This window comes from Phoenix dactylifera, chromosome 7 (assembly GCF_051530095.1).
Source record: "Phoenix dactylifera cultivar Ajwa chromosome 7, Ajwa_hap1_PhDact_Kaust_v1.1, whole genome shotgun sequence".
NCBI lineage: Eukaryota > Viridiplantae > Streptophyta > Magnoliopsida > Arecales > Arecaceae > Phoenix > Phoenix dactylifera.
Window position 1 is genome coordinate 30,679,517 of NC_143196.1, and position 249,381 is coordinate 30,928,897.

General features: G+C 39.0%; 19 protein-coding genes and 2 pseudogenes across 59 annotated transcripts; 11 read left to right on the forward strand and 10 right to left on the reverse strand.

Annotated features, from left to right (window-relative positions):
- The first annotated feature begins 8,816 nt into the window (after window positions 1-8,816).
- On the forward strand, window positions 8,817-11,805 carry LOC103702783 (transcription factor MYB106-like). The gene is made up of 3 exons (XM_008785347.6): window positions 8,817-9,178; window positions 9,295-9,424; window positions 10,291-11,805. The coding sequence occupies exons 1-3, from the start codon at window positions 9,046-9,048 to the stop codon at window positions 11,228-11,230; spliced, it is 1,203 nt and encodes a 400-aa protein (XP_008783569.3). The 5' UTR covers window positions 8,817-9,045; the 3' UTR covers window positions 11,231-11,805.
- A 5,306-nt stretch (window positions 11,806-17,111) lies between these two features.
- On the forward strand, window positions 17,112-23,489 carry LOC103702774 (FKBP-like peptidyl-prolyl cis-trans isomerase family protein). The gene is made up of 5 exons (XM_008785336.5): window positions 17,112-17,246; window positions 17,748-17,905; window positions 21,370-21,479; window positions 22,767-22,909; window positions 23,142-23,489. The coding sequence occupies exons 1-5, from the start codon at window positions 17,116-17,118 to the stop codon at window positions 23,182-23,184; spliced, it is 585 nt and encodes a 194-aa protein (XP_008783558.2). The 5' UTR covers window positions 17,112-17,115; the 3' UTR covers window positions 23,185-23,489.
- An 847-nt stretch (window positions 23,490-24,336) lies between these two features.
- On the reverse strand, window positions 24,337-25,868 carry LOC103705221 (Arabinanase/levansucrase/invertase). Its single transcript, XM_008788859.5, has one exon. It carries the CDS (start codon window positions 25,770-25,772, stop codon window positions 24,525-24,527), a length of 1,248 nt encoding a protein of 415 aa, XP_008787081.4. The 5' UTR covers window positions 25,773-25,868; the 3' UTR covers window positions 24,337-24,524.
- Window positions 25,869-27,941: 2,073 nt separating this feature from the next.
- LOC103705210 (dehydration-responsive element-binding protein 3-like) lies at window positions 27,942-28,403 on the reverse strand. The gene has a single exon (XM_008788848.5). The coding sequence runs from the start codon at window positions 28,401-28,403 to the stop codon at window positions 27,942-27,944; it is 462 nt and encodes a 153-aa protein (XP_008787070.4).
- Window positions 28,404-38,172: 9,769 nt separating this feature from the next.
- Window positions 38,173-46,307, forward strand: LOC103702763 (cystathionine gamma-synthase 1, chloroplastic-like). The gene is made up of 11 exons (XM_039127212.3): window positions 38,173-38,792; window positions 39,086-39,189; window positions 39,283-39,356; window positions 39,449-39,617; window positions 42,008-42,067; window positions 42,166-42,369; window positions 42,459-42,545; window positions 43,172-43,279; window positions 45,402-45,497; window positions 45,583-45,701; window positions 45,975-46,307. The coding sequence occupies exons 1-11, from the start codon at window positions 38,309-38,311 to the stop codon at window positions 46,096-46,098; spliced, it is 1,629 nt and encodes a 542-aa protein (XP_038983140.3). The 5' UTR covers window positions 38,173-38,308; the 3' UTR covers window positions 46,099-46,307.
- Window positions 46,308-46,981: 674 nt separating this feature from the next.
- LOC103702756 (rhamnogalacturonan I rhamnosyltransferase 1-like) lies at window positions 46,982-55,792 on the reverse strand. The gene is made up of 8 exons (XM_008785314.6): window positions 55,050-55,792; window positions 52,516-52,583; window positions 52,325-52,413; window positions 52,033-52,195; window positions 51,472-51,761; window positions 48,414-48,618; window positions 47,916-48,073; window positions 46,982-47,802 (listed from the first exon to the last, which is right to left on the reverse strand). The coding sequence occupies exons 1-8, from the start codon at window positions 55,372-55,374 to the stop codon at window positions 47,538-47,540; spliced, it is 1,563 nt and encodes a 520-aa protein (XP_008783536.3). The 5' UTR covers window positions 55,375-55,792; the 3' UTR covers window positions 46,982-47,537.
- Window positions 55,793-57,978: 2,186 nt separating this feature from the next.
- LOC103702740 (NEP1-interacting protein-like 2) lies at window positions 57,979-70,229 on the reverse strand. 3 transcript variants are annotated; one of them, XM_039127211.3, is made up of 6 exons: window positions 69,400-70,042; window positions 66,125-66,303; window positions 60,441-60,524; window positions 59,457-59,621; window positions 58,643-58,689; window positions 58,371-58,524 (listed from the first exon to the last, which is right to left on the reverse strand). In XM_039127211.3, the coding sequence occupies exons 1-6, from the start codon at window positions 69,629-69,631 to the stop codon at window positions 58,506-58,508; spliced, it is 726 nt and encodes a 241-aa protein (XP_038983139.3). In that variant the 5' UTR covers window positions 69,632-70,042; the 3' UTR covers window positions 58,371-58,505. The 3 variants fall into 3 exon arrangements, with proteins under 3 accessions (XP_008783520.4, XP_038983139.3, XP_038983138.3); XM_008785298.6 differs by lacking the exons at window positions 58,371-58,524; window positions 58,643-58,689 and adding an exon at window positions 57,979-58,336 and having other exon boundaries at window positions 69,400-70,229; XM_039127210.3 differs by having other exon boundaries at window positions 58,464-58,689; window positions 69,400-69,983.
- A 456-nt stretch (window positions 70,230-70,685) lies between these two features.
- LOC103705200 (pentatricopeptide repeat-containing protein At5g66520 pseudogene) lies at window positions 70,686-73,515 on the forward strand (annotated as a pseudogene). Its single transcript, XR_015967499.2, has one exon. The product of XR_015967499.2 is annotated as a pentatricopeptide repeat-containing protein At5g66520 pseudogene (transcript).
- Window positions 73,516-76,388: 2,873 nt separating this feature from the next.
- LOC103702730 (Calcineurin-like metallo-phosphoesterase superfamily protein) lies at window positions 76,389-85,723 on the forward strand. Of its 2 annotated transcripts, none has more exons than XM_008785285.6 (13): window positions 76,389-76,642; window positions 77,895-77,939; window positions 78,293-78,471; window positions 79,875-80,010; window positions 81,912-82,008; window positions 82,977-83,036; window positions 83,123-83,223; window positions 83,501-83,535; window positions 84,372-84,429; window positions 84,504-84,578; window positions 84,641-84,798; window positions 84,920-85,180; window positions 85,403-85,723. In XM_008785285.6, the coding sequence occupies exons 1-13, from the start codon at window positions 76,505-76,507 to the stop codon at window positions 85,644-85,646; spliced, it is 1,587 nt and encodes a 528-aa protein (XP_008783507.5). In that variant the 5' UTR covers window positions 76,389-76,504; the 3' UTR covers window positions 85,647-85,723. The 2 variants fall into 2 exon arrangements, with proteins under 2 accessions (XP_008783507.5, XP_089780563.1); XM_089924437.1 differs by lacking the exon at window positions 76,389-76,642 and adding an exon at window positions 77,167-77,421 and having other exon boundaries at window positions 77,578-77,939.
- Window positions 85,724-87,240: 1,517 nt separating this feature from the next.
- Window positions 87,241-93,126, reverse strand: LOC103702719 (Ankyrin repeat family protein). Of its 5 annotated transcripts, none has more exons than XR_003384827.4 (11): window positions 92,827-93,126; window positions 91,737-91,793; window positions 91,578-91,645; window positions 90,451-90,652; window positions 90,255-90,376; window positions 89,747-89,822; window positions 89,577-89,631; window positions 89,452-89,502; window positions 88,741-88,855; window positions 88,399-88,477; window positions 87,459-87,519 (listed from the first exon to the last, which is right to left on the reverse strand). XR_003384827.4 is itself a non-coding variant. In XM_008785272.6 (10 exons), the coding sequence occupies exons 1-10, from the start codon at window positions 92,905-92,907 to the stop codon at window positions 87,413-87,415; spliced, it is 903 nt and encodes a 300-aa protein (XP_008783494.5). In that variant the 5' UTR covers window positions 92,908-93,118; the 3' UTR covers window positions 87,241-87,412. The 5 variants fall into 5 exon arrangements, 2 of the variants coding, with proteins under 2 accessions (XP_008783494.5, XP_088557751.2); XR_015967500.2 differs by having other exon boundaries at window positions 89,572-89,631; window positions 92,827-93,118; XR_603353.6 differs by lacking the exon at window positions 88,741-88,855 and having other exon boundaries at window positions 87,241-87,519; window positions 92,827-93,122.
- A 2,328-nt stretch (window positions 93,127-95,454) lies between these two features.
- On the forward strand, window positions 95,455-107,845 carry LOC103702701 (vacuolar cation/proton exchanger 2-like). 3 transcript variants are annotated; one of them, XM_008785241.4, is made up of 12 exons: window positions 95,455-95,965; window positions 96,761-97,012; window positions 97,687-97,754; window positions 97,855-97,883; window positions 98,036-98,232; window positions 98,330-98,542; window positions 100,592-100,726; window positions 102,588-102,704; window positions 102,777-102,830; window positions 103,667-103,783; window positions 106,799-106,892; window positions 107,458-107,845. In XM_008785241.4, the coding sequence occupies exons 2-12, from the start codon at window positions 96,761-96,763 to the stop codon at window positions 107,466-107,468; spliced, it is 1,287 nt and encodes a 428-aa protein (XP_008783463.1). In that variant the 5' UTR covers window positions 95,455-95,965; the 3' UTR covers window positions 107,469-107,845. The 3 variants fall into 3 exon arrangements, with proteins under 3 accessions (XP_008783463.1, XP_088557766.1, XP_038983137.1); XM_088701640.2 differs by having other exon boundaries at window positions 95,479-96,513; XM_039127209.3 differs by having other exon boundaries at window positions 95,642-95,894.
- Window positions 107,846-108,609: 764 nt separating this feature from the next.
- Window positions 108,610-124,043, reverse strand: PDS3 (phytoene desaturase 3). 18 transcript variants are annotated; one of them, XM_039127206.3, is made up of 17 exons: window positions 123,785-124,006; window positions 123,572-123,678; window positions 123,436-123,477; window positions 123,060-123,341; window positions 122,842-122,974; window positions 122,558-122,646; window positions 120,592-120,649; window positions 119,599-119,754; window positions 117,175-117,323; window positions 113,324-113,443; window positions 112,823-113,036; window positions 112,635-112,737; window positions 112,410-112,457; window positions 111,511-111,556; window positions 110,381-110,568; window positions 109,714-109,876; window positions 108,610-108,984 (listed from the first exon to the last, which is right to left on the reverse strand). In XM_039127206.3, exons 4-17 carry the CDS (start codon window positions 123,276-123,278, stop codon window positions 108,922-108,924), a joined length of 1,749 nt encoding a protein of 582 aa, XP_038983134.3. In that variant the 5' UTR covers window positions 123,279-123,341; window positions 123,436-123,477; window positions 123,572-123,678; window positions 123,785-124,006; the 3' UTR covers window positions 108,610-108,921. The 18 variants fall into 18 exon arrangements, with proteins under 18 accessions (XP_038983134.3, XP_088557765.2, XP_038983132.3 ...); XM_088701639.2 differs by having other exon boundaries at window positions 123,572-123,643; window positions 123,785-123,982; XM_088701633.2 differs by lacking the exon at window positions 108,610-108,984 and adding an exon at window positions 109,562-109,650.
- A 4,067-nt stretch (window positions 124,044-128,110) lies between these two features.
- On the forward strand, window positions 128,111-142,414 carry LOC103702690 (ATPase 10, plasma membrane-type-like). 2 transcript variants are annotated; one of them, XM_008785230.6, is made up of 22 exons: window positions 128,111-128,405; window positions 131,376-131,460; window positions 131,549-131,668; window positions 131,858-131,956; window positions 132,145-132,282; window positions 132,912-133,046; window positions 133,357-133,536; window positions 134,179-134,385; window positions 134,448-134,567; window positions 134,848-134,967; window positions 135,063-135,185; window positions 135,384-135,488; window positions 135,713-135,857; window positions 136,327-136,488; window positions 136,682-136,920; window positions 136,996-137,028; window positions 137,119-137,200; window positions 139,006-139,166; window positions 139,296-139,469; window positions 140,087-140,269; window positions 140,599-140,762; window positions 141,935-142,414. In XM_008785230.6, exons 2-22 carry the CDS (start codon window positions 131,398-131,400, stop codon window positions 142,029-142,031), a joined length of 2,850 nt encoding a protein of 949 aa, XP_008783452.1. In that variant the 5' UTR covers window positions 128,111-128,405; window positions 131,376-131,397; the 3' UTR covers window positions 142,032-142,414. The 2 variants fall into 2 exon arrangements, with proteins under 2 accessions (XP_008783452.1, XP_088557752.1); XM_088701626.2 differs by having other exon boundaries at window positions 128,217-128,405; window positions 131,337-131,460.
- A 7,392-nt stretch (window positions 142,415-149,806) lies between these two features.
- LOC103702683 (DNA binding / DNA-directed RNA polymerase) lies at window positions 149,807-157,095 on the forward strand. Its single transcript, XM_008785220.5, has 5 exons — window positions 149,807-150,251; window positions 150,977-151,129; window positions 151,211-151,543; window positions 156,231-156,689; window positions 156,775-157,095. The coding sequence occupies exons 1-4, from the start codon at window positions 149,880-149,882 to the stop codon at window positions 156,663-156,665; spliced, it is 1,293 nt and encodes a 430-aa protein (XP_008783442.1). The 5' UTR covers window positions 149,807-149,879; the 3' UTR covers window positions 156,666-156,689; window positions 156,775-157,095.
- A 1,566-nt stretch (window positions 157,096-158,661) lies between these two features.
- On the reverse strand, window positions 158,662-171,096 carry LOC103702672 (protein STRUBBELIG-RECEPTOR FAMILY 6). Of its 2 annotated transcripts, XM_008785200.5 has the most exons (16): window positions 170,671-171,096; window positions 169,754-169,886; window positions 169,586-169,657; window positions 169,425-169,496; window positions 169,274-169,345; window positions 169,116-169,187; window positions 168,624-168,695; window positions 168,464-168,529; window positions 168,317-168,382; window positions 167,923-168,224; window positions 163,739-164,019; window positions 162,595-162,866; window positions 161,110-161,245; window positions 159,551-159,687; window positions 159,300-159,456; window positions 158,662-159,060 (listed from the first exon to the last, which is right to left on the reverse strand). In XM_008785200.5, exons 1-16 carry the CDS (start codon window positions 170,780-170,782, stop codon window positions 158,908-158,910), a joined length of 2,175 nt encoding a protein of 724 aa, XP_008783422.3. In that variant the 5' UTR covers window positions 170,783-171,096; the 3' UTR covers window positions 158,662-158,907. The 2 variants fall into 2 exon arrangements, with proteins under 2 accessions (XP_008783422.3, XP_008783430.3); XM_008785208.5 differs by lacking the exon at window positions 169,116-169,187 and having other exon boundaries at window positions 170,671-171,007.
- Window positions 171,097-176,985: 5,889 nt separating this feature from the next.
- On the reverse strand, window positions 176,986-189,373 carry LOC103702665 (GRF1-interacting factor 2-like; annotated as a pseudogene). The gene is made up of 4 exons (XR_015967505.2): window positions 189,059-189,373; window positions 182,633-182,709; window positions 177,758-177,842; window positions 176,986-177,679 (listed from the first exon to the last, which is right to left on the reverse strand). The product of XR_015967505.2 is annotated as a GRF1-interacting factor 2-like (transcript).
- Window positions 189,374-190,883: 1,510 nt separating this feature from the next.
- On the forward strand, window positions 190,884-192,907 carry LOC103702656 (RING-H2 finger protein ATL3). The gene has a single exon (XM_008785175.6). It carries the CDS (start codon window positions 191,680-191,682, stop codon window positions 192,589-192,591), a length of 912 nt encoding a protein of 303 aa, XP_008783397.4. The 5' UTR covers window positions 190,884-191,679; the 3' UTR covers window positions 192,592-192,907.
- Window positions 192,908-199,227: 6,320 nt separating this feature from the next.
- LOC103702647 (uncharacterized) lies at window positions 199,228-203,433 on the reverse strand. Of its 10 annotated transcripts, none has more exons than XM_039127200.3 (4): window positions 201,101-201,528; window positions 200,698-200,779; window positions 200,259-200,348; window positions 199,228-199,739 (listed from the first exon to the last, which is right to left on the reverse strand). In XM_039127200.3, the coding sequence occupies exons 3-4, from the start codon at window positions 200,340-200,342 to the stop codon at window positions 199,317-199,319; spliced, it is 507 nt and encodes a 168-aa protein (XP_038983128.3). In that variant the 5' UTR covers window positions 200,343-200,348; window positions 200,698-200,779; window positions 201,101-201,528; the 3' UTR covers window positions 199,228-199,316. The 10 variants fall into 10 exon arrangements, 8 of the variants coding, with proteins under 8 accessions (XP_038983128.3, XP_088557769.2, XP_008783385.4 ...); XM_088701643.2 differs by having other exon boundaries at window positions 200,259-200,571; XM_008785163.6 differs by adding an exon at window positions 200,455-200,571 and having other exon boundaries at window positions 200,698-201,528.
- Window positions 203,434-206,512: 3,079 nt separating this feature from the next.
- PUM23 (pumilio 23) lies at window positions 206,513-222,320 on the reverse strand. 2 transcript variants are annotated; one of them, XM_008785134.6, is made up of 11 exons: window positions 222,040-222,320; window positions 220,956-221,316; window positions 220,395-220,758; window positions 220,016-220,321; window positions 219,755-219,922; window positions 216,287-216,430; window positions 215,142-215,261; window positions 214,846-215,025; window positions 213,769-213,917; window positions 208,458-208,640; window positions 206,513-207,259 (listed from the first exon to the last, which is right to left on the reverse strand). In XM_008785134.6, the coding sequence occupies exons 2-11, from the start codon at window positions 221,288-221,290 to the stop codon at window positions 206,716-206,718; spliced, it is 2,493 nt and encodes an 830-aa protein (XP_008783356.4). In that variant the 5' UTR covers window positions 221,291-221,316; window positions 222,040-222,320; the 3' UTR covers window positions 206,513-206,715. The 2 variants fall into 2 exon arrangements, with proteins under 2 accessions (XP_008783356.4, XP_017697773.4); XM_017842284.5 differs by having other exon boundaries at window positions 220,395-220,769; window positions 222,040-222,199.
- Window positions 222,321-234,585: 12,265 nt separating this feature from the next.
- On the forward strand, window positions 234,586-237,210 carry LOC103702618 (putative pectinesterase/pectinesterase inhibitor 13). Its single transcript, XM_008785122.4, has 3 exons — window positions 234,586-235,547; window positions 235,638-235,798; window positions 236,473-237,210. Exons 1-3 carry the CDS (start codon window positions 234,697-234,699, stop codon window positions 237,171-237,173), a joined length of 1,713 nt encoding a protein of 570 aa, XP_008783344.3. The 5' UTR covers window positions 234,586-234,696; the 3' UTR covers window positions 237,174-237,210.
- A 3,271-nt stretch (window positions 237,211-240,481) lies between these two features.
- On the forward strand, window positions 240,482-248,179 carry LOC103702613 (alanine aminotransferase 2). The gene is made up of 15 exons (XM_008785110.6): window positions 240,482-241,046; window positions 242,271-242,321; window positions 243,544-243,594; window positions 243,760-243,825; window positions 243,900-243,961; window positions 245,230-245,308; window positions 245,392-245,496; window positions 245,589-245,699; window positions 245,861-245,998; window positions 246,443-246,517; window positions 246,660-246,780; window positions 246,879-247,033; window positions 247,204-247,278; window positions 247,536-247,739; window positions 247,857-248,179. The coding sequence occupies exons 1-15, from the start codon at window positions 240,876-240,878 to the stop codon at window positions 247,971-247,973; spliced, it is 1,581 nt and encodes a 526-aa protein (XP_008783332.4). The 5' UTR covers window positions 240,482-240,875; the 3' UTR covers window positions 247,974-248,179.
- The last annotated feature ends 1,202 nt before the right edge of the window (window positions 248,180-249,381 follow it).

Genomic DNA, 249,381 nt, shown 5'->3' on the forward strand with positions numbered 1-249,381 from the left:
GCTGTCGGATTTGGGTGCTTTAATTATATTTGTAGGGTGCTCTATTTTTTCCCCAACAGTTAGAGTTTGAAATGTTTCTTTCTTCTTCTTCTTTTTTTTAATTTGCTTAGATGAATGTTAGGATTGGTATGATTATAGGAAAAGGTGGAGAGCTAATTGAAGGAATGCTTGGACAATGACAGAGAAAAACTTGACGAGTTTAGGAAGTTATTTGTTAGGATTGAAGGCCTGATCGGAGTATTATGCCAATGATGCAGGAATGTTTGCAGATGAATGAGTCTTGAGATGAACGTGAACTCAAGGCTACCAAACAAACATTGTGAGCGTGTTCATGGTTCAGAGAACAAGAGAAGAAATCTAATGAACATTTCGGCACGTTAGAGTCCCTATAAAGATGACCGAAAGAAACGTAGTAAAATTCCTTGTTTAAAGTAAAATAACACAGATTTGCCACTCTCTGGAATCATAAAAATTATCTTCTCCAATATAGATCTAGAGCTCATTTCTATCTTCTGACACGAAGCGGCAATTACGATTGCAACCATCACAGCATGGCTTCAAGCTAATGAATTGCCGTGAGAGGACATTATTACAAAGATGGCCTAGCATTGCAGAGCTCCTCATTAATTGATTCTCAAGATATGTGAGCCTGAGCTTCTCTGATGAACAAGGCATTGATTGTCGCTCTTGGGTACCTATAAATGCACCTTCCTATTGAATCTTACCTTTATTCAGATCAAACTGAAGAAACATTTTATGATATTAACCTGACTATTTTTATCAAATGATTACAGGGGATCCATTGGTGGGAAAAAGACCAGCGAGCAGGGGGGCCCCAAGCTTTCACTCATGGGCCATCTCTGGACCACTCGAAGGTGCAAGGGAGGTGCGTTAAAGGATTCTCGGTGGGGCGTGGTGGAAGCTCGGAGTACCACACGCGGCTTCTAAAGGAATTTGTGAGGACCACATCCAGAGTAATAAAGAAGACGTACATGCCATTGAAAATTTCGTGGATTTCTGTCCTTCAGACTCTATATGGCATATGACCCAAGTATGACCAAAGTTTTCTGTTTTTACACTTTTTAACTTGTAGTTTGTACTGCCACCAGTCTCTCTTCTCGGATGAGCAGGTCCACGTGTATAATTTCCTGTAAAAGAGGAACACTCGGTACCTCAAGAAAGCTGAATTTATTGCAGGACATTTTATAATCTCCATGGAAACTGGCTATTTAGTTGTCATCCATCTATTGGATTTTCAAGCACAATAAAATACCAGTCTCATCAGCTTTCCATCTCATGTTATTCTAGCATGCATTATTATGTCTTTCCCAGGACTTTATATTCAACTTCTGCAATGTGCTAACTATGCATCTTCATGTCCTAAATTTGCTTTTGATACTAAGATGATTTTCTTAGATGCAATTTGGTAGAGTGTCTGGGAGATGAAGGGTAGAAACTCTCAATAATGTCTGATCATGTTTCTCAACATCTAGTTTCCGTTCACCATCATGATTGTATAAAGTTTAGACATATTATATGTCTATTGTACAACTGATCACCTAGATTTCCCCTTTTTTTTCAGAAAACATCCAACATACATAAAAATTCATTATGGATTCACAAGTCATCAGTTTCTTAGTAGTCAGGAAGTTGGCTAGTTATGCAGGTCAACATAGTCTCCAAAGACTCCAAACTATATAATCATCTAGATTTACTTGCAGTAATCCCATATAATAGATCATGTTTTTCAGTTCAAAGTTCCATATAGAGACTAGCGTGCAAAATTGCAAATAAGGCTGTGGCCTCCAGTTGCACCCTTTCTACTGAAAGGTGGCTCTATGTTCAGACCTTGTTTCCTTAGCTATTTGATAAAGGTAACTTTCCATCACTACTATGAAGTGTTCTGTGAATTGCATCACTCCTATTCCTACAGAGAATAAGGGACTGGTGTGGAGAGAGAGTTATCTTTGTTTTGACTGCACTCTCTTTAACTTACACATGTTCTATCCACATGGACAAAAAATAACTCGAAGTTGAAAAATAAAAGCCTACTGAATTCTTACAAGGAAGACAAAGTCTTCTTTCTACTGGTGACACTAATTAAAAGAAGTAAAAGAAAAGGGTGCAATCTTCTTTCCAGTTTATGACTTTGTCACAGAATCAAGGATGCCATTGTAGGAGACTAGAAGCTTCAGGTATGTTTTTCTCAAATTAAGGAACAAAGTTTTTTTTATGTATCCGACCACTCGCTGCCCAGTATGATCCGGATCGCGAAGAGATGCGGATGATGGGTTCCAAGATTTTTTGGAGAGTCCGCTATCTTTCTCTGCATTAAATTTAGATCTGCATCAAATCTTTCATCTCTTGTAGAGATCAGGATTTAGATTGGACTCACGTGGGAGTATTGTTATAGCACCGTAAGGACAAGGCAAACCCAGTACTGCTGCAGGCCTGAGGGGACCTCGGAACTCTGAAAGCTCCCCCACAGACACACACAGCTGGCTCGGCGAACTGCATGGGCTGGTCTTCTGTAAATGTTTCCTTCAACTGCTCGATCGCGATCATAACTTGGAATGCCAATGCCAAGGCATAGTTATTCCCACACCCCACCTCCATGGATATGTTTCATTGGAGGGGCCATGAGCTACTCCATTCCTCCACTCATAGATCGCTTGTCATGATGCGTGATAAAGAGTTCTTGCTGTTGCACTGCCCACAGTGCTCTTCTGTTTCAATAATCCTACGTGCTCGCATGAGAATCATATACTTTTGTTTTTTTGGTTTTTGTTTTTTTCGCAAGAATATATTACTTGTAGGAAAGGAAAATGCTGAAGTGGAAAACCATAACCTAAACTGCACTACCCAGAAATTCACCATTGAAATTTATCCGGTGCTCGAAATATTCGATCGAGGACACCCTGACGAGAATTGTATGGCTACAAGATCCACTCCGGAATAAGCAAGCATGCTGACATTATAATGGAGGTAAGCCTCTTCAACTTTTATTTCTTGAAAAGAGCCATGCATTGCAATTAGTGATGAAAGCTCAAACACACATGACACATGCAACAACAGTGCATGCTTCACTGACTTGTCTAAAGTCAGGCAACCTCTCATTGAATCTTATTTCCAGTAATAAATGCGAAGTTGTGCCCAAGTAAACCTTGCGACCAAGGATTTTTTTTTTTTTTTTTTTGATGTAGGTAGGCATCAATACTGTGTACTAGCATGATCTTCTGCTGTGCCACCTCTTCCTTTTTCTTCTTTATTTCAAAGAAAAAATAGACCACGGCCTCATTGGAATTTCCATCGCTCTTCCAAATTGAGGAGGGAAGTGCATCAGGGCTATAGCTAGATTTGCTAACCCTCGACCTTTTCGACCACCACATTTAGTTATTTATTACCTGATCCAGACAGACGGTTATAGTAGAAAAGAAGTCTCATGCAGACCAGTTACAGGGATGCTATATTAATTAATTATATGCAACTCTCTCATTGTACCTTTCCCTCAAGCCGTGCCATTGTAGTACAGAAGTCTCATTATAAATTAAAATTAGATAGGGACTATCTGTACTACAGTAGGTAAGGGTGCCGGTCTATGGAGCAGTGACTAATAAATAGATCTTAGATACTTATACAAGACTAAAGAATCTAAATAACATGGTGCCTCTTCCTCTACTAAATTTCAGTCTGCCCCCAAAAAGATCTCCCACAAGTTCACCTTGATATTGCTAAAAGAAAATATAAGTTATATCTTTTGAAAAAAGCTGGCCATAAGGTGTACGTTATTATGGAATTCTTAACCTTATATAAGTATCCAAGATATATTCGATATATTTTCTATATAGGACTATATACACGTCCATATGGAGCCTTGCAAGTTAGCTATAAAGGACCTTTAGTTAGCCCTTTTGTTAGATGGCAGGGTTAATGGAGTCTCTTCCCCTACTTAATTTTAGTTCCAAGCCATGCTGCCCCAAGAAGATCTCCTACAGGTTCATCATGATATTGCTCAAAGAAAATATAAGTCATGTAACAAAAAGCTAGCTATAATGTATTATTTTAAAATTTTTGACTCTATATAAGTACTCAAGATTTATCCAATATATTTTACATGTAGGACTAGATACACATCCCTATGGATCCTCACGAGTTAGTAGATGGTTGAAACTTCAAATATTTTGTACTTGTGAAACTTTTTTATTTATTTTTAAATTGGCAGTCAGAGCAATAGTCATTATACCACTACAACAAATTTGGATTTTGCCGACTGTCTTTTTTCGATGCTAGGAGAAAGCGTCGGTAAATTTTGGCTTAGCGCCAACCTTTGCCGACGCTTTCTTCTGGCGTTGGTAAATCTCCAGAAACAACGACGCTCTAAAGCGTCGTTAAAACTTTTAGAAATGCCGGGATAGGTCCTCTAGTGTATCCAAATGAAGAGGATTGGCAGTAGATGGTTGACGAAGCTTAAAACTGGAAGCGTGTCAGCATTCATAAAGAGTACCATCCCATGCCTCCAGTTCCGACTGAAAAAAAAGTCTATCCATGCTGTGGCAGCATGTTGACGAGTTACCGAGGACATGACTGACCGAGAATTCGAGCCATTTGAAGGATTCCCCACACTGTTTGTGTTTTCTCCTCCTCATTTCAATCATGTCAACTCATGCATGAGGTTTTGATTATCTCGAAGAATAATAGATGGCAAATTACCCTACCTTCACGTACAACCATCGATCTCAAATACGGCAAGCTTCATCAAGTTTACAACCATCTCCAACACAACAAGCTTCCTGTAATTTGCTGACAAGTTGTCAAGTTTTACTAAAATGAATTCATTCAAAAATAAAAAGAAATGAATTTAATGAAAATGTTTGTTTGATTGGTATTAAAACATGCTTTGCTATATAAAAAAAGGACAGGTTATTACTACAGACAAGTTGTTCTATTCGCTCCGGGGAGGGAGGCTAATTTCAAGACCCTTGTCTATAGCTAACAGCTATATAAATTTTCTTGGGATGAATAGCTAGAGTTTGGGCTCCTTTACGTAGTAGGTTTACCCACTCATGAATTAGTTGTTTGAATTTGACTGGAAGAAAATAGGGGACCGCCACGTATCAATTTTGAGCGTCCTTTTAGGACAAGGCCACCGTCATTCTTAACTACTACGTAAAACTTGGAGCAAGGTGGTCCTTCTAAAACCCGTCCAAATTTTTAAGGATGGTCCTTCACAATGCCATTTAATACCAAATTTAAGGACGGGTTGCCCTACCAAGCTTCGAGCCCTGGAATGCCATATTGCCATGTTAAAACCGTGCAAAAAGCCTACAAATTTTTCTATCCGTTTCGTATCCGGATCCGTGCCTTAACCACAATAATAAACGTGGGATGACCATGTCTCATTTTGGTCTTCCATCACCCAAAGTAAATGGGGGTCTTGATCTGGAGGTCTCATGCATGTATATATCCAAGCACCAAGAAAAGTGGGAAATCCTATAAATATAATCAACTTTCATCAACTCTATGATCAACATGAGCTAGTGTTTTAGTCCGTTTCAAAATAATCTTATCTTACAGTCAGGAAAAAAAAATCTTATCCATTGCACATTATGATGCAAATCCACTAGTGTGACTCCCCACCCTCCAATGTCCGATCGATTGCTATTTTCTTTAAAATAGCTTTGTTGTTGTAGGGCACTTAGTGCCCTACCTCTTGACATAGTTTTGCTGTCATTCTTTTCGTTACCTTAATGAACTGAGTTAGACTTTGGTCCAATATCTTTCTCCCGGGAAACACTTAAGTAGCACGTATGTGTCATTTTAGGGCACCTTTATGAGGAGGGCATGCCAATGGTCAGTACTTGTTGGTAGGTTTGTTTCGTTTGAATGTTAAGTTCTACCTAAGATTTTTAATTCGTGTTGGTGCTTGATGGCCATGATTAAGCGTCAAAAGAGGAGGATGGTAGCTTGGTCCTTGGATCAAAGTTGCATTGTGAAAGGGATAGCCTATAAACATAATTAAGGAAACCTGATTACTTGCTTGGAGATAATAGTTCTATTCTGCTCTTGAGAAGTTAAAAGCTCATTCTTTGGAGGCTTAAAAACTTATCAAAAAATGTGTATTTTCTTGAAGTAAGTATTTCCCATAGAACATTTACACAAACAAATAATTTACCGATGTTCTTTTATATATTGAGAAATTACTTCTGAATCTATTACCCTGATCTTTTGCATTACTACTTTCTTGGATAAATTACTAATATGAAATATATATAGATAATATATTATATTATATTATGGTGATTATATTATTATATTCTTATTATAAGGGTTAGGCGTATTTTTGGAACAAAATAAAATAATTATTTTTTGGTTGATGAAAAAATGACTTATCCATCTTTTAGATGAGTAAAATTTTTCTTCCATTTTATAGGTAAATGCTATCCAAGGAAAAATAACTTATCCATCTAAAGCATAATAATATGGGTAAGTGGGTCAAAGAAAAAGTTGACCAACTTCCCTATGATATTCACCCACTAAAGAACGGGTCCTAAAGAATTTCAAACTAAGTAATCAAGCTCACACAATTCTCTAACTTTTGTATGGCTAGTTAAAGTGTGCTTTAGCTTGGCCCAGTGAATTTGCGCAAAGGCTAACGTTGACTCTTTCCAAGTGATAATGATCCAAAAATCGTCAGCTTGTTTATAGTATTTTATGTATAAGAAAGCCCTCCTAATCTAAGGTCCCTTTAAGGAGGACCAAGGAATTACAGAAAGATACATAGGTTTTCCCCTCTCCTCCTTTTACAAATTTTGCTTGGTTTGTTCAAAGTTCTTTGGTGTTAGCACCCTTAACCGGTGTAAAGGAAGAATATAATGGCTCTAGCATTAAATGGCTCATGGTGCAGTTAGCCATCACTCTCATCATGTGTCATCGGTGGTCTTCATTTTCCTTAGGGGTCCAAATCATCTTTCTTTGTCCAGTAAAAGAGATCTTACTTGGTCTTTTACTTAGCAGATAAGATTTCCAATGTTCACAAAGAGAGTTATATATCCTAGTAGTCGCACCTTTCTTCCCTTAGAGGTTCTGCACTCATGGAGGTATTTTTTTTGATGCTTGACATGGACAATTCACTTACTTTTTTCTACAAAATGATTGTCTGATTCCTCATTTTTATTGCTTAAATTAAAAGAATCAGTTTGTTAATATATTCTTAGTAACTAAAGGAAAGGAATCCGCACATACTAAAGGAACACAATCTATAACCAAATTGTTCCCAGTGATAAAACTAATCAAATCATCTCACCAAATTCTTGAGACGGCATTAGACTTTAAATTATGACAGATGAGCAAAATCCTACGAACATCATACCTTCTTTCTTTGCCTCCATGCATCTTTATTTCTCAGCAAATAAATTAGCGACAGTATTTAGAGTAATTGTGTCTTAAAAGGGCAACTAATTAACAACACAATAACACAGCAAATCATCTTTGAGACTTCTTCCATTTTGGTAATGGAACCGCATAGCACCAATAGTTCATAGCTTTAGAGAGAAAGAGAGAGAGGGTGCAGAAGAGGGAGCTGGCCAAACGGATGATGGGCAGTTAAGGAAGGCGCCCCCAGTGTCGCCCTCTTGAAGAAATATGGATGATCTTGGGCCCGGCTTGCATTCCTACATCAAAAATAAAGAAAAAACATCAGAAAAAGGACTGCATAGAGTATTCGCATTTGTCCTATTTCATGCCTTCCTCTATCTTATGATAAATGCTAGCAACCATATGCTTGCCCTTAGAATTTTTTATATTGCCATTACATCCTCGCTGTATGATCAAGTTAGAAGTTATTCATTTATTTATATTATTGATTGAGATATATGATGTGGATGCCGCTATAAGGACTCGTATTGACTATTCTCTAGTGAAGATACATGCCAACCAGCTAAGTTACAAATAGTTGGCTCATTCTATTATAGAATCATGGATGACTGCATAAGAAGAATTAATGGATGTCACCCATGAGAGAGAATATTTTCTTTATGGAAACAACATTTGAAAAAAGGTACACCGTGTATAATTGATGAATAAAAACAGGACTTTGCTAATTCGTATTGCAGCATAGGCAAATTAGTCTATGTCAAGTTGCCTGTGCAGATGTTAGTTATTCGAATAAGAAGAATTAATGGATATCACCCTAGTAACAATTCAGCCAAATTCAACGCCTCTAACCCCACCATGCCTTCCATCTTAGGAAGGATGACCAATTCTGCCAATCTCCAAAAACAGCCCGATACATTAGTTCAATTCGATCATCTTCACATACCGATCAGATCCTCCATTCAGTTGTATGTCAACTTCCATCATGCAATAAAACAAAATCAAAGCACACCGTCGTCATCTGAATCACTGGGACTTATTGGAATACTTCACTAGTGCACCATCAAACATGTCGTCGCGATCATCGATTTGCGAAACACCATCGGAGTTGAATATCTCTTCAGTTGATCCTCTGGTCTGAAGCTGTCTTAATCTAAGAAACCCTAGAGATCATTGGGTCCGTGGTCCGTGACACAATTCGAACGGACGGATTAGAAGAATCTGGATGGTTAAGTTAGGGTAGGGCCCAATCATGGCCCTCACCGAGTGATTAGAGTTGATGGGCTTGGCCCACCTGATGAACTTTTATTGCCGATGCTGCCCCTGGAACTGTAGCGGGCGGCAGCCCTGGGCCCCTGGCTGGTGGTACTTGGCCCGCTAACAACCGGTGGGGCAGCTTGGTCTCGGCACCTCCACAAAATTTATATCTATGCCATTTATGCTGTTGACCTTTCTTTCTTCTTGCCCCTCTCTCTCTCTCTCTTTCTCTCTCTCTCTATTTATCCTTCACTCCGAGGTCACTCTCTCTGCCATTGTACATCTCACACACAAGCTCAAAAAAGGCTCACTGGAATCTCTTCTTCTCCTTGCGTGCCGCTGCTGTGGAGTTAGAAGGTCTCTAAAGACCTCGAGAGCATCTCCTTCTTAATTCCTTGTAGGTGAGGAGGATCTGCGATGGGGCGATCGCCATGCTGCGAAAAGGTGGGCCTGAAGAAAGGGCCATGGACGCCGGAGGAGGACCAGAAGCTCCTGGCCTACATCGAGGAGCACGGCCACGGGAGCTGGCGAGCATTGCCTGCGAAAGCTGGTTGGCACCCTCTCTGGAGGCGTTTCTTGTGGATGTGATATCCATATATACAAAGCTACCGGTTGATGAGTGCAATCGATTTGAGTTGATTTACTTCTCTTTTTTCTACATGGCAGGACTGCAGAGGTGTGGGAAGAGTTGTAGGTTGAGGTGGACAAACTATCTGAGGCCTGATATCAAGAGGGGGAAGTTCAGTTTGCAGGAAGAGCAGACCATCATTCAACTTCATGCTCTACTTGGAAACAGGTGATTTATGGCTGCTAGTATCTTGCCTGCGACACCAGCATGTTTAGTTTGCTCGCATCCCTTCTAACAAATCTTTATGTAGTAGCACACATTCTGTATCAGTTTAAGCTGCAAACAAACATGTAAAGATCAAGATGATTGTTACTTTCTTTGAGGTAAGATCAAGATGATTTGTTACTAAAATAGCACCAATTGCATCTTCTTTTCTTTCTTTCTTTTCTTTTTCTAAACAGCAGTTGTCTCTTTTAAAAGTTCATTCGTAGGAGTTTGAATGCATTTTTATTTTTATTTTTATTTTTTTTACTGAAGTGCACATTGAATTGTGTCTTTCTTTAAGAGAACAAAGAGACATATATGGCACCCAATTGTGTTATTTCGGCTTTAGAAAGAAACATTTTACTATTTTGGCAAATATGTTGCTGTATGTTTTGATGTCTGTTTTCATCGGTAAAAAACTGTCTTGATGTCTCTGTGTCGAAGTTTCAAGAATCAAAAGCTCAATTACCCCTGCTGCTTGCCTCAAATCTTTTGATCTCTTTCATCTCTATGACTCAGATCTCTGTAAGGCTAATAGTTGCTCTTGGTCAAAAGCTAGCACAATGTCTTATCCGTGATATTTGAAGGACAGGCAAGAGATCCCCTTTTTTCATCCATTAGTAAATATACTTTCTCTGATCCCATGTTCTTTAATTAAGCTCATTTTCCTGAAAAGATCTTTGGCTTCTTTTGGGGCTTCCACACTGCAATAATCTTTTGTGCATCGCATGCAAGACTTGTGGTTAATTTATTTGGTAAGAAAACATATAGAATTTATGCGAAGGGGTTCGAATTATGGCTTATCTCAGGACTTCCCTTCTCTGTTTCAGGTGGTCTGCAATAGCCACCCATCTACCCAAGCGAACCGACAACGAGATCAAGAACTACTGGAACACACACCTCAAGAAGCGGCTGGCCAAGATGGGCATCGATCCGGTGACCCACAAGCCCAAGAGCGACGCCCTGAGCTCCGGCGATGGCCAGGCCAAGAGCTCCGCCAACCTCAGCCACATGGCCCAGTGGGAGAGCGCCCGCCTCGAAGCAGAGGCCCGCCTCGTCCGGGAGTCCAAACTCCGCGCCGCGGCACAGTTCCAACCGCAGTCACCCTCCTCCTCTGCCCCTCCACTGCCCCCTGCGCCACCAGGCAACACGTCGGTGGTCTCCCCGGCGCCTCCCCCTCCCGGTAGTCTCGATGTCCTCCGAGCATGGCAAGGGGTCTGGTCCGCCAAACCAACCACTGTAAACCCAGGTGGAAGGATCGATCTCGAGTCGCCAACATCGACCTCGAGCTTCTCGGAGAACGTCCTGCCGATCACGAGCGGCGGCGGGCTGCTGGATGGCAGTTCCACAGTGTGTCGTCAAGGAGCAGCTCGGGAGCTGGAAGAAGAGCAAGACTTGGAGTGGAAGTGCTTTGAGAAGCAGCCACTTCGAATGTTGGAGATCAAAGATCACAGGATTGATAGCTTTGCTAGCTTTTCGATGGAGACGACGTCGGTCTTTGGTGGGGAGTCCTCGTCGTGGCTTCCGGAGTCATCGAGCATCGGGACCGGGTCCTCCGGTGGGGAATTCGGAGCAGGGTTCACCGGGATGCTGCTGGATAGCTCCGATGACCGGAATTCTTCGGATGGGCGTGGAGATTCTGACAACTTGGAGGGTGGAAGCTGTGTGGAAGAGGAGGGGAAGGAGGGGGAGGAGAACAAGAACTATTGGAACAGCATTCTCAAGTTGGTGAACTCGACATCCCCCTCGAGTTCGCCGCCCGTTTTCTAGAAATGGTGCTATCGACTAGAATTGGACTGGGAAGCAAGACTTTCTTCCAGTCCTCTCTCTCTCTCTCCCTCCATTTCTACTACCATCGTTCAAAGCGAGTTTTTCTCTTCTCTACAAACTAGCCGTTTGGCTCTGAACCACTCCGTCAACTCGGTTTGGTTCGTGTGCTTCTGGTCCGAGTCAACTCAGAACGGTAGAAATTTCTCTCTCGATCCAAAGCTAATGCATGGGCAGAGTAAGAAGAAAGAATAATGAGCCCAATTGGTTGTGCTGGTTGTTGTGATGTTGGCTTTTGCTCCAGGGGAACTGAATGTTTATGAGTAATAAGACTGAGAATTGTGACAGTATTAGTATTTGCCATGGTCATTAGTAGTTTGTTTTGGTGTGTCATTTTGTGTAAGAAACTTGTTGGGAATGGTGCATTCAATGACTGTACTGTATTATTGTGGATTGGTTCCGTAAGTCCACGGAAATCTTCAGTTTGCATCTTAAAACAAGCAAGGAATGTAAGGTTTTCATGATTTTTTTTCGTGCCACTCTATTGTGAATATAATCAAGAAGGTCAGAAAACAAAATATTCCTAAATGTTCTAGGCACCTAGGCCTCAGAAGTCCATCTTACTCCATCAGACTGATCAGCCACTAATAATTTTGTTTTATCTATTTATTGTACGTTTGTTTTTCTCTAGAACTTTTTCTATGCGCTTGATGAATCTCGATCTTGTGTTGATAGAATGGTAAAACTAGCTTGCTGAAGTGGAAGAGAGCTATCCTCATTGTCTAAGCACAATGATAAACGACAAAACTCAATATCTGTACAGAGCTTTTATGGCGTCAATTCCAGTATTGAACCTTTAGGCATGGCTTTGATAAGGCACATGCAGTCAAAATAGGTTGCAATTAATAACTTAATATTTTTGCTTAGAACCAACTTTCTGACTTTTACATAAGGTAATCCAAGGAGGTCAATTTTTCTGAAACCATAAATGTGATTGAATTTAGATTCATTTCATATCAATTATGTTAATTATGGCATTGCTTAGAGTTAGGAATTGGAAGAAGTGGACGTAAGGGATGATATGGCTAAAGGACTTGCAGTGCTAGTGGCTTTACACTTAATATCGAGTATTGTTGTCGCTAACATCATAATTATGAGGAGCAAAGTATCCTTGTAGAGTCAAGTCGAATGGGAATCTTACAAGGATATCATATTAAAATATTAGTTTTCAAACATCATGTGTAATCGAATTTAATAGATTCAACCGAATTACAAGATTATATCAAGTTGGTTAGGCGAGTTTTGAAAATATGGCATATATTAAAAATGACAAGATAGGGTTTTTCTACATGAATATTTCTTTAAAACAAAAAGATTTTCTTTACATCAATATAGTAATTGCATGTAGCAAATATATGCTTATCGTGATCTATACCTTTTCTCTTGATAATGCAAGCACATTTTGTCACGCTAAGCTTTGTTTAATCTTACACATAATATAACACCTGTGGTCATGATTATTGCATCAATTGAATTGCTCTCTCTCTCTTATCCTTCCTTTTGTCATAAAATAATTTTTAAAACTTTTAAGTATTATCGATGATTAAAAAGCATTATAGAGTCTTACCATCTAAAAATAGAAGTTCTTCTAATTATCAAGTAGTGTTCACCATAACTTACTTCCCTTCTACCCTATTATAGGGCAAATATTTATCCTAGGAGAAAGAAGCCTTAAAATTCGCAATATTCTATTCATGTGCAAAGATTATCCAATAACAAAGTCCACCTCAATAGTATGGCGACATTTCACCTTAATAAATCTCTAAATGTGATTTGGTCAATGATGTTAACACTGATATATTGATTAACATCAAATATTGCTATCTATTAGAAAGAATAAAGGATTCAACGAATACAGTCAATTGCATTGAGATTAATTGTCCTTATCATAGCCTCTATTAAATAATTTGAAAAAAAAACAAAGAAAACAATACAAAACCTCATCCATGAGCAAACCACTCATTTAAAGGAAAAAAGTCAGGCCATCGGTAGGCACATGAGCACATTATGTGCATATGTGGAGGCACTATCAACATACCTACAGTCATTTATGTCGCTATATATTCTTTATAATTAATATAAATCTCATATAAAATATAAAAAAATTATATGGGTACAGCGAATGACTTTTCAAGGATGTTCAAACATTATGATGTGACGACGAAGAAAAAAGAATAGCCCGGAAGAGGACTCCAATTCTATGCGACTGCTTATGGAAACCATAAACTAGTTTTTTTGATCATGTAGTGCTTTCAAACTCCACAAGAATAGTCTATAGGAAAGTTTAATTTGGATGAGTTTCTTTTTTAATTCTATTTTGGCTTTGATAGTTAAAGGCCTTACGGAACTTGCCGTGCTGCCAATTTTTACCAAGCATGGGAATGTTCTCATTTACATGCAAACTTGGCTGTTTGACTGATTTCCCCCTTACGAACAACCCATATGACGGTCATTAATATCCGGTCTTGAGGGCTACCCCACATTGGCCCGGGCCGCCTTCTTTAAGGTGCAAAAACTTTTTCTTTTTCCGCTTTTCTGCGTACGAACGGACGGGGCAATTGACCCCCGCGGAATCGTTATGAGTCGCCATCGCATTATTTATGGCTCAGCCCCCTCCATCCTTGGGTTCTCTTAAATGATCCAATCCCGGTAAGCAAGTCAGTGAATTGGTGGAATCTTACACCCACGTAAAAAGCTGCTTGCACGCATCTGGGAACCATTTAAGTGCTTGCGCCAGAGTTGGCACTGTGGCCAACTTTGTGCATCTAAAAGCTAGAGTTATGTGGGTTCCTCAGAGAGTAAATGTTGTCTTGATTTTGGAGGAAAGGACGGACGTAAGGGATTTTAACCTGTACATCTGCATGTTGGACAGAAAAATCATATTCTTGCATTCAACTCTTGCTTTGGCATAATTGATCCTACTTATCTAGAGGTTACTAGTCGGGTACAAAAGTTTTGATGGTTATGTTCCTTTTTATTGTCTTATTTTGTAATGGATACCAAGTTGTTGCCTATGAGGACCATATGTTGTTCTACATGTTCAATCAATAATACCGAAATTTATACAGCTAGTGTATTTGTCTGTACACCGGGATCTCGTTGTACTAGAATAATTGTACTGGAATATTAGGATAAATGCCTTGACATGCAGTGAATCTGTAAAACTTCTACTTTATGGAAGCCATTCGTTAATTCCAATATTATGACAAAGCTGAGCTCTCCTCTTTTTCCTTTGCACAAATGACCCAACCCCGAGCAATTTATGAAGAGATTCCGGTTATGGATGTTGTGGTCCGAGAAGGAAAGGGCGCAAGCGCAGCAATGATTGGAACAAATAGCTATCCTGGACAAAAGATCAAATAGGAAGACTTCCTCTCCTGGTAAGATTTGCTACAGTGTCTTATGGCTAAAAGATCTAGTTCAAGCAATCATACCAAGATGTGGAAATTAATCTAAACAAAAGTATGGTACTTGTATCCTCCTCATTCGATTTAGAAGGCCAGTTACTCTCGACCTCGTTGTGCTGATTTAAGTTAGAGGAGAAGGATCTTAAGTATGTTGAACTGTGCTTCTTCGCATGTAGTCATATAGGCGAAGCTCGTCTGTAGAAGATGATGGCAATAACATTGAGGCTCCATATAAGATCACATTCATAGTATAACCATTATAACCAAAATATTCAGAACATGTATTGTTGATCGTTCAAGTTATGAATGCAAACAACCCCTTTTATGTGGAAATTAAGGGGGTATCCTTTTTCAATTTGAAAATTATAAAATAGTACCAATGATAATCCAACATGTAATCATTCAAGCTTTTAATGTACTAGATCATAGAACTGTCATCCATCTTTCAAAAACCTAGTGTAGGTGAATCAATTAAAGCAAACCATTGCTTAGTCTGTCAATGCCAAAGTCCATTTGAATGCAACACACTGACGTGAAAGTTTGATGTCAAAATGCCAAAAATTCATCTCAGTTTATATATGAAATCCCATCCATTTCTTGAAACTAGCAAGTCCAGCGCCTTGAGAAACAACCCCTCCCATTCCTGCCCTCCCATTTGAGCCAGGCATGGATCGCCCACCCATCTGCCATCCGACCGCAGCACCGCCCTATCTCCACACCATCTCCATTCCCTCAAACCATCCGTCGGCACTGCCAGTCGAATTCTCGTCCTACCATCTTTACGTTATGAGCACAATAGGCTTGTGGTCAGCTTCTATAAATCTATGTTGCAGTATTTCTTAGTCCACATAGGCTATGTGCCGAGTTCGGTCTGATACCATTCACAACAATCTAGAATTTCACCTAAAAAAACTATCCGGAAGATATTTTTTAGGTTTTTTTTTTCTATATAAATATTCAAGATCTCCTTAGCGAATAACTTAGGTGCGACTAAACATATGCCCGCACGGATACTCACAAAATCTCCATCAGCTTTGTTGCCGAGCATCTTTCCGAGTTTCGACCACCCGATTCCATCCCTCGGCCTCGCAATTCTAATTGCGAATTGCCCACAATCAGGATCAAATGAATGATAATGCATCCAGAGATCGTTGCGCCATGGAAGACTACTTTGGGTGCAGCTACAAACAGAGCATCCCACTCTTCCGGCCACCCCGATGTCGAAGAGTGCGCCACTGTGGTTCGCGGCTTCGATCCCCCTCGCTCAACGGCGTCCACCTTAAGTTGGCTCTCGGTGTCGAAGGCCCACCAGTCCGCGCTGCGGCACATGACCTGGCCCACGTCGTCGCCGGCGTCGGCGCGGCCGAGGCCTCTCTCCCAGTGGATCCCATTGTTGGAGACTGCCAAACCAATGGAGTTGCCGTAGGGGCGTGGGGGTGGGATGGTCGAGGTCGAGCTTGGGCCCATTTGAAAGCATGGGATGGGCTTGCCATGACCACTTTTCCAATGAGGCTTTGGTTGTGGCGGGGCGGGCCATATTTGGGTAATTGTGTTTTTAGAACCTTGTCTTGCCTGTGAAGCAAAGAATATGGGTGACCCACACATACAAAGGATATGGGTGCAGGCCATAAAATCAGAAAGAAGAAGAGAATACATAGAAGACGGAACTAAGACGTGATTGTCCCGAACAAAATCTCCAGTGATGAGCCGCAAAGGATGCCAACCAGACCGTCACGCTATTTGCTTCTCGACAGACGTAGGCAACTAGATAGGTGGTGCACTCCCTCAAAAGACTACGGATGTCGTGTATCGGTTGCGCAACCTGCAAGCCGCACGATCCGAATCCTAGATCCGCTTGACCACTATGACTGAGTTCCCCTCCAGAACAATATGGTCAGCGCCCAGCACTCGTATCGCATAAGAGACGCCCTCCCATGTGGCTCTAAGTTTGTGCTTTCTTTTATCTATTTATCAAAGTTCAAAGATACAGATTCCAAACCTACTGCACAAACAAAGAACCATGACAACCTTAGCAAGATCTAAATCTTGACAGCCTAATATGCAAGAAAATCCGCAACAAAAATTTTCTTCGTCTAAAGCCACATAAGAAATTCCATAGCAAAAGTCTCATCCATTCCTGAACAATTTCGGGCATATATGGTGAAGTGGTTGGTTGATATGATATCAAGACTCACGTTTCCATCGGTCCTCAAAGCCTCGTATGCAACGCCAACATGATCAATACCGCTCGGCTCTAATTTCGTAACTAATCACTTCGCAGCGCAACAGGGTCCATGACAGGCTCTCTCGAAGGCCTCAAGTTGGACTCATTTCGGTTTGGTGGGCACCCAACCACATGTGGGCCAGAAGCCCAATCGCCAACAATAACGTAGCCAGAGGGCATGATTTGTAATTTTTCTCATGGTTAGTGGCTTTTCGTTTCAAAACCGACGACCAGGCCGAAAGCAATTCACCCAGCGCTCCCCTTCTACTTCTCCCCTCCGAAGTCCTCCATCGCCGGCGGCTGGGAGCTCTTTTGATCGCTTCCAGGGGTATGGCTTCTTTTTATCTCTCCTTCTTCTTTCTTTTATTTTCTTTTAAGAAAGAATAGTAGCCAGATTGTGGCTTTCTCTTTACTCCTGGGTTTGGTTGGATTTTTGCATCCGACGGTGTCTTCGGGAGATATAATTTTTCTTTTCCCTTTAATTTCTCATAATATTGGTATTATTATTGTTATATTTAGTCATTTCTGTTGATACCTGCTGGTTTTTTTGCTCTGGATTGGAAGTATAATTTCTTTATCCTTGCAAGAATAAAAGAGAATTTATAATTAAGAAAAAAGGGAAAAAGAGGAAGAAGAAACTATCCACATACCCCTGTCCACTCCCAAGTACAAATTGTATCGGTTTATTAATTTCTTATGCTTTGTCTGAACTCTGATTTTTAATTAATGAATCATATTAGATCCCTTGGATTCATGCTTTCTAAGCTCCGGTGGTGTATGCTGAAGCCAGGCTGCTGACTGTGTTCCCTCTGGTTCTATGTATTTCTAGAAATTTAATAGGTTGGTTGGTGATGGGGAAGGACTCGAAGCCGTCGAGCAAAGGAAAGGGAAAGCAGGCTGCTGCTGGGGGAGAGGATAGTGCTTCCAAGGGTAAAGGGAAGGGTGGCAAGTCAGGAGATGGACTTGGTACCTGCACTTATGTCAAAGGTTGTTTCCTCCCCTTCTGTTCATCAAATCTCTGGTTAACTATGTGTTTTATTCATGCTCTCTTGAGATTTTGGTTTGCTTGTCTTGTTCATGAGAAATCAAGATTCTAGTAATCTCATGAATACACATGATAGAGGTATGGTTGTTCAGGGTGAGAATATTGAGGATTGTCCCAAGTCAATGCATTTGCGAGTATTTTTGCATGTAATTTGCAATTACCTGTATAGTATAACCTGGTGCTTGTGCCATTCTTCTGTTGGATAGAAGTTTTATATTTGTACCTTGGGGTGTTCCTGGTGCTCCCACCAAAATTTCCGAAGGAAAAAAAAATGATACATGTAGTAGGCAGTTATTTTCTAGTTTTTGTTTAAGCTCTTTACTAGCTTGTTCCTGGAGATTTTGTTTGTCAAGAATGATGTAATTTTATAAGCTTTCACTCTTATAAGCATCAGCTTCTTTCCTTGCTAGGCAGAAGCATAATGAGATTTCTCACAATGCCTCAGGTTTTAGTAGATATGTTTATTATTGTACAGTAGCCTCGGTGGCAAACTGGATGCTAACTTGTTTCCTTCTTCTTGATTATTTTCTAAAAAATGCTGACTTCTGCAATATTTTTCTCTCCTTTTCTCGACGGTTTAGGTTAAAAATGTAATCAATATAAAAGAGTAAGGTTTGGAATATTTGGTCTTCCAGTATTATTTGATGATCTCTTTTCCTTCTGTCTAACGTTTAACATCAGAGGAAACTGATTCGAATATGCAAATCAAATAAAATACTCATGGCAACATTCAAGATTCTTGTTTTTGCTTCTGCTATATCTATATTTGGGTGCAATTATAAATTATTCAAACTTTGTTATGAAATGCTTATGATTTTGTGTATCTCTAATTTGCTCATAATGCTTCCATCAAAAGTATTCCTTATTGTAGGTATTAAGGACTATAAGTTTAAGGTTTCCTATAACTCTTACAGAAGAATAATCAGAAAAAGGAGCACCATTTGATATTCAGTTGATTAATTTTTGTGGTTTAGGTGCTTGAACGGAAATCGAAATTCTGTATGCTCACCCCATTGGAATGAAATCTCAATATCTCAACCACTGGGTTAGGAAGCTTTGACTTAGTTCGAACAACCAAACTTGTGTTTCTTAAGCAAAACCCTCTAGGGGGCATATTTCCCGTAAGAGGGTAACACAAAATATATTATCAATTGTACATTCATAACCAATGTCTGCTGTGATGGTATCGGAACTGGTTGCTTGGCGGCACGGGTCCATGCCATGCCGTGTCGTGCCTGTACCGACACCGTAGAAGAGGCGAGGGAGAGGAAGAATGGAAGAGTAGAAAAGAAAGAGAGAAGGGGAGGCTGGCAAAGGGCCAGCAGAGGGCTGGGGAGCCACCGCGCGGAAGAGGCAGAGGATCTCTGCCTTCGATCCTCTGTTTTGTTTGAAACAGGTGCCCGGAGCAGGGCCCTTTTATTTTTGTGATTTTTAATTGAAAGTTGGCAAATCCATTGCCGACTTCACTTTTTTTTTTTTTTAATTTAGAAAAAAAGGGCCTCCTCTAGGCCCCTGTTTCGAACAAAATTAGGAACTGTAGGCGGAGCCCCTCTTCCGGGGCTCTTCGGCCTCCGCCTCCTCCACATGGCGGCTCTCCAGCCTCTGCCGGCCGGTCTCTACCTTTCTCTCTCTTCCTTCCTCCCCCACTCTCTCCCTCCTCCGCTCTCTCTCTTCCTCTTTTTTCTTCTTCTTATCCCTCTCCATCGCCGATCTCGTTTTCGTTGCCAGAATCGTCCCAATCCGCCGCCAGTACGCTTGGGAAGTTTCGAACCGGGCGGTTTAGGATGGTTCTGCCGACCATGTTCATAACTCTCAACATGAATTCATATATCTACCATTTTTGTAGCAAGTAGCACATGCATGTTTGCCATGAGAATGCTTTGCATATAATAAGATAATAACTTCTTGTGCCACTGATGCCTTGTTACCTTGATAACTTTGCTATTTAATCATAACTTTGAACTTAATCTTGCACTCAATAATATAGTAATTTGTTATAGCAATCATTTTGTATTTAAAAAAGGATCTAATTAATATAAAGATCCTTCTTTCCTTCTTCGCATCATGTTCCCTCATCGCTGTAGATATTCTGGCTCTAGTTTCTGACTCTGCTTCATGCAGCTAGGAGCTTAAAACTGTGATAACAGTTCCAAAACATATATTTTGCTTCTTATATATTTTTTAAATAAGTTATAAAACAAAATCCATTTCATTTGCAATCAAAATCTTTAGATTTAGAATACTAATACTTATATATAACATTTGTCAGAAGGGTTGAGTAAGTAAAAGGACCATATGTTTACACAGCTTAGCTTTTGTTGCCGAATGTATGCCTTTTTTCTTGCAATTAAAATTTTATGTCCATAAGCACGCTGGGCAGCTTATAGAGTTGGGAGAAAGGTTGATGTTTATGGTTTTGGTTATCCATAAGCACATTGGTCTGCTCTGATGATTGAATCTGTTATCTGAGGCCCATAAATATCATAAAAGGAGGTTAACATTTGCCAGTTGGTTATATAGTTGTGAATGCTTTCTCATCATTCAGCTTTTAGCTTTTACATGGAAGATTTTGCTGGCTAATGAGAAAGCTCATTTCCCATTAAAATGACATTAAAATAAGTTTCAGTTAGCTGGAATAGCGTTATTGATTATGTTTATATGCACCTGCTGAAATAGAAAAGATTAACAGTTTGGGACAAATTCATGTCTGCCTATCGTGGAGTTGAATTAAAATGGAAAACATACAAAGTATGGCACAATGCTTAAGATAACACTGGAAGATGGGAATTTAATGAAGCCTATACATGGAAGAACCATGGATTTACTGGTATGATAGAGCATATAATAGTATGACTTTCCAGTTCTTTATGCAATGCATCAGATATTATACAAAATAATGTCTACTGCCATATGAAGTTGATGCTATGCTTGTTTTGTCTATCATTGGACTTCGAGATGGTCTAGGATGGCAATGTTAGTTTTGCAGCTTGACCATATGCTGAATTGTATCAATTTATAAGACATGTATGGCTATCATTGGTGGCAAATTAGTATGACAATGCACTGCAGGGCAATAAATAGATGCCAATGGTACTAAATGAGTCAGTTTTGATGCATACTTGTTATATCATTCTCAGTAGTTTCTTGATACAGTACACTATGAACCATCACCTAATACCTGTTTATGGTAATGATTATGCTTTGGACCACTCAAATTCAAGAAATAGGTCAATTTCTACCTTAATTGTGCCTTCGGCCATCTTTGCTCCATTTGAAAATTAAGCTTATAGGCTTATAGCTCAGAATAAATCTCTCTTGTGATCTGATTAGTTAGCAATGAACAAATTTTGTACTATTGCTCATTGGAAGTTTGCTGCCAATATTTAAACAATTTCTTTCCCTCCAGCAAGGCATGTCTTATGTGAAAAGCAAGGCAAGATCAATGAAGCATACAAGAAGCTGCAGGATGGTTGGCTGAACAATGGAGACAAGGTCCCCCCTGCTGAATTTGCAAAAGTAAACTTTTGCCATCCATTGAACTTGTTTTAAATTTCTCATGAATGTGTACTAATCAAGATGATTGGTGGTGTGAATCTGCCTTTTTCTCACTCTTTGTCTTCTTCTTCTTTTTCCCTACAGCATGCCCTTTTTCTTTTCTCGACTGGGTATTCTATTATCACTTCTCAGAGACTCTGGTGCACTTAGTTTCTTCCTTTATTCAATATCCATTAGTATCAGATGCTCTAATTATTTGTAAAATTAGATGCTTGGAATGAATTAGAGAAGTTTTTAATTATTGATATTGCAGTTACTTACATATTCCTGGAGATGAACCCTGAAGTTTTCTAAATGGCTTTACTTGATCTCATTTGTTTTAGTCTTGAAAGTCTGCATCTAGTGAATGGGTAGGAGGAATTAGTTTAAATCATGGTTGAATGATTCATCAATTCGTACTATCTCCGAAAAGCTTGATAAACTTGGCAGGTTTTGAAAGTTTCGATCATGTTGACTGGGCTTTGCTATCTGTATTACTCTCTTGAAATGAATCTTGTGTTAAGTCATACAATGTGACTAGTTCTGAGTGCACTGAAGTCTTTGATCTATATCGACTATCAGTATTAAATTTCAAAAATGACCCAAATTGACCTCAGTTTTCATTGAGCTTAGTTAAATTACAAGCACAATAAGTCAGGAAATTGGTATTTTTTGTGGCTGGGAGAGTTCTTTTGTGGCTCTCAATCTAACACCGGCTCTTCAAAGCTATGGTGCATATCCTTGTTGGAGGATTTTCATGGATAGGTCTAAAAGTTTATTGGTGTTCCTCAAGTAATTCATCAAAGGTTTAAACTTTGGTGTAAACTGAAACTATGCTTAGAACGATACTTATCAAGGCATCTCTTGGAGGAATCCTGTTCTCTATCCATGGCAAAACAAAACTAAAATAATTTCTTTTTTAATAGAAATTTTCTTAGAGTAGAATTATTAGTTATTGTAATTTTTGGTGGGAGAAAATTCCCTACATAAAGCAGATTACTCTTATTTTAGTGGTGAAAGAAGTATCTAAGACCCTACATAGACTTAGATATTATCCAAGTAAATGTGTAGTATGTGTGTCTGTACTCTGTTATGCATTTGTGCCTATATATTAAAGCACAATAAGATAAATTCTTTGTGTTTCCATTTGTGTCTGTTCTGCATGATACCCTGGCAAATGGCAGCTATTCATAGCACGATATTTTTGTGAAAAACCACCATCTCTTGCTTTATGCATTACTAAGGTTTCAGTGGCTATGTCTATTTTAGATAGCGGCTGAGTACTCCGAATGCCCATCAGGAAAGAAAGGTGGAGATCTCGGGTGGTTTCCTAGGGGGAAAATGGCTGGTCCTTTTCAAGAAGTCGCATTTAATACACCTGTTGGAGCTACCAGTGCACCATTCAAATCAACGTATGTTTGCATACTTCTTTTTATGATATTTCATGTTCAACCTTCGATATGTATTGCTTTCAGCAGTCTATCAAAGACGCTGATTGGAACTGGATTTTCAATCAAAGTCCAATATATCAGAAATCCTATGATCAAGATTTTGTGCCATGTCATTAGTTATTAATTATTATGCTGATGTTTAAATTCTTACTTTGCTTGGACTGACGCTTGTTGTATGGAAAAAACACTGCAGGCATGGATATCATATCATCCTGTGCGAGGGTAGGAAAAATTAATCGCATCTTCAGTCATGATCCTCCAGAGTTATGTTCAGATATCACAATAGCATTTGTGAATGGAAAGCTTGTGTTATTCTCGAAGACTTGGCGGAAAGATAAGACGAGGCCTAAATATGAATGCTGTGTGCGTTTTTGGAGAGATTTTCTTGTTAAATTATAAGAAATATGCTTTGCGATTAACTCCATGTTTGGTTGGTAGCTGAGTAAAACTTGAAATGTAGGTAATGAAGAGACATCATAACGAATATTGTGATGTTTAGTCAGAGACTTATATTTGAATAAATGCAGAATGATTCTGGTCATGTTCAAATCATTTTAGCAGATCTTAAGATTATCATACCGCATCTCTATGGAAAGAATATAAAGTTGATGGTAATACTAGCACAGAGATAAGTTGATGGTAATAAAATATGATTGAAGCTATTTTGGCATGTTTGGTTGAAGAAATAGCCCAGAATAAGGGTTGGAATAGAGAATAGATCTGCAGGGATTTCAAATAAACAGGTACACAAGCGCGACCACCAAAAGAGAATTTGGGGTGTAAGCATTATTGCAAACAATCTGCAGCCCTATTTCTTCCTCTCTGGATACTGCAGGCTCTTGTATTATCAAATATTACAAGTATGTCGAATTCAACTGAGCATTAACTTTTGCATGGAAGAACTGTCATCCGTCTTTCAAAAACTTCTGTAGGTGAATCCATTAAAGCAAACCATTGCTTGTCAATGCCAAATCCATTTGAATGCAACATACGGATGAGAAAGTTGATATCAAAATGCCAAAAATTCATCTCATTCTATATGTGAAATCCCATCCATTTCTTGAAACTAAGTTCAGGCCCTTCAGAAACAGCCACTCCAATTCCTGTCCTCCCATTCCTGCCAATGCCTCTATGGGCTCGTTTGGTTCGCGGGAAAAGAAGGGGGGAAAGTGTGGTCAACGGGAAAGTAATGAGATGCCTCTTGTTTGGTTGGAGTTTTCAAAGGAGAGAGAAGGGAAAGTTATATTCCCATGGGAATGTGATTCCCACATTTCATGGGAAAGTCTTTCCCATGAGAAACATGGGAAAGTTACTTTCCCATGAGGCGGGAATCACTCCATTTTTATTTTTTCCCAAAAAGTCCTTTCAGCATTAAAGAAGCATTAAAGAGACATTAAAAACCTAATTTTTATTAAGGGCATAATAGGAATTATATATAACTTTCCTAGGAAAGTGGATGGCCAACCAAACATAAGCACCTTGGAAATTTGTCACTTTCCCATGGTCAACCAAACATGCCAAAAGTACTTTCCTAGGCATCCTCTTCCTAGGAATTTGTTTTCCAGGAATCATATTCCTATGAAGAAAAATGCTTCCCGCGAACCAAACGAGCCCTATAATACAGTCTCCATTCGCCCTCTCTATCCATTTGAACCAGGCATGGATCGCCCACCCCTCTGCTATCCCACCCATCCTCCTCCATGGATGGTTCCAACACCGCCCGGTCTCCGCACCGCCTCCATTCCTTCAGCCCATCCCCCGACGCAGCCAACCCAATGCTCGTTCTGCCATTTTTGCAAACACCTTCATACGCCATGAGGTACCTTCCGTGTCTCTCATCCCTCACGACGTGCCCGTACCTCGTGCCGGCCTCATCGAAATCTCCATCAGCTCCGCCGCCGAGCACCTTTCCGAGCTTCACCCACCTGATTCCATCCCTTGACCTCGCAATGCCGATTGCGAATTGCCCACATTCAGGATCAAATGAATGATAATACATCCTAAGATCGCTGGGACCATGGAAGACTACTTTGGGTGCAGCTACAAACAGAGCATCCCACTCTCCGGCCACCCCGGCGTCGAAGAGTGCGCCGCTGTGGTGCTCGCCTTCGATCCTCGCCCAATGCCGGCCGTCTTGGCTGATGGCCAGACCCGGCAATGACTTGAAAACTTCGCCACATGCCATGCTCGAATTCTCCACCTTCTCCTGGCTGAACCCCGTGTAGTAGAGCCAGTAGACGGCGCCCGGACCTTGGAGCTTGGCGCTGGACATGATGAGGACGTCGTAGGGCCGGACGCTCTCGGTGTCGAAGGCCCACCAGTCGACGCTCCGGCGCATGACCTGGCCCACGTCGTCGCCGGCGTCGGCGCGGCCGGGCCCTCTCTCCCAGTGGATCCCATTGTTGGAGACTGCCAAACCAATGGAGTTGCCGTCGGCGCCGCCGTGGTACCACATGAGCCACCGCTCCTCGTCGTCACCGACGAACCGCTTGACGACCGGGGAGCCGACATCGTTGCCGTCCCAGGAGTTGGCGGGGCCAACGTCGAACACCTGGCCGCGGGAGGATGGGGGAGGGGTGGAGGAGAAGGGTGGGCTTTGGAAAGCTGGGCTGGGGGGCTGGGGGGTGGGGTTGATGGATGGATGGTCGAGATCGAGCTTGGGCGGGTTGTGGGCCTTGTGGCTGCCGAGATTTCTTTCTGGGGAGCAGCAGCGAATGGAGAACGTTTTTCTTGGGAAATTTGTCGGGTGATGGAAAAGAGTTGAGGAATTAGTTTTGATGAGGGGAGATGGACGGTATGCTGCTGCGGCCCCTGCGGCAGCCATTGCTTCCAAGCGGGGCGGGGGAGAAGGAAATGATCCAGATTCTTTCTGGTGTTCTCTTCGGGTGGATATTGTATGATGGGCAAAATAGTGGCCCAAATGGGCCCATTTGAAAAGGATGGAATGAGCTGGCTATGACCCCTACCACTTCTCTGAGGACGCTTTAAACAATGCAAAGCATATTTGGGATAAACATAACAAAAAAAAAAACTTAAATAATACCTTCCGGTTATTTTTTTTTAAGATAAAATTGTGAATTATAAGAAAAGTTATCAGAGCGATCTAGTTTATAACTTTTGTGGACGGAGTATGTTTGAGCTGACCACGAGCTGATGGTAGTGTTTGTAATAGAATTTGAATGAATTTAGATTCTTAGCTTAACAAGGATGTCAAGGCTTAAATGATAGAAGTGTGGGGATAAAGTTAAAGAAATAATTAATGGATGATCATATTCATCCATACATTCAAGCACATATATACTATTTACCCAACACTAGCTAAAATAAGATTATGTGACCTTCTGGTTGAATGTATTTCTTGCAACTCTCCACCATGAAAGTCGGGAAATTTTTCAAGCTACGAAACAAGAAATACACCTCTGCCGTGACCGTGGTTTTACCATTCTTGCTCGCAAAATTTGAACAACTTTATACTTTTCACAAATGTTGCATATTGAACCATCTCAAAGTTGTGCTTGTGCATTGCATCCTTTGAGCTCCCAATCTCATCCAAAAAAAAGTGACCATATTAATTTTTCTACTTGCAATTGAAATGCTTGGAGGTCTACCTTTCAAGCGAATATGTTTCTTTTTTTTTTTCTTCTCTACATACTAGTATGAGACACATACTGTGCACGTAGTTGAATAATTATGAATCCTCTGGAGTTCCTTCTTGGACGGTGCTATCGAGATGTGAGAGGCACAGAGGTATGCAGTCGTTCAAGACATGGAAGGTCTCAGCACCAGAATCTCATGCAAAGGCTCGGCAGCGATTTTTTTTTTTTGAAAAAAAAAATAGAAGCGCATAAACTCGATAGTGCTCCAAAGTTTTAATTTAATGATGGAATGGATTACGGTATTGCTCGAAGGTGGACTCCACATTTTGAGCCACTCCACCCCCTGCTTCTGAGCAAGCCCAATCCTCCAGAGTCAAAAAAGGTCTCTCCACTTGAGCATGTTCATGTGCATCCGATGTTCAAGATATCGTAGCAGTTGGATAAAGGGAATAAGCAATGCAAGTGAAGTCGGCTGTGGATGGTGGGAGATGGGGATAGGCGCAGCTCGATTTTATTTTTTTTTTCTGACGCCAACTGTGACTATTAATACACTTTCGTAGTAGAGAAACATAAAAGATATTGTATGTATATGTTTGCAATAGCACGGCCGTATTGACAATCAGTATAGTATCAATCACAAAAAAAAAGCATACATAATTATATTTCTATTGTTCTATTTTTTTTAATATTCGTGCATGTCGTTTTGTAGCTGGACTGATCCGAAGCTGAACTGATGGATCAATTATTTCTCCCATTCAAGATCTAAATGGGTCCCCAAGTTTGTCCATTTGGCCCGGCATTCCTCCAGCTTGGCAAGTTGGCTGAGAGATTCCTTCCATTCGGCGTTCTCTAATCAAAGCCGGAAACTTATGGGGCCTCGGCGGCTGGCTCGTGTTTCATTTGTCAATAATTCGGCTTTTGGGCTCTGAAAGAGACGCCCTCTATTTTTTTCTCCTCGGATATTCCCTTGGGTTCTTCAATCGGCTGGCGAGCACCAAGTCATACATTGAATGGTATGAAAAGAACCTGCATTCTGTCTTATTTAAGTTTTTTTGCATGGATACCCTTCTAAATATCAAATTTTGCATGGATATTTTTCCAAAATTGATATTTGCATTTATCTTCGTAAAACAATGTTATTGTACAAATACCCATAATATAACAATTGTTCTATGTTAAAAAAAATTATATTTATATTAATTAAAAATAAAATTTAAATTTACAATGATATTATTATCCTTACTCGTTGTTTTTCTTCTCTCCTCACCTCTCTTGCCCTTTAAAAAAGAGCACCGTGCAATTAATTCAGTTACAATGGCTAATGGTCTCCTAAGCAAACCCACTAAGCGAATGGGAAACAAAGAAGAAGAAGAGAATGGCTCATTCAGTTACAATGGCTAATGGTCGTCGGAGGACTCGTCGGGACGGGTGGGGTGGGTGGCGGAGGGAAGGTCCATGGCGGCAGCACGGGCAGCGGCGGCGGCGGCCTGTACGTCACGAGGGGAGAGGGTGGCGGGGCGGGGGAGGGAGGCGGCGAGTTCGGAGAAGTTGAGGACGGCGGCGGTGCCCTTCACGCTAAGCGCCGCCACGTCGTGGGCCCGCGCAGCCATCTCCGGCGTCGGGAAGGTTCCGAGCCAGATGCACGACTTCTTACGGGGCTCCCGGATCTCCGACCCCCACTTTCCCCATGCCCGCTTCCGCACGCCGCGGTACATCGGGTGCTTGCTCCCGTCCCGCGCCTGCTTCCCCCCACCTCCCATCAAACCTCTCTTCTTCGGAGACGGCGATGGCGAGGAATTGGACGACCAAGAGCATGGCATTGAGTTCCTGCAGCTGGTTTCAGTTTCGGAGGAGGCCATTCGATGTGTTCGATTCCGAAACGGCTGAAACAGTTATCTCCTGGGAATCATGTTCAAAGGGCGGCCGAGGAAACGTATGGGGTTGAATGAGGAACAACCATTTGGATTAGAAGCAGGCAGAGGGTACGCAGCAGATGGGATTCTCTAGGTGCTAAAAAGGTTTGGATAGGTTGTTATGTGGATCACGCGGTTGGAAGAACAAGATAGCTTTCTTATCTTTTCTGTCGTGTGCTGTGTGCGAAGAGAGAAGAAAAGAGCGACTTGATGTGGAGGGGGGGAGAGGCCAGAGGAAGTGAGGGAGAAGGGTGGGGGCGTGGGAGGGTTTTAGTAGGGAGCGGGAGGGCTGCTAGGTGCGCAGGGAATCGATAACCAAGTGCGACACAAAGCCTTTCTTTTTTTTTGTGAGAGATAAAAAGCGGAGAAAAAAAAATAATAATGTCATTTCAAACTTTAATTTTAATTTTAATTAATATAAATATGATTTTTTTAATACCGTTAAAACAACCGTTATATTAGGATATTTATACAATAATAGAGTTTTACGAGGGTATACATGCAAATATCAATTTTAGAAGGGTATTCACGCAAAATCTAATATTTAGAAGAACATCCATGCAAAAAAAAAAAAATTTTATTTAATTCATTTCCTTTCATCTTTGGTGTTCGTGGAGGTCAGTACTCATGGGTCTATTTTCATGGATCAAAGTTGACTAAATAGGTTAGCTTTGGTTAGATCCGATGGCGGCACCTTCCTGCCATCACTTTTGTCTGTTGCAAGATCTTACCAGTATGACCCAGGCTTCTCTGCAATTCATTATTTGAACCGTAAAATCTAGTGCAACATTTGATGACCATTGTAAAAAAAAATAATAAACAACCATCGAACAAAATATTCATCATCAAAAGATGGCCAATCATCAAATGTGATACATTGATACGTAAGATTACTTTATTTGATGGCCGTCCAACTTTTAATAATAATTATCGAGCGCTGCATCAAATCCGTGTTGCGCGATGAAAGGACTCACCCTCGATCGTACTGTTCCCTTTCCTGCGTCCAAACTGCGGAAAGACGAATCGAGAAGAAGAAGTAGTAGAGAATAAAATCAAATCTTTTGCAAAGACAATAATTTTACGTGGTTCACCCAATACGGGTTACGTCCACGGAGGCCACACACACAGATTTCAATATATTCAGCAAGGGTTACAATGATCTCTCTTTCTGTTGGAGATTGCACACCTAGGGCTTACAAGAGAGATAGAACTCCAAAAGAAAACTCACTACAGCCGCTCTCATCCCATCTCACCTAGGGTTCACCAAAAAACCCTATTTATAGGTTTTCAACACATAAGGAAACTTCCCTACGAAAAACCCTAAGTCAAAAAACCCATCTTGCCATCGTTTCAATCAATCCCGTGATCAGGAGTCGACTCTTCACTTTCAGGGGTCGACTCCTGATAAGTTCGAGTCGACTCGGACATCCTCGGGTCGACTCCAAGTATCAGCACCGAAACTGGCACGTTCTGTCTTTCTGAGAGAGTCGACTCCTGCAGAGCTGGAGTCGACTCCTGCAGGACTGGAGTCGACTCCTGCAAGCAACCCAGAAAACTGCTCTCTGTTTCTTCACTGTGGCAGATGCGAGTCGACCCTCTCATCCCTGGGGTCGACTCAAGCTTCATAGGAGTCGACTCCAGCTCTGCAGGAGTCGACTCCATTCAGTTGGCACAGACTTTTTCAAGCAAACTTGAGCCGAATTCAATTTGCAGTCGTTTCGAGTTTCGAGGCACATTTTTCTCAACAATCTCCCACTTGCCGAGAAACAAGCCTGAAGCAACCGTAACCCCATCAGCAACATGATCTCCAATCATCCTCCATGTGTGTGAACCTCTGTCTTCACTTCTAGCTGTGAAGACCAACAGAAGATGCACATATGTGCAACTTCTCAAGAGTAACTACCTTTGTCAACATATCTGCTGGGTTGTCCATTGTATGTATCTTCTCTAGCCGGAAAAAATCTTCTTCGAGGAGTGACCGAATAAAGTGATATCTGATATCAATGTGTTTGGTCCTTGAGTGAAAAGCAGCATTCTTTGCCAAATGTATAGCACTCTGGCTGTCGCTATACAACTTCGCATCACCTTGCTCCATGCCAAGCTCTTTCATCAAACCTTGTAACCAAACCATCTCCTTGCTCGCTTCAGTAAGAGCAACGTATTCGGCCTCGGTCGTAGACAATGCTACAATCTTCTGTAGTTTCGAAACCCATGAAACTGCAGCACTTCCCAGCGTGAACACATACCCGGTAGTACTCTTTCTGCCATCAATGTCTCCAGCCATGTCAGAATCCACGAAACCAAATAGGCAAACATCAGGACCACCATAGCATAGTCCTAAGTCTCTGGTTTCTTTCAGATACCGCAATATCCACTTCACAGCTCTCCAATGCTCCTGGCCTGGATCGCTCATGTATCTGCTCACCACTCCCACTGCATGGGCAATATTCGGTCTCGTGCAAACCATGGCATACATAAGGCTTCCGACCGCTGATGAGTAGGATACATACTTCATCTCATCTCGATCATTCTGCGTAGTCGGACACTCCTGCTTTGATAACTTGAAGTGTGCGCCCAGCGGAGTACTCACAGCTTTAGCCCCGTCCATATTGAACCGCTTCAGCACCTTATCAATGTACTCTGCTTGAGACAACTTCAACGTTTTAAGCTTCCTGTCCCTGCTGATACGCATCCCAAGGACTTTCTTGGCTTCACCCAAGTCCTTCATTGAAAACTCCTGGGATAATTGTTTCTTCAGTTTCACAATCTCTCCCATGTTGGCACTTGCCACCAACATATCATCTACATACAGAAGTAGAATGATATATGAGCTTTTCAATCCCTTAAAGTAGCAGCAATGATCACCATTACACCTCTGAAACTCATTCTTCAGCATAAACTGATCAAACTTTAAGTACCATTGACGAGGCGCTTGTTTCAACCCGTACAAACTTTTCTGAAGTCGGCACACCCAATCTTTCTTCCCCTTCACTACATATCCTTCTGGCTGCTTCATGTAGATTTCCTCTTCAAGGTCGCCATGTAAAAATGCAGTCTTGATGTCAAGCTGCTCAAGATGTAAGTCTTTGGCTGCCACTATGCTCAACACCATCCGGATAGTAGACATCTTCACAACTGGAGAAAAGATCTCGTCAAAATCAATGCCCTCCTTCTGCTGAAAACCCTTGACAACAAGTCTCGCTTTGAACCTCTCAGAACCATCTGGTTCAAGCTTTAGTCTGTATACCCACTTGTTGTGCAAAGCTCTCTTCCCCTTCGGAAGTGGAACCAAGTCCCACGTCCTGTTGGATGATAGAGAATCCATTTCATCATCCATGGCAAGCTTCCACTTGTCACTGGCTTCGACCTGTAAAGCCTCCTTATAGCTTTCTGGCTCACCACCATCCGTAAGCAACAAGTATTGTAGGGAGTCAGCATACCTAGACGGAGTTTTTCTGTTTCTTTTATCCTTGCGCAAAGCAATCGGGATATCAGCTGGCAGTTCTTCTTCTTGCTGTGCTTCTCCCACTGGCTCAGCAACTTCTTCATCGTCTCGAGACATTGTTTCATCATCCAGCTCTGCATATTCCGATTTTACAGCTTTGTCGCCTTGGCCCGTCTGTTGCTGCAGGTCCTTGTACAGAACCTCTTCATTGAATACAACATTTCTGCTCCTGATGACTTTCCGATCTGTCGCATCCCAGAGTCGGTATCCAAAATCATCACCACCGTACCCAATGAATGTGCACTTCTTTGACTTTGCATCCAGCTTGGTTCGATTGTCTGCAGTATCGAGCACGTAAGAGATGCAACCAAAGGTACGCAAGTGAGATAGTTTCACCTCTTTCCCAGTCCATGCTTCCTCCGGCAGTCCAAGCTCCAATGCAACTGAAGGCCCTCTGTTGATCAGATACACTGCTGTACTGACCGCTTCCGCCCAAAAAATCTTCGGCAACCCCGCATGAAGCCTCATGCATCGTGCCCGCTCGTTGATGGTGCGGTTCATGCGTTCTGCAACGCCATTTTGCTGTGGCGTTCCTGGAACCGTCTTCAGTCTTCGAATTCCAGCTGAGGCACAAAAAACCTCAAACTCATCACTGCAGTATTCGCCCCCATTGTCAGACTTGAGACACTTCAATCTCTGACCTGTCTCATTCTCCACTAGAGCCTTCCACCTCTTGAACTTCTCAAATACATCGGATTTGTGCTTCAAGAAGTAGACCCATAGCTTTCGGATAGCGTCGTCGATGAACGTGACATAGTACCTTGCTCCTCCATGAGAAGCCACTTGAGTTGGTCCCCATACGTCAGTATGTACGAGTTCCAACTTAGAATTTTTCTTGGTACTACCTCCTTTTGAAAAACTGACCTTCTTCTGTTTTGACAGTACACAATCTTCACAGAATTCCAAATCCACAGATTTCAGGTCTCCCAATTTTCTTTTGGACATCATCACCTTCATCCCTTTCTGACTCATGTGGCCGAGTCTCATGTGCCATGTCCTTGCATCAACAGTCGGATTTGCAGCACTGACGGTGGAATCAGTATCAGCTGTCATGTATAGTGTTCCTGACCTTACACCTCGAGCAATCACCAAGGCTCCCTTAGTGATCTTCCAAGCATCATCATTGAAGGTGGTCACAAACCCCAAATCCGACAACTGACTTACCGAAATCAGATTTCGAGCCAGTTTGGGTACATGTCGCACATCTTTCAGAGTTAAAGTCATCCCACTTGATGTCTTTATCTGAGCATCTCCCTTTCCTACGATGTTGCAACTATTTCCATCACCAAGATACACCTTGCCATGATCACCTGCAACATAGTTTGAGATGATTGCCTTGTTCCCAGTAGCATGGAACGAGGCACCTGAGTCGACTATCCACGACTCCGGATGAATATCACAGGAAAGTATCAGGGCATCATCTTCACTTGCAGTTTCGGCTAAATTAGCACTTGCTTTAGTGTCAGAACCACCATTGTTCTTCGACACTTTGCAGTCTTTTCTCAAGTGACCCTTCTGCCCACAATTCCAGCACTTTCCAAGAGGTCTAGACTTGTTTCTAGACTTGGATCGTCCACCCCTATTTCTGTCTCCCTTCTTTGAAGTCCTTCCACGTTCTTCAAAAGCCAGCGCGTTCCCAGATGAACTTGCTGATGGATCCAGGGTTTTCCTTCGAGCCTCTTCACTCAGAATAAGAGCTACCACTTCATCAAACCTCGCTGTAGTCTTTCCCGAAGAATTACTAACAGCCGTGATAAAGCCTTCCCAACTTTCAGGCATCTGACCTAGAAGAGCCCACGCCTTCACCTCATCAGTGAACGTGATCTTCACAGATTCCAATTGGGCACATAGGGTATTGAATTCACTCAGATGTGAATGAACACTCCCACTGTCTCTCATCTTCAAAGTGAATAATCGTCGAATCAGGAATACCTTGTTCGCTCCTGTTGGCTCATCATACATGGAAGCCAGTGTGTCCATCAAATCTTTTGCAGTCTTTACTTTGGATATATTGCCGAGGATCTCCGATGCCAAGGACAAACGGATAGCGGCGAGCGCCTTCTTATCAAGACGCTCCCACTTCTCCGACGGCATGTCTGTCGGCTTCGCTTCTTCTCCGCCCAGTGGTAGATCCAGATCCTTTGAGAGCAAGTAATCTTCCATCTGCATCTTCCACACACCAAAGTTCTGTCCGTTGAATTTCTCTATCCTCAATCTTCCTTCGTCAGCCATTGGGACACAGGGAACGTAGCTCTGATACCAGTTGTTGCGCGATGAAAGGACTCATCCTCGATCGTACTGTTCCCTTTCCTGCGTCCAAACTGCGGAAAGACGAATCGAGAAGAAGAAGTAGTAGAGAATAAAATCAAATCTTTTGCAAAGACAATAATTTTACGTGGTTCACCCAATACGGGTTACGTCCACGGAGGCCACACACACAGATTTCAATATATTCAGCAAGGGTTACAATGATCTCTCTTCCTGTTGGAGATTGCACACCTAGGGCTTACAAGAGAGATAGAACTCCAAAAAAAAACTCACTACAGCCGCTCTCATCCCATCTCACCTAGGGTTCACCAAAAAACCCTATTTATAGGTTTTCAACACATAAGGAAACTTCCCTACGAAAAACCCTAAGTCAAAAAACCCATCTTGCCATCGTTTCAATCAATCCCGTGATCAGGAGTCGACTCTTCACTTTCCGGGGTCGACTCCTGATAAGTTCGAGTCGACTCGGACATCCTCGGGTCGACTCCAAGTATCAGCACCGAAACTGGCACGTTCTGTCTTTCTGAGAGAGTCGACTCCTGCAGAGCTGGAGTCGACTCCTGCAGGACTGGAGTCGACTCCTGCAGGACTGGAGTCGACTCCTGCAAGCAACCCAGAAAACTGCTCTCTGTTTCTTCACTGTGGCAGATGCGAGTCGACCCTCTCATCCCTGGGGTCGACTCAAGCTTCATAGGAGTCGACTCCAGCTCTGCAGGAGTCGACTCCATTTAGTTGGCACAGATTTTTTCAAGCAAACTTGAGCCGAATTCAATTTGCAGTCGTTTCGAGTTTCGAGGCACATTTTTCTCAACAATCCGTAGTATAAATTGTACATTGTAAAGAATTCATGCTCTACTGATATTAAGAAGCCTTCGTAGAGTTTCAATCACTCTATCTCTCTGGCTCATCTTGCATCCCATAAATCATAGAACCATGTGGAAGGAAAGGGCAACAAAGATGCATGGTTGATGGTCGAATGAGATGTTTCATAACACCGATGGAGGAGGAGGAGGAAAATAATTTTGAAGCAAAGTGGCGGAAGAAGCCTCCCGTGAAATAGCATTTTACAAACATAATTCTCCAATGATTAGATTTCCCTGAAAGCATATGATTTTCTTGTGATACCATGGAATCTATGTATGTCCAAAAAAAAGCTCAAAGTGCCCGAGGGAGTTATTTGCGAGAAGCTAGGATACACTACCAGCAATACATGCATGAAAAGTTAAAATTTTTATAAATACTTTTCCTAAAAATATATTTAAAGTTTATAAGTTCTCTCTCTCTTTTTATATGCGCAATGAATTTGCAAAGAACGACTAATAAAAAATACATATCGGATTGTTTGGACCCGAAATAAATGAACTTTTTGGATTTTGAGGCTGTTATATGTAGATCAGATTTCAAAACAATTTTTTTTCTGAAATTTCGTAACCAATAAAATTTAATCCCCTATCCCTCCTTGAGTACATGACCATGCAGTGTATCGATGACAAAGGAGATTGTTTTACTAAAAAGAGACTTTACAGCTTCAAATTTTATTGAGAATAATCTTTCTAGTTATACATAATATTGATGTAGATAAGCCAACCATCAAGCTTTAAGCGGACGCATGCATACACGTGAAACAACGAAAAAAAACTTTTTCTTTAATTTATTACTTGCTCTTCCGACGCTTGCAATGGCTGAAGTAGAGTCTCGAAAGTAACGTTATAAAATTTGATAAAGGCCAAAAAAAAAAAAAAATTCTCCCCACAAAAAAGATGAGGAATTGCCTTTAAAATAAATACATTAATAATCATGCACATCACATGTGGTAACATGGTATGATTACGATAGGAGTTTGGGTCTTTGGTTTTTTTTAGTCAAAATAAGGAGTTTATTGGCACATAGTGATACATTCATACTGTGAGAATCGTGCGGGCATGTGTTTAGTTCCATATCAGTTATTTGCTGAATCGATCTTGAGCACTTATACAGGATCAAAAAGCCAAATAATACCATCCGACTAGGCATTTTGGGTGAGCTCCTAGATTGTTACAAATGGTATCAGAGCGGACCCACCTTATAACCTATGGACTAGAAAACATTGCAGTACAGATCCATTACGGCTGACCACCGATTGATCATGGTGTTTGTGATTAGATTTTAATGAATTTGAACTTTTATCCCGACGATAACGTTAGGGCGGGCGTGTGTTTAGTCCTACATCGGTTATTTGACAGGTAGATCTTGAGTACTTATACAGGATCAAGAAATTCAAATAATACCTTTCGGCTAGTCATTTTGGATGAGGTTCTGAATTCTTATACATGCACCATCTATTTTTATGTGATTTGACCACTATGTCATAAATATCTTTATGTGAACTGATGACTCATCATAGGTGCTTTCATGTCACAATGATATAGAGCAAGAACATGGGATGAAGCAACATACTGCCCCATTAGTCTTACATCAAATTTCATTTCCACATAATTTAAGATTGATGCACCATAAAAGTGCTGCTGAATGCCATATTTGATGAACGGATAAGTGATGTTGAATGCTATATTTGGTGAATTGTGTGAGTGGTTTCCAAGTTACAATAGCAAAAAATGCACTTCAATCCTTGTAAGAATTTGGGTGTAGGCTTACAAAAATTGTGGATTGTTCCTTAAGATTTTTTATGTTTACATATTAATTTCTACCATTTTACTTCTTTCACTAGCTTTTATATCCTAATGAAGGTAAACTAGGGTTGCATAAGGACAAAAATGCCTCTAGGTTAATAGTGGACAAGGCTTCACACCAGGTCTCTTCTTGGTTTCTTTTATATAATTTGCCCTCTTCTTGCCTGGCTTGGCTGCCAAGAGACACAACGGCATTGGGATATTGGTTGCATACGAGAGCAACAAGCAAAAAAAATATTTAGAAGATATGAAATTAAAATCATTAGGAAAATATAGGCAGAATATTCCAATACCATCTACTTGACCTAAGGGATGTATAAGCAATACTTGCAAGATTTAAAGATTAAGATATAAATATAAAAGAGACAAGGATTAGTATGTAAATATAAAATACATTAGGGATAAATCAATAAAAAAATCTAATGTATATACTAAAATGGAGACTTTGCTCATACAGAGCTCTCCATTCACCATATAGATGCCCATATTAATAACATTATTCATAGAGTTTTTATTTTGGATAATGGTTGCTCTCTATCAAATATAATACTATAATATGTTAATGATATTATTAATAACCATATTTGCTTAATATATCCTTATATATGCTTAATATTTGTTTATAAGGTAAAAAATATTAATACTACTAAATTAATATAGAAATTAATGGTATTATTAACAATTATACTTGTTAAATATATGTTAATATTAATAAAATATTTTTGATTAGCATGTTACTAAAAAAATATTTTTTATTAGAGTAAATTATGAATATCCTTACGCATGAGTTTTTTAAACTATCATATGTAAGTGTAATTCATCCAATAATTTCATATTTTTTTTAATTTATCTTTTTTATTATATAAAAAATTGGATCATAATTTTACTATTTTACTATATCGATATATCTATATATTGTTAAAATTTTATGCAGTGATAATATATTATAATATTTATATTAAAAATTTATTTTAAGAAATAATTAAACTTTTACATCTATTTTATTCTATTTTATTTATGTTACATATTCTATCACACGAGAAAAAAACAACCTCCTACGTGGGTTACATGCTAGTTATACTAATAAGAAAAGCAATATCCTAAGAAAAAAAATAAGAAAAGCAATATCCTAAGAAAAAAAAAAGAAGAAAAGCAATATTTACTGCTTACTAATAATAGCGAGAGAGCCATCCAATGCGGAATGAGAAGATGGATGGGGCCCGCCCGCCACCGTCGTCTCGTCCTTATAAGCCGAGGGTTTTTGCTCCCCACCGTGTTTCCCTCACCAACCCTTTTTCTTTTCTTCTTGTTTCATTTGTTTTTCTTTTCTTTAAAGTTTTTGAGAGAGGGGAAGAAGGAAGGCTTTTCATTTCCACCTCCGCCGCCGCCTCCTCCTCCTCTCCCAGACGATGGCGGTCTCCTCCGGCTGCTGCCCCACGAAGTTCTTCTTCGTCACCGCTGCCGCCTCCGACTGCCGCGGCGACTCTGGCGCCATCCCCCGTCCGGATTTCCCTTCCGGCACCGCCTCCTCCCGCCTTCTATCCCCCCGCCGCTGCACCTCCGGTCTGTCGTCCGCCCTCATCCTCCGCTTCCCCCCCAACTTCGTCCGGCAGCTCAGCACCAAGGCCCGCCGCAACTGCAGCAACATCGGCGTCGCCCAGATCGTCGCCGCTTCGTGGTCCAACAACCCCGGCCTCCCCGAAACCCCCCTCTCCGCCGTAGCGGCCGCCGCCGATGCCGCGGCGACGGTTGCGATCCCCGTTGAGGCGGACGTCGCCACCCTCGCCGGTGGCAACGGTACCAGTGCACAGTCGCAGATCCCGGCGGCCGATTCCAAGGCCGCCACTGCTGCAGCGTCGCTGAGCTCGGACGGGAGCCTAGCGGTTCATGCCGGTAGCCCGTCCGCTCCTCTTCTCTTTTTAACGATTAAAAAGTTCTTTTGATGTTTTCCTTGGCCCTTTTCTGTTTTTCTTTAAATCAAGAAGATCTTGGTGGTTTCTTTCTTTTAAATTCTGCCGCTACTAAAAAATTGTCTCCTTATGCTTCCTCTTCGCCCTTCTTCTTTTCTTCTTCTATTTGATGTCAAGAAAGTGAACTTTGCCAGGAAAAATTTTGTTTTTTTTGTTTTTTTATCTTAAGATGGATTCGGTAATTTACATTTCATCCCACGATCTTGATCTGCGCAGGCGAGAGAGTAGGACGCGGTATAACCACGGATGCAATCACCACCCCGGTTGTCAACACCTCTGCTTACTGGTTTAAGAATTCCAACGAGCTGGTTGATTTCAAGGTACATGGTTGATTTCTTGGAGATAGCTATGAAAATTATTCTTGATCTTTTGGATTTCTTGAAAATTACACATTCTTGATGAATCTCTTGCAGGAGGGAAGGCATGCAAGTTTCGAGTATGGGCGATATGGAAACCCAACCACGAAGGCTCTGGAGGAGAAGATGAGGTATTTGATTTGTGATACCTTTTTTGTTGCATGATCTTTTTTGGCTGCACCTTTTACTGCTGTAGTTTAACATGATTTCTTTGTTGGAGCAGTGCATTGGAGAAAGCTGAATCTACCTTATTTGTGTCATCGGGCATGTATGCAAGTGTTGCTATGCTTACTGCACTGGTTCCTGCTGGTGGGCATATCGTTACAACCACTGATTGTTACAGGAAGACTAGGATATTCATCCAGAATGAGCTTCCTAAGATGGGAATTTTGGTAATTCTATATCTTTTATAATTACTGTTGTTTTATCTATAGTACTAGATGAATTGTTGGATGTAGAACTGGTCCTCTTTAATGTCTCAGGAGTCAGGACAGTGTAATGATGTTGTGGTCCTGCAGTTTTGTTATTGCTAGAATGCCCATGGGGCGTAGACTTGCAGAATTAATTAAGCTCTGGGATCATGTTCTTTGGATGATCATGCATAAGTATATTGGTAAGAATGGAAGATGATCTGTGTTGACATGATCGCCAGGGTTTAGCAACCTCAGGCTAAACAGATTCCCTAATTGGCAAGCTGTAATAGCAAGAGTGTACTGTAGTCGAGACTGCATGACAATGCTGACCAGTAAATAGGATCTGAAGCAATAACTAAGAAAACTTCTGGATATGGATTTCATTTGACTGCTGATGCATTGGTAGACACACATATTAAAATATGTATCCATTGTTCCATGGAAACAAACATGAGAGTAGGATTTCAACATGTAAACAACTAATATCCAGCTTGACAAGAGCAAAAATACATGACCCATGGGGACATAGGAGAAAAATATTTTAAATTGAATTAAATTAAAATTAAAATAAATTATATAATTAGTTGTTCTATGTGGAATAGAAAAATGTGAAGAGGTAATACTTATTAAGTTGTTTCATGTTATATATAATTGACAAGTGCTTCTTTACAGTTATTATTATCTTATAAGAAATTGATTAATTCCTGCAACTATGATAATGTCACTATTGTTCCCCTGTATGGGAAAGTGGTCAGTGCTAAAGAAGGTGGATATTAGTAAAAAAACAAAAATGATGATTCATTGGGTTTAGCAAGTGATCACTAGTATAAATCATGAGTTTTAAATTGACCATGTGCTGTTTTTATTTACTATGAGTTGTAGAAATACATGTGCCTAGCACAAAAGTTACATGATAGTTCACAAAGTTTTTAACATCATGATCCTTAAATAAACGCCATAAATCAACAGAGCCTACTTTCAATTATTATGAGACTTGTATGATAACTACATCAGGATCAGCAATGGAAGAAGCTGACTTTTCACCAGTCTGAAGTATCCAAATCCAAGATTTGAAAGCTATCTAATAAGTTTGATGCATTTATGATTTGAGGATATGTGTGGACATGGATTTTTCAAGATGGACATAGGTGTCCAACTAACACTAACTATATATCGTATCTTATGGAGTACATATGTTCCATCAGTATATTGATATTAAACATTGATTTAATAGCCTTAGGCATAATGGTGTGTTTTCTACCTGAATTGACTCTAATAAACATTGATATGTGCATTTATACTCAAATATGGACAGTAACTTTCAACCTGCCTTTGCATGTAGGCTATGTTTTGAACTCATTATATATTTGGCTCTTGCTCACTCTGCTGTACTTGCGTTTTGTCATTTCTGATGGTTGGTTTCTATTGTTGGTAATTCAAGGAGTGGAAAGGTGCTATCATTGTTCAGATGATTGCTGTGTTTCTAATGATCAATTTTTGCATTTTGCACTTTTGCTTTTGGCTAATGTTACCTGATGGCTGGCTTATATACCTCTCTCTTCCTTATCATCTGCTCGTGATATTTGTCCTCTGTATTTATTTAGTTTTATATGTTGATGTAATTGCTTCTTTTACCCATTATCAGTATCTGACAAGATATCTCTTGTGGCATTTGTGGATCCCAAAACCAAAGCTGGTAATCTAATTAGTCAGGTTTGGATATGGTAATGTATGATTTGGTAAATTAGTAGCTAATTTAGTTAAAAATTTCTGACATCCATATATGAGTATGCATCCCCTAGTTTAAAAGCAAATTAAGTGTTGATGCACTTTAAATAGTCAATACCAATGCTACCCTTTGATCAAATGCAATGTTCAGGTTAGTTTGTGAATCTTATGTGCTCTAAGATAAATAAACAAAATGCATCCATAACAAAGAGAAGCATGTTTGGGCATTCGATTTTGGATTGACCAAATGGAAATTTAAGACAGTTCTTCGTGGTCAAAATTTTAAACCATGCTTATTGTTCCTTTTCACTTTCAGGTAATGAACTTAAATGGTTAACCTGACTTTTATCTTTGGATATCAGCAGCAGTAAGAAAATTGCCTTATGCTACCTTGCATGGAATTTTTATTTAAAATATGGTTTGCATAGTCAAAATCTTTATGTTAGGTATGAATATGAAATAATGTTCTTTCTTCATTTAAATTCAATACATTTATTTTTCCTTAAATCACTTCGACAAAAAAGAAGTTAGAAAAATTCAACAGCTTCTATGTATAATTTCGTTTATATACTGTTCAAGGATAACTTTTCCCTCCCTTTTTTTGTGCATGTTTCTAATTCTTCATTATCTTCAAAATACAGGCTACTGTAATTGATCCTGCTGATATGGACTCCCTGAAAAGTGCTCTGGATCAGAATAATGTTAGTGAATAATGTCGCTTGTTGGTTTCTAATCTCTCTTTTATATGTTCCTGTTGATTTCTGCAGTTGCACTGAGCTGATACATCATTTTTACTCAGGTATCTCTTTTCTTCACGGAATCACCAACTAACCCTTTCCTTCGATGTGTTGATATCGAGTTCGTTTCAAAACTTTGCCACAGCAAAGGAACACTAGTTTGCATAGATGGTACCTTTGCCTCACCAGTCAATCAGAAGGCCTTAACTTTAGGGGCTGATATGGTTTTGCATTCTGCTACTAAATTCATTGCTGGCCATAATGATGTAAGTTAATGAAGTATTTCTTTTTTGTATGTCTCTGTTGAATTTATTTCACTTTTGCACTTTCTAATATTATGGAATTACTTATTCAGGTTCTTGGAGGTTGCCTTAGTGGTTCAGAGGAATTGATTTCTAAGATTCGTCAGTATCATAATGTTATTGGTGGTGTTCTAAATCCTGTAAGTAAACATGATAGGTGGCGGGCTTATAAAATAACTTAAATAAATATTTTTGCTTCATGTATTCTGCCATCTTGTATGTGGAAAGTAGAGGCAGGTGGGAAAAAAATTGTCAGTCTAGGGGTCAGGTTTCTATTTATAGTTGAAAGCTTCAGCAAATCCAAGCTTCTCTTTAGTAGATCCATTACAAACTCCCAACTATTTGTCACAGGTGGATAACATGAAAATCAATGAATGTGGGGCTTGGTAGTGATTTGGATTTTTTTTTAAATGAAAATAACTTTTACCACAAATTATTCACAATACAATATTGCCTTCCACAGGATTCTCTCCTTAAGCTTCTTGAATTAGTTGTCAATGACACATATTTTATGTGGACAGCTCACTGAAGATCTTACTCAGCATATAGCCTGAATCAGATGATTTCTCTGTTGGGGGATATTCCAAATTGGGTTAATGCTACATGTGTCACCAATTTGATAGGCATCAAACTCTTGACTTTTGACATTAAAGCATGATTGGAACCAGACATGACTTTATGGTCTAAGAATTGCATTACTTTTTATCGCTGGAACGTTGATCCTGTTTGCTAATTAACTTCTATTTTCTTGACTTTACCCTTCCAGAATGCTGCATATATGATCGTCCGAGGTATGAAGACGCTGCATCTTCGTGTACAGCAACAGAATCATACGGCATTAAGGATGGCCCAGTTTTTAGAGGAACATCCTAAGGTAATTGGGGCTTTTCCTTTTTTATTAGTCTATCATTTTAGAAGTCTTGTAAATCTTGTTAGCTGGAGCTGATTCAAATGTTGATTAATTCATGAGAGAAACTTCGACCCTCATGAAATATGATTACTATGAAAGAAAAAATAAAAAGCAATACACAGAACAAACACATTCCATCCCCTGCCTGCACTCCTATTTTATTTTGAGGAAATCTGGATGTTTTCTCAATTTTCATTTCAAAAAGTTTTTCCTGTGATTATGTTTCAACAAAAGGATACTTGTGCATCTGTTCTACAGATTTTCTTTAATTATTCATTAGATTTTCTTCCTAATGTCTTTCATTATGTCTTTGAGATATTTCTGATATTTTATAATTTTTATCCCTTTCTCCCCTAATTTTAAGGCTTGCTAGTTTGCAAGACGCCTGTATTTGCATTGAGTTGTGAATTTATGCTCTTTCCAAAACGTATCCTGAAACCTTACTTTGCAACTGATTTCCTTAGCTACACATGTTGAAGATAGCCATGGGTTTAGAGGAACAACCTTAATCACTTATTGAATCAATGTTACTGTTAGGAATTTTGACCTTCATCTTCTTGTGCAGTGCCTAGAGGCTGTTGTTACTCTTAGTTTTTTCTATAATTTTTCCTTCTCAGGAGCTTATATTTATAAACGTTTGATCATTTCTGTGCTCCAAGGATAACTGATTTCAAATGAGTGTCTTTGTTTCCACTCATTTAAACAGTGCATGCAATGTGAACTGATAATCTGCCTGGGAATAAAATAGGAGACACCGAATGAATTCGATGTCAAGTGGAAGTGCAATGTTGTATGCAGCTGAGATATTTTAACAGACCGAGAGATTTGAACCTTGTTTCTACACGACATGAGATCAGGCACTCGCCATCTATTTTTATTGTTCAACTATTTAACAACATGAAAAAACCAAAAGCTCTGCCCTTCCCCTCTATCCTATCCAAGGGATAGAAGGGCAGAGGCCCTGGTGTCCCTTCCAGTCAAGAATTGGGGGCTCAAAATCACTAGCCCATACGCTTTTATTTCATGCTTTTCTTCATTCGTGGTTCGATATTCTGGGGTTCTAGGTGTAGAGGAACCACACCAATCCACCTTAAACTTGGTGCTTAAACTCTACCGTGGGTGACGATACTGTAGGGGAGGTCCAGCTGAAAAATAGCTCTAGAAAAGTGACCTGGATTCTTATTGCTGTGTCAAATGCATAAATTTTAAGCCCTACTTCGTGACCATTGTCCTTAGCCATTAATTATTCAAGTGTCGGTGAAATAATGTGTCTTACCTCCCCCAACCACCCATCACTTTCACATTCCTTGTTTCAGTGTTAGAAATTTTGGCTTCCCCTTCTTCATGCAATGCCCAGAGAATTGTATTTACTCTCTATCATTTGATAATTTTCTCGTGCTTGTTGCTTTTATCTCATGATTCTTTTTTTTTTTTTTTTTTTTGAAATATCTCCTCCAAGACTACTCATTTCATGGTCAAAACCTGAACTTCCATTCAGTCTAAGCAGGCTTGGTATACCAACTGAAGATCTATCTAGGAATCGGAACACCAGATGAAAGCCTGTAAAGTGACTTTCTTATCGTTGTGCTGTAAAGTGTAGTTATACAGTTTGTTGGTAGTTACTTCTGTCCTTTGCACATGAGAGAGAACTTCTGCTAGAGCAATGAACTTGAAGAAAAAATTCTGATTGGATTAAGATTAATTCTGAAAAACTTCTGATTGGATTAAGATTAATTCTTATCGTGCACATGATCTAATAAAAGATACTTCTAGTTTCTCCGTCAAGAATCTTCTTATAACTCATAACTTCTAGCGAATGAATTCCAAATTAGACCACTATTATTGTATTCGGAATCTTCCTATAACTTCTTGTAACTTAATTGTATTGCTGTCCTATGCATGCTTTCAAATGCAAAGTTTCTCAAGGTCAAATTGGTCTATTGTTGTATTGTTCTTCTGTCAGTATTTTGTGTTTTATTAATTATGTGGAAGACCTGAAATGATATATGTTTATTTGCTAGTTTAGCTTTGCTACTGCACTTACATCACCTGTGGCATTTTTGTATCTGACTTGGCACTTTGCCAGATTACACGTGTCTACTATCCTGGTCTGCCCAGTCATCCGGAGCATCACATCGCCAAACAACAAATGACTGGATTTGGTGGTGTGGTCAGTTTTGAGGTGCGTCTCTCACCCGTGCTTCCATTTTTTTAACATCACAGCCTCATTGTTAACGTGAACTTAATTATTGGTATTTGGGGTGCAGGTAGCCGGAGACTTGCAGACTACAATGAAGTTCGTCGATTCTTTGAAGATACCATACATTGCACCTTCTTTTGGGGGCTGTGAGAGTATCATAGACCAGCCAGCCATCATGTCTTACTGGTACTCTTGCCCCTTTTCAATTTACCCGATTGATAGTAAGAACCCACTTTACCATGCATGCAACGGTGCAACCTGATAGAATCCTAGAAGGAATAGCTGTTTCATGAGTCTCACGACATCTAGGCTTTTCCCCATTTGGGAACATCTCAGTAGTTCAACAGGGTCTAGAATTTTGATAAGAAAATAACTGAATATTTGGATGATGAGGGAAGAAGCTATGAACTTCACATTCCTAATTTAAGAAGGGCATTCTGATCGGTCTTTGTGGTGCAGGGATCTAAGTTCATCCGAGAGAGCCACGTACGGTATCAAGGACAACCTGATCAGGTTCAGTTTTGGAGTGGAGGACTTCGAGGACTTGAAGGCTGATATCGTTCAGGCCCTGGAAAGTATCTAGTTCCGCAACAATTAATACTATCCGCCTTTTCTGTTCTAATGTGGTTGCTGCCACTTATTAGTTTGACAGGGTTGTGCTGATAATTTAATTTGGGACTTCTGTTTTCTCTCCTTTTTTTTTTCTCTCTCTCTCTCACTTAAGCCCGTATTAATGCATCCAGTCTTTGACATTTTAGTATACCTCTTTATGAAACCGATAAACTTCTTTAATTCTCTATGTTTCACCCGAAGCGCCAGGGTTACTTGATTCATGCCATGCATATTCTGAACAAGTGAGCATCAACCTACTGAATGGACATTTTCTTCCCGACTAAAATACGTATCAGCAACTCACCATGTGAGATAACCACAAATTGGCATTTGAAGCGTGAAAAATTTACATGTCCATGAAGAATTTTGTAAAAGAATGTAAACAATAGTAAACGTAAACCTTTTCCCAAGAAAAGGCCAAAAATCAACATAACTAGGAGAATGCAATGAGACGGAAGTGCACACCGTGCGAGTACTTCCATGACGCACAAAAACGTCAGTTCGGTTCGCAGGTTGACATTGGTGAGGTTCACTCTGTATTGGATGCTCTCTCGGTATTTTATCAGTTCAATATCATTTGATATGGTACATATTTTATACTGAAAAAGTTTTTTAATTATTATTTGGATATGTCTTGATATTGGTTGGTATATTTTGATACGGATTAGTGAACACCTCGAAATGTTTTGGTACAGAATTTATATCGATTCGAAGTTGAATTTGAATTTTGTATCGATTTTTTTTCAGTACGGGATGATACGTACGAGAGGCATACAGACAAGAAGGTGTGGTCTTCCGAGATCATTCAGCTATATCATCAACCTTAGCCAATTAAACAAGAAAAGTTACATATCTTTTTTTTTGAAGCTGACTGAGAGGTAGCATTTATTAAAAAGATCCAATAAACAGAGATATGGATGGTACATATTCTCTTTCTTTTTGAGAATACTGAAGAACATCAAAACAATGAGAAAGGTGGTATCTTCGTTCCAACCTTCAAACATTCCCCCACTTAGTACCAGCTGCCAAGCAGCTAAGACGCTACCATCCCTTCAACAGGACTTCAACTCAAATATCAAACACCTAAGAATATTTAAAAAGTTGCACCATGGGACCAGGGCAAGGTCCTCGCATCCGTGGATTCTAAATGCCCACCATCGGCAAAATTACTTTTACACCAAATACATCAGCCATGTTGCATTGGCATGACAAACAAATAACGTAGGGGAGCACCAGCAGCAACTGCAGAGCACCGAAAAATTGCATTTGCTTTTATTGGTGCTGGTATTCTTCAACGAATATTCCTCAGAATGCCTGATTTGCTGGCATCGAGAGACCATACGGCCAAGGAACTTGGCAGGCTGTATGGCCTTGATCTCACAAATTTCTTGAGTTGATTGCTCAGAGACCTCATCCAACAGCACTTGAATTTCCAGGCCCGTTACAATCTGTTACATTAACGAAGCACTCATGAGGGTTTGCATAGAAGTAATCTTCCTCCTTTGGCTTGTCTATTACCACTTTCCGGCAGGCTGGCTGCCCAGATCTTCCCTCATGATCCTGTCTAACAGCAGATACAAACGCATCCCAGGAAAGAGTCTTATTTTCGTGCAAATCAACTAGTTTGACTAATTTTCTGCGATCCAGCAAAATACTCTTCTTGAACCCAAGGTACCTGCCAAAACATCAAAAGCATTAGCCTGGGTGACCAGTCGCATTCTCCTAAAGAAGAAGATGGACATTGCAGGACACTTTGGAAAGTGGCATGACCAATATAGGTAATCAGACCTGCGGTGGCCTTCAACAACCTTCCCCATGTTCCCATCGTATGTGGGAATGAAAACATCACTAGCTATCGAAACCATGTAATCCAAAGCAGCCATCTGGGAAGAGTGATTCTGAAATTGATGCAGATCCTCTGGGTCAAGTAGCATCTCCTTTCTCACCTGAAAATGAAAAATGTTACCATCATCAATTGAACACAGTGCCGAATGCCTATGAATGGAGTAGGGGCATGGAAGAAGGGGAAGCTGCAGAGAACTGAATATTAATACAAAGTCTTGATGCATTCCTAAAATGGAACAACAATTCAAAGCTTGGTCCCAACAAATGAGGAAAATTTTCATGGACATATTAGATATAATCTGGATTTCTGAAAAGCAACAATGATACTCAGAATCCAAAAGGAAACTTATTAGTGTTTCTTCAAAACCAAAGAACATAAAATACACAGCCATAGAAGCTTGCATTAATAGAAGCTCGCATTATGTGGTAAAAAGATCTTACGAGTTTCGGAAATGCAGCTCGTAATGCTGTGAGCCGCCGATCACCGCCATATATCTCACCCGAAGCTATGTAGATCTGAGTGTTGTTCTTGAAGCCTAAAGCCTTCAAAACCAGTGCAGTCTCCTCTGGTGTAAGAGGACACAAACCTTGCAGTCTCTTACCCTCGGAGTCAATCTCTTTCTCTCGCCACCATGGATATGCATACCTGAACAAGCACAGCATGTTAATCAATGGCAGAATATTGGCAAGACCTTTAAAAAGCAATTTTAGTACAAGTTCTTTTCCAGCACAATATGTGAGCTCAAGGGCCGTTTTAGATGCTCCATGACCGATACCTGCAATACATGCCCACAAGAACAGTTGTCAAAGGAAGATGCCATATAAAAGATAAGTTCCAAGGGATCACGAGGGGCTGTTGATGCCCCCAAATGAACCAATTCCTGGAGTTCGGATAATTTTTCATTTTCCCCAAAAAATTAGGAATATGGGATCCACAACTCCCCCAATCCTTCAAAATTTCCTATCATCGTGCTTTCTTATTTTAAAATCTTCCCACAAAAGGAGATATGTGCATTGATTGGATATAATCCATTGTTTAAACGGTCACCTAATGTCATTGTACAGGTTTTGAGTAACGACCTATACAAGCCAATACGAAGTGAACCATGCTGAACTATGGTACTAGTACACTATGGCGATGCATCAACGTACCCATACATGATACAGGTGCCGTGCCAACTTCAACATTTTATAATCTTTTAGTACAAGCAGATATTGTACCATACCATAATATGCCAATAAGGTACCAATGCAAACCATGGACAGAATTACCGCCACCACAATGTGGCAACTCTAAAAGATGCATTGCTTCCTCTTAGATCTTTAAAGTCATACCAAACAACAAATGGAACAACTATGCAAAAAAAAAAAAAAGGCTACCTTAGGGTATAATCTCTCTCAGCACTACCTCATGTCCCCCACCAGAAACCAGGGTAAGTCTTCTTTGCCTTCTATTACCACTCACTCAGTGAAGGCCATAGACCTACTAAAGGTGTTTGCAAGGTTAAATATAGGACCATTTTCTAGATACAGAGATCTTAGAGAAAAGAAGCCTGCTGCCCTTTACCTACCTTTCTGTTGCTGCTCACTTGCTTTGGTGGTTTTAGATATGAAAGCTGTTGTTGTTGCTTCCTGAGACATGAAAGACTATACAAGCACCCTTCCAAGGAGCCCTTTTAATACAGGAAATGACCTTCCTTTTTCCCTCTGTTTTATTTCCTTCATTTTTCATTTTTCGCCTTTTATTACACTTTACTCTCTTCGTATTCCTTTAGTTTTCTTATTTCCATCTCATCTTCGAAGCCTATCAGTTTCTTGCTTGCTGTTTATGCTTGCCACAGAACATGACTATTACCCTGTGTAGCCTAGATCCTTCCTCTTGATACTGGTGCTTCTTTGCTTTTATTTTAATAAATTATTTTGTGCAGGTGGCAGAACTCGAGATATTATACAATATACCTGGTATATATTATTTGTTAAAAATTTCACATGCAAGTAATCAACTAATCAGCCTAGGTTGTGGTTTGCTATATATCTTACTTCAAAACTTGAGAGGTTGTTTGCTAAATGAATCCCAAAGCTGATTAAAATAACCAAATGAACCTATAAAGCCTAGGATGAATCAATAATTTGGGAGTGTGGTACATCAAATAGGACCCAAAAGAAAAATGGATCAGGTTGTATTAAAAGAAAGAACAATTGAAGAATTAAACTAAAGACCATAGCTTTAGCCTCCAGTAAGTTGGACAAGGGAAAAAGATCAACAATTTCTACTGGTTTCACTAATTTTATTTCCAGGTTCAGTATACATTTTAAAAATTATAACACATTTGACAGAAATTTTAATTGTCAATGGATGCAAACTCACACAATATATCCACCGCACATGCATTGAGGCCAAAGGGAGGGTTTGCAATAGAGGGAGCCTAGTCAAAGGTCAAAAGTCAACAACAAATGCAGTGGAACAACAAAAAGATAATGAAGGAAACCAAATCTGAAGCAATGAAGAAAAAAAGGTCAAGAATGCAATGAAGATACAGTTAAAATAATGTGTATCGGCATGAAAGAAGACGCTTAAAGCTTATCGAAATCCAAAAGGTAGTGGTTAAACTCAGATACAGGACCAATGAAGTGCATGCAGACATTGACTAAATAACAAGACAATAGAGAACATGCACAAGAATGCTTGGAGATGAATAAAACCAGAACAAAGCCCAAAGAGCCTTAGAACCTACAAGGCAGGGTTCCATGACTGGCAATTTGGTGCCACAAGCAATGGAATGAGTATTGTTTATGGTTATATGTCATTGTGTTGTAGACTCAATATGAGGACACTTAGAATTGAAATAGGCATGAAACCATATATTTACTTGATAAAGATACAGAAATTCATTTTCCAGGGTTATCATCAATTATGATAAGCAGCAGATGTAAGGAACGTAGTATCCGTTCCAACATCGAATATTCAGAATGATGCAAAAAAAGATTACTATAGGACCTTTCAGCAAGTCTTCTACTTACCATTGTTTTCCTTCATCATAAGATTTAATACTGCTACGCCACTACAAAGCATTCAACTCAGTCTTAGTACATCACAAACCCTCAAATACTTGAGATGTGATCTGCTACAAGGGTGGCCTGGTGCATAAGCCCCCCACCATTGTGGAATATGTAGAGGGTCAGATGTACGCAGCCTTGTCCCCACGTGCACGGAGACTATTTCCATGTTTTGAACCCGTGACCTCCATATCCCAATAGAGCAACCTTACAATTAAACCAAGAATCACCTTCAGATGTGATCTGCTACTTGCATTAAAATTGTCTAGTTTTTTCTTTCCTCTTTTATGAGACACCGTTGGTCTATCCAGGCTCATCATCAGCTTACATCTAAAAGTAGACAGGCAATAAAATTGTCTATATAATTTAATAGACAAAATATAAACTTATTCTACATTTATCAAATAGAGGAACCAATAAGAACATGAGTTCAGCTGCAAACCTCATCCTCTTGAGTTCTTCTGCTTCTTCCACAGAGCAACCATGAGTGCAGCCAGAGAAAGCCAGCATGTCCATCTCATATCTCAAGTGTAAAGCCACAAAAGCTCCTCTTCCTTGAAGAATTTTAACCAATTTGTTACCCAATGCCTCAATTTGAGGAGTGAATCTTAGTGCATGATAATTCACACGACATCTGAGCTTCTGAAGCTCAACTGGGAGACCATTGTTTGCCAAACGGGCATCAGTCCGATTAAAATGTATCAACTTGAATTTGTTGAAAAGTGGCAAGATCTGCAACACAAAATGGAACTCAGAGACAAGACAACATACATTTTATTTGCTTCAGCATCAAAATTAGTTCAAAAACTGAATTTTGTTTGCATGCAAGAAGACAAAGTTCTCTAGTTCTTACTTCCCTTGTTATAGTCAAAAAGTACGGACCAAATCTGAATGTACTTACTGATGCCAATCATCAATCAGTTACTACTTCAGCCAGGCTATAGAAAATAATATAGATTCGCTAGTCTATTAAGTATATTAAATGTGAAAACTAAGATCAAACCTGTTGCAAGTAATATTTCTCATTTGACCAGCTCACAGGAGGCATCACAAGTGAATTATTTGAAGCATTTGGACCAAACTTCTTTGGGATCCTTTTAACAATATGCACTTGGTCTCTTAATGAGTCGATGAAATGCCTCACATCAAATATGTCTTCAAAATTGCTGGGAAAAGAAAAGCCTCATAAAATACAGTTTAACTTCAAATTTTGAGATAATAATCTTCTCAGGAAAGAAAAAAAAAAAAGATAATGAAACGACAAAGTGATGGTCCTTTTGAACAATGGTAATTACCTAGGATCAGCCCAGAATGATTTCTTGTCAAGCTCTGGAATGGCCAATGTTAGATTCAAAAAGCGAGCAACAGTCACCATGTCACAGATCTGAAATGACCCATTCATTAGTATATATATGTACATGAGAGGTGTGATAAACATGTCAGAAAGAAAGTAACTCAAAAACAGTCATAGGTAAAATTTACCCACCGCTGCACGCATTTGATTCAGACCGCCATTACAAGATACTTTAAGAACACCATTACTCTTATAAATTCCTGCAACATTGTTTGGTCATGAAGGCATCAAAACATTGCAGAAGAATCTGATAAGCTAACAACTTTTGTCACGAAAATATTATTAATTTACATTAAATAAAAAATAGATCTGTTGTTGCTTAAACCCTAACCCTGAATAAATGCAACCAGAAAACATTTTTCAGAAAATATCAGATTGGCATGGCACATCATTTACGTTGCTCCATATCGTCCGTGATTTCTTTTCGTTTGGTAGTGCATGATTTTAATTCTTTGAAGCTATCCAAGACCCTGGAATCCAACTAAATCAAGTACACATATAAAAGGCCTAAATTTGAAGGACAAGCATATGACTTGCAATTATGGTAAATGATTGTAAGGTGCAAGGTATGCCAAACCGGGCCAAACTGCCCAGTTCAACCCATACCAAGCCAAATCAGTGGGGAACCAGGCATGTTCAGCTCTAAATTCTAAAATCCACCTCGAACTGCCCCGAACCGCTCCAACTGCTCGGTTCGAACCGGTGTGAACCAATTCAAGCCTCCCTACCTCTTTAAAAGGTTTGAATCATGATCTATTGAATTAGGGTGAACCATCCGATTCACCCCATACCGCCAACCGGCACGGGTTCCAGTACCAATTCGACGAACCTTGGCAAGGTGCCTCATGAAATGCATAGGTTGAAAGTATCATGGCTTGAAAGTATTTTGGTGAAATGGAGATGGAAAGATCTCTTCTTCTTTTTCCTTGAGTTAAAAGTTTGGTTTAAATAGTTAATATCACTATGACTCAATGAATATGCCAATGGGTTTCAGTTGCCATATCTTTATGATGAAACAGAAGATCATAGAAAGTGGGAGACTAAAAATAACTATGAATTAACTATGGCTTCATTGAATATGGTCAAGATTATTTGATTTATTTCTTCTTTTAGAATATGCAGCTGACAACATATATCTCTTATCCTCCTGAAGATTATATCTAACCTCAAAAGACTATCAGCATAGTTCCAATAGCGATAAGAGAATGTATAGATTTTTGGGAGCATGACGATTATTAGAAGTCCAAGATTTTTGCTCACCTACTATGATGTTATCTAAAAAGCTAAGGCAAGAATGTTGTATGGATGATCTTGTGATAACTTTTGATTGAATGAAAACAAGACCCGATGAGAATGGGGTGCTGGGTAAAGCTTAATAAAATGCATGTCAACATTAGCAAGATGTTCGGGTTGACAAATAGAATATAGCAACGCATTCCTCCAGTAGCTAATTGCCTTCTAATACCAAGAAATTCTTTTTCTTTTTTTTAAAAAAAATGCAAACAATTACATTATATTATTGTATCACCTTCTTACGAATCTACTTCCTAGATCTATGAAGGAGGCCAAAAATATGAAAAGTTTCAAGATAACCCCATTTGAAGATGCCAATCTATTTTTCAAGATTGTTGTGATCCCATGGAGTGTCATGGTTAACATTTGGAATATTGTGGTAATTATTGACCATTGTAGGTGGGATATAATTCAATAAAAAGTTGAATGAAAGCATCATGGCATCAATTCTCCCACATATATAGAGATGTCTATCAATTTCATTTTTAACTTAAGGCGAACATCCTTGAGGGAGTATATGCACCAATATGCCAAATCGTCCAGATGATTTCTGAAGCATTTAAGCATAATAGTTCAACAGACATGATCATGGGACCATGGGAACTTTTCCTTGAATTGTATGTAGTATGGAAGCAAGTTATGGCAAATACCTCATCACTAGCCATGATTGTACAATTGAATTTTCAAACTACATACTGATTAAGATTTTAATCTGTTTCCTATAATTCTCTGTTCCATTTATTATTGATTTGAAGTCAGTAAGACTTTTGGATCCAAATCAGGGGCAAGTATTGTTCAACAAAGCAAGCTGAGATAAAAGAGAAGGAAGAGAACTTGATACTCTCTCAAATCTCAATTATGATAGAAGCAGTATCTAGTGCTCATTATGAAAGGAACTTTATTTATGCATGGCCCTCATCTTTAGAGTGGCGGCCCGGTGGATGAGACTCCTCCGGGGAGGATCAAATATATGCAGCCTTACCATCATGCACGAAGAGGTTGTTTTCATGTTTTGAACCCATAAAGTCATAGTGGAGCAACCTCACGATTGCACAAAGGCTCGCGATACTACCATCAATGATCTCATAAACAAGCTACATTACAAAATAGATTTTATTTCTTTTCTTTATCTCCAATTGAGCAAGGATAGTCTTGTTCCTCGCATGAATTCCAAAAGAGTAACAAAATAAAATCGAAATACAACACAAGCAACGCGTGATTTTCATCGTCTTACAAAAGTGAAAAGAATACAAGATCCACTAAATCATCGATTAGCTTCTATATTCAAATAGAATTGGAATAGAAGAAAAGAGATTTTTTTTTGAAGGGGAGAGCAAGAAATGTGATGCGTGACGGCAATGGGCGCAACTTACTGGAGGGCAGCTGGGGCGGGGGAGCATGCGGCGGTTCCTGCGTCCGGATAGACAGGTTGGGCAACGCGGCATCGCCGCCAACGCGGCCGACGAAGACTCGGGTGGGATTCCAGGCCCCCGGTGGGGAGGAGGAGCCGGCGCCGCCTCCGGCGTGGGCGGAGGGGAGGCGAGGGCGGCGCCAGAGGTGGCCGACGGCGAATAGCTGGACAAGGCATGTCCAGACCACGATGCCAGCGCACGCCCTCATGAACCACACGTGCATCCTCGTCCTGGGGCCCGGCAGAGGCATCCCCCCGGCCGCCTGCGACGGCCCCGTCGCCACCATGGATCGGTCGCCTGAGTGGCGAGGGCCTCAGATCTGGCGCCGTCGCCGTCCGTGCCACCGCCTTCCCATCGTCCGGCAGTAGCGCAGGGCCCGAGGGAGCGGAGGAGATCGCCCGCGGGAGCTAAGCGGCGTCGGAGGCGACGATGACGACGACTCTCCCTTAAAGAGCGCAGAGGGGGGGGGGGGGGGGGGGGAGAGAAAGAGAGAGAGAGAGAGAGCGAGAGAGGTGTTCTGGTTTCCGAAGGTACGATCGGCGAGGAGAAGACCGTCGTCGGTGAGGGCGAAGAGGAAGAGGTATCTCAAATCGGGAGCTGGCTCGCTCGCTTTCTCTCTCTTTTTCCGTTAAGGAGAGGGGGAATGCCGTTACTTCCGTTGTTGGAGTTCGGGCTGGGTCACGGGCTACGACATCAGCTAGAGTGACGGCTCCTTGAAGCTGGCTCGACTTTTATTAATATTTTTTTTATTTTTTTAACTAAAAAAAATTAACGTGTCATTTACTTCGGTAAATAAAATATAATTTTTTTCATGGCCATTCTTCTAAATATCAAATTTTGCATTATTATACTTCTAAATTAATATTTATATATATACCCTCGTAAAATACTTCTAATATATATATATATATATATATATATATATATATATATATATATATATTCATGCCATTTAATGCCGTTAAAAAATTAACGGTTTCAACTTAAAATAACTAAAATACTTTTAATGGATAGACGTGAAAAAAATATTTAAAATGCAATGACAATGGAGGACAAAAAAATAATTTTTAAAATTTTATTTTATTTTTAATTAAAATAAATATAGTTTTTATTAATGGTGTTAGAAGAATCATTATATTATGAGCATTTATAAAAAACAGTATTCTATAGGAATACAAAAATAAATATAAATTTTAAGAGATAATCCATGCAAATTTAAATTTTTAGAAAAATATTTATGCAAAAAAACTCAATAGAATCCTAGTTCTGTTATTCTTCGTATATAAAGCAAAACAACAACGTATGTGTCTAGAAACCTTCGTATAGAACTGCATATAGGTTACCATCTGGCCGAGTTATCCAGAAATAAGGAAATCAGAAATAAGAAAAGTAAAACCTGAGAGTAAGTATGCCGTAAATGACTATAATATTTGAATAAACTATCTTTTTATCAATTGAAAAACTATAAAAAGATATAAATAATACTTTAGTGCCAAAAAATATAACATGGAAGCTGTTCGAATTTAACAAAATAATATTATAACATATTATTATTATATAAAATTCTAATATGTACATATATTTATTGATATAGTAAAATAATATAAAAATATAAAATAAGAAGATCATGATCCTTCTTGTATATAATACGAAATAGAAAATATTGAATCTAGAAATATTTTAAATACAATATAGCAAGATCATAATCATAAAAATATATTAAAAATTAATAAAATATTAATGTAATATAATGTCCTGCACAAGATATTGGTCGGATATAATACTCATAAAAAATATTTTTATTAATATCAATATATATTAAGTAAATATATGTATTAGTAATATCATCAATTTACACATTAGTTTGACCATACTAATGAATTATTTATTTAATAAATTATACTAAACATATATCAGCATATATTTAAACAAATATGGTTATCAATGGCATCATTAATTTCCATATTAATTTAGCAAATAAATATTATTTAATACAAATTAAATAAACTAATAATCATCATATTAATGATATTATATTATTATATTTTGATGAAGAATTATATTTAAAAAGAGCAATACCTATCATCCAAAATAAAAAATTCTATTAATAACATCATTTATATAGACACGAACAAAACCTCTATTTAATTTAGTGCATGTGTGCGCGCGCATATATATATATATATATATATATATATATATATATATATATATATATATATATATATATATATATATATATATATATAAGTGGTAATTATTACCGATGTGCTCGATTTTTATCAGATTCTGGGAGTGAAGTAGGGATTATACGTAGAGAGAGAAAAAGGGAGGAGAAATCTAGAACTCATGCAGATGTAACCAAGACTAGCAGTTGGACATCATCAATGCTCTGCAGCAGCCACATGCCAGCAGGATCATGGACATGAATGACAAAGCTGATACCGAGTCAATTGAGAGGGAATCAGTGTTTTCTGAGTCGCCTTCCGTTTAAGGTAATGCATCACTTTGGTTATTTCTTTTAGCTTACAATGAATAAAGCAAGGTGATAGCGAGATGACTTGCAGGGATGAATGAGATCATGAAGATGCGATAGGTCTCATACATAACTGATGCAACCTGGTGGCCGTTTGCTTATTAATCATACATAAGCTAATATCGTTTAAGAAGAAGAAGGAGATAACACAAACAGTTAGCATGATGACAATACCTGGATCCGCTTAAAATGTAGCACTTTGTAGTACCTATGAACAAGACGACAACGAGTTTTGGGCAGCAACACATCCATCTACTGTTAGTAACCACATTCCTGCAAGTTTCTGTACTGGCGAAACCAAACACCAGTAGCTGCACCCTCTTGTAGACAAGAAGACAGTATAGTTCAAGTCCGTGACAAATAACACCAACGACTCTTATCACAAGATTCAAGAGAAAGAAGTGTCCCATGGTATAATAGTAACATTCGGATCTACAACTGCATGACTGCAGGTTAACTTCCTCAGATGAAAGATAGGTATTTTACATGTATCTTTACAGGACAGGATTGGACAGTGCCGGATGGATGATCTTGGATGTAAAAGAGCAGATGGCGTATACATCATCTTTGGTATATAAATAGATGAGGACTACACATCCTGCCTGCATACGGGGCATGAGCCATGCCTGATGAGCCATTTGTCCATACATGACAAGTGGAATGTATGCGAACATAGCGGCAACCTCCTCACGGTATCCCCAGTCACCATGTCCTAGCAGACAAACAAGTTATTAGCCCCCTTATACAATGAGATTTAACCAAAAAATGGCAAACAGATTATGAACTCTCAGGGGATAATAAAATCTTAGATGTAAAATTAGTAGGGTATCTATCTTACACTTTGGTGCAAAATTAGCAGGTTTTCAAGATTTGGATGCCAGTCAAACCAATAATAAAATTCTGGAGATGGGAGAGAATGCGCAATAGTTAATTATAAAGTCTTGCAGTGCAATTGATCACTTGAAACTACCTACAGTTTTCCATTTTTTTATGTTTTTGTGCGACAATGATATCTAACCTAAGAATTGTAGCCACCAGTCTGCTCTGGTTGATAATCCAATTTCTCTGTTAAAAAAAAGAGAGAGAGACTTGTGAGATAATATTCGTTTACTAAATACTTCTTAGTGAATATGGATGTTGTCATGGGGCCATACAAACTGCTTCTTCATATCAAGTTTTAATGTGATATCTAACACAAGCTCATGTGATAATGTTGAGTGCACCTAAGTCCCTGTATATTGCACATGGATGAAGAAGTGAAATAAATGAATTCATTTATTATGTCCAATTATTTGGCTTGACTATTTCTCTTGAGTGCTCATACCAGATAGAAGGCTGGCTAACTCATTGACTTCTTATTTGACCTGAAACATGGCCCTCTGGAGTTTATCATGTGATGGTCTTGAATGAAAAATAATGTAGACCTATTCAGTAAATTTTTGGAACAATATGGACACGAGAGGTGGAGAAATGGAGGCAGAAAAGCAAGGAGGTGGGGGGTGAGAAAACATGCCTAACTTATATTTTCACCATTAGAATGGTACAGTTAAATTGCATCGACTTCGATACAAGTTACAGAACACAAATTAAGCTCATAAAACTCTGTTAATGATAAAAGTGGCCAACCAACAAACCGTTCCTGATCAAGCGGGGGGAAAATGAGCTAACATAATAATAATAAAAAAAGTTCAGTCATATATGAAAGCAATTCCAACTTGGATGAACCAAATAAGACCATAAATATAAAAACTGCAGAAAAGGAACACAAAATAAAAAAGCAAAAGGATAAACTATATAGAAAATGGTTTTGAATCTGAGAAACTGGAAATTACCTGCAGACAAATTGCACAACATATGCTTTCTCTGCAGCCATCTTTTTTCTCATCAGTTATTACATGACATGGTAACTTCTTTAGTGATTCACCTGATAGACCATTTGACGCAACCTCTCCAAAGATATCATACATCTCATCCTGGCCTAGGTCTGAGATGCTAACCTGTATGTTTAACATAAATAGATGATCATAAATATAAATCATTTTTTCTGAGAAAAAAATATATATCAATTTTTTTCAGCAAAAGCAGCATTTGCCCAATGCTGACTCTTAACCAACCCTGAATAAAGCACACCAAAAAGTGTATGTGAAAACAAAGAGTTATTTCAGGAACCATTATCATATCAACAGTTTATATTAACAAGACCAGTAAACTTAGAAGTTAGAAGCAAATTAAAAATGACAAATGCATGATGAATATAGGTTGTCAAGAAGTTTATACCTTTCATGGAATGGGAAAAGAAAGAAGTTAATTATCTGTTTGTTATACAAACCAGATACTGTGCAAAAAGCACAACCCTTAAGCAATATTCACATCATTACACAACAAAGCACAGATAAGCACTAAAAGCTACCTGCCTTGACAAGCTTAATCCAATTTTCTATCTTTTATGATAAACACTACGAGTACTTATCTCATTGAATGGTTTCATAAAGTTAGCATATATTAAAAATTAATTAAAATTAAAAAAATCAGCAAGAAAACTTCACATTGGAAATAAATACAAGCAAAGGTACAATACTTGCTATGACAAGTTACAAAGTCAAGCATGAAATATTTCCACCACCTATTCTATTTGAGCACCCAGAGTCGATTGATAAATTCCAGGTTCCATGAGTTTGCATATTTTTCAAAGGCTCACAGCACAGAGATAGAAGCCAGAAGCCTAGATTAATTTCTCTAGTTCAAAATTTCAAGTTGACTACTGCATGATGATCAAGGATACACACGAAGACTGTACTGAAACATCACAAACTAACCTGCCAGCGGTATGCCGTAAACATTGCAGGTGCGAATTGTTCATGTACCAACCGACCATGAAGGAGCTCCTCTATAAAGTCTGCCTGAGAAAAGAAAAAGGATGAAATGTTAAGTGACTTTGAATAGTGGCAAATCTATTTATCTGAGAATTTATAAATTATAACAAAGCAAATTTTTCTATCATAGGCATGAGAAGTACAGTGTATTACAAAAAGGATGAAAACAATAAATTTGAGCCTCCTCCACATTAGTTTCAGGAGACCCGAGCCAACTTCAGATCTAATAGTATATTTATGCATGGATCGTAGCATGTCTGTCGTACACAATGGTATGGCTACTACATACTGATATGGGCTGGTGATGGTAAGTACTAAATATATTATTTGGCAACTACATTATGGTATATATGATAACACAAGAGTACTATTCAGATAGATGCTTATTAACTTAGATCTTGAGATATAAAATCCAACTGCCAAAGAGAAGACATAGAAAGACTATTTGACTTATTCAGTCTTTTATGTCAAGTAGATTACTGTACAACTTAGAAGGAATACTCTTGTAAATTGATTATCAGAAGTTCAAGATTGCAAATTGGAACAGGCAATTCCTTTCTTGATTTAGTAGAAAGAAAACAAAAGAATCACTTGAGTGAATATTGAGGTAAACATTAATGTAAATGAATGGTGTGAAGTGCAAAATATAATTAAACACCAAATTATATTGCAGTTATATAGTAAAAAAACCAATTGAAAACGGAAACAAGGGTGAATGAATAAGCATTTGGTACTTGTCCATGATTTTAAAAGCATTTATTGTTCAAATGCAAAGGGGATAAAGTTTCATCCCTGTATTTCTCAGCAAAAGAAAAGACACACCTTCAATCTTGAAATGGTTCCATCATTCTCTTGTGTAGCTACAATCTGCAAATTAGTTATCTATAGTCTATCTCAAATTCTATATCCCCACATGGCTTTAGAAATTGCAGGGCAGACGGACTGAGAAACACTTCAAATAGTAGCACACCAGGCATGATTATGATTTTTTTTTTTTAATTAGCATCTAGATGCCAAACTGGTATATCACCGATGCCAAAGGAAAGTTATGCTGAATGGACCTATACAATGGAGCTGACCTCAATCAGAACCAGCTAAATAACTTATTTCTGTTTATTTTAACAGTTAATCAAACATGAGAAAAATTCTTATTTGATCTTTTCATTACAAACATCCTGCAATTTCTCTCCCTTCATTTAAATCACCAAGCAGCAAAAGCTAAAGGCTTCATGATTTTGGAAAAGAAAGACATGTTTTTGCATGATCCATGGCTCCTAGAGTTACAGCAAACTTGCAGCCACATCAAACTGAACTAATAGTTTTACCAACCTTCCACACGCAAAAAGTGATCCTACTCAGAATGGGCAGGAGGCAAACATAAGTGATCCTAATAAGAAATAACACCAAAACAAAATGTGAAAAGAGTATTTGTTGCTGGTTGCAGTTAGTTCGGTATGAAACTGACCAAAACCATGAGGCGGATAAAAACCAGTGTGGAACCTTGGATTTCTGGCGTAACAGCGGTGGAACGTAACAAAATATTACAGCCGCGTAACATAGGGGCCTACGCTACGGGGAACTCGGCCAAAATATCGACACCCGAAGGGCCCGGCACACACAATCCTATCCTATCCGAGCCCGTCATTGCACTTCGGACAGCCGTCCGTAGCATCATAAGGAGCACCTCCCTTTCGAGGTACCAAAATGGTACGGTCTTTATTTGTGTTGTTGGTTGGTCTTTCTCAACGTGGTGTATAAGCACGAAAAACCATTCTTTACAAGATAGGGCCGTTCACATGAAAGAAAAGAAGAAAGGATTTCTTCTTTTCTTTCGGTCGGGCGCATTTCTCAAAATCCTCCAGGATCACAAGTGGAACGCTAAGCAAGGGTGGGGAGGCTGCGAGCGGAGCGTCGAACAGAAAGAAGCAAGCAGGGGAGAGTCGACGTGTTGCCGTAGCGCGCCGGAGAGCAAGCGTAGGCAACCCTAGTTTAAATAAGGCTACTATAGTAAGTAGCTAGCTAGCGTTTTTAAGCTGGCTGCGTTTTGTAGCGCGCGTACTCTTCTGTGGAGTCGCACGGAACGAGCCTTGTCTTCCCTCCAACGACTAGCTCCCGTTTCTTGTTCCGGTCTGACAACGACCCTTCTCTTGTCGTGGAAGGACTTCCGCCTGTGGTGTGGTCCAACCCATGGGCGGAGTCGCCCTCATCCCCCCATTGCTCAGTGCTCCCTGCAGCTTCGCTGGGCTTTACCCGCGTGGACGCGGGCTTCTATAAGAGAATGAGAAGCTCTCTCTTAACAATAAAACGCGAACCGCGCGGAGCCCACCCGAGTTCGTTTTCTGCCGCCACTGGGTGGCCGCTGGGGAAACACAGCCCGGCCCCCTCTCGGAAAACGGGGGTGGGGGTCCAACAAGCACTTGCAGCAGAGGGGGGCCCACAAGCACCCGGCCCGCCCCTTCTTATTCTGTAAAGCCGACCTCTTTTTCGCCAGTGCTAACGCAGTGCGCGCGTAGATAAGGAAAGCAAAATCCCAGTGGGGGCCGGTGCCTTTTTACGGCCTAAACTCCTCTATTTGTCAGCCATGGGGAACTACTTCCTTTATGTCTAAGGCGGGGGAGGGGGATGGGCCTACCTATCCCGATAGGACCCCATAAAGGGAGCAGTTGAGAGGTTCCATATTGCCGAGCCGAAGGGCAGAACTTCTGTACGTGATCATAGTATGTCACGTCGTCTCGTCCTCGCAGCATCGAAGAGTACCTATGCACTATGTTCCGGTTCACTGATAAGGAAGATAGAGTTGGGGTGGGGGTCTACGATGTGATACTATAGTATGCCCCGGGGAGAAAGATGCGCAACTCAAAACGGAAGCAGGAACCGTGTTGTCAAAAATGTCGGGGGTTACAAATCTCTGATACTACCATCGATCCGACAGAGCGGAACGACCAGAAAAAGAAGTGGAGTTAGAAAGCTGTATGATAGGTGGTAACTATCTTGTATGGTTCGGGGGGTAATCGGCGTACTCCGGGGGAATATTTGGCTCTATCGAACATACAGGGAATTGGAGGTAGCATTCCACCGATGTCAAGTCATGGACTGGTTCCTCCAGCCCTTTTTCTATGTGTTGGTGTTCTATATGACCGACATAAGACTCGACTTGCTAGATATTATGGAGGTTCAGTGAGCACCATGCCGAATCTCCCTACCATTTCCTTCTCTTCCACTTTGGCCAATATGAGTTCACCTGGCACTAGCAGCTTTATAGGGGAATTTCCAATCTCAGTAGGAGCTTTCCAAAGAAATAGCTTAGTAGCCACATTAGCAGCGCTTGGGATGATTTTAGGCGCGGCGTATTCCCTTTGGCTATATAATCGTGTGGTTTCTGGAAATTTCAAACCCGATTCCTCCATAAATTCTCCGATCCAAATGGCAGAGAAGTTTCCATATTTCTACCTTTTCTTGTTGGAGGGGCGACCGTCCGTTGAACTATCAAAAAAAGGTCAAAACCAATGTGATCATGACATTGTAGGTGCTTGCGATGGGACGGATGCGACTTCCCTCATAAGTAATGGGTGGCATAGCCCGTAGCAGAAGTCCCCTTTTTTGATCCATTTCTTAGCAGTTTTGGCAAAAAATAACCGAAACCCAAAACTAGGGTTCATATTCAGTTCGGTCTTGGACGAAACAGATTTGTGTCAGCCGAAACTCTTATTCTGAAACTTTTCATATTTGCACTAAAATCACAGAACTTAGCCCTCCAAACTTACTGCAGCCTTGGTTCAACTTTTTAATCAATAGCAAACAAGTAACTCCATATGCTATAGTAACTGCTCCTTCACCTCAACATGATTCTTCTCCAACAGAAACATGGAAAGATAAACAATAGACCCAAAAATTTTGTCAAAGCCTCCTCCAAGAAAACATCCACACATGTCATCTCCTTCCAACCCCAATTTTATCCTCATCAGGACTTTAATACCATTTACAACCTCGAGATATCAAGCTACCACTTCCAGTACACATATTTAATGAGGTAGCGGACCTGTTTCTGCTCAAATGTATAGGATACTCAAATATTTGTATGTATGACAATTTCTATATTTAGGATGGTGATTTCCCATGCTGGCTCCAAAGAGAACTCACCACAATGAATATGACAAAAGCTAACCTACATATCATAGAACTCACAATTCCACGAGAGAAGTTTCCAGAAGAAGGAAGTGCGTTAGGAGATGGACTAGCCCTTGCCAAAAGAAGTCCAACTGTTTTGCTCTAGCCAAACAAAGAGCAAAATCCTTACGTGGCTAGAAGTTTAAACTAAAGAAATCCTCCCAATCAGACATTTAATTCACCAAACTTAAATAACCGATGAGGTTTTCAACAGCATTCATAGCAAAAGCAATGGAATGTTATTATATTGGATTTTTTGTTATAAGTTTAATTTTTTTTAATTAGATAACCAATAGATATTCCCTCTTTTAGGCATCATCTATCCCTAGGAGATCCCCTCACCAAGCACACTAGCTCATACACCAAAATTCCCCCTGTTCAAACACTATGTTGCCTGAGTTTGACCTTGATCCTTTAATTCAGCAAAAGTGCTCTAGCCAAACAAAGAGCAAAATCCTCAGCAAAACTAAACAAATCCTCCCAATCAGACATTTAATTCACCAAACTTAAATAACCAATGAGGTTTTCAACAACATTCATAGCAAAAACAATAGAATGTTATTATATTGAATTTTTTGTTATAAGTTTAATTTTTTTTTATTAGACAACCAATAGATGTTCCCTCTTTTAGGCATCATCCATTCCTAGGAGATCCTCTCACCAAGCACACTAGCTCATACACCAAAATCCCCCCTGTTCAAACACTATGTTTCCTGAGTTTGACCTTGATCCTTTAATTCATCCTGGAAGCAATCACTCTGATGGTCCATTCTCTTGAACAAGCGACAAATCATTAGATTGAAAATTCAATGCCTAGTGTTATTGAGTGGAATCCAGAGCATCTGGGTACCTTCACCCTCCATTCTCTCATATTTCGCTTCCTTACCAAAGCTCCAAGTCCTTCCAAATAAGATCATTTATCCTTATGGCAGTTGCATTATGTCTTGGCATGTTTCAACACATAAACTGTGAAATCAAGCAAAATATATTTCAATTTTTGCAGCTATTCCATTGGTTTACGTCAATATTCATGTCTAGGATGCAAGGCCCTATGTAACACTGGCATTTAGAAAATACTCAAAGATAAAAAATCAAAAGAAAAAAAAAAAGAATTGTATTGTAACATTCGGATAGATGAAAAAATTCAAACTTGCTCGAGCAGAAATTTCTCAGAGGTAACACAACAATAGACTTGTTTGTGGGCATGCAATTTACATATATGAGACTTGTTTGCTGGATGTGCCACTTTCAGTTTAATAAAATGGAAAGGTAAAACAATGTGTCATCAAGAGCAATTTCCTTGGTAAAACATGGTAAAACAAAGCCCAAGAAGCTCTAAATGTAACAATTTATAAGTAAGATATGCAATGATAGGCAACATTTTACACCAGATAACAGCACAAACAGCTTATCCCGCCTAAGTCTGGCAAATGAAAAGAGTAGCAATGTTTTGTACAAACCATGGATGATGTATTTCGAGAACCAGATCGCTCAGAGCACCAATAGGCACGAGAAGCCTCTAAAACTTCAACAGAAAGAATAGCTCCAGCAACAGCTCCTAATCCTGCTCCACGAAGGACACCACTATCAGAAGCCCGGCCTGCCAATGCACCAGTAACTGCTCCAGTGAAAGCTCCAGCTGCATGTTTGACCAATCAAAAATGCTGTAAGATTAGGAGTACCAATGCATAAAGAAAATGCAGATCCTCAATAATATAATGACATCATTTATATAATACCACTTTATTAAAAAAAAAGGCATTTAAAATTTTCTTTAGCTATGAAGAATTATGTACTTTCAAAGAGGCCCATATGGCCATATTCACCAATTTAAGAATAGTGGACTTACTACTTCCAACAATAATCAAGAGTGTGAGGAATCATCGTATCCATTATGAAGGATAAGTCTTCATCAATTCATAAGCCCCTTGCCTATTCTACTATTGACTTTGTAAGTTGGTTTAAAGTCACATATCTTCTGCTAATTTTTTCACTGAATCCACCATCAATATGATACCTAAGCATAAGTAATTTCAAATTATAGGTTGGACAAGCTGGAATCACATCTAATACAGAATAAGTTACACCTCTAGCAGCAACTATAGTAGACTGAGATACTTCAGGACCTCACTTTTTATCAAGTACAAGCATTTATTATTGGATTGTGAAAACTATTTTCTTCTGAATTAACTTGTATTTTGTACATCTACTTTGATTTCTACACAGTTATGAATGTGCATGTGCATGCATGTGTACATGTGTTGCAGATCCAATTCGAAGTCAAATCCACATTTTGTGATTCTGGATATTTCTACTAACATTTTGTGAATCTGGAATTTCAACTATCATGATCGATGAAATTTGTACTTTTAGTTCAGATTTTTGCACACTTTGTTCAGCGTTGATGTCTCATAATCTAGGGCCAACCATACATACAATCTGGAGACAACACTCATGTCTGAAGCAGAAATCATAACAAGAAGATGGGTAAAGATAATAGAAGATCTAATTTTTTTCATTCATCAATTAAACTGATTATGGCCTCTTGTTTTATCCTTATAAGGCTTGCTAGATATAGTGAATATTCACATCTCTAAAGGATCCAACATAGAAAGCCATCGAGATCTTTTCTACCACAATCCCGATGAATTAAAAACTTTGTAACTCAACATAAACCTAAAGCAGAATTATGAGAAAAAACATCTTACCTAGACTAAGGCTCAAAAAATTCCTAAAAGAATAGCCCTAAATTTAAGTACAAAAATTAACAGAACTTATCTGACCTACTTCTCCAGAGACTAGAGAGAATAGCAAAACAATTGAAATAGAATAAATTAACTCAATACAAATTAAAAAAACCCTAAACTATATCAACCTATGTGCATGAATATATGCAGACTTTTATGTTGTATGTGGACATAGCCATATTGAGAGAATCAGACTGTGCAGTTCTCATTATGCCTTTGATCATGAAGTTATGGATTATCTTTCCATAGACATGCATTATGATTGGTGTATGCAATAACCTGTAATCTGGTGCCAACAATTTAAGACATTTACCTCATTATCTAAAAGGATATCACCCTGAAGACTCATAATGCACATCCCTAACCACATTATTGTCAATTCCACCATCAAACACGTAACAAAAAGTAATCCAATATTAGCATGTATTTTGATGGTAACAATTTAGGGCTTGTTTGGAAAATCCAGCAGGTTTGGGCTGGATTTGACAGTCTATTTAGATATATCAACACAATCCCCCCCCCCCCCCCCCCCCTCCCCCTTGGCCCCAAAAAAAAATCCTATGGGAGGAGAAAAAGAACTCCATGGGTCTTTTTTCTTCCTGCAACCAACAGGCCCATTGATGGGATTTCGACTAAGGTTAGGACAAGTCTTTAGAAGCATATGGGCTGGGCAAGCTAGTAGGCCAGTTCCTGTAGGAAATCAAGCACAATCTTGCTGTATTTCCCTAACAGGCCCTTAAGAAGATGCATCTCACTGCTTGATTACAATACCATGTTTTAAGCTCTTGATGCACATCCACTGAAAAAGAAGACTTAACAAGAAATGTGATTTCCACCTCATATTAATCATGGGACCCATTTCTGGAAAAGGAGGGAGGAAAAAGCAGGAACCTATCATCACCTTTCAAAATGCCCAAGGATTTTCAGGCAGCAACCAAAAGAAAAAAAAAATGCACCCAAGCATTGTGTTTCATCTCACTCCATATGAACAAGTATTACTCTAACTTTCTCTTTACCGCTTTCCCTTTCAAGAACCCACAACTGCAGTGTACTCAAAGCTTTAATGTTCAGCTGTTTCCAACTACGTCCTGAATTTTTGTTCCTAAAATTGAGAGTAACAAAATCAAATTTCCCATAGATATCATCCTTGATGCTCAAATCTCCTAGAAGTAATACTTTTATTTCTGAATTAGCATCAAATAAAATCAACACTCCCTATAGATTCATATTCAGCTTCCCAATTTTCCCTTCTTTAGCTTGTAAGCATCATCACTTCTCTGAGTCCATGTCCCGAAACTCTTAGATAAGTTTCAGGTTGAGTTATGCACAACACAGCAAGAGAACGTGGCAGCTGAATTTCTCATCAAAGTGCCTAGTTGTCACGTGCACTTGCCTAAGAACTTAGCAACTAAAGGAACTTCAGATGATATCTAACGTTCATTAACATCCCTAGTTGTCACATGCACTTGCCTAGGAACTTAGCAGCTAAAGGAACTTAAGATGAGATCCAAGTTCGTTACAATAACATCCCTGTAGTTCTACTCCATTTTTATCCCCGTCCCACTGAATTTTCATGCCCTTTATGAAACATGTGGTTAAATCCACCTTCTATCAACACCGAACAGTTTCTGCTTCCAATCAGTTTTTTCGAATGACTGAAAGAATGTCACCATGATCATCATGTGTATGCGCGTGTTTTAACCAAACTCACCATCGAGATTATTCCCCTGATCATTCTGGCATCATGAAATCGCTATTCAGGCTTGGACTTTTAGCCTCGTTGGAGTTCAGAATATGATATTTGGTATAACAGAACCGAAATTAATCCTTTTTCGCAAAGGAATTGAGTCTAAAAGAATAAAAATCGAAAATTTCAAGAACCGCAGTACAATCAAGATCCACAAACATGATTAAGAAGCTCTCCGAATCCCAGGAAAGCAGAATTGATGGAAATCAATAAAAGGGAGAACGATAGAAGGTGAGATTACCGAGTGCGAAAAGCCCAGTGAGCGCCCCGACGAGCAACCGGGAGATGTAAAGAGACGCGCCCCTGTCGGCGATGCCATTACCTCCATCGCCTCGACCAGCGACCGAAGTCGCCGTGGAGAAGGATGTGCTCGTGCTCATATTCTGCCGCGACCGGCCGCAAGCAACACAGACGTCCTGTCCATTCTCGAAGAAGCTACTACAGCTGCAGCGGCCTCCCGCCACCGCCTCCATCCAGAGGGAGACGAGGAGGAGGAAAGAGCAGATGCCCTATTCCAGATAATTCGAACCCCTTTCTGCTCTAAATTTCAAATCAAAAAGACCCCATAGCATGATCCCTCCCTCCCTCCTGAGGCCGTGTTTTCGAAGGAGAGGAGGTGGGGGGGGAGAGATTGCTATGACTATTGTGCGTTAAAATTAGGGGAGGGGGAGAGGGATAGTTTGAGGAGGGCGTTGGGAGACAAGAGGGAAGAAGGGTCGACGGGGAGGGGTCGTCCGGAAAGAGAGGAAGATAGCCGCTTGTCCAATGCGCGTGCGTGTCTTTGTGTCGACAGCGGATAGAGCTACTCGTGCGGCCGGGTCACGCGAGGTTCCAAGAGTTCATCCTGGGTACTTTTCATTTTCTTTGTTTCTCCTCTAATATGTTTCTCTTTCTTGGCCCTCGCATCTTATGTGCGAAAGATTTTTGCTAGATTGTGTAGTATCTTGCACCAGATTGAAATTTTATATTTTATAAAAAAATATTTTTCTTTGCAAAATAATCTGCTTTGAACTTTCTTTCAACCATTTTATTTTTATCATTTTTATTACTTACGAAAATATTTTTTCCCATGCGCATTCATCATCACTATGTGTATATATTGACTGGAAGGTGGAATGCAAATTTCTAGCAAAAAATATATTAATGTTGTCTGAATTTGTAAATATAGAAGTAAGGTGGATTTTATGCAAGGATTTTTACCAAAAGAAAAAACCCTAAGACTCAATGGTGGGAGATAATCTGCACCCGCATGCTTCATCGTGGAAGTGCAAGAAAGAGATGACAACATTCCACCTTCATCCAGGAGAGAACCACTACGTAGAGTCCTCTTACTTTTTTTATTGGTACATATTCTTCGAGTATATGAACATTTTAAAGTCTAAGATGGTGTTAAATTGCACTCGAACAGCATCAAATTGCAAGCAACCACTTCCAAATTGCATCCAAAGTTGTGTGGAATTGCCATCACGCGCTATGAACTTGTGCACTTTAAAGTGAATCAAACTACGATACAAAGCGTTCGCCCTGCTACCAAGAGGGCAAATCATTCAACTACTGTAGTTGCCCGCCCATGTGCCTGCAATTCGAAAACGGAGTCTAATTTCTCACAAGGTGGAAATATATGTGGCCGAATTGTTAACATCTAGTGAGTCGAACCTCATGAAAACAGTAGGGGAAGTGGCGCAGCTCCCTCAGTATCATCCAAAGAGACTCTGCGAGTGCAGTTCATAATTCGAATGCCAACCGAATGGCCAGAGGGGAAGCAGTTTTCTCCGAATTTGTTCGTGGGTTTGAAACGAAGGAGAATGGTTTCCTGCTGCAGCCGTCAAACTCGAGAGATCTGCAGCAGCGTTTGTTCTCGATGCTGCAGGGCTGCAAGAGCATGAGAGAGCTCGCCCGACTACACGCCCAACTGCTTGTGAATGGCTTCTCCCAAAAGAACTTCCTCATCACCAAATTGCTATCCTTCTGTGTCTCATCCAATAATCTTTATCATGCCACCCAAGCGTTCGACATGGTCAAGGAGCCCAGCACCACCCTCTGTAACCAAATGATCGGGGCCTTCTCTCGCAGCGCCACGCCGGAGACCGCCCTTAGATTTTACAACCGGATGCGAGCTTCGGCAATGGCGCAGCCCAACAGCTTCACCTTCGCCTTCCTCCTCGGCGCCTGCGCGGCGGCGGGGACGTCCCTCTTAAAGCAAGGGGAGCAGCTGCATGCCAGAATTCTGTCTGCCGGCTTCGGCGTCGATGTCTACGTCCAGACTAATCTGGTCAATATGTATGCCGCTGCCGCCGATTCTGCCACCATAGAAAAGGCTCGGAAGGTCTTTGATGACATGCCCCACCGGAATGTCGTCTCGTGGAACGCCATGCTTGCCGGGTACCTGCGATCAGGCGACGCTCCCTCGGCGTTCCGGCTCTTCGATCAAATGCCTGAAAGGAATGCTGTCTCGTGGACCACCATGATCGCCGGCTGCGCGCAGAGCGGCAGGTCCAGGCAGGCGCTGACGCTGTTCCGCGAGATGAGAAGGGCCCGCATCGGCGCCGACCAGGTCACCTTTGTCGCCGCCCTGTCGGCGTGCGCGGAGCTGGGAGACCTGGAAATGGGGCGTTGGATCCACTCCCGCATCGACCGTGGCGCGTCCGTGGGGGAACGACGTCTCGTGTCGCTGAACAATGCGCTCATCCACATGTATGCGAAATGCGGAGCGGTGCAGGACGCATACAGGGTCTTTCAGGAGATGCCGAGGAGAAGCACCGTGTCGTGGACAACCATGATCGCGGGACTCACGATTCATGGCCATGGCGACGATGCGCTCCATCTCTTCCGGACGATGCAATGCATGAAGGAAGCAAAAGGCGAGAAGCCAGATGCGGTGACCTTCATCGCAGTGCTTAATGCATGCTGCCGCACAGGGAGGATCGACGAAGGCTATCGATTCTTCGAGCAGATAAGCCAAGTCTACGGGATTCGCCCAAGCATAGAGCACTACGGCTGCATGGTGGACATGCTCAGCCGAGCAGGCCGCTTGTCCGAAGCGTGGCAGCTGGCCAAGACGATGCCCATGCAGCCCAACGAAGCTGTATGGGGGGCTCTGCTGAACGGCTGCCGTGCGCGCCGCGATGTGAACCTTGCGAGCCAAGTGGTCGACAGGCTGATGGAGCTGGAGTTGGAGCCTGCGCATGCGGCGGGCTACCTGGTGATCTTGTCGAATGCGTATGCCGCAGCTGGGAAGTGGGACGAGGTTCGCCGGGTGAGGGAGAGAATGGTGAAGATGGGTCTGAGCAAGCCTCCCGGGCGCAGCTGGGTCCATGTAAATGGCGTCCTCCATAGCTTTGTAGCGGGCGACCGGAGCCACCGTCGTGCTTCAGACATATACAGGATGGTCGGAGAGATTGCGGCCCGAGCTAAACTGGAAGGCATTGCACCGGATACATCTCAGGTGCTGCTCGACGTGGAGGAGGAGGAGGAGAGGGAGGCCTTCCTCCAACATCACAGCGAGAAGCTGGCAATTGCTTTTGGACTGATCAGCATTCCAGATGTGGGGGAACCAATCCGGGTCACGAGTAATCTTTGCATCTGCTCCGACTGTCACTCCACTGCAAAATTTATTTCCAAAGCTTTTGGAAGGGAAATCGTTGTCAGGGATCAGAATCTTTTCCACCATTTTGTAGATGGATGTTGCTCGTGCAAGGATTACTGGTAAGTCGCATTGCCTCAGGCTACCTCCGACGCTAATCTAACTGCCCATCAGCATGGGCATGCAACGGGATCGATGAGGCATTTGATGTTTTAAGGAATCTGGGCACAAATATATGGCCGTCTTCATGTTGGGGCAGAGATCCGCGACTCAAATCTTATGGAAGTAAAGTGGAGAACCATAAAACCGATCATGGGTAGTAGAGCTTGCTTCCAAGTAATGCTCGAAGGCACCTTGTTTTAAATGGACTCCGGCAAAGACTTGAGCACAATGAGGTACGAAGAGCGCGTCCCGTGCTCGGTGCTTAAAAAACAAAACTTCTGGGAAAACATGTTTGGATTCAATACGAGTTGAAGCCCTTAGAAAACCTATAAATAATGCATCAGACAAGGAATTTCATCTGCAACACATCAAGGATATTATAAATTATTGACGTCTGAAGAAATAGCACTACTGTTGGGGATTGCATCAGTCATGACCCATCACTGGAAGAAACTTGCTTCTCTCACACAATTTTGAGTAGCATCCTTCCACTATCTGCTCAAAAGCTTGTTTTTTTCTTTTTTTTTGATACTTTGAGCAATTAGACTAGTTTAGATTACTTTCAGATGATTTTTTTAATAACATGTATTGATGTCAGGAGAGTTGTGACTATATTTTAATTTCTGATTACTGGATTGTCTGGTATGCATCATGTAGTGTACCAACACTTCTCAGTCATAATCTGTAAGCAAGGTTGGGACTCGATATATCATAACCGAATGACGCTCTTTAACCTGGAATTGATGAACGATTATTTCCAAAAGTGAAGTTCTTAACGATAACCTCATGACATTGTAGCCACCAGAGGATATCTAAAGGCAGGTCAATAGCAAACCCTCCATATCACATCCAAAACAATGCATGATTGACCAATCTTTCATTCATCTGGGAAAAAAGAGCACAACCAAAATGAGCAATCAGATGCCTTTACTGAAATAAATTCTTAGTAGCTGTTGGAAAGTGCCATACACCTTTGTCCGTCGGTGATGAAGTTCCACAGTGAATGCCTGTTTGAACCAAAAAGTACTATCCAAATTCCGAAGCATGTATCTTCTGCTCGCAGTGGATACTGAAAACAGACAGCTCCTGTCTTCTCATGAATCTATTTAGTTCATAATGGAGGTGGAAGAACTGCTAGTAAGCAATAAGAAAAGGACAGCAGTATTGACCAACCAGGCAACCAGAAGAAAAGTTTGGGTTAATAAACGCAAGGGCATAGGTTCGAGTCCTAGGTTAGCCACTTTGTGCACAAAAAAAAGGGGTTAGATATGTCACTGATTTGCCCCTCCAAGGACCCTGTATGGTCAGGAGACTCAGGACAATATTCGGTAATAGCCCTTCCTTGTCTAAGCAAAATTTCTCAAGATCTCTTTCTTCATCCTTGTACACCTATAAATTAAATTATATACTTAACATAAGACCATAAAGATTGCCAATATGGACTGAATTCAGAGGACGATAAAGATCTCCTTCATCCTTATTTCTCATTTACTCTACTAATTCACAAATGGTTCGGGAAATTCTTTCAACCTTATCCCCACTTGGATAGATATGATAAATATACAGATAAATATATATTAGCAAGGAATTTATATTTTTAAATTTTGTTATTTTTTATTTAAATTTGGTCCCTATAATTGACATGGATATTGGTAATGCGTAAGAAATGGTCAAAATAGCTCGGTTGGTAGGTTAGAAAACTGTTCACCTGCTGGATGCTCCGTGGTATCTTTTCTACTGAAAGCATATTAGATTTTGTACTCGATTTAGGGGTGCAAATGGGTCACATTGGACTGGGTCACAAGTGACACCGACCCAACCTAATTTTTTGTTTGGGTTTTAATATTGGATTCAGACCCAACCCAATAGAAAATTGAGTTGGATTGGATTGGGTCTATGGCTAAAATTTTTGATCCAACTGGCCATTCGGGTCGGGTCGAGTCCATATATAACTCAACCCCAACCCAAAAAATTTGAGTCCAAATCTGGTTTGGGTTGGATCTCTATACTCGTTATTCTCTATACTTGGTTTCTTTTGTAATGAATAGAAACTACAAAAAGCAGGTTATGCATGACCATACAAATAAAAGTATTTAGGCATCAAAAATTCATGCTATTACAAACTAGCCTAATAATGATAGACTCAACCTTGTTAGCTACAAAAAAAATTTCTATTCATATATGCAAAATTTTTGTATAAGTAGAAAAAAAATTACATCTAGGCTAATTCTATTTAATATCCTTTTAAATATTAAAATTTACATGAATACCCTCCTAAAATTGATATTTGGATATATACCCTTATAAAATACTTATTTTACATGTATACCCTTCATTTTTTCTTTTTTCTTGTATTTGTGCCCCCACCTTCTAACGCTACCAAAGTAACCGAAATATCCTTATGTGTAGATATGCAAAAAGAAACATTTATAAAGGCATATATGCAAATAATACTTTGCGAGGGTATTCATGCAATTTCACATATTTAGGAGGATTTACATGCAAAAGATTTTAATTTTTTTTAATATTAACCTGTTTTAATACTCAGATTTGTCTAATGCCTGCTTTCAATATTTTCTATAAAAATATTGCTTAAGAAAAATATTGATTTGACAATTAGATAACAAAAAGAGTCATGAAAATTCATTCACTAATTATAGGATTATTCTATTTTATTTTTCTTAATTTCTAACCAACCACTATATCTTATCCAGCAGTGATATCTTCTAAATTTGTTAGAATGCATCTACTACTATTTTTTCTAAACATACTACTAGAAAAGTACATATGAGCCAAGATAAGGAATATAGTTTGATAATGACATAAGGCAAAGTTCAATAACTGTAAAGGACTCATTATTAATCTATATTCTTCCACGTGGCAAAATTATACTTTATGTTGCCTTCATTAGTATGAATTTCTTTCTTAAGGAAACAATATTCCCATTTAGTGCAACCAACTATATCCTAAATGTAGAATTTATGCCATATGATAGTACATAAAAGACAGTCTCTTTTATTCCTCTCATTCTCAAACATGAGAAGAGGTTGGATGAATAAAGAGATAGAGACCCTTAAACATCCCTGCATGCTCTAACGGTGTATCAAGTTTAGACTAGGTCGTAGGGTAGGAAATCCAAATTGCCCCAAAAATCAAACATGTTGGGTCAGAATTTGGTAAACCTAAATTCGGTCCGAAAATTAAAACAATCTAATTTTAAAACCCAACCCCTCATGCCATTTAAATCAGATCGAATCATATCACAGGCCAACCCGATTCACTTGTAGCTTGAGCTCCATGCCTCCAATCCTTTTTCCCATCTTCTCCTGCCTCGAGACACTGCCCATCTTCAACTTTTTCATATATGAATAATATTAATATTTTTTTAAAAAATATCAATTTTATATTTTTTGCTATTTTTGTTTTTGTTTTTGTTTTTTTTCCTCTTATGCTCGTTTATTGGCAGGTTAGAAATTATTTTTACTCGCTGTTTTCCTGGAAGCCCGTCTTAGAAAGGAATGCCCGTTTCTGTTCGACTCCGCAGGGGCTTCAGACGGAAGGGCAGGGGGAAATCCCGTCTATCTCGCTCGTGAAAGCAACGATGCAGAGCCTCTTGCGGCTGACTCTTTTTCTCTGCTGCTTATGGGCACTCACCCTCCTCTACGGCGAGATGTTCGCCTACTGGATCCCACTCTGGTCCTGCTCTTGGCCCCAACTCCACCCCTCCTCCTCCTCCTCGGTAAAACTCCTCTAAATCCCACGCTCTTCTTGCTTTAATTGCTTTGTATAACTGCACAGCCCTCCGAATGCAATAATCCGCCAGTCCCCATCTTCACTGATTTCATCTTTTTGGTCAAATAAATGGGATCTTTGGTAGATCGTTGCAGCCATCGTTGATCTGTTTCATAGTTCAGATCATCTTCATATTCTCGCAGTAGAATGGGACATTTTTTTTGTGTTTTTTAATGACTTCATGATTTACCTGTTACTTTTTTTGGTTTCCACGATTTATGCCAGCTGATCTTGCGTTTGATTTGCACCTTTTAATTAATCGGGGTTCACTTCAATATTTGTTTAATTCTCTTATGTGAAAAAAGCTTTTGCGGCTCTAAAATTAAGTAACTCCTCTTACTAGAATTATAAACATGAGAGCGATCCAAGAGATCTGCAGATCAAAAAGTGAGAAACAGGATATGATGAACCTTCATAAAATTTTGCGTCTGCTGAGATAGCTTTTGCTTAACCGGTAGGCTCTTATTGAAGGCATGCAGCTGCTGGTGCCATTGTATGTGAATGGAGCTTAAAGTCATCTCACTGACGCAGCACTTCTCTGAAATCAGAACCTTCCAGTTGTAAAGTCTTCTCAGTATTGGTACTGTTTAAGCTGCAATTTGATTGTAGATGATCTAGAGGATGGCATGATCTAGGCCTGATCATACCAGAAGTATGGTTCCTCGAGTAGTCCAAATGAAAACAAGCTATTTTTCCACAAGGTTATGTCATGCATTTATCAATCAGGTAAAGTTAGTTTGTCTCCAATTTATATCATCAAGCTCTGACCAAGCTTGTTCCTAGTTTGGGTCTGGTTTTTGTCAAAATTCTAATTATGACCAATCAAACCAATTTCATACTGCCTAATTCTGTCAATATTTGTTATGTGTGAGTCGAAGATAGGGATGCGCAATTTGTTTTTCTTGGTCACACAGCTGATGGTGGATGGTTGAATGACAAACCCAAGCAAGTTGAAGCAGTGCAACCGAAAGGGATTCCCCCGCCCCCACCCACCCCCCAACCCCCGCTCCCACCCCCTTTTTTGTTGTCATAATGTCCCTTCATATATGCTAGTATGCTATATGCACGTAGCATTTTATGTTTTATTCCTTGATTTGCTGTTTAAGAGGATTTTTTTTCCTAATGGATTCTTGGCTATTTATGGATTTGCTTAGTGACACTACATGCATAATTGACCTGTATATCACTTGCTTGTGCAGAGTGTTGATAATCAAGTAAAGGTTGCTGTCCTGGCTGATCCACAGGTCATTGACTCTTTCCTTGTGCCAACTCTTACAGTTACATGCCGTCATATGTTTAGACCTCCATTGGTTTTGTTATGATACTGCCGTGAAAGTATGAATGTCCACATAAGATCAACCTTTCCTGTAGATTTTTAGTTGCAATGGTTGAGCTGTATCTTTCTTTCTCTCCCATTTTCTACCAAAAATGCAAATCATACCTTGTTTATATCTGAGGTTTTGTTCACCTGGATATTGCATTCCATTGAGAGTGCATTTATTCATTGTACATGTTCTTCATTCTAAAACCATATTTCATTGAGAGAGCATTTATTTATCGTACATGTTCTTCATTCTAAAACCATTTTTCATAACAGCTTATGGACAGGACCTCCTTCAGACTTCCTTCAAAATCATTTGCTCTAGAGATTGCCCAGTTCTATACAGATATATACATGAAAAGATCTTTCCATGCGTCTATAACGCCATTCAAACCTGATTTGGTTGTATTTCTGGGTGATCAGTTTGACGGGGGGCCTTTCTTGTCAGATCAAGAGTAAGGCATGAATACTTAAATTTTTCATTTCTCCTTTTAATTTAATAGAATGATGTAGATGTTTCTTCTTAGTATATTTGTTATGCCAGTTTTTCGAAAATCTTTACATCTTTATTTCATATCTCAAGCTGCAAAACATTAGCTTTCTCTATACACTGTACACAATATAATGTTAAACCGATCAAATGAGAATTGCCTTTTCGGTCTTTTAATTTCATATTTTCATAACATTTCTTTAATGATAGAAGTCAAATAATGATTTCAGTTGATTCAGTATGTTGTTCACTCATGCCAGCAGATTTAAAAATCCTAAACATGATAAACCTACAAGATCAGTAAGCTTCATTAAATAAGGTAATGCTCAAGGCATAATTTTCAGTAATTTTACTATAAAATGCATGTGGCAATCACATTTCGGTATATTCTGTGACAAGATGTGTTTGAAAGGAGAAACTTTATATATCTTTATTCTCAGTGGAAAAGAATTATCTATAATAATGAATCAGACTGCATGATATTTTTATCATGAAAACTGATATTGCTTCTACAGTTGCTGTAATTTTCAGATGGTTATACAGTAACCATTAAAACGCCAATTTACTGAAAGTTGGGTGAAGGCCTAAAAACAACAGGGGGGCATGAGAACTTATCCCTCTTTGCTTTCAGTTAGAAGAAAGTTTGTGATTTTTTCTATCACAGGAATGTGCAAACCTTGGAAAATCATGAGCTCTCAAGGCATTCTATATTTATTCTAGATTTTTTTGAACACTATGTGAGCTCCTTGGTCTCATTAGCTTAAATTGCATTGTCAATAAGGATGATTTGTATTCACCAACCCTTCTAACTTCCGTGGTAGGCTCCCCTCCCACCCCCTGCTGCCTTTCTATTAGATAAATTGTCACATATATCATTGATTTAAGTGAAACCAATATATGTTAAATAAGCTTTTGTTGTTCAGGTACTATTTTCATGTAATATTGTATGCAAATTATGATTAAAGTTTAAAATATTCTGTTTACATAAATTTTCATGAGTATGTACAAAAATTTGCATCACAAGGCATCAAATGAGCACCAACAGTCACATGATGCATTACAAACTCAACTTGTTGATGTTTTAGATGTGTTCATGTTAATCCTGTTGTTTATTCCTTTTCTTTAATATATAATGGTTTGTGTCCTAAGAACTTTAAGGGCTTTTACATAACAAATGACTAGAGTATGAGAGTCCGATGCATTTCACCATGTCTTGTTTTGACTAGTTCTGCATTCTACATATTGTGGTAACACTAAAGTGTGGGTTTATAATTGATTTGGCAAGAGTCATGCATAGTAACTTTCTGCAGTTTTTAACTTATTTTAATATCTTTAACTTCTATATTCTTGATTTCTTGATTTTGACAGGTGGCAGGAATCATTGAGTCGTTTTAGGCACATCTATGGTTTGAATGAAAAAGGAATATATTCAGATATTCCATTCTACTACCTTTCTGGGAATCACGATATCGGTTATACAGCTTTACATTCACGACATCCAGAGGTAACTAAATTAAACTTTTCAAAATATTTGCCCTATATATGTTTTGTTATTGGTTTGGAACTAATTTTGTAAGCTTTAAAGAAAGGTTAAAAAATTGAAATTAAAGCACTCCATGGTCAGCACATGAAAAAAAAAAGGAACTCCATTGCCAGAACAAATGGCCAGGTTGAATTGGAATGAGAAAAACAGTCAAATCCAGCTGAAAAAGAGCACCAAAATGTGGTTACCAACAACAGAAGAAAAACCAGAAAGGACAATCAGCTTGAAGAGGGGAAAAGAAGAATGAAGAAACAGTAATATGAGACTAGAGAATTCATCATCTCCCTGTTCCTTTTATGATATAGTTTATAAATTTTACTCTTTTGTGTCTGAATGATTGGGATAGGTAGCAGGTCTTGTGAAGCAAGTGAATCACATCCAAAGATTCTGCTTTCCTTCTCTGCTTCGAATTGACGTATGCCTCTTTATCAATTTAAGTAGTGATGAGATGAGTATAGGGTTGGTTGTGGCTTTTCTCTAAGTAGCTGCTCCATGATTAGCTGCCAGCTCATATTGTTGCTGGGTAATATATCTGGAATTACCTTAACAAATTGTTGTCTTATAGCAACCTACTTATCAATTTGGATTAAGAAAGGAGTTGATAGCGGAGAAAGGTATCATTCGCTGAATTACGATGGAGCATTTTTTTCAAGTAAAGGAGGTTGGAGAATAAGGGAATAAGAGATTTTACAAAAGCAAGAAACACACTTCTCAGTTCTCACAAAATGGTTATGGCCAATCTGGGAATAGAATGATGATTGTGGAGTAGCACAGGATTAATACCATAAGAGAAGTGCACTGTGGGATTTGGCTGACGCATGTTAGAAGAGCTTTTATGTGTTTGAAAATTTCTTTTTCAGATCCTTTCTTCATGGGGTTTCGGAATCCGGTGGGGCTGGGTAAGATTTCATTTTCCTTAGTAATGCAGGTTGTGCAGCCACAGATGAGGACTTTTTGAAACTGCACACTAAGGACTTCTTGGAAGTTGGGCTGGAGAATGCGACATTTTGCGATTCAATTTTGAAAAAACAAGGTTGATGGATAATGCTATGGGAATTGAGAACTTCATGCTAGTTGTTTTATGTGCTCATTTTACAGTCTGTTGGTTGATGGGTAAAACTAGTGAGCTTTGCATTAGAAAGATTCAAGGTTTGTTGTACCACTAAGATCCAGGCTTTCATTTAAGCAGCAGCTCTAAACATGATCTTAAATGGCAATAATTTACGAAGAAAGTGGTGACTACTTATAACAAATTTTCAACAAAAATCTCTCTCATGTGCGTAAATCAAGAAACTCTAGGGTTCATGCATGTTGGTAATGCCATTTTGAACAGGGCCCTTGATATGGATACACCAGTTAGGTCAGCTTCATACAATAGGACTGCAACTGTGAGATCCTCATCACATCTCAGTTGTGAAAATATGCAGGGTCAAGCCCTATGCTTATGAATGTCTTTGTTCAAGAAAATTTTGATGCACGTTACCATCAAAGCAGGGACACATCCTACTTCTCTACTGCATTTCCTACTTCATCCATGCTTTTACTATCCACATGTCCTGAAAATTGACTGGACATCATAGTTTGGATTTATCATTTTGCCTGCTGAGCTCATTTCTTGCTTGCAAGATTTGATCTTGAAAGTATTTAGTTTCCTTGCTTTGTGCAGAGAAGATATATATTCATATGAATTTCAGGTATCATTAACTTCTAGTTTGGAAATTTTGATTTTGTCATTTTTTCCCGCAAGAGGAGCTTAATGAAAATGTGTTTCCTTCCCTTTTTCTTTTTCTTTTCTAGAAATGTAGCTGTTATATTTGAATTCTTTATTCAAAGTTAATTGTTGTGAGCCTATTCTTTTTCAGGTCATCAGTCGCTATGAGAAAGAATTTGGAGGAAGAAATTACCATTTTTCTGCTGGAAAGGTGGACTTTGTTGTTGTTGATGCTCAAACTCTTGATGGTGAATTGTTCTTCCTTCAAGAAGTTTCCTATTATCTTTCTTTTACTGAAGCCAGATGACATATTATTATCTTTTTTTTTCTTCTTATGGTCAATAACCTTGACTTAAGCTCTAGTGGAGATCTGTTAGTACATGGAAGAACCTGTCAAACTGTTATAATTGGAAATTACAGTAAATTATGATTCTGAGGATGTTGCATTCATGGTACTCTATATTGAAAATATCGTATGTGACTCAACTATGTGAATCACATTAATATGGATAAGATGGAGTTAAACAATGAAGATATGAATTGTCTTGTTAAGTGGTGCAATCACATTGTAAATAAAGTTAGATAATTGAGTGAGTTTTTAGTTGTGTTGGGCTTGCATTTATAGTTGATCTTCAGCTCTTCTTGCTTTACAAGATTTTTGGATCTACTGACTGTTGATGTTAATGAGGCATGGTGTCTTTTGTGGCAAATGCGCAGCACCATTCATAATACAAGAATATGAGCCTTTAAATTTAGAATTTTGGAGGAATTATTTGGTTTATAACTATTGTGTGAATAATTAGTGCAATTACCACATGTCAAATATTGCCTTACTTCTTTCTCAGCTATTTCCAAATCTTGAAGAAACTTAGAAAATTGATCCTCTAAATGAAACAGCACCTTCAATTGAATGATAAAATTATGGTGGTATATACATGGAACTTGATGTGCACCAAGACCTTCAATTACCAAATAAATTGTCATCTAGTTTGTTTCCTTTTGCTTTTCTCAATTCACAATTCTTTTCATTCTAGGTTTTCTAGAATGTTTAGCTTTTAAAGACCAAACATCACGTGTTTGTTTTAAAGTCAGAACTGGGACAGCTGTGCATGCATGCATGCCCGCATAGCCGTACATGGTTGCCCTCTTGTGGTTGCCTTTACTTGCAATGTATTTGATTTTTTGGATTGAAAGAAAATGAATATTGAGTTTGCAGGGCCTAAAAATGGAAAGGGAACATCACTATCCTGGGACTTCATCAAAAATATATCAAAGGGTATGCAATTTTGGTATGACTGAAGACTTCCATTGAATTTAATTATTTATCACAAAACGTCTTCCTAATCTTTCTATATATTTTAGATGGTACATCGAACCCAAGAGTTTTACTGACACACATCCCCCTTTATCGCCCTGATGGGACTCCTTGTGGCCCATATCGTTCTTCCTCTATTATCAATCAGGTATTTGTCTCGTTTCATCTGGATAAAAGCTCTTCCTTCATAGAATATTATACAGTATTGCGTTCAGTGCCTCTAAGTAGAAGAAGGTTTATATTTTCTCCATGCCTTCATGTATGAGACATACTCTGACATTGCTTTCTCTGGAGGATCTTCATTGTTTCTTCGCATTTCCATGTGCATCATGCATTCCTGAATCTCATTATTAGTTTGTGAATCTTTGAGAAAATGCATGTACTTGTAGATATGAATAACTGATAAGTTGTTCCTTCCTTTTCAGAGACTTCTTCGTGTTGATCTTAATCAAGAAATCATGTAAGTCCTGAATGTTTTACTGTGTATATGGCTTACAATAATAAATGTTCATGGTAGTAAATTGGTTCACTTTCTCTAGGCATATAAAGTGGGTTTTCCATTCTGAAGTCTTGTTTTCATGTCACAGAATTTTCATACCTATACTGATTGATCATATCTGATCATATAGGATCCATATGTTTGATGACCAAATTGCTGCCAAAAGAAAGTCCATAATCTCCTTGCGGAAGCATTGATCGCAGAGATTTCTTCTCAGTTTTAAGACACAAACATATTGGATGAAACGTCCACATAATGGAAGAATATAGAGCCTGGGAGGGCATTTATAATACAATGAACAGTCTCATGCTAATTTCAAGCAACCTAATTCTGAATGAATACGTTTTCGATGGAGCTTCTTTTCAAGTCATATATTCTGTTTTAAAAACAATTAAAGGAATAAGATTGCTTTATCCATTCTTCATGCTCTATTTTGATACATTTAAGAATTTTTGTTGTGTTACAACCATTATTAAGAGAAGTTCATACATTCCAGCCATCATCTTTGATTTTTCCATTATGTAAATACTAAAGAGAGAGGCATGCTGAATATGTCCATGTTACAACCTTTTTCGCAATTTCAAATATAAAATAAAAATTTTAGTAGTATTATTTAACTGTTTGCATTTAAGGACCCCAAAATTTTAATATTTGTGATTTCTGTTAATAGTATTTTTTTTTTCTACTTACAACAAATAGAAGCTGGATCAGTAAAAATATGCTCAGATTTGTTTTCATCGAAAATGAACAATGTTTCAGTGTATGAAGGGAGTATGACATTTTTTTTATTGACATAGGTATCAGAACTATTTAAGCAAAGAAACATCGGACCATTTACTGGACCTTATCAGACCAGTATGTTTCTCACTGCTAGATGGAGTTTTTAACATATATCTACAAGTAGCACTTACTTGATTGCTTTGTGACAGATACTTGTACTGTCTGGTCATGATCATGATCAATGTACAGTGATGCACTCAACCCCTATTGGACTCGTAACAGAGGTAAGAATGTGCAAGCACATTTGCTTTTGATTCATGATAGCATCTAATAACATGTTGTGCAGCACACATTGGGCACTGTAAGCTGGCAGCAGGGAAACTTGTATCCATCGTTTATGCTGCTATCTGCAACATCTCTCCCATCATCCAACACAACTGATTCAGAACATGCTGTTTCCACTCATCTATGTTTTCTTCCAATGCAAACTCATATCTATATTTGGTATCACCACTTCTGTAACCTCAGTTTCTCTTACTAGCTACTATTGCTCATTGAACTGTAACTAAATTGCTACCAGTCAGCCACCAAGATACATATACATGTTTTTTTTGTGATTTTTCAGGTATCTATTGCAGTTTATCATGACTATTTTTTTGCTGACCATTTGGCCAACAAATGGTTTTGGCTGTTGGGATTTTTGCGGTAAATGCATGAGCTTCATTGGCGCCATGGTAAAGAACCTTACGGCCACTTCTAAGGAGAAGGATGAAGAGGAAGACTGTGAATATGAAATGATTTGGGATGCCGAGGGATCGATGCATCTTGTTAAGAAAACCACAACAAAGGTCCCAGTTATGAAGTCAGATGTAGGATTGACAGCAAGGTGCGTGTATAATTGCACTTGGAAAGTTGCATGTGGATATGTCTGAAAGGTGGGATTGTACATGATACATGAATGGCCTTATCCACGATCCCCCACTTAGGGATATATAACCACAAATTAAGAGTTTGCTGCTTGTGCTGTTCATTTTTCAGTTCTTTTCTTGCATAGAGTCATGCTTGTAATTTCGTAAGCACTTTCAAGACTGACTAGTTCTTTTTACAGGAGCAATGTTGTCTCTAGACCAACCGCAAAGAAACATTTGCAAGAGCAAGAGGCATCTGTTTTGGTAGAGATGAAAATGGAGGCAAAGTTAGATAACACTAGTAAAGTGCCATATTTGGGCAAATCAAAGGTGAGGAAGCTGGTTCAGCGGGCATTTCGGGTAGTTAGATTGGTTGTGATTATTGCTGCTGTCAACATCCCTCTCTATGTAATGCTGCTATTCAAGGATTGGATTGACGGATGATTGGAACCTAAATCTTTGTTATATTTGCTGGTATTTTCCATGATCAGCAGCACTGTTATAAAATATCATGAAACAAACGTGCGTACAGGTACACATGTCTACAAGAGGATGTGGTGAAAAATTCTGTTATTCTTAATTTTCAGTTGCATTTATTGAAGAGTGGACTCTGATATGATGGGGCACTGATTGTCGGAAATTCCGGCTGATGCGGAATTCTGTATATGGCAACAATAAAGTTTTACGCTTCTACAGAGACATGTCTAGAGAGAAAAGAATGATCAAAAGAAAAATAAAGAAATGCTTTATATTTAATTAAAATTTTCAAAAAAAAAGAAAAAGTAACTTTTTTATGAATTTTTTTTATATTTCATTAAAAAACTCATATTGAGCATGAAAAAAATTAAATCTCATTGGTTTTTTTTCAAGAATTTTTTAAATTTTTAGATAGAATGAAATAATTTTTTTTTTGGGCATAACAGATTTTTTATATTAATTTTTTATAAAAAAAATAGATGTTCGATCAAATGTAAGTTAAAAGAATTTTTTTTTATGATCAATCAAATATATAAAAATTATTTTTTAAAATAATAATTTTTTTAAAAAAATTAGTAAAAGAAAATTTGTACGGCGCTAAAAGACACTTTGAACCTTGGCTGCCACCTTAGCCCAAGGATTATCGAGGTTAGAGAGGTCCCGGCACAGCTCAAAGCACCGGGCCCTGCAGTCATTTGGGCATAGTTGTACTAGCAAACCAATTTAGGTGCTACTCTATACCTCATTTACAGGCCGTACATCGTGGTCACTCATGCCGAATGGGCCTTTGTGCCATTGTAATCATCTATCCCAGATGCAACACTGGTCTTTTTGCATCTGCGCCAGAGATGGTCATCGGAGCTTATTTTGCTCATATTTTGTGAATGTTTGCAGGTTCCTCCTTATAACCTAGTTAACGACTCGACATTAAGCTGTGGCATAGGCTTGGCATGAATCTCTTGTATTCTGACCTTGACAATTGTTACATATTCTGATCCTGCATCTTAATCTTGCTAGGGTTCTTTAAAATGTTTTATATCGACGAGTGCGAGAATATCACCAGCCCTACCTGATCAATCACCTGCAACGGCGAAGGGCTGCATATTTGGGCAGCAGCTCCATGTACATTGTAGAATTGTAACATAACTATCATTGTGCTATACCTGTGAGTTAATACAAGATGAACGTGTATACTTGTTGGAAAATTGAGCAACAACCTGGGCAAAAGCACAATTTGAACAAATGCCATGGTGGAGCTGCATTATATTATAGATCGATGCAGATCAATACAGGCCACCGGGAACCATCTTAATCACTGAATATGGGATAAGTGAGACATAGTTGTATGCACCCCTCTTCTTGCTTAGGTGCTACATTGTCATGCTCGCTGATAACATGCAAGTTAAATAACAGCAAAAAAAATATACGGGTGATGGAACAATAGACCTTAAATTCATTTTGCTAAAAGATTCAGTGTTCAAGCAACAGTGGTTAATGAGTGGCATAAAGGTATGTCGTTATTAAAATAATTGCTTCTGAACCTAGAAGAATGGCAACCCTCTGCAAAATAAAAGCTTTCAACAATTTATTTAGTACTTGGCCAACCCACAATGAAAAAAGTTGGTTCTCTACAGCAGCAATAACAGTTAGCATAAGTGGTTCATTGTTGAGTGGAACTGATGAGCTCTAGGGAACCGAGTTCAAGAATATACAGATAAAAATCAACTTGACACTCAATTTACAATATCACCACCTGCCTGTTTGTTGCTTGCAAGTGCTTGCATCTTCTCACGCATTTTGTACTGCAGCATGGTAGGAGCACAATCCAAAGGTGTTTCCCCTAATCAAAGAAACATGCATGATTAGCAATGTATCTTATTAATTGCACATAGAGATCTTGCAATTAAATAAAATTCAAAGAACCAAACTTGTTTAGGAGGCAAAGAAATAACTTGGAGAATTATGCATCGGAGAACAAAACCCCCTTCGCCATGAGAGGAGACCAATACCTAATACATCGGTATCTTATGAAGAATGGCTTGAAAGGATAACCGATCACCTTCAAATGTCCCCAGGAATTTCAGTCCCAATGATCCCCGAGCAGCACTCACAAATAAAATACTATGGATAACCACTAAGTTGTTCATGGTATTGGCTATCTAAAATCCATACAAGGTCTTCTTCTATTCATTTTTCTTTCTTTTCTTTTTCATTGTCTTTAGCTGGATTTTCCTCCATCAGTATTTCAGTTTCATTTTGTTTGAAAATTAGCTGGTGAACTCATTCTTAAGGAGTTTGTCAATATATATTTCATAGTCAGAACATGGGGACAGTGTAAATTTTACTACTAAGATTTTTTTAATCAATATAATCCTTTCGCTGACCAAAAAGAAATAAATAATAACTAGAGCCTAAAACCTCTCAGAATCTATAAGACATCCTACATTCTCTTTCATGTATATTCACTCAATTTTGTTGATGTCTTAACATCTAGCATATTACAAATTTTACTTAAGACTTTTTTATATTATAAGGTGGCAAGACACTGCCCCGTTATACAATAAAGTTGGCTTAAGCATATCCAAACCCAAAAAACCAAACTTGTTTAAGTACTGTATATCACAAACAGGGTCAATTAATCAATAATCAAGAGGAATTGAACCATTTCAATTACTGGTTTAGTTTATGAATATTTCATATGTATTGTGATAACAATTACCTTGAGCATTCTTGCATTCCATGCTTGCTCCATGATCCATGAGAATGAAAGCAATTTCAGTCTGATTAAAAAGTGCAGCCTGAGATAGTCAAAGAAAGGAATTTTCCATTAGAACAAAGGATAAGACAAATAAGACATGAATAGGGATGATCTGACAGCAGTTACACGATCAAAAGGTCCACAATTCTAAGCAGTTTGATGGTAATCTTATGATACTTTAAACCAACACAATAAAAAAAGACATCTGACAAATACTAAGTACTAAAAAAAATACAAAACACATAATACAACATTCATGAACACATGAAAGGTATCAATACTCATTATAATGTGAAGTCATACTTGCACGAGTATTGTGGAAAATGCCTGATAGGGCTTCCTCTCTCCTTGCGAAAAATAATCAACTACATGCACTCTTCCGAGCAACAGAAAAAAACTATGTTGTTTGCCACACAGTCTGCGAAATTTGAAGAGCAGATCAAGGTGAAATTGGTTGCTCCCCACAGCCAAAATCATCTGTGTTTAGCTATTACGGATAAATTCATGAGGAACTGGTATCATACTAGGATCAACTCTAGCAAGGAACTTCTGGCTAATCATGACTACATCTATCAATTTGAGTGATTGATCCAAAATGTACATGGAGGTCATTAGGTTTGAAATAGTAAGAAGAAGATCAAGTTTTCAAATCATTACTCACCAAAGAACTGACAATGAAAAGAAACAAAATTAATAAAAGCAATTTTATGTAAAATGATGAAATCAATTTGCATATGAAACTTCTATTGCTGTTTTGACAAAGCATTAATCTTTTTCACTGTTTCTTCTTCCTCTTCCAACCTTCTCAATGGCAGACAGTTAATTTGGGGGCATTAGTGTCCCTTACCTTTCAATTTGACATTGTGGAGTGCCTCAAGAAGATCTATTCCATATAATTTGTTATGTTTAAATAAATTAATTTTAGCCAATTCTTATGTTTTTTGTTTTTGAGAAAGGATTCTTATATCGCCAAGAAAAATATGCCAAGACACTGTTTCACCTTTAATTACATACCAGATGTAACAAAGATAATCCTTGCTTGTCGCAGTAATTTGCATCCACACCCTGTCCCAGTGACGAGAAATTAGCTACAATTCATCAGTGAAAAGATATATGACAAATGGACATAGATACCTTACTGAGAAGGTTTTTGACAGCTGTAGCATCGCTATTCTTAATGGCTTCTCTTAGACCCTGCAAACAAAATACAACCTGCTTAATTAACATGCTTCCTCAAAACCATATTGAATTATCATAATCTGAACGAGCTGGTTAAGCCATAAGGCAGCGACGTTATGAACATTTATACCTCTCCACTGACATCATAATCTGCATGACCTTTATCTAAGCTACCATTGCTTGCTTGACCGAGATTGAAAAATGAACTGCAAATACATTATTAGAGTTACAAAGAAATCAAGTTGCAAATCTTGTATGATCAGAAAAACAACATATGCTTGATGATCCAATACATGAGACATGTGAGTAAAACTCCTCAGGAGTAGGTGAGACATATGCATCAAAACCAAATGCAGAAACGGTTGACAAAAATGTTTTTCCATGGTTGTTGCATATATAATGTTTCAATATATACAGGACAACCAACACAGACAGGAGAAATTACAAAAGTCAAAATAGGGACATGGGTAGTCATACCCGAGTATAGTCAAGACACATCGTAATACTAAATAACTAAAGATAAAACAAGTTTTCCTACTCCAATCTTCAAGCTTCATGATGACTAGCTTGGGTCATGGAGGAATCGAACATATAAAACGTTTACATTGAAAAAACCTTGGGATGGGCTTGCAACTAACCTTTGGTTGCTGGATGATGAAGAAGGAAGCTTCTTTGGAACAGATTCCACTGACTGCTGTGTATTGAGAGCCTTCTTTGGTCTTGGGTTAGACCGCAAGGTTGACACAGTGCTATTCTTCATCTGCAGCACATAAGCAAGTCGTCAGGAGAATGGAAATACTAAGGCCAAGTTTTGAGAGCCTCACAACTACATACCGGCAAGGGAGCTGGATCTGGGGTTGGAACTTCACATATGCACAGAGGCATTCCACATTTGCACTCAGGAACACCTATAGTTGGATCTCCTGAAGTTGATTTGGCTATTGAAACAGTATCTTCATTCACCTGTAATCTTGAAAAGGCATCTGTTGCAGCAGCAGTGGCACTTTGAGATGTCTGTTTATCATCTTTCCCAGACCTAGAGCAGCAAATTAGGAAGTATGAAGTAAGAATAAATTGGAATGTTAGGTATGTCAAGATCATGAGCAAGAGAAAATTAACGATCAATCTTACCATCTGGTTAAGAAAGAGAAAACAACAACCAACACAGTGCCATGGCATTGAGAATACTTAACACTATGACATTCATAGAGTGACTGGTACAAAAGCCATCTCCAAACATCATAAGCTATGCCTTTTGTGCAGAATAACATAGATATTTTGTTGTTTACTGTTTAAATCTTCAGGCACATCTTCGGTACATGAAAAACATGTATACCAGAAGCATCTACACAGAATATCTTATGGTTAGGCTTGCTATGAAACCTAGTACTCCTTGCAGGGGTATGTGAATGACCAACAAATAGATATCCCACAATAGGCAGGAGAAACAGCCAGAATAGAATGTTGGCAGCATTAACTAGGAAGTATTTGAATTGATATTTGACACATCCATTTAAAAGGTGATTTGCTGTCTCAGAATTGCAGGACCAACAATCATTGTGATCCCTCTTATTTCTCCCTTCCTGCCTCCTCTCATCAATTGAATGGTGGTGGTAGCAAAAAAATATAAGTTTTTTTTTAAAAAAAATATTGTAAGGATTTCTTACTTTCATTTTTTTCTAGAAACAATAAATATGACTTCCGAAAAGTAGAAATTAGAAACAATAGCATCTAATACGTTTCTTGCCAAAGATTTCCGTATTTTTGTTTTTAAAAAATAGAAAACAAGAAATGCCAAATAGCCCCTAAAGTAAATATTTGCTTTGAAAGATCATAGAGAAACAAAAGGTTTGATTTACAAGTCTATGTCATGGAAATGTGCATGACGCAGCATACATCCCTCACCCTTCCAATACCCACACATTAAAAAAAAACATTAAACAAAAATTGGAGAAAGTTACCAAGAAGTCTTGTTGAAACAGTCATAGCATACTCTGACATTTGTATATAAGCCAAATTGTGGCAAAGCCTGAAACAAGAACCAGAATTAGGAAACATGAAATTTTTAAATTCAAACTTGTAATGAGTCAGATATAAGCAAAAATGAGACGGGCATGTACCATTTGATTCGATGAATGTTCATGGCACAAGGTCCTGCCACAACATCGGCAGTGATGCTGTACAAAGAGAAGTACCTTGATGAGAAGCATATTTATAAAGGTAAACATTAAGGCACACGTATACATCATGGGAAAACTTAAAACTTTAGGATTGAATGACCAAAAAATGGATTTGAACCTACTGAACTTCAATAACATAATGAGGGACAGCAATCAATAATAAGCAAACCTAAAAACTATAAACACCAAAGCAATAGGTAGATATTTATCCTGTTCGAGAATCATTGCTGCATGCACTGTTTAAATATTTTCTCGAGCACACCACATAGAACACGGGTAGATAGCATGAATTTGAAGGTGCACCATTAGCCAATAGGAAACAAAAGAGAGGGGACATCATAGGCGAACAGCTCAGTCGCCCAATGTGAAAGTGAAAGCAAGAGAGAAGGCGAATGGGAGGCTGAGTCCATTTAAAAATGCCAAGTGCCTGAATCACCTACATATTTCCTTGCAAATACATAAATTTTCAAATGCATGCATGCAAACCAATATTATTAGATCAAGCAAATCAATCCATAAAAGGAATCAATATCAATATTCACCAATATAAGCTGAGTTATTCTTATTCTTTTCATTATCTTCTTACTACTCCGGATCGTTGATAAGACACAAGTAGTATAGCAAGTTATTCTATTCTTGAAATATCAGATCTCATTCATTGCATCATGGAGTTCTCTGACTAGCTGCCGGATCATGCCAAGAATTCCTAAGATCACTACCTAAAGGTGCAGAGTGGCAATGCGACTGCGGTATGTAATTCGTGAGTTTGAGATAAGATATGAGCTTTGATCAAATTCTATCACATGATATGATGTATTGATTCCCATCATCAAATTTGCTCATCGTATGCTTTCTATTTTTTTTTTGTTTTATGTTTTGCTAATATTCTCCTTCGTCTGACAGGGGCCAAGAAATTTGCTGACTTTGAGATGACGGTCGATCGTAGATGATTCATATAATCGGAAGAGAAGAACCAAATCTTCGAAAAAAGAAGAAGGGATGAGGAGATAAGATACTGGTTAGTACACACCCGTCGGCGGAAGGTTGTGAAGCTGCAGTGGCATACGTCGCAGCGGGCCGCCTCCTGGAAGGGCGGCGGAGTCTCCGACATGGATCCGGTCCGATCTCCCTCACACCCCTCCGATCCGACGGTTGAGAGGTTGAGGACGGGGAGAACGACAAGAACAAGGAGACTTTGAACCTGGGAGAGCGAGAAAGGGAAGAAGAAGAAGAAGATGGCATGCGGTGATATTGGCCGATATCGGTCGTTTTTGTTATCGGATCGAATGGATGCGGAAGGCTGGTGATCCGCCGTCCATTTGCTGGTGGCCATCACGCGCTGTTGGTGTGCGATCTACGGCCATTTCGGATGAAGTTGCATTTAATGTTTTTCTGTGTCGCCAAATGACTGCATAAAATGATTTCTTACATTCTTATGCAAAACACAACGCAAGAAAAGATAAAAACCCCCCTCTCTATCTCCTCTCTCTCAAAGAATAAGTATTGAATTATATAGACTGTTTGATTTAATACTGAACTACTTGCATCATGGGATATGATGTTTTTTTTTTTTTAAGCACAAACATGAGCATGGATGGATGGATGGGACTCAAGAATTTGGATCAAGCAATACTAGATTGATAACAAGCATCCACTACTAGAATTTTATTGTACGTATCTCGTACAATGTATATTTGTGCGACAGCATGTTGCATTGACAATTACTTTGCCTCTGTAAGTAGATTCAAATTGTCTTCGGTAATCTGAGTATCTAATCATATTTGAATTCAAAATAAAATTTTATCTATTAATTTTGGTTTGCAATTGGAATCATACTTGAGCATTCAGCATTTTAGCCAATTAGTCGGCAACAACTACTATTTTCATTGAACTTTTTCTATAATATTTTTGCTTTTCTCTACAAACAACTTTATAATAGTGGAAATATTAATTATTGATTGAAATGTTTAAACTAGTGATATCATTTGCATTTTTGGTTTATAGTGTTTTTCACATATTAGAAACCAATGAATATGGTCATTTTCCTTAATAACTTGCTATCCTTCTAGTTGTGTTATTTAGATTCAGCAGATGATATTTAAAGCACAAAAAAGGGAAATGTTTTGATGTGTAAAAAAAATGATATGGGCATATAATTAGTATGCAATTAATTGATTATACAAAAATCCAAAACATGTACAAGCAAAGGGGGAAAGTGGTTATGGAGATGGTAATTAGCTTTTCAATGAAGAATCTATAGCTCCTTTTATGTCTTAAAGGCCTTGTTCATTATTATTCTAGCTCTGCTTAATAAATAATTGTAACAATAATATTTAATTTTAAAGAATTAATACTAACTGATAATTGAATTACATAGATTTCACATAATTTGATCAAGTAAAAACAAATATCTTATTAAGCCATGCATGGCTAGCAAGTGGCCGTAAACTTTCTAATGGGCTTATTTATAGATGTAGAGGATAATATTTTTGATTTTGTATAGAGCATTATATGTGGGAGAGCTGAAAGTTTTTCATAAATAGTTTGAATCTGAACTACATTTAAGTGAAAAATTAATGAGGAGATCATACTCATTATAATTTTCAAGTAATCAATCGATAAACATCGGAACAACAAAAATTGCATGGATCCCATTATAAACAAGTTAGTGCGGATCCTATTTAACCAATAATCCCTACATATGTATTCCACAATTTTATTATTGTTTATTGTTTATAATTTTAGTTTGATGGATATAAATTCCTGCTATTCATTCAAAAATTGAAGCGAAGAAAGCGACCTAGCCTTGGAAAACTCTAAAACCCTCCAAAATTTTTTTTCTTAAACTAATAAGTTTTAGAGAACAATAATTTATTATTCCTTCATCAATGCATTCAAAATCAATTTCATCAAAAACAAAATGATTTCAACTTAACTCCCTCATTTCCTCGTTATTTATAAAATGGATTGTTCTGATTTCTTGAGAGATTTTCCCAAACTTACTTTGATTTCAAAATAGATTATCCCAATAAACTCGGCAAAGTGGGCAGCTTATAGTATCATACAAAAGTGCGACTACAGATATAACAACACCCTCATGAATTTACCATTGATAAGTAAGGAAAAAAAAAAAAGGAGACAAGAAAGAAGAGGATTTAAGGACACTTTTTTTTGTTGTTGTTTGAAAGATCACCCTTAGAAACAGAATTAAGTCAAAATCCTAAGACTAATGGTCTTCTCCTTGAACTCTAATGCAATGGACTTTTTCTTTTCATTTATGAATATTTTCTCTTGGATGGGATTGGATCCTAGGAGACCAGGCATAAATATTTTGCGGTAACCTTGAATCATTTATATTTGTTTGAATGGAGTTTAGTAACATAGGCAACTTTCAGATAGAATTTATTTCAAAGAAAAAAAAAGAAACATACTAAAAATACAAATTCAAAACATCACACTAAGAAAACCATGAAGGCCGCTGATCAAGAAATCCTAAACTAGGTGACTTCCTCTACATTGTTATTTTCTTAAAATTTCACATAATCCTTACATTGATAAAATCCACCAACATTATAAACCATCACACCTGGCAGTTTATAAAATTTACAAGTGGCTCCCTCAAAAACATTTTGGTTCACCGCGGCCCTTCCAAATCCCCAAATCTCGAAATCTTCTGGGCCTCAACCGCATCCTGTAACAGTAATCGCCGTTACGTTTCTCGTTAAGAGTTCGGCTAACCACCTCAATCCCCATTCCCCATCCTCTAAAAAAGAGATGGAAATTTCTCACCGTTAACGGCCGTTGAGCGCTGCTTTGTTTCCTCGCGAGTGGCGTCGCTGAATCTTGTGGAACCTTGACTGGATTTTGACGAGGTCAAGGTGAAGGCGACGAGGACGGGACTTCTGTCTCCCTTCCGTTGTCCGCCTCTCTCTCTCTCTCTCTCCCTCTCCCCCCCACCGTCCTCTTTGGTTACCTGACGGCCTCTCTCGGCCGGTCTTTTTCTCGCCTAATCTCTTTCGTTGTATCTCGTTGGCGATCGCATTCTCCGGATCTCCTTCTCGGCATTTCACTTCTGCTGCTTTGGCAAATCTCCTGAGGGTTCGAACCATCTACCTGAATTTCTAATTTTAGAAATTTTATTCTCTGATCGGCAGGAAGAATCATAGGAGGTAATTAGTGCTTCCTATCTATCAAATGCTGGAACCGTAATCATCTTTTTTTATCTTTTTTTGTAATTTGTAATGTGAAAATTTATGATCTCTTTACATTGCCGCGAGATCTGATTATTTCTGCTCAACATGTGAATATTAGGAGAAAATATATAATGTATTCCTTGATCGGAGCAATTTAAACCCTAAACATTTGGATTCGTATGATACGAAACTGAAAAGACATGCTACAAATTTGTTGTCAACTTTCAAGGGCAAATCAAATAGTTTACAAGAAACTGGTAAAGAAGTTATCGAGGAAAATGCCACCAGGCCATAGCTACTTAATTTGTTAATTTGAAGGAAATTGAAGTCGGTGAAATATGAAAAAGATGTACGGATCAAGTCATCTTCAGCTCACGTTATGGTTTGATGTAACATGAAAAGATGACTGAGTTGACGCATAAACCTATATACGATTAGAAGAGATGAGATCGCAGAGTATGAATCGGAACCTGTACCAAGAGATCCAGCAAACAAGGTGACTGTCTACTGGATGGAAAAAACAGGTTTTCTCTACATCCAATAGATACAATGATCATATCTTGCTTCTAGGTTTTTGATGATTGGATGGCGCTATGGACTGCAGCTTAACCAATTTGTCCTCATGCAAATTTTGATGCATGTGCCATACTTGATTTTTTTGCCCTCTTTCTTGTTCCTACAAAGATGATTACTCTTAGCAGTGCTTTTTCTCGATTTTTGTCATTTAATTAACTTCATATTTGACGCACTGTTTGTCAAAAAAATATGCAGATGGGATCTGTAGGGAAGCCAGACCCTGAACTAGATGAAGAGACTCTCGTGAGTTTGCCTCTTGATGCAAGGAAGATGCACACGTTTGAGCATATTGGGTCACTTGCAGCTGTTGCTCAGGCATTCACCCCTAGGAAAACACGTAGTAGACTACTGATGAGTATTTACATCGTTCTTATCAAAGCAAAAATAAATGTGTTATTACCTTTCGGACCTTTGGCAGTCATACTTCACTATCTTACTGGAAAGCAGGTATCTCATGATTATTGTAGTTTCAGCTGCTAGACTGCTTATTTATAGCCTTTCCTTAGTTTCTCATAGTAAACATTTGTTACTAAGATAAAGAAATAATAAATTGCTGCAATGCTTTTGTATTAACAAGTTCCGGTCAATGAACAGCTTACTTGCACAAGGTCCAACATGGATGACCAACATCCAAAATTGTTCGTCATTTACTTGTTAGCCCTCCAATTACTAAATTTTGTCATTATATGCAAGTTTTGCCTGAGATAACTGACTTTGGTTAATCCTATCCTGATCATGAACTAGGGTTGAAAACGAATGTACATGCAGACTGAAGGTTCCAGTATCATCGGAGATGATTAAAACAAAAATCAAGACATTGTGTAGCCTAGTAAATTTTCCTTTTTGGATTTGAGCTCCATAAAATGCTGCAGTGGCATGTTGTTGGTATACTTAAATACCAAAGCTGAAATACTTTGGCTCATTAAATTGTCATAGTTCTTGCTTCAGTTAGTAAGAAGGATTGAAAAATTACTATGGGTGTTTCTATGTATTGAAGTTGTAAATTACTTTTTTTGAAAGTGCACCTTCAAAGCTTACAAGTTTGCTATACTTGGTCTTTTCTGGGTTTTAAATCTGAAAGATATGCAAGTTAATGACAAGTTCTTTTCTTCACATTTCAGGGATGGGTTTTCTTTTTCAGCTTAATAGGCATAACACCTTTAGCTGAGCGTTTGGGCTATGCGACTGAGTAAGTCATGCTGTGTCTATGCAATTTTCTTCTACTAGCGCTCCTTAACTCTGCTGTTTCTGGGCATGTCAATTGATATGTTATCATTGCTGTTATACAGGCAGCTTGCATGCTACACTGGCCCAACAGGTACATTGAGTTTTATATCTGTAATATCTTAATTCAAGTTCCATGTTCTTCATGAAATAGTAGGCATTTCATTTTTATTTTATTCCAAGCAACTTCTTGCTTGTAACCAAATTATTTTAAGTCCAGTAATGAATAATATCTGGAAAATGCAGTTGGTGGCCTGTTGAATGCTACATTTGGTAATGCGACTGAAATGATAATATCAATATATGCACTGAAAAATGGAATGATTCGTGTAGTTCAGCAATCCTTGCTGGGCTCCATCCTATCAAATATGCTCTTGGTTTTAGGATGTGCTTTCTTTGCTGGAGGGGTTGTTCATTATAGCAAGGATCAGCTCTTCAACAAGGTAGCTTTTAGAACATTGAATTCATTTCTGTGAAAATTTTCTCCAGTTACTGGTGTGTTTGTATTTCACCCTATAATATAACATTATTCTACAACAGGCAACTGCTTTGGTAAACTCAGGGTTACTTTTGATGGCTGTCTTGGGTATAATGTTTCCAGCAGTTCTTCACTCTACACACTCAGAAGTGCAATATGGGAAATCAGAAGTGTCTCTTTCAAGGTTTAGCAGTTGTGTCATGCTTGTAGCATATGCTGCCTACCTTTATTTTCAATTGAAGAGTCAGCCCAGTCTTTACAATCCTATTGATGGAGTAAGTCATTTGATCTGGTTCATGACCCTGGTGTTTCATTTATCTTTATCGGAGTATAATTATGGATTTCTCTATGACTTGCATATGGTTTTTCCAGCCACATGCCCCTTTGATCTTGCGTAAATGATTACCTATTCTTGATCTACATCTCCTGTAAAGAATGATTTTAAATAAGAAGACCACAATGACAATGCCATTTTAAATGAGCATTTGCTACCAATCAACAATTATCTTTTTCCTTAAAAAAAATGGCTTTCAGTTGATTCAAAAATCACATTTTATGCCTAGTTGATCTGATTCCTGGTATAAATTTTGATTCCCAGGCCTGGATCAATTTTCACTGGCTATTAAGGTTCTATAACATAACTTACATATTCATTCGTCTGATTTGATGTTCATCTTTCATGTTAGCCTATTTGGGAATACCATGTCTGTTCATTTTGTACCTTGTAATGTGCTTAAAGATAGAGCTGCTTGAAAGGGCCTAAACCATCTATGAGCTTTGTGGCATTTTGTATTAATTATGATCCTGTACCTTTTTGACTTTGCATAAACATGAGCACCTATAGATGGTGCAGCCACCAAGCAAGACATCTAGAAATTGTTTTAAGCATGCTTTCCTAAAAGTATCTTACAAGTGGAAGTCCATATAACTATGTTTTTTTATGCTAGTCATATTAGATCTTTCAGGGAGAATTGACTCAAATTAGAGATCATCTACTTGATCAAGTCATCCAGGATGGGGCTGTGAATTTAGTGAGCCATTTGTGAACTGCTCAGTTTTGGCTAGATATATGACTTGATGAGAGCTCACTCGATCAGCAATTAAGTTGAACTCAAGCCTAGATCGAAGTTTGAAATAGTTGTGTTAAACTTAAGCAATGTGCAACTTCCATGTTTAACTCACCTAAGCTTGCTTGAGTTGCAGGTGGAAATGGCTTGGGTTGTAGGTGGAAATGACATGGCTTGTGTCAACTATGACCATATGTGTAATGTGGACCCATTATGACAAGACCTGACCTTTCCTACCCGAACCCTCCCAAAAAACTAAAGAAATAAAAAGAACATATCTTATGTTTTGATGCAGTATGCTATGCATTTTTGTTCGGTAAAGAAGTTGCTTTCTTTGTAATAATCATTTCAAGTGATGATTGTTTATCAATTTGCCATGGTCTTTGTTTTCCCTGGTTTAATAGGGAGACATTCCACTCTTTTTTCCTTACGATTACATTTTCTTTCTAGTGATTGTTATCATTATACTAGTCTAGTGCTATTATAAAATCTTACATGATTTGCTGCAGAGATGAGAGAGTAGTATGAGCAAGGATCATTATGCTGTGCCGGTTCGCATCGAGTCCTAGCCGAACGGGATGGAACCGGTCCGGTTCCGTCCGGTTCGCTCTTGTATCGGCCGGTTTCGGCCTCTACCAGGTCGGCACGTTTCAGCCTGAATCGGGCGGTACGGCCCGGTTTAGCATTCCTTGAGTATGAGAAAACTATAACAATAGTTATTGCATCTTTTTGGGTGACATGGCCTATTTTTCATTTCTATAGGTTGTTTCATAAATACATATACAGTTCTTTGTATGTCAAAACTTTGGTATTTTGTGTTATAAATTAAATATATCCAGTGTGTTTCTATGTCTGCTCAGCTTATCAAAATTCAGTATTGGAACATCTTGTGTATTTCAAAAAGAAAGTGCTCGTCATGCATCTGACTTTATGTTGATATTTTCAATGTACATTGGACTTATATACATTAAAGTATGCATCTAGTTTTGCTTTGGAAAAATGCCACTAACAAAACATGTGCAATTGCTAACACTATTGGAAGTTGCATGCTTGATTATCATGTAATCTTGTTCAACATGTATGATAATGATGGTCAGTATAGCAGGAGACTCATATTGATAAAACTTTGATGCTACAGTAAGAAAGAAGCATGGTTTCAGTTCCTCATTGCATCCTTGGGTATTGCAATTCATAGTGTCTTGTCTTATACTCTTATAAATGCTTCTTAAACATTTTATGTAATGATCAATGATATAGGAAGAGCGACATAATGAGGAAGATATTAATGAAGAGGATGTTCCTGAGATTACTCAATGGGAAGCAATATCCTGGCTTGCTGTGTTGACCATATGGATTTCCATTCTTTCTGGATACCTTGTTGATGCTATACAGGTAATAAATATTTGCATTTAGTAACTCTGCTTGTACATTCAAATTTGCGATTTTTTTCTATTCCTTAAAATATTGTTAAGCTTTCTTGCTTCTAATTTTAGTTTAGCTGCAAGATTGGAGAGAACTAGTTCTATGCCAATAATGCTGTTTGTTTAGAGTCATTACCAAAATTTGAAATCTCACAATGTACCCCCGTATCTTCCATATAGAAGTACAGTGCAGTACACATTATGCCCCCAATATTTACTAACAGTTTGCCAAACCAGATGGTAACCCAATGTCAATATTGGCTGACATAGATAACATGATGTGAGGCGTTGAGATTTCAAACCTTGATATCACTATGTTAAGGTCAAATTTTTTTCATTAAAGCATGTCAAACTTGATGCAACTTGTAGAGCATCAATTTGGTTGTTATCATATTTGAAAATGTTCTTTTTATTTTTTTCTCTTTTGCGATTTCTGGAGCTGAATTATATATATATATATATATATATATATATATATATATATATATATATATATTAAAAAAATGATGAAGTACTATAACAGAGCATATGGCATTCCAATTTTAGTTTTGCCATTTCACGTTGAAATGCTTAAGTTATCAAATTGTTGCTAGTCATTGCAGCAAACTGCTTCATTGGTCATTATGACATGGCAAAATTTTTCTACATTTCTCATCCAGGGGCAAGCCTTTTAATTTGGAGAACTTATCAAACTACACGTGTCCATTCTATATAGGGTAAGCTCTATTGATCAAGCTGGGATCAACTAAGCTGGAAACAATTCAACAATTGGCTCTTGGTGTCTTACCAAACCTATACTACTTTGTGCCTAATTCTTAGGGAAGCAACTTTGGATGAAGGAGCACCCGCCATGCAATATAAAATGTTTGTTGGCAGTTAATAGTAGTAGATTGTACTGGAACCTGCAAACCCAGTACCTGACCTGAACCCGATCCAACCCCGACCGGAACCCAACAATGAATGTATTGTATTTAAAATCAAACTCAAACTTGTTGAAACTTTCAGGTTGAATCTGGTATACAGGTTTTTATACCTGACCAACCTGAACATGCATAACTTACCAGATTTATTACAAACATTCATGCATGCATCGCATATACATTCAAAAAAATCTAAGACACATCCATAATTATTTATTTATATATTCTTCAATATGAAAAATAAAAACTAATGATAGGTTGGAACATGTTTGGGTATTTATACTTGACTATGATTAAAGTGTATATTTTCAATTTTTAATCCATTATTATCATATAGTTAATCATCAGGTGCTTGTTCTTCATGATTTAATTTTCATAGCATGTATTGGATTTTTGTAAACTTTGTAAAGCATAGGTTGTTCAGCTTGATTGGCTCTTTCGAGATATAATATTTGGTACCCAACGGGTACTCAAAACCATCCTCCAACTGACCTAGACCTGATACAGATATTTATCACTCAAACCCGGACCTGACCTGATCCTTCAATGGATTGGGTAGGGAACGAAAGTTAGTCTTGGGACCTTAATGTGTACAGCTCTGAGTTTAGCAAAACCAGGACCTGATCTGACTGATAGTACCCTTAGTTCATACTTAATAGTTCAACCCCTATAAAAAGTTCTCATTGTATAATGAAGGTATACAAGTTTTTATATCAAATCCAGTTGCCCTTTCTTGTGACCCTTCAACTTGAACTGGAGATCATCCTCTCATCTAAGCATTGTTTGCTTAAATTGTCTTCATCTTATATCAAGACTGGAGTTGTGAAAGTTATTGTCTTCTTACTGTTATATAGTAAAACTGTAGCTCCATTGGTTATTGAAGATCTAATTGTCATACTGGTTCTCTACTAGGGAGCATCTAAATCATGGAACATGCCGGTGGCTTTCATCAGTGTTATTTTGCTTCCTATTGTTGGAAATGCTGCTGAGCATGCTAGTGCAATAATGTTTGCCATGAAAGACAAGCTTGTAAGTGCTTTGAATCATAACCATAGATTATCCAATCATTTTGTTGATTTAAGTTTTACTTCCCCCCTGCAGGACATCACATTGGGGGTTGCCATTGGATCATCCACACAGATATCTATGTTCGCGGTAATTATTTAAATATTTTTAAAGCTTAATGTATGCTGTTTTGAACCCAGAAGTTCCGTAATCAGTCGTTTGCAGTTTCTTTTCCTATAGATAAGTGATATGTATTCTTGCTCTATGAATGTTATTAGCGGAAAAATTATTGTTGTTGCCACTTACCAAACAGGGAAACCAGTTTGTTACATTTTATAATAGAACTAATTCTTTGATCCATTTTGTTCACTATTATGAGAAATTATTATAATCAGAAATGGGTGATTTTAGTACATATGCTTAGTTTGGCTACAGAATAAGCAAGCTATGAACATAGAAAGATGGCAGGAGGAGCTTCCATGCAGGGAGAATTTCCCATGGATTTTTGTTGTTTTTCTAGTAAGAAAAGATAATATGCTTCTGAGAAGCTCTTCCCTATTGATGAAGTCAGGATAGTATCTAACTTGGTAGGTATTTGAAGCTATGATATGTGCAGCTCATGGGCCCTAGTAATAGAATAAAAAGAAGCCTATGTTCATATATCATAGCCGTCAAAAGCATCTGATGTTCATTTTTTGCAATTCAGATCTTTGTAAAGTTTGAATATGTAATTAATTATTTGATTTATCTATGGATAGATGATTTCATACTTCCTTTTCCAAGTACATGAATATATAAATGGATTGGTTAATTCTAGCTATTATATGCCAGTGATTACTTGCAACATATATTCAAGAAATACTTCAAGAGTTTGTTAAATATCATGCCTTCCTTTCTGATTAAACTGACGTTTGTAAAAATGATTTCTTGAATTAAAAATATGCTATATTGAGGTCGAAAATGACTAATGCTGCTGCCAATTGTAGATACCATTCTGCGTGGTTGTTGGTTGGATTATGGGGAAGCAAATGGACTTGAATTTTCAATTATTTGAGACAGCTACTCTCTTTATAACAGTACTTGTTGTGACATTTATGCTTCAGGTCTGTCTTAAATGCTCCCAGCATTTTGTTTATGTTTCTCATTTATGTATTTAGCTCCATAACTGCTGATTGTCTTCTCTTGCTGATAAAAGTGATCTGTTTTGATTATGTGCTAAGATGGTGATCTAAAACATGCGTATACTTAACCAACATATTGCATCTGTACTAGGATTCGACAGATGATCTGTCATTTTAAGATGTTGCTCTTATGCCCTAAAAGATAAAGGCTGAATTGCCACGCTGCTGTGGTGTATTTCAAGTTTCTTGTTCATATAAATTTAAGGATCTAAGCATTGAAATGAATGCAGAAATAAGCAGCAGGGCATGAAGCCATATTTATACGTGTAAGTCTCTCACTAAGAATATGCCACCACCATTAGGGGTGCACAAATTTATCCAGATAATAAAAAATAAAAGAATATATCAACATGAGCATCATACTAGATGTGCAAAAGAAATAAAAGACATAGTAGATGTTCATGCTTCAAAATACATAAGTATTTCATAGTAGGCTACCATCCTATCCCCAGCCCCCAACTCCTCATGTCCCCTCTCCTTCAAAGTTGGGTTGGATCAGTCACTTATAGCTGCTTAGGAGATGATAGAGCAACTGCATACGTATATCTCTAAATGTTAAAGAAGAAAAACTGAGCTGGTAATTTAGCAGCCAAGATATGAGCCTTTTGTTTGAGTGGTTGTCTAACAGTCTCAAGGACTGAATTTGCAAGATGAGTAAGTTCCTGAGGATGTTCAACCACAATCAAGGGGGGTCAGGCATTACATGCAAGACCATAACCATGCTTAGATGATGCCTGATTTGAATGCAGTGGTGGCATCATGAGAGGTCTTTAAACAGGCTCATATGGAAGTGTCATTATACTGAGGCAGCAACCATATGCTTCAAGGTTCAACCAAGACAGATGCCATGAGTCATAGGGTAATGACTGTGAAAGCCTTATAAGGGTCCTTACGTAGAAAAGTAGAAACATATTGTGGCCAAATGCAGGTTGGCATTGGCGAAAATTAGACATCATGATTAGATGTGTCCAAGAATGGCATGGAGGCACTATAAAGAAGAAACAACCCAATAGTCAATGTTTGAAGCAGAGAATTGATGTAAGATAAGGATGTAGCTCCTAAGACAGTAAAACACTAATTTAAAATAAAGGAAGGTGGTAACAAAGATGAAGGCTGCATGTGCAGGTAATTTGATATGCAGTGCAAAGGGTTATGTGAAGCAAAAAGCTAGAATTGGTCAATGATGTGATGAAAATTAAAATTCACATGAGAAATCAGAAACCTGATCAAAACATAATGAATGACAGTAGAATACAATAGCTAAGGGGCAGATACAGAAAAGGGACAAATATGGAACACAGAGACAATGATCACATGAACAAAACAAACAAGCACAAGAGTATCTCTGAATGCATTTGGGGAATAAGGCCATTATCGTCATATGTAAGATGAGCCTTGTAGAGAAGAGAATTCTAGATAGCAGTTATGGAAGAAGAGCAGAGTTATAAACGGGGATATTGGAAGAGGCTTAGCCAACGCAAAATAGTTAGGAAAAGGCTGGCTGTTTATGGTTATTAGAAGAAGCTGAGCGGTGAAACTGTAATATACACAAAGCAAGTTAGAGCCAATCAAAAGCCAACACAAGGTTCGCCGTACCGGTACCGAACTCCGAACCGGTGCCGCACTAGTATAGGCGTACCGAGTGTCGGTACGGTACCGTACGCTCGGTACCGACCGTACCGACATTGGTGTACCGATACCGGTACCCATCGGTACGGGTACGGTACGCTCGGTACCGACTGGTACCGACCGGTACAGCGAACCTTGCCGGCAACATAAGTGGTACTGATATATGCAATAACTAGCAAATGAGCAAAAGGCTCAAATAATGAAAAGGTCTGAGAAATAGGAGGAGAAAACTAAGATAACTCAGATGGGAGCTGCAAGAAGGATTTTTAAATTGCATTGTTAAAAACAATGTAGTCCATATGTTGAGGGTGATTTTAAACATAAATGGACATCAGCAACTGGGAATCATGAAAGGAATAGGTTGGTTTGTGAAGAAACTATTGTTTGAACTCAGACCAAAAGGCTGAACAAATTGAACTGAGAGCAATCTGGCTAAGAAATACGAAGATTAAATGGAGCTTTTGACTACATCTATGGTCTTAGGTTGCATCTGAATGTAATTCGAAATCTCATAACCTTAACCTAAACTGTAAAATCTAATATTTTACTCATTTTATAATTTTTGTGACTACAATTGGCATGTTTTTTGCTTTTAAAAAATGACGGAAGAATTGACAATGGAACCAAATGCAACTTTGATTTTTCAAGAATTTAATCTGAATATCTTGGACTAGGTTTGATGCTAATTTGGCTTTTAGGAATAAGTAAAACAATTAAATTTATTGGAATCTAGTTGAAGTGTTATTTAGTTGACTGGTAAACCAGTGATTTGACATCTTAGATCATTTTACCATTTATTATCAACTTTAAAGTGTTACTCAATTGCTAGCGAAACCAGTTACTGCATTCCTTTTTTCAGTAAGGGTGATTATATATTTCTTTACTAATGCACTTTTTGTATGAATCAGTAGTTTATTGGTCAACTTGTACACTGGCATGAGTATTTCTGTACTGATAGTCATGAAAGAAATTTTGTATTGACAGACCTAAATTTTTCTCTGATATGCATAATGTTACAATGTTTAAACTTTTAAGACTGAGTTAAATGCTTGTATATTAGGAAAAAATCCATCACTTGTTATAAATATTGACTGGGCTGGAAATTAGTTGGATGTCAATGTTTTCCTTTGCTAACTTTTATAGGGTCGGTCAATTTCTTATTCTCCAAACTATGGGACTTGCGATATGTTATTTAAAAACTTTTGAACATCAAATTAAACCTTGAATGTTAAATGACTAATACACGCAAACAAAACTAAGAATTAGCAAAAACATCCAGTATCTCATGTTTTCTCCCATGTCTTTCAGGAAGGTACTGCAAACTATTTCAAGGGGCTGATGCTTATCTTATGCTATCTAATTGTTGCTGCCAGCTTCTTTGTACATATTGACCCTGCAACCAGTAAGTACTGATAAAACATTATTGGTGTATTTTAAACTTCATCTTTCATTCAAAAGTATGAATGATACTGTAAGAGTTTTAAATTTCGGTCAAATAACCATAAATTGATTAATTTAAATATCCAAACTTAGTGGGAACAATATATTCACCATTCGATCATTTACATTGTTCAATGTTTTTAGCTGCAGCCACTGCTTTTGGTATATAATAAGGCCAATGAAATTGAGATGAAAGTAACAAATTTAAGGATGTCAACATGTGGTTAAAGTGCGTAAAATTTTGGTATTGTATTAAGATCATCATGAGAAATTATCTAAACACACTTCTTATTGGCACTAGATGGGACATGGTAAAATAGGATCTTGTTAAAAAACACAGACTAGTTCTGTGCTTATCATTATGCTTGCAAAAACTGCAGTTTGTTTTTAAATGTTTTGCATGCTCCCTTCAACGTGAAATGTGAACAATTTGGCGAGCATGCTGCACTTTTGCTGCAGTTTTCTCAGAAACATAAGCCAGTTTTGAACTTCAAGCAGCATATAATTAACTGGCTGGCTTTTGACAGGTGATGATTAATTATTGAAGTTTAAAGATGATCATTTTCAACAGTGCATTCCGACATCTGTGCTGACCAATGTGGAATGAGACATTGCGAATTAACGGCAACATGGAGTGTGGAGCAGTATATCCCAGGAGATTCCTCGATTTTTCAAGGAACTTGGATTGTTCTATATCCACGTTGAAATTGTGAAATTGTGTTGCAATAGGCTTCTAGTATTAGCTAAAGTAAGTAGGTGAGGTTGCTTGTCACATTATTTTAGCATTATCCTTCGTCCAGGAAGCTGAACTTTGTTGGCCTGGAAATAATCATGGACTCATCTTTTTGAATGATCTTACGATGAAATTGTTACAGCATGCTTCACCTTATAATGATTCTTGGTGCTAGTTGCTCATGGCAATGGTGTACTGATAATTGTTAATGAGATGGGACCATGGCCCTGCCCCCCCTTTTTTTTGGTATAAAAATGTGTTATCAAAATATTATGGATATGAGTTTCTAAAGGTAGCTGACTCACTAATCCATCAGCCACTGGATGCCACCGCAGTGGAAGGGAATGATTGCTTGAGCATTTTACAGGAATGATTCTAAAGGTAGCACTCATTGCAATACAAACCATAGATTACCTTACTCTTTATTTAAAGTACTCTGTTAATTATTTACAAATACTAAATTGACCGGGCGTGGGTTACCCAAGCTCCAACCTTATCAACCTGCTGTCATCAAACTACAGGGTGCGACAACTCAGCTGCTGGGCTTCCCAGATCCAGCCATCCTCCCTCTCTTACACGTCCCTCTCTTACCTTATCACCAACCGTTCTCACCATCTATTCGACCACGTCGCCTCCAAGCTACGCCCCGAACAGATTGGAGTGCTACTTTTTATCTTCTAGCAAAAGGTATTTATTGTTGGATGATGGATGTTGTGTCTTATTTTATTTTAATAACTAATTTTAATATCGGAATTTTTTTTTCTCCACAATGTCCTAAGCATCGAAATATCTGGTATTGTTAGATATCCAAAGTAATCTTTTTTGAAGTAACCATCTTGCGCATTACCTAATTACTAGAGAATTTTCATTCTCTGGAATTTTTTCCACGGGGCTCAAACAGGGCCGTAAACTTAAGAACTCTCTGGCTTTCAGGAAATGAAATGACTGATGCAATGACATTCTCTGCATTCCTATTTTTTTAAAACACTAAAATATTCAACAAGAAAGTCAAGATCCTGGTAGAATTTTGCAAATTTGAATTTAATATGGCTGCCCTTTCTTCTGAGATATTCAAAAGCCTGTTCTCTTTAGATATTGGTTCCGAAGACAACATCGCCTTTGCCAGCTCAATTATGACAAGTGAATGAAACTAAATGCTGCCAAGGAATCAGCTATAAGGAGGAAGAGGCATTGGCAAGATCAAGGCCTAAAGAATTCTTGGTATCAATAAGCTGTCATGTTGATTTGGACTTCACAACTATGCAACAGTCATCTCGGCGGGCGGGCTTATCTGGGTCCGTGCGACAAGCAAGTCATAATCCTGCAAGTTCCATCAATGATAAATTTCAATGACGTTTTATCTCAAAATGTATAAAAAGAAAACTACAGTTCGTGGAATAGAGGAGCCTTAAGTAATATGTCAAATTAAAAGGTGTTTATGGTATGTATCCATCACCATCTAATACAAATGGTAATTTATATTTCTAAAATACTGTAAATGGAAATTTGGAAGCCCCCAATCATTTAAGCCCATAACGTAGTATGAAAATCATTGTAATCTCGATTTTTTTTGCTCACAAGATTGAGTATATATGTCTCATGCTTCAGAAATAAACCCTTATAATTGCTCAAATATCAGAAGTTTATACTTACATCCTGCAATGCATTTGGTCATTCAACCCATCAAACTAATTCTAAACTAGCATATCACACGCCGCAGGATTACATCCCAGCATAACAGAGGCCACAGTATTACATCCCAGCATGTACTAGATAGGTGCCATCTGAGTTTCTTTGGGTAGCATAATAATTGTCACTTTGTTGCTTCTTAGATCTGACTGACAACATTATGGCAACCATATAGCAGAACTTCCAAAAATTATACAGCAAACATAATGGAATTTTAAACATCCTTCATGCTAAGAATATCGAAAATGCATTTAGACAATCGGCCCATCCATCGAATGCAAGGTGAACAAGAGACCACCTAAAGCAAGGTTGCAACTGATAAGAAACATGATTCATATTTGAAATTATACTGACAACATACCTGTACAATAGCCTGTGCACAAAGCTTGCCAGATAAAACAGCACCCTCCATTGAAGCCAAGTATTTCTGCTTTGTGTAATCACCAGCCAGATAGAACCCTTCAATTGGGGACCTTTGTAGAGGGCGACATGGTTCACAATTGGGCACGGTCTTGTAAACAGATCTGGAACAAACACAGCACAAGATGCCATAACAAAGGGGAGACTTAGCGAAGCATAAGGATTCATAATGTCTAAGTATAATGTATGAGACCTCTTGAGTCGATTTAAATACTAAGTCTAAACATGCAACTGTGGTTTCAATTGCCCATGTTAATCTTGCATTCAAATGAAACCTTCTTCTTATCCAAGCTGATTGGATACCACCAAACAGATTAAGTTGCACATGCTTCTTTAGAACTAGCCTCCATGTGAGCTTTGTTTTGTTATTCGACCATGTACATTTTCTCATTATATTTACGGAGTATCATCTGATTTCTATGCTCTCAATCTGTTTACTCTTTATTTGGCATTATGTGCTAACAAACAGTCTCACCACTTATTCTCTATTTCCGTTGCCCTTACAAATTGATTTTGTCTGAGAATAATATAATAACAAATCATAACTGTACATGAAAGGATGAAACTTCTAGCAAAGCCATAATAATGCCATAGAATTTTAAACACACCTTGGTGTCTTTACAACATGATACTTGAGAATTTTGGCTTTACTTTGATCTGCAGCAATTTCATCAGGGAATAGCTTAGCTAGTTCTTTCATAGTAGCATCAATGATTTCGTTGTCACTGCGTGAGATCCATTCCTCTGCAGGAGCAAAAACTAACTCCAGCATAGAACGATTAGGATCATAATATTCCTGCATGGAGAATAAGATATGTATGACCAAGAATGGCTTTAAGAAAGATACAAGAAAGAAAAATTTCTAACAGCATTATAAGATAAAATGTGAATAAACAAACACAAGAAGGTTTACTCAGCAGCATATTTCTAATAAAATAAAATAGCAGTTACATAATGTATTCAGAATATGTATAGGATATAAAGATCAGTACTATGTACCTATAGATTGCAGGCACAGGCATGGATACTTTGGGAAGAGTTTACGAGGGTGGAAGTTCGTGTTGCTAACAAGGTGTAAAGCTAGGGAAATAACTTGTTTGTCTATGAGAAGAGATATTAATCCTAAGTCATAAGTAAGAGGAGACATTTGCCATCCCATATATCTAGAAAAATATAGAAGTTTGACTTCCAGAATGTGGAATTCAGGTCATATGACTAGGAAAGTTTGGTTCTGAAAGATTCTTCAATAAGGGTATGAAGAGCTTCTAAGGATAGGTACTAATTAAAAACATAAGCATGCACAAGACCAACTCCAGGGTAGAGAGTCTAAATGTGGAATAATTATGATATGGAAGTTTTGCCCAGAAATGCATATACTTGAGGGAAAATAAAAAAAGAAGGGGGGTGGGGAGTGGGGGTGGGTGGGTGGGAGGAGGAAGCTGCCTCCCTGAAAACCTGAAATGAAAGTCTGGCAGCTCCTACAAAAAAGGGATCCTTTTGTATTGGACTCATAAAGAATCACAACAACGATCTCGTACTATCCAGTTTCAAATGGACTTACATAAAGTCTTATAGGAAAATGAGTTTAAAATGATTATCAAGTGATTTAAACTATTGAAAGAGGATGTAAACAGTGTGATGACTTGCTTAAGACATGAATAAAATTAATAAGGCACAGCCAAACCCAAAACTATGACAGTCAAGCTAATAACTTTTTTTTTAAAAAAAAAATATCTACCTTGCATGTTACGGACATGTCTGCATATACACTCAAAAGAGGGCTCCTGGAAGGCAAAAAATGTAGAAGCCAATATTAGCAAGCAATACATACATATCAAGCAATCTTCTAGTCTCATCAACTTAAGTTCTTAAATTATCCACGAAAACTTAACTTCTTGAGGGGGAAGAAAAACATCAAACTTTCTGTGTACTCTAAGGATTGAACTATTTGAACTTGCAAGCTCATTAGCCCTAATTGATATTTCAAGATCTAAGAGCTGATTTCATTAAACATAATGCTGCTCAAAATTTTCAATTAACTAAATATTCCTAAACTGCATTATGTGAAAGTAACAAGAAATACTTGAATGAAGATAGTGAACCTCTAAATTTTAAAGTTCTTTTCTCTTATTAACCCTCTATCTCATCAGTTCTACATGGTTATCTTCTATGAAAATACTCTTGAAAAAATTTAGAGAAGTTGCTCTCATGTCTCTTTAAAATGTGATATAATCTTTATACGTTAATCTCAAATATGAGAATCCTACTATTTTGCAGGAGAAATACATTTATATCACCCTGTAGAGACATAGAAAATATTCTGTGCACATTTTTATTTTTTGCCATACTAAGATTATTTAAGAGAATATCATGACTAAGATGTGTCAATGGTTAATGTATATTGAATGAAAAGAAAAGAAGGTAAAACGTGAGTAAATATGATGTAGGACGCATATATCTTGCTATAACTTCCTATAGATGATTTATCTGATTGGAGGGAAAAAAGAGAGAAAGGGAAATCATGGAGAGAGAACATTATATCTGGAGCAGTTAACAGGCTTCTGAAATCAGAGTCTAAAAGAACTTAAAAACAAGTGCTTTTAATGAGCAATCTTGATGGAATAATGTGAGCAGGACCTGCTGAAAAGAAGATGATCATAATTGTTCTTCAGTTTCCTGTCAAACCTGGAAAAAGGGGGAAAATAATTATAACATAAGAATCTTATCAGATAGCATTCTATTTAATCATCAAGTCAAGAAAACATAAAGACAACAAGGAAATTGAGTGGCTCAACTACTTATGAAGATGTAAAAATATCCAACAAGAAAATTGAAGCCTAAGTTCAGGAGAATTCGACCAACCATATATGAACATTAATCACCGGAACTCCCACTAATTTGTCCAGCTTCTTAAAGTATGAAATTTCCCTCCACTCTTGAGGCAAAAGAAGCTTCAAGATATCAACTGATGCAACAGAGTAAAAAGTCATGGTGGGCACAAGCAAAAATACAATTCATTCATTAGGGATCACTGCAAGATAAGTTTATACCAGGAGTGGCAATAACATAAACATCGCCACTGATAATATTTCCATTGGTGAGCACAAAGTGTTTCACGGTTCCGTCACAGTTCAGTTCAACTTTTTGTATACGTGAATTTAGTTGGACTTCACCACCCAATGACTGAATGTGATCAACAATTGGCATGCATAGCCTCTCAGGAGGGTTACCATCTAAGAAGGCCATTTTGGAACCATGCTTTTCCTGTTAATGTATAACATATACTTTTTAGTTCAGCCATCATTGTATTTGAAATTTTTCATGAATGTCTCAAGCTGTAACAGATAATAATTTTAACATGTTAATTTGAACATTTTGCATTGCATATCAACATATACACAGAAACACAATTCAGAAGCATGGAAAATGAATGTAAAAATAATTATGAACCCATGGTACAAATAACAACTAAATTCTTGGCTATAGTATTAGTTTAACTTTAAATCTAAAATTACCGTATGGTAGTCCAAGGATAATAGAACAGGCTGTACCTGAAGAAATCGATTTAAAGCAATAAGGATGCATTGCATGGAAAGCTCATCTGGGTTTATGAAGTTGAGTGCCTTAGACATGGCAACGAAAACTTCATCACTGACTCGACGAGGCACACCCTACGATAATCAAAAGAGTTTGTTAAATATCAATCTGTATACATAGGAAAAAAACTACTTCATAAATTTAACCAGTTTGTTAAAATTATATCCCAGCAAGCATAGTTTCATGGAAACAACCTATACTAAAAGTCATTTGATGTAGGACAACAAGGGGTTAAAACAGTTTAAAGCTAATTCCTGCACAAATCTGATTTAACATCATGTAAAAATCAATCTGCAGTGCCAACAATCTAGTGAAGAAGAAGAATGGCAACGAAAACAAGAGAGAATAGTCGAAAGTAGGAACGAAATAAAGTAATAAGAAGAGGAGGAGGAGGAGGAGAAGAAGAAAGAAAGAGAGAGGAGAATAGGAATAGAAAGAGAGAAAGATAACAAAAAGCTAAGCCTGATCTAAAGAATCCTTTCATTCATTCAAAAACAAATCACGCCCAATGCTTTTCCTTCAACCCCTATCCTTTTGTACTTAATATGACCTGCTTTCCAAGAAAACTAGAACACTTGATAGGCAAAATTCAGAATAGCACATAACCTCAAAGAGAAAGATACCTAAAACAACCAAAAATCAAACCCTAATAATTTCATAACTTGTCCAGCCCAACATACACCTGATATAAGACTCTTCTACATCAATTTTCACTTAAATATATCTTGAAAACCAATTCTAAAAATTACCTACTTCAAAATTCCGAAAAATACAAAAAATTGAATTAGACTTCTTTTATTCGCTTCTGCTACGCGGATCTCGACCTTGAGATCTTCATGATGTCACTCAGAAGCTTGATCCACCGTTGACTCTCCAAGATTTCATGATGAAGGTGCATATAAAATTATCTGCAATCACAGCATTGATTGATTGATCTGATGTCCATCGCTTGACAATCAACAAGTTTTGAATCGTACATTGATGGCGATCTTTATTGAATCCAACAAATTAGTCAAGAATAAATATTCAAATTGTTAGATCTCCATCGTTGCCTTTAGTGTTTTGACCTGATCTCGCCATGAGTGTTCTTCATACAAATCTTCATTGTTGTAATTTTCTACCTTCAAAATATCCGATAGTTCATCACTTGCAGCATCCTTAATCAACAGATCTTCAATTGCAGAATCTTTGTATGATGGAACTTTCATCATATCCTCTTCATATTGAGAAGCTTTGATTATAAGCTCTTCATGAAGTGTTTTTTAAGTTTTTTCGTTCTCCTTACTCTGATCCATAGTTCATCCTTAGGGCTTTTCAACATCTAAAGCTGCAGCAATTTTTTGCAGTGTAGTATTCATTGACATCACATAATTATTGATATATGTCAAACTATGATCCTCTTGTCAAAAGATCTTCTCATATTTGGCATGCTCAAGAAGATCATCGATTCTGAAACTCCACTCCCCATTTGATGACATGATGAACGGGGAAAGAGATGAGGAGAATAGAAAGGGAACAAGTAAAAGACTAGAAGAATAGAGCATTATCCTTTAGCTCTGATACCAAATTGATGTAAGACAATGAGGGGTTAAAACGATTTAAAGCTAATTCCAGCATAGATCTGATTTAATATCCTACAGAACATTAATCTGCAGTGCCAACAATCTAGTCTTGAAGAAGAATAGCAGCAGAAATAAGAGAGAATGGTAGAAAGTAGGGAACAAATAAAGTGAAGTAATAAGAGAAAAAGAAGAAAGAGAATAAGGATAGAAAGAGAGAAAGATAAGAAAGGCCAAACAGACAGAAAACCTCTAATTCATTCAAAACAAATCACGTACAATCCTTTTTCATCAACCCTAATACACCCTTTTATAGACTTTTATAGACTTCACATGATTTGCTTTCCAAGCAAATTAGGGCTCTTGATAGTCAAGTTACTAATCCCCAAAATGTTTTATAAAATACAAAAATTCGGAATAGCATAAAACCCTATAAAGAAAGACACCTGAAATCATGGAATGCCGTACTGGCCGGTACGTACCGGTCCGGTCCTAGACCGGTACCGGAACGACAAAAAAACGGGTATTTCCCAGTTTTTTATCCGAACCGGCCGGTACAGGCCCGTACCGGCCTCGTACCGGTGCGGTTCGCACCGGTACGATTTTTTTTTTTTAAAGAACCACAGCGCCGCGCGCTTTGTTTTTTGAAACCACCGCGTACCGGCCGGTACGGTACCGGTACAGTCCGGTACGTACCGGACTGGACCGATACCGTACCGGTCCGGCCGGCCACCGGTACGCCGACCGATAACGGTACGGCGGACCTTGCCTGAAATAATCAAAAATTAAATCTTAATAATTACATGACTTGTCCAACCCAACACATACCTCCTACAAGACTCTTTTACACCAATTTCTCTTAAAAGAGGACTTTACACCAATTCTGAAAATTAACTAAATAAAAGTTCCAAAAAATATAAAAAATTGAACTACACCTTTTTATTGGCCATCACCATGCTCTGTATCCTCAGATGGAAAAAGGGAAGAAACAAAATCTAAATAGGACATCTTCATTGTGGTTAAAGAAAAAAGCAGCTCATGAAAGTGCAAGTTTGTTAGCCCCGGTGTTACATAGACTATGGCATCCATCCAGAGAAGAAAAAAGACATGTCAATTCATTTCCATGAGGCAAAAATGTGACAACACATCAAAGCTGGAAATGTCACAATGTGAAATTTTATAAATTATTAACATTGAGATATAAAGAATGCGGATAAAGGAGTAAATCTTTTCTTCCTTATGAACAATAGATATTAACTCTTTAATTCTACTCCTGTTGTATGATTTATATGGATAATTTGCCAGATCCTCATTGCTTTTTGGCAAATCAAATTCCTCAAAGGCTGAAATCCAACTCCTTTTTTCATGTCTATGCAAGATTAGTTTGTCCTGATAGGTTTAGTTATCTATGTAACAAAAAGAAGATATTTATAGTGTCAAGTGCAGAAAAGAGAAAAGCTACTAGTTTCTAATAACAATAATATACCAATATGACAGATTATAAGTTGGTGACGAGTGTCATTTCCAGGAATGACCCACATTCAAAAAGCACTGAGATGTTTGCAAGTCATACAAAAACAAAGAATATCTCACACGTTACAGGTTCACTAATATGATTCAAATATGTAAGGCATGACCAAGCATGGATCAAAAACATTCTATATCATAGCATGTACTGACATATTATAATATGCGTTGGTAAAAACTTGTATAGTTATTATTTACTCAAACAAAACTATTTTCTAAAATGAATAGTTTTCTTTTCTCCATCCGTTTCCTCAGTTGTGTTGTTTTCAATGTTGTTTTTCAAAAAAAAAAACTGCTACTGAAGTGTTATGTGCATGTTTTTGAGGATGTTTATCAAATATCAACAAAGGCACACTGAAAGATTTGCAGTCTGTGATGTCCTAATAAATTGACATGTATTTTATGGGTTTGGAATCACCGTAAGGCTATCTAAAATAGTCTGGAGAAGAGCAAAAAAGGTTTTGTGGGGTAAGCTGGGAGCATCCATTAACATGGTTTCATATCTTTCCAATAAATACCTGTATACATGGTATGGAACAACACACATGTAATGTCAAGCACTAACTGGATAAATGCACAATATGTGATTCTGAAGACGTGGTCTTCTTTAGTTTCTTGAACTTTGATTTCAGACATTTAGGTGTCATCCTTCTGACTTCCCTGAACAATATCATGATTTCAAAATCCAGAAATTAACACAAATTTTATAACTACCATACCTGCCTCTTCATCCACTCTGTTACAGTTAAACCATCCTGGGCCTCCACATAAGCTTGCCCCCCAACCATGGCTGGCAAAAGTCCAATAGCAAATTGCACTTTCTCTGGCCATGTCAGCATCTCATTGTTCTTTAAGATGGCCCATATTCCTGACATTTAAAATCATAAATCGTGAACTAACATTTATCAGATGGAGCATATGCATAATCTTCACCTTTGTTTCGCAAGAATATCATATAAAGACTTTTTGTAGGACACAGATTTCTCGTGTATATCTTTTCAAAACTAAGAAAAATCAAAATCAATCAAATAAATATTAATAAACAGAAGAAAATTAATGTGACTATCCAATTTCATGGCTCACACAAATTCCATATTGTTTGTAAACAAATAAATGTGTGCATATTTATTTTGGCATTGCCAAACCTTTAATATCACGAACTGAAAAGAGTTCACAAAATCCATCATGCCCTAAAATGACACTAAGGCAGTAAAATTTAGCTAGTCAAAGAACTACAAGGATTGAGACTTAAAGAAATAACATGGATTTTTTTTTTTGAGAATATGAAGGCTGGCCACCACTCAAGTTTGCAACTGAGACGTCTCACTTAGACAGAGAGGTGCAACCAGCTGAGCTACCAGCTGTTGGCAAGAGAAGTATCATGATATAATTTAGCCTTAAATAATCGGTAATGTGTATCCATCACCAATACATGGTTCTCGCGCTTCTTGGATGCATATGGGTAATTAATTCGTCTTGAGGCATCTATGTGCCTAGAGCAAAAGGAGAGTTCATAATTTGTATAGAAATAAAGCGGCAACTCACAATGAGCACGGTCCACTATAGAACAAACATAAAAAAAGGAAAAGATGAAAAGGAGGGAGAAGGACCCAGCAAGCATCAAGCTCCCATTCTTGGTAGTCGTCACAGTAGCAGCAAGGTCTATTTGTGGCCACCAATAATCAAAACAATGATGAATAATAATAAAGCATCACTGTTGTTGCTATTGTTGCTATTATAATTACTTAGGTCTATTTCTGGCTCAGCTCGGACCATTTATGATGAATTATGGTCTGTAGAAGAACAACTATGATAAGATTTTATCCACACAAAAATGTTCATCAGGTCATCAAAAATTAGGCAGAAATAATTTCTATTTTATGAGAAACACGGATGCTTTCCTCCTTTTTCTGCTATTTCTATCATTAGGCCCAACAGGCCTCACTATCCATATTCAATCATTTGGTGCTGAGACTAAAAAGAAGAAGATCAAGCTTATGCCAAGAATTCACACGGATCTAAGTGTATCCCACAGTCAGCCCGGCTCAGGGGTGAGGAAGGCAGTCCATTTTCACCTTAAGGAACTTTCACGCAAATATGTACAATGTGATCGTAGAATCTTCAAGGTTACATAGTTTGTGAAAGTAGTTCAATTTGTACTCATAGAAGAAATGAATGCCTGGTGCATTTTTCTTCAAATTGTCATAGAAAATGGTTGACCAGGGCACAACATAAGCAAGATGCGTGAAGCAAATCTAATATCCGATTTGATCATCAGATGGATTATTCTTTGCAATTAGTAGATTAAGGTTTATTTCTTTATGATGTAATATCTATCTTCTTCAAGTTAATAATTTAGCTAATTGCATCCAGATTCTAATATAAGTTTGATGACAAGCTCCAGTGAAGTGGTTGGTGCAAAAAAAAAAAAAGCAATTTAAGGGTATCCAAAAGCCTGCTGCCTTTTCAGAGGCATGTTTTAATAGATACTTGCCAATAAAACAAATGCAACCACTATTTTGGGAAAAAATAGTAATTTCAAGAAATGAATGCTACCACTACTTTGAAAGCTAAATAGATAATTATTAACTTTTTGGTTTTGCATCATTCGGCCTTTCAGTTCCCAAAACCTATACATAGAGCTTAGGCATGAGATTAGCCAAGGATTTCTTTATCTCTCTCTCTTTTTAGGAGAGAAAAAGGAGAACTCAACCAGAGATCTAAGTCATACTATGGAAGTTTTATTTCAGTTGAGTGTTAGAAAAAGCTTAGCATTTGTTTGATTACACCAAAGGTTCAGGCTAGTTATGTTCCACATTGGTTTACAAACATCAGTGAGAGGCCATATCCAAGAAAACAAGTTGAATAATTAGTCCCTTTGCTTGGATCCCAAATTATAAAGCGCATTCCAGGTTACCCATTCCTCTTGTTTCTCCACTTCACCCTCTCTACTTCCCTTATTTTTGGATCACCACTTTGCAACCAACATCATTAATGGACAGCATTTACTTTATCATCAAGATGCAACATATGCATGCTTGCTTTAGCAAACTTAGAATTTTTCCGGTGGATGACAAAACAATAAATAAACATCTAATGCTCATATAAAAACATTGAGTAGTAACTATGAGTTTATTGTATACCATTTAAGGGTGCAGGAAGAAACTCTGGAAAATCAAATCGGCTAAACTCTCCTGGCTTGTTTGGCATTGCAAAAATCATGGAATGCTCCTTCCACTGCAAACGATCATTGATACCAAGCTCCCCGAACAAGTTCTGAATGTTGGGATATGCTCCAACTACATGCCGTAAGAAAAAAGAAGTCGAATATGAATTCATCTTCTATTCCAGAAGTACAAAAAATGAAAGAAGATAGCTAACACTGATTCAGAATAAGTCAACTGCCAAGATTTGAGAACCATCGAGATCCAAACAATCGATCTATATCTGGGAGTTCCCTATAAAGCTAGAAAAGGTAATATAAAGTGCTGATCAAGGTCGTACATCTGGGTACTGAGTCCAATACCAGTACCTTAATGGTATGGTACAACATGATGTGCTATGAAACTGTAACAACACATGGTACAGGTGCTAAGCCAGCACAATTACCATGTACTAGCACAACACCATATCGAGCCCCTATACCATTACCAGCTTGCTACCAAGATGGTATGGTACTACGGTACACCCAACACTGACTAGCATGGTTTGGTATGTAGAGTCTTAATTAATGACTACCGGTAATATATTGAATGCATCATTTGTTGCCTACATTTGCACCCTTTTTTTTACATGCAGTTATCGTCATATGCAAAGCAACCACCTTCTCCACATGGCTTATGAGTTATGACCGTAACCGATAGTATTGAATAATTATTTTATTGTAAGCAAGCTTTTCTCAACCAGGCTACTAGCAATGACCATTCATAATACCTATTTTGCATGATCATATTCTTGTGACAATCAGAGACCATTAATTTTTAATCATAAAAAAAGCAAAAAAATGGTCTATGTTATATTAAAATGCAGTGGCACATTCCAACCTTGCACATCCAATAGAGGCTTTCAATAAGAGTTGCATCCAGAACATTTCTTTCATTAACTCAAACTGTAAATTCTTGAAGGAATTAACTCACAGAATATATGGAGGCCTGTCTCATACCAGTCTCCATTTTCATCCTTCCAAGCTGCAATCTGCCAAAAATAAATTATTTCTCAACAACATTCTTGTTGATATATTACTCAAGGAAAATGAAATTGTTGACGCATATACTCTTGTGAAGCAATAAAAATTCACTTGATTGGTGAATGCGTTGAAACATTTGTATTTCCTCATAATACAATCTGGAATTAGGCCATTACTAGAGGATCAACATATTGAATACGTATCCTCATTTAAATATTTCAAGAGGGACATATATATTTCTCCTGTACATTATATCAGAATGATGAGAAAAGCAATATTAATTTATAAGAAAGAACAAAATAAAAAAGTACGAATAATAAGAGCTAAACCTGTTGTTTTTCTAGTGGTATACAATATGATAACCATCAAAACTTTATCCTATATATTCAAGGTCAGCTTTATGAATCCTCATCTGCCGACCATCATTCTCCCAGCTTACATTAGTTAAAACTGCGAATTCCTACAAATCCTTCCACAGTTTCACACAACTTTCGTCTATGTTACCTTAGGTCCTTAAATCCTCTTTCCTAAACTTCCAAGACAAATCTGGGCCCCTCTCCTCAAATAAGTCAACTAATATCTTCTTGCATATGGCCATGGCTTTTCAGCCAATATTCACCAGTATACAGCCAACTGGATAAACTCCTGCATCCTATAATGCTATTCATACTCACCCAATCCTAACTTTGGCCAGAAATTCATGTTAGCATTCTCACTTTGCAGCACACGTCTAGTTTTAGAAGAGAATTGCTTCTTTCAAAAACAAGTGAAATTCTCTCTTTCACAACGTGTACTCCTGATATAAATTTCAATGCATGGAAACATTAGTTTATTATAGAATGTTATTGCTCATAATATGGTCTTGGTGGCACAGATATTGGTTTTAAGCTCCATGAATGTCCTAATTAAATGGGTCTGTAGTCTATATATATCTATTAATAGACATGGGTAAGATAACATACATAAATACATACATACACACACATATGTATGTATGTATTCATGTGTGTATGTATGTATAGATGCATAAGCATGTATTTGCATAATAAAGAACTAATGGGTATTTAAGTTTAAAACAGTTTTGTTATAGCATTGAAAACAAAGTGATAGAGAGGGGCCCTGGCATAATGGTAAAGTTGTTTCATTATCACCTAGGTCTCATGGGTTCAAAACATAGAAACAACTTCTCTATACATAAGGGTACAACTACGTATATTTTACCCTCGCCAGATCTTGCAGTGGCAAAAGCCTTGTACACTAGGATGCCCTTTTTTATTGAAAACAAAGTGATAATCAATGGAATCGAGGATTTCTAAATGGGAAAGCGTAAGGATCAATGTAACTACCAGATCAACACGAAAAAAATACCGCATGCTTTTTTTTCTTTTCTTTGAGGGAAAGGACTAAGGCATAAGCCACACATTATTCATGCTTAAGAGCTAGAAATAAAGAAACAACAGTAGTCTTAGTGGAAACTCCCTCTGAATACTAAGTCAAATAGTAGTTAGGTACGTATTTAACTATCCTAAATATGTATATAAACTTGGCCATAAGTCTCATAGCATTGGCTGGGACAAGAGGACCAAGCATACCTGTTAAGCACCATTACATGGACACAAGCGTCCACCAAATTGTGCATGTACTCCTACAGATATCTGAAAATATTCCATTCATAATAATTTGATATTAAATTTTTAATTGTCCAAGAAAATTGGCAGAGCTTATGTGGTCATTTTTACGCTTGATTGGCTTTAGCATCACAGAAAGACATGCAATGGACAAAATCCCCTGGTACAAGGAAATCCAATCATATATTTCTAATAACAATACAGAGAAAATGGTATATGTTATGAAACTAAAAGAGGGAGCAAAATTAAGACAGGATCTTCAAAGTTCAATTGAAGTAGAATATATACCTTTCCACCCAGAGTATCTCTTGCCTCCAACAGTATAGGTTTATGACCTGCATCTGCAAGATATTTTGCAGTAGATAGACCAGCCAAACCTACCACAAGGCGATAACTCAAATTAGTATATCTCTAGAGATAAGGGACGCAAAATAGTTGCAGTGATGCAAAAATCACAGTGGAGCCTGTTGGCTTCATGAAATGGCAAACATCTGTTAAAAATTCATAGCTGATAATGCGTTCATCCTCATACAGAAAATTCTAAATGTGTGAAATTAATTCAAGTACCTTACCTGCACCAGCAATTACAACTTCGAGTCCTTTACTTGGCCGTTCACAATTACGAAAGAATGAAGATAACTGAGCAGCTTCCAAAAAATTGACAGTATTCTCAAGTGCAGGCCTTGGATAGTCCATGCAGACAACCTGCGGCAGAAATAATCAAATAGTCCTTCCCAATCACACATTCAGGGGAAACTAACATTGTGTGGGAACATTTAAAAAGGAAAACCTGACGAGGGCTGACTTTATGGCTTGATCTTGTTCCTTTGAATAATGAAACTCGAGATTTCAAGTGGCAGCCCATAAACTCGCTATTTCCAAAAGCTTGCAGAATTCTGCATCCAGAATCTATACCAAGAGAGTATCTTCGAATATTTGGATCCCAGAAGTATCGTCTCTGAACTGTTCCACTCAAACTCAAAGTGGAGATGGATCCAACAGTATTCATGTCGATCAATGTATACCTGGCAGTTCTGGCAGTTCTACCCTAGTGTCATCATACAAGTTTCCCCTGATTCATACGACCACTTTAGAACAGAAGTAAGGAAGAATAGGGCAAATTCCCAGGATAAGTTGAATCCTTTAGTTGATATTTGTGGCTTTACCAAGATAGAGCTTAGTTGAGTCACGGAAAGAGATGATTGCATCTGATTTCCCATAAACCAAACGTCAAGAGAAGCATTCAGCCGTATTATCAAAAAAGAAAAAAGAAAAAAGGCATTCAGCACCATCCTAACTCACTTTTGAATCATTAAAATGAACAGAAAGGGTATGGAGGGACATCTATGCAGCATCAAATAAGCTTCCAAGAATCTAGATTGCAAAACCCAGCTTCACATAACAAGAAACTAGAAAGAAAGAACAGAAAAAGAACAATCTTGAATTCGAAAAGAACATTTTCATCGATAAACAGTTAGAAAAAAAAAACAAAAAAGCTTTTAAAGCCATGCTTACCCCACGTTACAGCCACAACGGAGAGGAGAATTGGTGACAAAAAGAGAGAAGTAGAAAAGAGATGGGAATTAGAAATTAGAACTCGGAAGAAGAAGGAATGGATTGAAGAGTATTAAATCCTTTTTCTGGTGGGAGAGAAAAAGGGTGAGGTCGGAGCGGTGCGTTTTGGCGGCTTCCACCCACTTCCGTTGTGGGGGTGGCGTGGGAATATACTCTCCCTCCATTCCCACTCTTTCGGCCGGCTACATATTGAGCTGCTGATTGACAGATGGCGCTATAGGTGATGAGGTTCATGGATTGGACGGTTGAGATCACACTTACCGGGGTGAAGGATTTTACGGCGCAGCGGGCGACGGATCCGGGTCCCACCTAATCACATATACAGGTCCCTTTGTTTTTATTTCGGGCTCTAGGCCGGACTTAGCTCGTGCCCGGCCAAAACCCAATTGGGCCAGCCCAAATTATCTATTCGGGCCAAATACCAAGCTGGCCTGTATCTAAAAAAAATACCGCCATCCAAAATAAATTAGTTATAATTAAATATTCAACTGCCAAATTAAAGCTAATACAAAATAAATAAAGCAGCCAACTAATCAAACGTACTCTGAGCGTGCTAGCCTACTAGCCCAGCAAACCTATTGGAGATTTGGAGTATTGAATATGTCCATTTTAGAATAAGCTTAAATGATTGAACCGGGCTGGGTCCGTGTCTAACTTCAGGCTCGGGCTCGAGCCGGCCAAATAAAATAGGCTTTATAATTAAATCCAAATCCAGCTCAAAATTTTTCGAGCCTATCCCGTAGCCCGGCCTTTGGGTTGGCCCTGTCTACAAGCATGGTTGAAGACTTCTGGAATCTGGTTAATTCTGGGTCCACGTCTTGGCCCTGTCTACAAGCATAGTTGAAGACTTCTGGAATCTGGTTAATTCTGGGTCCACGTCTTGCTTGCTTGAGCACTGTTGAGGGAATGCAAGTTCCCCCGAGTACATGAGAACCTTGCCGGCACGGGACCGGATGACGGCCGACCGCGGGCGGCCGAACTTGATGCCGGACCTAAGAACGCCCGACCCCGGGAATCGGACTCCACCAACTGTCCACTATGGGTACTTTCCCCTACGGACTGACGCAGGATCACGCCTTAGGTGGCTTGCTCCACAATTAATACGCCCGACCTGGCGCCCCACCAAGCGTCTAGCTTCAGGGCTCTTGACCTCGGAAGTCCGACCTCGCCGCCCACCTACCGCGGTTGCACCCTTCCGAAGTCCAGTCAGGGGCCATACCCTGCCACCGCCTCCAGCATTTAATGTGCATGATCTCGACAAACTCCCGACTTACTCAACAATTAATGTATATCTCCGACTTACTCAACAATTAATGCATATCTCCGGCTCACTCAACAATTAATGCACGTGGCTCCTATCATCTACGGATCTTCGTTCCTCCACGGCAAAACAACTCGGCAGCGTTCGGTCAGCCGTGACAACTCTCTGATCCTGGCCTTGCCTCCGACGTCAAGGCATTAATTCACCTGGTCGCACGCCAACTCAAGCGACGTGCTGAGTCGTACGGGAACCTCGCCCCATCACATCACAGGTAATCCGACCCCCCTATAAAAAGGAACCCCTCCTCCTCAGTGGGGGGTTGGACTCAGAAAAAGCCCAGCAGAAGATATCTCCTTCCTTCCTCTCTCCTACTCGAAAAAATTAAGCCCCCTCTCTGACTTAAGCATCGGAGGGCCGGCGCTGGAAATCCCGGCCACCGGTTTTCTTTTGCAGGCCCCCCACGGTGGACGCCGCTCGCCGACGGATCGCCGCCCCCCAGTGTTCGCCGGAGCTCCTCCTCCTCTGCCGACGGTCGCCCCGGGTCCAATTTCCAGCAACAAGCACCAAAACTGCTTCTGTGGTTATGATTCTATCAAATGATTAAATGACTGGTGAACTGATGTTTCCTTTTCTACGATGCGGTTTGTCAGTATACAGTGCTTGCGATTGATTTAAAAGCGACTGTGATTGTGTTTGGTGAAAAGTGTGCATGATAATATAAGTAGAAAGATGTTGGATGAATATGACCATAACGACCGATACAATGTTTTTGTGAATTCTGAGTTTTGAAGATTATTTGGCATATGATATGTGCGTATTTGATGTGAGCTAGTGATCCTATCAACCTGTGATTTATTTGGAATTGCATTTCTGGGTACTCGCTATCACAATTTTTCATAGAATGCTCATCATTATATTTGTTCTTGATGACGAATGTCAGTTATGCCAGGGTTTAGATAAGATGGACAAAACGGAATCATATTACGTTATTTCTCTCTTTTCTATTGTTGTTTTGGGCTTTTCACCTTTTTTTCTTATATTTTGTGTGATTTTTGTAGTACTTTTTTTAAAAAAGAGAACTAAATAATTATTTTTAAGTTATCCATGCATAGAGTTTTAAACTACAGTTGTTACAAAGCCATAACAGTGTTTTATACAACTGTTTATAGTATCATGTAAATGCTCTAACATCTAAGTTGAAAGTTTTCTAAGCAACAATTACTGCACTAATTTGCCATCGTTTCAGCCAAGTGTTGCTTAACTCTTGTGTTGATTATAAATCGATTGCTTGAGAAGATGATGGCATTGTCTATGCGGAGATGAAAAGGAAAACAGAGCATTCTTCTTTCTTTTGTTTGCTCGGCCCGGTCTGATTTCAGCTCAATCTTCTATATAGCTCATTAGATTGCAATTATGTACAACTTGGGATGAGCACTGGCTAAGCTGAGTGTGTAAAAATATCTAGTAATTTGTGTTGATCGACATCGTTTTCTCTACCTAATCACTTATGTTGCATCCCTAACCTAGGGTTGGCTTCTCTCTCTCTCTCTCTCTCTCTCTCTTCTTTGTTTACTTAATATCTCTAATTGCATTAATATTGAAGCATGTTGTTCGGAATGCTTCCACATGGCTACGTAGAGAGCAGTTGATATAATCTAGCAAATGCATAGTAAAGGGTGCTAGTATAATGTTATGCACAAGTGAATGCATCCTTGGATGTGCAAAGAAATCTTTCAAATATGCAAGAGAGCTGAAAAGTCTTGCAGTGTGAGAATTAATTAGTGAAAGTAATATACTGTTTTCTCAGAGAAAAAAATCTCTCTCTCTAATTTCATTGAAGTCAACACCTATTACCTGTATTTGGCTCTTGAAGAAAAATGTCAGCAAAAAGGTAGCTATCAACCGGTCAACAACCTCTTGTTGTTTTAATAAGCTCGTGATAATATGAAAGTCAAGCAAAATAAAACGCAGCGAGCTTCGAATGGACAGAAAGAAAAGCAGCAGAGGCGACAAGGTTGTGAATTGGACCTATGCAATTAAAATGGAGAGAATCATATTATCGTAGGCCAGCGCGTTGAAGATCCATATTAGCATGTATTTAGTTCCATATTGATTATTTGTTGGACAGATCTTAAATAGTTATATAGAATCAACAAACTTAAATAATATATTTCAGCTAGTTTTTTTGGATGGAGTCTTAGAATGTAACAAATAGTATCAGAGTGAATTCGGCCAATAATCTATATAAACTAGAGAACACTGTAGCCACAGGATCGGATGTCTATTTAGTTTTACATTGATTATTTGTCAGATAGATCTTGAATATTTGTACATGATAAAAAATTTAAATAATATTTTTTAGCTATATTTTGGCTAGCTTTGTTTAAATAAAATTTCGGACTAGTTTTGTTGGCTTCAAAAGAACATTGCAATCCCCTAAACGCATGCATGCCAGCTGCCCAGCACTTGTAAAGGCCAAGCTTTCCGAGCGTCCTCACGCTAAAAAGAGATAAAACCCAAGCTGTTAGCACGTGCTTGAGCCTTTCTAAGAGGCGAATAAGATTATAAGAGGAGGTTAGCACGTGCTTGAGCCTTTAAGAGGCGTATAAGAGGAGCCACAGGTTGTTCGTTGATACGTGCGGCACAGGGTAGTTGTATCAATCAGCTCCATCAGCTACTCGAACAATCATCAATAGTCACGTTGGGCTAATGAACTGGACGGTGATTTGGCAGGTGATTTTTAGAATTTTCAGAAAACAAAAACAAGATACATTGCCAAATAATTTTTTTAAAATTGTCCGTTTTCTTTAAAAGATATTATTTTTTCAAAAAAAAAAATTTGAGCACGACAACCTTATGTCAGATTTAATCTGCAAAATTACCTTCTAGTTCCTCTATTCCGCGGTTTTCTCCCTTGCAAAACCCAGATAAATTTAAGAGGCAGTGGCGATTAAAAGAAGAAGAAGAGTCAAGCCTACAAGGCGACTTGGGACGCAACGCAACTCAGCGGAGAAGGTTAGGTTTGAAAGCCAGGCCTTGAATAGCCGTTGGAGCAAAGAGCGAACGAAACCGAGAGACATATAGAATGGCGGGAACTGGGTCGAACGCTCCACCCAACGGTCAAATGCCGACTCCATCGTCTCCAGCTTCCCATTTAAAAGAACGCAAACTTCCACCTCTTCTCCTGCCATTTTTTTGGAGAAATCATAGATCCCCCTTCACGATATCGAAGAAACAGAGGAAGAGGAAAGGGGGACAGTACCGTTAAGGTTTGCTTGGGGGGTCTTCGCCTTTTGACTGGTAAGTTCGTCTATAAATCGGGATGCTTGTTTTAGTTATAATCATATTGAGAATTGCTTGCTGTGTATTGTTTTGTCATGGAAAACTAAGATTTTTCTTTTCTTTTCTTTTCTTTTTTGATTATACTGGTTTCGTTTGTTTGATTTTATGCTTGTTTGAATAGAATGACCAGATTCGGGGGCTTAAAGCAGCCTAAAATTACATATAGCGACCCAGTGACAATTATGGACAATCGTAGAACAGACCGACTTTAATCTATCATGCCAAAACAACTTTCCTGAGCAAACTGTATCTATATGAAATATACATGACTAAAGCTTAACTTTTTTTCAGCCTCTCATAATAATAGAATTATTGAGGAAGTTCCTGAAGCATAAAAATCCATATTCAGTGTAATGAAAACAAAGTGCACAGCAGAAAATATGAATGAGATTCCAGATGAAATTGAGGGGCAAAAGAGAACAACATCTGATATTGTTATCTTGGATCTATCATGTAAAATAATGGAGAGATTGATAAAGTCAAGTCGAATTGAATCAGGTTGCATAGATGAGTTGAAGTGGTTCTAGGGTGTCATGTGGTTGACAAATGCGCTGATTTTTTAAGCTAAAAGTTCAGAAGATAAGGCTTGCAATATCGTTTTTTTTTCATCAGAATGATAGATAAAAAATATCTATTCGACAAAAAAGTAATGTGGCAGGGATGTAAACATGAGGATGCATGTCTGCTAAGAGTAGAGAGGATGGGCTGAAGAACTAATGAATTAGAATAGGTATATGAGTTGCATGAGATAAGGAGAAGTTACTGGGATATCAAATGAAATTGTATGGGGTATGGGGTTGCTTGAATTTCATGAAAAAGGTTAGCAAACAAAATGGGAGATCTAAGGCAATATAGCTGGAAGTTATGAGCAACAATTTGGAGAAGTAGTATATAGTAGGTTACCCTCTAATTATTGACAAATTTGAGGCACAAAGTGAACCCGGACAGCTGGAAGAAGGCTCAATAGTCATGAATGTGGATATGGTTATTTAAAATAGGCCTATCTATGACTTCTAAAGATTCTCAAACTCAAGAATCAAAAATTGCTATTTTGACTAGGAAAATAAATCCTGAAGGCACTTGTTATAGAACAATCTGTTACAGCAGTTAGAAGGATGAGGAAGATGCTGGTTGGACAGCCCATGGATCTTGGAAAAAGATCTAACATGCTGCCTTGCATATTGATAGTTGTAGATGAGCTCTGCCTGCATATGCTTGCTGGCGCGTTTTACCTCGACGAACCAGATCTTCTGATATAATTCAGTGCATAAGAAACCATTTGACTTTTATTTAAGACTTATTTGACTGTTGCATCACAAAAAAATGACAGAAAAAGTAGAGTCCACTAAATTTGACCCTCTTTATCCTTTTTGTCGAACTCATTTATATTGTCTCTCATTTATTATCTTCTCATCAACATCTCACTAGTGTATTTCTTGTCATGGACCAATGACTTTAATGTTTTCTAACCACAATGAACAATTCCAAACTCATCTGCGGAAGATTGCACAAGCTTTGCCAAGACCAAAGATGGGAGTATCTTTGAGTATCTTAAAAATTTCTGATGCCTTTGAATGATATTATCCCGACATACTTCTTCCGTGATCTAAATATGCAATTATAAGAGAAAAAGTAATGTAGCACGTGGCCATAAACCAGTTTATCATGCAAGTCCAGGCCTCAATCCATCAATGCACCATAATTGGAGACCACTAGATGTGAATTGGAGCAGAAGGGGTCATCTAACACCAATTTCAGAGGCAGAATGATCCAAGATAGGTATTCATATATCAGCAAATGGTAAGAAATTATGCATTTTTTTCTAACATTGTTTAGCATCCATTGAGTCTGATGCTAGATTTCCTAAGTCAGATTCGGTAAACATTACCATTCCATCAACAGCTAAATCCAAATCAAAGTTAGACTTAGCAACAGTGTCAGAGTCCAGCTAATGCAACTTAGCTTGCTTCAGATGGCCTGAAAATCATATAACCACCTTAATCGCAGATTGTTGGTTTTTGGTTTCCCTTCTATTTGCTTTGAGTCTTAAATGTAGTCCAGAAGTCCATTATGATTCCTAAGGGTTTAGTGACCCCCTAAACATTTAAGAATACCCACATTTAGTTGGATATTGAGTTCTTTGAAATTCTCTCTCATGTATGGAGCCATATAGGAACCCGAAATGCAAAACTATTGCTCAGAAGGAGCTTGGGAAGAGGTTAGGACTTTTTGACTGCGGTCTTGTAAAGAACTATGGTGCTAGGTGAAAGGTTAAGCAGGAAATTAAGGTGCAAAATGATCCCCCCTCAATCATGTTGGTGAAATTTCTCGTCCTAATATCTGTTATGTGAATGCTACCCTTTTTCTGGACTTCCATCCAAGGTTCGTCATCTTGATACTGAACCGTACCACTGCCACACTAGCACAGTGTCGGTATGGTATGGTATGGATTTTTTTGGCCTACCGAGTGTCGGAACGCCATCCGTACCGGATACCGGTACCAAACCGATACGGAACGGAATGTCCCATACCATCCGGTTCAGGCCGATACGGCATACCATACTTCCATCGCTTGTTCTCCATGCCTCCTCTTTACTCGGCAACACATGCAAATCACAGTCCTCCTTAGTTCTTTCTAGGATCTTTTTGGTCTTCTTAACAGTAAGCTGGGGAATGCATTCATAAATCTTATGCATTTTATTTGGAGTATTAGATCCAAATAAAGTTTCAAATTCTTGTCTTTTTATTTTTATGGCAATTGGTTGGTTGAGTTATCTTGTGCTGCTACAACATAAGCACCTTAAGCTGGTAGCAATTGTTTCATACATGTAAATTTGAGTTTTTCTGATGCGGCTTATACTATGTATAATTGGACATGTAATTCTTAAGATGTTCGCTCAATGACTGTGAAAGATACTTGGTTCTCAGACAGTTCGGGTCTTCTTCAACCATGGATGATCTGAACAAACCTTTGCTTGCTCCTGAAACGTTCAATCGAGATGAAATTGATTTGGTAAGGGATGTAGAAAGTTAAATAGGAAAAATTATACGAAGAAAACTAATTCATTATGTACTAACTCTGTGCTTGAGCTGGACATTAGGAACGCATGCCCTTGGAAGAAGTCTTTGAACAACTAAGAACATCTCGAGGTGGACTTTCATCAACAGATGCCGAAGCACGCCTAATGCTTTTTGGCCCAAACAAACTGGAGGAGAAGCCTGTAAATATCATCATTTTTGAACCTTGTGAATATGTTTATCATTTCTCTTTTCTTGTGGAAAAGGAAACAAAAATTCATAAACTGCTTAGAATCTGTTCTACAGCCACGGAAAAATGTATGATGATTTCGAAATTATAGAACTTGATGATTTCCAGCTGTTGTTTATATTCTGTATCTGTTTTCATTCAGGAGAACAAATTTTTGAAATTCCTTAGTTTTATGTGGAACCCCTTGTCATGGGTTATGGAAGCTGCAGCAGTGATGGCAATTGTACTTGCTAATGGTGGAGTGAGTTTTCTCAGGACCTTGAATTCTTCTTCCTTTTTTTTTATGCTTTTCCTTTCACTTTGAGGAAGGGCTGGACTATTGCTGCATATATTGTTGCAAACATTCTAATAGGTGTTAACATGTATATGATATTACCAGTTCACGATTGCTCCTGTCTCAATTTTAATTTTATCCTATCTGATAATTAGGGCCAGGGTCCTGATTGGCAAGATTTTGTGGGAATCATTTGCCTGCTGATTCTTAATTCAACGATTAGTTTTATTGAAGAAAACAATGCTGGAAATGCTGCAGCTGCACTCATGGCTCGCCTTGCTCCCAAAACAAAGGTGAGTATCTGGATGTTTTACTAACAGTTAGCTTTTTTATGATGGTAAAACGTACAGAGTACAGAGTACAGACCATGCCTTAAGCTCATGAACCCTATTTGCTTAATGACCAAAGCAAAGTGCATTTGGAAAAAGCTAACATAGTTGCACCAAAAAAAAGAAAAAAAGTTAACATCCATGCATATGCATAAATGTATAAATATGCATGTACATAGACATATAATATAAGCATACACACTCACACACACATATACACACAATCAAATTGAATAAGTAGTTTAATGACCAGATTACACATCATGACTGAGAAGACATTATTCCATTTATTGTGCCCTTTGTGCCTGGAAGCATCTTTCACCATGATGGCTATAGTAGTAAACAATTCCAAGGACCCTTCTGTGAATTGGTTTTTTTTACTTGAATGTGCTAGAATCTTTAAATTATTTAGTTTCTCCCATTTGTATGGTGGTATTGTTCACAGTTTATTTGTAGACTTGCCAGTTGCCATCAAGAAAGTTTTCCTTCCTTGTTATCCATGTTCTGACCTGTTCTTTTTATGTTTTTCAAATTGAAAATTTCACATTGCTTTTTCATAAGGATAATGCCTAATCAGGCATATCTGCTTGCAGGTTCTCAGGGAGGGACGGTGGCAAGAACAGGATGCTTCCATTCTGGTACCAGGAGATATCATCAGCATTAAGCTGGGTGATATTATCCCAGCAGATGCTCGTCTGCTTGAGGGAGATCCCCTGAAAGTTGACCAGGTAAAAGTTTTGTAAATTATTGATTGTTTCTTTTTTTTTTTCTTAGTATGTTCTAAACTTTTAGAAATCTGATGGTTATTTTAAAGCCTGATTATGTCACCACTTAATAACTAATTTGCATATTAGGATATGAAATATGAGAATAATATAAACAATGTCATTTTTGTTCTCATTTTTTGGTTTTGTTTTCCTGTATCTGATAGATATGCGGACTACTATGATACTATCAAAATTCTGAATAATTTATTACAAAATGTATGTCTTAACTCTTAATATAAAATAATCAATTGTTACTGTCATGACGATGCAGTCAGCTCTCACTGGTGAGTCTCTTCCAGTCACTAAAAAGACAGGTGATGTAGTATTCTCTGGTTCAACATGCAAGCATGGAGAGATTGAAGCTATTGTTATTGCAACTGGCGTTCACTCTTTCTTCGGGAAAGCAGCACATTTGGTTGATTCTACTGAATCTGTTGGGCATTTTCAAAAGGTAAGAAATATGAGAAATAGAAGTAACTGATTTAGTCAGTAAGATATCCCTGCCTTGCTTCTGTCTGCAAGAGCATTTTTTTTTTTTTAAACAAACCTATGAAACAAGCTATGAGAAAAAAGCTTACCTTGAGAAAAGCCCAATGTTCAACATTGGTCCATATATCCACTTGTAATCATGCCTAGGCTACAGAAGCATTTTGCTGCCAAAGATTCTTCCAAAAAATTCATAAAGTATTCAAGAAATTTTCAAACTTTATCCTCATTCATTTTGTTTGGCAAATCATAACTGGTTTTCTTACCATGGTAGGACATCCTTTTCAGAAGTGATTCACTCACTCCATCTTCTTCACATGAGGAGGCCCGATCTTCACTTATTTGTCTCCACGATGTTAGGACATCTGTTGGAGAGATATTGAGTCGTAGGTGTAAAATAATATATAATCCCATAAATTGCCCATGGGATAGGGCTTTGTTGGCTTAGACTTAATTCAAGGAAATTTTTTTAGAGCATTCAGATATCATCTCATAGAGCTTTTAGGGAAGCAGCTGCTAAAGTTCTTGTGTGCCTTGTTAGTAATAATATGTTAGATGCATTCATGTGTTTAAATTACAGTATAATGGTCGATTCTATTTTCTTCAGGTTCTTACTTCCATTGGCAACTTTTGTATATGCTCGATAGCTGTCGGAATGGTTCTTGAAATCATAGTCATGTTCCCAATCCAGGATCGCTCATACAGAGATGGAATCAACAACCTCCTCGTTCTTTTAATAGGGGGCATTCCCATAGCTATGCCTACTGTATTATCTGTCACTCTTGCAATTGGTTCTCACCGCCTTTCTCAACAGGTATATAGTCAGAAAAAAACTGAAATTTTCTTTGGCACTCTTACATTGGTGTATATCTACAGGGTGCAATTACTAAGCGAATGACAGCGATTGAAGAAATGGCTGGAATGGATGTTCTCTGCAGTGATAAAACAGGAACACTCACTCTGAATCACCTCACTGTTGATAAAAATCTCATTGAGGTAGAAATCTGGGGAGAAAGGCATCTTTGTTATTTACAATTAGAAATAGTGAAAAAAATATCGTTTCAATTGAGTTTTTTCCCCTCCAATTTATCTTCTACACAGTTTACATGATTTAGCTCCTTGCCTAGTGTTTTTTGGAATTCATAATAGATGTATGTCCAATTTTGTCTCCTTTTCCTGTTCACTAAAAATAATGTGCTTCTTGACAAGGTGCCCAAGATGGGTTGGTTCTTTTCATTATTCTTCCATACCTTCATGTATAATCCTGATCCTGTAGGTTTTTAATAGAGACATGGACAAAGACATGATTGTCTTGCTTGCTGCTAGAGCCTCAAGGCTTGACAACCAAGATGCAATTGATGCAGCCATTATTAACATGCTTGCTGATCCTAACGAGGTTAAAAACAAATTAATGTTGAACTATGTATTGTTTCTTTTGTACTTAAATTTTCTGTTCATGCAGATGACATAAATACTTACTTTTCCTTTCAGGCACGTGCAAACATCACAGAAGTGCATTTTCTTCCCTTCAATCCAGTGGAGAAGAGGACGGCAATTACATACATTGATTCTGATGGAAACTGGTATCGGGCTAGCAAAGGAGCTCCAGAGCAGGTACCACATATTAGAATGATAAAGATTCTATGATGTAATCCAGTTTTTCTTTGAACTGAATCTTGATAAGAAATTCAATGAAAAATTGATTTCTTTTGAATATTTCTTGCTAGTCATGGATGTATGGTAAATATTCAGTGCATATGCTCACTTTCTGTCTCTCTCTCACACACAAGATTTGCTGATTTTTTTCTTCAGATTCTAAATATCTGCCACAACAAAACTGAAATTGCTGGAAAAGTGCATGCGATTATTGACAAATTTGCTGAAAGGGGACTCCGTTCACTTGGGGTTGCTTATCAGGTGACACTCACTTATATGAATAGATTTGAAAGGATGAACAATGAATAATTTATGAGCTGTACATTTCTCTAAAGAGTTGTGATGAATCCTGTTTAGATAGCAGAAGTGGGACTGGCAATCATTAATCAAGAACCTTTTCATTGTTTCAAACTGTTCATTTACATAATGCCAGCTTTTTTTCTTGTATAGTAATGCTTAACCTGATGTTTGATAAAAAAATTCAGGTAATTCCTGAGAAAACAAAAGAGAGCCTAGGAGGTCCATGGATTTTCTGTGGCTTACTGCCATTATTTGATCCACCAAGACATGACAGTGCTGAGACCATTCGCAGAGCATTGAACCTTGGTGTCTGTGTGAAGATGATTACTGGTATGTGCAGAATTTGGTGAGACTGACAAAGGTGTTCTTTTTGAGCAAATCAGAAACCTTAAAGATCATCTGAATGTCTATTCATCCAATGGTTTCTCGTTTGCCAATAACTGAAATCTATGTGCATTTGGATTGCTAGGCTTCCTTTAGAGTATTTTCATGTCAATTTGGAAAATCAATAGTTTCATTTGTTACTAGATCTGAGCATAAATAGCTTCTACCACTGTGTATGGTGCCTTTAAAAAATCATTATCCATACTGTAAATCAGTTATTCATCATATTCTGCATCCACGTAACTAAAACATAATAATCAACAGAGGTAGGAATGGAAGTTTTTAGGTGGGCTTACTTAAATGCAATGAGGGCATTTGTTTTCAAGCTTCCATGGGTCTTAATAAATTGGTGAACCTATAGGCCTTTTATTCCCTGTTGTTTATTGCTTGAAGAAAACTGTTTCTGCTTCCACAGGTGATCAGCTAGCCATTGCCAAAGAGACTGGGCGACGTCTTGGAATGGGGACAAACATGTATCCTTCTTCAACATTGTTGGGTCGCGATAAGGATGAACATGAAGCACTTCCTGTCCATGAACTTATTGAAAAGGCAGATGGCTTTGCTGGAGTTTTCCCTGGTATCTTTACATTGTTTTTGTAATCTGAGAATTCGATCATACTGCTGTGATTGTAATAATTACTTGCACTATTAACTATCCTCATTACAAGTGTACGAACTAAATATGATATTCTAACTTGAGATAGAATGCACATTCTCCTTTTTTCTCTTTACGGTTTTTGTTCCTCTCTTAACTCACTATCAACTTTCAGAGCACAAGTATGAGATTGTGAAAATACTTCAAGAGAGAAAGCACATTTGTGGAATGACTGGAGATGGTGTAAACGATGCACCTGCTTTAAAAAAAGCAGACATTGGAATAGCAGTGTCAGATGCTACTGATGCTGCAAGGAGTGCTGCAGATATCGTCCTTACTGAGCCTGGCTTGAGTGTCATTATTAGTGCTGTCTTGACCAGCCGATCCATATTCCAAAGAATGAAGAATTATACAGTTGAGTACTATATATGTATTTAGATTTCTATAAACAAATATATGTTGGATGATGCTTATTCCATCTGAATGCAGATTTATGCTGTATCCATTACCATACGGATTGTGGTACGTAGAACTAAATCATTTTATGTTCTCCAGTGACTGCAGGAGCCACAATCTTACCATTCTAATATATTGCATTCATTTACCATGCAGCTTGGTTTTGTGCTCCTTGCATTGATTTGGGAATACGACTTCCCTCCGTTTATGGTTTTGATAATAGCCATTCTTAATGATGGTAAGTTTTCTTCTTTTTGAGCGTATGTTGCAAAATTTATGTAACCTTAAATCCCATCATGACACTTGAAGATACTCCTTATACTGCAAAACCATCCGCAATTGGAATGCTTGGTCAGCCTGACCATGTGACATTAGATGCGGTTCTTTAAAGTCAGTTTCTATCTTTACAAATATCTCAGCATATCTTATATATGTAGGTTAGCATTTCATTTTTGTTTCCTTTAATACTTGGTAACTTCTTATCACAATCCATAGCATGATACCATAGTTAGAATTTTACTCCTGAAAAATATATTTATGCTTTTCTTCGTTTTAGTATATCTTTTTTTGACATGATGGAAGCATGGATCTCTTTTTTATGCCCATCATCCAAGTAGAATGCCCAAATGCAAAAGAAAGAAAGAAATTGTACATAAATACATTCAATATACATGCATGCCAAGCATGATCACACACAGCAACCCCCCCCCCCCCCCCCCCCCCCCCAACACTCACACACACACACACAAAAAAAAATGGTCAGATTGATCTCCTGTTTCTTGTTGTGATTCTTGCATGATTTAAGGGGGTCCCATATCCCATTGCCCACAATGTATTGACAACTACAAGATTTCTTTATTTGAGGAATAGCAATTACCTAGAGTTGTCTGTGAATGTTCGATGTCAGGGGAGAATCCCAACATATTCAGTACCCCATCTCTCTCTCTCTACTATCCTATTTCGAGTCCTTCAGGCAACTGGCTGATTGCAACTCAAAGGTTGGTCCTCCCTCATACTTTCTGTTTCGGGAGGATAGGATTCAGGTATAATGGATTTATAGATCATAAAGCCAGAGGACTATACTGGTATCTGTTTTCCTTTTTTATTTCTACTATATCAAGCAAGTCCTGGGAAGAAAATGGTTGAGATCTAATATCCCATATTACAAAATTTAGGGTTTATAACAGTCCAAATAAGACCTACGATTTGCAATTATAATTATTCCAAAGTTAACTGCCAAAGATGAGGAAAATTTTGTCCCAATCTGTTTTTTCTTTTCAAATTGTTTTTCATACTGTTTTGCAATTTTTTGTTTCTTTTCTTGTAGTTGAGACAGTAACTTTTGGGGTAATCAAATTAATCTCTTTCTCAACTGTGTTTAGTAAATATTGATGGTTTGATTAGCTGCTCTCTTCGGATATATTAGATGATAGGTGAGATGGTTGAACTTGAGACCTCTCACCTAGTGAGGAAGGTAGCAACCAGCTGAGCTAACCGTTAGAGTTGTATTGTTATTTTCTCTAACAAAATTACACTGTTATTTGTCCTTTTAGATAATATTATCAGTATATATCTTCTACTTCATTTGATGCATGATTTTATGCTTTTTTGTTATAGTGGACTTGCAGGTCGAATGGGCTAGTGTAATTTTTACAAATATGAATTCAAAAACTTACTCTTTCTTTGCAATACATTGGTTGTTAAGAATTTATGTCTTGATTTTTCTAAAAAACTTAGACTTATGACATGCACTAATATATTTGAATTATTTATTTATAGTACTTACAAAATTTATGCAACAATAGATTTTCTTCACTAGTTTGAGTTATTTTTGAATTAGTAAAGGAAAAACATAGAAAAAAGCATATTTATGTCAATGATGTTATCTCTTATAAAGAAACATCTTGTTGCCTGCATAAAATTTCTGGCTCCAACCCTGCACATGCGCGCGCACACAAAAGATTTCATGGTCTTTCTGCTTCTGTTTTCATATAGTTCTTGATAAGGGACTGATTTAACGTCTTGCTACATTTCTGTTATTAGGGACCATTATGACGATCTCCACGGATCGTGTGAAGCCATCTCCAAGACCAGATAGTTGGAAGCTTAATGAGATATTTGCAACAGGCATTATTATAGGAACATATCTTGCATTAGTTACTGTTCTTTTTTATTGGGCTATCAAAAAAACTAGTTTCTTTGAGGTACAAATATGATTTTTCTTATTGTTAAACCACCCAAAAAACAGTTTGTTATTGTCATTAACTTAAAAATTTTCAATTACCGGAAACTTTGCTCTGACAAACAATGACAATTTTGTTACTTTTGGTCAGAGTCACTTCAAAGTGAGATCTCTCAGCAGCAACAGTGAAGAGATATCATCTGCCATTTATCTGCAAGTTAGCATAATCAGCCAAGCTCTTATATTTGTCACACGCAGTCAGAGTTGGTCATTTATGGAGAGGCCTGGTACTCTTTTAATGTGTGCATTTGTTGTGGCTCAACTGGTAAGAATTCTGATGCAGTAGTCAGATAAAATCTAAATAACATCAGCAGTACCATACAAGGTCTATATCAAGGTTCGCTGTTTTGGTACCAGACCTCATACCGGTGCCACATTAGTAATGTGTTACTACGATACGGTATGGAGTCTTTTCGGCGTACTAAGTGTTGGTACGCCTCCCATACCAAGGACCGATACCGAACCGGTATGGTATAGTACACCACCACCTGGTTTGGGTATGATACGCCCCGTACCACCCTATTTGGACCGGTATGGTAAACCATAGTCTATATAATAGAAAGAAGCATTCCTTATTCATATATTTTGCTGCCTTTAAATCTTTGGTTATGAGCTTGCTACTTTGCTTCTCTTATGTGGCATATAAGCTCCATGTGCACCAACACTTGATAGCCATGTATGAATAATTTCAATTTGATGTGAAGTGCTGACTAGTCAAATTTGATGTACAAGTAATTCATTGTGACTCATGCACTCATATGATGGTATATGCATGTGTAAATTGGATTGTTACTATCTTATGGGACCACCTCTTATTGAGCAACAGCATGAGATTTCTTGTGCCTGATCTGTGCCTAAACCTAGATTTGACTTTGCCTGCAGGTGGCCACCCTGATTGCAGTATATGCACATATCAGCTTTGCTTCAATACGTGGTATTGGTTGGGGTTGGGCTGGCATTATATGGGTCTATAGTGTGATCTTCTACATTCCGCTTGATATAATCAAATTCACTGTTAGATATGCTCTGAGCGGAGAAGCATGGAATCTGATATTTGATAGAAAGGTCTATACATTAGATAGTTCTTTATATTTGATCTCTTTTACTCCTTCTTTGCAACCGTTGATATGTGTTCAACTGTTAGCAGTAGACATGTAATTTATATATTTACTTAAATGCGATGGAATCTATTGGGTGAGAAAATTGTTATCTGCTCATCTTGTTAGTCTTGAGCCCATAATTAGAGTTTGCTACAGTAGCCTTACCGCTGCACACCATGTAAATCAGATATCTATCTACATAGTTGTATTTTGATTCTGTATCATTTAAATGCTTTCTTATTCTAGGGGTTCTCACCAAATACTTATTTAGATCTCTCATTCTTTGTCTGACAGACTGCTTTTACTTCCAAGAGGGATTATGGAAAGGAAGACAGGGAGGCCAAGTGGGCACTCTCACAGCAAAATCTACAAGGGCCTCTATATTCTGATTTTGTGACTAATGGGAGGCAATCTTCTTTGATTGCTGAACAGGCCAAGAGACGTGCTGAAATAGCCAGGTAAAGGAGATGGCAACATGAAGACAAATGCACAAAACAAAAACATCAATATATGTGGCTTTAAAAGTCAATTAACAATTAATTTTTCAAACATATACTTTTGCATTTTTCATACAAGATAGTTAATCTTCTTATGCTATGAGAGATCAACAATCTTCACCATATTTTCCATGAAAGAATTCATTAAGTCCCCAAGAACCAATAGAATTTTACTCTGTTTTCTTTGTAATTCTCCATCACATTGTACCAATTTTGTCAAAACTCAACCAGCTATTCTGGGCTCTCCAAATCCTTGCAGATGGTGTAAAGTTAGATTGTTGAGTATTCCTGAGAATAAAGCGTAAAGAAAAACATCTAAATCAATGATTATATTTATCATCAATTTGTTTGTATAACAATAAAACTAGTGAGATTTGAACTTTTGAAGTTCCCTCTCAAAGTCTTGGTTTTGTGAAATTTTGGGTCAATCCGACATTAGGGGTGGAGCCCTTCAGACTCCAAGGGAGCAACCTCTGGCTATAGAAGTGTCTGAATGATAAGTTTGCAAAGCAAATTCTGAACAAATTCTGAAAAGGAAAAAATAAAAGAGTTGGAAAAGCAGATCACACAACCCATTGAATTCTTATTTAATTAATCTGACCTCCTAAATTATATAAAAATAATGGTTCCATGACTTCCTTTAAAACCTCTAGTGCACTAGCATTAGTGGCATATATATGAAGTGATCTGAATTTGCTGTTATCTCATAATTGCAAGGTTTTGTTCACTATCTTTGTAATATGAATAAGAGGTGTGTTGGCTCATGAATTTGAAAGAGTAAAGAACAGTCTTGCAAAGCAGCTTAAGTACACATTGCAGTCTGATGCATTGTACTCACTCTTCATGCATGAGGCTGCTGTCAGTTCTAGGGACTATGGGCACTAAGAGGCTCATTACATGTAACTCAATGGTTCTCATCACTGACAAGTGGTCAACTGTCACAGCACTTAATGGGTATTGGTATTTATATCCTTTTAGCAGGTAGAAAAATAGTTCATAAACCAATTGCTCAGTTGCTACCAATGCCTTGCTTCGAACCTGCTGCTTGAACATTACTGCCTTTTAGTTCTTAATGATTTTCGTGGTCCAATTTTTCTCTGAATAATCGATAAGATGATGGATGCATTTTGCAGGTTAGGAGAGATATGGACACTAAGAGGCCACTTAGAATCTGTGGTGAAGCTGAAGAAGTTAGATATAAATGTTATTCAGACATCTCATACGGTCTAGTACCTGTGGAGAAGGGAATTCTATCATCGAAAGGAGATTTGCATAGCTGCAGATATAAAACTTCAGCAATTTTGCATGTCAGCAAACGGCACCATGCTGTTTCGTAGGACAGGATGGGTACCTGGTGCTAGTGGTGCAGATGGTGTATCTAGGAATGTTTCATAGAACTCCTTTTCCATTTCTATTCTCTTCTGTTCAATAGATAAGAAACCAGATTGAGGACAGGTGGTTAAAAAGTGTTCAGTGCAAATCAGATATTCCATGTTGAAGTTCAATTTTCAATTTTAATAATAGAAGACAAGAAATGCTGATAGGACAGTCATTTCTTTTTGTTCCTTATGTTTATATGAGGATCATCTAATGATATGAATTATTGTTCATCATATAATCTGGTGATGATAGTTTCTATAATGAAAGCAGGATTCAGGCAATTGGAACTTGTTCTATACTTACTAACCTTTTAATTCCCAGCACAACTGCTCTTTGAAGAAGGATATTTCTTCAGGTGGACGAAAGAGATCGAATGGAAATGGGAAAGAGCCCTTAACTTTGAATAAATGCTTCAGATGGCACAGCACAAATTCTTAGCTAAGAATGGCACAGCACAAATTCTTAACTTTGAATAAATGCTTCAGATGGCACAGCACAAATTCTTAGCTAAGAAATTCTTAGCTCTGCTGTTTCTGGATAAGACCAATTTTATGCGCATGGTCATCACTTTAAGCGCAATGTGATTTGCCTATCACATAAGCACTGTGCCTTATGAACTTTCTTCTTGCTTTGTTTATTCTCTGTGCTTTTTCTTTTTATAGACACGGTGGAAAAAGAACTATCCATCATTTACTTGTGCCATATTATGTTGAGCGATACTTTTAGTCCAGTTCATCTAAGGTTGCACCTATTTTCTCTTGGTTACCAGAACTTCTTTATATATATTCAGAAAAAAATACTGTATTTATATGGCCATCTTCACTCACCTAACAAACCAGAATGCATGATCTCAAGCTAGGTCACAATGCTGCTTGAGCTGGGATGGTAAAGGTAGAAGTGGACTGTATAATATCCTTTTAAATCCATTTCCATATTCAAATCTATAGATATGGATACAAATTTAATTATCCAACTAATATCCATATTTTATCTATATTTATTAAAAAAAATAGCTATGAATATAGATAGACAATTATCTACTCTGTATCCGAGTATCCAATTATATTTCCATCCTATTTAATATTATATAGAATCTTATATGATTCCCCTGAAATTCATGACCATAATTTCATGGGCCGTTTCTGAGTTCACTGAATCAGGCACCATTCTCCTAGCTATTAGGAATATCTTTTCTTGATTAACCTAGATATTAGAAGTATCAAAGTTCACTGATAGCATTTAAAACTGAAAATGACCTGCATGGCCAAACCTAATCAGAATATGACACAATGGTTGGGAACAAGAAAATTTGCAGCCAGAGACCTTATTTTTACTATAACAAAAATAGTTAGCAGTGGCATTTTCAAATGCCTTATAAATTTAAAAAAACCTGCAAATGCATTTTACTGTATTTTGTGGCATTTTTTTATATACTATTTTAAGATAGTGTCGGCAATTAAATGTCAGCATTTTTCAAAAAAAAATACAGATAAAAATCTCTTTTTTAGAGGCATATGTAAGTTCTCTTAAAGTTTCAAACCTAGTATTTTTTATTCAAATATTTAGCTGCCATTGTATATGCCAGTTTTAGACCATGATATGTTGTAAAAAATTCTCAAAAATAAACCATATATAATCTAGAATTCAGTGTTCCTTGGTTTAGGTCGTTAAATAATTATTTGATGTACGTTGTAAAATTTCATACATTAAGCATTATTTCTATAAAAAATTCATTTCTTTATCATAAAAATGAAAAATGAATTTCTTTTATTTTATTCTTTGTGATATTTTAAAAGCCTTATTGTTAAAAAAGTTGAAAAATTAATTTCTCTGTTTTTTTATATTCATATATAATTTTTCTTACAAGCTCTCTAAGAATAGATACTTCATTATTGTTTTTATTTAAGCTATAATAAAAAAGCAATAATGATATTTGATGCAAAAAATAATTGGAATTCTTATATTTATATTTTTATCTTAAATAATTTTTTATTCTTAATATTTTAATACAAGCTCGGTTGAATTAGCGATTTATATATAGTAATGCTAAGAAGATATGTTAACAATTGAAGTTTTAGTGGCAATTTTTTAAAATCTCACAAATAATGATATTATTTACTAGCATATTAGTTAAATGCCATAATAGTAATTATAGTTCCTAACACTTCAAGCTATATGCCATAAAATATAAATTTATAGTGGTAATTACAACAAAATACTACTAATAAAAAAATACTTATCCAAAGGTAGCGGCATTTATACTATAATCAAGCAGAAAAAAAAAAAATTTTAACTTTGCAACATAGGAAATGCCACAAATAATTTGTTGCTAAAAGCATTTTTGATATATTGTTTTTTCTCTTCTTGGTTACATTGACTAGAGAGCTCTTTATGCTCCGTACAATGTAAAATTAAATTAATATTCGGCAATAAATTTTCTTACCTTAAATTAAGTTTGAGCACTCACATTGAATGCTTGTGTAATTAAACTACTATCTTGATCACATGCATAAAATGATCAGGCTTAAATTGATAATTTTCATTTTCTTATAATTTGATTGTGCAATTGTTTATACATTAATACTATGTTAAAAAAGTGAATTCATAAAATAAAATGCTAATATGCGATTATATTCTATTATTATACAATTTAAGATAAAAAAGTACATAGAAAGTTTATTTACAGCATAAACTACTCATTAAAAAAAATATACGATGCATCTTAGTTGGATCTATGAAATGAGGATTTTCATTCAATAGTTTGAAGCTTATTAGACGTTCTAGTACCAAAATTCTTGTGCTTGGGTAAGATATCTTAAAATCCTTTTGAGAATTAATAGTACTAATATAATGTTTAGAAAAGCCAATACCGATTTCAGCTATTTTCTTTACTGCTAGTGGAGTACATGTGTATTAATTGATGCAAATTAACTAACTTCGACTTTATCTGAATGCGGATGCAATTTGTAAAGCTCTTCAATTGCTGGAACAGTAAGTATTAAAAGCTGAAGAACAAAATTCTCTCACCTTTCACTCATTTTTGTTTTTTATATGTTATCTTGTGGTGTTTTATGTTGTGCACTCAATCTCCAAGAAATTTCCACAACATATTCATCTTCACGGTAGCATGAACACTTGAGGAAGTTACCCTTGAAGCAGCTAACCCCAGATAAAGTTGTTGCGGGGTTTCACCCCGGCAGCAGCCCACACACCAGCCGAGCAGGAAAAGCATCTGCGTCCCTCCCGAGGTATTGTCCGCTCTGGGATTGTCGCTTCGGGTCTCCGGGAGGTCGCCCAGGGTCTTTGCCCAATGACAGTCCCGAGCCCTAACGGCGCGGGGGTCCGCGGAGGTACTACCCCTACCCTCACGGTTTTGTCCTACAAAAGGGCCCTCGGTAAGGAGAGGTTATTGAGCCCCCCATTTAAGGCACAGACCTTTCCGCTGATTAGCCGATGTGGGACTAAACTGGGAACCCCATCCCACAACACAGCCCCCCAGTGGGAAGGTCTGTGCGTGGCCGGGGCCCTTCCTCTAGCGCCAACTGTTGCGGGGTTTCACCCCGGCAGCAGCCCACACACCAGCCGAGCAGGGAAAGCATCTGCGTCCCTTCCGAGGTATTGTCCGCTCTGGGATTGCCGCTTCGGGTCTCCGGGAGGTCGCCCAGGGTCTTTGCCCAATGACAGTCCCGAGCCCTAACGGCGCGGGGGTCCGCGGAGGTACTACCCCTACCCTCACGATTTTGTCCTACAAAAGGGCCCTCGGTAAGGAAAGGTTATTGAGCCCCCCATTTAAGGCACAGACCTTTCCGCTGATTAGCCGATGTGGGACTAAACTGGGAACCCCCTCCCACAACACAGCCCCCCCAGCGGGAAGGTCTGTGCGTGGCCGGAGTTGGCGCTAGAGGAAGGGCCCCGGCCACGCACAGACCTTCCCGCTGGGGGGGCTGTGTTGTGGGAGGGGGTTCCCAGTTTAGTCCCACATCGGCTAATCAGCGGAAAGGTCTGTGCCTTAAATGGGAGGCTCAATAACCTCTCCTTACCGATGGCCCTTTTGTAGGACAAAACCGTGAGGGTAGGGGTAGTACCTCCGCGGACCCCCGCGCCGTTAGGGCTCGGGACTGTCATTGGGCAAAGACCCTGGGCGACCTCCCGGAGACCCGAAGCGGCAATCCCAGAGCGGACAATACCTCGGGAGGGACGCAGATGCTTTCCCTGCTCGGCTGGTGTGTGGGCTGCTGCCGGGGTGAAACCCCGCAACAATACCGATATTCGATATTTGTATATCAAAAAAATTTATACTATACTATATCGATACTATGTTAGTGTGGCACTGGTAGAAAGCCCGATACCGAAACAGTAAATCTTGCTCAGAATTGCTAAAAGTACATGCCAATGCTAAGATACTTGTGACGGGCTATCGTTTGGGTGGTGCACTGGAAATCCTCTTTCTTTTTATTTTGGCCATGCAAGACTAAAGCACCATCTTAGGCTCCACGTATGGTGTACTGATGACCTAAGGCCAACCTCGGGTGGGGGTTGACACCTTCAGAAGCTATATGGAATCCACTGCACCATCAGGGTCAAAATATTACAGGGTGGTGTATCGATACTGTTGCTGGAAATTAGACCCGGGGGCAATCTTCGGTCGAGGAGAGGGAGCGGCGAGTTCTTCACGGCGGGGTGGCGGTCCGTCGGCGAGCGGCGTCCTCTGTCTGGTGTGATCGGGGAGAAGGAGTAGCTGGTCCTCGTGGCGAGGCGGCGATCCGTCAGCTGGCGGCGTCTTTCGTCTGGGTGCCTGCACACGAACCGGTGGCCGGGTTTTCCGGCGCCGGCCCTCCGATGCTCAAATCAGGGAGGGGGCGAATAGTGTAAAAAGGGAGATAAATAGTGTCTGTAGAGTGCATCAATCTTCCAATCCCCTCCTGAGAGGCCAAGGCTCCCTTTTATAGGCGGGGGTCGGTTTACCTGCGATGTAACAGGGCGAGGCCGTAGTACGGCTCGGCATGTTGTTCAGGTCGGCGCACGGTCAGGCGAATCATTGCACCGATGTCGGGGGTGAGGGCGTCGTACAACCCGAGTTAGCACGCTACCAGGTGAATTATTGCATTGGTATCGGAGGTATGGCCGAGATCAGAGACTTATCATAGTCGACTAGACTCTGCTGGGCTAATTTGCCGTGGAGAGCTGAGAATCCGTAGGTGACAGGAGCCATGCGCATTAATTGTGGAGTAAGCCGGAGATCCGCATTTATTGTGGAGTAAGCCGGAGATCCGCATTAATTGTGGAGTAAGCCGGAGATCCGCATTAATTGTTGAGTGAGCCGGAGATCCGCATTAATTGTTGAGTGAGCCGGAGGGTTACAGCGACCATGCGCAATAAATGCCAGAGGGGCGTCAGGGTATGGTCTTCGGCCGGACCTCAGAGGTGCACGGCCGTAGTAGGTGGCTGACAAGAGTAGACCTCGAACATCGGGGCTTTTCTCAAATCGGAGGTCTCGAGGTCGGTCGTCTTGAGGTCGGGCGTCCCGAGGTCGGACGCCGACTTCGGCCGTCCAGGGTCGGAGGTCGTGCGGCTCCTTAGGGACATTTGCGTCATTTGGGGAAAAATCTTGTTCCCCCCAACAGATACGATGCGGTCCCTCGTGTCCCCCGACACGTGCTAATCATCTCCCCAGTTCAGCGCTTATGGGACTTGCATATACTATGGTAGCCGGTACGAGGGACAAGTATGCTTCCTGCTATATATACATTTTTTTACATACATACATGCTGAAAAGCATTGTGCAGTGGATAAGGGTTGGTGTCTTTTGCGCAAATCCACGGCTGGATCACCCATTCCATAGATCTCAAAGCACTCCGAACTCCGTCGTCAGCTAGCACAGATCTCAAAATGATCGGTGGGTGATCCAATGGTGGATTCATGTAAAGGAAGATAAATTCTTCTTTCGTATTGCTGTCGTCATCATCATTATCATTGTTGTCTCTCTTTTTTTCAAAAAAATATAAAAGGAAAAGAAAATATGGAGAACCCAGGTGTACTCTTTGAAAACATGACTTAATGGGAAATTGCTTCGTCTGATAAGGAGTTTTATTTTTTGAAGGATCTCTGAGTTCCTCCTATCATTTTCTGGAAATCCAATGCTTACAGCCTAACATAGGCACCTTATTTTGGATGGATTGATAAGTTATGAGTCATCTGCAAGAAGTTGGGCTAACCATGGTCGGCAATATGTGAGACCAACAGCTTGACCCGACCCAGCCCATGTGTTACAAGTGTAAAGATAGTTTCCATCAACAATTTACATAGGTACATAACATGGATCATATATAACAAAAACAAATGAGCAAATACTACCAGTTAAGCTCCATACATCTCTTCTATTATGTTTATCCCACATCGCCCACATCGGCTAGAAAAGTTCTGTGACTTAAATGGGGGATGGAAATCATTTCCTCTCGAGACGCCTTTTGAAGGGCAAAACCGTGATGGCAGTGGTCTCCCCCCGTCTGCGCTGGACGCGCGGGCCGGAGAGCCCAAAGGGCAGTGGTCTCCCCCCGTCTGCGCTAGACGCACGGGCCGAAGCGGACAATATCTCGGGAGGAACGCAGTACTCTTTCTCTGCTAGCTTAATGTGGGCTATGCTGTTGTGTGAGGCTCCGGCCAAAGGCCGTCCCCGCAACAGATGGCGCGCCAGGTAGGGGCGCCTCCTCCCACCGTTGACTACCCCTCGGGACTGCGGAGACTCAAGAACCTTCCCTCTGGGGGGCTATGTTGCGGGGGGAAGGGGCCTTGAATTTAGTCCTACATCGGCTAGTAGCGGAAAGGTTCTGTGCCTTAAATGATGGATGGAAATCCTTTCCTCTCGAGGCGCTTTTTGAAGGGCAAAACCGTGAGGGCAGTGGTCTCACCCCGTCTGCGCTGGACGCGCGGGCCGGAGCGCCCAAAGGGCAGTGGTCTCTCCCCATCTGCGCTGGACGCACGGGCCGAAGCGCCCAAAGCGGACAATACCTCGGGAGGAACGCAATCCTCTTTCTCTGCAGTCCTCGGGCCGGAGCCTCACACAACATTTACCATGACCAAATTCAACAAATTAGTGAGTACTAAAATTCAAAACTAATACTTGAATGTATAAACAACGGTAAATTACTTTCCCATCCCTCTAAAGACCCCACTGTAACAGGAGGTCCCGGTTGACCCAAAAAAAAACTTCTGGTCCACCGCTAAGCAACTGCCCCTATAAACAACCCAAAAATCAAATCTATGCAAAAATAATTTGGTGTCCAACATGCAATTTCTCGTTGCCTCTAGCATCCTGTGCCGCAAGAGAGGCAGAGAAAACTACAAAATATATATATATTTTTTTTTGAGATTTCTACATTATACTAACACTCCTCGAGCAGAATAAATATGGATACTTTCAAATCTTGGGGGAGAGTTAAAAAAAATAAAAATAGAAAGTTAAATATGGACAAATCACAATGTTTTTTGAAGTTCAATTAAAAAAAAAAACCTTCGACAAAACGTTGCCACGGCCCACGGGAGCACCGGTTCGGAGTTGGTTGACTCAAGGTCGGCCCGTTCCGGTCCGGTTCGCTCTTCTACCACTCGGCTTAAAATGCGGGGTCGCTTCCACGGATTTCTCTTAACATCCCCTCTCCCTCTAAAACCCTAGAAACCAAAGCATAGCAAAAAAGGGAGATGTTGGCAATGGAGGAAGCCGTCGAAGGGCGGACGGCGTCGACGAAGAAGAGGAAGAGAGTGGAGGTGGAGATGGAGGTCTTATCCGAGACCACCGATCGCATCGCCCCCATCGTCGGCTACTTCCCTTCCGGCTACGACCCCCACAACGCCGCCTTCGCCGCCGCCGGTAGCCCTTCCGTTAGAGTGTTCCGGAACCAGAGGCATTCCAGCCGCCTGGAGCTCGTCGTCAGCCCCCGGGAATCCAACGTCGAGTTCGTCGGGACCAGCTACTCCGGCGAGGCAGCTGGACCCCAGCTTTGCACCTACACCCTCGGGGTCCTCGACAAGGAGACGCAAACTCTCAAGATCTTGCCAATCGCTGCCAACAAGGTTGCGTCTTTTTGTTTCATTTTGAATTTATATAGTTACTCAGATTATGGACATGTAAAGCTGAGATTTTCTTTGTTTATGTTAACGCTTTGTTGCCTTAGTGGTTTTTAAAACTATGAAATTTGATGTGTTCGGATTTGCTGCTCATGTTTAAGTGGACTTTGTCGAAATAATGTACATAGATCAAAAGTAACCATTTCATCAGTTTTAACAAACAAAAAAATTATGCATTTTGGAAAATTGTGTAGGGTTCAAAATTTTCTTGGATTCTTTTGTACTTTGAGATAAAATGTAATCATTTAAATTCTAGTTTTGATTGCATTTTGAGCTTGTTTCACTCTTACATTGTCATTTGTGGAATAACAGTATAACCTGATATCTATGTGAATCAGTCTTTTGTTCTTTGGCAAAGTCGATATGTATGTGCACATAACCAGTGTGTTTGCTACCCCTCCTTGCGCGGGTCATATTTGATATATTAACATTTCAGTATTTAGAAGGATCAAGGCTCAACCAATGAGTCGAGAAAAACTTAAGTGCTTTCAAAAGGGAAGATATCCTTTCTTTTCTGCAAAATATATTGAACCCTTCATTTCATTTTAATGTGTATCATGATAGCGCTCCTTTAAGTTCTATGTTCTTCTGAGTCTGTATAAATACTTATATAGTTTTCATACCTTGTTATCTTTATAACTATTGTGCCCTGATTTAAGAGATCAATGCAGATCTTCAGGTTGGAACCACGGCTGACAAAGAACCTATCCGCTGATACAGAACCTTCAGAGGGGTTAGCAGAAGAGGGTCTTGCTGAAGGAAAAGTAGAACGGAAGATAGCAGATCTTACTAATCTTTATGGAACAAAGAAGGATAGGGACAAGGTGAGTTCCACCTTTTTCCCTCTTAATGTAGGCATTGCATGTGTGATGGAGATTCACATGTGGATATTTGACTTTGCATAGGATAATAGATGGAGATTGTTGAACCAACAAAGAAATGATCCTTCAACTCAAGAACAATTAGCAAATGAAAATCTTGGTGGTGGTGGTGATGATGATGACGTAGATAATGAAGCTCCTGAGGATGTTAAAGAAGCAGCGGTTCCTAATATTCCACCTCATGATCGTTCTGCAAATACACCGGAGAAAGCATATTTATTGGATGAGATTATGCCCAGAGCTGAACGGGCTTACCTTTTGGATATTCTAGAAAATTTGCAATACGGGGAAGATCTTGCATCGAAATCTTATCCTGCTTTTGTTTATAATCGCATACACAAGCTAAGGGAGGTTCAGGTAAATTTCTTCGAATTGATTTTTTCCACTTGATATAATTTTTCTTATAGTTATACTTTTTCTTAAAAACTATTTATTAGCTAATTTGATAATTAAATATTTTCTTTGTGTTATGCTATATTATAATTTAATCTGTAGTGTCCTCGGTATATTATAATTTAATCTGTAGCTAATTTGATCATAACCATCAGTATGCTATATTATAATTTAATCTGTAGTGTCCTTGGTATCTCAATTGGCGCACTATTTTATAGCATACTGATGGTTATGATCTCATTTTATAATGTTATTCACAAATCTTTGTGCTCTTTAAAGATCTATGACATCAACCATTGGCATAGGGCTTTGATCGCTTTGTATTTAATCCCTCTAAAAGTTTTGCTTCCTCACTCTGGCCTGTTTCATCAACTTTATTACATGAATGACTTGAATTGGTGGAATCTTAATCTTAGAATGTATTGACAAGTTATAATCATCAGATATTAACTGTTTAAAGCATTTTTTCCCTGTTAACAGGAATATCTCAGAAGGTGGAGAAGAGAAAGTATACCTTCAATAGTCTTTCCTAGAATCATAAGTGCCCTTGAAGAAATGTCAGGGGGTGGCAATCAGTTGGGCTGGGCCAAAGCTGATGCTGACATGGACTTGTGTAGTTAAGGCAGTCTAGGAACTGATTTGGAACTTAAGTCAGACCTAAACCCAACCAAACATCCAACTGGGACCCAACCTTCTTTGTCCCATTTCTAGTTTTGGTCCTAACTTGACAAAGTAGGTTAGCCTAAGTCAATTGTGTAATTCATATTCATGTGTGTTTGTGTATAACATTGAAAAGCTAGAGTGCATGGACCATATTGAGGCTTGACTGCTCATCTTTCTTGCTCTCAGATCAACACATCGAGATTCACTGTGAAAAGATAATAAAAAGAGAGGCCGAGTGGGAAAAAATATCTAGTTATCTTGTCCTTAGACAAGTGAAACAATTGCTTCCCATCTCCTGCTTATTCATACTCTCTTAATTCCCCTCTCGTTTCTCCTCCCTACCCCACGCTTCTCCTTCTGCAATGGCCTCCCATCCTTCCCTCCCTCTCCTCCCACCTCCATGGACGCTACCTTGCCACTGCCGAAGACCAACATTAGCATTTCTGGCTTTTCCTGCCCCCTCCACAATTCTGCCCCCTCATAGACCCGCAACTCCCCTCCTCTCTTCCAACCTTGACCCCATCTATTACGTCTCACACTTCTTCACCCTCCTGTTAACCATTGCATGTATCTGCTTGCAATTGGGTATTGGTGACATAACTCTGGGCCCATGTTGTCTATCTTCTCCAACCCCCTTCCTCTGGTCCTATCTTCTCCCTCTTCCACCCCACTTTACCATTCTCTGGCATTGCCTGTAGCTGCAAGCTTATATGGTGAGTAGCTAGTGTTTAAAGCCCTCTCCATTTCTCTTCCTCCTATCCCCATATATCTTATGACTATCTGCAGGCCCTCCATAAATAATCTAGTTCTCTCTTTCCCCTTCCCCTCTCTCTCTTTCCCTTCTCCCCTGCCCCTGCCCCCCCTCTCTTTCTCTCTCCATGTTGCCTCCCCATCTTCAACCACTCAAGCTGCTATTGACCCCCTAGCCTGCCCAACCACAGTTTTTCTAGCCTAGCTGGAGTTGTCAAAAGATAGTTAATTGTTTTGATGTCACCATTTTTTTTTATTTTGCTTAGTTTTTCTTTATTTAATTTTCTTAATCTAACAAGTATATGGTGGAATAAGAAATTCCTGAAACTATGAGTAATTATTGAGTTATAACCATACTATGTTTAATGATCTTCATAATTGCTGATTTGTTGTTTGGAAAGAGAGCTGAGAACTGCCCTCAGGTCATATATCCTCTTGTTATATGAAAAATATTTCCTGCATATAACCGTGTCTCATCCATCGAATAGTTTGTGCATGTGCCTGTTAAGATTTGGGCGAGATTTTTGATCCCATGATTCTTCATGGTTCTGAAAAATAATTGAGAAGCTTGTAGAATCACAAAATTGCCCTCAGAAGGAAAAGGACTTCCCTTGAGTAGACATATGATTCGCAAATGACTTTGGAATATGATCTTGTTATCTTATCCTGTGGGGGAGGGCTTCCTTATTCATGGGTACAGTGGCTTCCTATCTTTAGATAACCATCATTACTTACCATCTCTGGTCCGGCATAAAAATGGGAAATAGTGAATTGAGAAAGTAGCGTCCAAAGAAGATCATCACTGCCTTTAGCGGAGAAGCAGATAAATGCACACATACAGATGGAGAGAGGCATTACTTGTAGCTGCTAGAATGATGCAGTTGTGACAATATGGCATCAAGAAATGGCTAGATGCTACTGCATTGATTTCTTTCCTTCTCTCTCTGTGTGCGCACGTCCTAAGGCATTGAAGCCCTTAAAATCACATACTTTAAAATTGATTAAAAAATCTCTCTACCTGATATGAACCTAAAGGAACTAGATATTATGGTTAATGTTGAGTCGTGCAGTTTTTAAGTTGTTTTATATGGACACTCTTGTCTAGCTCCAAGCATACATGTCGGATATGTATCCAAATCAGATACCCATTAGATACTTGGATACTTATCTTTTTATTTTCTTCCTTTCAAATGTGGATAATTTGATTCTTTCATTAATGAATTCAACACACCATAATAATATTGAAGATGACCTTTTTTTTTTCTTTTCTGGAGATTGGTCAAGGGGGTAGATGTTGAAATAACTTTGCAAAATATCCTTTTTCTTAAGATGTTGAGAATGTGAAAGCCCTTAACCAAAAGTATCTTCTAATTTTTTCTTTTATATAATATTTAAAATTATTGTTTCATGTATCCTTGTATCTTCTTTTTTTCTCTTTGGCCGAGCTAAACTCTTGGACACATGTATGAATCCAATTCTCGTATCCATATCCATCCAACACTGGTTTTAAGTGATCATATTAGCATTTATGATACTCAAAAATGGTTCAGTATAAATTAATACATTTTCATAGGAAATTCCACTAGAACAATTAGGGCAGTGTGGTGCTTTTATTTTCAAAAATCTAAGAGGAAAAAAGAACTAGGCCAAGCATGTATAATGAGACCATTTTGCTTTTTGAAATTGTTTGTAAATTTTTTGGAGTTTTTGAAGCAAAGATTCATTGCTTTCAAAAAAAGAGTGAAAATAAAAGCAAGGAATGGCAGTAGTTCTTGGCAAAAGCAGTCTCCAGCATTAATTACCATGCAATATTTAACTAACTAGTAGAGAAACAAAAATATAAAAACGACAATGATGCCAAACAGACCCATAGTTTATAATGTACAAATTTCATTATGGATAAAATGAATATTAAGGGCATTCTCAACTCAATTGTTATAGATGTTGGTAATTTTTCTTCACCATGGGACCTTGGTTAGCTGCATCCTGAATACACATTCAAAATATCATTGGAGACTGTTTGATGGACATTGCACTTCTCTGTCTCTTTTTCTTCTTGATTGTTGGCATTGATGCCTTTGTCTTGTGGGGTCCCACTACCTATGGACTGCATTGGAGGAGGTTTCTCGGTGATCAGGTATATGTTTTGGGAGAAAAATGAAGCTGCAGGGAAATTGCTGTGGAGTGCTTCTAATTCTTGAGAATGAATGACTAGATTTAACTTCTACTCATGAAAAAGAATATTATCATGTCAAATCTAGAGAAATATCATCTATTTTTAAACTGGACAGATTTCTCATATCTATGGATTAAAAGGACATACTTCTTCCTCATGGCAGGAAACCATGACACTGCAAGTTTGACCATAGAATTATTACTAGTGCTTTTCTGCCATGTAATTTAAAATAATTGTTAGTCACTTGAATGAAATTTGCAAGAAGCAAGTTTAGCACCCTTGTTAAGGCCTAGAACATTTGTCCATTCTTCTCAAATTGGCCCAAAATATGGCTGCTAAATAAATTTTCAGTCTAGATAAGGCAATAGCTCCTCTTCATCTTACTTGAAGGTAAAAGCAATTCATCCTGGTGAAATGAGTAAAAGATATTGAAAGTTTAAAGGCGATTCTCTTTTGATTGTGATATATGGAGCACTTTGTTTTTAAGCTTATCGACCGAGTTAAACTTCCTCAGGAAATTTTTGGGAGAAGAGATATAATCATATCTTATGTTGTGTGAAAAGGACCTGTGGAGGAATTAAAAAATTTCACTTGCTTCTTTCTTATAGAAGTTGATTTGAAGTCCTAAATATCGTGTTATTTAGTGTAGCCTGCAAGTTAGGTTGGAAATCTAATTAGCTTCCTATTTTTGGTAGTTTGCAAGAACTGGTTGTTATAATTCTATTTGTTAATGCTCTTTTTAATGTTGAATTTTTCCACAAAGCAAATTCAAACGCCCATGTTGTCTGATGGACATTCACTGTGTGTCTGCAAATTGAAGCGATAGTAGAGTAGGATGAAAATCTGGATTTGCATGTATGAAACTGGTTATGTTCCTTTGGAATTATGGGAAGGTTGTGAATAGCATGTGTCTTATTCTTCTCTGCTGTCCAAAAGTATAAGAATTGTGGAAGACATCTTTTTTGCTTCTTTCTCCCTGCTTTCTTTTTAGTTGTCATTTTCATATTATTTCAGAAAACCTGTCTTCTTTGGGAAAAACTTATCTTTTAACTTCCTGTGCAGGATGACAAAGAAAAGGAGAAACTTGCATGCATCTTGTCATACATAACTCATCTTCATGCTTTCTGGGGACGAATAAGATTTTCTAAACATAAGGCCAGATTTGTTGGCATGACTGCAGGTGGTCCCAAGATCCCACGCATTATATATCAAAAGTTATTGAGGATGTTTGTAAATCCAGACTCAGACTTGGTATCTATGGAGAAAAAAGAACTTCTCATTGGTTACATATTGGTACTCACACTTTTTGTGGACAAGTTCCACAGTGATCCATCTGATATTGCAAGGGACTTGAAGATGACTGTCCACTCTCTAAAACCATACTATCTGCAATTGGGCTGTAAGCTCTTTCAGGACGCTGCTTTTCAACAAGCTTTCATGACTCTTCCTGTTCCTCTTCAATTCCCAGAGTCTAGAAGGAATCGTCGAAGGCGGTAGTCATCTTCTTATCGATTGGATGAGGCATGCATCTTGACAGCAAATAGAGAATGAGATCCTTAAATTTTGTTTCAGTTTACATCTTGACAGCAATACCTTGTGTTTGCAGTAATATTTTGTTTCATGAAACTTCGGGAGGGTGATAACTGGAGATGCGTGCCATGATTGTGGAGCTGCACGCCCCGAACAAAGTTTGGAGGATACGGACCTAGAGAAGGGCGATGGAAAACAAAGAAGACCGGTGTTCTCTGAATAGTGGTTCAATGCTTTCTGTTCTCTTCTTTTTGTCTTGGAACCTGTCTTTGCTGAAGGGTCTGACAGTTATTAGTCTCTTTCATTTGTATGCTGGCTTTTTCTCATGAATTCTTCCTAAATTATCTCCCTTAAAGTCGGTATATATTTATTTATCAGAGCTGTTATTATTATTTTATTTTTGCTGCAAAGCCCTCTGTTCCTGGCTAGTTCACTTTGTAAAGACTGTAGAACGCGTATCATGACAAAGGGAATTGTGGATTAGTGGGCCAACGTGATTGGGCTGTGGCACACAAGGATTAGGAACACGGTTAAAAGGAAATAAGATATTATTGATATAAGCCCATCCTAAGGAAGGAAGATTTCTCTACAGTTTACTGTTATCTGATTAAAAATGTAACCACATTGGATACGTAAAGTAGTATAGATGATTGTAATCTCTATCCTATTAAACAGTTTTCTGCTATTATAAAACTTGAAAATCCAGCTCTCTTTTAGTGCATACATAAAAAGAGAACCGTTATTCTGTTACAGAAAAAGACTTTCTTGATGCGGTGAATTAGGTCATCAAAGGCTACGAGAAATTCTAGTGCTACTCCAATGTATGTGGTCCACAACTAGCTGATCCTTGCTGCAGCATGCATGCCCTGTAATCTGTACTGAATGAATTATGGCCCTTCACAGTAGATGAAGGAGATATTTAGATATTTGAGTTGTGGCAGTAGAATCCTGAAATAATGTACTTTGAACATGCCATCTATTTTATTGAAGACATTGGTCTTTGATATGTGCCTGCATCTGCAATCATCAATTACAAGTTTGAAACAGATGGAGTTCAATTAAACAAGTATTATTTAGACGTGCATGCGGCAGCAAATGGGAAAGATTTCCAAAATATGATGGTTAAAGGACTATGTTTGGGTCGCTGGTACCTGCTTTCGCAGGAAAGCTGGATAGCGCTGGGACATTGACAGGAGCCTTGCAACAATGAGAACTCACTCTGAAGAAGCATGACTTTGCATCATTGCATGGTTATGAAATATTCAAAAAGTGGAGTCACTTGGCAGTCCAATCTTACTTCCATTCGCATTATGATGGAAGTTCGAGTTTATATTATGCCAGTAGAGATTAGAAAGCAAGCTTAGGTTGGATCAGGTTTTAACACCTCTCCTTGCCTGGTTCCACTGTGGCAGTGAAAGTTCCTTCTTGGCCAGTCCATTGGCTGGTGGATTGTGTTCCCGAGCAATTAATTTCTCCATATATTTTTTGCTCTGAGAGGTATTTAAAGTCTTCGACAAAGTCATGATTTCTTTTATTTTGTTATTTTTTTTGGGCAAATTCAATAAACTCATGACGAATTTTTGAGAAATCTTTCCCGGTTTGAACCAACTAATTCTGCACTTGGGGAAGCAAGTGATCAGCTGAACAATGATAGGGGAACTAATACCAGGTAATTCATCAGACTGAATGATGCGGTTCCATGCCATTCACACTGAATTGACAGTGAATCAAAACAACTAATCATTAGTTCAAATGATACAGCCTTTGCTCCCCGTATATTTTAATTCAGTTCCATGAGTATGGTGTAGAAATGGGATGAAAATAAAGAAAAAAAGAAAGCATTGGATTCAATGGTTTCTGCTGCCGTTTCATTTGTCTACCATCTATCAATGAAATCTTTTCTTCTGAACATTAGTTTAAGTTTCTTTTTACTAAAAAATAAAAACGGACTTGAATAGAACTCTGATAAGAAACACCATTTGCTTATTCACAGTACCACCTGAAGAATTCTGCTTGGAACAAAAAGTTGATATGTATTAGGCCACTCCCCCATATAAAAGAAAAGCATGTGACATCTAAAACGTGGGGTTTCTTAGCCATAATATTCCATAACACAGCGAAAGAAAAAAAATGCGTATCGATACATGGAAATACAATTATGCCACACCATCTGGGAGATTCGACACAACCTTACTAGCTAACTCCCACCTCATAAATAGTCCTGCGTGTCTGGATCATCAGATCGTCGAGCAGTCTCCTGCATGTCCCCACCGAGCATTCTCTTGCTCATGTTGGCTCTCTGCACCAAACGAACTAAAGCCTGCACAACTTCTGACATCGGTGGTCTGAACTCCGGCTCAGGCTGTCAAAATCCAATTTCGAAATGTAAGAAATTAATAAACTTCATTGGGGTAAAGTATGAGAATATCATCTACAGATACGCTGGTTTCCTTTAAAATTCACCACATGGAGAAATGTTTTGAAATGGTGTGGAATTGGTGCTTAGTTGCATGCCTTATGATCACCCTAGTAAATCTAGTGAATTTTTCAGCCATAACAAACTAGATGGATTTTTTTTTTGATTCTATCAACTCCATTTACCTGAACACAGAGCGCAATCACATCAGCAAATCGAGAGAGTGATTTTGCAGGGTATAGCCCCTTGAGGGCCGGATCAACCATCCTGTCCAATGCATCAATGTCATGGAGCTGAGGGGTTGCCCATCGAACCAATGACTGCTCAGTTCGCGATCTAGAGCTGTAGAAATGTTTCAGCAATCAAGACATAATACGACAAAATCCCCCAATTCCAGTTGTACTTGGATCATGACTAGTAGCAGATTAAGATTTACCTGTCAAAAGGCATCCGTCCGGTCAAAAGCTCCAGCATGACCACTCCAAAACTGTAAACATCACTCTTCAGAGTATACTGGCCAGACATGGCAACCTCAGGGGCACCGTATCCAGAACTCATGTTCTGATCTGATGCCTGCAAAATTTAAATAAAAAATATAGGAAAAACTTCATAAAAGATCAATGCAATATTGACCAAAATTAGGCGATGGTAAGTCGGGCAAATGATGCTGCTCATTGCAAGCAAAATCATAATTATCTCAAAAAGCAGCTTAAACATGCAAAATCCTGGTGTCTGAATAACCCAATATGGTAACCTTCAAAAATTTGAACCCAGGGATACATCGGTATTGTAACTATAAAACTATAAATACATATGAATGTTAGCATCCAATGATTAATCACTTGGACAAACAATCTATAAATACAAATGAATGTTAGCATCTCTATCCCCACTTTACTCTCTACCTTAACCGAGCTAACAATGTGTTCCAGCTTAGACCTTAGTAGGCTTTCTCCGGCTTCCCGCACTACCCAACTCATCTCCTACCCCCCGGGTGGCAAACCTTCAGACTTCAGAGTCATCAAGAATCCTGATCCTGTCCTTCTCTCGTCAGTCCTTCAAATCCTAACCCAACAGCTCCCTGGCATGTCTCCTCTTCCCAAACTTAAGCCATACTAATTAACAACAGATCACCACCTGACTCCATTGGCATCAACCGGAACTCGTCTTCTCCTACCAATCCCAACTTCTCTCATTCTTCTCTCTAACTGTTGGCTTAGGCTCTCCTAGATTCCTCGAATGAACCATTCATGTACAGCTCAGGTTCTACCCAAAATTAATAGAGTCAAGTTGGAAGTTAGTCTTTGGGTTCATAACTCTAATCAAGTACCAGTTAGTTAGCACTGTGAAATTTCAAATTTCAAGCAGATCTCAAGTAGGGCCTCGCTCACCCAGGCTTGGCTGAACCATGTCCTTCAATAAAAATGCTGATGCAGGCAAAAAAAGAAAAAGAAAATAATAAATACCAGACAGATTATCTCTGTAGCTTAAACTTTTACTTTCATCTACCATGCCCTTTCAGGGTGTAGGTTGATAAAAGAAAGAAAATGAACAAAGAATATCCATTTCCACCCTTCTTCCCCTCCCTTCCCCTCTTAATATTCAAAACTTGGCATCTTCTCTTCCAAAACAAAGTGTTTCTAACATCCAATTTTAAGCCCTCCTATGGCAATCCTTATGATCCTGACCTCATTATAAATCAAATAGTTTTAGCCACCATGAATCTTCCCTATTTCCTTCTGATCAGAAATATACCTGTTAAATTGTTCTCTCTCTCTCTCTCTCATATATATACAACTGGCAAAATGCTATTAGACAGAATAATGTTTTAGTACTCAACATCCATTTCTATTCCCTTCTAAATACTTTACCCATCGAAAGGATAAAAGATTGAAGGAACATCAGCACTCTAATTATACTGAAACTAACAAAAATAAGTGCAGAGTAAAAGGTTCTATGTTCCACTTGTGGATGTGTTGTGAATCTGATCTTTACCTGAAATTCCGCATCAGGGATGAGGTTTGCGAGCCCACAATCTGAAAGGTGAGGATTGAGCTCCGTGTCCAACAAAATATTTGATGACTTGAAATTTTTATGGACAACAGATGGAGAACAAACCTCATGCAGATACCTGATAGTAATATTTGCAGGTAGTAAAATGAATATAGAACACCATAAGTTTGGTATTGAGGGAAATTAGAACTTTGAATAGAAGGAAGAATATTCACCAAGCTTCAGAAGTTGCCGATAAATCAAAAACAAAAAAGAGGAAAGAGGTAGATATTTCTAAATGCTACAATTCATGCAGGAAAAAAGAGCTAAGAAAGGGCAACAACAAGGAACATTAGCCAAATCAACTATAATAATATCGATCCATCAACAATTTGTAGATACTTCATGTTGTGACTGATCTGCCGTGAATTTTGGCATATTTTAGAAATTTCATGATTTTTCACAAATAATCCTCAAATCAATAAAGCTAGTGCAAAATATATGAACTATAGAGTTTTTGAAAGTATCATTACTGCTAGAAAACATTTCTTGCAAACATCATGTGGAACCATCAAAACATGATTGACGCTCCAGAGTCAAATTCTACAAGAAACATCATTGCATCAATTCAGATACATGCAGTATCAATCAGAATCCCATTAAAGAAATATTGCATTTTTCCCCAAAATCCAAATAATATACTTACAAGTTACAACAATATGCTAAAGCTTATAAAACTTGTTATCTATCAACTCTATTTTATGACAAGCCATGCTTGCTTGAAAACTGAAATGGATATCAAATGGATTGGTGGGTGTGCTTACAACATATTGCCATCAGAACAAAGGAAAAAGCTTCACTGCACCACAAATTTCCCTGCTCCAGTCCCTGCAAGTGGTGATTGGTGGGCAGGTATACGGGGCCCGCCTATCACTCACGTGATACCATGCTCCACATCAATCCCTGACTCTCACCAGGGACTGGTGCACAGAGCGGGGAAATAAGTGGTGCAGCGAAGCAGCACTCCAGAACAAAGGTTTAGGTGTTAATCATATCAAAGGTTTAATAAATCCTAAAGAAACTACGCTAGGCAAATAGTCCAAGATAGAAGGTAAATAACTTACTAGGGACTATAAGCATCCAGAAAATGTACAATCTTCCAGAAAGGCTAAACATTTGTGAACCCTTAAAATGGGTGTTCGATTTCAAAATTGTGAGATGATGAAGTCATAGGCTATAAATGATTTAACGAAGAGAAGAAACACTGTCATATTTACTGATCATACGAAAGTGTTGCCATGCTACTATATAAATGTAAATGAAAACCTAGAAAATACTTTTTCTTTAACATTTGGAAGCAAACCTCTTTTAACTGCACGATGAAATAGCTGATATGTTGCAGGATTATATCATAATTTACTGCTGACAATTTTTCAGGTTCTGGCAAAAGAAAATCAAAGACAATTTCTAGAATAATATCTCACTTACTCTAATGCCCGTGCGGCACCGAGTGCAATCTTGACCCTGGTACTCCAAGACAATGGTTTGCTGTATTCATCCGAGAGGTGAAGGAGATCATGCAGCGATCCATTCTTGTGAAACTCATAAACCAGCAAGTACTGTCCATGTTCAGAACAGTATCCCACCAGCTCAGTCAAATTTGGATGATGTAACCGTGAGATATTGGAGACCAGCTCAATGAAGTCTCCAGCTGATTGGTTTGGCAAGGCTGAAGAATTTATTTTTTTCACAGCCAAAACCTATAAAGAAAAATCATTATGTAAATGACAACAGAAATTATTATTTATCCTCAATGAGAACAAATACGATGCATCTAGGCACTTAATATGAAATTGCGAACCACATGGTTCATCGCGCTAGCAAGACAATGGCAGCTTGCTAAAGAGAATTTTGAAGAAGTGATTTCTTGTATATAACCAGAAATTTTTTTACCTATACATCTCTTCTCTCGTGTAAGCCATGATGCTTTTTCCACCAGTTATTGAAGTTTTAAATTAGAAATTTTACCTATCAAGAAAGTTGAACAGTTTTTTGGTACAAAAAAAAGTTGAACAGCTAACTTTACTTAACGTTTGTTTCGGTTCAATCCACTATCCTTTTTGAACCGGATAGTTCACAGTGCTCATTCTCAAAAAACCAGAAAAGCCAACTCATCATGATGTTTCCACTCCATTTTCATTATAAAACATCATAGACCCTAGTAAGAACACATCCTAGCCCTTCATTACCAGTGTAAGCCTTTTCTATTTCTTTTATCTCCATTATACTCTTTGGGGAGTGAGTTCTAGTTTACACTGCTTTGGGGCATTGCTTCAATCACATTCTGCCCCATTTGCAGCCATACAATAGAATTTCATGCTTCCAGCTACAAGCTACATTTCATGTTAGTATGATTTAATTTAAATGAAAAAAATCCTAAAAGAACATTATTTCTTTTGACTTTCAATAAAATGTGCGTTTCATGATCATGGAAACACAGGCTTCATATTAAACATGTGCACAACTTATTTTTCAAGATAAAAAACTTAAAATTCACGAGGACAAACTAAAGAAAAGATCTTCTCACAAATGGGGCACAGAAGGAAGCATAAAATTCAAGTGAAAAACATACCTTTCCATCGCTGAATTGTGCCCTATAAACACGTCCAAAAGACCCCTCACCAATAAGATTTTCTATGCTAAAACTATCAGTAGCCATCTGCAGATCAGCCACTGAATACACAGTTGCTTTTATGGGTGCTGTATTTGCTTTCTTCACAACAGGCTTGTTCGAGAAATCATCTTCATCAAATGATTTGTGTCGATCAATAGGAGGAGGTTTAAGGCTAATTGGAGCAGATGATGGAAATGTTGCTGCATCAATTGCAGAGGATGTTTGGATAGATTTCATCTCTGCAGATAAACAATCAATCATATAAAATAAAACATATAGAATGTCAGGAATGACACAATTAATGGTGCAATTTGAAGAAATTATTAAGCAAATTAATTAGCATCTTATTCCAAGCAAGACAATTTAATAGCTATCCTATCATGATTTTGCATGTTTGTGAATGTTTCAAATATGACAACATGCTATGGAACAACATAATTTCTAAATAGTTCAGAGACTTTGGTGGCTCACAGCTTAGCTTGCATTGTTCAAATGCATTTAGTGTCGCCCAGGCGTTTGGCGAAAGTAGCAATTTTCCAATGACAAAGCTAACATTTAAGGGGAAAAAAGTAATATATCGACCAACAAAATAAATAATCCTCAAGTATACAAGTGAATATGAACATCTTGAGTACTTGACAATGTGATTACTCAATGAAACTTCATTCTTGAATTTAAAACTGGAAAAAACTATGAAAGAAAATCAACGACCACCCAAGGCAGATAATTCAGGTATCATCACTTGCACCAACAACAAAATGTTACCAACTATTGCCTGACAAATACCAAGCTTGCATGGTGCAATGTTTGAAAATAAGGACAGCTGAAAGGTCTAAATAGCTCAAGAAGGTAATTTACATAAGTCTAGCAATAGGATTTCATCAGATTTGCATCAGTTTCAGCGACAAAGGGGCTTGTATAAACCTGCAAGATATGAAGATATTCGGCAAACCAGTTATTGCAAGGAGAATAAGATGCAGGGCTTGCAACTTTATAATTCGAAAAAATTAAATGTGAAGGAGAACCAGGATAGCCTGCAGAGGTAGGAAGAAAACCCTCATTTGATATGTCCTGTAGGTTTAGCCTCTTGATGCTCTGACCACCCACAGTCCCAAAAGAAGATAAATTTCTGATGAAAGAGAGTTTATTTTTTACTTGAAAACTCAAAGAGATCAACAAATACATCATATCCACTAAGAGTAGGTAGCAGGTCCTAAGAATTTTGGAGCTACTTTATAAAAATTCAGACCATGCGACAGGGCATACACATCAAGAGGAATAGTCATGGAAGCAGGGCATTTTACAACAAGTATGGACATGTTGGAACATTATCACCTCCAAAAGCAGCAAGATTATATTCTTACCTGACAACTCCTAAGTGGTGTAAGTGAATCCAATGGACTGCTGGAGAAGTTATACAAATTAAACTTAACACAAATGCCAAGGTTGATAGTCATTGACATGCCTTAATAACTTAAGAGTGAGGGAGTACAATACATGAATAATTTGATAAACAGAATGGAGCAATGAGAAGGAAATTTTGCTCTTTTTTTTTTGAGCGAGAGCAAGAGAGAGAGAGAGAGAGGAAGTCCAATCCACATCATAATCACCCAAGTCCAAATATGTAGGGTGCACCAACCAAGACTCAAGCCCAGAACCTCTGGTTGCTAAGCAGAATGGTGTGACCACTAATTGAAAAAAAAAAAAGAGTATTTGGATAAGACAGTTTACAAGGAAATGGTGTTATAAGAGATTGTGCCATAAAGAGGATGATCATGCTCACCAGAGGCATTAGTAAAGAAGAAATGAGTATTGTTGTCTTGTTGGGTTTGAATTAAACATGGGTAAAACCAATAAACTTGAACAACACAGCATGGTCCTAGGTTGGACATTTCCTCTGGAGGTAGGCACACAACAGCTAATCAACTGCTGACAAAGAATATCTCTTGGGCTTTGTGACAGAAGTATATACCAAAAGACATCAAATATTTCCCCTTTGTATCCACTCAAGTACAGAGGCAGATTCAAAATAACTTAAGTTTGGACTTTGGACTGATCAAGCAGATCAGTTATGAGGGGAAAAATCAGGAGATTAAATAGTGATAATAAGATTTACCGTGTAATCTATATGAAGGGGGAGGAACGAAAAGTTCCAGGAAGAATGGGCAAGGCTCAGAAGATTTTTCAGAAGAATTTACTGGAAATAGGCAGACTTTTTGGAGCTTGACAAATGAAGGATAGACACTAAATGATTGATAAGGCAAAATGAAAGGACAAAAACACCCCCAGGTCAAGGATGGTCTAGGCTAAATTACAGACAGACCATGGAACCACAATGACCTTCAAGCTATAAGGGAATAGCAAAAAATAAGGAAGAACTATCAACATTTGCAATAGCAGAAGGACAGCAGATCAGCTAGAAGCAGAATTATAAACAATACATGGAGGAATAAAAGAAGACCTATTATAGGTAAGCAGAACCAGAACCATGATAGAGTTAAACTGTGGGCACTGCTCATATGATACAGAGCAAAATCAAGGCAATAACTCTCATTAGCAATACTTCAGATCAAGATTCGCCATCTCGGTATAGGACTCCGTACCGGTGCCACACTAGCACAATGTCGATATGGTATGATACAATACAAATTTTTTTTGGAGTACCAAGCGTCGGTACGCCACCCATAGCGGATATCAGTACCGAACTAGTACGGTACGGTATGCCCTGTACCGTCCAATTTGGGCCGGTACGGCGTACCATGCTTCAGATACCGTACCGTACTAATTCAGTATGGTACAACATACCATGCTCCAAATACGTTGGCTTCTACTGCAATTCAATGATGGGCTTGTGCAAAATGTACATAGGAAAATAATAAAGTGGCAAATAATAAAGTGACTGGTTGTAACATTTTAATTGTCTAGGTTCGGAGAAAAAAATAGGTATAGACTTTTTAAGTGACTGATGAATCTTTTTGTGTTTATGGAGACATGAAAACCTAAAAATTTTCTTCATAAGATATTATGTGATGTTAAGGCTTGAGGCTTATTTACAGATAAAAAGTTTATGCCAACTATCAAAATTTCAAGAGTTCAAGCTAGTCAAGATACTATTGGAGTGCAAAAGAGTGTCATGCCATCTTGTGTTATATCCTAGCATCTAAATTTGATGGATTTAAAAAAGGAATCCCACAAATAACACCAAATACATGCAATAACCTACAAGAAGGTGAACATGCATAAAAGATGTATCAGAGTTTTAAGGTGTGGATGAAAATTAAACAACCACATTATAATCCAAGGATGATACCTGGTAACCTACAACCAATATTTTTCCATAGGCCAAGATACAAAATTCCACCTTGACATCCACAAAAGTTTTAAGAAAAGGAATACACAGAAATAGTGGTCAATAAGTTTGATCCCTTCAAATCAGTACACTCATAGGATAAATCCAAAAGGATACTCGTTTGTATTAAACTGATAACAGAATCAACAATTTGTGACATACACAATAGGAAATCTTGAGGTATGCAATTGCAAGCCTAGCTGCATCTAGAAGATATGCATAAGACGAATGACCTGACAACAGAACCACTAACATAACAAAGGTCTCGGACAGATATTGAAGCTGTGAGCTTAGAAAACAAAATGAAGCATCAAAAAGTCAACAGTCACGATTCCTCGAGAAAACTAAAAAATGGTCATAAAACCATTACAACCTTGCCAAATCCTACGCCGCATTGCTTTGGTAACAACATTAATTATTGCACTTTTTTTTATTTTAGAACGAAAAATCCCATTGAATATGGGTAAGAAGTCTAATTTAATATACGATGAACCGGGTCACATAAAATATCTCATTGCGAAATTTGCAATTTAAAAAGATTTTTTTGTTTGTAATTCTGCCCTACAGCTATTTCAAGACTCATTTGAGTGGTTACCTAATTAAAATATTGATTACATAGTATTGTATCAGACCCATATGCATAATGAGGAGAATGAGTCAAGATATGGTGACTAAGAGACTCATTATATGTTGGTCTAAATTCAATAGTCAAGAAAATACACATATGCATACTAATAGATGGCTTAGCCTAGCATATCTGAACTTTGAGGAGGGCAAGAAAAACAAAAATTACCTCTAACCTCTTTTGGAGCAAGAGGTGTGAAAGGCTGATCTTGTTCGAGGATTTCTTTCCTTGAAGACCTTTGTGTTCTTTTTCTTATCAAGAAAAATGCAATAATTCCACCTATGACAAAAATAGATATAATGATTCCAGCTATGCCCCCAGCACCTATACCAGAACTTTTTCCACCGCCACCTGATGGGCTGCTACTGTCACCAGATCGCTGACCAGGGTTGCTTCGTCGACTTGGAGGAGGAGGTGTATATGGTGGGGGTGGAGGTGCAGGCCCTGAGCTCCATGAGTTACCACCAGTCCTGTGAAAAAATGATTAGCGGGTGAGTTCCAAACATAACAATTATTATCACTATCAGATTATTGATGTCATCAGGGTCCACCAAGTACTCACTGAAGATTGTTTATCCCCCTTAGCTTGTCAGGAATCCATCCAGTGAAGCGATTATTTGCAACATTCCTGGAAGCATGGGCACATAAGTTCTGTTCTTTATAATACACAAACTTTTTTCTTTTACTGTGCACAACATTATTTACTTACAAATCATTAAGAGGGAGACTGGCAAGGACATCTATGGAACCTGTAAACTGGTTGTTTTGCAAGTGTCTGCAGGATGGGAAATAAATGGTGGAAGTAAGTTTTTGTGAAATGTGGTGCTAAATATCAAAATAACCCGCGAACTTTGTGCTATTCTCCTTACAAGGTAGTCAAACTTGATAGGGAGCTAAAACTCTGTGGCAGGTCACCTGTAAGAGCATTGGAGGAGAGGTCCCTGCACCATAAAGTCATTAACTTATTAATCAAGGAAGGAAAAACAAGGAGAAAAAGGATAAGTAGATGAGGGGCGAAACTAGCATTTGCATATTCAAAAGTAAAGATATTCAATTATCAGTATGTAGGATAGCATGCCTCCTAGTAAGTTACAAAAAGCTAGCATTATATAGGATAGCATGCCTCCTAGTAAATATATTCAGAACAAACTTTCATGATTCATAATCCAGTTAAGAATGTGGAAATGGGTGGCAAAATTTGGTGCGTGTATCCTCAATTGTGTCAAAGATGATTGTCCAAGAAAATTGGCCTTCCCTCAACCACAAATTATGATAGCACCTTTTGTACTACAGCAAGTACACTGAAATTCAAAAAGAGTTATGAGTTCCATTAAAATAGAGAGTGCTCAATTCACACTCACATTGTGGTGAGATTTGTAAGCTGTCCAAACATGTCACTCAGATTGCCCTGGAGTTGATTATGGCTAAGATTTCTACAGATATTAACGCTTCGTTTAGGCAAACGCACCATATAATTTGCAAGAGAAAATGAAATAATTATATTTGCAAGCCCACTTACAGATATTTTAGTGGAATCATTTGAGAAATAGAATAAGGTACATTTCCAGTGAACTGATTTCCAGCAAGATTTCTGCAGATCAAATTTCTCATGAGACAGTGGCTATGAAATCAAGCAAATAGCTGAGACCAACCAAATTAGTACAACTTACAGTTTCTCGAGGTTTGGAGGAAGATTATAAGGTATCTGTTGTCCACCTCCAAGATTATTATTGCTCATGTCACTGCATCAATCTCAGGACATCAAATTCCAACATCAGTTTCCATGCATATCCTGGAGTATATGCATCACTGAAAGAACTACAGGACTCACAGCTCTGTTAGCGAAGTCATGCCTGACATCTGGTACCCCAAAGAACCAGAAAGTCCCAAGCCAGACAGTTTGCTGGTGGAGCTCATAATATAAAAAACATATCAGATAAAGCATCAAAGCAATGCACAGCGCTTAAGGTTCAGACAACTCATAATAATGTAACCTCACATTGTTGTAACCGCTTGACCAGAGCATGTAACACCCAACCATGACTGTCCACAGGGATCACCAGCATTTGAGGTCCAACCTGTCAGCTGGCTTGGCGAATTTAGGCTGCTATACAGGACATTGAGAGCAGAAACTGCAAAGAAAACATGAGATTAGAGAAACGTATCAATATAGTCAAGGCTTAAATATCATACCAACGCCCCATGGATGAAGTCAGTTCAAGCATAAGTCTGTCAGATTCATGAACCTATACTTTGTTCTGGTAAGAGATCAGATCAGAATATAAATTTATCAAATAATTATAATCAAACCGGAAAAAGTACTAGAATGTAAGAAACAAGCAACTAAATCTCTTTTTTCTCTTTGCTTTTTAGATTGGAAAAATAAATCATCAAATCATCCAACCGACTCCTCCCAGACCCAAAAGCAGGACAGGTCAGTAAAAAAGCTGAAGTATAATGACACGGAAGTCACTGGCTTGTTTGCCACGAACAGATAGTAGGATCCAAAGAGATCTATTTTCGTTAAGAAACCAACTCATTCTTGGGTAAAACAAATTTTTCCTTCAAATCCAACAAAAACTCAAAAGCCAAAACCTCCAGCGAAAGTTTTTTTTTAAAAAAAGAGAGAGAGATTGTTCTCCGAATCCAACCAAAACGCCCACTCCGCAGCTCAAAAGACACCCAAAAGGAGTTACAAAAACGAATCAAAAACATACCTTTTCGACCCTCTAAAGCGAAAAAAAAAAAACAACACCCATCCAAAAAGAGAACAGATTCGACACGAGAACAGCACAATTTGGTGCCCTCCCGCGTGCTCCCACCCATTGCAGAACCCCTCCTTTCCCCTCTGATCTAGTAAAGAAACCCACCGAAAAGAGAGCAAAAACGCTGCTAAGAATCCAAAGCTGAGCTCACCATCATCTGACTTCGTATCGCCATTGACAAAGCTCGCATTCCAGATCCAAATGCAGACCAAAAGAAGCCAAATCCCCACCATCCCCTTCTCTCTATCTCTCTCCTTCGACATTCCCTCTTCCCTCCTTGGGGCCAGAATCTAACCTCTCACCCTTTTCTTCCTTTCTTCCCTTCTTCCTTCTTTTTAGACTCAGCTGATAGGGTTCTCTTTGGAGTTTAGACTGTTATTATTTCCCCGAGGGCAGTATGGAAGCTAGCTGGCATTAAAAGGGGCGAGAGAGAGGAGAGAATCCCACCAGAAGCCAGGCTCACATCGTCGTCATATTTTAATTTTTTCAAAAAAAAAATCTCGAGGTTTTCTTCTTTAAAAAAGTCTTAATGAGAGCTTAGTGGGGGGAGAGGGGAGGAGCGAGCTGAGAAAGGGATAGATTAGAGGGCAAGCACCGTTAATACTTAATTACTCACGGGGAGTCACGGGATTTACCGGTCGAGGGGGGAAAAAAAAGAGAGAGAATCAAGGCCGTTGGATTGTGTAAAGATCCGTTGTGCGGGTAGAGGCAGTCGCGGCCGTTGGATCGAGATACAGGGATTTGTTGCGCGGATGGAGGCCAACCCATTAGCTGGTGGCTACCGTGAGCCGGGGCCAGGTTCAGAATTTTCGGCACGTAAGAAGCCGTTTGAGATTTTTTTTTATACGTGGCGTGTGAGTTCGGCTTGGTCCAATTTTGCGCCCGTCATGGACATCAATGGGAAGGTGATTGAGATGCGGGTATAATCCGCTGATAGCTGACCTCTTCCAGCGCATCGAAATTGTTTTATTCTTTTTGTTGAAATGTAGTAATACTACTGATGAGCTTATGGAAGGTCGGGCTCCGACCCATGTATCCAGCACTATGGAAGGATCTGCCGCCTTCCGACCTCGTTTTTATCGGTCTCAGACAGCGGAGGCGACTGATTCTTCTCAGAGGTATTGTCCGTTTTGAAGGAAGTTTCATAGTCTCTTCTCAACGCACGGTTTTGCCCTACAAAAGGCTCCTCTGAAAAAAAAAGTGGTTGCTCCCCTCCATTTAAGGATCAAACCTCTCCACTATCTAGTCAATGTGGGACTAAGTTTAGACTCTTTATTTCCACTATAACTACATTAACATATATTTGGACAATCATATCTTCCTAACAACACCAAAAGACCACCATACTTGATATGTTACCTTTTTAAATGAAAAATCTAAATTTTTTATATTTGTTGTCATAGAGAACAAATGATACAAGTCAGCTAAAATGGTAGTTTTCCATTGTTGGTATTGCTAAGCCGCAATGATAATAGAAAGAGATGTTTGCTTCAATGATACTTGAAGGCTAATACTTCAAAAATAATTACTTAAATGTGTACATGAAAAAGATAATGATCCTGCTACCTAATTAAGAGATGAAAAAATGATATATTATTGAAGAGTTTTTTTTTCTTCATCCAATATCAAAGATGCAGCATGCCAATTGTACTGTAATTATTGGATGTTACTACTGGATATTAATCTATTTCTATATTGAGTACTCATAGCAGTATGCATGTTGTCTAAAGTCCTTGCTCTCTCATATAACGACACGTTGGTTTTCTAAAAACATAAATATCGAATCTTCAATTATGATGGAACATAGCGAGCGTCTTATTTATTTGTTAAAAGAGTTAGTTGTTATATCTCTTTCAATCAACAATTTCGCCTTCTCTCTACCCACTGCGACGTGACGGGCGTCATCCATCCCTGGGGCCCACATTGCCGCGTGCCACGTCACCGTACAGCTGGGGAGCAACGGGCTACGTGCGACGTTTTCCGATCCTTCTGTCCCCCGTGCCGTTCCCTTCTACGGCCCAGAATCCTCTCAACAGAATAAAAAGGTTAAGATCCCATCGCCGCTCGGTGCGGCTACCGCCCCACCGACCCGCATCATGCGTGTCGTCCAATATATCATGATCCTGGGCCCCATCATTAGTGCATGATATTCTCGGCTATATTATATTTCTTAGATTAGACCTGCACCACATGGTAAGCAGCCAATCATAACCGCTGATTCATATAATGATACACCCATATGGGCTCGTTTGGTTCGCGGAAAGTATTTTTCCTCCTAGAAATATGATTCTTGGGAATCAGATTCCTAGGAAGAGGATACCTAGAAAAGTACTTTTGGCATGTTTGGTTAACCATGGGAAAGTGACAAATTTCCAAAGTGCTTATGTTTGGTTGACCATCCACTTTCCTAGGAAAGTTAAGTATAATTCCTATTATGCCCTTAATAAAAATTAGGTCTTTAATGCCTCTTTAATGCTTTTTTTAATGCTGAAGGGTCTTTTTGGAAAAAAATAAAAAAGAAGTGATTCCCACCTCATGGGAAGTAACTTTCCCATGTTTCTCATGGGAAAGACTTTCCCATGAAATGTGGGAATCATATTCCCATGGGAATACAACTTTTCCATCTCTCTCCTTTGAAAACTCCAACCAAACAAGAGGCATTTCATTACTTTCCCGTTGACCACACTTTCCCCCCTCCTTTTCCTGCGAACCAAACGAGCCCTATATGTATTTGATAAATAAGATTCATGCTGTGATTAGTTGGATACTTAATACAGGAACCAGCGGCTATAGTTGGCTGTGGTGCACTCGTGTCATCTAGGAATTTATCTAATTGTATTTAGTAGATGATGATCCTCAAAAAATTTGGTTACTTTCTTTTGGAATGAAACACAACATTTTAGGATGCTTGCATGTATCAATTGACACACATTTGATAATCAGGATGCTTGCATGGTGTCTAAATTGCATTTCGAGTAAGTTGCACTGGCGCAGTTTGCATGGATGATGATTAGATCGGTTTCATGGCTCTCGTAATGTACGTGTAAATGATCAAACATATGCATGTGTTGATATACAAATGGTTCCCAAAGAATGAGGTGAAGTTCGCATGGATGATTATTAGATTGGTTTTTTCTTTTTTGGTGTATCAGTGTCTCACTACATACAGCCGTAAGTACGCTCGGAATAGTTACCGTACAAAATATGCTCTTGTGCCAATGGCACAAGCTCCAATGTCCTCCATGTGACGGCTCCAAAATGATGTGCTGCGAAGGAAACGACCCCGTTCGCCGCACTATTCGCCTTCCAAAATACACACATGACACTGAAGGAATCAGACTCCTCTAGAAAATAGTAAATATCACTGACTAGAGGGTGCAAATCTGTCCTGGCATGTCCACTTTGGATCCAATCGATCACTATAGCCAAATTACCCTCAAGAAAGATCCGTCGCGCATCCAGATGCATGTGCGTGTATATGATCAAATCATGTAAATGCGTTGATATACAAATGGATCCCAAAGAATGAGGTGAAGGATGAGGTACAAACAATTGGTGCAGTGTAGTCTAATGCTTGTGCTGTATGCAACATGCATGACATGGGTACTGCTCACACGTGAGATGGACGGCAATGTCTAAATGCTGGGAGCCAACTTTTCCCTTTGCCATTCCACAATAAAAGATGAGCATGCGTGTCCACCATTCGGAATATAGCTTGTAATCATGTGTAAGGAATTGCAGCAACTGTTCACCTTTGGGAGCAGCATGTCTCTGTTTGATTCTAACGTACGATGTCTCGACTCTTGTTATAAGAATTCCGAATAGATTGCATCCAACTGATGCCAATATCAATAGTTTGATATTGATATAGAGCAATGCACCAAAATTTTATTGAAAATCCATGTAAATAGTACAAAATCAAAAGGAAGTTTAAATGAATGAGGGAGCTGGGTCGATAAGATTTCATTACGTGCTTCTTTTAAGTTCTATCTGTTGATGTGCAAGATTATATTATTTTCTTTTAGCTTCTAAGTCATGGGGAGTTGCTTAATAGAGAGGTTTCTCGCACATTAGTTTCACACGGTCCCAAGTGGGACATATTAGTTGAGCTCATGCAGCAAGGTAGCAGCTCAAGATTGACAATATAATCACTATTTTGAAATGAAGATAGTTATTATGTAAAGTAACATGAATGATCTAAGTCCACCCAAGAAGACAAGAGAAACCCACCTTACTCTTTGCTCCAATCAAACATTCAGACAGAATTGAGTGTACATGAAGTCCAAGGCTTCCATTGTCCCACTGTGCTTGTCCTCAGTCATGAAGTTAAGTCATATGCCAAAAACTGTCATTTTGAGTCCTACTGGCACAAATCACCTAATGGAAAATTCATCAACAAATATGGATTTTATAAACTATTACTATTCAACATGCATACCTACTTTTAACTGGCATGGAGATTTTAAATCCTAGACAGCAGGTATATAATTTGATAAACAGTGTAAAGTTCAGATAAATGCCGTTTCTCATTGTAATTATCATTATAATGAAATGACAATAAAACTATTGAGTGTTGCTTAAATCTCTAATATTAAGATATATTAATGCAGCAGGTATCCAAATTTCAAAATCAGAATTACTGGCATTTCACCAAATCCTAAAGCCGTGACTTCAAGAAAAGTTTTAGCACAATGAGGGAGACTTTGAGATAAAAAAACCTGGGACATTCCGGCCAAACTAATTGAGAAAATGGGGACATCATCTTCAGGCAGCTGACAACTAACGCAGGCACATCAAAATGTTCCACCAACTACAAAGATCTGGAGGTTTGGCAAGAATCAAATATAGCCTTGACCAATCCATTGAAGGTTCTGTTGATTGAACAGTCCAGAGAGAACAAATTAGCAGCTTATGTGTCATATCAAGCCAACAAACCAACCCCTTTTGGGTCTTTGCTTGGGGAGGGTCTAAACTCTAAACACGAGAAAAACACTGGTGGCATCAAAAAAGACCTTCAATTTTTCTTTTGATTACACATTAAGCATCATTAGTTAAAACATAAAAGAGAGTAGGTAAATGAGAGTTGGTGGAGCATTCCATCTTATTTTTGCTTTCATATATGTTAGAAACCTAACAGATTGAACATATCATATATGTCTCCTACTGCCACGTTCTATGGGGAATGCACCTGCTGTAGTACTATGAAGAGGTTAAAGAGGAGCAGAATTACCAAGTATCAGTCTAAAATTTAAAAGATCAAAATACGCTGCCCCATCCATAGGGCTACAACTCCCCAAAACCTTTCTCATTTTCCTTAACCTGAAATGCTGACTGCGTCGTAGATGGAAGGGTCTGCAGCTTCAGTCCAAGGACCATGCCTCGTAAAATTATGATGGGAAGCGATCGAGTCAATGTTGGCTTATTCCCATCACCTGACCTCCTCCACTTTATATCAGTCAGTGAGATCGACACTTGACACAAGTGTTATTAGTTTGAGTAAATATTAGTCAGATTTCTGAGCGAAGCTAGCACTGCCTTTTTTGCTCTCAGCTGCCATTTCCAATCTTGTGTCTCCAACACAAGACCTTTGAATTGGAATCTGCACATAAGCACTTTTGGGTTACAGCAAATCAAAGTACATGGACTGAAGACTCGAACAAAGATCGTTGTAGCCTAGTGTTACATTTTCCTTACAATGGAGAGAGAACATATGTACGTGTCCAAGGAGGTTCTCCCCCAATGATTTGGATGATTTGGCTTGGATAATTTTTCATTGGTTTGTTAAAAAGATTGGTGGCACTACAATTGTAATGTTCAGTAATAATTACAAAAAAAAAGGAACCGGAGCTCGAATCTGCGACACCTCACAACAAGGGCACACTCCATCAATATACACTAAGGGCAAACTCATTAGGAAATCCAAGGACAACTCCAAAAAATTATGAAATTTCATCCTCAGCAAAGCTACAAGAGAATCTCAACCCTTTAGATTATGATTCCATTACATTGAAATTGATCTAAACCACAAACAGAGGAGAGAAAGCATGATCGCCTTCATTCTTCACTCAAGTCACAAATGCCACCAGACCATATACTACACCAAGTCGGCAAGTCCTTCCACGTTTGTATGTCTTCGTTAATTAGGCATTCACAGCTATCGCTGACAGTGACTTCATCTTTGAAGTTTTGCCCCACGCATCCCACAGAATACCATAAGATTCACTCGCTTATACCTTCCCTAGAAAACTTAAAATAGTCACAGGAGCTTAGCAGCGGTGTTCATCCAAGATCAGAATTACTAGATAATGCCTGTCCAACTTAACCTGGCAATCCGAACGTACAGCCATGACCGTCTGCACGGGGTCAACTGCCATAGACTACTTTGCTCACCTGCATCCCCACAAGAAATAAAAGAGGTACAACCCCTTGCAAGGCAACTTCAATACCTGTTACTTTGGTAGAACAATTAGCAACTCGCAAACAAAAGTAGAGAATGTATATAATCACAGGTATTCATCATGACAACATTCAAGTGCATATGAAGGAAACTCAAAAGGATCATCATGGACTACTGAAGGTTCAAAACCAGTAACACTAGTCATGCATGGAGGTATGACGATTTATCAGAAGAGGCAGAAAAGATTGCCATAACATTGGTCATTTAGTTATATATGCGGTGTTTGTCAAAGTTATCATTCCAGAGCTCCAAGCTCATGGTATCTTTAACATCTTCAGGCCTTCTCAGATATGTTTGGTTCGCCATCCCTGCTTCTCTCTCTCCCTGAGTTCCTATGGTCATCAGCACCAGTGGCGGGTTCAGACACTGCACCACCTGCATCTTGCTTGCTTCCTCGCCCATCTATGGAGCCAGTAGGAGTGCTGCTGCCATGTGGGAACTCAGCCAAGTTCGGAGCTGGCCGGAGGTCAGCACTGCCTCCATGAGATGGGTCAGCATGCATGGCATGCATGCCATTGATGGCCCCAGGTCTCATGCCCATATGGCCTGGAAAAGGCAGCACTTGTGGTTGGTGGTGAAGCTGCTGTTGTTGCTGCTGTTCCTGCATTTGCTGGGGATTGAATTGCAAAGGAGCCCTGGGAGGAAACATGGGCCCCTGCTGCATGTAATGGGCCCCCTGCGGCATTGCACCATGTGGCATCGTCTACCAGCAGAAAAATATATGAGTGGATAAATGTGAACCAGAAAACAATATTATACTCCAACATGATTCGTAACTAACCTGCGGACGAGCTGCAGGTGCCTGTGGTTGGGCATCTGCAATTGCAGCCAGATACAGCAGATTCTTTTGAAGCTGGGCTTGGTACCTGACCCATGACACAGATCATCATATTCACAATTACATTAAGAGATTGAAGGAAAAGGGAAAATAAACTTGCAATAGCCTCTCGATAGAACATTCTCTATAAATAAGTTGAATTCGTGGTATCTATATCGACCAAAAACAACACTCCTAGTTGATTCAGATGCCTGGATAAGAAGACTGTTGCACATGATATCTTGCGAGAATCATCACTGTAAGAGTGAGGCAGAGACATGTCACATTGTAAATTTTCCCAGTCTTCTCAGGAACACTATGTAATCAAAACTTAGCAGGAGCCTAATCATAATAAAGGTAGTAGTTAGAGATATTATATGCATAAAACAAATACAAGGCTAAATTAGATGGAACTATAAAGGATGTGCCCTTTCGAAAATAAGGTGCTCAAGACATAGAAGAACCACACAGGGACTCCTAGACAACTGGATGCAACATGGTAGCAAACTTTTGCAGTGAAATGAAGATGCCATGCTGGTGCCGGGATTGATTTAGTGAGAAAAAATGAGGGCCTTCTCAAAGTGTTGATGTATGCAACATATTTAGATGGTGAAGCTTCTTCCTGTCCAACAAGGCCTTGATCTGGCTCTAAACGATAGAATTTCCGATGTCTGGATTGAATCCGACTAGATGGTGTTGGTATATTTTACTTAACCTTGTTAGACCAGTCAAAGTGGAACCAATACCTATGGTAGTCAGATGGTCGTTTATAAGATTAAGGCACACGTCTCATTTAATTCAAAGAAAAATGAAGTTTCCATGTTGCAAATAAAATGTTTTGCACCACAGTTGGAGGTAGGCCTGCAACCAGGCCAGACAGGACTGGGGCAAACATGACCAGGTCTCAAACAACCCCAGCCCCAACTATGTTTTTTTGGGTGATGATTTTAGACCCATCCTCAACACATTAAGTAACAAGGCTTGGTTCGGTTGGGTTAATGAACAAGTTTCTAGACCCTCTGGGTCATTCAGGCTAGGTCACGTCTAATCTAGTTTGGTCTAATGCAAGATAAGAAAAAAACAATGCATGCCATTCAACATACAAATAAATAGCTTTCACATCCAATCTACAAACCTAATTATGGGCAATTGGATGATCAGTAGAGGGTTTAGGGATTTTAAAGTGATGAATTTTGGGGTTTAGTTGGATCTGGCCAGGCAGGGTCAGCTCAGGTCATCTAGTATTTGACCCATTTTAGACCTCATTAGTACACAGGAACAGTCTGATACGAAAACATATGACCCAAATCCAACCTGATTTTTCAAATAGGTCATTTTACAGACTCCAACCTAGACCAGACTGTGTCATGGGTTGACCCAATTAATTTGCAGAACTAATTGGAGGTTTCCTATCAAGATATCCTAGTTAGGACTTTGGCCCCTTCAAGAAATCCATATCTGAAGAGTCTACTACCTGATGTTATTAAAATTAGGAACTTCCAAGAATCAGACAAGTATTTCTAACAGAATTCCTGATTCAAGAAAGCCTAAAATTCCTGATTTGAGAAAGCCTAAAACAACATTATTGCTCATGGAAATTTTTTAGGCGACAATAATACATGGAGTTTTACCCTTGTCATAAATAACTTGGATCAGGTTTGTTGTCCAATCAACTAATCCAGTGAAAAGAAGATAAGATTAACAAGAACTAGGTCAGCATGCCAAAAACTACTACTGAGTGGGGGTGGCACAACCCATCGCGGATAGTTTCTCAGCCATGTTGAGCATACTTCAACAACCAGAGGAGCCAGCATCTCCACTCACTCTGCAGCCTCTACCTCAGCCATCCCCTCCTACAAAACACTTAGACAAGCGATATTCTTATATATTGAAACCAAGACATTAGTTAAATTTCTTCGGTTATCTCCAACGTCCCCACACCAGCACTGAACCAAGACTCCGTACAGGGGGAGTACCAAGTTGGTGAACCTTAGTTATATCTCAATTTCAAATATTAGTTGATTGTTCATGAATTCTAGATTTATTCACGTTATTTAAAACTAATTTAAGAAACATTTAAGTTACGGAATGAAGATGCTATGTTACTACTGCTAACATTGTCTTTGTTGAAGTTCATATTTTTTACTTTCCATGCTTGTATCCACACGAACTAATATATCAGCTATCTTATTCTTTAATTTTCTTTTCTTATAATTATTTGATTTGTTGTCAGACTTCCATGAATCTTCACCATTTCTCCTGAAGTTGAGTCCTTGAATCTGGCTAATTGTTACCAAACATCAAATTGTAACTATTGGTATTAACTATTCTGTGAAAAATAGCAAGCATAATGATCACTCAACTCAAAAGAAGTTACTTGTGAAAGGATTTAGTAGACCTTTTTTGGTCCAGCAATCAACCCAGGATTTGCCAAATCTTGCTGGTCTAATGCTGTCCTGCTCCATTGTTCCATGCCGTACGAGAACAATAGCTTTCCATTCTCTAGTGACACAATTATTGTCACATCTGTTAAGATTCACCCACCATAATATACACCTTAACCTTGTGTTTTCAGAAGTTCTGTTTTAGAGCTTAAACTAGCATATAACCCGACTGATGCACGGGGTGCAGTTTTTTCTCCTTTTTGCAGCTGTTAGTGAAACATAATATAAATTAGATATAATAGAATAGATAACAGAAATAACATAGAATATAATAGATAGAAGAGCCTAATTATTTTCTAAGTTTTTTGATATTAATAATTGTGATATACTATCACTGCACAAAATTCTAGTAGTATACGTATATCTATCAATATAGTAAACTAATACATCACTATAAAATAATAAGATCATTATCCAATTTGCATATAATAAGAAATAGAAAAGTATTGCACCTAGAGGATATTTAAATACAATATAGCGGGATCGTTAGTGATTGTATTTTTGACTTTTAAGCAAGATCATGATCATAAAAGTGCAATAGAAATTAATAAAATATTAGTGTAATGCATAGGATATTGGCAAGGTACAGTACTAATGAAAAGTGTTTTCATTAATATCAACATACATTAAGCAAAATGAGGTTATTAATAATATCATTACTTTTAGCATTAACTTAGTAGTACTAATGAAGAGTTCTTTATTTAATATGGTTTAATAAGCTATTCAGTTTCTTCTTAGTGTAATCAGATAAAGAACTGTATTAAACAAGAGCCCTGTTAAATAATATTTATAAGGAACTCTATTAATAACATTGTTAATATAGCTGTCCGCGTGGTGAATGGAGAGCTCTACACAAGTAGAGCCTCCATTTTAGTGTGTATATATATAAGCACTATCAAGTATCAACTACCAAACTTGTTGTCTCCAACATTTTAGTCTAACCTTTATGTGGCATTATATTGTTCCAAATCTACTTTCTCCAACTAAAACAAACTAGAGAAAAGGTACAGTTCAGAGACTTCAATAAACAATTGATAGATTATGAATTGGCTTTAGCACCACTTGTTTCCCATAGGAAAATTGACTGCACATCCTAGGCTTAACTCCCAAATAGACAATCAACCATAAATTGCATTGTTTATTTGATAGAGAAATACTTGTCTAAAAAAAAAAGAATTTCAAATACATGGCTTTTTCTTTTGTAGCTTAATCTCATATCTCCTCATTTAACCTCAACTTAATGATCAGTGTAAACATAGTATAAGTTCAATTATTGCCATCTCATTTAAGATCCATATAATATTTTTTCCCCAAAAAAACCTCTCAGATAGCTATAATTGGTATCACAGACAAAAAAATGGGGAGTCCTAAATGAAGTCTAAACTATGATTGAATTGAAAATAGTTGAGCAATTAAAATAGGAACAAAAAGGTATTACCCTAAAGAAGAAATAATACATATGAAAGCAAATTGAGTTAATTTTTTTTAATGAACTTCGGATTTAGAAAAGTCATGTGTTTCAATGAGCCACCTAATACTAAAACTCATGAAAAATTATAACAATTATTTTTTCAAGAAAGGGTTGACAACAGGAATGTTAATAAGCATTACAAACTTGATTGAATTACATGTTAATTTTCTAGTCTATCACGTCACTTCCAATCATTAGCAAAGGCAACATCTTTCACCTTAGAATCAGCAAAACAACGATACAATGTATAACATTTTTATCTGTGATTAGGGGTGAAAATGGACTGGATGATACCTCTCAAAGAAAAGCACATACAAATATGGATAGACAACCATCCAATCCATATCTACCTGCATACTGGGTTCTGCTTTGCAATCCTATTTAATCTTATAATGTTATCATGAACTTTAAAAGGAAAACAAGTGATAATATTAACATATCTTCAACTTCATTCACCTTCCATGCAATGATATTTTTGATTTGGTGGTTCATAAAGTTTAACTGTCTAATTTATATCTGTACTGCCAGTATCCAATCCGCATTTACATCCGTCTAAAGCAAATATATGGATATGAATTTTAGCATCTAATTATTCCATAACTGTATAGGTATTTGTCAACTAAAAACAAATACAGATATGGATATACTGATACCCAATCTGTTTTCAGCTTTATCCATGATGTTTGTATCTCATTCTAACTAGCACCATTGTCAAGTATGCTTACACCCACATATCAAGTTATCTGTAAAATTCAGTTTAATCGAATTTTGGATGTCAATAATCATATAGAGATATGGTCATGATACGATGAAAATTTGGACTTCACGAGTAGATTGTGTATTTGTGTGTGACAAAGCAGATGAAAGGGTGGTAGAAGGCCAAAAACATTCCCAAGTGCAAAACTTTGTTAAATGATCACTTACTGAGCACATTCTGTAAGCTTCCCCAGATTTTGATTATCCAAGATTGCCAAGATCAGCTGCTTGTTTTCATCCAAGTACTGCAACAAAATAAGAAACATTAGTGGATTAGGTAAATTTTTTTTCCTTTCCCCCTCAAATCAACATGAACAGGATGAAGTATCTAAGTGCATGAAAGATCTGATTGCCTGCCAATAAAAATACAGGGTAAAAACCAAGGTCATAAGTGAAAACATGATTTATTGATGCAAGGAAGGATGCTGGAATATGATAAGAAATCAAATCCAGAGGATACATCATTGTTACACAGATCAAAGAGCTTATATTTATTAACCATATCCAAAACCAACAAGTGTCAACCCACTGTTTGAGTCAATTATGAATCTTATTTCACCGGTCTTCTTATTTGAGGTCATACCGTCCATCATACCTAACTTCTCTTACCCACTTTCATAAAAATTCAAGAAAACACACATCAAGGACTAACATAATTTGACCAAATGCTTCTAACGGTCCTGATATCATCAATGCTATTTCATCTCCATTTTTGGTTCATATGATATCTGGTTCTTCCCCATCTAACTAAAGCAAATGCTTAATTGCATAATGAAATAGCACATCTTAAAGGCCTTTCTAATTGGATCAAAAAAAAAAAAAAACATATATAAGATTTTTCTTTACAAATATGATAAAGGCATGTCACAGCAACTAGAACTGAATAACTATTTTAGTATTTAGAGGAGATGAATGCAAAAGGAAAAAAAGAAAGAATATGAAGGAGCAAATAGAAAAAAGCCAAATAGGAAGAGAAAACTTTGCTGATGGTAGCCATCCAAAAGTAGGTTAGCTTTTTATGCGGTCAATATCCCATGGGATGGGGCTGTCCCAGCTCTTCCATGCTAAAGGATGCACTGTCGGGATGGTGGATGTCCCATCCCGTCTCCTTCAAACATTTGAAATGGTGCTCCATCCTGACACTTGGGGTGGTAGGACGTTCCGTTGTCCCACCGGGATCGTTGTAGGTAGTAATAGTAGTATGCCCAATTTGATTTCTTATACAAGAGGTCATGATTTTCTTAATATCTAAGATTGCTATTGCATTCTAACACCATGTTTGGTTCATGAGAATGAAACAGAATCAACATGGAATCAGAATAGAATGAGAATGGAACCAAAGGAATTGGCATGGTTGTTCTTATTCCATTGTTTGGGCACAAAATGAAGGATCCTAGTAGCTAGAGTCTTCTACCTAGGGTGACACACCTACTTTGGAATCTTCCTAAAATCTCAAACCCACAACCGCTTCCTAAGCATTTCCATGCTAAAAGTATTTCTAAAGTATCCTCTTCCACACGCTCGCATTCGCATCCTCTTTCTAAAGTATTTCTAAAAGTGAAGGATTGCATGGAAAAGATACGGCAATTCAATTCTAATATTTGATCTAGCTAATTAAATTTTAATTAAATTTAAGTTTATATTATTTTTCAATAAATCCTTGACCAAGGATTAGCATCAAACTTTTAATAATAAACACCCTAATTGTTTGCCAGTGTGGTTTAGGTCCATTGCATAGTGGAAATAGAGTGTTTCCACCACACCCCAATCTTGTTCACAGCCCTCCTTGAGATCAATATGTGGGGCCTAAAGCATGTGCAGTGATGCACGAATCTCAAGAAGGGCATTGGAAAAGATTAGGGTGCAGTGGAAACACTCTATTTCCACTGCAGCAGCAGACCTAACTTGCACTATTGATTTGAAGGCTTCCATTACTATAATGGACATCGAAATAACAATCATTATAATGTTATAATGGATGTCACTTTACATTATTCAAAATTCATATTAACAAAGTAATTTTTTTAATGTCAAATGTTAATAAAATTTTCATTTCCATTTCATAACCAAAATGCCACTAACTGATTCATACCGAATATTTATTTTCCCTTTGTACAACAAATGCGAGTAAATAGTTCGTGCTAAAATTATCATTCATTTTCATTCCTATAGGAATGACCATTGCTCCCATTAAGAGTGGAATCACGTCCTTTATTTGAGTGAATGGTGATTCAGAAAGAATCATGATTTTAGTTGTTGCACAAACCAAAAAATATGAATGGGGTGAAAGCTGGAGTTCACATTTTATTCCAGCCCTTATTCCTTGAAACAACAATAGCACAAATGAAGAGGTGACCAAATCCTCTTGCGATGGACGTTGGGGATTGTGAAATTTCTAAGATTATTAATAAAGTATACTTTCTAAGCATACTTTGTGATGATTGTATAAACATTTACAGATAGCACCTTTTCTCTTTGTGTACTTTGTCTACTTTCTTTTCTTTTTTAATAGATAGCACCTTCTCTTTTAGGAAACTGTGAACTTCTAAGATTATTAATAAATTGTAGGTGATTGTATATAAATTTGGAGATAAACAATCCAATATCTACTTTCTTTCCTTTTATTTTTGATGCCAAATTTTAGATATCCAAAATGAAAATAAATCCATTCCACATTTCTCTTTCTATTTCCACAACAGTTCTAATAAACCTCCCCTCTTCCAAGCCCTTTTTCTCACAAATCTACGATCGATGATACTTCTAAATTATTTTCTTCAGCTATAGTCCAATTGTGCAGTTTGATATGTTATATCACGTATTGGAGACAACCAACCAGCAAAATATATCTCAATAACCTTCCACATTAAAACTTAGCCCTTGGTATTTCTCAAAAGTTTTAGAATATTATATTCCCCTTCAATCTAAATCATTCTTCTTCCCACTTTCTTTTATCCCAGATCTGATCCCCACACTGACATGGGTCATTAACATCCCAAAGTACAGCAAACCATGCCTCGAGAAATTCAATCCATTACTACATTTGAACATTCCTTATCTATATTACAATAATAAAAGAGAACTTCTGGTGTTTGGGCATGTTGACTTTGCCCATGGTGAAAAAAAAGTCATGAGAAATGAAAATCTAAATTCATGACAAGTTTGAGTATGTCTATTTCTGTATAAAACATAAATAGTGTCATCCCTCAGACTCTGGCTGCTCTTATATCTCTATCACTCCCCAAGTAATCTACTTTGAAGAAACAAAAAATCTCTCCTTCCCTCTGTTTATAATGTCTGACTTCATTCTCTACATTAATTATTTTAGCATCATCAGGACACTTCTTTTCAGAAAGTATGTGAAGATATTCATGTATTGATTGAGAAACTTCACAGTTATTAACACAATTTCCAAAAGATATTTCAGAAAGTAAAAGAAATATCAAAATATAGAGGATCAGATCCTAATGATAATTCCTTTCCTTTTTGTTCAACAATTTTTCTCCTTTGTCATATTTAGCATGCATTGCACATGCTTATATGCCAATGACGATAAGTCATGGAGGAGGATCTAACAAAATGCTATCTAAACTTAAATATGAGAATTTTTATAAAGATAATTTTATAAAGAGATAAAAATGAGGTCTGACAATCTAGGAGCCCGCTCAAGAGTTTGTGTGCACTTGGATAGATAGCATTTCCTATAAATTTAACTACTTTACACCCATTCTCTTGACCAAGATTCATAGAAGGCTACCTTAAGAACAGTCTCCATTACTAGGTCACTATATTTTATCAAATGCAATTAGCATGAAAGCATAGCCATCCTTTTCTGTAAAGGTTACCACTATAGATACATCTATCTCTTACTTCAAGAATGATTTATTCTTGAGGACAAGTTAACTTGATGTGCAATGAAGATCAGAGCAGTTTTCAACTTACAATGAGTCCTACATAAATGGGCGAGCAATTTTAATACATGCAACAGACCAAAAGGTCACTTAAACCATAACTCTAAAACATTTTTATCACCACATGAAACAAAGACCCTTCCCTTCATGGGAATGGCTGTATGTCATAATAGCAATCCAAAAGTTCCACTCTAAATGGAAATGAGTTTAACCTTTAATCATTCTAAGTAGTCAACTGATGGAGGACATACTTTTGGCTTAATAAAGGTACATGCACAATAAGTGGGCAAATGGTGTAAAAGCAACGCCACTGTATCTTTTGATCAAGGAAAAGGAGTTGGTCCACAATAATCAAAACATAAAAAGATAAAAAATATATTTTGAGCACCATGCGTGTGCCGACACGTGCATGGGCATGTCTCTATATATAAAGTCTAGGGTTAGTTGGCTACAACCCAAGTCCAAAATAAGCTCAAGGTTTGCAATGTGAAAGCAATTGATGTAACTAGATAAAGGTTCCAAAATGCTAAATTTTATTTAATATGGATCGCATCTTTGTTACTTTTGACTTGTTTCTTTTAGACATTATGGTTTTCCATGAGTTAATGCAGTGGTGACATAAAAAGAAATTAGTTGACCAACTTAGACTGTCAAACAATCAGGCCTCACTCACTCTGCAGCTGTTCTGATATTACAGAAGAATGGGCAAAGTTTTGTACACAGAATGACCTTTTTGGCATTTCATTTTCTTCTCCCTTTGTGATGCTTCCAAGAAACTTTTCCCACTCTTATACCCTATTTTCCCACACATTAGGAACCTTAATCACATTTAACCAGCACTGTTCAGCTCTAAAACTTGTAAAGTGTTGTTCAGCTCCATTATAATACACAGGTTATGCCATGGTGGGAGATGGTTGATGTTAAACATCATCCACTTAGGCTCCTCTCCAGATAAATTTGTGAAAAAAAAGCTATAATGTATCACCATTAATTTTCACATATAACCTAGATTTTCCAAAACCTGATCTTCTTCCCCCTTTTCTGGTCTGTCGATGTATCTTTGCCTTGAGCTGACCCCAAAACTGATTTAGAAAGCAAAACCCAGAGTCCTTTTATCTCAAACCTTGCATCCATATCCTACGGTCGCATCTGTTTTTTGGGTGACTGCAAGGGAAATTGAAGTTTTAAACAGCCAGGGATTTTAATGGCATTTCTTTGATGTACTATGAAGAACAATTTTGGAAGATGCATTTATCTCTAGTGCTAAATTCAAATGGTATCATACTAGATCTGCCCTGCCCTAGACAGGGACTGCACTTGAGCTTCATACAAATTCTCATATTCAGGAATGTTAGTTCCTATACAAACAATTATTTGGTTAGAGAAAGAGAACCATACTCGGTTCATCGTTGCTGTTGAAGGGTATTGTAGGTTAAGCTTAACATAAAACTTGGACTAATATCCCATGTCCAAATTTATAAAAAGATCACCTTACTTCAATTGAATCTTTTAAGGCATCAGTTAAGTTTAAGATGGTATTAATCAATATTGATAGAGCGAATAACTATTTTGGTGATTAGCAGGGAGGACCCCGAAAACAAAGAAAGAAAACAGAAACTGGGGCGCCGCCCCTACATTCTAAGAAAGCAAGCACCGCCCGCACCAGCACCTCAACTCTGGATGCTCAATTTCGTCCCCAAAGACCCTTTAAATGTCAGTAATCTCAAGATATGGGATAGTTCGCAAGAAAGTTAAAGTCACATGCCATCAACTCAAGTTACAATTGACAAATTGAAATTTCTTTATGCTAATGTAATAAGATGTGTCAAAGGTTTGATTCAATATAATGGGTAACTAGTCAATCATAGCGGGTTCGAAATTTCAGCAAGAATTTGGAAAGTAACATATAACGGTACGAACATGGAAACCAATCCATCATCCCATATGCTGGATTAAATTTTAAAGAAGGCTTTAGAAAGTGATCCATGATTGGTGGTAATGAATTATTCTATGATTCGGAAAACCAAAGCTCATAATATGGAGTCAGCGACAGGATTCCTTGTCAGATGGAGGAATATGGTCTTTTAATCTCAGTTTAAATGCTTATTTTTTCTGCCAAAGTTGAACAGACTGCATGACGCTTGCAAATAAATATTAGCTACACATGGACATTTTCCTTTTAGAGTGCAGCTGCATGTAACCCGATTGCGGCTGAAAAGGCTGCAAGCCGGATTTTCTTGTGCACTTCGTAGGTGGCTTCAGGGCCTAAAACCCTATCTCACCACATCAATTCATAAAAAAACCTGAATCATGGCCTTTTCTAGTAGGTTACCAGTACGTACAGCATTCATTTTTCTACAGATTAAATAACCATCCTCCATCCTCCTCCTCCTCTCTGGTCAACCATGACTCAATCGAGCATATAATCCCAACAAAACTGACATCACTCGACGCGGTATACATATAAAAACATGAACCCTAGTTAGTTTTATCCTCATTTTTGAAAAAAATATATGGTTGAGATCATAAAAATGGAAAACAAAATCAAAGAGAGCGCATCAAACGGTAATCCCTAGCGGAAGCTGGCACGTACGCCGAAAAAAGGGATTCGAAATAAGTCAAGAAGATAGAAGTGCAGGAAAGCGGAAGGCAAATGGAAATGGGAGGCAGGGATAAATGGAGTTACCTTCTGAATCTGTTCGGTGGTGATGTTCTGGGTGGCCATTGGAGGCATGGAAGCCATCGGATGCGTAGGCTGCTGCATACTTTGTCCCACCTCTCTCTCCTATCTCTCACTTCTACTATCTATCTGTATCTAGGATATCTAATCTTCGGTGAGGAGGGATAGGAAGAGGTTCGATGGATAGATTGAGGAATAATAGAAGGGAAAGAAAGAAAATGGCGGCAGAATAGAATAAAAGGGAAGAAGGCAACAGGGTCGAAGGAACTTTTGATCCGAGGGGTAAAATGATGCGGCCGCCTTGGTTAAAAGTCTGACCGCACAAAAAAAAAAAAAAAAAAGGCCGAATTTAGAGGGCGACTCTGCCACGACCGTTAGGCGGATTCAGCAGACTGCAGAGAAAATTGGCGGTCATCACCCGAGTCCTGAGAGATATCTAGGCTATAGTCGGTGCTGAGCTGGTTATTCAGATGAAGTACATTTTTTTGTGAGGCCAATGAAGCGGTCGATTGGGTGGCGTCTTTTGTTTCGATCATTTAGAAATATATCTATGGATGGATGTGGTGGTGGTGCCTAGTACTTTTCGAGATCTACTGTTTTTTTTATTTTTTTGGCTGTATTTGTACTCGTGATGCTTCTGGTTTTTCCCAAAAAAAAAAAAAGAAAAAAAGAAAAGAAAAAAAAAGGCGAATGGAATTTATGGAGCCGGACCGAGAACTAACGCCGCGAGCAGAGATGAGAACAGGAGTCCACTCGTATGTACTCAGCGCACCGAGCGAAGGGGAGAGTAATGCTGTATTGGTGCTAGTAACAAAATTTTTACCCAGGATAGCCCTTCAGTTGCACAAATGCATCTCAAATAAATGAAATTGTGTATCAAAATAGTAATAATAATAAATGAAGTTGGGTGAGTTTTCTTGCAAGTTGGGTCAGGTCTGAATCAACCCAAAATCAATTCAATTATACATGAGTTTTGGGTTTGCCCTCCAATTCAATGGTTTGCTTGACATGCCTTGATTGGAACCAACTAGCTTCTAGACCCAACGCAATTGATGGTGTTCCATTCTTTTTCCTCATACTTTGGTTCCCTTACTTACACACAAATAGGGTAGGCCAATTCATGGACTGGGTCGGTTTTTTTGCAAGTTGGGTCGGTTCTGAATCAACAAAATTCTCTAATTTTCCTTTCTTATACTCTATCTCATTTACATGTGCGCGCACACAAAAAGTAGACCTCTTCATGAGCCGAGCAGCCCACTAGGCTGGCTCAAGCTTAAAGTTTTTGGGGCAAGCTTGGATCAAAATTTTATAACCGACCGGCTAGGCTGGGCCTGAAAAATAAGCCAGTTTATTAAACGGATCAAGCTCGAACTTGGGGATGAATGCCGGGCTCGGGCCTTTTTTTTTTTTTTTTTAACGCTAGTTTTTTACGATAAAATTGTAGGTTTTGTTGACAGATAATTTCGTAAAAGAACATCTAGACTCGTAGAGCTGTTATTAAGCAGTGAAATTTGCTTAGGCTGGGCCGGGCCCCTTCACCTAGCACCAATCTAACAACAGCTTGCGTGTATGTGCCTATATGGATCAAATCAAATCGACTCCGAGTTACCTGGCCCTTAACCTTGACTTGACCCGATCTAACAGACCCAATCTTATCTAAAACCCAATCCACGCCGGCCCAATAAGATTGGTTTGGTTTAGTTCCCAACTTGGCCCAAATCCATGTGCACTAATTTGCATTCAGGTCAGATTCTGTTTTATGAATTACAGCTCTGGATTTGGATTGATTTACATATATATCTGCATCAATCTACAATCAAAGACTTATAATTGTTATTTCCAAAATTTGAAAAGTTGAGAAAACAAAATTGTATCGAAATACAACAATTTTTTCCTCGGTCTTCTCCTTTATTTCCACTGCAGCCCCCATCATCACCGCCATCGCTCGGCCGCCGCCGCCGGCCTCGTCACCATTGCCCTCACATACCTAGACTCGTCCGGACCGGAGATGATGTGGTTGGGCCACACCTGTGGACTCTCAGCTGGGCCAGACCCAAGCCGGAAGTCCTAATCAACCCACAGCCGCCCAGACTCCCAGACGATTTCAAGCAACGAAGCTGTCTCGAGACTCTCCGAAGCGCCGCCGTCGGCGTCGAGCTGGCAAGCCAGTCTTAACCTCATCCAATTTGAAAGCAAGGCCGCAGGGGAAGCCGCATCTTCTCAGCCGCAGCAGCCTTTTGACTCTTGGAACTTTCAAACATTTCCGCCCGTACCGGCACCCTCCATCTCAAGTTGGCTCACCTTCCTCTTCCTTCCCTCCCCCTCCCTCCAATCCCAATTCCATCTCCCCTTCCCCCTTTGTCCCCACTTAACTACTCTGCTCCCTCTATAAAACCCCACAAAACCCTCCTCCTCCACACCCTTCTTCCTCTTCCTCTTCCTCTTCCTCTTCCCTAACCATTAACTCCATAAGGCAAATCCATATAGATTTCTAAACATTCTCTTGGATTCTAGACAGAGTTATATGCACGATCTCTTTCAAAATTCCTTAAATCAAGAAGCAAACGTACATCAATAAATTTATATTTGTCTTATATTCGATATTGCATGAATATTATTCTAAGACGATGTCGCCGCCGGAGCAGCCAATGAAGAGCATGGCCGTGCTGACCACCGCGATCATGGTGGCTGCGGTGATAGTCATCTTCATGGCCTTCCTCTTCGCCTTGTTCCTCTACCTCCACGCCAAGCGCTACTGGGGCGCCAACCCCACCCTCGGTCGCCCCCGCGCCCCACTCGCTGTCGCCGACGAAGACGGCGTCCCCTGTCGCGGCCTCGATCCCGCCGCAATTAAAGCCCTTCCTTCCTTGGGTTTTCGACCGGAGGAATTCAAGGAGGGCCTCGAGTGCGCCGTCTGCCTATCGGAGCTGTCGGAGGGGGAGGAGGCCCGGTTGCTGCCCGGTTGCAGGCATGGCTTCCATTTGGAGTGCATCGACATGTGGCTAAACTTCCACTCCACCTGCCCGCTCTGCCGCAGCCCGGTGTCGTTGGAGAATGCGGATTCTGGCGTCGAAACGGCGGAGGCTTCTCCGGTGGAGGCGGTGCTGGCGGCCGGGCGACTGCCGGAGTCGCCGATTTTCCCAACAAATGTGCTGTTCTGGGGATCCCAGGATCGGGTCAGAACTGGAGGTCCGGCGACGGCAGCGGCGGCGGCGGGCTCGTGCGAAGGGAGTTCGAGTTCTGTGGGCTCTTCATCAGGAAGGCCTGAGGGGAAGCTGGTGATTGATGTCCCGCGACGAGCGATGGAGGGATACCAATCTCCGGTTTCGCCACTGCCCTTGAGTAGGCTATCCGTGGATGACATCAAGTCTCCGACATCGGCGAGGTTGAGGTCACTGAGGAGGCTGCTAAGCCAGGGGAATCGAGGGATTGGTTCTTCTTGCAGCCTCCGAGGTGGTGATATTGAGCAGGGAGTAGCAGGAGTTGGAGTTACAGTAGATGGGGGTCTTCTGATGCCAAAAACATCTACAAGTTCGTGAATTGGTTTCACGAATTGCTTTCGGCAATCGAGAATTATTGGAGAGTGGAAGGAAATCTGGAGCACAAAATACTGATAGCAAGCTTGGAAAGTTAGGAATTTCAGGTGTTTGAGATGCAATGGTCGCTTGTAAATGGTTAGCAGCTGGTTTGCCAAAAAATTTGTACAGAAAGGAATCAGCTTTCATAGATCCAATTCAAAATCCAGCTCATGGTCCATAGAGAGTCATTCGCTCTCGAGTATAACGAATGCTGGGTCTAAAAGAATTTTCTTTAAATGCATTTTGGATATATGAATTGATTCATTTAATTCCATCATTGCAAAGTGTTAAATTGAATTCTCTGTTTGCCAGGATATTTGCTATCCATATTACTGTTCTTAGTATCTGTTTTTCCGAATTGAATACTCACTACATCATTGTTGATTGATGCAATTAGAATGACAGTCTTGATTTTTCTTGCTATTGGAATTGTTCAATCTGGAAGGATGTATCATGGAAGTGACTTGTTTTGCTTGGTTACGGTGCTTGTAGATACCCCGAGGCAGTGTGATTTGTTTTACTATTCTCTCAGCATTGGCTACTTCGTGTTTGAGATGAACTTTGCAATATGTCCCTGCAAAACAGGGCATTGAAGTCTCTATCTCTGTCATAGGGAGACAAAAAGACAGTGCACGGGGAATAAGTGTAACATTGTTCATGCGGTCGAATTTTATATGAGAATCAGATTCACTGCTTAGATGGGTTCCTTAAGAAAAGAATGGAGGATATTACAGTGTGGTTATGATTGGATACTGTGTAGACAAGCTAAGAGGGAGTGGTATTTTGCACTGCTTGAAAATTGATGTTCTGCTTCGGTCTTTGAGCCTTAGAAGTTAAAATAAATCCAAAGGGCTTGGAGATCAGAATATCTTGAACATTTTGCCATGCCTAAGATCACCTATGCTAATCATGGATTCTTGGTGTTGATGTAGACAGGAATAGCTGATGAGATTGGATGCCGTCCGCCATTTCTATTCGAGATCATTTGCTTTCTTGACTAATGGCGGCTTTCCATATGGGCTGCGGGGTCCTACTTGAATCACAAAAGATAAGTTTTGATATAGATGGGAGGTCTCTGATGAGTGATGACTTACTGCTTTCTTGACTGATGATGGGCTTCGTCGCATTCTTAATTTTCCTATGAACCTGAAAATTCCTCGGAAAATCCATACTTGCATTTAGTCTTGAGAAGAATTCGAAGACGTGGTGTTTTTTAGAACTGGATTTGTTGTTTAATGCTGTTTCCAAATCCTTATCTCTCCTCCTCATGAATTCTGAGATCACTTAACCTTCCCAGAAAGATCACGTAAGGATTTTGCTATTCCTTGAATGAGACTGGAAACTTTTCTTCTCTAATTTCGGACTACATTCGGGCTGGTCTGGATAAGAAGCAGGTCCTATCTCCTTTTTGTGGTTCGATGACTACGATTTGGTGAAGTTCAGGTCACGATTTAGCTCTTATACTGCGCTATCGGCTCCTTTGAGCCCTAAGTAATTCTAGGCCTCCAAACAAGGAAGAATTACCTACAAAGTAGAAACAGATATTCTCCTCATAGCACCTTGGATATAAATGAACTGTTTTATTTATCTGTTTATTTTTTTGGATTTCTGTGTCTTATTCACTAGACATCTCCTTTATAACCAGAATTTGTTTGTATCTTCCCCTCTGCTATTAGAGGTGCTGAAATTCTATGCTGTTTGTTCCATTTATCAATGTTGGCTCATTTTTTTTATGGAAATGCACATGGCAGAGAAATTTCATACCGGCTTCTAATTTGAGAGTTCAGGCTTTTCTAATTAACATCTACACTTCCTTACAATCTCACATCTCTTTTCATAGAAGCTTAGGCAGATACTATATACTATATAACATGCGTGGGCAGTCATCTCATGATTATAACAATGCTTATGATATATTGATTGCTAATCTGCCAAAATGTCCTCTACACATGTATTATTCGTAGAAATTCAAATTCAATTCAGATATGTGATGGTGCTGAAAGTTATGAATTTGAGAAAGTAATCATAAAGAAATGTGTACTATTTGTGCCTCGATACCCTTCCATCGACCTTGTTTCAGATCCAATATTTTAATTAATTTCAGAAAGAAACTATCTGGCAAGAAATTGCCCGGCATACTAGCCTAAAGTCAAGTAGCATTCATGTACATCACCCCTGATCCCAATTTCAGGGGAGAAAGTTTTCTGTTTCTGTTGATTTTTAAAGGTAATTTTCTTCTTGACTATCTGTATTTTTTTTTTCCTGAGATAAAGTTGCAGGATGTTTTTTCAGCTCTTTTTAAATGATAGTGGCTTTGACAGTTCAAGTCTTAGCTCTTCGAAACTCAAGCTTTACTAAGCAATTGGAGAATCAATCTTTTGCATTAATTGAATAGAGTTTTAGGATGAGAGAGTTGAAATGAGATTATGCTGGATCAGAGAGTTGGAGACAGCATATGACATGAACAGTATTTTGAGAAATGCATAAGGGAAATCTTTAGTTCATGAGAAGTATATATTAACCTTATGATTAAGGGGTCACCATACAATTTTTCAGTTTAAATTCCTCATAGCGGCATTATTCTACACTCGCAGCTTTAGATCATTAAGATTTGAAAGTTGTCCTCTGTTTTTGTACAAGAGTCTCTCACTGACCAACCAGAGACATCATAAATAAAGGATGCGTATCAACTTGAGATATGAGGATGTCTTGACGACAGCTACCTTATCTTGCCTTCTTCTGACCTGAAGATCTGTGAGATACAAGTGCCACTCCAATAGCCATATACTTTGATGTCGAGATCTACAGCTTGTTAAGGTCTTTCATGATAAGTATAATATCCTAGGGGTAGATCCATCACTATTCTTAGATGAGATTCCACTCACCATTCATCCACAATTTGTGCAAAATGCGAGAGACTGAACCCAGCTCATAGTTTCCATTCAAATATTTGCTGATCATGAGCTAGTTTTGTTGTTGTCTGAGAAAATAGGTTGTGAGGATGTAGAAGGCATCCACCTACGCAAACTTGATACTTTTCTCCATAATTTCACTCGCTCACTTGTCTAATTACCTGAAACTCTCAAAACTATTTTCCTTGCAGCATCCATATGATTGTAGGAATGCATCAGCTTGATGATCTTTATGTTGTAATAAATCAAATCCAATAAACTAATATGAAGACTGAGACAGGTTGGACCACTTGTGTAGCTCTGAGCTGGAAGTCCTATCCTCTCTAATTAAAAGGATAAGATTTTTAATGAATCTATAGTGATGATCTTTTCCCTCCTCGGGCATCTGATCCAGTCTTGGGTCTTGTCCGTGAAGAACCAAAACGTACATTGGATCCGGGCTTCTTTTTTTGGAGTTAATGTGCAGACGACGACTTGGACACTTCAACTGCTGACAAATGGTGAATGAAGTTAGTATCTCAAACGGTGAATGGGGTTAGAAACAGTGTCGTGATGCGTGTGGTGGAGAATGCAAGCCAATAAGACACGAGTTTTATTTTCTAACTGGTCCCCCATTATTCAAAGGGTAGACGGTCCATTTCGTCTCTTAGATGTCCGGTGGCCGCGTGTGTAAAAAAATATAAAAAATATAAAAAAATAAATAAATTTATCTCATTTTATCATCTTAAGCTTTTAGGACATATGGCGATTTCAACATGATAAGAGAACTGTAAGAAAATATAAAAATAAATTTATCTCATCCTATCAGTTTAAGTTTTTAGGACAAATAGTGATTTCGACATCATGTACCAAAATTTTTTTCAGACCAAAAGAAAAATACCAAATACTGTCCTAAATAAGCTAGATAGTATTACTTTTATTCCTTGTCCAAAAATTTTCACCTTCCTTCAAATCCTTGCAGGATTTTTTTGTTCTCCCCAACAAAAAAAATCCTTGCGGGATTTCTGGGGCTGCTTGCCCATGTTATGGAATTTTGGGTTTGTTGCAGCTTCCAAAGGTTGTATTTATCTCTGTTTTCTTTGCCTGTAACGTATCAGTTGGGTAACCGTTGCTTTCAGTTCTTAGTGTCAGAAGTCCCAAGCAAAACCCGCTTCAATGTCGGCGGTTCTCTTTCCCCTCTTAAATGACCCCAAGATTGGCTTCCCTGTGTTTTGATGAGGAACCTACGAAATTTTTTCTCCTCTGAGAGGACTGGTACAGTGACCATTTCTGAAGCTCGTGATGTAAGCGTGCTTTGGAGTCCTATGTCGTTACGTTTTCAGTAAGTTAGGTGAGAAGTGGGTTGGCCACCTTTTTGTCACAAAAAAAAAAAAAAAAACTACCAACTTCCTTTTGGCTTGAGAAGCACTGTGTATTAATTAGCATCAGCAGGTACTAAAAAAATAATTTTTTTGAAAAGTTAATAAATATATTATATCTAAAAAAATAGTTTTTTATATTTCATTGCCTAAAAAAAATAACATATTTCAAAATAATTTATATTTAATTGAGTATGTAGTTTTGTATAAAATAAGTGTTATGCTTTTAATAAAAAAATTTCTTGTCCGATCCTATCTAAAAATTTAAAAATATTTTTTTAAAAATACAGATAATTAGATTTTTTATATTTTATATGATTTTTTTAAATATAAAAATTTTATTGTCATATGAAAAATATTTTTTTTTATTTATTTTGTTGTTTTTTTAATGAACTAAACCAGTTTTAAATAAACTGCAGTTCTGTTGGAAGAAGTGCTGCTGAATTTACATTACTCGATAGCTGAAATGATTAGTAGAAAACAAAAGTCTCAATCAGACCTGGGCAGAGGTGGAGATAAGTATGATAATTTCGTATCCTTGGGACAGGCCCGATCCAGCAACGAGCACCCACTTGCTACCGAAGACACTTTAAAATATGGTTCCAAAGCGAGAGAAAAAAAAAAGGACACTTTAAAGTATGGTTGTTGCCTCTACCTGTGTACGGTTTGCACTGCGCTCAAGTAAATATTATTTTCAATTTGTTATCTCTTAAAGTACCAAGAGACTTTTCGTGTCGACGTTGACTACGAGGTTACTTCTTGGTGAGCTTATGGGAGGAAAATTGTTGAGCTTTTCTAGGTTCTGGTTCTCTTCACTAATATGTATTAATGCAGAAACTAAGTCTTTGAGATTCTTTGGAAAAAAAATGTGATTTCGTTTGGGCTACCCATGTTTACCGAAAAATAAAAAAATATGGCTGTCTGAATAGCTTCTTTACTGCATATTATTATAATTTTTTTAAAAAATTAAGTAAATATTTTTTATCAGTATTTTTTTAAAAATTTTGTTGACTGTATTTATGGCAGTGTAAAGTGCGAAGCGTGGCTGTACCAAAAAAAAAAAATTGTTGTGGTTCAACGGATGCTACCTATCAGAATGTGATTTATATAAATATCTGGTAAGCCCAAATCACTTGAAGTGTTTGGTTCTCCTGTTCTATTATTTAAGGATAGCACGTACATATGCTCTCTGACTAAAAAATAGTTGTCAGTGTTCGGTACGGTAGGGGAAGTTGGAGATGAAGAAAAAAAAAGAAAAGAGCTGAGTGGAGGGGTTGGTGGATCTCAAGACCAAGGCATTTGAGCAATGATTATGAGCTATGAAGTTTGGGGAATTGTATAATATTTGCTCTGTTCCACCAACCAGTCCTCAGCTGGTTGGCACCGTTCTCCACCAGAAGGTTTAGTGTTCCAACCTTGGTGGTAGTGTAATATTCCGTACAGAATGTCTGACTAGATTAATATCAATTATTTATTAGATAGATTTTAGATATATATATACAGAATTAAAAAATTTAAATAATACTTTATGATTAATTTTTTTGGATGACATTCTAAATTATGATAAATAGTATTATAATGGATCTAACCCATAACTTATATGAACTATGAAACACTATAGTACGGATCTATTTGAACTAACTATGAGCTTATCATGGTGATTGTGATTGGATTTGAATCCTTAGTTTGATGCGGACGTATGTAACATCTGTTATTCTTTGGGTAGATCTTGGATACTTATATATAATTAAGAAATCCAAATAATACCTTCCGGCTAGTATTTTTAGATGAAATTTTGATTTGTTACATGTGGTCTGCCCACCATATTTTTACAATCAAACAAATAAAAAGTGTGAATTTCCTAACTTTTTTTTCAAATAATAATAATAATAACATCGGTTGTCTGTTATCTTCTTCTTGTTTTTTCCTACTTTTTTGACAGACAAAGGAGGGAAGGCCCATGGATATAAATTAACACAGTTAAACGAGATGCACCTTGTCATGATCACATTCATGTAGGAGTAAGTTTGAACGGCATAACTAAAGCCTCATACTCCATTGGAAACTTTGTTGCTGAGTCTCAAGTTGGAATGTTCTTGATTATGAATACCAAATCTGTGGTTGTTTTTAACTGATGTATGAAATATATTTTTAGTAGCAGGTCTGGTTGGAAGTAGCTAGATGGTTCAAAATAACTCATTATTTTCAAGATTATAGCGTTGATGCGAATCGATTGCGTCCCAGAATCCATTTTGAAAGAGATGGATCTGAAACTGCTGAGGAAACTGTCAAAAAGAATAAGACACCATGTACAACTCTCTAATCTATATCCAAAAGGGAATAAATTACCCTATATTTTATTACTGAAGAATGGCGATCCAATATTCGGATGTTCATGGAAAAAAGTTCTCATCACTCATGTGACCAGGTAAATTGGTCCAAAAGCCTGAACAGCAGAAGGATGACTTTGTTGGGCTAGACGCAGGTAAGGTACTTCATTCTCTTCAGCTTTTGTAGGAGTGAAGCAATGAGCAAGGGGCCCCGATGTCGATCGTCGAATGCTACGCTGGATGAGAGCCAGGTTACCTCCATTTCCAAATAATGGACCTGAAACTGGACCATGTTTATGATTTGGAACATGAGAGCAATTTGAGGAATTGGTTTTGAATGTTCCACTCTGCTTTGAGCTCTTCTTGCCAAGCTTAAACCAGAAGAACAATGATCTTTTCCATGACTTTTTGTTCTTTGTAGCTTCAACCTCAACCTCCTTTTCTTCTGAGTTCGATGGTGACAATGAGAATTTCGCATCATTTGCATGCTTTCTTGCTTCTCCTAAAATCTGATCAAAGAAGGAAAGTAATCATAGTCAGAAGTGCTCATGCCAAATCAGTTCAAGAATCTCTAGAATATAGTAAGTTTTGCTTTACTGTTACCTTTCGGATTAAAATGAAACACAAACCAGACACAAGATTCGGATAACCCAATCATAAGTAATGAGAAGCTAGAATGCACCTATAATCCTCTAGCATTCTCTTCAATTGAAAATTTGGCATTTACTGACATCATGTTGCACTTTGCAAAATCTACAGAACAAAGTCCATACAACAATTAAGCTCAAACCGCAGTATACCACCCTGTCTCCACCAATCCAAATGCGACGAAATCTGATTAACTGGTGCTGCTATTAGGATTTCAAGTGAATGCTCAATTGAATTCTGATTGAGTTATTAAAAATGGACTTCAACATCTGAAGTGAAAACACGCACAGTATAAAAGCCCCTTACTCTAGCACTTGCATTCAGCTGTCCAAAGAACAACGAGCGGAAAACAAGCTAATGTTTAGAGTCAAAAGAAGTACCTTTGAGAAATCCAACTGAGCATCATAACCAAGCTCATTGCAATCAGCGATCTCATTCTTAGGGAAAACAGGAGCTCTCTTCATCCTTCTCTGGCAACCCACAAAAAAGAGCTGCAATGAATACAAAAAACTCGAAGACAGAATGTACAGGATATCATAATGCAAACAAAACAGCCACAATAAACTCCATATGTACCTTTCTGGATCCATATGAGCAAAACCCACCAACCAAATTAAAATTTTCAACAATAAAACATTGGCTTGTTTTGCACGTAAATGCTAACTGGAAGCTTGCAACACCAAATAAAGCTTCCTTCTCACCAGAAAGCCCAAAAAAAATGCAAACAGAATTTAAGGAGACAGTCTTTGTCAAGAGATTGGCAAAGGAAGAAAAAAGAACAATAAGAAAACCAAGATCACTCTACTTTCGATCTCCTACCAAAACGATGGAAGATGAACAGCTTCTCTCAACCTGGCGGTGATGAATTGTGGAGTGGGAAGACAGCAAGGGAATGCTACAGCTGAAAATATAAGATTTATAGACAGTTGATTAAAAAGACAAGACAATAATTATTATTATTATTTAAATTTATGGAACTGTGGGTATGATGATAAGAAAATGGGCTCTGGTAATCAGTGAGCACTTATGCCATTATATTTATAATCATATGTCATCTAAGAAGAAAAATAATGAAAATAATCTCTTCAATATAAACAAGAAAAAAATGAAGTTGCTATAGCAGTCACGTACTTATTGATGATTTATACGAATTCTTACAAAGTTAATGAAGATTTGAAGAATCAGTTTGATATAACCATAAAAGATTTACATGATTTCTTACCAAATTGACGAAGATTCGGAGAGTTAATTGTATCCCATGTATCAGTATAATTAGAGAGAACAGAGAGCCATGCTTCGGAAGGAGTTAATTATATTTCTCAATTCTGATTTTGTAAAAGCTATGCTTGCCGCTGTTGTGGGGTTTGTCGGAGTTTGTCGAGGGACAAAATCATGTGAGGAGAAACATGCGCTGGCCGGATATCACGGGCAAGAACATGGCGCAGAGAACACGGCAGGACATGCCGATAATTCGTTGAGCTCTCCCTTGAAACATGGCATCCATGTCCGTTAAAAAATCTATGAAGGGAAAATGGAAGAGAATAACTGTAATAAAACATGGAGGATTCCGCTAGATCTTTTGACCATGAAGTTTCCACCTTTTCCACTGCACAAAAATCTAGTGTTGTCTGTTTTGCAACTTTGCAAGCCATGTTCGGCCCTGTTTGGGGGAGCTGTTGGCAGTAGAGCTGTTGGAAGTAGAGCTATTAGAAGTAGAGCTGTTGGAAGTAGAGCTTTTATAAAAAGCTGTTTGCTGTTTGGTAACTACATTTCTAAAGTGCTGTGGCACTTTAACATTTGTTTGGTAAACAAACTGAGAAAGTACTTTTGTATGACAAAATGACCATAAAGGACATTATTAGTATTATACAATAGTGCATAATAAAATATAATATATATTAATACATAAATATATGATATAGTATAATATTAATGTAATGTAACATAATATTATTATAATATAGTACTATAACATTGTATACTATAGGATAATAATTTAAAATAATATTAAATTATTTAACATAACATAATATTATATTATATTATATTTATAGTATAATACAATAATAAATGTATAAAATATTATAATTATTAGTATAAATTAATTTTTTACTCTTTTGATGACCATTTATTTCTCTAACAAATTTTCTAACTAGGTGAAAAAATTGGTTAAATAATTACTAATATTTTTATTTATTTATTTATTTATTATTTTATTTCATTGAAATATATTTATTTATTATTTTATTTATTTATTTATTCGTTCATTTATATACATATTTATTTATTTATTTATTTTTCTTTATTTTTCTTTTTTTTCCTTTTCTTTTTTTTCTTCTCTTTTTTTCTTTCCTTTTCTTCTTTTTTTTCTTTTCTTTTTTCTTCTCTTCTTCTCCTTCCTTCCTCTCTTTCCTTCTTCTCCTTTCTTCTTCTCCCGCGAAGCCGGCGGCGCCGGAAGGGGGACCGGGCCGCGGGAGGGGGGCCGGGATGGCGGGCCGCGGCGGCCGCGGGAGGAGGGTGGCTCGGGACGGGGCCGGGACAGCGGGCCCCGACGGCCGCGGGGGGAGGGGGGCTCGGGAGGGGGCCGGGACGGCGGGCCCCGACGACCGCGGGGGGAGGGGGGCTCGGGAGGGGGCCGGGACGGCGTGCCGCGGCGACCGCGGGGGAGGGGGGGCTCGGGAGGGGGCCGGGACGGCGGGCCCCGACAACCGCGGGGGGAGGGGGGCTCGGGAGAGGGCCGGGACGGCGTGCCGCGGCGACCGCGGGGGAGGAGGGGCTCGGAGGGGGCCGGGACGGCGTGCCGCGGCGACCGCGGGGGAGGGAGGGCCTCGGGAGGGGGCCGAGACGGCGGGCCGGCCGGGGAAGCAGCGGCCATGGCGGCCCCTTCCTCCCCTTCCTTTTTTTTTCGGTTGTGTGGTGGGTCACAGCGGCGGGGGGCTCGGGTGGGGGCTGGGGGGCGCGGCCACGGGTGGCCGGCGTGGTGGCTGCCTCCCCCCCCCCAAAAAAAAAGAGGAGGGCCGACGGCATTGAGGAGAAGGAGATAGAGAGGGAGAGAGAGAGGGGGGGATGGTGAGAGAGAAAGAGACGGTGGGATTGAGGAGGAAAAAGAAACTTTTAAATGGGGGTATTTTGGTCAAAAATACAGCTTCCCGACAAAGCTGAAAACAGCGTTTTCGGAAAGCTCCAAAATTGAGCTTCTGCCAAAAAGCTGTTTTCAGCTTCCCGCAAAAGCTGAAACAGCTTCTTGGAAATTTTACCAAACACACTTTTTTCCCTAAAAGTACTTTTGGAGGGCCAGGAAGTGTTTTTTGGCCCTCCAAAAGCTCCCCCAAACAGGGCCTTCATCTGTGGGCTTCATTGTGTGAGGAGGTCAACATTACCCACTTGAGCAAACAGTTTGCCAAGCAAGATATCAAGAAAACCTACCTTCATGCTAATCTGGGCGACAGGTTTGCCATTTTTTTTTTCTCAGTTACACCGTTGCACCTACTTATTTGCTATCGCACCTACTGCTTAGCTAATGTTTATCCCTTCCAATAATTGGATTTTATGTTATGGACCTATTCAAGGGCGTACTTTCGAAGTAACACTTGTGATGGCTTGGTCGGCCCCGGTCCACTTGACTAGCCCGACCTGAATGCTGGACCCGTGCATGTGTCTTACATGATGAGCTGCAGTAGACTTCTGGTAGAAGTCTGCTTTCTTGTTTGAAGCCGGCGAATTCTGGTAAAACTAGAAGATCTAGGGCCACTAGAATTCTTCAAAGTCGGCGACTCCTAGTAGAAATAGGAGACGTTAGCGGCTAGAACCCTAGATCACCTCTATAATAAGATCCCCTCCGTTTTATGGTCCTCCATTGGCGATCATCGCGCCTCTTCCTCTCCTCCTCTCTCTTTCTTTCTCTTTCTTCCTTCAAACATATCATTCCCTAGCATTGTGCCCATCGAATATCAATGCTAGAGAATACCACCAAAACCAAGTTTAATAGATTTGCCTAATGAAGTTTGAATGTCTAAAATGGAAGAGGTAAGTAAATCTTATACTCCTTACTAATTTTCGAACTTGTAAATAATTCTGACACTCCTTACTAGTTTTCAAATTTCTATATATTTTCCATTCTTGTGATTTAAATGCAAAAATAATATTAAATATTGATTACATCATGTTTTCTTAAAATCAAGGATCGAGCATATGATATTGCAAAACTCATGATTTACTACGAAATAATGGTTATATGAATATTTCAATATTAATGACTTGCTATAAAATACAAATTGTATATTTATAACATTTGTATTTTTATTATGAAAAAAATGAAGCTGCTATAGCAGTCACGTAATTATTGATGATTTATACGAATTCTTACAAAGTTAATGAAGATTTGAAGAATCAGTTTGATATAACCATAAAAGATATACATGATTTCTTACCAAATTGATGAAGATTCGGAGAGTTAATTGTGTCCCATGTATCAGTATAATTAGAGAGAACAGAGAGCCATAAAATACAAACTATATATTTATAAAATTTGTATTTTTATTATGAAAAGAATAATGTCATGATTGTTCAACTATTGAAGGTTTACTTATGGACTATGAACTCTTTATAGCTATTTAGAAATTTATTTATGTATGATTTAAGACAATATAAGTTAAGAAAATGACTTAAGAAAATTTGTTTAAAAAAAAATGGCAAAAAGTTCTCAGATAGCTATGTATAGCTTTTGAAAGTGGAGTAGATCAACATCCAAAGCTAGTTCCATATAACCTTATCAGTGGGTAGTAATAGTTGGTATACGACCCTTCCAGCAGATAATAGTTGTTGGCATACGACCCTTTCAATGAGCAAAAGTAGTTGGCATGCGGCCCTGTCAGAGAGTAATAGCAGTTGGCATACGATACTATCAATGCATAATAGTAATTGGTATTTTGTCGATTACAACCATGCCACGAGTATAATAGTGACTTTAGTGTTTAGTCTAAGATAATTATTATAAATTATGATATGACAAAATGATAAATGATTTATGACTTTATAAAGTTAGCATGGTTTATGATTTAGCTTATATATTGGAAACCATATTTATGTAATTTGCAAGATTTATGCATGTATAAGAACATGATTGATTTATGATTATACTATTATTGTGAAATGTTCTATCTTTTAAAAGTAATTATTTCGCTAAATAATTTGTTAATGAATGTAAAAACTTATACTTGATCCGGTGAGGTAGTGAAAAGTTTACTTGCTAAGCTGTAAAGCTTATATCTCTTTTTATTTTTTTTCTTTTCAGACGAATAGGATAACTAGGAGCGAAGGATGGTCCGGACTTGAAATTCGTGCTAGCAAGCTTCGCGATTTTGTAGAAGAATTTCAGTATTTTTAATTGACTATGAATTTATAGTTGACGACTTTCTGAATTTTGAGGTATGGATTTTGGGTATTTATATTTAGATTTAGTCACTTTGTACCCGCTCTCATTTATTTATTTAATGGGTAATGGATTCAGGTCATTTTATTATATTTTTATTTGAGGTGGATTTATATATAAATTATGATTATTGGCTTCATGTTATCGTGGATGGTATCTCTCAATAGCATGGTCGTGTTGTCCCAGATCTGGGGCATGACAGAACTCCCTTCTTCAAAAGAGCATGGCTTTCTACATGCATACTATAAAATATATCAGTTCCATGTGGTAAAACTTGGAGCATGATGAATAATCCATGTATAATTAAATTTTGGAGAGGGATTAAATTGAGCAATTAGACTTCGCTTGTGCAAGGAGGGGAACCAAACCTCCTCGAGAAGATAAGCAACAAGAGGTAAGAAACAAGAACCAGCTTGGCTTCTTATAGGGAAGTCATTTCCCCATATTTGTGGGGTTTCGTAAATACCGATCCATAACTTCAGAAAAATGTTCAAAACAGCATAGACACCATTGCATCATCAAATGAAAGCTCTAAGCCACATTTGTCAGATAGAGAACAAAAGCATCCTTTTTCAGACTCCAGCAAATCATTTCCATATCTTTTTCTGAGAAATTCAAACTATTACTTATCAAGTCTGTGGATCCAATCTTTATGGTCTAAATGTCTGTCACCTGGGCGTTAAGGAATTGCAATCGAAGAAATTTGTTAAAATCATTTCATAGTTATAAAACTTCAAGAACTAAATAAAAGGTGGCAAAATCGCTATGGTGATGAAAGTAATTTCATGTCCTCCCAACTCCACTTATCATTCCCTGACATGACCATCCTCTGTGGAGAAATGCTGCAATCACTTACAGAGAACTGAATTTATCAAGCTCAAATTAGTTTTTAGCATTTACATCAAAAAGAAAAAAAAAAGTGACACCTTAATTAAAATGGGACCCTGTAAATTATATATCATTCCTACAGTACATTATCAAGCAAATGCTCGTTGAACCATTGCCGATCAATCTCTACCATAAGACTTGAGTGTTCGGTTAAAGATGCATGGCAGCTGCAGGATGATGTCATGAAAATGGCATCCCTGGCTACCTGTTCCTGTCCTTCAATTCAATGCCAGATTTTGCAGACCAAAACTATGCAAGATATTATTTAATCTGGCAATAACGTTGCAAGAAGAGCAGCTCAGACAAAAGAACATATGGAAGAAGGAAAACCTCTTTCTTTAATCCTCTACATCACACCACATGTTCAATAAAATTAAGATGCCCAGTCACTGGTGACATTTCTGCTCTAATCCTACGATCCTCTCCACTTCATCTATAATTTAACAATTATATAAATTTCGAATAGTGTCATTAGTGTCATATAAATCAAAACATACACTGGCCAGAAACCTGCAAAATCACCTCTTCTGTTTCTTCAGAAAAGGTGTTCTTTCCATTCCAGACTGCTGCCTTTCAGTCTTGGTTGTTGGTTTAAAGAGCTCTTGAACTTCACGTGCGCTCAATGTTTCCTTCCCAGCAAGATCAGCTAGCTCAGTTGCTGACGATTTTCTCTTCCCAGATTTCCTCACAAATGAAGTTTCAATGCTGTTTCTGATAAATTTCTTGCTAAGAGTTTCTTTGGCATCGTTCTCATCTGAATAACCTTTTCTCTTGAAACCTTGCTTGTGCCCGGGGAAACCCAACTTCGCCATCGAGATCTCAAGGCCAGGATATTCTGCACTGGAAGATGCACCAGCATTAGAAATGCGACCATGACCGATGTTATCATCCATTTTCCCATGTCCTTTATGCCTTTTCCTTGAGGATTCCTGGGATGACTGGTGTACTGGTACATTTTGTTCATTCGATTTACTGCTGGATCCAAATGTAGCCTGGAATTCTTTGTATGCACTCTCTTTTGATGCTTGGTGCAATTTCCATTGCTCAGGTCGTTTTGCAAATCTGCAAAAAAGCCAAAGAAAATATTCACAACCAGTTTTCTAAAAACATATAAATACAAAACTAGATGGTTGATTTGGAACACGGCCATCTGTGGGGTCTAAAGGAATAGATCATATCTGTGTATCGTTGTGCCCTGGGCCAACCTGCACCCAGCACCTAGGTAAACTCAAGAATGGGAATATCATGAAGCAGGAAGAGCATAAATATATAGGATAATCACACACACCAGGAAAGAAACAAGACAAAGCCTTCTCAGGTTTTGGGTTCATATCCCCTCTATTTTGATGGAGAAAAACTTGGATAACGGTTATGATGAAAAATAAATCATGCTATAACCTTGTTATGATGAGCTGACAAACCACTCTATCACATGTAAAGCAGCATTAAAACTATCTGACAAGATTTGAAACTCAAAGCTTTTGATGTTTGAACCTCAGAGCTGCAACTGGATGAACAGTGGCCAGCTTGAACAAAAGACAAATTTATGGGCATTACCAACTTCAGCAGTAATTAATTTCTGTATTTTGGATTCACAATCAGGACCGAAAAGCTGAGAAAAGTTAATCATCTTGTTTTGCAAATTTGTCGAAAACAAGATTAACCAAAATGCAGGCAGCAAGGTCTGATTAACTCGAGCAGGGTGAGGGAATAAATCCTTTTAAGCTGAATACGTATGCAATTACTTGATAACCTCAACAAATAATTCCCATGTTCCTGCTAAAAGAACAGGGAGCTCCTAGTCCAGCCACTTCTGATAAATTAACTTATCCAAAAAAATACAAATGCATCCACACATCCAATAGCCTCCTGTAGACCTAAAATTTACCATAATTATTTTTAGAAAATAATTTCTGTAGTATTCTTTATCTTATATGACTTGCATGTAACCATCCTGACATGACAGGGTAGAAAGGTAGTGAATGTTGATGTCATCATATGAGACTTCTATCTACACTAAATTAACATTTCTGGTCACCAATTTTGTTATTCCATAAAAATTATGACTTATGTGATCTGACCATTTTTTTGGCATAAAAAAATTTGTAATTTGGTTAGAACTGGTTGTCGATCTAATTTTTAGATCATCAGAAGTTGATCAAAATTTATATTAAAAAAAACGAACTCAATTGTTCCAGAGTAAAACAGATTAATAAAATCCAGGGACGGAAAAAAGGTTGTAAAAGGATGACCATCTTACCCATCAATATCTAGCTTCTTCAAGAGATATGGACCATGCTTTGTCTTGGAAAGTTCTGCTTGCACGACATGCAACTCCCCTGCTATAGCCTCTTTCAGAGACATGCTACTAGCATTGAAGCACTTCTCAACTGTGAATGAGCTGGAAGGATTCATTGCAAGCTCTCCATAATGATCTTGCAGTCTTCAAGAAACAAGGTAAAGGGGAAAAACAGTTAATCTGACATTCTGAAGGTTTCTCTCGAAATGCAGTTCCTTCTTGTATTTCAGCTGAATTCAGCATGAAACTGAACTACTGAAAGTGAAAATCTACAACACGAAGATCAGAATCACAAAGTTTCCTAGGGAGCTTTTCACCCCCATAATCTCATCTGTGACTTGACAATGTTATTAAAAACCCTCGAACCCACAGTTTAAATATACACTTTATTAGAGTGCCATATTAAGTTATTAACCATTTTTTGCAGTGGGTTCTTTGGATGTAAATAACTAAATATCATTGTAACTTAAGAAATAGGCACCGAATGCTTGCGATTGTTAATAATCTGCAATTGGCTTGGGGGAAAAAAGCAAGACATAGTTGTCTGTCCCTGCTATTGAAATTTATGAACAATTGAGATCTCAACTCAACAAATAATATGTACCAAACATTTCCCCTATCCTAAATTCCTATTCAACTCAATATAATCCAATTAACATGGCACAATCCAACTCAACCTGACTTAACCCAGCTAACCTGGAAACGGATAAAAAGACAAAAGAACTTTATCATGCTAGAAATTTAAAAGAAAGCCAAGGTGGAAGTAGTTGGCCCTTGGGCATTCAGTCAAAGTAGTTGGAATCTAGTAAGCCCTTGGACATTCAACCAATGCGAAAAGAAAAGGGGGTTTGCATTTATCAACTCTAACTAGCAGTTCATGATTGCCGCACAGTCATGCTTGCAAAACTCCAGGATTTGTAGTTAGATAGCCAAGTATAGTGATGAATGCCATAATGACCCAAGGGGAGCAGGTAGTGGATTATTTGGCCAATCAAGGGTGCCAATTGCAGAAGCTAATGGTCTGAGAGGATAACATTTCAGTAGAGGTTCTACTGAAGGCACAAGCTGATGCAAATGGTGTGGGTTTTGAATGCTTATAGTCTGTTTATATGTCTGCTCTGTTTCAGCTTTGTATTCGGAGCTAGGACCCCAACTGACAGAAAGAGAGAGACAAAGACAAAACATAACAAGGGATCTATATTGTAGAATAAGGATGATATAAGGAAACAAATCATTTACCATGTTCCTACAAAAACTAGCAATTTAAAGAAGGCAATTGTAGAGGGGTGGGGGTGTAAGGACCCGTGCAGGCGTGTGTTTAGTCTCCCATCGGTTATTCATTAAGAAAATCCAGGGTCCTTATACAGAACTAAGGAACCCAAAAAAATACCTTTTAGCTACCTATTTTGGGTGAGGTTTTGCGTTGTGACAAATAGTATCAGAGAGAACTCGGCCCACAGCTTATGTGGAATAGGGGACACTGCAGCAAGGGTTCATAGAGGCTAACCATAGGCCAATTGTGGTGCTTGTAATTAGATTTGAATGGATTTGAACCCTTAAACTGACGAAGACGTCAAGGCCTGAACAGGAGTATGTGAGGACCCGTGCAGGCATGTGCTTAGTCTCACATCGGTTACTCGCCGAGAAGATCTTGGATACTTATATAGGATTGAGGAACCTAAAAAATACCTTTCGGCTAGCTATTTTGGGTAAGGTCTTGGGTTGTGACAAAAAAAAATAGTTTGCAAAGAAGAGAGAAAGGGCAATAGAAAGAAGGCAAATGTTTGGAAAGTTTTTGCTAAATCTGGTAAATATACACTTATTTTTCTTTTTAGTGGAAAAATAACACATTATGGAAATATTTCTTTTCAAATGGAATATGACATATCATAAGAAAAAGTTAAGGCTGAATACAAGTAATTAGTATTAGTTTTACACATATTATCACTCTCAATAAAATTTTCAACTATTTCGTCTTAAAAATTGTATTTGTTGCATGAATTGCTTTAAATTTACCAATAAAAGAAAAGAAAATTTCTACAGGGTTTTATCTCATCCTGCATTTTTCCATACAGCAGTAGTCAGATTTACGCATTTGTCTTCACACTTTGTACTATAACATTATTTGGTAAAAAGAAACACAAATTTCTAACTTATATTTTAAAGTTTTGAGCTGTAGGAACATGCAATGCAATTGTAATGTGATGCATAGTAATAAAAAATTATACATTTTGAGTTGTACTGCACACTTTATATTAATTCATTGAAAAAGAAAGTCAACAATTCACAAACAATAGACTATCTAAATTCAAGATCCAAAATGTTGAACATGATCTATACTACAAAAATGCCTAGAAATCAAAATTCATGTGTCAATCATCAGGTAGGCATCAAAATGGTTGGTTTCAGCATGATATGTTTTACTATGATTTAACCATCAAAACCTAGTGAATTTACAATGATTTAACCATCAAAACCTAGTGAAGATCATGATCCATAATGGTGGATTTTCACTTTACATGCTCCATGTATTTTACCATCCAAATGCAATTGATAACTTTCATTCTTGTACCAGCTTGATACATAGATTAGACCACCAAAATATATGAATTTTGGTTTCTAAGCTTTCTTCTGTAGTATAGCCTATGTTCCATGATTTGGATCTTCAATTTAAATTTCCTATCATTTATTTTAAGCTCGTTAACTCCTTGTATATGAATTTTGGTTTCTACACATTCTTTGTAGTGTAGATCATGTTCGATCTTCACTTTGTATTCCCTATCATTGATTTTAAAAACATTAACTCCTTTGACAAGGAGTTAATGCAAATTGTGCAGTCCAACTCTTATACTTTTACACATGTTGTATGTCTTTCAAGTTGCACTAAATTTTTGCTTAAAGGTTCTTACATCAAATGTATTTAACTCTTTGAAACACATAAGTTATGCTGTCCACTATAGTGCAGGAACCTTAACCAGTATGGTAAGTGCAACACTTAATATGTAAAACCTTTGCAAAATCAACTTATCTAATTTAGAATAATATAGGCCTTGTAAGCTATTCATCAAAGAAATATTGAGACCTGAACATTTAATGCATAGAAACTTGTACTACTTATGACCTCGATAAGCCTTCACAACGGCTTCCTATCGGCCCTTGTCTCCTAATATGCACAGTTGAAATTCCTGTTGATATTCAGCAGGGCATTTTTTGGGACTTTAATTTAAAGACAGTGTGGAATTACTTAGTAAATTGAGAAAGCAATGAAATTGAAATTGGATTTTTTTTTAAAGAAAGCTTTGGAAGATGGTACAAAAATTAGCAGAATGACTAGAATCAAGACTCTATGTGGAATGCAAATTTAGCAGGAATATAAAGTAAAAGGATGATACAGTTAACATTGATATCCAAAATATAATCCTCTGTGATCATATTTGTTGTCATGAACCGGCACACGAAAGAAAGATAGGCACAGATATATAAAGGAACTAGAAGAGCGAAAAATGAGATTAGATTGGAATTTCGGGTAACAAAGGAGGTGCAAACATGGACTTGAGCATGACAAACATGAGAATCTTGAGGTGGAAGTGTGAAAGAGCAATGGCACGATCAGAAAAAGAGAACAATAAGACTAGATAACATTAAAAGAATCATAGAAGTGGCATTGTCATGAAAGGGAAACAAAAGAATTGAGTACTAGTTTGTTCGCATTGGACCAGACCAGTGAAGGACTGGTGCTTGGGATACCCTTTGAGCTACTACAAAAAAAGGTGCTGGCTGCTGTTCTGGCACCAACTACTGTACTATCAACTATGTATTGGTTGGTATGGTATGGTGCATAGTGGTGCCATATCATTCCTGTACAAAACCAATATGTTGACCAATACCAAGATTTCAAACCTCATGGGTGACTACAATGGGCCATTTGTACAAAACCAATATGTTGACCAATACCAAGATTTCAAACCTCATGGGTGACTACAATGGGCCATTTGCAACAAATATCTGAGAGGCATCAATGAGGAGGGAATAAGATCGGAAGGGTCAACAAGAAGGGGAAGTCATAACCATCATAAACTGAAGTTAGGAAGGATCCAAAACGTTGATAGTGATAAAGGATGTCACAGTTAGTTGAAAATCGGTTAGCTGGCCAAAAATTAGTAAGGCTTGTTGGTTATGATTTTTGTGGTGGGAAGAGGATCTGATGGGGATCTAAGGTTGTCCAAGGAAGTTTAAGGAGAATCACCATGCCTGATATTGTACAACAGAGACTTCTAACTATAGCTCCTGGGGGAAACACAACATCAAGTACTTCCTAACAGGAATTTAAAGAAGCATGATTTGGTGTAGCTGTAATCACAATATGGTTGCACATCACTAATTGCAAAAAATGGGCATTTTGTGCTTTAGTTTCAGACAAATAAGTGAGTCTTTCTAAATGAGGTGTAAGATTTTGTGGCCCACATGCAAACATGTACTGTATCTCCCTAATGAAATAGGTTGCAAAACTTCTAATATAAGACATCATAATGACAATGTGTTAAATTTTGGTTGCAGTTCTTTTACTAGTATGTTTTGGAGTTCTAAACTACAAATTCCTTCTGTAAGACTGCCATTTCTCTCCAAGACTAACTCAGTCCGAACCTTATAGAAGAAACATTTATATATTTTTTTATTTTATGGTTATTGGATAAAATAATAATATATTAGAGATATCCTCCACCCACGACATGGTCCTAAATTCTGTGATTGCCCTGTTCAAAGATTCATCAATGCTCTGCAATCCTAAAGGCCAAGACTGGCTACCAACATGTGTGGAACCTCCTCTCTTAACTCTTCTTGTGTGTTTCCTTACCTTACCATATCCTCCTTCATCCTTTGCACCTCTCTCTTCCCCTTTGTACCCCTTCTAATATGTTTTTAAAAAATCTAATAAATGGGTTGGTCCCCCTCCCTTTTCTCAAATGAAAAAGTAAAAAAATAAAATAATAAATAGATAGGTGTCACCTAAAGGAATGTATTAGTTGTAGTGGCTCCACTTTAAATTGGGCTAGGCCAGATCTTCGATTAGATACTCAGAGACCTATCTCACTACCTTCCTATTTAGGATGTCATTTTTTTCATTCGCAGCACTAACTTCAAGAACATGCAGTTAGACTGTTTTCTGATAAAAACACTCTTTCATAAACACATACTAACAAAACAAGCATAAAAAATATGCAAGAACATGTATAGGAAAATTATGAGGTTTGGATGTAGTTCGATGCTTTACCTGGTAATAACTTTAAGCTTTTGTTTTGCAGTAGCATCAGAACAAAGGAAAACTTCAAGAACACGGGCTCCTCCAGCATCTTTGGCAGTTTGGAAGATATGTTCAGCTTCCATAGATGTAATACTGGAGATGTATGGCCCAATAAGTTGCTGTTTAAGAATCATTTGTCACAAGGAAATTCAGAAACTTGCAGGATTATCCGGTAATACAAATAACTGGCAATTATATATGGGACTAGAATTTTATTTTGAAGGGTACCTAAGAAAGAATCCCCATAATATATCATTAGACCAGATTTCTACCGAGGTTTGAGATAATATACTGTTAGATATGCCAAGATGGAACAGAGATGCAGTTCAGTGAAGACATAAGAATTCTGGGTTTTGAAAAACCTAGAAAAAAATGAAATCAAAGTAAACCTCGCAATAGTGGCACGGTTTGCCTATATTATGCACATTAATATTTCAAAACACAACCTTTTCATGCTACCAAATAAAGCATTTTCTGCATAATTCAGCCTCAGTTATTCATGTAATTGTTTCTTAATCTAGTTGAAGAAGTTCACAATTCAAAGAAATTAATTGAACACATATCACATTAATCAGATGCAAGGCAAGAGTTTCAACATATCTCATGTCATTAAGGATGGGAGATGGACAAAAAAAATATTAACTTTAGTACATTGGTGATGACTTTTGAAGCAGCCACATGTGCATGTGTATGTATATGTATATGTTGATCTCACATGCATTCGTTCAAACAATAATAGTTAATTAGAGTAATACAGAGCCACAGTACAAAGTAATAATCTTACACTTGATTTGAAAGAATGAAAAGCTTCCAATTGAAAGGGCAAACTGAGAATAGAATCACATTATATGAAAGCACGAAAACAATGAATGCTCCTTGACAGTCATACCAAACAAATGTAACCAAGACATCTATTACATTATCCTTTCCCCATTCCAATCTTAACTAGTTGTCATAAAGAAGATTAAATATAGGATTTCCACTGAAAATAATGAATATGAAAGAATACACCTCAACATGAAAAGAGGAGAGTAGATTTTGACGTACACTTGGATATCTAAAAATAGTCTGTAGCATCAAACAACCCAATACGTGCATCTTGCCATCCAGAGGCCATTTCCAACAGGATTTATCCCTGAAGTAGCTCTCCAGAAATAGCATGTGTGGAATTATGCAACTGGGATATTCAGAATCTGAACTTACTGCAGAAGCAAGGGCCTGACAACACTGCACATGAGAACAAAAAATTGACCCAGACAAGAAAAAATAAGGTTGACATTGAAAGAGAAAATGCAAAATATTCAAATAAAAAAATTGCAATGACAAGACAAAAAGTTGAAAACCTCATGGGCATGGGTTTGAAGCCGTTGGCATGCTGCTAAAATAGAAGCTATGACACCTGCCTTCCCAACTTCAAGTAGTTCCTTAAACTTTGGACCAAGCTCCTCCCAGATCAAGTCCATCTGTGCAGAAAAGGACACAAGAAATTTTCTATGGCACCATCATTTATTGTTCCAATAGCAAAAAAAAAATAAAAAATAGAGGAGTTATACATATAATGGTAAACACAATGCATAAGATATGTTTTTCTCAAGAAAATACTCAGGTACTCACAAACCAATGTTTGCATTCATTAGAAACCAATAGCAATTTTAAGACATAAGGTGGGCACAACATGAGCAAGCATGAAAGGGAATGGTGTTAAATGCAACTCTGTTGCAGGCAATCATGACAAGGCCAGCACATTCTCGTTATCAAGATGTTCTCCTGGCAGATTTGTGAAGCAGTAGTAAAGTTCCTCAACAAATCATGCTGTCCCTATGCAAGAGAACTCATATGACACACTATTATGACTGTTTCCTTTTACACAATAATCCAAAGTAGCCCACCTCATTGCACAAATTCACCCTGAAGCAACTTGTTTTGCAGATTACTAAAGTAATAGTCAGAGATTTGAATAACAAACTTGTGTATCTAAGTTTTGGAACACAGTAATCATAAAATAAGGACTCGTATGATCAGTAGTAAACATCTATTTTAATATATAATGCTAATTCTCCCAATATGCGTGACAGCCCCTTAGTGAAGCACGCCCATCCATCCATGTTTTCCTCTGTATTTGCATTTCCCCACCCCATGTCTACATATTTTTTTATAGCATGTGCACAGGTTGGTTAGAGCTTGTCCACTAACTACTCTCGAGCCCTTCCCCTAGCATTTTTTGTTACTTATTCAAATGGTTCTCACCATTTATTTTTTCTATATATATAAAAACCATGGGCATCACATGTGCCACACTCCAGTAATCTTACACAAAAGCAAATGACCTTGTCTTCATCCTTCAGTATATTAGAAGTAACAAAATCTCAGGAGGAAAAATAACACATATTTCAACCTAAAGAAGATCACGCCACCAGACAATTTGCAGAGATCGATATGAGGTAATGAGCAGCTCAATGTAATGGTGGAAAAAGAAAAGAAAATGTACTTGATCACTGGTTTTTGTTGAAGACACTAATGCTTGCACAACAAAATTGCCACAACGATGAGATGAAATTTTAAGTAATGACCCTTTGAACACTTTAGTCAGCAACTCGTTGTACAGAATCTGCGGGGCCACTTCAATAATGACCTGTAAATGACAAACAATAAGCCGCTTTCTTTAATGAACCAGCATCAGAAAACATATACCAGAAAACAATAATGAGAAGCATGTATATGTGCAGAATTCAATAGATGGTTGACAGTTTGACAGGGGTCCAACAGCCAGAGAAATATCAGAAAACATGCCCAGCAAACAATCAGCCGTAGCCTATAATAGTTAATGTTTAGCAATGTTTTTCTAGTAATATTGTGATAGAAATACAAGTGTTGCAAAATATTTAGAATGAAATAACTAGATAGACATAAGTAGATGGCAGCGTCAATTAGCAAAGGATGAAACCACGTCATCTAAAAAATGAAGAGCTAATTTGCTTATCATTAGCCATTAAATAAATCACCAACTGAAAGAGTCATGGTTATGAACACCAGGATATGTAATGAACTTGCTTAAATAATATTTAAAAAAAAAATAAACAGTCAAATTAAACAACACAAAAAGTGAAAGGAAACAGGACAGGGTCCCAACAAAAAAGAAAAAGAAAAAAAAAGGGGATAAACAAGATTAAAGGCCGAAGGAAGAATTCTCAACAGATACATTCAAAATTCTGCAGGCAATGGGAAGAAGGATCTGTTATACTTTTACTCTTTAGTCTCCCATTATCGATTACTACAAATTTAATTTTGTTCAATATGCATCCTGCAAAATTTGTCCATTGGGACCTTTATTACATAGTTCAGCATGCACTCACATATTAAAAATCCTGAGTCTTATGGACCCACATACGCTCTTAATAGATAACTCTGAAACTAGACTATATGTTAAGTTGAAACAACTATTTCAAGTTAGGAAGAAAAAAAAAAGATCAGTCTTCACGGTGATATTAGGGATTGGGCATAATGCACCATTCCTTGTGGAAGAAGCCCAGATGAGATCGTGTGAATAGTAAGATCTACGAGCAATTGGAAGCTTCCACAACTTTGATAAGTCTTATATTTTGTGAGTATACATCAGATTCTCTTCAAAGTACTTATTTGGTGCTCAAATGGATCAAGAACCATGTCCCATCAACCTGTACATAGTACCCCATAGCACTTACAAATATCTATTGTAAATACTGAAAGAATGCAGATTTTTTTGACATGTGCTTATACTATAGAGAGATTTGATTGGAAGCCTCATCCAACTAGTATAGAATCAGAAGGTATGTGGCAGTAGCCAATCTAACAGTCACTATACGAAAGTGAAAACAATTTTAATCAGATTAAACCAAAGGAATTGTGGTTTAGACTGCGCTAGATTCATTTTGGCTGACATCCAATCCAATGCCTTTTGTAGAAATTTTTGTGGAGGAACACAGATAGAATAATTATTCTATTTGCCAGAATAAAAATGGTGGAGAGCAAATTCAAAAGGGTTATCAAAAAAATCATCTCATCGAATTTTCACTTTATTTGCTCTACCAACAACAAACCTAGGCTTGACATTTGGAATAGCTTAACCCTCCAAAGACACCCATCCAAACCATGGGCATCACCCTAGTTCCCAGCCTGCTAAGTGTATAATATCAAGCAAACCACTAGCATCATTACCTACAAATTACTAACATCCCCTTACCCCAAGAGCACAAGAAATGGATACTCACAATAGTCACTAGCTAAATAATGCAAAAATCTGACTTTTAATCTTGGCAAGCCTTGACCATTTACCTATAAGCCCTACAAGCATCCAGAATACTCGCAACCATGACATTAGGCAGGTTAATTTAAGCCTAAAAAACCCTAACATCTAGGGAGTCAAAGTCATTGTTTCCTGCAGGGAGATGGAAGAGCAGGGTGGAAGCAGAGAATTCAAAACTACCATTATCCCATCACAACAACCCCAAGTTTACCATTATAAACTGTATAACAAAAATGACAGCCTCATTCGCTCAATCCAACCTTTGACTGTATTTTTTAAAGTAAAAGAATGCTTGCCCAAAAAAAGTAAAATGAGTAAAACTTGCTACTGGCTGAAAAATAACATGTAATATCAGCAGAATAATGGTGTTACAACTTACATGACACATTCACAATTACTAGAATATAATACTACTTAGGATATGTTTGGTTGGAGGAATTGGGCTCTGGAATGGGAATGAAAATGAGTGACTCCCACTCCAGCCTTTTGGTTGAGGGGAGTCTCGTTCTCATTCTAAGGGAGAATAGGAATGCCCCAATCTCCCAAAACCCAATCCCGGCTCTCACCCCAATATTCAAATCCCATTCTACTAACTTTAATTTAAAAATTATTTTTTTCAAAATACCACTCTACTTAATTGATTTTTCAAAAACACCCCTCTGTTGAATTGATTTTCCAATTCCAATTCCAATCATGAACCAAACAAGTCGGAGGATATGGCTATTTCGATTTTCATTCCAACCTATTCAAATTCCGATTCCGGTTGCAAACCAAATGCGCATTTAATGTCAATTTCTATATATTTTTAAAATGTTGAACAAAATAAAATTTTAATATGCAAATGGTAAGAAAACCAAATAGAGACCATTATGGCAGTTATTAACATCATTCTTATGCTCATAATGTACCCATAATAGCTGTTAACAACATAATCGTGAACATTATCTTAAATAAGGGCACAAACCAGCAACTGCAATTATTCAGGTAATAATTTATTCAGTTAGCACACCCACTTAGTGCCTCATCCACATGATGTCACACTAATATGAATGATGGTTAAGAAGATATCATCTCTTACTCAATAAAATCTGGATGCAGTAAGTATATATCCATCCAACAACATGGAAGACAGGATTATAAGCAATATCTGAAGGTATAAGCTTTCAGTTATTTTCATAGATTAACAGTTGAGGATCATAAACTTTGTAAGTCATTTACAGTAAGGTGTTTCTAAAGTATTCATCCCAGAAACTTATTTAGGATGAAATAACCAAATGTGATATATAATGAGGTGTTGGCACTCCAAAATGGTGTACAATGATGCACATAAACCAGCAAATAGTGCCTTAAGCCTACATCACTAATCCAAAACTAAGTTGTTACATGTCACTGTTCAAAACTATGAAGGAATATAGCCACTAAATGTAAGTTAAATAGTTTCGATTTAACATGAGGTGTATGCTCAGGAGTTTAAATTTCAAAGTATATTACATAAGAAATTGCTCTCACCAGCAATCGAAACAACAACTAAAATATTATTCTTAAAGGTATATAGGAATGCACAAGTGGAAACAGTACGTCCACAGAAAGACGTGAGAAAAATCTTTTGCATTAAGGTACATGTGGATTTTGAGCAAATATGATAGATTTAAATCAGAAGGATGAGGAAAGCACCTCCAATAGATGGCTACAAGAAGTATCTTCAAGCAAAGCCATAATTTCTTGTTTTCTTGCACTATCAATGAAATTTTCCTGAGCAATGTTTTCTTCATAGCAGCCAAGAAGGATTAAAATTGCATGCAACAATTCTTGATCATCCCCAACTAACAACTTTAATGCACTCTGCAAATGATGTAATTAATAAATAAGACAAAAGCCACGATATTATAACAGTCACATACAAACACTATTTATGTCATGTGATGGAACACATGCCTGCAAAACCAAACTGCTATACTTGTTGACTCTTAGAGTTGCAATCTCGTCTTTGGCATGGTTTAGCATTTCCCTGATTAGATATTTAAATGTAACCGCAAATCCATGTTGAAAATTCTTGGAATTATTTCCGCTTGGTTGTGCTGGCCTACAATTCAACCGCTCAGCCAGAACAGCAGATGACTTAGTCACATGAAATTCTTCCAAGGAGTCTAATGGAACTCCCTTACAAAGACAAAGAAGACTTCGGAGGACATGAGATCCATAGCGGCTGCACATCACACTGACAGCATCAAGAACAACCACCTGACAGAACACATATATGAATTAGTACAAGAATACCCTCAATGAGAACATAATAAATATATATAAGACATACCTGACATAACTTGGTCAATGTTTCTTCGATATAAGAATAGGATCCTTCATCCTGAAGATGTGTAGCTACAGACTTGAGAGCTGTCTCAGCCACATGAGATCCAAACTTATCCATTGCAATGGCAGGAAATTCTTTTGCGCAGTTTTGTAGAAACCCACATAGCTGGTCCAACTCACAACCCTGTAGAAGATTTTGCAAGGTGTGACTAATAATCATGTCGGTTGCAAGTTCCACTTCTTTCCCTCTAGTTTCTTCTAAGGCATTGCCACAGATGGCAGAACGCTCCTCTAAGTCAATGCCACCGTTTTGAAATAGATTTGTGATTTCTGAGAAGTACTTTGCAGTTTCTGGATCAACCTTTTTTCTGCATGGCAGCTGTGATCCATCAGTTAGAATGAATAAATAATTTATCAGAAATAAGTAGACATTGTTAATTGGCAATCATGCCAAGAAAATATAATGTCCTGGCTTAATATGAAGGAACAATTGGAATTATGGTGTTAAATTTGAATACAAACACCAGACTCATGAGAGAAGTGCCGTAAAAGAGTTGACTCGAACCTGAGTGTGGGTGCTTTAGGTTCTGACGGATAATGATGCTTCGAGGACTCCTTAGTTTTCACGCTTTTGCAGGCTACCTTTGATGAGTTTTCAGGGGGACCATCTTTGACTGCATTTGAATGCCCTCTGCTCTGCTTCTTACTCTTGTTCTTTTTTATTCCCTCTTGCTTTGATGAGAAATCCTCAGCCAAGTTGAGAGGCCCTTTTCTAGGTTTTTTATTTTTATTGTCCTTCTTTCCTCTTCTCCTGGATAATTTCTCCTCTTCGCCCATATCCAATGAAGTATTTGATCTGAGTTCTTTCCGTCGAAGGGTTTTTGAACCAAAACAAGCCATAAAATGTTCAATCAAACATGGTACAACTGCAAATATGAAAAATCAGCATATTTAAACTCCAAACAGTAATAATGTGCTAGAATAAGCAAATGGAGGAAATTCAATTGAGCAGTGCAACTCATCATGATGCAGTTGTCATCTTTTTATCATGGAAAAAAGGCTACTATTTCCCAACTGCTTTAACAATAGATATTACAAGCTATGTTCCCAAACAAATCTATACATTAGAATAATATAAGCAGCAAAACTTATCCTATTCGGTTCCACCTTATAAAAACCAACCACATTGCAATCATTTACAAAATTTTAATTTTATGTATCAATTTTGGCAATTCAGTACCTGAAAGAACTAGATAGACAATGGAGATAAATAATCACGTAAAGGAGGGGATAGAAACAATATTTGTTTCTTTCATTAAATTGCCTGCAGTACCAGACATACAAGCATTCTGAATCGAAGGCATTGAGAAGTCATAGAAAAACAACATCATAACCAGAATTATCCATTAGACTTGCAGAAAACTTCTTTTTTTGGGCCATAATCTTGATGATGCACTTCAACTCCTACCACACCACAAGGTCTAATCGTTATTTCTTTTTTTGTTATTTCCACTGCTCTATCGTTTTCTTTAAGTTAAAAAATAAAATAAAATCGATCGGCCTGATAAACTAACATGAAAAGCATTAAATTCAGAACTAAAAAGGGAATAATAAATTTAAAAAAATGGAGTTCGAAGAAAGATTCAGACCTTGGAACCGCGAACGGCGATTTTACGCGGGAGGTTTCGTAGAGGGAGCTGACTTCAGAAAAGGAATACGAACCCTAGCTCTGCTAAAACCCTAAGAACTGGCTTCGTTCCGGCGGAGAGGCTCGCAGGCCCAGCCCTAGGTCTTTCGGCGATCAGCTGTGAGCCGCAAATCGGCAAGCCGCGGTCTTTTATGCCGGCTTTTAGCTTTGGTTACGCCTACCGACCGGATAAAAAAAAAAAAAAAAAAGCAAACCGAACCAGACCGGTCTTCTTACCCACCGCAGAACCGGTCCGCTTCGATCCCCTTTATAGAATTTTCTTTGTGAAAAATGAAAATCCCTTAGTATCTTTTTCGGTTAAATAATAATATAACAACCAACAATTCTCGTAAACAAGTTTTTATGAAATAATAAATGTTATGATAATACCCAAATTTCATGCAAAAGAGTTGCAAAACTGATGTATAATTATATCATTTCACCTTTTCTTTTAAGTGACAATGCAAAATATTTCTTACTGGGAAAACATAAGAGTTGTATATCATTATTTTTTTATAAACTTATTTGTCATCTTATCAGAGATTTTTATGTTTTTTAGTTATGTGGACAATATTTTTACACTACCAAAGCATGCCATAATAATCATGTACAACTTTAAATAGAGGGCCAACTTTGGTTTGCAATATACAATCATTAGGTCAGCTAAAATCGCCTTGAGCTAGGCCTGGCCCAAATTTATTATAGCTTATGGACTTTGAGGCACGGTCAGGCGAAGTATGATAATTTCCTTGAAAAAAGTTATGAAGGAGAGGAGATAGGAGGGGGAGGGGGAGAGAAATCAGGATAGGGAGAGAGAGGTGAGTGAGTTGTCTGGGTTGGGCCAAGTCGGCCTCCAAATCAGGCTTCAGTTTGGACTGTACCTTAGTTTGAGCCCTATAACTCGAGATTGCACCATTTTGGACCAGGCTCAGAACATAACCCAAAGATGGACCGGCTGTCCAATTCCATCCCTATTTGCAATTTTTTAATTAAATCTATTCTTTATGAATATGTCATTATGGTTTTTATTTTTGAATTATTGTTTTCATTATAATTTTGCTTTTAACTTTCGATGAATGTTTGCTAAAATTGTAGTTTTTCATTAATATATCCTATATAATTTTATCATTTTTTTTAAATTTTATTATTAATGAATGCTTGTTAAAATTATATTTTCTTAATTAATTTTTTTTCTTTATAACCATGTCTTTATTGGTAGTTTTCATTATTGAATTTTTCTCAAATTTTGATTAATATCTAAAAATATTTTATTTATATCCGTATTCGTTTATAACAAATATGGATATACTTAATATTTGATTTGCATCTGAATCCGTTTATAACAAATATGAATATATTTGTTGGGGGAATAAGATTTTTCCCCCCAAGTGACACAAATGCCCCCAAGAAGCCGCACAATCGTCGACCCTGAACAGCCGAAGTCGGCGTCCGACCTCGGAACGCCCGACCTCAAGACATCCGACCTCGAGACCTCCGACCTAGAAAAATCCTGACGCTCAAGGTCTACCCTTGTCAGCCACCTACTACGGCCGTACTCCTCCGAGGTCCAACTAAGGACCATACCCTGCCACTGCTTCAGCATTTATTGCGCATGGCCGCTGTAACCCTCCGGTTCACTCTACAATTAATGTGGATCTCCGGCTTACTCCACCATTAATGCGGATCTCCGGCTTACTCCACAATTAATGCGCATGGCTCCTGACATCTACGGATCCTCGGCTCTCCACGGCAAGTTAGCCCAGCAGAGTCTGGTCAACCATGATAAGTCTCTGATCTCGGCCATACCTCCGACACCAATGCAATGATTTGCCTGGTAGCGTACTGGTTCGGGTCGTACGACGCCCTCACCGTCGACATCAGCACAATGATTCGCCTGACCGTGCGCCGACCTGAGCCACATGCCGAGCCGTACTATGGCCTCGCCCTGTTACATCACAGGTAAACCGACCCCCACCTATAAAAGGAAGCCTTGGCCTCTCAGGAGGGGGTTGGGAAATTCCGCGCCTTACAAGCACTGTTCATCTCCTCCTTACACTATCTGCCCCCTCCCTGACTTGAGCGTCGGAGGGCCGGCGCCGGAAAACCCGGCCACCGGTTTGTCTGCAGGCACCCAGACGGAGGACGCCGCCCGCTGACGGATCGCTGCCCCGCCGTGAGGACCCCCAGCTCCCTCTCTCCGGCCACCCCAGACGAAGGACGCCGCCCGCCGACTGGTCGCCGCCCCGCCGTGGTGACCCGCAGCTCCCTCTCCCTCGACCGAAGATTGCCCCCGGGTCCAATTTCCAGCAACAGTTGGCGCTAGAGGAAGGAACCGAGTAGCAGTCATGAAGTTGAGAAGTAAGGGAGCCTCCAACGTCTTCCGGCGTCCCCCGCAAAGTCCTGGACGCTCTGTCCAGAATTCTCCAACTCCGGCTGACCCAGTTCCTCAGGTCCAGCCGGAACAGTTCAACGCCTTAGTACAGCAAGTCCAGGCCCTGGCCGCCGCCGTTCAGGGCCTGCGACGCGAGGAAGCTTTACCAACGCTTCCCCCGCGGGCCCAGGTCCCGCCGGAATTTCTTCCCAACGGCCCGGTTCTCCCCGGCCAGAATCTACATGGCTCCTCCAGAGCCAATAACGAAGAACGGACTTCCCCCCAGAGAGAGCTACCGGGGGAGGATCTCAACAGAAGACTCCAGCCTTCTGAGGCTGAGTCAGCCCCGGACCGCCGTGAGCCGGCGCAAACCGCGGCGACAATCCCGCGGATGGGGGAGCTCGACAGAAAGGTTGAGCACTTGGAGCGCCAAATTGCAGCGCTCCACAGTAAGAAGGCGAGGCAGGAGGGAGACTTTGAGTTCACTACCAAGTCCCCCTTCTCCTGCCGGATCGAGGATGAGCCGGTTCCCGCAAGGTTCAAAATGCCTCAGGTGGAGCCCTACAGCGGAATCACCGACCCTCTCGACCACTTGGAGAGCTATCGGGCCCTCATGGCCCTACAAGGGTCCTCGGAGGCCATACTTTGCAAGGCCTTCCCAGCAACCCTCCGAGGGACCGCTCGGCTTTGGTTTTCTAGACTGAAGCCGAACACGGTGTCCTCTTTTGAGCAACTCGGCAGGCAGTTCGCCACCAACTTTGCTGCCAGCCGGCGCCAGCGACGGACGTCAGACTCCCTCCTCGACATCAAACAGAAAGAGGGAGAGTCCCTCAAGGAATACCTGGACCGCTTCACCGCCTCCACATGGGAGGTTCGCGAGCTAGACCAGTCGATAGCCATGTCGGCTCTGAAGACTGGGATTCGCTCCTACCGATTCCTCTTCTCCATCGAGAAGAGCTTCCCGGCCGACTTCACCGAAATGTTGGCCCGGGCCCGGAAGTATGCCAAAGCCGAGGAGGCAGTTGCCTCTAGGCGGGGAGCAATCGAGCCCGCCTCTAAGAAGCAGAAGAAGCGCCGCGAGGAGCGCGGCCAACAGAGGAGCCGATCCCCTCGCCATGAGAAGAATCTCCCCAGACTGAGGAGCCCGCCCCGTCAGCAGGGGCGACCTCAGCAGAGGACCCCTCCCCGACCGAGGTCCCCACCGCGGCCTCGGACGTACCCGGAAAAGTACGAGAACTATACACCCGTCAACGCCCCCCGGGCCGAGATCCTGATGGAAATTGAGGGTCGGGACTTCTTCCGACCCCCGCCGCCTATGCGAGATACGGGATTTCCCCGTAATCCCAGGAAGTACTGTCGCTTCCACCGAGACCGTGGGCACGATACGGAGGACTGCTTCCAGCTCCAGGACGAGATAGAAGCACTCATCCGTCGAGGAGTACTCAACCGGTTCGTGAGAAACCGGCGCGAGGAAAGGAGGCCGGCGGAGGATGTCGTACCAACCGAAAATCCGGACGACAACAGGCCCATTGCCGACACCATCAACATGATTGGAAGGGCCTCAGCAGGAGCAGCCGCCCCGGGAGCATCCCCGAAACGCCCACGCACTGATGAAGTCATCTCGTTCTCGGACGAGGACTTAGAAGGGGTCGAGACCCCTCACGATGACGCTGTGGTCATCTCAATGATTGTAAATAAGTTTGATGTAAAGAGTGTCCTAGTTGACAATGGAAGCTCAGCCAACATTTTGTATTATCATGCCTACCAAAAAATGGGGTTGACAGAAGGACATCTCCGGAGGATCAATGCCCCACTGGTCGGGTTCACCGGAGATTCGGTCCCGGTCGAAGGTGAGACGAGCTTCCTTGTCACAATTGGCCTCGCCCCCCGGGAGAGCACTGTGAGGACGGACTTCCTGGTGGTCCGATTGCCCTCGGTCTACAACGCCATCCTTGGGCGGCCAGGGCTGAATGCCCTTCGAGCCGTAGTTTCAACCCACCATTTGCTCATGCGGTTCCCCACCGGCCAAGGAGTAGGCGAGGTCCGAGGAGACCAGCTGGTCGCCAAGCAATGCTATACGGCGGCCCACGGAGTAAAGCAACCGACCGAGGCGACAATTCAGCCAACGGGCCCTTCATTGCCCATAGAAACCCTCGATGCGAGGGACACCCTCTGGAAGAAGCAAGTAGAGCCCGGTGAGCTTCTTGTTCAAGTTCCACTAATAGAAAATTTTTCCGAGCTAACCGTGCAGGTCGGCTCCGGCCTCAGCGCCCGCGAGAGGGATCGCCTCGTCAGCTTCCTGCGGGACAATGCTGACGTCTTCGCCTGGTCGCCTGCGGACGTGCCGGGAATTGACCCTGAGGTCATGGTTCACCAACTCCAGGTGAGGGCAACCAGCAGGCCTGTAAAGCAGAAGAAAAGGGGCTCCGCCCCGGAACGGCAACGTGCTGCGGCCGAGGAGGTGGACAAACTCCTCGAAGCCGGCTTCATCCGGGAGGTCTCCTACCCGAACTGGCTCGCCAACGTAGTCCTCGTAAAGAAGGCCAACGGAAAATGGCGTATGTGCGTGGACTACACCGACCTGAACAAGGCCTGCCCGAAAGACAGCTTTCCCCTTCCAAGCATCGACCAGCTCGTCGACTCTACTTCAGGGCACCAACTGCTAACTTTTATGGATGCCTTTTCAGGGTACAATCAAATCCGAATGGCGCCAGAAGACGAGGAGAAGACGGCCTTCATCACCGACAAGGGCACCTACTGCTACAAGGTGATGCCCTTTGGCCTGAAAAACGCTGGGAACACCTATCAGAGACTGGTCAGCCAAATTTTCAAAGACCAGATCGGCCGAAATATGGAAGTCTACGTGGACGACATGCTGGTGAAGAGCCGAGCGGCGGAACACCACATAGCCGATCTCGACGAGACATTCGCCAAGCTCAGAAGATACAAAATGAAGCTCAACCCGGCGAAATGTGCGTTCGGGGTCACCTCGGGCAAGTTCCTGGGTTTCATAGTGACCCAGCGCGGAATTGAAGCCAACCCGGAGAAAATCCGGGCACTGCAAGAGATGTCGCCTCCGAAGACAGTTAAGGAGGTGCAGCGCCTCGCAGGGCGAGTTGCCGCCTTGGGAAGGTTCGTCTCTCGGTCAGCCGAGCGCTGCCTCCCTTTCTTCAAAAGCCTCAAACGGCCGAAAGACTTCCGGTGGTCAGAAGAATGCCAGCGAGCCTTTGAAGAGCTCCGGAGCCTTCTGGCCTCTCCCCCGCTGCTCACCAAGCCCCAGAAGGGCGAGGTTCTTTATCTATACCTGGCCGTCTCTCCGGCCGCAGTGAGCTCAGTCCTCGTCTGGGAAGAGGACAAGCTCCAAAAGCCGGTCTATTACACCAGCCGGGTTCTCAGGGATGCTGAGACCCGATATTCTAAACTTGAGAAGACCATCTTCGCTCTCATCATCTCGGCTCGGAGACTCAGGCCTTACTTCCAAGCCCACACAATAGCTATATTGACCGACCAGCCTATGAAGCAAATATTGCAAAGGTCGGATCGTGCGGGGAGGATCGCCAAATGGGCGGTTGAGCTCGGGGAATTTGACCTCGAGTATCGGCCCAGGCCGGCTATCAAGGCCCAAATACTCGCCGACTTCATCGTGGAGTGTACCCTGCCGGACGACCCCGAGTTGCCGCCCGTATCCGTGGAGGAAGCCCCGAGGCAGCCATGGGTCCTGCACTCGGACGGGTCTTCAACCTCGGGGGGTAGTGGAGCCGGACTCATCCTCACCAGTCCAGACGGAGTGGTGGCCGAGCAAGCCTTGCGCCTCGAGTTTCCGGCTTCGAACAACGAGGCCGAGTATGAGGCCCTCATCGCCGGGCTCAAGCTGGCGAAAGAACTGAAAGTGGAAGACCTGACGGCCTTCAGCGACTTCCAGCTGGTAGTGAACCAGATTCAAGGAGACTTTGAAGCTAAAGAGCCATCCATGCAAAAGTATCTCCAAAAGGTGCGGGAACTTACGTCTGCCCTGAATTCTTTCAATATTCAGTACATTCCCAGGGCGGAAAACTTCAGGGCAGACCAGCTGTCCAAATTGGCAACCTCCCGCATGAGCGAGCTTCCCAAAGGAACAACGCTCGAGTATCTTCAGATCCCCAGCACGGAAGAACCCGAGCCCACCATGTGCATCGACTCCGAGCCAAGCTGGATCGATGGGCTCGTCTGCTACCTCCAAGACGGGACCTTACCTCATGACGAGACGGAGGCTCGCCGAATCAAGCGCCAAGCCCCCCGGTATGTCCTGTACGAGAATAGACTTTATCGTCGATCATTCACTTCTCCCCTTCTCAGATGCCTCCGCCCCTCCGAGGCGGACTATGCCCTCCGAGAGGTCCATGAAGGGATCTGCGGAAATCACATGGGGAGTTGGGCACTGGCCCACAAGATCCTGCGGCAAGGATATTACTGGCCCACACTCCAGAAGGATGCGACGGATTTCGTCCGGAAATGCGATCGGTGCCAGCGAAACGCCAATATCCAGCACCGACCTTCGGCCCTGCTGACTTCTATCATCGCCCCCTGGCCATTTGCCCAATGGGGGATCGACATCCTGGGGCCCTTTCCCCAAGCCTCCGGACAAAGAAAGTTCCTGGTCGTCTCCATCGACTACTTCACCAAATGGGTCGAGGCCGAACCCGTCGCCCGGATCACCGAGCAAAAAATGCGGGACTTCGTGTGGAAGTCCATAATCTGCAGATTCGGACTACCCCGTATCCTTATATCTGACAATGGTCGACAATTTGACAATGTTCATTTCAGGAAATTTTGCTCTGAGCTCGGCATTGATCACCGTTTCACCTCGGTCGCTCACCCCCAGACAAACGGGGAAACTGAGGTAACTAATCGCACTATTTTGCAGGGACTCAAGGCTAGGCTTGATCGGTCCAAAGGACAGTGGGTCGAGGACTTGTACAATGTCCTTTGGGCGTACCGGACCACGTTCCGACTGCCCACAGGAGAGACCCCCTTCAACCTAGCATACGGCACTGAGGCCGTCATCCCGTTGGAGATCGGCCTGCCTTCTCCAAGGGTGGAGCATTATGACCCCGACACCAATTCCTCCCAGCTCAGGAGCAACTTGGACCTCGTCGAAGAGACACGAGAGGTCGCCCGGGTCCGCATGGCAAGATACCAACAGCGAACGGCCCAATACTACAACTCCAGAGTCAAGCCCAAGCTCTTCAAAGTAGGGGACCTCGTCCTCAGGAGAGCCGAGGCTTCTCAACCGACCGAGCAAGGAAAGCTCGCCCCGAATTGGGAAGGGCCGTATCAAATCGCCCGGGTACAACGACCAGGGGCATACAAATTGAAGTCCCTGGAGGGGACTCCGATCCCGCGAAGCTGGAACTCTGAGAATCTACGAATGTACTACCAGTAAAACCCCTAGGGGTTCAAGACAATCAGGACAATGGGCTCAGTTCCTTTTCTGCAAATAATTCTCTTATCTTGATGACTGTAATTCTCTTCTAATGTTGGGCCGTCTGTGATCCTCAGATTCCCCGGCCAAAATCGGGATGCCTCGAGACTCGACCGTAGAGTCCCAGACTCCCTCGACCTCGGAAAGAAGCCGTGAGGGGTGGAAAGGGTGGTTCCACCCGGGGCGCCACAAAGTGGACCCCCAGGAGCGGTCGACGATCCCCGATCCCCGAAGCGGACAATACTTTCCCTCGACTAAGGTCGGGATGCCCCGAGGGTCGACCGTAGAGAACCAGACTCCCTCGACCTCGGGAAGAAGCCGTGAGGGGTGGAAAGGGTGGTTCCACCTGGGGCGCCACAAAGTGGACCCCCGGGAGCGGTCGACGATCCCCGATCCCCGAAGCAGACAATACTTTCCCTCGACTAAGGTCGGGATGCCCCGAGGGTCGACCGTAGAGAACCAGACTCCCTCGACCTCGGGAAGAAGCCGTGAGGGGTGGAAAGGGTGGTTCCACCCGGAGCGCCACAAAGTGGACCCCCGGGAGCGGTCGACGATCCCCGATCCCCAAAGCGGACAATACTTTTCTTTGACTAAGGTCGGGATGCCCCGAGTGTCGACCGTAGAGAACCAGACTCCCTCGACCTCGGGAAGCGTCGCAGGTCGGTAGAGCGTGCCCAGACCCACCGACCTGACGAACGATCCCTCGACTAAGGTCGGGATGCCCCGAGGGTCGACCGCTAAGTTCCAAACTCCCTCGACCTCGGGACGAAGCCGTGAGGGGTGGAAAGGGTGGTTCCACTCGGGGCGCCACAAAGTGGACCCCCGGGAGCGGTCGACGATCCCCGATCCCCGAAGCGGACAATACTTTCTGAAGCAGAGCTCTGCCATTGAACTAGCGCGCACCCTACTTCGGTAGAGCGCCCACAGGCCCGCCGACCTGACACAAGACTCCTCAACTAAGGTTGGGGCGCCCCGGGGTCCGACCAGAGGGTCTCAAGCTCCCTCGACCTCGAAAAGAACTGTAGATCAATAAAGCCTCCCCAGATCCTCTCAACTTCGGTGGGTGTCGTCGGGTCCGTGAGAAGCCCGAGCCCCCTTACAAGTCAAAATGACTCCGGAGGACGACGAGGAAGGGAAGCAACCTACTCCGCCATGTGAAACACAACTCCGAGAATGCAAGAGGTACATCCAACTCGATGCCCTCCTTGTCAAATTTTATCTACATACCGCTAATCATCTAACGTTGGAGTCCTATCTCGCCCCAAAGTCGGGCTACTCCAATGGGTCGGCTTAAGACCGATCTCCTAACTACATTATGCATGCTCCGTTCGACAAGTCTCCGCTCGTCAAGTCTCAACTTGAACAAAGTCTCCGTAAGTTAGGGCCCAACTCGGCCCCCATACATAGACTCCGATGTCTAGCTGAGAAAGCGGTCCCGGCCGCAAGTGCACCAGCTGAACACAGATACTAAGGCGATCCAAGAGACGCCACCCCCGTTACACCCGCTCCGAGAAACATAAAGACACGAGCTCCACCATAAGTTCGCTGAATAAAGCAACCTCGAAACGCCCAAGGGCGCGGGTCTCGCCATAAACACTCCGAGAAACACGAGGGTGCGGACGAGATTCGCCCCCCAACTTTAATGATAGACTTTACTTCCCACGTCCGAGCCCGCAAGCCGCTCGAACTCAGAAGTCGGGGGGTAGTGTTGGGGGAATAAGATTTTTTCCCCCAAGTGACACAAATGCCCCCAAGAAGCCGCACAATCGCCGACCCTGAACAGCCGAAGTCGGCGTCCGACCTCGGAACGCCCGACCTCAAGACATCCGACCTCGAGACCTCCGACCTAGGAAAATCCTGACGCTCAAGGTCTACCCTTGTCAGCCACCTACTACGGTCGTACTCCTCCGAGGTCCAACTAAGGACCATACCCTGCCACTGCTTCAGCATTTATTGCGCATGGCCGCTGTAACCCTCTGGTTCACTCTACAATTAATGTGGATCTCCGGCTTACTCCACCATTAATGCGGATCTCCGGCTTACTCCACCATTAATGCGGATCTCCGGCTTACTCCACAATTAATGCGCATGGCTCCTGACATCTACGGATCCTCGGCTCTCCACGGCAAGTTAGCCCAGCAGAGTCTGGTCAACCATGATAAGTCTCTGATCTCGGCCATACCTCCGACACCAATGCAATGATTCGCCTGGTAGCGTACTGGTTCGGGTCGTACGACGCCCTCACCACCGACATCAGCACAATGATTCGCCTGACCGTGCGCCGACCTGAGCCACATGCCGAGCCGTACTATGGCCTCGCCCTGTTACATCACAGGTAAACCGACCCCCACCTATAAAAGGGAGCCTTGGCCTCTCAGGAGGGGGTTGGGAAATTCCGCGCCTTACAAGCACTGTTCATCTCCTCCTTACACTATCTGCCCCCTCCCTGACTTGAGCGTCGGAGGGCCGGCGCCGGAAAACCCGGCCACCGGTTTGTCTGCAGGCACCCAGACGGAGGACGCCGCCCGCTGACGGATCGCTGCCCCGCCGTGAGGACCCCCAGCTCCCTCTCTCCGGCCACCCCAGACGAAGGACGCCGCCCGCCGACTGGTCGCCGCCCCGCCGTGGTGACCCGCAGCTCCCTCTCCCTCGACCGAAGATTGCCCCCGGGTCCAATTTCCAGCAACAATACTTAATTTTTTATTCGTATCTGTATTTATTTAGAACAAATATAGATATTAATTTCGATATTCGTTTGATATCCGTATCCGTATCCATATCCGTATCCGTATTCATCTCAATTATTTGATTTGTCTATATAAAAAAAAATCACACCATCTCTATAATAGGTAACTACTTTTTTTTCTGTAGTCGTCGGAATTATTCGTAATAGAAAATTGGCTATAATTGAAGAAAACTTATCAATAAAATTTATTTTTATTATATTCGTGCAGTGTGTCAGACTTTTCTTATATATAGTACGTGCCATTTTCATGGCAATGAGTGTTTTATCCTTTTTTAAGATGTTCTTTCACACGTAACAAGGCGTAGCCGGTTGGGAATTGGATCTGACCTGCATCTATTCAAGTTAGTATTTCAGCTTTCCCCCATTTCCCTGCAGCTCTATGAAGTTAAAATTTGTCATGTTAGGGTTGGTCCGAATTGATTCAGCCTACCAGGATTGGGCGAGTACGAGTCTGGGGCTGACACCACTGACAGGGTTCAGTGACCAGGTTACAAGCTCGTGATGTATGAGTTAAATGCTACATGCGAAGTTCATAGGTTCATATATCTATGCCTGACACTACAATGTCCTATATAGGGTAGTTGAGGATATTATATATAAAATCTTTGTTGGATAATGGGTGTATCTTTTGTGTGAAGGAAGGTTTCAATTTTCTTCGTGCCAATCCATCACTGGATCATCCATTTGTCACTTTCAGATATGTGCAGACAATTGATTAGAGAGTTCTGGTGCTTTGAGATATGTGCTGTGAGTTGATCTGACAATGGATTCATGTGAAGGAAGGTGAATTCTGATATAACCCCCATCCATCTTTGTTTGGGGTCGTGATTGTCGTAGCTTGGCCTATGGGAGTATCAATACTTAATTTGACTTAATGGTAACCTTGGAAAGAAAAATACCATTATTACCTCCTAAGGTTGCTTAAGTTTATCTCTTCTTCAAACACTTCCCACGCATTACGTGTACATGCTCCAAGTTTCAGCTCTCTTTGTTTATTATAGAGAAATAAGAGAGGCGAACCAATTCAAAACTGCGATGGCATTTATCAACTTATATAATTGGCATTTGTTCATAAAAAAATGTCAAATGAGGAAAAAAAATGCTAACTCAAGAGATAATAGTGATCCATCCTGATTGATCCGATCACAAACAATTCATCTATCTCACATACTGAAATGCTATCTTTCCACCCCATGAATGTTAGTTTTCTCATAAGCTAGGGTTTAAGGATATGAGCAACACCTTTGTGAATCTTGGATATTTGGGCTGTCAGGTTCCTTGAATCAGAGTGCTCCATATGCAGCAACACCTTATACATACATAAATATATGCATACATGTATCTCTATGTGATTGTATTTATGTATATGTATATGTATATGGGTAAGTTGGAGGGTTTGATGAGTTCAACACTTCAAACAGTATATTGTTTTGTTTGACCACAGTATTATATAAGATCATGACAGAATGAACTAATCCTAGTTAGAAGCTTGAAGATTTATATCCGTTTATATTATGACCATCGCAACGACAACATCTGCTAAATTCCTAATTCCTACACTGACCTTCCACTTTATGTAAAATACCAAAGAGTAGCCAAAAATTTAACACATTAGCATGCTGTAATGAAGGCTAGGAAGTTGCGGACTAACCTTGCCGAGGATATGAATGCCGTATGGACAATAAGCAAGGATATTTTTGTACATGGGGACAGGTCAAAGCATGGACAGCTTTTGGCGGTAAATGTGGAGCAACGGTTAAAACGTCCGCCATCCATTTACCCGCCGACCCTAACTAACTTTTAAAACCGGAAATCCCTTGCAAGGTCCGTGAGGCGATATAACACCTCCAAGCCCTCCCCACCCCTCGTGACAGAGAGAAGGGAGGAGTCATGAAATAAAAGCCTGGGCATTCTCTTCTTCCTCACCCTTCTCTTGCTCTTTCTCTCTGCCTGAAACTATTTGGCAGGACCCCTCAAGGCAGAGGGAAGGAGGAGGAGGAGCTCCAATAGTCTATAGCCTCCTCCTGCTCCCTGGTAAAACATGGATTCCGACCTCAAAGAGAAGCAGCGGAGGAAGATGGTGATCGCCGGCTCCTCCGCCATCCTCCTCCTCCTTTTGGTGGTCGGTACGGTCGCCACCACCACGTACCAGGCCGAGGACAAGCCCAATCCAAACCCCAGCACGATGCACTCCACCAGCAAGGCCGTGAAGATGCTCTGCGCCTCCACCGACTACAAGCAGACCTGTGAGACGAGCCTGACCAAGCTCGTAAACACCAGCACACCGGACCCCAAAGAGCTTCTCAAGGCGTCCGTCACGGCGGTGATCAACGAGATCAGCGAGTCCTTTTCCCACTCTCGCCTGATCAAATCCAACGACAGCCGGGTCCAGGATGCAATTAACGATTGCTGGGAGATGTACCAGGATTCCAAGGAGGATCTCGTGAAGACGCTGGACAAAATCATCGATACCGGCCTCGAGCACCTCCCGGATCAGACCCTCAACCTGAAGAATTGGCTGAGCGCCGTCTTCTTCTACCAGGAGACGTGCGTCGACGGGTTCCCGGAGGGTGAGCTCAAGAACAAGATGAGGAGTGCGATGAAGACTACAAAGGAGCTGACGAGCAATGCGCTTGCCATGGTCGGGCAGGTTTCCGACATCCTGACGATGCTCGGCATCCCGTCATTCAGTCGCCGCCTCCTGTCGGTGGAGGACCGGCCTGTCATGAAGCGAGGCTACCCCTCATGGGTTTCGAAAAGGGATCGTAGGTTGCTTAAGGAGTACCTCAAGGTCAAGCTCAAGCCCAATGTGACGGTGGCAAAGGATGGCAGTGGAAATTTCAGCACCATCAATGATGCGATCAGGAATATACCACTCAAACATGATGGAAGGCAAGTCCTCACTACTCCAGGGGTTAGTAATTAATCCTATATATGATTTCCTAGTGATGATGGTTAAGCTAATACGGATGTTAAAAATAGGTATGTGATCTACATCAAGGAGGGGATCTACAACGAGGCAGTGAATTTGACAAGCGCATATGCCAACATTACGGTGTACGGTGATGGGCCAAAGAAGACCATCGTGACCGGAAACAAGAATGTCAAAGATGGCACCAAGACTTCACACACCGCCACATTCGGTAGGTTAATCAAGTTCAAAGCCAAGGATGACAGTAAACGACGATTTTTTTTCTAAGATTCTGTAGCCTGGATAGGTTAATTTGGGTATTGGGTTTGCATGCTTTGCTCAATACTCACTAATGTAGCTATATTTTTTGTGGTTGGAATGTTAAGCTTTAGCTGTAAAGTCCGATCCAGAGTACGTAGGCTTTTTGTGTGTGTGTGTGTGTGTGAATATCCTGAACTTGTTATAAACTCGTAAGCAGCATCTGGTTCAGTTTCAAAGCAGGTAAAATTTAGGCTTAAACCATGTAAACAGGTTTTGAAAAATAGGAACAAGGAAAGAATAGTGATCCAGGGCAAAATTATCCAAAAAGAACTTTTCAACCGAAAGCTAAGAACTGTAGTCAAACAAAACTAGGAACGACGTGACACAAGGCCATGCATAATTACTTGCATTTACAATTTTTTTCCCTTATTCCGGAGCCAATTAACAAAATTAATAGAGTTTCGAACTACTCATTGAATCATAGATTGGTGTAAGGAAATAAATAAAAGTGGCGTCGCTCTCCAGGGTGCAAGGGGATAACACCTCTGAGATTAGCTCCTTTGTATAAATAGTGAAATGGTCGCGAAAATTTTCTCAAAACCTAGTTGCTAATTACTATAGCATGTGGATGTTGCAATTGGGCAGTTGCTTCTGGAGACGGGTTCATGGCCATCGACATGGGATTCCACAACACGGCCGGCCCGGAGAAGGAGCAGGCGGTGGCCCTCCGGGTGCAATCCGACCGATCCATCTTCCTCAACTGCCGGATGGAGGGGTACCAGGACACCCTCTACGCCCAGTCCCACTTCCAGTTCTACCGCGGCTGCGTCATCACCGGCACCATCGACTTCGTCTTCGGCGACGCCTCGGCCGTGTTCCAGAACTGCCTCTTCCTCCTCCGGCGGCCCCTCGCCAAGCAGAGGAACATCGTGACCGCCCACGGCCGCGGCTACAGCCACGAGAGCACCGGCTTCGTCATCCAGCACTGCAAGATCAAGGCCGACAAAAGCTTGCACGCGGTCGAGAATCACGAGGTCGAAAACTACCTCGCCCGCCCCTGGAAGGCCTACTCGAGGACCATCTTCATGGAGAACCAGCTCAGCAGCTTTATCCACCCGGCTGGCTACCTGCCGTGGGACAAAGACTTCGCCCTCAACACCCTCTACTACGCCGAATACAACAACAAGGGCGAGGGCTCCAACGTCACCGACCGTGTGAAGTGGCCGGGCGTCCATGTCATCGACAGGAAGACGGCGGAGAAGTACACGGTGGCCAACTTCATCGAGGGGGAGAGATGGATTCCCGGCAGAGGAGCTCCTGCTCATATGGATCTGTACTATCGCTGATGGAAAAATGGGAAGCTGCTTGCCGTCGGAGGCTACTGAGCGCCTGGGAGAGGTGTCTTGTTGGAGTCAGTCATGTAACATGAGCGAGCAACTGAAGGTGTATGATATGGTGGGGTTAGCGCCAGGGAAGAGAAACAACTCCACTTCTTTGTAGCCAACATGGGAGTTGATTGTTCGCTGCTTTTAATTTGATATGGTTGTGTATTCTGCCAGTCTTGCTCCAAATAGCGAGAGTTGTTTAATCTTGATAGGTTTCACTTGCCATTGTTGTTTTTCTTCTTTTTTGTGTGGTTTGGGTGGGGAAGGCTTGGGAACTAGCTGGATGCTCGTTCGTGCGAGAGACAAGAATCATATAGCTAGATTACTGGGATCCAAGGACTCGGAGAGGAGAGATGCAATCAATAGGGCGTCTCTCGAGGTGAGCATCTAGAGGTGAGCATCTAGAGGTGAGCAGCTGCTCATAAATTGTTTGATGGCCATCCATCTCTTAATCTCTTAATGGCGGCCATCCACAGCTGCATGTAGTTCTCTACAGTGCCCTGCATGCATAGTGGGCTCACTAGAAAAATATTATAACTAGCATAATTTGAAACCAAACTAGCTAGTACTTCAAGATTTGGAATTGCTCGGCCGAGGTCCTATTAATGAGTCCAAGATTGATACATGCTTGAATGGCTGGTGTTATGAGCGTTTTAGTCATTCTATTCAAGTTGACATTAGATGTATGGGGCTCAAGGCTTGACTTAGTCTTTCTCTATTAAGTATTTGTGGTCAAGGTTAGCATAAGAATAATTCATATACTTATCCTGGCCACGAAGCTCCATAAGACCCCATACGTAGCTCAAAGGAACATGCCACGAATAGTACACGAATAATTCGTGTACTGTCAGAAAACCTGAAAACGACTCACCATCAACATCCTCCACATTCCTTCTCTTTGTGATCATCATGAGCATTACAGAAGCAGGCATGCTTGGATGGCTTGATGCACGACAGAAGATATGGGCTGAAGAATGGTGAATTTGACAAAATTCACGAGCAATATCCTAGCAATTGCAACAAAAATGTTAGGCGAACTTGGAAAGGCAAATGTTTTAGCTTATCGAAGGCTACTAGCAACTAATGCCTAAACAGAAAAAAATCATCACAACCCAAAACTGGACCGACCCGAATGAAAAAATTGGCATAGTGATCGGACAATGTACCATTCCCCCTTGTGGCAATGTAACCACCCCGGCATGCCTAAACAGGCCATAGAATGAATACTCCATGATGACCATCATGCGATCGGAGGTGGGTTCAGGTTGTATCATTCACTCGAAAGAGTAATTCACCTTCTTTTGCGACATCAACTATTAGTTCATGCAATTGTTGCTTCGAGATCTATGCAGGTGGATGGAAGAAAGAGATTGGAGTGCATTGAGATGAAGTCCTAAGTGATTCTATCCTACAATTTTTTGTCCTACTTGGATGGAAATTCTCAAATGAAAATCTTGTGCTTAGAGTCTCAGACGAGCCTAGTTAGAGACTCCAGTCTCTCCTAACCTTGACAAAAAGGAAAGGAGTGTTTGTGTCAACACAAATTCTTTTGCATCAAATCTAAAACTTGCTCTTTGATATCCTTTGGCCGACTTGTTGCTACTGTAAACTCATTGAAGGGTCATCATCTGCGGTTGATAGTCCTTTCACATGTCACAGCACGGATATTGAAGCTAGCTCTTCCCAATGCCACAAACCTGCAACAAGCGATGGAAGATTTGGACTACATTGACAGCAGAACGAGCCGGCGCCTGGCTCTTGACATGGTCGGACTCCAACACAATACTGCAAAATTCAAATGTCCTGCAGACATTGTCACACATGGTCACATAAATTCAGCTATATTTAAAGCTCATGATTCTTGATATACAATGTCTTCATCTTAGAAATGCATGTGATGATCATTAAACAAGCGGAAAAGATTCTTGTTGCATCGCAATATGTATATAGAATTCCAAATGGTAGAGTGATCACGCCAAGTTATCTCTTGATCATTAGTTAATCTAAGCATTTCTTTTATCAAGGTTTGACAAAAGAAGAAAATGATGGTACTACTGGCCTAGTTTATTATCTGATTTTGTTGCTATCACAAGATAAAATATTTTTGGAAAAATGTGCCAACTTGGAGCATACATGGTGACTTATGAATATACAAATGGTTATTTTACAAAATATTTATATTTTTATATATTATTATAATTTAAGAAAATCTATATTTTGATGAACATGAAGAGTTCATCCAGTCTAAATTACATGAACAACGAAAAACATATTTTTTTGTTAGTATTTAAAATTTTATTGCTATTGAATGTTAGTATTTAAAATTTTTCATATGTACATAGAGGATCCTCGACTTTTATTGCTTATTACTTTTATTAAAAACAAATTCAAGAGAGGCAATTAGTCAAAAAAATTATCAATTGTCAGCTAACATATATACTCTTTACGGCCTTCCCTCTTATCTCTGTTGCCAAAATTTAGTATTTTATTTTTGATAAACACATTCTTTGTATCTATTAATTGATTCACTCTATAATAATGATCAAGCAATAGAAAGTACATAGATTAAAGCAAAAGATATATTTAGTAAACTTACTTTAAAATTGTGATGGATAAATCACAACCATCAATTAATACTTTTCCCAAACATACATCGTCGTGCTGATTTCAAAAACATTATGGAGTGCCTCAAAAATCACCACAATAACTCTATAGAGGCACACCATGATTGCCTTTTTTTTTTTTTTTTTTTTTCTTGGTGCAATCTTCGGAAGGGAGTTATCAATACTAACCGGTGGGCATTACAATTACTATTAAAATGTTAAGCAATTATTGGTTTAAACTATAATTCTTGTTTATCTTTACATATAATTCATTCCTAGCCCATTTTGACGGACTAGTTTTTAAAATTAATATTATTTAAATATAACTACTTACAATTCATTTAAAGTTGCTAAATCCATCAAACCTAGGAAAAACTAGCCCATTGTTAATACAATTTCAGGAAGATTAAGACACTAATATAGTATGTTATAGAAGCGGCCAAGAAGGAGCCAAGCTTTGCATGATGTAAAACATCATCTAAAGGGAATATAAATAATCAAGATATAAAAGAAATGGAAAAATAGACTGAATCCTTCTTTCGTTGACTATCTTATTTATTTAATTTTAGTAGATCCCAAAATCAAAAGTCTTCAGCATTATCACAATTGTTAAATTTTCTCTAATGTGCATGACACGTAATCAATTCTAGTTGTAACAACAAATTCAGGTGGACTGGACAATAGATTTGCCCCAAAAAAGTGGGTGAGAATCCCATGGGTTTAATGTTTCAGCGTCCCTGAAGTCGGAAAGCCGACTCTATTGCCAAAAACTCCCTGCCGGCGCAGTCTTATACGTGCCTTCGCACATCATCCGAGTTGAAAAAAACGAAAAGGAATTGTGCTCTGTGCTGTGTTATCAACTCTCCCACGCCAATTACCACTCGTCCCCAATCCGTGGGCTCTCCAAGCCGGACGGATTCGAGACTCGAGGGAGAGAGAGAGAGAGATCTTTTTGAATTTTTTTTCTGCTGCCGATTGATTCACAACTAGGCGTTCGTTCTCTTGGGCATCACGGCGACTCCTCTTTAAAAGTCGTTTCACGCCCTCCACCCACTTCACCATGCGCCGATTCGCCACGGAAAAAGTCAAGAAGCTGATCCTTGGCTCTTTTCTCTCCACTCGATCGCCGGCGCCTTCTTCTCACCTCTGCTCCTCTTCTGCTGCCGCCGCGGCGTCCGCCATGGGCTCCACTCAATCCCCTCCCGTTACTTTCGATTCTATCAATCCAAAGGTGAGATCTTTTCCGGTTTGATCCATCAAGATGCCTTTTTGATCTCTTAGTTCCGATTTTCCGATGATTTTGTGTCTCGTTATCTGATTGTTTTTGCTGGTCTGGTCAAACGGCGGTGGCTTTTCTATGTTTTGGATCCATTGCTCTCAAAGCTGGCCCCTTTTTTTATTATTTTTTATTTCGCCGATTTGATTGCTAAAGATTTGGTTTTCATCGTTTCTTTGACCGTGACTTTAGTATTCTCCTTTCATGATTTTTCTTTTCCATTTTATCAGCTCCAGCGGGATTGGATTAATGGGATTGCTCGTGGATCTTTCTTGTGATAATTCAAAGGCGACAGTTTTAGCCCCATGTTTGCTTGTTGATGGTTCTTTTTCTTATTATTCTTAATCTTTCCGTTTGGGTCCATCTTTTATTGTCTTTTAGATTACGTGAATGTGCTGCTTCTTCTTCTTCTTCTTCTTCTTTCAGAATTTGGCTTCGAATTTAACAAAATTTTTAGGCCTCCTTTATTTCCCCGATTGGTCTGTTTATTTTTCTTTTTTGTTACTGGATCTTATTTCTATCTGTTTGCTAATTAAATGGTTTGGCCTCTTTCTAGTCATTTCTGTAGTTCGGCTGCAAGTCTGTAAATTACCTTTGAACCGCTCCTGTCATTTTTATGATGTCTTTGCTATTTTATTCTTGGATATGCAATTACGGTTTGTGCATTGTTATTTGCTGGTTCATGTTAATTAATCTGTGTTTCCTCAAATTTTTCCAGTTATATTCCTTATATGCATAAGAGATATCTTCAGATTTCTTAACGATGTCTGATACATCAATATCCATAATGTTGTTTGCTGTTGCTTTATGTTTTGTTAGATTTGCTGTTTGCCATTAGCATTTGCAATGTATGATTGATATCCTGATAGATGTGGGGTCTTATTGTCAAGCATTCTTGATGATAAGCATTCAGGTTCTAAGATTTATAAGTCGATGCCCGATTTCATCTGCTGGCTGACAAATGTTAAGTTTTGTCACGTTTTCTTCTCTCTTATCTGTTATGTTTCATCTCAGTGCTGTCACGCTTTCTTTTTCTTTTTTTTTTTCTTTTTTTTTTTGAGAGAGAGAGTTACCGTAGAGCTTTTGACTGTTTTCCTTTGTTTGATTTTTCCCTTCGCAACATGGTAGGTCCTTAAACTGCTATTATACACTTGCACACTCTTACTCTTCATCATTCAGGTTTTAAAATGTGAGTATGCCGTCCGTGGAGAGATTGTGAGCCATGCCCAGGTACTTCAATTTTCTAGTCGATAAACATTCCATATTCTTTGTTTTCTCTATTTTTATTGGATGTTATTGTAGTATTAAAAACGTAGTCATTATAAATGATATTGGATCAGAAATATATGCTGACTCAAAAATAATCTGAGTTGCTGGAGATAGAACTTTCTTCCTATCTATTAATTTAATTACTATCACTTAGCACTGGCTGAAGGTCTAATTATTTTTAGTTCAAAATATAGACATACTTTAGATTTCCTCTTTACTATGGATTCATTTTGAGCATCTGCTTTAGCGAACTACATCAGGATGTATTGCAAACTGAATTCCCAATTCAACTTCTCTCTCTCTCTCTCCCTCCCTCCTTCCCTCCCTCCATCTCTCTCTCTTTTGTTTTAAAGCCAATTGTTACTACTATCTATGTATTATTTGGTCTCACTCTTTGCCTTTTGCATTCTCCTTTTTTTTGACTTTCATGTCTAAATTGAGATACTCCCACACCTGGCAAGTTGCAAGGCTGAACTGTTTAAAACTATTTTTTGATTTTAGAGTCTGATGCTATGACCATCAACTGGTATTTATCACTTACAATTGCACTCCTACTAGTTCTACCACTCATATATAACAATATGGCTATACTACACTGGTTTTACTCTCTTGTCCTTTCCAATCTTCCATACTATATAACTAGTTTCATTGTTGCAGATATAATTGCATAATATTCCTTTTTAATCTTTTTGGTGATATTCTGATATATAGATATTCATTCTTTTCCATGGTAGTGAAAGTAACTTGTTCTTTAAGTGCCTTGCCATCACTAATAATTTTAAAAAAATGTTTTCTGCAGTCTGACTCTGTTAAGTGTCTTATTTTCCATGTGATTTATGATTCCCCTCTTTAGTGGTTCAAGAAATTCAATTTAAGGTGGATAGAAGAACATGTTCTGTTTCTGGAACTTGTCCAATTAGAATGTTTTAGAATGAAGGGTATAGGAACCTTGTCAATGCAATGTGTTGCTGTCTGTGACCAATAGATTCTGCTTATAAATTTTGGCAACTTGTATTCTTAATTTCTTTATCTTGGCAAATGGTTATATTGTGTTGCTAGATTTTTATTTGAAATTTGATATATGTGTGGTTGAAGATAGCAGAAAATCAAGTTAATTATTCTGCTAAATGCAGTTATCTTTAAATTTCATATCTGCTAAAGAATCTGTCTACTTTTGGCCCAGCGCTTACAACAAGAGTTGCAAACCAAGCCAGGTTCTCGTCCCTTTGATGAGGTGAGTATTATTAATCCATTTTCCCTTTGTATTATGATGTTTTTAGAGTAGCATGGCACTTTCAATTTGTGTTTGTATTAGAAAGCTGTCACTTCAAGTTGTGTGTGTTTTCAGTTCATTAAATTTGTTTAAGGTTTCATTTTAAATTTTCAATTGTTCCGGCAGATACTTTATTGCAATATCGGGAATCCCCAGTCTCTTGGTCAGCAGCCAATTACATTTTTTCGAGAGGTCAGTATTCTATTGAAGTTTGACCAGTATAGTGAGGTTCATTCTCTCTTGGATACTTATGTATCCTATTTCAGGTACTTGCCTTGTGTGACCATCCATCCATTTTGGACAAAAGCGAAACTCATGCCTTATTCAGGTAAAGTTAACCATAATCAGAATACATTGACATCAGAAACTAAGTTTGTCATCACCAGTATTATTCACAAGCATTGCAAGGGGTCGTCTAAATAACACTTTCTGAAAATACACATGGTCATGGCTATTACGTAGGGTCATTATTTTCTTTATGCATAATTTATGCAATCCATGGGTCTCTTTTTACCCTGTTTCAATTCTCTTTCTCTTGTCATTATTTTTACATGGAAGACTTGAAGGATTTTCCCTGGAGAAAGGTGGGGACTTTGGGCTTTTGGAAAGATAAGGAAGAATTCTCTCTGCTAGTCATATTACCATGACAAAAATGGGTTTTCTGTACATAACCCCTTCCTTTACAGATTAATTGCATATAAATATTCCTCTTTTACCTCTTTGAATTTGTATATGTCCCTTATCCCAGAATACTACCTGAACTAAATTTCTACTATCCAGAGTGGAATATGTAATGCATTTTTCCCATGTCTCCTCATTCAGACCTTTTTAATTTCTAGAAAGTGAGCTACTCAAGCTCCCCATTGCCATCATATGCTAGTTTGAGCTAGAATCAAGATCTCAACCCTAGCAATCATGGTAGCAAGGAGCTCAAGCATAATGAATGTGACAATGAGAAGCTCTAGTAGCTCATTAGCTAGATGCTCTGAAAGACCAAGTAAGGGCTAAGGGGAGGCAACGAAAGAAACATGGTAAATGTTCCATTAAGACTGACAGAACATTAATATGGATGCTTGTCGGGAATTTCTTTTAAAGCGAGGGTAAGTTGAACTGTAAGTATGCCAAAGAGTGGTCTTGTGCATTTATATATAGGAAAGGGGTTATATGCGAAAAAAACATTAAAAAATTTGTAATGCACCATTAATTTTCACAATTGTTTCTGCCCATTCCCTATTTTGTGACTTCATGCCATATTGGTTCTTTTCCTTCATTACTTTGTGTAGCTTATCTGGTGGTTGCGCCGAAGAACTCCCTAGTTTAATTGCTTAGGCAATATAGAAATATCATCTTTCATCCAGATCAGGTTAATTTAGTGTGTCCAGCTTCTTTAAGTAGTAAGAACTTCTATTATGCTGTTAAACGAACAAAGACCCTAAAGAAAGATAGGATTTTTTTTAATACCATTTCTACTTGCTTATTAACCGTTGCATGTTCTTGCATCAAGATTTATAGCCCTTGCAAACTCACGGCTTCACATTATTAGAAAAACTGCTCGTACTTAAGGTACCATTTTTGAATTTCTATAACTCGTTGCAGCGCGGATGCTATAGCACGAGCATGGCAGATTCTGGACTTGATTCCTGGCAGGGCCGGAGGTGCATATAGTCATAGCCAGGTAAAAACGTGCTCAGTAGGTTTCACAAGCATATTCTCCTTGTAGCCCCATGAGCTTGAGGTTTTTAACATTCTGTGTTCCAGGGAATCAAGGGCTTACGTGATGCTATTGCTGCTGGAATTGCTGCCCGTGATGGCTTCCCTGCCAATGCAGATGACATTTTCCTAACAGATGGAGCAAGCCCTGCAGTACCTACTTGACCTTTAGAACTTATGGCAGTCCTTTTTCTAATGAGTGAAGAGAAATTACCTGCTTATTTTTTTTGCTTTCCCTCTCTCAGGTGCACATGATGATGCAGTTATTAATAAGATCCGAGAAAGATGGCATTCTCTGCCCCATCCCTCAGTACCCATTATACTCGGCTTCAATTGCTCTGCATGGTGGCTCTCTTGTACGTTCTTTACCTGGCTATTGAGATTTACTATATGTTCTTTATTATAATGTCTGACACCTTGTCAAGCATCAAGTCAGTTCATTTAGGCTAGAGAGATCAAGAATTTGCTTTGGAAGTTTGTATAAAATGAACTAAACAAGAGAATTATTTGATCTCAGGTCCCATATTACCTCAATGAAGCAACAGGATGGGGACTGGAGGTTTCTGAGGTTAAGAAGCAACTGGAAGATGCTCGATCCAAGGGCATTGCTGTTAGGGCGATCGCAGTGATAAATCCAGGCAATCCCACGGGACAGGTTTGTACTGATCTTTTGTTATCCTTTTTATCCCCCTTTTTTTGGGGTGCGGGTAAGGGTTGGGAGTTCATGAAAACCTTTGGATGGAGAACTAAACAGTATGTTATTTTTCTGAAAAATCTGACAGTAAATAAAGGACATTATGTCTTGCAAGGATAATTTTGATAATATTTTGACGTCAAAGCAAAAGAATGGGTTATGTTACATATGCATGTACATTTAATCTTCTTAATTATAAAGAATAATTGTTAGTAGTTTTCACTAGAAAACTTGGTTGCAGAAGAACAACTCTTTGATCCATGCGCAGATAGGAGTATCTTCTTCTAATAATGATATAGTACCACCAATATATTTCCCTACTTTTCTATGACAGCTTTATAATAAAGTTTTTGCACATGATTTTTTTTTTCCTTCATTTTAATTGTGGTAGTATTATCTCTCCAGGTTCTTGCAGAGGAAAACCAGCGCGAAATAGTGGAGTTTTGCAAGAAAGAAGGCCTTGTTCTTCTAGCAGATGAGGTGTGATACGTACTTAATTCTTTTGAAAAGTTAAAGCAATGTCAACGGCCATAATCAGCTTTTTAACTACATGCTTATGAACTCGAGTTTCATCGTACTCAGTGCCTCTGGTTACTAATGCACTATGTTAAAATTTATATAGGTATACCAAGAAAATATCTATGTTGACAACAAGAAATTTAACTCTTTCAAGAAGATCGCGAGGTCAATGGGATATGGCGAGAAAGATATTTCTTTAGTATCATTTCAGTCAGTTTCAAAGGGTACGGTTCCCTGTTTTAGATCAACAAATGTGTGTTCAAATTTGACCTGAATATCCTTGATTTATAGTTATAAGAGCAATTGCTGTCATTTCCATTAGGGTACCATGGGGAATGTGGAAAAAGGGGAGGCTACATGGAGGTTACCGGTTTCAGTGCTGATGTGAGAGAACAGATTTACAAAGTGGCATCAGTAAACCTCTGTTCCAACATCTCTGGCCAGATTCTTGCAAGCCTTGTTATGAATCCACCAAAGGTGAGTATTCTGTTGCTATCAACTTATTTACTATCTGGCAGTGACTAAGCTTAGAAAAACCTCTATTCTCAAGGACTAACCAAAAGTTTCCCATGTGTCACAAATGAGTGGGAAAGTTTTATTTCATTTACTTAATAGAATTCAATATGTCATTGCAAGAAAACCTGCAGGTTGGAGATGAATCGTATGAATCCTTTATTGCAGAGAAAAATGGGATCCTTTCATCTTTAGCTAGGCGTGCGAAGGTTAGTGTTAACCATTCTTTGGTGATGTTTATTCTTCTCAGAATTTGAAAAAGATCAAGTGATCATTTGTCCAGGAAAAATTAGTAGTCTTGTTTCGTCTGATTCATGCAATGTGCACTGGCTGTCTTGACAACTTGCATTGTTAGAAAAGGAACCTTTGATCTATGTTATTCACCTTTTCTTTTTCTATGCAACAAGGGCTCTTTAATTTTTAAGCTTATGAAGATTTTGTTATCCTCTTCGCCTATTGGGTGCAGGCTTTGGAGGATGCATTCAATAGCTTAGAAGGTGTGACATGCAACAAGGCGGAGGGAGCAATGTATCTCTTCCCCCGTCTTCACCTGCCTCAGAAAGCAATCGAAGCTGCCAAAGCGGTTAATGTGGCCCCTGATGCATTCTACGCTCGCCGTCTTCTTGATGCTACTGGAATTGTCGTTGTTCCTGGGTCCGGCTTTGGGCAGGTGAACTTGCTTATGTTAAATTTATGAATATGCACTAATCTTGAAAAATAACTGATGTCTGCAGCTATCAGTTGGATTGTGATACTAACTACTTTTTTTCATTTCATTTGGAAAAAGGTCCCTGGAACGTGGCATTTCAGATGCACAATCCTGCCACAGGAGGATAAGATCCCAGCCATCATCTCCCATCTCAAGGCATTCCATGAATCATTTATGGAAGAGTTCCATGACTAGGCCTCCTCTCCAACCCACCGAGCTTTCATCCCTGTGGTGTTATCTCTCCATCTGATGTATAAGATAATTGAATCAGAATAAGCGAACCACCATCCATTCTTTTTCCTTTTTGTGGATGGACCAAGTGCATGTTGTCACTCGACTGTTATAGCACAGGCTTCCTTTCAAAATTTAATGTGATTTTCTCAAACATATTTGGCCATTCAGTGACTACTTGTTGGTTGTGAAAGATGCTTCTTTCTGTGCAGGTTATTTCATTTATATGAACTGCAAACTGCTTTGTTTGATCATTGTATGAGGTTGTGCTAATGAGATTTGCTACATCTTGAATGGATTGTCCGATCGCCAATTTTAGTTGTAGGTGGAGAGGCTGGCGCTAGCTTTTCCTTCCGGATGAGTATAGATGATGTCCTAATGAGAGGGCAGATGTAAAAGCAGCTGGATAGGCAACTTTTAGGGTTTTTATTTTCAATAATTGCAGAATGGTCATTACACTTTTTAGAAAAAAACCATGGTACTCCTTGGGTTAAACTCAGTTACAACATAATCAGCCGGTTTTAATTGAATTATCTAAGTTGTCCTTGGTCTTAATCGAACAATGTTGTAGAATAACTAGTTATTGTTTGATCCAAATGAGGATTCCATTTTTCTCTCTTCTTTACCTTCTCTCTTCTTCTTCACCAAACTTTATAAGGAAATCCCAATCTTTCCATGGTTTCAAGCATTTATAGTTAACGATTTAATTTATATTAAAGGTGAGGATTAGATCATGTTTCCTCGATACTGGTTTATTTCTCTCTTTTTAAAAACATTTTATATGGTTGCTGCTATGAAAAGTCTCTCATAGTTGTTTTAGATTTATTGACTTATTTCCATCTCTTTTGTATCGTTTCTACTGTTTCTTTGGTAATCCTCATCTTTTACGCAGAGATTCCTAGAATAATGTTGATAGCAAAAGCTTGGGATTCTAGAAATTTGAAGGGCGTTTTGGAGTTCAGTGAAGAAGAGTCAAGGGGAAGAAGAGAGAAAGGGAGTGAGTTTTCTCGGCTATTCTCACCAAGAGAGAAAGGGTCAACCCTAACCACATACATTGGTTTAAGCCGGTTTACTTACAATGCTGTTCCAATCAAACCAAAAGGTGTTCCCGGAATTAGATTTATTGCTAACGAAATATTCTGTCAGCTTTGTAATAAACCCAGGAACAGCATTGCATATTTCTTAAAAATATAGTAATCAGAGAAAAAAAGGAACTGTCATGCAATTTCAGAAAAGTATAGGGATGGTCCTGCAAAAACCCTAAGTTTATCCCCCACCAATGGATGGCAGCCCCTGGACGAAGGATTGGCCACTGGCTCAGGCACAGGCCTCATAATTTTATTGCTGAGGTCTTTTCTAATGTACATTGCTC

Coding starts and splice junctions, on each gene's coding strand:
- LOC103702783 (XM_008785347.6), top strand. CDS start 9,046: ATGGGGCGATCGCCATGCTGCGAAAAGGTGGGCCTGAAGAAAGGGCCA. Junction 9,179..9,294: donor AGCATTGCCTGCGAAAGCTG/GTTGGCACCCTC, acceptor TCTACATGGCAG/GACTGCAGAGGTGTGGGAAG. Junction 9,425..10,290: donor CATGCTCTACTTGGAAACAG/GTGATTTATGGC, acceptor TCTCTGTTTCAG/GTGGTCTGCAATAGCCACCC.
- LOC103702774 (XM_008785336.5), top strand. CDS start 17,116: ATGGTTAGTGGCTTTTCGTTTCAAAACCGACGACCAGGCCGAAAGCAA. Junction 17,247..17,747: donor TCTTTTGATCGCTTCCAGGG/GTATGGCTTCTT, acceptor ATGTATTTCTAG/AAATTTAATAGGTTGGTTGG. Junction 21,480..22,766: donor CCCCTGCTGAATTTGCAAAA/GTAAACTTTTGC, acceptor TGTCTATTTTAG/ATAGCGGCTGAGTACTCCGA.
- LOC103705221 (XM_008788859.5), bottom strand. CDS start 25,772: ATGGCTGCCGCAGGGGCCGCAGCAGCATACCGTCCATCTCCCCTCATC.
- LOC103705210 (XM_008788848.5), bottom strand. CDS start 28,403: ATGGCCTCCTCCGAAACTGAAACCAGCTGCAGGAACTCAATGCCATGC.
- LOC103702763 (XM_039127212.3), top strand. CDS start 38,309: ATGGCGGTCTCCTCCGGCTGCTGCCCCACGAAGTTCTTCTTCGTCACC. Junction 42,370..42,458: donor TCATTGCTGGCCATAATGAT/GTAAGTTAATGA, acceptor TTACTTATTCAG/GTTCTTGGAGGTTGCCTTAG. Junction 45,498..45,582: donor GTGGTGTGGTCAGTTTTGAG/GTGCGTCTCTCA, acceptor TTTGGGGTGCAG/GTAGCCGGAGACTTGCAGAC.
- LOC103702756 (XM_008785314.6), bottom strand. CDS start 55,374: ATGGTGGCGACGGGGCCGTCGCAGGCGGCCGGGGGGATGCCTCTGCCG. Junction 52,584..55,049: donor CCCGCCCCAGCTGCCCTCCA/GTAAGTTGCGCC, acceptor ACAATGTTGCAG/GAATTTATAAGAGTAATGGT. Junction 52,414..52,515: donor TGAATCAAATGCGTGCAGCG/GTGGGTAAATTT, acceptor GGGTCATTTCAG/ATCTGTGACATGGTGACTGT.
- LOC103702740 (XM_008785298.6), bottom strand. CDS start 69,631: ATGGAGGCGGTGGCGGGAGGCCGCTGCAGCTGTAGTAGCTTCTTCGAG. Junction 66,304..69,399: donor CACTGGGCTTTTCGCACTCG/GTAATCTCACCT, acceptor TCAAACATGCAG/CTGGAGCTTTCACTGGAGCA. Junction 60,525..66,124: donor CTCGAAATACATCATCCATG/GTTTGTACAAAA, acceptor TTCTTTTCTCAG/GCAGACTTTATAGAGGAGCT.
- LOC103702730 (XM_008785285.6), top strand. CDS start 76,505: ATGCAGAGCCTCTTGCGGCTGACTCTTTTTCTCTGCTGCTTATGGGCA. Junction 76,643..77,894: donor ACCCCTCCTCCTCCTCCTCG/GTAAAACTCCTC, acceptor TTGCTTGTGCAG/AGTGTTGATAATCAAGTAAA. Junction 77,940..78,292: donor CTGTCCTGGCTGATCCACAG/GTCATTGACTCT, acceptor TTTTCATAACAG/CTTATGGACAGGACCTCCTT.
- LOC103702719 (XM_008785272.6), bottom strand. CDS start 92,907: ATGTCGGAGACTCCGCCGCCCTTCCAGGAGGCGGCCCGCTGCGACGTA. Junction 91,646..91,736: donor AACATTCATCGAATCAAATG/GTACATGCCCGT, acceptor TTCTTGTTTCAG/GCTTTGCCACAATTTGGCTT. Junction 90,377..90,450: donor CAGATCCAGCTCCCTTGCCG/GTATGTAGTTGT, acceptor TATGTGCTGCAG/ATGAAGAATAGCACTGTGTC.
- LOC103702701 (XM_008785241.4), top strand. CDS start 96,761: ATGGGATCTGTAGGGAAGCCAGACCCTGAACTAGATGAAGAGACTCTC. Junction 97,013..97,686: donor ACTATCTTACTGGAAAGCAG/GTATCTCATGAT, acceptor TTCACATTTCAG/GGATGGGTTTTCTTTTTCAG. Junction 97,884..98,035: donor ATGCTACACTGGCCCAACAG/GTACATTGAGTT, acceptor TGGAAAATGCAG/TTGGTGGCCTGTTGAATGCT.
- PDS3 (XM_088701628.2), bottom strand. CDS start 123,278: ATGAATACTGTTGGATCCATCTCCACTTTGAGTTTGAGTGGAACAGTT. Junction 113,444..117,174: donor CAGAGTGGATGAAGAGGCAG/GTATGGTAGTTA, acceptor TGATTATCGTAG/GGTGTGCCTCGTCGAGTCAG. Junction 109,877..110,380: donor CATGTTGTAAAGACACCAAG/GTGTGTTTAAAA, acceptor TGTTTGTTCCAG/ATCTGTTTACAAGACCGTGC.
- LOC103702690 (XM_008785230.6), top strand. CDS start 131,398: ATGGATGATCTGAACAAACCTTTGCTTGCTCCTGAAACGTTCAATCGA. Junction 131,669..131,857: donor ACAAACTGGAGGAGAAGCCT/GTAAATATCATC, acceptor GTTTTCATTCAG/GAGAACAAATTTTTGAAATT. Junction 137,029..137,118: donor CCATTACCATACGGATTGTG/GTACGTAGAACT, acceptor TTTACCATGCAG/CTTGGTTTTGTGCTCCTTGC.
- LOC103702683 (XM_008785220.5), top strand. CDS start 149,880: ATGTTGGCAATGGAGGAAGCCGTCGAAGGGCGGACGGCGTCGACGAAG. Junction 150,252..150,976: donor TGCCAATCGCTGCCAACAAG/GTTGCGTCTTTT, acceptor AGATCAATGCAG/ATCTTCAGGTTGGAACCACG. Junction 151,130..151,210: donor CAAAGAAGGATAGGGACAAG/GTGAGTTCCACC, acceptor GACTTTGCATAG/GATAATAGATGGAGATTGTT.
- LOC103702672 (XM_008785200.5), bottom strand. CDS start 170,782: ATGTCGAAGGAGAGAGATAGAGAGAAGGGGATGGTGGGGATTTGGCTT. Junction 169,658..169,753: donor GGTCAAGCGGTTACAACAAT/GTGAGGTTACAT, acceptor GAGCTCCACCAG/CAAACTGTCTGGCTTGGGAC. Junction 159,061..159,299: donor TGATTGCGCTCTGTGTTCAG/GTAAATGGAGTT, acceptor GGATTTTGACAG/CCTGAGCCGGAGTTCAGACC.
- LOC103702656 (XM_008785175.6), top strand. CDS start 191,680: ATGTCGCCGCCGGAGCAGCCAATGAAGAGCATGGCCGTGCTGACCACC.
- LOC103702647 (XM_088701642.2), bottom strand. CDS start 200,468: ATGGATCCAGAAAGGTACATATGGAGTTTATTGTGGCTGTTTTGTTTG. Junction 199,740..200,258: donor CTCAGTTGGATTTCTCAAAG/GTACTTCTTTTG, acceptor TTCTTTGATCAG/ATTTTAGGAGAAGCAAGAAA.
- PUM23 (XM_008785134.6), bottom strand. CDS start 221,290: ATGGCTTGTTTTGGTTCAAAAACCCTTCGACGGAAAGAACTCAGATCA. Junction 220,322..220,394: donor CATTGACCAAGTTATGTCAG/GTATGTCTTATA, acceptor GTGTTCTGTCAG/GTGGTTGTTCTTGATGCTGT. Junction 219,923..220,015: donor ATAGCAGTTTGGTTTTGCAG/GCATGTGTTCCA, acceptor CATCATTTGCAG/AGTGCATTAAAGTTGTTAGT.
- LOC103702618 (XM_008785122.4), top strand. CDS start 234,697: ATGGATTCCGACCTCAAAGAGAAGCAGCGGAGGAAGATGGTGATCGCC. Junction 235,548..235,637: donor CCACTCAAACATGATGGAAG/GCAAGTCCTCAC, acceptor TGTTAAAAATAG/GTATGTGATCTACATCAAGG. Junction 235,799..236,472: donor TTCACACACCGCCACATTCG/GTAGGTTAATCA, acceptor GCAATTGGGCAG/TTGCTTCTGGAGACGGGTTC.
- LOC103702613 (XM_008785110.6), top strand. CDS start 240,876: ATGCGCCGATTCGCCACGGAAAAAGTCAAGAAGCTGATCCTTGGCTCT. Junction 243,595..243,759: donor GTTCTCGTCCCTTTGATGAG/GTGAGTATTATT, acceptor TTGTTCCGGCAG/ATACTTTATTGCAATATCGG. Junction 245,999..246,442: donor CAGGCAATCCCACGGGACAG/GTTTGTACTGAT, acceptor TTATCTCTCCAG/GTTCTTGCAGAGGAAAACCA.